The sequence below is a fragment of the Vulpes vulpes genome, chromosome 7 (genome assembly GCF_048418805.1).
Source record: "Vulpes vulpes isolate BD-2025 chromosome 7, VulVul3, whole genome shotgun sequence".
NCBI classification, from domain to species: domain Eukaryota; kingdom Metazoa; phylum Chordata; class Mammalia; order Carnivora; family Canidae; genus Vulpes; species Vulpes vulpes.
In genome coordinates, this window is record NC_132786.1 from 92,388,631 (window position 1) to 92,676,988 (window position 288,358).

The window sequence follows — 288,358 nt, forward strand, 5'->3', positions numbered from 1 at the left end:
TGAAGGATGGGAGGGAGGGAGTGGAGATTAATGTTGCTGGCTGTATTGGCTGGTGATCCTACTGTTCTTTCAGTTATCCAGTGGTGACCCAGTAACTCAGGATCCTTTAGTACATGGTCACATGACTCCCAAAGTGGCCTGGGAAATGGTCTTTAATCTGAAGCTATCTTCATATGTGTGGTTCCCTCTGCAGAGGAAGCAGGCCCCCACCTTTAAAACAAACAAACAAACAAACACCTGATTCTGTATCATACGTCATTAAATGAAACCTCAACTTTCCTCGCTTTTTGACTGCTTTTTGGCAGTCTCAGTTTTTGAGTCCCCTTACCCATCACCTAGAACTATGCCCTCAGAGCTGGTACTTGAGGAGAAAGAAGACACTAGTCAACAGAAGGTAGTCCCAAAGTCCTGGTCGGTTCCAGGATTCAAGCCACAGTTTCACCTACAGATTTCGAAGACTGAGGCTTGGATGAGGCATGCTGATAACACAGAAGATGTCCAAATGCATAAAGAAGTTCTTTTAAAAATAGTTTAGGTTTTTTACTTGAAAGAGAAATTGCAATTAAAAATTTTTAAACCTGTTTCCAAAATATAAGTATTAACCTATTTTGAGAAAAAAAAAAAAAAAACTTTGCAGTGCACAAAACTTGTGTGTAGGGCAGCCCGGGTGGCCCAGCGGTTCAGCTCAGGGCATGATCCTGGAGATCCTGGATCGAGTCCCACATCGGGCTCCCTGCTTGGAGCCTGCTTCTCCCTCTTCCTGTGTCTCTGCTTCTTTCTCCCTGTGTGTGTCTTTATGAATAAATAAATATAATTAAAAAAAAAATTGTGCGTAGCCCCCTTTACGCGCAAAGAAGGCACCCAATCCAGAACAAAAATGAAACATAACTTTTTGGTGGTGCTGGATAGATGATTTTTATCTTTAGACTAATTATGGAAGAACAATTTAAAATAAGCAGGATGGAAGCTGAGAGATTTTTAGTGTACATCTTTGGTTTTAGCTAATAAGGCCCTACTAAAACTGGGACAGAAGGGCACTTGGGTGGCGCAGTCAGTTAAGTTGCTGACTCTCTTTTTGGCTCAGGTCAGGATCCCAGGATTCTGGGATCCAGCCCTGCATAGGACTCCATGCTCAGTGGGGGAACCTGCTTGAGGATTCTTTCTCTCCCTCAGCTCTGCCCCTCCCTCCATTCTCTCACGCTTTCTGTCTCAAATAAATAAATGAATCTTAAGAGAAAAAAAAAACTGGGGCAGAAAAACAAATATCAATTGTCTCAGTCTATTTGTGAAATCACAAAGAATAAAATAATAGTTATAATCAAGATTAAGTTGTAACACATTCCTGGAAAGCCACAAACTACCAAAACTGGAGCAGGAAGCAATAGAAAACCTGAACAGGCCAATAACCAGGGAGGAAATTGAAGCAGTCATCAAAAACCTCCCAAGACACAAGAGTCCAGGGCCAGATGGCTTCCCAGGGGAATTCTATCAAACGTTTAAAGAAGAAATCATACCTATTCTACTAAAGCTGTTTGGAAAGCTAGAAAGAGATAGAGTACTTCCAAATTCGTTCTATGAGGCCAGCATCACCTTAATTCCGAAACCAGACAAAGACCCCACCAAAAAGGAGAATTACAGACCAATATCCCTGATGAACATGGATGCAAAAATTCTCAACAAGATACTAGTCAATAGGATCCAACAACACATTAAGAAAATTATTCACCATGACCAAGTAGGATTTATCCCCGGGACACAAGGCTGGTTCAACACTCGTAAAACCATCAATGTGATTGATCATATCAGCAAGAGAAAAACCAAGAACCATATGATCCTCTCATTAGATGCAGAGAAAGCATTTGACAAAATACAGCATCCATTCCTGATCAAAACACTTCAGAGTGTTGGGATAGAGGGAACTTTCCTCAACATCTTAAAAGCCATCTACGAAAAGCCCACAGCAAATATCATTCTCAATGGGGAAGCACTGGGAGCCTTTCCCCTAAGATCAGGAACAAGACAGGGATGTCCACTCTCACCACTGCTATTCATCATAGTACTGGAAGTCCTCGCCTCAGCAATCAGACAACAAAAAGAGATTAAAGGCATTCAAATTGGCAAAGAAGAAGTCAAACTCTCCCTCTTCACCGATGACATGATACTCTACATAGAAAACCCAAAAGCCTCCACCCCAAGATTGCTAGAACTCATACAGCAATTTGGTAGCATGGCAGGATACAAAATCAATGCCCAAAAAAATCAATGGCATTTCTATACACTAACAATGAGACTGAAGAAAGAGAAATTAAGGACTCAATCCCATTTACAATTGCACCCAAAAGCTTAAGATACCTAGGAATAAACCTAACCAAAGAGGTAAAGGATCTATACCCTAAAAACTATAGAACACTTCTGAAAGAAATTGAGGAAGACACAAAGAGATGGAAAAATATTCCATGCTCATGGATTGGCAGAATTAATATTGTGAAAATGTCAATGTTACCCAGGGCAATTTACACGTTTAATGCAATCCCTATCAAAATACCATAGACTTTCTTCAGAGAGTTAGAACAAATTATTTTAAGATTTGTGTGGAATCAGAAAAGACTCCGAATAGCCAGGGGAATTTTAAAAAAGAAAACCATAGCTGGGGGCATCACAATGCCAGATTTCAGGTTGTACTACAAAGCTGTGGTCATCAAGACAGTGTGGTACTGGCACAAAAACAGACACATAGATCAATGGAACAGAATAGAGAATCCAGAAGTGGACCCTGAACTGTATAGTCAACTAATATTCGATAAAGGAGGAAAGACTATCCATTGGAAGAAAGACAGTCTCTTCAATAAATGGTGCTGGGAAAATTGGACATCCACATGCAGAAGAATGAAACTGGACCACTCTCTCTCACCAGACACAAAGATAAACTCAAAATGGATGAGAGATCTAAATGTGAGACAAGAGTCCATCAAAATCCTAGAGGAGAACACAGGCAACACCCTTTTTGAACTTGGCCACAGTAACTTCTTGCAAGATACATCCACAAAGGCAAAAGAAACAAAAGCAAAAATGAACTATTGGGACTTCATCAAGATAAGAAGCTTTTGCACAGCAAAGGATACAGTCAACAAAACTAAAAGACAACCTACAGAATGGAAGAAGATATTTGCAAATGACATATCAGATAAAGGGCTAGTTTCCAAAATCTATAAAGAACTCATTAAACTCAACACCAAAGAAACAAACAATCCAATCATGAAATGGGCAAAAGACATGAACAGAAATCTCACAGAGGAAGACATGGACATGGCCAACATGCACATGAGAAAATGCTCTGCATCACTTGCCATCAGGGAAATACAAATCAAAACCACAATGAGATACCACCTCACACCAGTGAGAATGGGGAAAGTTAACAAGGCAGGAAACAACAAATGTTGGAGAGGATGTGGAGAAAAGGGAACCCTCTTACACTGTTGGTGGGAATGTGAACTGGTGCAGCCACTCTGGAAAACTGTGTGGAGGTTCCTCAAAGAGTTAAAAATAGACCTGCCCTATGACCCAGCAATTGCACTGTTGGGGATTTACCCCAAAGATACAGATGCAGTGAAATGCCGGGACACCTGCACCCCGATGTTTCTAGCAGCAATGTCCACAATAGCCAAACTGTGGAAGGAGCCTCGGTGTCCATCGAAAGATGAATGGATAAAGAAGATGTGGTTTATGTATACAATGGAATATTCCTCAGCCATTAGAAATGACAAATACCCACCATTTGCTTCGACGTGGATGGAACTGGAGGGTATTATGCTGAGTGCAGTAAGTCAATCGGAGAAGGACAAACAGTGTATGTTCTCATTCATTTGGGGAATATAAATAATAGTGAAAGGGAATATAAGGGAAGGGAGAAGAAATGTGTGGGAAATATCAGGAAGGGAGACAGAACATAAAGACTCCTAATTCTGGGAAACAAACTAGGGGTGGTGGAAGGGGAGGAGGGCGTAGGGTGGGGGGGAATGGGTGACGGGCACTGAGGGGGACACTTGACGGGATGAGCACTGGGTGTTTTTCTGTTTGTTGGTAAACTGAACACCAATAAAAATTAATTTATTTTTTAAAAAAAGATTAAGTTGTAACAGGCTTTTTGTAAATTTTTTGGTTCAATATCTGTAGAAATGCAATAAACTTTTATGCTTTCTTAGAGGACAACATTACTTACCTAATTTTCAACAAACCCTGATTATACAATTTAAATACCATTTTTCCCTTCAGTTTTTGATGATGAATACCATTTTATGAGTTTACAATACATTTGTTACATTTGTAACAAAGAACCAACTTTCTTTGATATAAGTGAGTTAAGATGGAAAAAAAAGCTGAACTCAAAAAATTGATTTTCAAATCTCAATGGAAATATTGTCTAAACTGGTATGGGTCTGTAAGAACATACCAAATAAAAATTAGTCATAGGATTGTGGGAAAAAGCAAAGTAACAAAAATGATGCTTTAACACAAATCTGGTGAAGTTCATCAAAAATTGGTAAAGGATTCAAACACTTTTAAGTTTTTATTTATTTTTGAAAAGGAGAAAAAACAGTGAATGCATGGTACCCTTATTGTAAATATCTATAGCACTGGGGAAACGCAGCAGATATCACTAAGAGGAAAATAGTATAGAATGTCCCAGGGAAGATGAAATGAAGCCAAGAGTCAAGAAGTACAATATAACTTGAATAAAGAGAAAAGCCCATCAATAGAAACTTTCAAAGGATGATTTTTTTTTCTTGGAAATGAAAATAACTCAGCACTTGCCAGGTTCGTTTGCAAAATGATGATGAGCTTGTCTAGGTAAAGCCCCCAAATTTGGAGGGGGCAGAAAGACACAGCAAATTAAATGCACAGACCTTGGAGTCAGAACACCCAGGCTCTAATCCTAGATCTACCTATTTACTAGCTATGTAACCTTGGACACCACACTTAACCTCTTTTAACCTCATTTTTCTGTACAACGGGAACGATGATAATAATACATACTCCACAGAGTTTAAGAAACAGAAGTGTATATATGTGGGGATGGGTGCTGAGAAGGAGTCTGAGGAGAGAGCACTTAGCATCTGGTGCAGATAACTAAAATGAATGCAGATAATAGTTTACTGTTAATAAAACAAAGGTGTAATACCACATAATTATTCTTTTTCTTATCTTGCTATTATGTAAAGGTACATAGTTTCTCAGTCGTATCCTGTAACAGTGTACAGTGTGATTTGGAGTAAAATTATTGAAAACACACATTTACATAACATATGAATTCCTCAGTCAGTGTATATTTAACTAAATGAGAGAGTCTGGCTCTCTCCCAGATACATCTAATTTTTTCTTGGCAGTTGGGGGAGGGTTAACAGGAAATACCATCAGGGGGAGATAATGGTATCACCAAATCAATACTTGAGCTTCATAAATAATGTCTTGGCTCTAATTCTGAGTTTATATTCAGGAGGCTATTGCTCCCAGACAGAGACACTAAATGGAAAAGACATCTTACTACCACGAATACAAGCCTCTTTTTCTTAATGAGGAGTGAACTAGAGATTTGATATATTAAAGGAAAGTCATTGAGAACATCCATTAACTGTGAATTTTAATGTTTATCGTGACACGCCTCTACAAAATAACATGAGAGAGGAGAGTTGCCTGCCAAGATGAATGCTGGTTAGAAGAATGAATCTTTCCACACCTGTTCAAAGCAGCATTACTCACCATAGCTAAAATGTGGATGAAACCCAAGTGTCCACTGATGGATGAATGGTAACCAAAATGTGGTATATACATAGAGTGGAATATTATCACTTTAAAAAAGGAGGGACGCCTGGGAGGCTCAGTGGTTTAGTGCCTGCCTCCGGCCCAGGGAGTGATCCTGGAGACCTGGGATCAAATCCCACGTTGGGCTCCCTGCATGGAGCCTGCTTCTCCCTCTGCCTGTGTCTCTGCCTCTCTCTCTGTGTCTCTCATGATTAAATAAATAAAATCTTAAGAAAAATAAAATAAAAAAGGAAAGAGGGACACCTGGTGGCTCAGTGGTTGAGCGTCTCCTTTGGCTCAGGACGTGATCTTGGGGTCCTGGGATCAAGTCCCACATCTGGCTCCCTGCATAGAGCCTGCTTCTCCCTCTGCCTATGTCTCTGCCTCTCTCTCTCTCTCTCTCTCTCTCTCTCTCTCTCTGTCTCTCATGAATAAATAAATAAAATCTTAAAAAAAATAAAAAGGAAAGAAATTCTGATACAATACAAACATGGATGAAGCTTGAAGACATTATGCTAAGTGAAATAAGCCAGTTAAAAGGACAAATATTGTATGAGTCCACTATGTGATGCACCTAGAGTAATGATGTTCATAGAGAAAGAAGGTAGAATGGTGGTTCCTAAGGGCTGGGGGCAGGGGCAAAGGGGAATTATTATATAATGATTACAGAGTTTCAGTTTGGAAAGATAAAAAACTCCAGGAGATGGATGGTGATAATGATTGCACAACAATGTGAATGTACTTATTGCTACTGACCTGTATAGTTAAAATGGTTAAAATGATAACTTTGTTATGTAAATTTCACAATAAGAAAAAATAAATAAAATGAGTGAATCTTTCAGACATCAGCCAGAAAGTAAACCCTTCATTTAAACAGATCTCAACATTATTGACTACAAGAAGATTCCTTGAAATGTTCAGTAGAGTAAAAATAGTTTAACTTCTGATTGAGTTTACAATTGGGACATAAACTCATACTTACAGAGGTTGACAAATTGATTACACATCAATCAGGCATGCAAAACCACATAAATTGCAACATGGTGACATAAGATTTGCCAGCTAAGCAGTTTTCCTATCTCGTCAGTCAGAATATTTCACATAAATTACTTTTCAAAGATTTGTTTCTGTCATTTTTATAGAATAAAGGCAGATTTTATGAAGTTATTTTAATAAAGAAATTAACTTGTTTCAACTTAATATTTTCCACAATGTGGTTTAAAAATGAGAGTGAAATACTAAAGTTCCTTTGAATGGAATTGGAAAAGGTGTATATTATTCCCTTTAACAGCCATCCATACACATAAGTAATACTGTTTGCATCTGAAGTATATATTATAAAATGCCTTTATAACCAAAATGCCTGCCTAGTAAGTGTCATGATTATACTTGAATGTTATTTAGATTCTTCCAGAAGACTTAAATAAAATGTTGTAGCAGGTGGGAAAACTATGCAACATTTCTGTTTATATGATTTATGTTATCATCCCTTTCTAAATCATAAAACATTTTGAGCCTCATAATTATGGCTTGTAATATATAATTAGCTAAATTCTGTAACTATAGAAGGGAAGTTTGATAATATTGGAGCAGAAATTCCATTATTTAGAAAATGAATAGTTAGATTTATGACAAAAATCTAGTAAATCTAAATCTAGTAAATTTTTGTCCAACTGTCCCACTCACCCTAATCCAATTTGAAATAAGCCAGAATTTTATAAGATGCAAAGTGATCTAGGAATGGAATTGCTGGTATTTATCTCTAAAATGAAGTTAATAATAGTATTTCCTTGATAAAGTTCTTCTGTGAATTAAACTAAACAATTTATATGAGGTGAGGAATATGCTCTACAAATGGCTGAGGTTTTTGTTACTCTTAATATTATAATTTCTCATTTACTGAATCAGTGCAAACTCCTTTACCTTAGCACATCTAGTAACCGTGGCCTGAAGAAGATAAAATTCTAGGAAATCATCCATTTCTTGACTGGATTATTTGGTTTGGGGTGTCGAATTTGATAAGCTCTTCCTAGATTTTGAGTACTAACCCTTTACTGATAAGACTATGTGTATGGAACTAGAGGACATTATGCTAAGAGAAATAAGTCAATCAGAGAAAGACCATTATATGATTTCACTCATATGTGGAATTTAAGAAACAAAACAGATAATTATAGGGGAAGGAAGAGAAAATAAGACAAAATCAGAGAGAGAGACAAACCATAAGAGACTCTTAACTACAGGAAACAAACTGAGAGTTGCTAGAGGGGTTGAGGGGGGATGAAGTAACTGAGTGATGGGCATTAAGGAGGGCACATGACTTGATTAGCACTGGGTGTTATATGAAACTGATGAATCACTAAATTCTACCTCAGAAACTAATAATACACTATATGTTAATTAGTGGTATTTAACTAAAAAATTTTTAAATTACAGGAAATTGTCAGGAAACTGAGAGATTGCTTATGGCTATCATAAATACTCATTCTCAGGCAGCCCCTGTGGCTCAGGGGTTTAGCGCCGCCTTCAGCAGAGGGCGGGATATATATATATATATATATATATATATATATATATATATATATATATATATTCTAGTTATATTTGAATAGAATTTACCTATTTAGAGCTGGAGAAGTCATCAGATCAATGGTTTTTAAGCTTATTTTAAGACAATTTGTCAGAAAAAAAAAAGTATGTATCAAAGGCTCTGATTGAAGATGGAATGGAAGTCCTGAAACCCTACCTACTAGCTTTGCAGAGGACGGTTTAGGAAACATGGCTTGAACTCAGGGTACATACTCAGGATTCCACAGATGTAGGGCAGGAGAGGTAAATATGTGACAATGGTTCAGTGCAAGACAACTAGGAAAGGTGGGGACTAGGGCATGATATATGCATTGATTACATAAAGTAGCTGCTACCTCCAGCTGATTGTTGTACTAACAGAATTTGGACCTGTTTTGCTAAATATATCTTTTTTCTAAAAAGCAAATACTTTTTCTTCTTTCATTCTTTCATTCTTTCATTTTTAAAATACTTATTAAACACTACAATTTTAAAAGTCACTGGGATGCCTGGGTCGCTCAATGGTTGAGTGTCTGCCTTTGGCTCAGGGTGTGATCCCAGGGTCCTGGGATGGAGTCCCACACAGCATCCCACATCAGGTTCCCCTCAGGGAGCCTGCCTCTCCCTCTGCCTCTGTCTCTGCCTCTCTCTCTGTGTGTCTCTCATGATTAAATAAATAAAATAAAAAAAAAAAAAGGTTCTCATTTTATGGGTAAGAGAATGGAAGATCAGAAATCATGACTTCAGTAAGGCTGGTATATATTCTTTGACTTTGGTGTCCAAATACACTTTTCACTAACACATTATCTTTGACTAGGGAAGAGAACTGGGCTGATCATGTAGTAGTTAAGAGAGCAGACTTTGTGGTTGGACAGACCTGTTTTAGAAATCTCAGCTCTGAATACTATTATATTTTAGCTTTTTCATTTGTAACTTCAAAGGATAAGTGCATATTTCCCAAGGTTGTGAAGAGGGTTAAATGGGATAGTGAATGGAAATCACTTAGTCCCACTCCTGGCATATAGTAATCACTTGATTAATGGGCCTATTACTAAATTTTACAAAGTAATGAAAATTTTGATAAGAAATAAGTGTGAAAATATAGATCTAATTCATTGGTGAATTGTGGCTATGTCCATATACACATTTCTGTCTTTCTGGGTCTACAGAATGAATTAAAGTCTCCAAAAATTATTACACGAATAAAAGTTGTTTAATTATATTAGTTTTCAATCAAGAAAACAAGGACAATATGAATGCTTTTGGAAGTTTCCAGAGGCGGATGGAATGAGACTGTAGCCCTCTATATATGTAACAGTGACAATTCATGGAAACCCAAGTCATATAGGGGAGCCTATCTTGCAAGTGTCAGTGAAACATTACGTATCTCAGTTTCATGTTAAACGTTGTAACACTCAAGCTAGATGAGAAAGGAACTACACCTAAAAATAAGCAAACAGGAATATAATTCACTACAAAAGGAGACTGAAGAAATTGTCACATTGAGGAAACATATGGCTTCTTGAAATTCATATCATGTTGAACAATGGTTTTAATGAGAGACTTCCAATAAAATAATGCCCTTGAAAAGATCTCTTTCTTCCCTTTAACTATCAAAGCAAATCCAAGCAAGTCTTGCTTCAGGGAACTGAATTTCCTGTTTATTTCTTAGAGCTATAAGTTGTTTTTATTGAATGGCAATTTCAACTTCAGGCAGTAATCAAAAAGGCATACACCACCAAAGCACTGTAATAAAAGGATTTTGTAGATGATAGAGGATATTATCTGAATTAAATAAAGAAAGGTTTCAAAAACAAATCACTATGTTCATGTTTCATTTCTTAAAATCAAATGTATAGCTCATCATTAGAAGCAGGATATAAAACAAGAAGACTCCCAGGAGTCCTTAGCAGAAAAATTCTCTTTTTATAGTCCTCTTTAAACCTGATTATTTAAACAGTGAACAGCTTGCTTTGATAAATCATCATGACCTATTCATAATGAAAACTGTTGAAAATAGTAGACTAGAGTAAGTACCAAATTGGCAGGACTGTTGGGTTTTGTAATCTAGTTGTGTGAAAGATTCCTAAGAAATCAAAATAGTAATATTTATTACTTTTCACTTAAATAATTCTTAGGTAGGCCATGATTTGTTGGGTACTGCAGGGGAAACAGATATAAATAATACATGGGCCACATAAAAATAGTGATAAATTGGGGTGCCTGGGTGGCTCAGTGGGTTAAGCATCTGCCTTCAGCTCAGGTCATGATCCCCGGGTCCTGGGATGGAGCCCCAAATCAGGCTCTCTGGTCATCCAGAAGTCAGCTTCTCCCTCTCCCTCTGCCGCTCTCCCTGCCGGTCCTTTTTTGCTGGTTTCTCTCTCTCAAATAAATAAATAAAATCTTAAAAAAAAAAAAAATAGTGAGGGCAGCCCCGGTGACTCAGTGGTTTAGCACTGCCTTCAGCCCAGGGCCTGATCCTGGAGACCTGGGATTGAGTCCCATGTCGGGCTCCCTGCATGGAGCCTGCTTCTCCCTCTGCCTGTGTCTCTGCCTCTCTCTCTTTCTCTCTGTGTCTTTCATGAATAAATAAATAAAATCTTTTAAAAAAATTAGTGATAAAGTTGTGTCAGTCAAGTTGCTGTGCTGGAAACAATGACTCTGTGATGTAAGTAAGAAGGGATTTAATGGAGGAACTGGATGCTCCCTCAATCATTGCAAGGGCTGAGGAAAAGACTTCAGTCTAGGTCCCAGGAATCTCATGGCATGAAGATCTGCCCTGATAAGCGGGCTTCTATCTCTACCATTGTCAGAAATGTGAATAATCAAGAGGCTGCCTTGGAAATATCGACTCAAAAGACCCATTACCTTCTCTACAAAGCAGCATTCAGTAGGTGGAGATGAAGCCAGCAATGCTTCTGCCTCTGCAGCCACCAGCACTGCGCCAAAAAGCCAAAAGGTTGATACAAGGAAAATGGAAGAGAGTCTGGCCACCAGGCTCACTCTAATGCCTCTAGATACTCAATAAACTGAAGCCAGGGCGCACAGGAAGTCAGCACTGCTACCGAAAACCTGTATCTTCACATTCTCTTCTGCCTGAAGAAAAAGACATGTTTGCCTCTATTTCACCTTTGCAGCCATTCCATTTAATTTTTGTTTCTTTAATATCACTCAATTCCATTCATCTCTCACCTTCCTACTGATAATACATTAGCATAGCTTACCATCACCCCTCCTGGGGTTAGTAAGTAGGTGAACTCACCCCGTGGTCTTCATTCATGCCCCCAGGCCTCCTAACACCTCTGCAATGGCTCCCCTTTATCTTTGTCCATAAGATAGCCTGCAGGGCTCTTCAGGGTGGGCTGCTCTCTAGCCTACATCTCTGGAGTCTCCTACCACAATACAATTCTCCAGCCGTAATAAACAGCTTGGAATTACCTGAACTGAGCAAGTACTTCTTTGCAGCACTGGATCCCTGGCCTGCATTCTTTCTGTTCCTCACCTTCTACCTGGCTTTCTACTCCCTGAGTTTAAGTCTCACAGAGACATCTTTTTCTCCAGCATTTTCTTGTCCCACTAACAATCGTTCCGATGGCATTCATCTTCCACATTCTCGCAGCTCTTATCTTCACCTATGGCATTAAAAATCTCCTCCTCCTGGATTGTCTAACTCATCATATGAGGAGGTCCTGGAAGGTAAATCTTTCTGAGATGTGATGTTTTCCCCAAGGTCGGCTCAGTGCTTGAGGCATCATAGACACAATCCACACATGCCTAATTAAATTGGTTCTAGCAAAACTATGAATTTTACTGATGTAGAATGGAAGGTCAAGATCCTCAGTGGACGGAATTATACAGCAAGTTCATGAGGAAAATTCAGAACAAAGCTCGATCTGGGGTCCAGAGCTCAGAGTATCCTGTCTGATACCTGGTGAGAGGTCTGGCTTCAGGTATGTAACTACCTACAAAGGCTGCTTTGTCTTCTCAGTTAGATTGTCCCCTTCAAATACTTAAAGAGAAAAATCTAAATTTATCTATGTGATCTTTGTGAATTGGCATTAATTATCTCTAGGCCTTGTTAGGCCTAGAAAATATTTAATAATTTTATATATTTTTAAGAATATGTTGTTTTGGGATGCCTGGGTGGCTCAGTGGTTGAGTGTCTGCCTTTGGCTCAGGTCATGATCCCAGGGTCCTGGGATTGAGTCCCACATGGGGCTCCCTGCAGGGAACCTTCTTCTCCCTCTGCCTGTGTCTCTCGTGAATAAATAAATTATATTTAAAAAAAGAATATGTTATTTTAAGTCGAGACCAGACAAGATGGCCAAGCTGCCTTGCAGGATTATCAAGGAAACCCAGCATCCTGGCGGAACCAGTTCCTGGCATTAAAGCAGAACCAGATGAAAGCAACGCCCCTTATTTTCATGTGGTCATTACTGGGCCCCAGGATTCCCCCTTTGAGGGGGGGACTTTTAAACTTCATCTATTCCCTTCAGAAGGATACCCAATGGCAGCCTCTAGAGTACGTTTCATGACCAAAATTTATCATCCTAATGTAGACAAGTTGGGAAGAATATGTTTAGATATTTTGAAAGATAAATGGTCCCCAGCACTACAGATCTGCACAGTTTTGTTATGGATCCAGGCTTTGTTAAGTGCTCAGAATCCAGGTAATCCATTAGCAAATGATGTAGTGGAGCAGTGGAAGAGCAATGAAGCCCAAATCATAGAGTTGGCTAGAGCATGGACTAGGCTATATGCCATGAATAATATTTAAAATCGAACTGATCATTAAGTGTGCATCACTTCTCCTATTCTGCCAAGACTTCTCCCTTTTTCGTTTGCATTTAATGGGCACAGTCTTTGAAACATTACAGAATAAAAGCCCAGACATCTTCATTTCTTTGATGATTAAATGCACATTAGCAAATCTATGTCTTGTCCTGATTCACTGTTGTAAAGCATGAGCAGAGGTTAGAAGTACCATCTGAATTGTTGTGAAACATTTAAAATCAGTGGCCCCTTTCTGCTTTTATTCATTTCTCCCATCATGGTTTAAGTATAAAGCACTGTGAATGAAGGTAGTTGTCAGGGTTAGCTGCAGGGGTGTGGGTGTTTTTCTTTATTATTTTTTTTGAGGGGGGAAAAGTAGTTTTATTTTAATTTTATGGGCTCCTTTCCCCCTTTTTATGGTGATCTAATTGCATTGGTTAAAAGCACCTAACTAGGGATCCCTGGGTGGCTCAGTGGTTGAGCTTCTGTCTTTGGCTCAGGACTTGATTCCGGAATCCGAGATTGAGTCCCACATCAGGCTCCCTGCAAGGAGCCTGCTTCTCCCTCTGTCTGTGCCCCTGCCTCTCTGTGTGTGTGAATAAATAAATAAAATCTTTAAAAATAAATAAATAAAAAATAAAAGCACCTAACTAGTTCTTTAGCATATACTCTCTAGTAAGTCTAACTTTATTCAGACACTGCAGATGGACAAGCTTGATTGTTTGAACCAAAATGGGAACATTAAGCAAACATCACAACCCTCACTAATAACATTATGGCTTTGCTGCCAATGGTAGAATCCTTCCTTCAAGAAAAAGCTTGTGGGGGGATTCCTGGGTGGCTAGTAGTTTGGTGTCTGCCTTTGGCCCAGGGCGTGATCCTGGAGACCGGGGATCGAGTCCCACCTCGGGCTCCCTGCATGGAGCCTGCTTCTCCCTCTGTCTGTGTTTCTGCCTCTCTCTCTCTCTCTCTCTGTGTCTCTCATAAATAAATAAAATCTTAAAAAAAAAAAAAAAAAACAAGAAAAAGCTTGTGACCATTTTGTATGGCTTGTCTGGAAACTTCTGTAAATCGTATGTTTTACTAAAATATTTTTTGTAATTCTAAAAAAAAAGAATATGTTATTTTTTTAGGTCACATGAATATATCAAGAATGATTTCAGAAAATATAAAAGTATGTCCTTTTTTTTTATGGATACAAAGTAACATTTTAAAAAGTCATTCTTCCAGGGGTGAGTGGGTGGCTCAGTTGGTTAAACCTCCAACTTTTGATCTCAGCTCATGTATTGATCTCAGGGTCATGAGTTCAAGCCCCATGTTGGGCTCCATGCTGGGCACGGGACATATTTTTTTAAAAAGTCAGTCTTCTAAAACAACCTAAAAATGTGTGTTGGATGGTTTAATATACCAAAATTATAAGGGAAATTCTTCAAAAGAATGGCGAGTAACTGTACTCATGAACTTGTGTTATATAATTACATGTAGTTACTTGTAAATGTATTATCAAGTAATTATTTTAAAAACAAAATAGTAATAACCTTAAATATATAGGAAAATTTGAAAAGTAAGAAATAAGACATTTTCAAATATTTGGGGAAATTGTTTTTAAGCTTATTTAAGGTGAAGAGCGATTTATTCAAAATTAATTGCAGGCGACAATGGCTTTGGTTGAAGATGGTGTGTACTCACCATCTATGCAGGGAGCAGTTTGGAAACATGGCATGAGACCAGGACTAATACTCACAGATGTTCATACAGGCAGTGCCTGAGATGAAAACGGGTGACTTCTGTTCAATGCAAGGCAACTGAAAGTAGTAGGAATTAGAAAATCAAAAGTGCATTAACAACTTAAAGGGAACTGTCTATCCCAGCTGACTGTTGCACTGAAGGAATGTGGTCCTATTTTGTCAGATGGTTTGTTTTTTCAAGAAAAAACTAAAAATATTTTCTTTTTACTCTTGTTTTGTGTTTTTTTTTAGTATAATATTTTTAAGTTGCAATTAATCTTAAAAATTAAACAACAACCTTGTTCTGGCCAAAGAAACAATTGTTTGAGGCAACTGCCAATTAGCAATCTGTACTCAATAGGGTAGAGATGAGGGAATGGAGAATCAGAAATCTTCATAACTTGAGTAAGTCTGGCATATGGCTCTATGACCTCGGTAACCAAATGCTAGATCAATAACACATTATCTTTGATTTGAGAAGAGGTTTGAGCTAATCTTACAGCAGTTAAGAGCCTGGACTTTGTAGCTGGACAGAACTTTCTACGATTCTAGCTCTGGGTTCCATTGTGTCTCAGTTTGCCTGTTTCTAAGATAATAGTAATAAATGCATATCACACAGGGCTGTAGTGAGGATGAAATGGGATAGTAAATGGAAAGTATTATCCTCACCCCTGTATATAGTAACTACTTGATAAACTGCAATATTACTAAATCTTAGATAGAAGTAAAAAATTGAGTGTGAGTTAGTGAGAAAAGATAAAGTATAGGCCTAATTGGCTTCACTGGGTAAGCATGATTATAAATATATATGCTTTTCCCCTTGGGTCTACAGAATAAATTTCTCCCAAATTTATCACATAAGTCCAAAATATATGCTCATGTATTCTTCTGCAATAAAAAAAATACCCATCACAGGTTTATGTGGGTGTTTCTAAAAACAGAGGGGATGAGACTATAGTTCATGACATAGATAACAGTGAATGTGCAAGTTCACCAAAGTCATACAAGAAAATTTGTCTAGCAGGTAACAAGTGACACACTGAATATCTCAGCTTCACCCTTATTATTTCAGTTGCTTAATGTAGAACAAGAAGAAACTACAGTTCAAAATGTACACGCAAATTAATGTAATATTTTACAAGAGTATAAAAAATGTTGGGGAAATACAGTACTTATTACAAATAATGCCATGTTGAATAGGGCTTTAATGATAGACTTTCAATAACATGAAGCCTTTGAATAGATCTTTTTCTTTCCTTTTAACTACCAAAGAAAATTCCCAGCCTTGCTTAAAGCCACTAATACATATGTTGTTTATAAGTCTTATATTAATGACTATTAGTTTGTATTTATTATATTGTTATATTAAATACTTTTAGTTAATATTAACTGAATGCTCCATTATAGTACATCATTTAATATTAATCTTTGGGAATTATCATCAAATAAATAAAAAATACAAGGTATGATTTATTCTGTATGCTAGATTTTACATAAAGACTTTCTGGAAAGGAACCTTATGTTTTGTGCTTTTCTAAGACTTTATTTTTAAGTAATCTCTACACACAATGTAGGGCTTGAACTCATGACCATGAGATCAAGAGTTGCATGCCCTAGTGACTGAGCCAGCCAGGTGCCCCAGGAACTTTTTTTTTTTTTTTTTTACCAAACTTTTTTTACCAGATTCTATGAAACAGAATAGAGCAAGAAAGTCTGAAATTGCCCTTGGCATCTCCTATTCTTTTCTTTATTTAACTATTTCCCCATTCTTGATATGTTAATTCTTATTCAATGATGTTAACTTCTTCCCTTGGCCCATCATTCTTACTTTGTTCACGTTTGTAATATTTTTGCATTATCCATCAACTCTGATGCTTTATCTACTTTTCTTGCCCACGAAATTACAAATATGATTCTCTAGTCCTGACCTTCTGCCTGAGCTTCAGTTTCATATAATCAGAATCTGTCCCCAACATGATGACCAAGACTTAGCTCATTTATAATGTGTACATTTGTCCACGATCTGTGCTGTGTGTAATTCATCAATCTCAGCACCTCATTATTTCTTGCTTCACACTTAGACACCATGGAAACGATCTCTGTTTTCAACCGTAGTACATTTGCTTTTATCTACTGGTATTGAAAGGTTATCTGTTTCAAGTTTTATCTCACCCACTAGGCTCTAAGTTCCATTAGAAGCAGGACCTTGCTTACTACTCAACTTTGAGAACCCAATGCTTAACTTAGTATTTAATACTGATAACAAAAACACTGTTGAATTGGACCAAACTAAAATTAATCTACTTGAAATATACATCTGACATTCACAGCTCCCTTGCCTACTGGAAGTTTACTGGGGTATCCTAAAGGAAAAATGTAATACTCCACTCTACCCATAGGTGGTATAATCTACTTACAAAACTAAGGAAACAAAAGTTCTAAATGTGTTTTAGGTACTATTAGATTAAATTTGCATTTTTTTGAAGTTTAAATTTAGTCTATATAAGATTGCAATGCGTAAAATTTAATTTGCTGCAAATTTTAAAGAGAAGACAGTCTATTAAACTGAAACCTCTGTGAAGATTTTCTTAGTCAAGATCTCGAGTCACCTACATTTCTTGTCCCACATTTTCCAGCCTTTTTAACTTATATATATATATTTTAATTTTTTTTCTTTATTTACTTGAAAAAGAGAGAGCGTGAGTGAGGGGGGCAGAGAGAGAGGGACAAGCAGATTCCCTGCTGAGTGGGGAGACCCAACTTTGGACACCATCCCAGGACCCCGAGGCCACGAACTGAGCCTAAGGCAGATGCTTAATCAACTGAGCTACCCAGGTGTTCCTTGTCTTTTCATTTTAATATTAACTTTGGGCTAGTTTTACCCAGACCAAGTGATGGAAACAGTTTTCCCCACAACTATTAAGGAAAAATAAAAGTTCAACATATTTAGTTCAGATCTTTCTTCTTCTTTTTTTAAAATCACATTTCTGGGTTATATATAACAAGGATACACAGCATTAGATGTGAAAAGTTGACCTTTTTTTTTTTCATGCTCGTCTAATTATTTTAATGTAAACACAATTTCTCCCTAGAATCTAATTTATGGTAATTACCTTTGTCTATTTTAGATGACCTTAAAGTAGCAAGTGGTTTAGTAAATGAAATACTATAGTAAGACATTAAAGGCTAAAGTTTTTATCACTTACCAAATAACAATATAGCATTTACATTTATCTGGGTTCCCCAGTTTATCAAGGCTTTCTGAAAATACTCGTTTTTTTTAAAGATTTTATTTATTTATGAGATTTTATTTATTTTTATTTATTTATTTATTTTTATTTATTTTATTTATTTTTATTTATTTATTTATTTTTATTTTTATTTATTCATGAGAGACACAGAGAGAGAGAGAGAGAGACCGGGGGGGGGGGGGGGGGGGAATGGCAGAGACAAGGCAGAGGGAGAAGCAGGCAGGGAGCCTGATATGGGACTCGATCCCAGGTCTCCAGGATCACACCCCAGGCTGAAGGCAGGGCTAAACCCCTGAGCCGCGCCCCACCCCACCCCCCACCGGGGCTGCCCAGAAAATACTCGTTTTTATAAAAATCTTCCTACATGGTTAAAAGTAATTTTCTGCAGTTCTTGAAATTATTATTTACCAAATAAATTTAACACCCTGCTAACAAGTCAGTCCTAGAAATTAGTGTGTCACTGGCAAAGAATTTTTCTGTACAAAAAGTTCTAAGTACAGACTCTGAAGCTGGAATCTTTATCTTTGAATTTTTCATGAGCAAATTGTGAGGCTGGTTAAATTCATCTTAGGAGGCCATGGGAGCAAATATTGGGGGTTGCTCGTATCCAGCAGGTAAATTTTCAGTGCAGGTAAGTTTGCTAGAAGTGATGTATTAGCAAACTCATAAGGCAAGAGGAAGAGTCAGCTACAAAAACAAGAAAAAGAGACTGAGAGTATGAAGTCCATAAGCAATCTCCAAACTCCCTGACAATTTCACAGAGTAATATGCAATTTAAGCTTTTTCTGGCTGCACTGAATAAATTTGCTGAATTAATAAGATTACATTATAGGTCACATGAGTAATAATAATACTAATAATAACAAAAGCCTTAGCAATCTATTAAGCATACGATAACTTTACAAGGCAAAGAGTATTATTATCTCCATTGTACAGAAGTAGGAGACGGAGGTAAAGACAAGTTAAAAGAACTTGCTCAGAATTGCCTAGTTGATGATTGGCAAAGCCAGTTTTCAAAACAAGTCATTCTAATTCCAGACTCATGATCTTAATTACTGCACTGACTTGCCTTACATTGTCCTTGAGTTTAATGCAGTAACTCTCAGGGCAACAGTGACCTGGCATCAACTCACTTCCTATCCAGCTGACTTTCTGTGCCTTGAATTCAAACTCTCCAAAGGTGAATATGTAATGTGTTTACAAAATCAGCATCTGACTTGGAGCCTGCTGCTATGCAGCCTACTCCCCCAAATTTGTATGTTAAAGATGTAATCGTGAATGTGACTATATCTGGAAGAAGAATCTTTAAGAGGTAATTAGGTTAAATGAGATCATAAGGAGATTTGCAAATGACCACCTTGTCTCTGTGTCCTCATATGGTGGGGAGAGAGTGAGATCTTTCTCTTCCTCTTCTTACAAGGACACAGTCCAATCAGATTATAGCCTTTCCCTTATGACTTCCAAGACAGCTCCAGTACCAGAGCACAGCTAGAGTACACTAAGCTGTAAACTCTGGCCCTCCTGCTCTACTCCTGCTAATGTGTTCTAGTTCTAGTTTCCAGGCATTTGTTTGGGTTAAATTAAAATACTTGCAGGTTCCATCCAGGCTGGCAACTTGCAATCCATGAACTCATGTCCACAGAGAAAGATGCAGTGCCCTTTGGAGCCAGAGAGGGCCTCCTGATGGCCACAAAATATGTCTTTCCAGATAGTCTGTGGCATCTATGCAATCTTCTGATGGTGTGGACTGAATTATGGATACAAGGCTCAAATCTGTTTGGATTTTCCTATGAAATTCTGGTATGAACTTCTTTGATTGCATTTATTATAAACATACAACTTACTTGAAGGAAAGACAAAAGAGCTAAGCAAAAGATTTTCTGTTTGAGTTGAAGAACATCAGGAAGTCAGTGAGAAGATTAGACTTAATAAAGAAGCATATGACGCTCTCGAGTTCATCTGTGGTAGAGGCCAGTACTCAAAAGGTACAGACTCTGTGTTTGGCAGCACTTAGTAAAGATGCAAACATGTCTACCTTTTCCCTGAGGGACAGAGACCTTCACAGAGACTCAAAAAGAGAGTCACCAAAAATTTTACTGAATGGAAGGGTACCTGGGTGGCTCAGTGGTGGAGCATCTCCCTTTGACTCAGGTCATGATCCCAGGGTCCAGGGTCCTGCTTCTCCCTCTGCCTATGTCTCTGCCTCTCTCTGTGTGTTTTCATGAATAAATTAAATAAATAAATAAATAAATAAATAAATAAATAAATAAATAAATAAAATCTTTCTTTAAAAAGTTCATTTAATGGAGTGATGATAGTTTATCTTTAAAGGAAGTTGCTATGTCACTCAAAGAGTCATCAAAATCTTTCCAATTTCGAGTTACTGGGGCCAAGGACAACTTAAAGGCATCTTAGAAGCAAATGGAACTATATCAGAGTGGAATAACTAGTGGTTTTGATGGAAGAACTCAGGTTCAAGAAAGCATAAAACTCTTGGCCAGAGAAGATGCAGAATGACAAGAAAGAATGTGGAAACTAAAGGAACAGAAAAAAAAAAAACTTTAAAACTTTAACATACAATGGGAACTTGTGAATCTCTCTCTGATTGAAACTTTCCTGAGGATGATGAGTACGCTTGATCTCATTGGAGAAGATCACATTGATGATATCCACTTGGAATTAGAGAAAAAGAGTGATTCAGGAAAAATGAGAATTTAAATATTAAAAAAATATTTTTAAAGTTACGTGAAGGCAGTCAAATGAATGAAGCAAAATTCAGTTTCAAACTGAGACAGCATATTCACAGTGTGAAATATGCATTTTGAAAATGTGATTCAAGAGCTTCAGCCGACACCTCAAATACTTCAACTACACCATGAATGTGTCAGGCAGCGTCTTGGTAAATCAATTGATGAGGAAACTTATAGCTTAAGATGGAGCAGAATGCAAGAGGAGAAGGTAAGTGGAGATGAAGGCAGAGAAAGAAGTGATGTGGCCATGAGCCAAGGAATACCGGCAGCCACCAGAAACTAGAACAGGCAGAAAGAAATTCTCCCCTAGATGCCCCATGGCAAGTAAGGGCCCTGCCAACTCCTTGATTTCCACCCAGTGATTCTTATTTCTGACTTCTGGCCTCCAGAACTGTGAGGTAATACAATTTCTTTAGGTTAAAAGAAGGGGGGAAGGAAGGAGAGAAATAGAGTAGAAACTTCCCAAAGTTTATGAAAACATCGGCCTTACATACTGAAAATCTGGCACCTGCAGTAACATGGCCAAAGATCTGGAGATAGAATTGGAAAGGATCACTTTATTCTATCACAGATGGATTTTCTCCTGTGATGAAAACCCTGAAGAATGTTGCTTGACAGCTCTGTTGACTGAAAAAAAGCTCCATGAGCTAAGGGAAGAAAATGTTTGAAATAACTCAGAGCTTAGGACCCCCTTTGCCAAGTGGCCCTTTTGCACTTGCTATTCCCCAGGCAGCCCTGGGCAGTAACCAGAGAGGATTAGAGCACTCCCTACATCCTCAGGTTCCCAAGTGAGGGGTAGGGGACTGTGAGGGCACAAAGGTTCAGGGTGATCTACAGGTTTGATTCAGATTTACAACAGCTGAGTCTGAACATTCACATGTATGGCAGGATATCTGAATGGGGTTTTCTCTCTTTAAAGTAGTTTTGATCCAGCTCTTTCAAGTGTAAATGGCGCCCTGTAGCTGATGATGCATGTTCTATTTCAAAATTTTATATAACTCCTAAGAGAGTGATTCCCAAATATAGATGGTTGAAATATAATTCTTATTAATGTATTATTTCCATTTCATTGGACTTTACAAAATTAGGTTATATAAATATTGTATTTTTAAAGGAATAAATTGGCCCATAATTACTTTAGCTATAACTGAAGTTTGACATGACCAGCTGAAGATATTTGAAACATTAAAGTCTATTTCTACATACTATCAAGTACACTAAAAAATCTGTAGAAGTAACTTAATTACTTCTTGTAAGTAACTTACTTAATTACTTCTTTACAACTAAAGTTGTAAAGTAACAACTTTAATAATTGATTATTGGTTTAAAAGTAACAGAACCTCCTCCCCCCCAAAACACAAAACAACAAAATCCAAGCAAAATTTATTAATGTTTTGTTTCTTCATTCTTTTTAAGAATTTTCCTCATTTTGGGGGTGCCTGGGTGCCTCAGTTAATTAAACATCTGCCTTTGACTCAGGTCATGATCCCAGGGTCCTGGGATGGAGCTCTACACCAGGCTCCTAACTCAGCATGAAGTCCACTTCTTTTTCTCCTCGCTGCCACCCTGCATTCATGCTCTTCCTCTCAAATAAATAGATAAAATCTTTTTAAAAAGAAAATAATTTTCCTCATTTTTAAGATATGCTAATCATTCGCAGATGCATCCATTGTCGTTTGGTTGAGCTTTCCCTCCTGAGCCCCAGCAAAATATATTGTTTGTGGGTTTAGTAATAATTTTATAGACCAATTTAGGGGAGTTGACTCATATTCACAGGAAAGCATACATATATATATTTAATTAAGACTCTTTTTATATATCCTTTAGGATTTTTCTCATCCATGTGCTGCACACTTATTTTTAGACTTGTTTTTAGGTATTTTAACTTGTTAATAGTTATGAAAATACAATATTTCAAGATATTAATATTTGTTTCCTTCATTTAGGGGAGATTTTCTTTCCTTCGATGAGACTCTTTGTATAATTTGGGATGTATTCTTTTCATAGGTTGATATTTAAGAATGAAATTATCTGTGGCTTAGATTTTTACAATTTTATGAAGTTTATAAGGTCACATATGGCACACATACCTAAGTGAAAGTGAATCAGAAATACTCAGTGACTATGTGAGTATAAAGTCCTTTCCCTGTTATAGCACCTTAACCAAGAGAAAGACAATTGGGATCAAGTCCTCCCTAACCTTCTCACCCCTTGTCATGCTGGGAAGCTGAACCACAAATAAGATTTTGGTTTATGGGTATGAATCACCAGTGTGGCTACTGCACAATGCTTTTGTATTTCTCCTTTTAAAATAACAATCTCTGAACATTCTATGTATCCTCTTTGTGTAGAGCTCTGAAAGTTTTCATGACATAATGTGTGTGCACCTACCTCCTTAAGCAAGAGATAAAGAGGGATCTCCCCCCAAAATGTCCCTAGTATTCGTTTAAATTCAACAGATCTCCCCCCTCCAGTCCCTGACACCTGCTAAGCTGTTCTCTGACCAAGTAGTACACTGCCACATTGATGAAATCTAACAATGTGTAGCCGTTTGAATCTGTCTACTTTCACACAGCACAGTGGAACTGAGATTAACCCTTATAAAAATGCCATATTTGCTTTACAGCTCTAGTGCTAGCTGTTGGGCAACATTTCTTTCCAAACACAGCCTGCCGGTGTCGCTTATTTGCAAGAAATGAATCATTTTTAATGTTGGAGGGAGACATATAAAGTTTATTAAAATACAGCTTTACAATTACTATGCAAGTATGGATGAAGATTAATGGGTGCAACAATGAAGAGGCATAGAGAGCAATGAATGTGACACTCTGGAGATGACTTACTTTTCTTGGCATGGAATTTATAACTCCTTTACCACTGAATTTATTTCAGCTGAATCATGAAAAGGGTCTTGTCAGTAAGAAATAGCAGGAAAGGCAGTTTGGGCAAAGAAAATAGTGTGAACAAGGGTATGGCAGTGTGAGAACACAGGTACATTTTGATATCACAGTGCAATAGAGTGTACTTACAGAAAATGCTGTGCATCAATCTCAATTTCCTAATCCAAATACAAGACCCCTTTATCATTGATAGTCTGTAGTCTGGATATACTATCCCTGAGTTATATCATGCTAAGCAAATATATAACCGGAATTGTACCATGACTTGAAAAACAATGGTATATATTTTTATAATATGATTAATTACTGAGCATTTTGTTGCCCTGTGTTGGTTCATAAATTGGTCCCACTGCAAGGCAGGCAAGGACAAAGTGAAGAAAGGGCCAGACCTCCCCAGACTGGCAGGCTTAATAAGCAAGGGTAGAAGAATTGTCTTGGCTATGTACCCGCTAGAATCTTAAAAGTTTATAGAGAGGGCTTCACTGGGTTCAGTTGCATACAACATCCTGATGGGCTCAACAACACATTACTCTCCAAGGCTGTGTCCCTGGAACAGCCCCAGCTATGGGAACGAGGGTAGATCACACATTCCAGGGAGAGAGGAAGAGATGAAGAGCCATGGGTTCAGCTCTCCCGTAAAACAGCTGTCCGTCCTTTTGATGACTCCCTGCAACAACTTGGTAGGCAGGTAGAATCAATTGGCAGTGCTTATATATCAACTTAGGTTTTATCTCTTGTTTTTTAAATATCTGAGGGTGAAAAAAAAATAGAGGACAAAGCAGATGAGTTTTTAAGCAGGTTATCTGGCACCTTCATATGTCAAAGCTGAGTCTCTCAGCTGGGATTGCAGAAGCAACTGTCTCCTGAGACCAATAATCGGCCTTATTCCTAACTTTCTCATGAACCTACTGGATAAGTCCGTCCTCTCAGGCCCTTGTCCTACCTTTCCTCATCAGCACAATTCATACTATCATCAGGTTCAATTTATTTTATTTATTTATTTTAAAGATTCACTTATTAGAGAGACAGAGAGAGAGAAAGAAGAATGAGCATGAGCGGTGGGGAGGCACAAACACAGAGGGAGAAAGACAGAGAAGCAGGCTCCTGCAGCTCAGAGCATGACTGAAGGCTCAGCAGGACCCTGAGATCATGACTTGAGCTGAAATCAAGAGTCAGACACTCAAATGACTGAACCACCCAGGCACCCCCAGGTAAATTTAATCAGGCAAGTCCTTTTCGAGTGTCATCAATGTCTCAGTTACTGAGCCATTCTCTGGAGATAGCAATCTTTAACTTCAAGAACCTTACAATTTGATAGGATAGGCAGATGGGGAAATGGGAAGTTTTCACACAGAAGAATGCTTAGTACATGGAACTATGGAAATCTTTCTTGGTGGTTTAAGAAAATACCCAAAAAAATGAGGTCTCAACTGAAAGTTAAGGCTGAGTAGAAGATAGCCAGATAAAAAAAAAAAAAAAAAGACAGAATAGAAAACCTTCAGGCCAGGAGAAATGAAAGAAAGAAATGAAGGAGAGGCTGGTCATATCAGGGAACTGTAAGCTGTTGAATGAGGGTGTAGGGAAAAAAAGAATAAATATAGAAAGGAGTCTACCCTGAAGACTCTTGTAGCTTATCTTTTGAACAGGTGGCCTTATGCAAAGGACAATGTGGATGAACTGATAGATTTAAGTAGGAATATGAACATGAAAGCAAGAAGAGAAGTTACTGCCGCTAACATAGGAGAGAGGTGATGGCTATCTGCCCAAGCAGTGTCAGGAAGAAATGGAGAAAATGAATGGAATTGAGTTTTGCTAAAGGAGCAGATAGGTTTTGGGGACTGCCTGGCTTTAGAAGGAAATGAAGATGACCCGCAGGCTCCCAGTTGACAGGAAGTGAGGGAATTATTCCTAAAATAGGAACTCATGGAAAAGAGAAGTTTTGAAGCAGGTATGTGAATGGGAGCAATGGACATAACTGGATCTGGGTACCATGGGGAAGCTGGACAACAGGCATTTGGTTTTACTGATATGGAGCCAGCAGAGAGGTTGGGCTGAAAGAACTCTGGACACACTGTTATATATTGTTTACTGGTACCACAGGTTTGAATGGTGTCTTAGGTTGCTCCTTTCATTTCTTAAATCCTGTGAAATCTGCAGGGGAAGAGGGATGCTGCTTTTGCAACATTTGTCTCCACTTTCTCACTGTGCAGGAAGGCAGCAGAAGCATCTCCTGAGAAGCAAGGTTTTCATGAGCAATCCAGCACAGAGGATTGGAAGGTTAAGAATCTGTCTGCTGTAATAATAATAATAATAATAATAATAATAATAATTTTTTATAAAGAAAGAAAAAAGAAAAAGAAAAAATTAATTAAAAAAATAAAAATAAAAAAGAATCTGTCTGCTGGTTGAGGTGCCAGGGTGGCTCAATCCTTAAGCATCCAACTCTTGGTTTCTGCTCAAGTCATGATCTCAGGGTCCTGAGATGGAGCCCAGGTGGGTTCTATGCTCAGGGACAGTCTGCTTGGGATTCTTTGCCACCCTGCACCTTCCAGCCTGCTTTTCCACCCCCTCCCCCCCACAGGGGCTCTGGCTCTCAGAGGCTCTCTCCCTTTCTCTCTTAAACAAACAAACAAACAAACAAACAAACAAATAAATAAATAAATAAATAAATAAAATCTTAAGAAAAAAAAAAAAAAAGAACCTGTCTGCTGGGACAGTCAGGGCGTTACCCCTTCCAACTGAGCTACACCTGCTCCATCTATTGGAAGCTCCTCTCTGCAGTTTCTAGAACTACTAAGCCTTCCCCAAACAATTGCACTTAGCCAGGTGCTGCCTGCGGCCAATCCCCCCTGGCGATGCTTCTCTGGGACTGAGGCCGGGCGGCGGGGCTGGATGCAAGAGTGAGAAGGAGCAGGAGAGACTGGCGGCGGGCGGGGTCGCGGGCGGGGGTCAGCAGGGGCCCTGCACAGCCCCAAATCGCTGCCTGGGCCGCGCGCCCCCTGAACCGGGAGGTTGAGGCTGGAGGAAGAGGCAGGATGGTCTCCTGAGATGAATTCAGGATAGCTCACAGCTCAGGCAGGAGGAACAACTGGCCCTGAGGATGTGTATCCTGTGTTTTTGACTGGTGGAGGAAGGACAGTGCTGACAGGCTCTTCCAGAGCTCCCTATGCAGCTGGCTCAGGCTGTGGGACCTGCATCGTGGTGTGACTCCCCCCTTTATCCAACGCTGCCTTCTCCCTTTTCTTCTCCCAGGTGTTGATGCAAAGGGTGCTCTCTAATAAACATTGTGAACACTAAAAAAAAACCAAAAACAAAAACAAAGACAAAAGAAAAAACAAAAACGGGACGCCGGGCCGATCCGAAATGTCGCAGGACCAGCGGAGCACCTGTCCCCGCACCTCGGGCTCCGCGACATCTCGGACTCCTCCCCCACAGCAGCGCCCGCAGAGCTGGCCGAGGCCTCGGCAAGGTCGGGGACGCAGCGGCTGAGTGGGGCGCAGGCCGCCGCCCGCTGCGGGGAGGGGGGCGGGCTCCCCGGTCGCCCCCCGCCCCCAGGAGCGTCTCCGAGCATCCCCGCGCAGGGCTGGCGTTGTGACTGGTGGGGACCCAGGCCTCGCCCTGCCTGTGCAGTGCCGTTTGCTCCCGCTGGTGGCGGTGGCTGTTCTTTCTCCTCTGACACCCTGCTCCTTAAAATCTCCTTGATGATCCGTGAGGAACTTCTACTAGCTCCTAAAGGCATCCTAGTGGCAAGGAAATTCTACTTAGCAAAAAGCATAATGAGACACGGATTTCTGCTGCGGCTCCTCCTACTGTAAACTAGACCTCCACGGAGGGAGGACTCCGCCCCCTACTCCTTTCATCCAGGCAAAGACAACGGAGCTTAATACACGGTGCTTGAAACAGCAGCAGTATGCGTTAGCCATTCCTAGTTACTGTTCGGTAGTTATGCAGACAGGAGTATTAAATTATTTTAATAATAAATATAAATAGCCACGCCTGGGTGGCCCAGTGGTTGAGCGTCTGCCTTTGGCCCAGGGCGTGACCCCGAAGTCCTGGGATCGAGTCCGCATCAGGCTCCCTGCAGGGAGCCTGCTTCTCCCTCTGCCTGTGTCTCTGCCTCTCTCTCCCTCCCTCTCTCTGTGTCTCTCATGAATAAATAAATAAAATCTTAAAATATAATAATAACAATAATAAACATAAATAAAATATAAAAGAATAAATATAAATAAAATATAAGTAAAAATAAAACATTATTTTCCAGATACCCCTATGTTTCACAAAACTAAATCTGTCATGTATGGGGAGGAATATTATCGACAGCTTTAAAAAGGTGAAGTGCAAAACTTAATAACTGTTTAGGATCTGTAAAAATCGGGAGCTGTCCTCTCACCCACCACACAATTTAAAAATGAATATTAAACCGAATTTATTAGATCATATCCTGAAATAACACACCTGAGTATAAGTGCTTTCTAAATTTCTCCAACAGAAATTCTATCTTCATAAAGAATGTTAAAAAGTGGATTTGTGTAGTTTATAAAATATGTATTTATTATAAATAGACAAAACATTTTGCGAGAAAATACTTGACCAACATTTAAAAAGGAAAGAGACTTAAAAGCTTATTATATTTTTCTCTTTTATATTTATCCTCTTTTTAGCCCTAAGTGGCCTTGTCATCTCTCTACTTAAGGCAAGCATTGTCACCAGGTTCAGAGTTCTAGGTATCATTGGTTGGTGCCTCCTCTGTTTTGCTAGCAAATTTACCATGGATTTACTGTGTCTTCATGAACATCTTTTAAAAATGCATGCATATAAGATAGTGCATGTCTGTTAATTTCGGTTAGACAAACTATTTAAAATAAAAACCTTGACCAAAATTTTATTTTATTTTATTTATTCATGAGAGACACAGAGAGAGAGGCAGAGACCCGCAGAGGGAGAAGCAGGCTCCATGCAGGGAGCCTGATGGGGGACTCAATCCCAGGACTCCAGGATCACGCCCTGAGCTGAAGGCAGGCACTTAACCGCTGAGCCACCCAGGCATCCTGACCAAAATTTAATAAGGAAAGGTATTTCAGTTTTTACTATAGACCACATATCTCCTTTACAGCCATCACATAAATAGTAATGGCATCTCGCTAAGACAAATATCACTTACCAGGTTCTAAGCTCCTCTAAAAGTAAAGGGGATAATATCCTTTAGTTTAATTGAGTAGAGGTACAAGGAGAAGTGAGAGGAAATGAATGTTTATTGAGTATCTTTTATATTTAGCAAGCATCATAAGGGCATGAAAGTATTTAATTAAATAATCCTTATTAAATTGGAAGTTTCAGTTGACGCATGGTAGAGTCATTTACAAGTCACTAGCAGCAGAAATACAGAAGATTTATCTTAGATATGTGGTATTAGAAAACACCTTCGTTTCACAGTACATGCAAGCAATAATGGAGCCAATGACTTTTTATATTATGATAGTTGTGTTACCAGAATATTATCATAGAATAATAACTGATACTTCATTTTAGTATCAAAATAAAGTTAATAGAGTCAATTTTCATTGAAATGTCAACTCAGACACTATGGAAACATTTATAGAGAGAATAAGCTATTTTACATCTGTTCTTCTGCAGGAGAAGCTGTGTAGAGGAATTAACTTTATAAGTAAAAATAGGAGGAGTTAGTTAAAATAGTTGACATATTTTTTTAAGATTTTATTTATTTATTAATGTGAGACACAGAGAGAGAGAGACAGAGAAAGAAAGAGAGAGAGAGAGAAAGAGAGAGAGAGGCAGAGACCAGCAGAGGGAGAAGCAGGCTCCATTCAAGGAGCCCGACACGGGACTCGATCCCGAGACTCCAGGATCACGCCCTGGGCCGAAGGTGACGCTAAACCCCTGAATCACCTAGGGATCCCCAAGTTGACATATTTCTAATTGTAAGACATATTCTGAAGACATACAGCAGGCACTGAGGAAAATTCTTTTACATATTTTCACTTAAGATTTTGTTTGTTTTTTTTTTGTTCACATGCAAGGGGGTAATAGTGTCCTTTCTTTATTGTATATTTCTTATGGTTTTTTTGAACAGATTGCCCAACAATAACATATGACATTATTAAGTATTTACAATAATCACAATCTCTTAGTGTATACACCAGTACTATTTTAGAATTTATTCAAACATGGACCAAGCTAATATAGACTTGAAAGTAATCTTTATCTGTTTTTCTCCTCTCCTACACACACTTACTACAACAAAGATGCAGTTAAAATATCCCAGATCTGATGCTTTACATTGGAAAGTGAGTGGAATTAGCGCAAAGATATTAAGTGGAAAACTAGTCTTTTTGCTCATCTTTTAAAAGATATTCTTTTTATTTTGTATTATCAACAATAAAAACATTTTCTGTCTTGTCTAATCTCTTTTGTTTACATTTGGATGGCATTTGTAATAAAATATACATTTAAAGAGCTATTTTTGTTGTCTTCCATACTGGGATTTTTTTGTATAAGTTTCTCCTATGTTAGAGGGCACAGTTGTATCCTTTTTAGATATGCCCTAACAGTGTAACTATCCACGTGAAAATATAGTCTTCCCAAAAATGTAAATATTTTTGATAACTAAAGAGTTGTATTATATGATGAAAAGTGTAGTGTAGTGCTGTAAAGGAAGTTTACTTTTGGCATTCATTTATTTATATCATTTTACATAATGTTAGAGTTTCCTAAAACTTGGCCATTAAAGCAGACTTTTGAACCTTTTATTATTATTTTTTTAAGATTTTATTTATTTATTCATGAGAGGCAGAGACACAGGCAGAGGGAGAAGCAGGCTCCCTGCAAGGAGCCCGACATGGGACTCGATCCTGGGACTCCGGGATCACACCCTGAACTGAAGGCAGACGCTTAACCTCTGAGCCACCCAGAGCCACTTTTTTGTCCCGACTTTTGAACCTTTTAAATTTACATTATATTTCACAAAGCTTTTGATTCTCAGACTTATCTGAAGACTCCTAACTGGTCCCATCAGAACAAAGTGGCAATGGTTTTGGCCTTGAACTTACAAGTTCTTGTAAGTAACAGAATGTTTGATATACTTTTTCTTCTTTGTAGTTCTTCATGGTATTCTGTGTTCTGTGCATTTAGAGTTTGTATTTGTCTTCTTGCATCTCAGTGAACTGAATCAACAAAATACATTTATCAGTTCAACTTGTATATTGAGCACCTGTTGTGTGTTAGTTCCAGAGTTGAAAATATACATGAATTGGGAAAAAAGAAAAGTAATGCAAATTCTCCAAGTGCTCTGTTTTCAGGAAAATGTATATCTAAATGAAGAAAGTAAAATGATACATGTGACTATTGAAAAATTTGATACTGATACTTTAGGGGCTTTATTTTGTATTGCTGTTGCTGTTGTTTTAATGTTAGCATTATTCATGACAAAGCCTACTTACAGATTTAAATGGAAAAGGAGCTGGAAAGAACTTGTAACAATTTTAGAGATAAGAAAACATCTCAAATTCATATAGTGTGTTGACGTTGGAGAAAGGTTAAAATCATATGAACCCAGTACTCTCAGTAAATGGTTGTTGACTGATTAAATGATTAAAATTGTTAATTTGTCAAATCTATTAAGTATCCACTATGTGACCAATCAAATATGAGTAAAACAGATGATATATATAGATTTTTTGCAGTCTAGTTTAGCCAGTCTGTCTTTAAACAAAAAGAATGCTTCTCACCATATTGTTATTCTAAAATCCACCATTATCCTTTATCTTCACCTTTAGTATACTTTTTTTCTACTGACTGCCTTACTCTCTAGGTTGTGTGGGTTTCTTGTAATGGGAATTTCTTTAACATACTCCTTGGTGTTAGAAGGTGAAGGAGAGACAATAAAGTATCCTCCAAACTGTGAAGTTACTTTGAGACTGAAAAATGAAACAAACCGCTCTATACCATTTACACAGAGTTTTATTCAATGTAACGTATTGATGGTGATGACAGGGGCAATAATCCAGGTGCTATGCAGCTATTCTCTGCCTCTACTGACCTTAATCCACAGGTTTTATAGAGCTAGGGGCATTGTGTTGAAGTCGAAAGGCAGTTATCTAAAATAGAGCTTTCTGTGCACCACTTTAGGGAAGATCAGAACAAGCCTTCCCAAATTTGGGCCAAGGCATATGTTAACTTCCAAGAGTCCTGGAAAATATAGCCCTGAGGGAGGCCATTGTGTGGGCATGAATGCCCGGAAGGCCAAGGATAGTGTCAGTGTTGTCAGCACCCCCACAACTGGGCATTGTGAGAAGGTTGATCCTCAAGAAGTAGGTAGGGATGATGGTACCACATTACACATTTATTTGGATTCTGGATACAAAAACCAACATAAAACACTAGATTTCCCTTTGAACTAATAACTCAAGAGGAATGTCCTAGAATTGTTGAGACATAATTTAGAAGGGCCTGATTATGCTGTGTCTGCCAAAAAATCAAGCTGAGAAGAGTCGGGCCCAGAAGAATGTTCTGCCTTCAGTGAAAAGAAAAGGAGTTGATACTATAAGCTACGTCTTTCCTCATTGCACCTAAAATATGTGTGTATATACATACATATCTATCTATATCTTTTTTTGTTTCCTTCTTTGGAACTGGGTGTTATGACTACTCTTGACATATTTTTTTCTATGTAAAGTAGCTTATATAAAATGATAAATTAGCTGCTTTCAGGCATCATAGTACACTAAAGCAGCCAGAACACAGGGACTAAGATCCCAAAGAGAAGAAAAGTCTTTTGAAAGGAGCTCTGTGGGGTGCCTTGGTGGCTTGGTTGGTTGAGTATCTGACTCTTGATCTAGGTCTTGATTTCAGGGTTGTGAATTCAAGCCCTGCATTGGGCTTCATGCTGGGTTTGGATCTACTTATATATATATATATATAAAAGTATACTATCTGATGCTGCCATGAATGTGAAGAAGGGCAACTCTCCTGCTTTGCTGGCTGAAATACAAATTATTATTGCCTTCTGAGAAATTAATTGGCAAAATTAGAAAAAAAATTTAAAATATACCCTTGAGAGAGCACTTTCTCATCTAAATATAAATGCCACAGATACAAAACGTCCATATTAAGGGTATTTGGAAGAGATCTTTATGATAGCATTTTGAGTAGGGAGGATCAAAAAGCTGAAATCAACCTGATTATTCATTGAGAGAGGAATGTTGAATAGATTGGGATATGTCCCCCCGTGGCTATTAAAAATAGAGTTAAATCTATGCTTACAGACATGGAGAAATGCACAGCACGTGTTTTCAGTAAGAACACAATTTACATAGCTGGAACGGCATAACCTCAATTTGCAAAAACAGAAACAATAACCCCAAAGCCTCCCTTCTGCCGATACATGTGTGTTTTTGTGTGTATATGTGTGTGTGCATGTGATTTTAAGTGTGTGTGAGTATATGGTAATGATTGGTTACCTAAAAAAGGAAGGTGCAATCTTGTGAAACTTTTGGTTACGATTTTTAAAAATTATCTTGTATTATGATACAAATACTTTAGAGGGTAATTTGTATCTTAGTAGAAACTAATTGTTGAATACATGTGGAGAAGCCATTTGAAATGAGTGTTAAATCCTTCAAGGATAGCCAGAAAGGGTTCTACTGTCAAGGGAAAGAGATGAAGTACTAATCTCATTAGTAAGAGCTGAGTCTCTCCACATTGATTCTATTGGTTTAACTGCAACCTTAACTATGTTACAAAATATATCTAAGCTTCACTTTGTCCTCTTAAAAAGGGAAATAAGTTGGTATAAAATTTAAATAAAATGATGCATACAAAATATTGAGCACAATGACTAGTAAATACTCATTGGCAGTGATTCCTACCATACTGTCATTGCTGGATCATCATTACAAGCACAGTACATAAAATATCCTTTTCTATCATTGGTGACAAGTGAACATACTACTTAGAATATAAGACCCAGAAGGACAGAGAGACTGTCTGTCAACACTTAGCCAAGGATTTCTAAATACTTAGTCCCCAACTGAGCTAGAATCTTTCTGCTCAATAGGTGATGCTCAGCTTTTGCTGTAGGTTTGGCAAACTTCTTCTGTAAAGGGTAAGATAGTAAATGTTTTTGGTTTCACTGGCCAGTCTTTTGCAGAAACTATTTATCTCTGCAGTTGTGAAGCAAAGGCAGCCATATACAATCGATAAACAAATGGATATAGCTGTATTACAGTAAAACCTTATCTACAATTACACAACACAGCTTTGTAATTCGGCATACCAGCTATAGTGTATTAACATATTCCTTGCAGTTTGCATTAATAATTGTCAACATGTCTTGCAAAGACTGACTGGCTATTTCCTTAATTTTTACCCATATGATATTATTTTTTGTTGTATTGTAATTCATGTGAAATCTATTGGAGAAATTATCTAGATTTGTGTGTGTGTCTACAACTTTTGTGGAAGATGAAATGGGAGTCCTGAAGTCCTTCCCCAGTGTCTAGGACAGTTGCCAACTGGCAAGTATATCATTAATAGGACAGACTTTGAAATGAATGCTGCTTAAGGTCTTAGAAAATGTGATGTGATATTACACTTACCTACACTTTTCTAGTAAAGTAGGTTTCATAGTTTTTTTCCCCTATATGTAGCTGTGTCATTTTGTGAGGCGAGGTTTTTAGTTCTAAAGTAAACATTAAAGTAAAAATATTAATTTACTGTCAAATGTAATATTTATTTTGCACATAGAAGTCTACTTTGCAAATTGAGAGTCAAATAATATCATTTACACTAAACTATGCTTTTTTTTTTTTTGCTTCCAAGTTTCATTTCTGTATTTGAAACTGGTAAGGATGTAACTATTAGTTGATGTTACTTTTATATTCCATAACTGATTGTATGAAATATATAACTCCACAAGTTGGTACTGATTAGTTATACTAAGTGATATTAGTTAACCTTATATATTCTAGTTAAAATTATATTAATTTTACATTTTACAACTATTTTTAAAGAAATCAAATAAACATAATGCCTTATTTATTCTTTATGTAGTTTTTTTTTTGTGTTTTTCTGGACAAGCATCCATTTTTTTAATCAAACATTTTTAAAGAATCTTGTGACACACAAAAAAAGAAAAATTCCTTTTCAGTGCCCTATTAGTCTTCTGGTTTTATCCTTATAAACTATCTCCTTATAGGTTTTTTTTGCTCTTCTGACTCTTAATAAATGTGTTCTTAACTCCTCTTTTTGGTTCATTGTTCTTTTTACTCTGTCTATACAGTATTATTGTATGATTCATTCTCTCTCGTGGTTTATCTATTATTCATATCCATCAGCTCATAAATGTAAATATCCACTCCTGACTTTTGTCTGAGCTTCAGATTCATATTATAAGCATGTCCATCCAACATGTGCAGGATATAACTATTGTATATCATTCAACCCCCATGCCCCCCATACTTAACGTTGTATTAATCTACATGAAATATTTTTCTACCTTAAAACACAATTTTCCATGATCTGGGATATGCCTAACTTCTCACCCTTTACTCTTCATAGTTTATGCTTCATACCTACACGTTATTAACACTGAACTCTGCTGTTTTCCCATTGCACAGGATCTTTTATCTCAAGGTATTAAAATTATATGTTTCTGGGTTTATCTCAACTACTATACTATAAGCTCCTTGAGACTCAAAGCCTTATTTATATATGGATTTCCAGTGCCGAATTCAGCATTTAATATTGATATTAATATTATTTGAACTGAACTAAAATGTATGAAATGCAAGCCTACATCTGATACTGTTCTATAGCTCACTGATGGACATTGGAGTGTTGATGCAGATTGTCATACTCTACTGTTACCCTTGGGTGGCAGCAAGCTCCTAAAGTTAGAGGGAAAATGGTCTGTGCATAGGTTCAGTTGATCACAAGTTAAAATGGTATATATTCTACTGTATATTTTGGCCTTTACATGAATAATCACTATGTAAAGTTTAATTTTCCAGAAACACTAAAAATAGAACACAACATATTAAGCTCCTTGAAGTATTTTCCTGTCATGATTACTCATTATCTCCAGATCCACTTAGAAAACCTCATTGTCTTACTCTTTCCCGTTTCTTTTATGTAGAGGCTGTCATGTGGGCCTCTATATTTTCATTTTGTGGGCATTGAGCAAAACTATGAAGTTGATTAATTTCTTTTTGTAATAATTTTTCCCTTGACAAAAGAACCTCTTTTTCTGACTTTTCCTGAAGTATTTATCACTCATTCCACAATGAGTCTTCCTGAAGTACTCATCAGTAAATTTTTAATAAAATATTAGTTACATCTTCTGAAACATTTATATCATAATACAGAACAATCTTCAAAAATTAATAACAAAAATTAGTGAAATTTTTCTATTTTCTAGGGTAACCAGTTATAATTATTTTTTAAAATATTTTATTTATTTATTCATGAGATCCCGGAACTCCAGGATCATGCCCTGAGCCAAAGGCAGATGCTCAACCGCTGAGCCACCTAGGCATCCCTAGGTATAATTACATGGTATAGATCCTTCTTCATACTTAACACATAAAAACACACATACACATGCAGATGCACACATAATATTTAGGGCAGTTTTGGTTTAGTTTTTATAAAAAATGAGCTTATATCGTAGTAATATACATAAAATATTTTTCTACCTGGAAACAAATCATGTACATTTTCAAGGTTTATATGTATATATCTAATTATATTTGATAAATTTAAAATATTCCACAATGTATACATATAAAAATCTAGTCAATATTTATGGATAATTAAGTTGATATCAGCTTTTAATAATCCATCTCATCAAAATACTTCTGTATAGATCATTTGCAATTTACCCTTAAAAATAGTCCTTTTGAGGCAGCCCGGGTGGCTCAGTGGTTTAGTGCCGCCTTCAGCCCATGGCTTGATCCTGGAGACCCGGGATAGAGTCCTATGTTGGGCTCCTGCATGAAACCTGCTTCTCCCTCTGTCTGTGTCTCTGCCTCTCTTTCTGTTTCTCTCTGTCTCTCATGAATAAATAAATAAACAAAATCTTTAAAAACATAAAAACACTTAAAAAAATAGTCCTTTTGTCTTTGGGAAATCATATATGAACAGAAACTCCAAATTACTCTTTAATTTTAATTGCTATTACCAAAAAATGCCTGAAAAGCAATAATAATATTCCCACCAACATTTTAAAATGCATTTATGAAAATCCCATGGCTAATATCATACTCAATGGTGAAAGACCGAAAGCTGGGATGCCTGGGTGGCTCAGCGATTGAGGGTCTACCTTTGGCTCAGGGTGTGATCCTGGAGTCCTGGGATGGAGTTCTACATTGGGCTTCCTGCAAGGAGCCTGTTTCTCCTTCTGTCTGTGTCTCTGCCTCTCTGTCTCTCATGAATAAGTAAATAAAATCTTAAAAAAAAAAAAAAAAAAAGAAAGAAAGAAAGACTGAAAGCTTTCCCCCTAAGATCAGGAACAAGACAAGATGACTTCTTTACCACTGTGATGAACTGGTAGCTCCAGCAAAAACAATTAGACAAGAAAAGGGGGGAAAAAGACATCTAAACTGGAAAGGAAAACGTGAAATCATCTCAATTTGCAGACGACATGATTCTGTATATAGAAAATCCCAAGGATTCATGAGAAAACTATTAAAACTCATAAATGAACTCAGCAACATTAAAGGGCATAGGATTAACACCAAAAAATAACTGTGTTTCTGAATGCCTAGAGTGAACAATCCAAATAAGAAACTAATGAAGCAACTCTATTTATAATAGCATCTAAAAGAATTAAATACCTAGAAATAAATTTCTTAAGAGAGGGTGAGACTTGTACACTGAAAACTACAAAATATTATTGAAATAAATTGAAGAGGATCTAAATAAAAAGAACTACATCTCATGAATAGGAAGACCTAGTATATTTTTTTCAGATATTGTTTATTTATTCATGAGGGACATAGAGAGAGAGGGGCAGAGACATAGGCAGAGGGAGAAGCAGGCTCCTTGTGGGGAACCTGATGTGAGACTCAATCCCAGGACCCCGGAATCACGACCTGAGCCAAAGGCAGACTCTCAACCACTGAGCCACCCAGGTGCCCCAGGGAGACTTAATATTATTAAGGTGTCAATATCACCCAAAGTGATCTACGGATTCACTGCAATCCCTATCAAAATTTTAACAAACTTTTGGCAGAAATGGAAAAGTCGGTTCTCAGTTTCATATGAGTAGCCAAAAAATCTGAAAATAAAGAACAAACTTGGAGGATTCACAAATCATTTTCAAAACTTACTGCAAAGCTACAGGAATCAAAACAGTATGTAGTGATATTAGGATAGACATTTAGAACAATGGAATTGAGTGGAGAGTCCAGAAATAAACCCATACCTCCATTAATTTTTGACAAAGTTGAAAAGTTCATTCAATAGGAAAAGAACAGTCTTGTCAACCAATGATGCTGAGACAACTGGATTTCCACAAACAAAGGAATGAAGTTGGACTCCTACTTTATACCATCTACAAAAACTAATTCAAAATGGATCAACAACTTAAATATAAAAGCTAAAACTATAAAACTCTTAGAGAAATACATAAAACTCTTAGAGAAATACATAGAGGTAGATCTTCATGAACTCAGATTGAGCAATAAATTCTTAGGAATTACTCTGAAGGCATGAGCAGAAAAAGTAAATAATTGATGAACTGGACTTTATTAAGATTAAAAACTATCATGTCTCAAAAACCATTATCAAGAAACTGAAAACATAACCTATAGAATGGGACAAAATATTTACGTATCATGTATCTGACAGAAGTTTAATAACCAGATTACAAAAATGACTGATACAACTGTAACAACAAAAATGTGGCCCAATTAAAAAGCAAAGAACTTGAATAAACACTGTTCCAAAGAATATATGCAAATTACCAATAAGCCAATAATTGAAAAGATGTTTAACAATATCAGTTGCGAGGGAAATACAAATCAAGAACTCAGTGAGGGATCCCTGGGTGGCGCAGCGGTTTGGCGCCTGCCTTTGGCCCAGGGCACGATCCTGGAGACCCCGGATCGAATCCCACGTCGGGCTGCCGGTGCATGGAGCCCACTTCTCCCTCTGCCTGTGTCTCTGCCTCTCTCTCTCTCTCTGTGACTATCATAAATAAATTTTAAAAAATTGAAAAAAAAAAAAAAGAACTCAGTGAGACATCACTTCATACCTACTTCACCACTTCATACCTACCATGATGCCTCTAATAATCATTTTTAAAAACCTCAAAAGCAAAAGAAAACTGTCATCAAGGATATAGAGAGACTTGAAATCCTTGTTCACTGCTGGTGGGAATGTAAATGGTAGCCACTGTGAAAAATAGTGGTGGTTCCTCAACAAACTAAACAGAAATACCACATGACCTAACAATTCTCCTCCTAGGCATATACCCCAAAGAATTGAAAACAGGGACTCAACACCTATGTGCATGCCAATGTTCATTGCAGCATATTCACAGGAGCCACAAGGTGAAAACAATCAAAGTGTCCACTGACAAATGAGTGTAATATATGCATACAATGGCCCTAAAAAATAAACCCTTGATCCATGCTACAACATGAATGTACCTTAACAACATTATGCCAAGTGTAGTAAGCCAGACCTCAAAAGACGATTACGTGATTACACTTATATGAAATCTCTAACATAGGCATGTTCATGGAGCTAGAGAATAGGTTAGAGATTACCAGGTTCTGGATGGAGGGAGTTCTAGGGGTTACAGTTTAATGGTTGCAGTTTCTGGTGGAGTGATAAAAGTTTTAGAAATCAAGAGTGGTGATGGTTGTACAACACTGTGAGCATAATTAATGTCATGAGTTGTATACTTAAAAATGGTAAAAAAAAAAAAAATACATGAGCATTTCCCTTTCTTCACATTTATGACCACACTGGATAGAAAAACTCATTACCTCTCATCATCCAATGAATAAATAATGATACTGCTTCAATTTACATTTTTCAGCCACTGGTGAGAGAAAGTATTTTTTCATATTTACTGACCATTTGATTTTCCTCATCTGTGATTGTTTTCATTACATGTTTTCTTTATATATTTTGCCCATTCTTATATTTGTTTTCTTATCAATTTGTGAGGACTCTTATAATATCATGAGTATCAGGATAATCTCCCCATGTATCACAATTTTTTCCTATTCACTCACTTTTCATTTGAAATACAAAATTTAAATGTCAAAAAAACATACTCCATATATCTTTCGATAGAAGTTAAGAGCATTCTTAACACTAGTTTTACAAAAAGAAAAAGTTAGATGATAGATGATACAGATAGAGTTGATATGTGTATGAGTATAGGTATAGGTAGGTGTAAGTATGGATATGGATATAGGTATAGGTATAGGTATCAATATATTTTGGGTGCAATGAGGAATGGAGCTTGTAGTGTCAGCAGGCCATTTTCCTAATCTTACTCTCTTCTCATTTAAGTCAATGCATTTTTGTGCTCCAGGCTGTCTTTTGGATTTGACTGATGACAAAAGCAGTATTATTGATCTTTCCTTGGCCATGTCTTTGAGAATTTCAGGCCACTCTGCTTTAGTTCACAGTGTAAGTGGAAAGCCAGAATTTTGAATTGGGTCCTTATGTGTAACCCAAATAATTGCCATGTTCAATGCAACTGTTCCAGTCAGTGCCTGAGGATCAGTCTTCTCTCCCAGCTCTCAAGGTCTATTCCCACCACTCAAAGCAAGAAGCTACTCTTCATGGAGGGATAGTCCACAGAATTTTTATACCAAAAGTTAAGTGCTGTTTCTAATTAGTTGAATAGTATTGTTCTTGGCAAAGCTACTTGTTAGTAATTTGTGGAATTAAATTTTTGTATAACAGGTCATAAGTAACTTGATTGTTACTTTTGATTTGTTTCCATTATAGTTGCTACCTATACGGAAACTTGATGTTTTTATCCTTTTTTGTAAGCCTCCAGAAATCATGAACAAAAAAAAACTTCTCATAATAAATAATCTACACAAACTAGAGAGTGAAGAAGCCACATAGAAGAACAGATAGTTTACTAAAGATGAAGATCAAGAAGAATGGGTATAACAGTAACCAGGTGGTGATGAGCGTTCTATTTTCCTAAAAGAAGAGAGAGGCACAGAGCATTTTATGCTGTTAAAGTTCCATATATAGTATTTGTTTGATTCAAGTTGAAACTTTATATCTGCTACAGAGTCTACACTATTAGTGAGTACATACTGGATACTCATTTGTCAAATTATCCATTTTCATAATTTATTTAGTCAATAAACATTTATTGAGATTATGGAATCCTAGGATTATATTCCCTCTCCAATATCAGCATTTTATATGAATTGAGGAAATTTTATCATCCAGAAAATTACTTCATAAGTTTCTTTCACCTCCTTTCATACTTGAAGCAATAGGGAGGCTCTGTAATAACCAACATTATAAACAACAGCAACACTTTAGCAATAACAAAGTAATTCTTACCCAGGACTTTTTCCTTTCTTAACACTGTGCAAAAGAGCAAAGTATTAACATTATTTCATTTGAGTAAATCAGCATTAGACTCTTCCTTCTGACATAGGAGTTAACATTGCCAATCATTTTACTAAGAAATACTTAATGCAGTTGTATCACCTTTCACTGGTTTGCATATACAGTTTGAATAGTCATAATTTTATTTCATTATTTAATGACATGATTGTGTTAGTATTGCTTAAATCATAAAATAAAATAAATTATTTCTGAAAAAAATACGGTGAAGTCTAAGAACATTTCAATTAAATGGAACAGAGTAAGATGAAAATAGTTTTGTGTCTTTGTGTGCATTTGTGTGTGAAAAAAGGTGTCAATTCTATAAATCCTATAAATAATCCTATAAATACTTTTTTAAAAAAATGGAGCATCTTAGCTTCTACACCTGGTATCTGATTTTTACATGACCTACTCTGATTTATTTAATGCCATATAGCTTATTTTATCATACCTTTAAATCTGACATGCTATAAATCACCTTTAGTTATTGTATTACTTGGGAATCAGCAATCCCTTGTTCATTTAAAGACATTTCATTTAGTCAGTAGGTCCCACAAAGAATTTTCAATAAATAAATTTGACCTCTGTCTATTCTTTAGATAGAAATTATAAATGTAATTAGTCAACCTATCCCCAAGATTTTTAAAATTTTGCTTTATTTTTAGTTAATATCTCTTTATTTTGAGAGTAGCAAGGGAAGCATTTTTAAATAACAACATAATATTAAGGTCTGCATTTACATAGAAAAATATAGTTTATTTTCCCCTTCCTTTATTGGCTTATTTTGTTTTAATAATAATAGAAATACAAAGTCCTAAATACATATTTTGGAAAGTCCAATGTGGGATCCCTGGGTGGCTCAGCGGTTTGGCACCTGCCTTTGGCCCAGGGCCTGATCCTGGAGTCCTGGGATAGATTCCCACATTGGGCTCCCTGCAGGGAGCCTGCTTCTCCCTCTGCCTGTGTCTCTGCCTCAGTGTGTGTGTCTCTCATGAATAAATAAATAAAATCTTAAAAAAAAAAAAAGAAACTCCAATGTAATCTTAAAGCCTGGAAAATGTGATTTATAATCCTGAAAGCCAGAGCCAATGGCTGTTAACATATTCAGTTTTTATTTACTTCTTTTTTACAACATACTTTGTCTCTCAGTATATGACAACTTTCCATAACGTTCTTTTTTCTAGCATGGTAGCGTCAGAGTAGTTAGCCTTCTTTTGTGGTGGCTGGCTTATCTCAGAGCAAACATCCCAGGAGAACCAGGTGAAAGCTGGATGGCCCTTTCTGATCTAGCTCAGAAATCACATAGTGTTACTTTTATCATTAATGGTAAAATCCACCATAAGCCTCCCTAGATTCAAGGGAAGAGCACAGACACTCATATCAATGGGAAGAGAGTCAAAGAATCTTGGTTTATGTTTTTGAACTACCACAGAACAGTAAGAAAAAACTGTAAACCAAAATCATAACTGGCACTATTTTAATGAAAGAAAATATAAACATTTCTACAAAGGGAAAAGCCCAAGCTGTGTATCATCTCATTTCACTAAAAGAGCTCTTTCTTATATTTAGTATGTGAGGATTTTTATCAAATTCCACAATAAAATTGATGGCCGTCGTAGGAAGGATGAAAACAAAACAGATTTTAGACATACTTTAGAGATAATTTAGAGGTGTAAAGATTTGAAATGTTGCTTCTTATACTGTTCTGAATAATAGCTGAAATTACTGAGAACTTGCTTTGTGCCAGGTGATTGCAAATATAACTATGTGTGTTGTCTCATGTAAGTTTCTTAAGATATTGGAAAACATAATGATAAAGTCATACTGTGGAATATTCCACAGTAGAATAAACTGGATCTGATATGTTGATTTGTAGAGATGTCTATTATATATCAAGTGAAAAAGGAAATTCTACATTTATATATGTATGTGTGTGCATATATAAAATTTAATAGAAAAATGTCTAAGGATGCTTATCAAATTGTCATACTTGGTATCTTAAGGAGTTGAGATTGGAATAAAGAAGAACACTTAAATTTTTTTAAGGAATTGTCAAATTGTTAACATTCACATATATTGTTTCTGTAATAATAAAACAAATCTCTCCTTCTCTCTCTCTCTCTCTCTCTCTCTCTCTCTCACTTTAGGGAAAGAATTGGGATAAAGGAGAACAGAGTAAGAAATGTAAAATGAAGTCAGGAGTCTAACCAGGGAGATGCAAAATTTTCAAGTCAGAGTAAAAAGTGCCAGGAGAACCTGAAGTAAGGAATACTAGATCCTGCTTGTGGGGTTAAGAAAGATAACTGCGCTCTTAAGAAGTCCCGGACAGAGATCCCTGGGTGGTGCAGCGGTTTGGCGCCTGCCTTTGGCCCAGGGCGCGATCCTGGGGACCCGGGATCCAATCCCACGTCGGGCTCCCGGTGCATGGAGCCTGCTTCTCCCTCTGCCTCTCTCTGTGTGTGACTATCATTAAAAGAAAAAAAAAAAAAAAAGTTGTGGACAAAAGCGTGGTTAAAGGAGACCACTCGTGCAAAGATATGGTGAAAAAAATCCCGAGGAGTAAGAAAACTGGTTGGGTGTTGTTGTTTTAGATTTTATTTATTTATTCATGAGAGACATGGAGAGAGAGAGAGAGAGAGAGAGGCAGAGACACAAGCAGAGGGAGAAGCAGGCTCCATGCAGGGAGCCTGACGCAGGACTCGATCTCGGTCTCCAGGATCAGGCCCTGGGGCTGAAGGCGGCGCTAAACTGCTGAGCCACCCGGCCTGCGCTGGGTTTGGTTTTGTAGAAGCAAAATGTCACTGAGCAAGAGAATGGCAAGTGAAGACATTGGATAAGCTGGAATGAACCCAGCTGTGAAGGCTTTGCATTTCTGGCAGAATAATGTTTTGAAATATTATGCTAACTTCTTTCGCCTTCTTCCAATATTTTTGCCTTTTACCTATTTAGATTTTAAGTACATAGTTTTCTCTATGTTCATTGCTTGAAGGAGAATTCTGAGACATAAAGCTGGAATATAAAAAAAAATAAAGCTGGAATATACTAAGAATCTCAGCTTTTGCTTTAATTTCACAAATTCATAGAATTTAGTAGATTACAATTCATAAGGAAAAATCTGTACTTCATGGGTAGGATGATGCCCTTGCACCTCTGTACTCCATGTAAAAAATATTCCAGATGGCCACAGAGGGGGAAAAGGTGGGCAATGACACATACACAGGGAAAATGGGTTAGAGAGCAGGTCATGTTCTCTGTCATCATCCCAATGGTGAGGCAGGACCAGAGAAATAAATATCTTATGACGGATTATTTTTGTATTAACATTTTCTTTGATCTTATCACATCAGAAAGTTATTACAATTAGAGTGACATCTTATTTTGCATAATTATTATTGACTTCCCATTTCATTCTAAAAAATTCCATGGTCTGAGCCATAAATTAGATAGTCATTCTAACTATAATCAATATATTTCAAAGCCATTCTTTACCTTTTTTGCATGCTGCCACTCTTACTTCTCCACTATTTTCATTTTCAAAAGAATTTGAAGGATCTTTGTAAATGACACAATAACATAAAAAGGTAAGTATATTGAGTTCAAAGACCTGACAATATCAAATAAAATGAAGCCAAGAATAAAGTGAACACACAAGTGAATAACACAAGGTTCTCTGTGGTTTGTGCATCTGAATCATGAACATGTTTTTAGTATCAAAATAAGCAACAGGATTCATAGTTCTGGTGAGAAAAGAAGAAATAGCTCAGTGTAAAACATCAACAGGAAACATTTGAGAGACTGACACAGGCTATTGTAAATGAAAACATTCTGACAGTCGGATTTCATTAATTTTCTCACTAGGTGCCATGCATGACACTAAAGTGATAGGGATGAACAAAGCTAAATTTTAGACCTAATGAAACTTATATTCTATTAACGGAAACAACTAACAAGTAAATAGTCAATAATACTATTTCATTCAATTATAAAGTTAAGAAAAATGGTGCTAGTTTTAGATTGAGGTGTCAGGAGGCAAAACTTGTTGGATCCAAGAATAAAATATAAAATATGAGGAGGATAAAGTGGTTAAATTTCCTTTAAACAAAGTAACACACTCTCTGAGAACCAAAGGCTCAATTAATAATTGAATAATCTGTAATTTAAAACTATATTTTAGATATACATGGTTACGATTATAATTCTGATTCTCCATTTTGATTTAATATATATATATTCACTTTTACATTTACCTCCAACTCAAAAATGCTACATTTATATAAAAGTCTAAAGATGGATGTTTAAACTAGAAAACTGAAAATATGAGGAAATAAATTACAAGTAATAGCCAACAAAAATATGTAATGCACATCCTTTCAATTTTTTTGTGTGACTACTTACATTTAGCATAATTAAGTTATTATTCATGTGCTTTGTAGCCTACTTTTTAAATTTTTCTGATATATTGTTATTATTTTATTGTTATTATTTTAATAGAGAAAACTGCATATCATCCTCTTTATGACTGCACACTCCTATATCATTGTGTCGATTGTATGGATGTAGTATTTGATTTAATAATATTCTTTATATCATCATTTAGGTTAAGAGCTATTCCAAATTTTTATAATTTAATACTATGCTTTAGCATTTAGTGTGAAGAATTTTACAACTGATCATATTATGTTTCAAATGACATAAAAGATTATTACAAGCAGAAACCCTACTAAGTTATTGACTGAGATATTTGGATATAAAATTTCTATTTTCTAAAAAAGAAATTGTTAGAATTCTTTTGGGCTGAACATTTTTTACTCAGATTTCAGTCTAGACATGTTTAAAAACAATGCAAACCAATTATAAGCTAATAGAAACAAATTTTAGTATACATTGCTTACTGCATATTCACACAAAATGTCAATAGATTTGACTGTTTAATGTTTGTTGAGAGAGTAAATAACAGTTCATTTAATTCTAGAGGTTATTAAAAGGCACAATTATTTAAAATCTAAGGTACACTTCAAGTCAAATCATATACCTTTTATATGCATCAAATACATCTTGTATCATTCCATCTCTTTATCTTTTCAAGTTATAATAGCTAATGGTTATATGATATATAAAAGGTGTTTTTGTTTTTGTTTTAACCTGGAAAAATTGTTTGGGGGGAATTACAAACCCATCTTGCCACTGGGATAGAGGCAGTGTTTTGTTTTTCAGATAAATACCTTATTCTAGGAAGGATCACTTTGTTAGGGGAGTTTAGTAAGAGCTATTGCTTCCTTGTTGTTCTTGGGGAGTCATTTTGCAGTGAAAGCAGATACATCACTCCAGGAGACAAGTGTTAAATCAGTTCATGGACAACCCATATCTTGAAATGATCTCTTTTCTTCTGGGGAAGAATCTTCGCCACGTATTTCTCTCACAGTCTGGAAGAACAGGACTGAATTTGGAATAGAGCAGCACACCATGAGGACATTAATGTTACATTTTATCTTCACATTCTACCTAGGTCTCTGTATACCTCTTTGAGGTTTTACTAAAATATGCTATGTATTTCTTAGTTTTCATAATTCATATATTCACCAAAATTAATTGTGGATGGCCTGGATGTCGGCTCTCCTGTGACTCCTACATCTGTGTGGTCCCTGGAACCCTAATCTTAGCACTTGTTCAAAACTTCCTTCCAGAGGAATGCAGAGGCATCAAGCCTGTACATCAAGCCAAAGACTTTTCTTAATAATCTCACATAGGAGCAAAAAGAGAGGACCTATACTGCACATTTTATAACGAAATAACTGGGAATTTCTTATTTGTCCTTTTGGATTTTCCATCCATCCTGCACCTCTTCTAGACTTTTCTTTGGGAAAGCAAGCAAGTTCCTTGGCCTATAATAAAAGGCTTCCTGCTAAATGCCTGAAATCCAGGGAGAACAGGCCTATGGAGGCTCAATTTGAACCCTAAAGCAGGCTTACTAAATAATCTCCTCCACTAAGAATAATGAGAAGCTATCCCTTCAAGGAGTCTTCCTACCAACAATTAAGAGAATAGAATGTTCTCACCACATGTGAGTAGGAATTGCCTCCCTCTGAGAAAATAACCATAATGGGTGATGAAGGGAGAAAAACAAGGAAAATAAGTGACATGTAGAAATGGTTCTTTTGTATCTGGAAGGTGGTCAGTCTTTTGTGCAGTCGTGGGGAATATGTGTTCTGCAGCCCTTCCCCAGGTAAACAGAGACAGGCCTTTGTCTTAGTCTGCTTGAGCTGCCAGAACAAAATACCACAGGCTGGGTGGTTTAAAAAACAAACATTTGTTTTTAACAATTCTGAAAGCTGAGAAGTCCAAGAGCAAGGAACCTGAAGATCCTGCTTCTGGTGAAAGCCCTCTTCCTGGTTTGCGGATGACTGCTTTCTTCTTGCTGTACCCTCAGGGGGCAAAGAGAGCAAACACTCTGGTGTTTCCCATTCAAGAGTATTAATCTCATCATAAGGGCCCTGCCTTCTTGACCTCATTGAGATCTAATTACTTCCAAAGGCCCCACCTCTGAAAACCAGCACACTAGCGGCTAGGATTTTGGCATATAAAATGGGAGTACTTTAGTCTATAACAGGTTTTAACCCCAATTATCCCTCACTGCCCTCCACAGAAAGTCCCCATAGATCAGGAAGGACCAAAGGAGGAAGTGGGGAGATGAAGATTCCTCAGGCAGTCAGTCAACTGTTTCTCCACAGATTGCTCAGATAGGATAAGAGACTCAAGATAATTTATGAGAAATAAGCTGTTTCCTTCAGAAAACCATATTTTGCAAGATTGAATATTCAGCACATATTGTAGGATTTTTTCAGCTTTTTTGTTTTTTTGTTCTTCACACATTTTAAAAATTAACATTGTAATGAATTAATTATTTGGATAATTCTGTGGCCTGGCATGTGATACATTTTCAATATTGTAAATTTAAGATCAATTCAAACTGAGTTTATGAGAACAAGATGATTTTCACTTTGTGTTTAAGCAATTTCTTTAAAATAAAGCCTTAATTTTGAGGGAAACTGGGTGGCTCAGTTGAGCATCTGCCTTTGGCTCAGGTCCTAATGCCAGGGCCTGGAAACTCCACTGCTTCCTGCACAGCAAGGAGTATCTTTCTCTTCCGCTTCCCCCCCCCCCCCCCGCCCCCCACCTCATGTGTGCATGTGCACACCCTCTCTCTTGTTCTGCTCTTTCTTTCTCAAATAAATAATCTTAAAAAAGGAAACACTGTAAAAAAAAAATAAAACCTTAATTAAAAAAATGAAAGCACATTTACATTGTAAAAAATAAATATAAGCAATGTCAGAAGAATGTATATTTAAAAAAAAGAGAGCAAGAGAGAGACAAACCAAGAAACAGACTCATAACTATAGAGAAAAGACTGATGGTTCTCAGAGGTGGGGGAGGATGGGTGAAATAGGTGAGGGAGATTAAGAGTACACATATTATGATGAGCACTGAGTAATGCATAGAATTGTGTCTCTATATTGTATACCTGCTACTAACAACACTGAAAGCTAACTATACTGGAATTATTTTTTTTTTTAAGATTTTATTTATTTATTCATGAGACACATACACACACACACAGAGGCAGAGACACAGGGAGTGGGAGAAGCAGGCTCCTGATGTGGGACTCGATCCCAGGACCCTGGGATCATGACCTAAGCCAAAGGCAGACGCTCAACCTCTGAGCCACCCAGGCACCCCTATACTGGAATTAAAACAAAACTTTTAAAAAGAGGGGAAAAAAAGAATATACATTTTTAAAACCACCCATAACCTTGTCATACAAAGATGACTCAGTTTAACAATTTTGATGCAAACTTTCTTCTTTGGAAGGAGTGGAGACAGGGCACAGAATTTCAAAACAGAAAATAAATCTATTTTCTGGAGGGCTAATTGTAGTGGCAGCATCAGGAATCAAGTTAGAAACCCATAAGAAAATGATGACTAAAGAAAAAAGAGAGAAAGAAAAAGGTCACTGGATTGCTTCTTCCTTACCTAAAATTCTCTGGCTAGAGTTCTTTCTGACTTTCTCAGGTAAGGGACAGAACCAGGTTTTAAGAGGCCTAAAGTTTGTATAATCTGGACCCTATTTATAAAAAAAGAATACAAATTTATGCATACAAAACCAGATACAAAATGAATATTTTTTAGAAAGAGAAAAATCACAATATATTACATATTTTAAAAAGCTGGCAAAAACCATAAATATCACAAAATGCAAATAAAATGCATATTTTTATTAATAACTTCGATAATACTTTTTCCTAATTTTTTAGCTGCATACTCTGAGTGCCTCCTCACCGGAAATAATGTTATGACATTTTTATGACAATCTTCTAGAATAGTTGATAGAAATTTTTTATTACTAATAATAATTTCAAAAAAATTCATTTAGATTCACAGATTGTCACTAGTGCTTTGAAGTAAAGTTTTGCAGTAGTTGTGTCTTTCATTTGTGAACTATAGAGTTTGGACACATTTTCACAGGCTAGTGTTTGAGTAGGTATATTTTAAGACCATTTTTTTCCTCCATTTCTCTTCTAGTGTCAGATGCTGTTGGACATGTTTATAGAGTAATATGCCTCTGACTCAGGTGCTAACATCCTTGTAACATGACACTCATTGGCATGATAGATCACAGAAAGTCATTTCTAGACAGAGGCAACCAAAAATGACGCTACTATCCATGTAAGAGACTGAGCCATGTTAACTAGGTGCTATTTTAAACACAATTGCAATGTGTCCCAACTAATTTCCTTTTAGACTAATCTCAAAACTTTCCTTTTTTTCTTCAAAAATTTATTCCTTTTATTTTAGAGAGAGAAAGAGAGAGAGAGAGAATGTGTAGGGGTGGGGCAGAGGGAGAGGGAGAAGCAGACTCCCCACTGAGCAGGGAGCCCTGAAACCCTGGAACCTTGACCTGAGCCAAAACCAAGAGTCAGACACTCAACCAACTGAATCACTCAGGCACCCTTCTAAACTTTCTTCAATCATTCCAACCCCATTTACCTTGAAGAAAGTAGAAAGAATGCAAAGTAAAGAGAGAACAGTCTTAACTGCTTTCATATAAAATACTTGACTTCTGCAAGTATTACAAAAGCATGTGCTGATTCCCATTGCTATAGGTCCTTTATGAGGCCCTGGAAGTACATGACCAGTCATAGTAAGAAGCCCTGAAGCTGTGGATTCTTCAGCAGCTTCCTGGTAAATCCAACTCTGACTAGAGAGTTGTGCTTTGCTTTAACAAAAGCTAGTCTCCTAAAATTTCTCTCACCCGATGTTGGTAACTCCTTATAGACATAGACATAGAGCCATGTGGCACAAAGCATCCATAGTTCCATAGAACATTTGCTCAGTTAAGTAGACTTCTTTTCATACCAAAGGTTATTTCAGGATTTCAGAGTATTGAACTAATAAGTTTAAGAATAAGTTTAAACTATGATTATATGTTTATATTTTACAATGGCAAACAATAATAATAATAGTTAACTCATCTATCGTAATGTTTTCCTCTGTTTATACAGTAGTTTTAACTTTTCAATATACATTTCCATAAAGGTCCATGGCTATTAACTAGATTCACTGTCACCAGTAAAAATCTAGATAATACATGTAAATATGGATTAGTAAAAAGATCTGGCATCTCACTTATTTACATAGAACAAAACCTGCATTTACCTACAGTACAATAATTTAATGTGTAAGCAGATGCAGCAGGATCTACAATCCCTCCCCTCATGTAAATATGTGCCATTCTGTATATACAAACTACCTCTACAACAAAATGGAGATTAGATAAATGGGATTAAAAACCATAGTACATGACTTAATGTTTAAAATATGTCATTTGAGCAATTTCAAGTATTATATTGAGACTTAAAATTTAGCAATCTCTTTTATTAAATCACAGATTTAGTTATCTTATAACCCAGTTACTAATGTAGTTTAAAATAATATTCACATATTAGTTATGAAAGAAGAACAGTACAATAATTCATTGTAAAAATATCTGTATTTTGATGATGGATTATAACCAAAAAAAAAAGATTTTTAGGAATAATAAAATGTTTATTTTTATCTTTCTGTTAGTATTCCAGAAGTTACTGTAGTTAGAAATTTTTGACAAATAAAATATGCAAGAAAACTAAAAATGAGGATTTTTATAAATGAAGACAAAAAATAAGCATTCCGATTTTTTGCTTAAGTGACAATTTAATCTGAATAGATCAATAATGTGCCCCTTAACTAGGAAAAAAACAGAATATCACTTGAACTGGGGAAGCAATAAATCAGCTGTGCCATACTGCTTGTTGAATAAGATAAATGTTCTGAACTGACATCATATGACACCAACAGGCTGTTTTTTATAATCAAATAGTAGACATGATTGTGTATGGATGATTTCCTGCAGAAAAATAAATTTGAGAAAATATTCCATAAAAGCCCGTCTTGGTATTCACAGCTGATGCCTTTTTAAAGCAAAAAAGCCCCCTTTTTTTAATATAGCAAAGAAAATGCTATAACCCCAGGTCATTCAACTAACAAACTTAAACTAGAGTCTTACAGATTTATTTAAAATTAAAATTAAACTTGAAAATAAGCAATACACTTCTGACCAAAGGAGTTTTGAATTGACCTACTACTTATCTTGACTCATAGTTTCATTGAGCTTTTTTTGTTGTAATTTTTATAAAGATAAATCCCACAAATGACCAAAGATCACTTACTATGCCCATAATATTAAACCCAGTTATTTTAAAATTTAACTATTATGATCTCCTGATATATGTATTTTGTTTTCTTTGAGACAAGGATCTTAATCTGTGTCTATAATTAGTGAATCAAGCTCAGATTCTGTGAAACCTATGAAATTATATCCAACATGCTTTGTGAGGCATGATATTTTTAAAGAAAGCTAGTTCATAGTGCTCATTGGATTCTTAAAATAGTCTGTGACCTACAAAATCTTCATACCTAATTGACATCATTATCAGCTGTAATGTAAGAAAGTGAAAAACTAGAATCAAGAAAGTCATTGGAGTGTTTGTATCCAACTGAATTTTCATATTTATAAGTTAATTTCATGTAAGCTATTCTTTATTTCATTCTAGAGTCCCCTCTTTCTTCCTAGCAAACCAGTCATGTATCCCAGAAAACACTCAAATGAAGAAGTATACAGAATCATTCTCTCAGTATTTTTGAAAATTACTAAAACCTAAGACTATATATTATTTTTCAGTTTTATATAATTGTGTAACAAAACCGAAATTTCTGCTCAAATTAAATAAAAAGGAGTTCCAAAGTGATTCACTCATTTTGTCATACTTAATATAATAGGCTACTTAAAAAATAAGAAACAAACACTACTTTTTCTTTTTGTGCTGTATCATTTGATAAAGAAGAACCTACATAAATAGTGTACCTTATTCTAAGTTAACATTCCATCACTCCTTTACAGAGTTACTAAGAAGCCATTATAATTTGCTTTTCATATTCTTTTAATCACATTAACTGTTGGTGTCCATTTATATTTAACTTGTTAAAATGGCCAACTGAGAAACAACCAACAGATACAGGCAAGATTTCATCTTTGAAGATATTATTTTTAGAAAACCATTTTAGAAACAACATGCTGTGTTGCATTTTAATTTCCCTAGTTGTCTTCAATTAGGGAACTGCCATTCACTATTATTTTATTTTTTGTTTTGTTTTGCTCTGTTATTCCTAAGTGTGTAAAACACCTTTGTCATTTCCCCCTTTAGGGCTATATTTGTCTTCCAATCAGTTTGGTGTAGGGGTTGTAATATATATAATGTACATAGAGAGTTGTAATAAATATGTAATATATATTTGTAATATATATTTATGTGAATATAAATATGCATATATAATTTTATAAGTTTTTTCTTAAGAAAATAAAAATATCTATTTTATTGATATCTCCACTTAAAAAAGTTAGAATAGCCAGAATTTGAGAGAAAGTAGACAAAACCCTTTTGTTTATGAACATCAGAATAGTCTACTGGGTCTGCCAGGTTCTTCTGTGCTAATAATAGTATCTTTAGATGGCCTTATTCATCAGTCACTCATTTTCTGAATTAATTCATTTGGGATAAAAAATTACAGCTTTCAGAAACTTATCAATCTCAAGTGGCTCCTTCATACCAGATTTCCAGTGTGCTCAGACCACCATCTGTAATGGTGTATTTATTTATCTTTTTTTTAAAGATTTCTTTATTCATTCATGATGAGACACACACACACACACACACAGAGGACACAGGCAGAGGGAGAAGCAGGCTCCCTGCAGGGATGCCTGATGTGGGACTCGATCCCGGGTCCCCAGGATCACACCCTGGGCCAAAGGCAGGTGCTAAACCGCTGAGCCACCGGGACTGCCTGTAATGGTGTATTTAAAGGTATGGTAATAGATTAAAAAGCAAAACTTAATAGCTGAATTAGAGTTCCTATTATAATTGTATTTACAAATAATGCAACAAGTTCATCTTCTGTCAAATAAATATATAATGATTCATAGTTACAAATATAGAATTAATTTTGCTTTCTAATTGATAAACTATTTAAAGCATAAAGATAAAAGGAAGTCTCTTATGTAACAAGAACAGGCAATGGCTATAAACAGATGAATTACAGAATAGAAAACTTAAGGGGTTAATGCATATATCTAAGAAGACTCAACCACATTTACACTAAAAATAGAAATAAAAATTAAAAGCCATTTCATTATCAATTAGAAAACATATTTAGAAGGAACACAAAATGCTGATAGATGTACAGTAAACACAGATACAATCGTATTCTCCTAAAGCAATGTAAACTTGTACATTTTCTCTGAAAACAATGTCAATATAGATCATGAACTTAAAAAAATCATTACATACTTTGATATACGCCTGTATCCCAATCTAAGGAGATAATCAGAAATAAAATCAGGGATCCCTGGGTGGTGCAGCGGTTTAGCGCCTGCCTTTGGCCCAGGGCGCGATCCTGGAGACCCAGGATCGAATCCCACGTCGGGCTTCCTGCATGGAGCCTGCTTCTCCCTCTCCCTCTGCCTGTGTCTCTGCCCCACTCTCTCTCTCTGTGACTATCATAAATAAATAAAAATTTTAAAAAATATATTATAAAAAAAAGAAATAAAATCAAATTAGGTGCTCATTTCCCAAGCTAATGTGAAGTTAACCATAATCCAAAATGTGATCATTGGATTTAGACCTTTGTAAAGCTATGTTGGTGAAATTTTAAAAACCAATAATAGGGACGCCTGGGTGGTTCAGCGTTTGAGCATCTGCCTTTGGCTCACAGCGTGATCCCAGTCGCGGGATCCAGTCCCACATCGGGCTCCCTACAGAGAGCCTGCCTCTCCCTCTGCCTGTGTCTCTGCTTCTCTCTCTGTGTCTCTTATGAATAAATAAATAAAATCTTTTTAAAAACCCACAAAAAACCAATAACTGTATTATTAATAAAAAATGATAGTGAAAGAGATTTTGTTTTCCCTTTTGCAGAGGAATCTGTGTAATAAAATCCATAGTTATATTGAGTTATCTTTTTAACATATTTTTAAACCTTCTAGAAAGAATAGGTTTACTTCATAATTTTAATCATATTTATTTGATCACTGATAATTGCTGAATGGTTTGATACGATAGTAATGGATATATTAATTTTTTAAAATATTTTATTTATTTATTTATTCATGAGAGACACAGAGAGAGGCAGAGACACAGGCAGAGGGAGAAGCAGGCTCCATGCAGGAAGCCCCATGTGGGACTCGATCCCGGAGTGGGACCATGGACCAGAGACAAGGCAGACGCTTAACCGCTGAGCTACCCAGGAGTCCCATGGATATGTTAATTGTCAAGGTTTACAATCAACGAATATATATATATATATATATATATATATATATATATATATATATGTATATATATACACACACTCTTCTTCACTTGGAGATAGACTGCTCTAGCATAAATACATAAAGAAAAGTCTCTCAAGAATTTTCCCCATTTCGGGGAAAATTAACAAGACAGGAAACCACAAATGTTGGAGAGGATGCGGAGAAAGGGAAGCCTCTTACACTGTTGGTGGGACTGTGAACTGGTGCAGCCACTCTGGAAAACTGTGTGGAGGTTCCTCAAAGAGTTAAAAATAGACCTGCCCTATGACCCAGCAATTGCACTGTTGGGGATTTACCCCAAAGATTCAGATGCAATGAAACGCCGGGACACCTGCACCCCGATGTTTCTAGCAGCAATGTCCACAATAGCCAAACTGTGGAAGGAGCCTCGGTGTCCATGGAAAGATGAATGGATAAAGAAGATGTGGTTTATGTATACAATGGAATATTACTCAGCCATTAGAAACGACAAATACCCACCATTTGCTTCGACGTGGATGGAACTGGAAGGTATTATGCCGAGTGAAATAAGTCAGTCGGAGAAGGACAAACATTATATGTTCTCATTCATTTGGGGAATATAAATAATAGTGAAAGGGAATAGAAGGGAAGGGAGAAGAAATGTGTGGGAAATATCAGGAAGGGAGACAGAACATAAAGACTCCTAACTCTGGGAAATGAACTAGGGGTGGTGGAAGGGGAGGAGGGTGGGGGGTGGGGGTGACTGGGTGGTGGGCACTGAGGGGGGCACTTGATGGGATGAGCACTGGGTGTTTATTCTGTATGTTGGCAAATTGAACACCAATAAAAAATAAATTTATTATTAAAAAGAAAGAATTTTCCCCATTTCCTTTATTATTACCAGTGATTGCAAAATGTTAATAGAATTAGAATATACACATTTAAAATAAGCAGCCCACATCTAACCCAAGTGAAAAATTGAATTCCAAAAATCCAGTGATCAAAATTTATTTATTTTTATTTTTTATTTTTTTCCAGTGATCAAAATTTAAAAGCAACCAGAATTAACCTATTTCCTAGAATCCATATTATGTTTCCAAGGGGCAGGACTAACAGGATGGTTCTAAGTACACATATTGCTGCCCACACCTGCAAAAATGTACTATGCAAGTAATTTTGGAAAAGAAAAAAATTCTACTTTCTTCACTAGTTTTTAGAGGTCACAGTCATAAAGATACTAGCTTGGTATTTCAGATACAGAAAAAATATGTCTCCTCAAAGTGTTGACATTTTTATATCTGGATACCTTTTAAGGAAAAAACTCAATTTGCACACACTGCTGTGAACATAATCTGTTTTTTTCCCTCTGAGATAGCACAGAAGGCTTACCTGACCACATCATATGTAAATCAAAGGAGGGTTACACTACTTTTTCTGCATTTGTGGATGGATTGCTTCATATGACCTTCTGAAATGTCCATATATCGCTACTTGAATACATCAGGAGTTTTTCTGAAATGTCAGTGTCTCCAAAATTGGGCATGGAGGTTTTTATTTTCTATAAATGTTGTCTCAAGGTAACATCCACTAGATCTCAGACAAGGAAAAATATTCTTTGATTAACTTTTTGAAGTCTATCAAAAACAAAGGACACAGGGAAAAAAAGGATGGAAATCCATCTTGTATTATGGACAACCCAAACGATCATACTAAAGCTAATGAAGAGAAATAGTGCTACCGGAGTTTTAACTCATTGCTGGTTAGTTTATAGCTGCTACAAATCTTTCCTTTCAATAATTTATCTTTGGAAAGATCAGGGAAATAGTAACAAATGCATTATTCTTCAACAAATTGCTTCATCTTTTCATTTTGAGTTTAGGGTGTTTCTGGAAATATAAAGATACATTAGGGTCTTATGTTGGAATATGGTCACTTCAAATACAGAATGGATATTGAAAATAAGAGCACCGAAGAAGGGACAGATCACTATCAAAATATCTAAACACTGTATGTTTATTCAAATTCATTTAAACAATCTGGTCTTCATAATGCACTAAAAAAATAGCAGCCTTATACGATTTGAAGGGTTGTTATTATGTGTTATAAACCATGATTTGGAGTTGTATTCTTTTTTATATTTCATATTATGACATGGCTCAACTATGGACAAAATATGGCTTACTGTACCTGAAACATATGTTTGTGTAGATGGAGATCGAAATTTATTTTTACTTTCATCATGGATTGTCTGATTAAATTTAGTAAATTATCTTACATCTCAAAACTACAGTTTTTTTTTTATATTTCTACAGTAGAGATAATTCTTTCTTCCACAAATACCGGAAATTTTTAATAAATTAAATTAACTTTTAGCACTCAGTATATGGGTAGAAAATGTACCATTTAATTATGTTCCATTTACTTTTTCTCTCATAAATTATTTTGTAAAGTCTCAACAAGGAGGGGTACATTAATGCTATTACCATATTTTGTGCTGTCAGCTACTTTTCTGGATGATATGCATGTTACTATAGAATGTTAGACACCTAAAGGTGGGCTACAGTTCATTTCAGGATGGAAGATGTAATAGAAGGCATGTTTTACGTCTATTAGGACACCATTCTAAATACTTATCTCTGACTCTTGGACTAAGATTTTCTTCTTCCGTGTGTTTCTGTTATGTTATTTAACATTTACTCAATTGCAATGAAAAAAACTAAAATGTTCCTCCCCCCAATTGTTCTATTATCTTAGATGTGTATCTGTCATATTTAGTCAGTTCATAACAAGTAGTTTACATTTTGCATTTCTATGCAATTTTCAAAAGTATTGCATCCTTAAATTCCTGTTGGTTTAAACTGTTCCACAAAATAATAGAAGTTAAATTTTAGTGGTATGGCAAGAAGATAATGAAGTCCTTAATGAAGTAGACTCTGAGAACTAAACTCTTCTCTACCTCCCTCATTCACTGATAACCTGAGATACAAATTATAATTTACACAGGAGAGGCTTTCAAAGCAGAAGTACGATAAGCATTAGCATGTCAACTTGATTGGGGGGATTTGAGAAAAGTTGGATCACAAGTAGGACTTTAATCCAACATAGTAGTCAGTGGATCATGAAATACCATTCTTATCTTTCCTAGATGGTCTATAGTTCATGCAGAGGTAATTCAACTGCTTCAAAGTTTGGCAGAAGATGAGTCCGAAAATGGGGATAAAATAAAAATTGTGGCCATTCATTTTTTTCTATACACTTGTTTTGCCCAAGAGGAGATGTAAGCCCAGAAATCAAAATGACCTACACAAGTTCTGCCTATTTTCACTCATTTAAACCTTGAATAAGTCACTTAATCTAGGGGATTTCAAACTGTCTTCCTCTATAAAATGGGCATTGTTGTGGTGGGATCTGATTTCTTTCTTCTACTGATAAGGTTTTTATGAATCCTAGGAGTTCTATAACTTTCCAGTGAACTGAGTCGTGTCTCTCCCCCCCCCAAAATCAATAACAATATTTATTGAGTAATTATTATTAGGTTATATTTGCTCTTTTGCCACCTCAGTTCCATGGCATCCAGATGCAGTCAGATATGCTAATAATACAGTCTCCACAGCTTCATCACTTCACTGATGTGCTCCTAAACAAATGGATTATAGTTGATATTTTTCCATTAGTATATGTACATGGAAAGAAAGGACTATGGCTTATTAAATTGTGATTCTCTAGTTGATTTTACATGTATTCTTTAATAATTTTGGAGAAACACACTATTCCAATCTGAATATATGTAGTGCTTTGCTTCACAACATGGTCTCCAGACAGAGACAGAGCACCTGTATTCAAATCCTTGTTTACACTATCCTGAAGCTTCATTCTTGGAACTTCACTGTGTTTATCAAATGAGGGAACCCCACAGTTTTTTTTTAAGTTAGAATTAAATGATAGTAAGCATGTAGAACAATACCTAGAATATATTTTCAGAATAAAATAAATATTTGCTAATATTATTGCAAAGCAACTGATACATTATTGTTAAATCTAACACAATTAGAAAATTTACTTAATTTTTATTATTTAAATTTGATGTCTACTTTTTTTTCAGAGAATAACCCCTTGAATGCAATATAACATATGTGGAAATAACTTTGGTAGCCTGGATTATGAGCCTGATGCTCACTCTATTGGGAGTCTCCTTCACTTACCTGATACTTAATATCCAAAAACTTGAGGAGGGAACTTAGAGAATAAATTTAGAAATTTGTCTCAAAGCTCAAAATTCACATTACTTGTGAGAATACTGAAATCAACCCAACATAAAAAAAAACTACATTGAATTTACATGAAGACATATTGCATGGACTTTAAAACATTATTTCCCTAATGATTAGAATCTGGTCTCTGTAAGGAGACAGTGGCCCAAATGTTGCCAGTGTGTGAACAAGGTATACACATGAAAATGGTTTTGAATACTTTAGAGTCCTTTCACCTTCTATGACCATGTAATGACAAGATGGATTGTAAGTTAAATTTTACATCAGTTCTTTACAGAAGGCCAAAAAAATATTTTGAGTGCTGTTGCTTTAATTTTTTTACAGAAATAAGCCAAATCAAAGCATTAATTTGGATCAATAAAAGAATACAGTCTTTAGAGCCAATTATCTGCAAAATTTCAGTATCAAAGCAAGAGTAATGGAGAAATTGCAAACAAAAATATTTTCAACTGAATGAATGAAAAGAATTTCAATCTTCAAAGTGATCTATAGCACCCCTACCTTAAGCACTAGTAAGTACTAGTAATTCAATATGTTTGTTTAAAAAAATCAACCTTTATGCAGTTATAATCAATAGAAACCAGATATGCTGATCTCTGTGCATGGAAAATAACTGGTCATAATGTCAACATTTAAAGTTTATTCTAATTTTTCAAGCCACTGATGAACATCTTAGAATCAGGCAACTCTTACCACAATGTTCAAGCAAAGCAAAGCAAACAAACAAACAAAAACTCCATGGGAGTTATACCAGTTCCCAATGTTCATGTGAGCCTTTAGAATATATATTGACCAGAAGATGAGTAAACTAAAATTTGTTTAATAAATTATAAATGTTGTCAATATACTTTAATAAATTATGTATATTGTTATTTATCTCTAACAAGGAATTTATTTTTAAGTGAAACTTTCAGAGATTATTTAATTAGAAAATCATCTCTCTCCATTTTGTCACTGCTTTTCCCAGACCTCTAAATAACCCTGTGAAGTGTTAACTTCAAGGCTCTCTCACTCACCATTAAGTTTCCCAAGATCTGAGAAAGAGCTCTTCACTAAAACTTTCTTCCAAAATGAATTCAGTAAAGGGCAAATGCAAAACAGCACACATATGGCAGGAAAATCACAGATGCAAATACTAACCAGGTAAATTATGGCTGAATGTCAATTATACTTTTAGAACAGTTTTTGGAAAATCCAAGCTTTCCCTTGAATTAAGTGATGTATTTAGAGAAGCGAATGAGAGCTAGATTCCAGCATTTCAGAATGAAATAAGTGCTGGATAAATTCAAATCATATAACAGCAGAATCATATAACCCACAGAGTATAGCAACAGCTGCACCTGCATGAATGTGACGAATGCAAGGTTGTTTGAGACTTAACTCAGCAAAAAATGTGGAAGCACTTGGACACCCAACAGGAATAGAATCCAGCTTATAAATTATGTATTTGTCTAAGAAATGAGATTCAAAATAACTTTATAAAATGTTTTGTGTGATTTCGTATTTTCTTAAGGTTTTATGTATCCATAACACTAATGCATTCTGAAGTTGCTGTTAGAAATATGTAGTTTCAAAAATGAAGTACTTTTGATAAAATATAGTTACAATTATAATTAATCTTTATTACAAGAAACCAATCTTGATTACAATTTGTTAATTTTTTGGCTAACAAGCGTTTCCTTATATTGCTCCATCTTTTATTACTCTAGTTTACCACAGAAAATTAAAAGGACCATAGATCTTTATTTTTTTTAATTTATTTATTTATTTATGATAGTCACACAGAGAAAGAGAGAGAGAGACAGAGGCAGAGAGAGAAGCAGAGAGAGAAGCAGGCTCCATGCACCGGGAGCCCAACGTGGGATTCGATCCCGGGTCTCCAGGATGGCGCCCTGGGCCAAAGGCAGGCGCCAAACCGCTGCGCCACCCAGGGATCCCTAAAAGGACCATAGAAAAGAAATAATGGAAAATGAAGAAAACAATGTGATGGCTATCTCCCCAAATGCTGATTATTATGGTGAATATATTTGAAATATAAAAAGAAACCTATTTCTGCACTAGAACAGGATGTATTTCAGGTATATGCATATCTTTTCCATAATGCCTTGTAATAGTATGGTCAAAAAGCAATAAACATTGATCATAATAAAAAAAAAATCCCTAATAGTCAGTATACATTTCCAGGTTTTTAGTCTAACATTACAAAATAATTTGTCATGTAAATGCCAATTGGTTGGTTATGTATATGCTAGATCGTACAGCATTTTCTCAGGCATCTTTAATTCAACAACCTCATTCAGAGAAACACAATTATAAAAAATATTAATTAAAACAGAATTCATGGAGAATGGAAGACTATACTTGATTTAATTTCTAGTTTAAGAATCAGATTCTGTAGAGGTTCTACAGTATTTGAAAACATGGTTATCAGATCTTTTTAAATGCAACCATTCAATACCTATGATCCAGTCTCAGGTAATTTAGGATGCAAAGCAGTAAACTATATAAATCCCATTTTCTTTCTCTCATCCCAATCATGACACTGGTCTAGAGTTTGAAATTGAGATGAAACTTCTTCATCTGTACCTAGAATTGGGAATAGATTTCTGGAGGCCATGGAGCAGGCAAATATTTTTCACTGAGCAAAATCAGGGTTCATAGACAGGAGCTATGGTGAGTCCAGAAATCCAAGGCAAAACTGACGCACAGGTCACAAAACCAGCATTTTAGAAGAGATAGAGATAGGACAAATCTCGCTGCATTTTGAAGAGCTATGAAGCATAGGAAATGGGTAGAGAAGGTTGATGAAGCCCTCAGAAGAATGTTATAGAAGTAGCATTGACATTTACTCAGTGACCCTGGGAGCTTTAAAAAACATCAAAGGGTGAGGACAATGGGTGGCAAATCCAGTTCTTTGCTGGTTTTTTTTTTTTTTTTGAATTTTCAATACTCTTTTTTTAAAAAATTTTTCAACTTATTTAAATTTAAAAAAATAAATAATTCACCCATTTCTCACACTTACTACCTACCCCTTGCCTCTTACAACCACTTATCTGTTCTCTGTATCTATGAGCTTATTTTGTTTTTGTTTTGGGGGGTGTTTTTTTTTTAGATTCTACATATAACTGAGATTATGCTGTATTTGTCTTTTGCTGTCTGATTTATTTTACTTAGTATAATGCCCTCAAGGTCGATTCATATTGTTGCAAATAACAAGATTTTTTTATTGCTGAATAATATTCCGGTGTGTGTGTGTGGGGGTGTGTGTGTGTTGGTGTATCACAATTACTTTATCCATTCACTCATTGATGGACGCTTAGGTTGTTTCCGTATCTTGGCTTTTGTAAGTAATACTTCAGTGAATATGGGGGTGCATATATCTTTTTTGAGTTAGTATTTTCATTTCCTTCAGATAAATACCCAGAAGTAGAATTGCTGAATCATATGGTAATTCTATTTTTAATTTTTTGAGGAACTGTCATACTGTTTTTCACTGTAGTTGTACCAATTTATATTTCCACCAGTAGTGCACAAGGGTTCCCTTTGCTCCATATCTTTGTGAGTACTTCTTATTTCTTGTTGTTTAGATGATAGCCATTCTAACAGGTGAGATACTTCATTGTGGTTTTCATTTCATTTCCCTGATAACTAATGAGGTTGAACATCTTCATGTAACTATTGCCCATCTATATGTTTTCTATAGAAAAATGTCTATTCAGATCTTCTGCCCATTTTTTTAAGTAGGCTCCACACTGGGTGTGGAGGCTTGATCTGAGATCAAGACCTGAACTGAAAAAAAAAAAAGAAAGAAAGAAAAAGAAAAAGACCTGAACTGATAACAAGAATCAGACGTTTAATCAAATGAACCACCTAGACATCCCTCTTCTACCCATTAGTTATTTATTTTTAAATTTTATTTCATTATTTTAAACAATATTTATTTATTTTAGAGTGAGAGACAGTGAGAAAGAGGTGTGAATGCAGGGAGGGGAAGAGGGAGAGGGAGAGGGAGAGAGAACCCTTAGCAGACTCTGCACTCAGCACAGAGCTCAACATGGGACTCAATCTCACAAGCTTGAGATCAAGACCTGAGCCAAAACCAAAAGCTGGATGCTTAACTGACTGCAATACCCAGGGGCCTTCTGCCCATTTTTTAAATGAAACTGGTTTTTTTTGTTTGTTTGTTTTTTGGGATTTTTTGTTGTTGTTTTTGCCATTGAGTTGTATGAGTTCTTTATATATTTCAAAGATTAGCCTCTTGTCAGATGTATGATTGCAATTATTTTCTCCCATTCAGTAGGCTCCCTTTCCATTTTGTTGATGGTTTTATTTGCTGGGCAGAACCTTTCTAGTTTAATGTAATCCCACTTATTTATTTTTGCCTTTGTTGCCTTTGCTTTTGGTGTCAGATTCAAAAAATCATTGTCAGGACTCATCAAGGAGCTAACTGCTTATGCTTTCCTTTAGGAGTTTTGTGGCTTCAGGTCTTACATGTAAGAAGTACATGTAATGAATGAAGTCTTTAATTCACTTTAAGCTTATTTTTCTGTATGGTATAAAAGTGGTCCACTTTTATTCTTTTGCATGTGGTTGTCCAATTTGCCCAACATTATTTATTGAGGAGACTGTCCTTTCCCCATTGTATATTATTGGATCCTTTGTTGCAAATCAACTGACCAAATGTGTTTAATTTGGGGCTCTCTAGTCTTTTCTTTTGATCTATATATCTGTTTTTAGGCCAATATATAATGTTTTAATTACTATAGTTTTGTACTATAGTTTGAAATCAGGGAGTATAATGCCTCCAGTTTGTTCGTCTTTCTCAGGATTGTTTTGGCTTTTCAGGGTTTTTTTGTGGTTCCATACAAATTGTATAATTGTTTTACTTCTGTAAAAAACATCAGTGATATTTAGATAGGTATTGCATTGAATTTGTAGATTTCTTTGGGTAGTATGGATATTTTAACAGTATTAATTTCTGCAATTTATAAGCCTGGAATATCTTTCCATTTATTTGTTTCATCCAATTTCTTTCGTTGGTGCCTTGTAGTTTTCAGAATATACATCTTTGATTCATCCACTTAGTTAAATTTTTTCTCAGGAATTTTTTGAATGTAATTGTAAATGCATGTTTTTTAGAAAGCTTTCTTTCTATTAGTTCATTATTAGTGTAAGGAAATCCAATAGATTTGTGTGTACTGGTTTTGTATCCTATAACTTTATGGAATTTGTTTATTAATTCTAACAGTTTTTTATGAAGTTTTTAGGATTTACTGTATACAGTATCATGTCATCTACAGATAGTGACAGTTTTACTTCTTCCTTTCCAATCTGGATGCTTGGAGTCTTGTTTCTTTTTCTTGCCTAATTGCTCTGGCTAGGATTTCATTTAACTGTGTTGAATGAAAGTGGCAAGAGTGGACATCTTTGTTTGTTCCTAATCTTAGACAAAAAACTTTTAGCTTTTCACCATTCAATATGAAGTTAACTGTGGGCTTGTCATATGTAGCCTTCATTATGTTGAGGTATGTTTCCTCTAATCCTACCTTGTTGAGAGTTTTTATCATAAACAGATATTGAATTTTGTTAAATGCTCTTTTGGTATTTGTCAAGATGATCATATGATTTTTGTATTTCATTTGTTAATTTGGCATATTTTATGACTTTATTTTTAATGTGGCATATTTATGACTGACTGATTTGAGAATGTGAAGCAATTCTTGCATCCCTGGAATAATACCACTTGATTGTGGCATATGATCCTTTTATTGTATTGTTGGGGTTTTTTTAGAGATTTTATTTCTTTATTCATGAAAGACACACAGAGAGAGAGAAGAGAGGCAGAGACACAGGCAGAGGGAGAAGCAGGCTCCATACAGGCAGCCCGACACGGAACTTGATCCTGGGTCTCCAGGATCATGCCCAGGGCTGAAGGTGGCGCTAAACCGCTGAGCCACCCAGGCTGCCCTTTTATTGTTTTGTTGAATGTGATTTGCTAACATTTTGTTGAGGATTTTTGCATCTATGTTCATCAGAAATATTGGCTTATACTTTTCTTTTTTTATGGTGTCTCTCTGATTCTGGTATCAGTCTGGATTCATAAAATGAGTTTGGAAGAATTCCCTCTCTTATTTTTTGAAAGAGTTTGAGAAGGATTGGTATTAATTATTCTTTTAATGTTTGGTGGAATTCACTGATGAAGCTCTCTTATCCTGAACTTCTCTTTTGTTGGGAAGTTTTTGATTACTGTCCAATTTCCTTTCTAGTAATCAGTCTGTTCCAATTTTTATTTCATCATGATTCAGTGTCAGTAGGTTGTATGTTTTTAGGAATTTATTCATTTCCTCTAGATTGTCTAATTTGTTGGCATATAATTGTTCATAGTACACTCATGATCTTTTGCATTTCTGTCATATTGGTGTAACATCTCTTTCATTTCTGATTTTATTTGAGTCAGCCTTGCTAAATGTTTTTTAATTTTATCTTTTCAAAGAACTATTTCTTAGTTACATAGATCTTTTCTTTTTTTTACATAGATCTTTTCTATTGTCTTTTTAATCTCTATTTTATTTATTTCTTCTCTAATATTTTTATTTCCTTTTTTCTACTAACTTTGGGCTGCATTTGCTTTGTTTTGTTTTGGTAGCTTCTTGAAATGTAAAGTTAGATTGTTTGAGAACTTTCTTGTTTCTTGAGGTAGATACTTATCACTATGAATTCCCTGGGAACTGCTTTTGCTGCATCCCATAAATTTTGGTATGTGCTTTTCCATTTTTGTTTGTTTCAAGACATTTTTAAATTTCTCTTTTGACTTCTTTCATCCAGTGATTGTTTGATAGTATGTTGTTTAGTGTTCACATATTTGTAAATTTTTAAATGTGCTTCATGTAATTAATTTCTAGATTTATACCGTTGTTGTTGGAAAAGATGCTTATATGATTTCAACCCTCCTAAATTTATTATTTATTTATTTTTAAAAATATACTTTACTCACTTATTCATGAGAGACACACAGAGAAAGAGGCAGAGACGTAGGCAGGGGAAGAAGGAGGCTTCATGCAGGGAGCCCAATGTGGGACTGGATCCCAGGACTGTGGGATCATTCCCTGAGCCAAAGGCAGGTGCTCAACCACTAAGCCATCCAGGCATCCCAAGTCTCCTAAATTTATTAAGAAATGTTTTGACACCTGATATATGATCAGGTGAATATATGAAATATATGAATATATGAAATTCACCTGATATATGATCAGGTGAATATATGAAATATATGAATATATGAAAATATTCCATGTGCACTGAGAAAAATCTATACTCTGTTACTTTTGGTTGGAATGTTCTGTAAAAATCTGTTAAGTCCATCTCATCTGGCCTAATATGTCATTTGAGGCCAATGTTTTCTTATTGATTTTCTGTTTGGATGATCTATCCAACTGATGTAAATGAGGTATTAAAGCTCCCTACTATTCACGTATTTCTATTTCTCCCTTTATGTTTGCTAGCATTTGCTTTATGTATTAAGTGCCTCCATGTTGGGTGCACAAATATTATATTGTATTGTTGGATTGACTCTTTGCCATTGTGTAAAGCATTTCTTTATCTCTTATTGCAGTCTATGTTGTCTAATATAAGCACAGGCAATCCAGCTATTTTTTGGCTCCATTTGTAAGAAATGCCTTTTTCTGGTGCTCTTCAAAAGAAACTGTAGGGGGCACCTGGGTGGCTCCCTTTCAGTCTGGATAAGTCCTTCCAACTAAGGTATATCTCTTGTAAGTAGCATATAGATAAGTCTTTTTTTTTTTTTTTAGATAAGTCTTATTTCTTATTAAAACTATTTCAAGTGTTTTATTGAAAATATTTCATAATAGAATCATTATTTTATTTCTGGGGTCAACACAGTATGAAAACAGACCTTTAATAGTATTAATAGTAGATAACATTTGTTAAGTGTTTAGCATGACCTAACCACTAAGCTAAGCAGCTTGAGCACCATATTTTATTTATGCAATTTAATGATTTATTTATACTTAACATGTGATGTAACTAAAATTCAGTAAGGTTATGTGAACATCTCTTTGTAATAAGAGATGCAATTATCTTTTGAACTGATGCTCTTCAGCATGAGCATTAGATGATGGCAGCATGAGAATTACTTATGCTAGTTAAGCACTACTTTATCACTGTAGTTTGCTGAAACTCAGGTCAGAATTCTACAAAGTAAACTTTAAAAATATAAGAAATCATTTAGAGAAATGAATTCTTCATCCCAGGAAATGATTTTCAAGTCTAGAGAAGAAATTTCCTTTGTCAGGTGGGGGGGAGTAGGGAGTGGGGAGGAGGAAATTTCTTAAACTGTCTTGAAGTTATTGTTAGGAAAAAAATGTTCTGAGGAAAGAGTCACATCTGAGGTTGGATACTTGTGGCAATAATAAAAAATAGTTGTCCATCCTGGATGTATCATTTGTCATTAGGAAAAAACAAAAGACAAAAAGGAAATAGTACTAACCTAAATAGGACATATTTATAATCACATTTTTTGACAAAGTTGAATAGGAGATAGACTGATTAATACCAATATGGCAATTTTCCCCAGAATGTAATTGGAAGACCTCACCATCATTCAAATCTTTGGATTTGCATTCCCACAGTTTCTTTCTTTCTTTCTTTCTTTTTTTTTTTTTTAAGATTTTATTTATTTATTTGAGAGAGACTGAGAGAGCACAATCGAGGGAGCTCAGGCAGAGGGAGAAGCAGGCTCCCCACTGAGCAGGAAGCCCCACCAGGGACTTGATTCCAGGACTGTGAGATCATGACCTGAGCAGAAGGCAGATGTCCAACTCACTGAGCCACCCAGGTGACCCCACAGTTTCTTTTGAAAAGAACCAGATTAAAAAAGTAGTCCCTCTGATTTTCTTCTTTAGGGTAAATTCTAGTGCAAGATTCTACTTATGATCCAGGAGTCGAAGAAGATTGGATTTCTCAGGGCTGTATGTTCCTCTCTGCAAGATTATCCGGAAGCAATATTTAACACCATCCACAAGAAAAAGCTAAGATTCATGGTAGGAAACATGATCTCCTTTTTGTCAGCTCTTCCTCATGTTATTGTTATGTCAGCAGAATTTATCACAGGGATTACAGTAAATGGATTTCTTATCATCATGAACTGTAAAGAATTGATCAAAAGCAGAAAGCCAACACCAGTGCAACTCCTTTTCATATGTATAGGGATGTCGAGATTTGGTCTGCTGATGGTGTTAATGATACAAAGTTTTTTCTCTGTGTTATTTCCACTCTTTTATAAGGTAAACATTTTTGGTACAGCAATGTTGTTCTTTTGGATGTTTTTTAGCTCTGTCAGTCTCTGGTTTGCCACCTGCCTTTCTGTATTTTACTGCCTCAAGATAGCAGGCTTCACTCAATCCTGTTTTCTTTGGCTGAAATTCAGGATCTCGAAGTTAATGCCTTGGCTACTTCTGGGAAGTTTGCTGGCCTCCATGAGCATTGCAGCTCTGTGTGTTGAAGCAGATTACCCTAAAAAGGTGGATGATAATGCCCTCAAGAATGCCACATTGAAGAGGACTGAACCCAAGATAAGGCAAATTAATGAAATGCTGCTTGTTAACTTGGCATTACTATTTCCTCTAGCCATATTTGTGATGAGCACTTTTATGTTATTCATTTCTCTGTACAAGCACACTCATCGGATGCAAAATGGATCTCATGGTGTTAGAAATGCCAGCACAAAAGCCCATATAAATGCATTAAAAACAGTGATAACATTCTTTTGCTTCTTTCTTTCTTATTTTGCTGCCTTCATGGCAAATATGACATTCAGTATTCCTTATGGAAGTCATTGCTTCTTTGTACTAAAGGACATAATGGCAGCATTTCCCTCTGGTCATTCAATTATAATCCTCCTGAGTAATTCTAAATACCAACAACCTTTCAGGAGACTTCTCTGCTTCAAAAAGAATCAATGAAGAGGAGAAGCAATGTAAAATATTGTGTATTTCTTTAACATGGACTTATGGACTTATGATGGATTTAACATGGACTTGATGGACTTATGTTTGTTTTTGGTTACTTATGTATTTTGTGTGCTCTTTTGGGCAATTTCCTTCTCATCTCCTATTCCCAGGAGAGGTGAAGCACTAATTCTGAAGTGGGGTGGAATAGGATATTTCTTTTTCCAGGGATTGTATACTTAAAAATATTATGATAGTAACACATTTAAATAATTAGTACTTGCAGTAGAGTCCCAGTTGTGTTATAAATCAGGGAAAAATTATCTGTTATCTGTCTTCTCATGTCTTCTGGTTTTGATAAGCAAAATCAGATTGATTTAGGAGAAGAGTTGGAATAGTATAATAAATTTGGCTATTTGGGTAAACATAGCTATTTTTCAAAGAGCATCATTTGTGTAATTATTGCTAAAATGCAAATTATATACTGAAAGTGTATGTATGTCAAGACAATGTATTCAGATATACAGATTAAAGTCCTACTTTGCTTTCAATTTCAGTTACTAGTTCAGGTTTGTTAATGATAAGATGCAAAATGAGCTAGCATGCATGTGCATAGACACACACAATCCAGGGTCTCTGTGTTTTACAAGATGAATAAATCTTTTTCAACTCCCTGAAGTGTTAAACTGATGCCCAAAGAGAATCTGAGTGAGGTCATTGACTTTGAAGCCCCAGCAGGAAAATGTTCAACTGGTGTCTTGCCCCTCAACTGTGATGTTAACTCCTTCGAACTGGAATGTTGTCTGGGGAATGGCAACAGCAAATGACTTAAAGATCTAAGGTAAAAGTTTCTAAATATATTGATAGATTTAAGTGGATTCTGCTCCTTAAGTATCTTAAATAATCTTGCTTTAGGAAAGGACAATATATTTTTTTAAGGACAATAATTTTTGTAATGTCTTACATCTCAGGATATGTTTGAATCTGTGAAACCTTCACTGGCTCCTAAACAAACAAACAAAAAGATGTGTAGTTACTGTAATTGTAAATAAATTGTTGTCAGGTAAATTAGAAGTTGCAAGGGTGGAAAAAAAAATACCAAACCTAGACATGTCTGTGTGTGTCCCTATGTGATTTGTTTACTTTACAAAATAGTTTTACACAGAATTGTTTACTTCATCCTCAGATCACTTTGTAAATAGGCAGTAGAATTATCTCCATTTTTACATGCATAAATAGGGTTGGAAGAGAATATTACACATTCCTAAAGTCCATCAGCTACACTCAGTAGTGTAATTGGAACTCAAATGTGGCTCTTCTGTCTCTACAGCCAGTACAGTCTTATTTGGTTTTCTTTCCATTACTGTTAATACCAATTTTAGATTCTGAAATTTGTGATAAGAAGCAATGTTTGCCCTATAATGTATGATACCCTATGACCTTTCTTCATTATGTCCCTAAAATGTCAACTAAAAAATATTTCACAAATCTCTTGAATTATCCTGTTAATTGGTCAAAACATTTATTTTTTAATTTATCTCATATTTGGCTTACTAATAGCCTAAAGTGATCTAAACAGAGGTCCCCCAATTTACAATTTAATATCACTCAACTCTGGGAATTTTCTGTGCCACTTTCACTTATTATGGGTCAGGGAAAATTAAACTCTCTACTGGGAAAAACTGGTATTCACTATGTTTCCAGCCTGAGCTCTGGACAATTGTGTAGCTGGAGCCTATTCTTTAGATAGCATGACCAATGAGTTTTTGCATCATACTGGGGAAGCCCTATGACCCCTTGTTTCCAAAGCCAAGTTGAAAGTCTCACTGATGCTAGTACCTGAATTACATAGTTATTCATGATACATACATCCGTATTGAGGTCTGATACCGTTGGGCCATTTATATCTTCTACTATATTCATTTTTTAAATTTAAAAAATAATTTTAATAATTGTTTTTTAACTTGTAAAATAATACAAAATATAGAAAATTGGGAAAATACAGAAATATAATAAGTGAACCTGATAGAATGCAAGGTAAAATTTTCATATACATTCTTTCAGCATTTGAAATCCATATACAGGGAAGCTGGGGTGGTTCAGCGGTTTAGCGCCACCTTCAGTACAGGGCATGATCCCGGAGACCCAGGATGGAGTCCCACATCGGGCTCCCTGCATGGAGCCTGCTTCTCCCTCTGCCTGTGTCTCTGCCTCTCTCTCTGTCTCTCTTTGTGTCTCTCATAAATCTCATAAATAATCTCATAAATCTCATTAAAAAAAGAAATCCATATACACATATGTGCATATACAAGTATATATATGTGTGGCGTAATTTATAACATTATGGAGATCATGCTGTATATATACTTTTTGCTATATTTTTACTTAAATTATGTGTACAAAGTTTTGCACTTGTAACAGCTTCATGTTTCATTTTATGGGTATAGTTTTGTTTTAACCATTCCTATATCATTAACCTGTATCTCCATTAACAATGAGAACTAAACAGTGGAAAATAATGTTGATATCATTGAAAAAAAAATCACTCAAACAAAACAAAACAAACAAAAATAAAACAAAAGTTTACAATTAAAGAACAAGGAGAATATTTTGCTATTATTACTATTCATACATGAGTAACCAAATTTGTACTACTGACTTGAAAATTTTTGGTATGAGAATGTTTTGACATAGGTCTGTGAGCATGAGAATCCTTGGAATGAGCCTTTTGGCATGGGAAACTCTTGTAATGATGCCATGGTCTGGGGATTCCTTGGAATGGGGCTGTGGCATGGCAAGTATTCCAAGATTATAAAGAGGCACTAATGCCTTTGAGAGAAATTCCAATAATCAGATAATTAATTTTCTATGCCAGAATTGCTTTGCATTTTTTATTATTTCTTACTGATCATAACAACCCTGGTAGAGAATATTATTATCTGTATTAAATATTAGGAAATATAAACTTGGAGAGACAAAAGAATTGGTTATTTATCTAGACCTGAATCTTGCCTTCTAAATCTAAAGTCCTAATTTTTTTTCTAAACATAATTATGCATAAAAATTGCCTGGGAAATACTTTTTAAAGTGTGGATTTCTGGGCTTATCCTAGATTGGCTGAATATAGTCTCTGAGGATGGAGCCCCAAAGTCTATTTTATAGATATGCCCAGGCAATTCTGATGTAACCTGTTTACCAACCAAGGTTTGTGGCCCACTACTCTACAGCATATTAATGCTACTAACTGGATCCTTAAAAATATATTCATATCAACATAAAGTTTTTCTTGGGAGAAAATTTTCAAGGCACTTAAATAACATTCTTTTTCATTACAAAACATTCAAGTTATTGCTTAGCCTTTTTATTTTATTTTATTTTATTTATTTATGATAGTCACACACACACACACAGAGAGAGAGAGAGAAAGAGGCAGAGACACAGGCAGAGGGAGAAGCAGGCTCCATGCACCGGGAGCCCGACGTGGGATTCGATTCCGGGTCTCCAGGATCGCGCCCTGGGCCAAAGGCAGGCGCCAAACCGCTGCGCCACCCAGGGATCCCGCTTAGCCTTTTATTTAGACTCTTTTGGCTGAAAAGAACTGATTCACATTTTGGTCACCTAATGTATGTGGAATGCACATGAAATGATAAAGAATAAACACTGTCATGGAAATACAAAAATAAAAGCTGATGCTGGCCTAGTAAAAGGAAACTCTATAGATAAAGCTCAACAGCCATAATAATTGGAAACTTCCCTAGTGCTCCTCCAATATTATGAATCAACCTCTCTCTGTACACCCACTTTTCCTTCTCTCATTATAGGCAATAATTCTCCTTCATGGTGTGGAGGATATATAAATATATATATAATATTATATATATATTTCTTATATATAACCTTATTTTTCTGCTTACATATATTTATAACTCTTATTTCATCATAAATACAACTAAGTCTACCATTCTGGACCTTGACTCTACCTCATGACTTCTTTTTATCTTATACTTCAATGTATATTGGTGTGTGTGATTTGACTTATCCCTCAATTCAAATTTTTCTAGGATATAACTGATTGCACATCTGTCATCCAATTATACACCTGTCATTGTTGTCAGGCCATCATTAGGATCTCTGGTAGGTCTAGGTACTGGTTATCCTTGGATTAGGGGTCTAAATATGAACCAATCAGATTCAATCTGGGAAGGTAAAGTCACTGGTCTGCCTAGGGCTCCCTGTCCCTTCAGCTGGGCTGTAAACAGAGAGGTTTCTCTGAAAACATCAGACTGGGGTTATCAGATTGATTATCACAAATCTGTATGCTTCTGTAATGCCTCATTTTTCAGGACTCAGATAAGGCAAAAGATACCCATAGTTTCCATGAAGACTTTTCATGTCACTGGGAGCTTAAAATCCACAAATAGGAATTTGATTTATCTTCCCTTTGTATTCTAGATAATTTTATGTCAAAGAGGATTTGTTATGTATTTGGACAAGGTCTTTTACTATAGAAGACTAAATGTATACTATTCAGTAAATAAGTAAATACTGAGAGTCAATTATGTAGATACACCGAGGTCCACATGTTTGTATGTTTATAGCTCTTGGGCACATCACAACTGTTTCAAAGCTGAAAATGAGTTTCAGGACAACTGTATTTGTTCTATTTTCTCTTGCTTCTCCCTCCGTAGATACAGCTCTCTTTTATATATCTCAATAGTAGACAATTTATATTTAATTAATCAATAAAGAGTTTTAGTTTTAACCATTGAGTTAAGTTATTAGAAAGATTTTATCAAGTTAATCCTGAAAATCCTGTACTTCTTCTGTGACACTATTTAAATAGTAAATCTTTTGAAAATTAAGATCTACCCATATAAACAACATATTTATCCACTCTTCAAATAATAAGAATTGCAAAATCTTATTGTATAAGAATTCCTTTCACTTTATAAGACAAGCTTCCTGGATTTTATTGAAGGGATAAATAGGAAAATTGCCAATAACTTTCACATAAGTAATTTCAGGATTAAAAGAGGTAATACAGATTTCTCTGATGGGGTTATGAATAGGCCATTGGCACTACTTATGACACCAAATATGATACAATATATTGTTTTCAGAAGGAGATACTCTGATCATAGCATAGATTAGCCTTGTATCAGTTAGTTGCCCCTGATTCCATGGAGTAAAGCGCAGGTCAATTTCAATAAAGGCATGAACTCTGGAAAATTAGTTCTCTGCGTGTTTGACTTGAATGGGATGAATCTCAGTGTGACATCCAGGGGACGATGGGAAATAGAGGTATTTTAAACTAAATTTGACATTTTTGTCAGAGTTCTGCTGTGTGTCACAGATGTATAGTATAGAGGCTCCTTGACACATGGAAAGTAACACTCAGATTTCATGCTTCAAGTTGATGGTATTGAGTCATTAATGGAATTATTCTTTTTTTAAAGACTTGTTTATTTATTTGAGAGAGAGAGAGAGAGAGCAGGAGGAGGGGCAAAGGGAGAGGGAGAGAGAAAATCTCAAGCAGACACCCTGCTGTGCATAGAGCCTAACGCAGGGCTGGATCTCAAGACCCTGAGATCATGAACAGAAACCGAGTCAGTTGCTTAACCAACAGTGCCACCCAGGTGCCCAGTTCATGGAATTCTTACAACACTGTACTATGAGGCCATGCTATGAGGCCATAGATGAATGAAAGAAAGTATTTAATTCTTGAGTATATTTAATTTCTAACTCAGGGAAATTATAACAACAGTTGCCATACAGAATCACTGTGCACAAAGCACTTATACTCATTAAGTACATGTTATATCAAGAAGTGCTCTTTCAGTGTATGCCAAATATTGTTCTCTAATTTGTCAAGGGGTATGTAGTTTTATAGAGGTGATAGGGCAGTGGAAATAAATTCCATGGAATTATTCCATGGAAATAGATGGGAATTAGAAAGGATGGGGCTTTATTGACCTAGTTTTCTTGGTAATGATTCTGAACTTTCAAATGTGTTTTCATTTTCAGAAACCCTTGTTGTTGTGATATGTCTTACTAATTAATTTAAGAAGTTGCTAAGTCTGTGCTTATGTCCCTTTTTAAAAATTGTACTTCCCCCTTGTGGTCTGTGTTTTTTTTTTTTTCAATATCTAGTTTCATGTAAGTAACATAAAATGGCGTTTTTTTTTCTTTAAGCCATCATTCAATTATTAATAGGTTTTGTTTTTACTTTTCAAATATATACTAAATTTTCTAAGAAATTTAGATAGTTCTATCAGTGTTCTCCGGGTTGTACCATAAGTACTACAATGTGTTAAAGCTTCTATAACTTTTTTTTTTGCTTTTATAACTATTTTAATCATAATCACATTTATAAAAAGCAAAGCATTCCTTGGGGCACCTCAGTGGCTCAGTCAGTAAGCATTTGCCTTCAGCTCAGGTCATGATCCCCAGGGGTCCTGGGATGGAGCCTTGAGTTGGGCTCCCTGTTCAGCGGGGAGCCTGCTTCTGCTCTGCTCCTCCTCCTACTCATGCTCTCTCCCTCTCTCAAATGAATAAATAATTTTTTTAAAAAGTAAAGATTTGCTACCATATGAAAGATGTTTTAGGATCTATACTAGTTATTCCCTCACTATTCTCTAAAACAGAGGTTCTCAAATTTAAGTGGACATCAGAATCACTTGGAGGGCTTATTAAAAGGATTGCTGCACCCCACCTCCAGAGTTTCTGACTTGGGTAGGGCCTGAGAGTTAACCCTTCTAAAGATGCTCATGCTGGTGGTCAGGGACCACACTTTGGGAACCACTGATTGAGAGTTCGTGTATTGTAAAGGCTAAGAACCTGGCCTCTGAGGCCAAACTGGATGGGTTTTCATCCCGGGCCAGCTGTGTATTAATTGTATAATCTTGAGCAAGTAATTAGACCCCTTCCTTCAGCATCCTCATCTGTCAGATGAAAAAAGAGAAGTACCTATTCCCAGAGGTTACTATGAGATTGAGTGTATTAACAGGTATAACACACCTACGACAGTGTCTAGCACACAACAAAGACCTGTCCCAAATATTTAATGAGTCAAGGAAATATTTTAATTGCTGCTATGTGGAAGGCATGCCAATTATTTCTTAAATAAATTTGTCTACTGTTTTGAAACTGGACAAATAGCACTAGAATTCTATATTGGTACTTGGAGAAAAGAATTCAAATATGCTTTAGTTTAGAATGACAAAAAAGGTTAGTATTTCAATTTGGCATAAAAATAAGCAAGTAATTTTGACTTCTTTAAAAAACAATAGACTGATCCAGGTGGCAGAACAAAAATTAGTAACCGCCCAGAAGGAGGAACCACAAAAGGACAATAGCCCCTGCATATGGGAGTGAAGGAAGGTGTCAAGAGCCTAAGGAGTATGACAGAAAGATAGATGAGAAGGCAATGTTTGCCATCTTGCCTAGGTCATGATTTCAGCTGTGGGACATTGTTGTGCACTGGCCTGGTGAGTAAATATGGAACAAGCCATCTGTGGAACATCACTCCCACATCACCCATGGAGATCAGTGGAGCATGTTTTTATCAGTGTGACTTGAACATAGATGACTGAGGGAGAAAGTCTCTAACCACAGTAAATTTGAGAGGCCCTTTGGAACAAAGGGGAAACAAACAAACCAAAACACAAATCAACAGACAGGCTTTGAACATTAATGACATCAAACCAGGCATTCTCTGGCCTAGGACCGAACAGCCAGTATAGGCACAGTGTGAAAGCATCATACATAATTAGAGATACTTTATGCTTATTGACCCTGTTTTGTAGATAAACTTATCATGAATGTATTTCCATTTCTGGTAGTGATCAGAAAGCATGACTTTCTGATAACAATCATAATCATCTGTTAGAAAAATCTATTCTAAAATTTATTGAGGTTCTGTGGTGCATCAAGCATGACTATCTTAATGGTCCTGAGACTGGCCCTGAGAATTTACCTTGCTCTATCTGGACAATAAGACAATTAGTATAGGGGGCTCTTCCCTCCCCTTAACAGAAGGAGTTGTTTCCAATCTCAGCTTCCCATTGGACTGTTAGCATTTCCCCTTGAAAAATAGGAATGCAACTTTGCACAGGCCTGCAAAGCCGTCAGATGCTGGGCTTTCTCAGACAGTTCTATGAATAGCTGGCAGCCAAGTTCAGCAAGGCTGGTCCCAGAAACTTGTTAGTCACTTTGATCTGGCCTCCACCTCCATTGATAAAGTTGCTTCCAGATATGCTTTGTGAAAGAGAGAAGTAGCAGGAGGAGGAATTCCTATTACCCAGAAAGTTCGCTCACCATGTATGTGTCCAAGAGCATCATCTATCTAGAGCATATTAGGGGGATCAGAAAACTTAAGTCCTCTTTTTTCCTGATCTTTGCTTGTATGTTTGTTACTCTAATAAAATCCATTCCCTAACCCACACTGTGTGACATGTCAGGTGATGAGTGCAAAGAGGCCTGCCTCGCACAACTGAGTTGAGGATAGTAGGTTAATTTTATTTCCAAAATTGTAGAAAATTGAGTACACTCAATTCTACTATCATTTTCATGAATAAACAAAGCAAAAGAATAAAGTTGAACACTGGGGAAAACAACACAGGGAAATTATCTTGGCAACTCAAGTTATAAACTGGGATAAGATTATAAGTAATGCACTGCCACCCAGTGGCACACTTTCACTTTAAATGAAATAATGGTTTATAGAGTTCAGACTCCAGCCACTAGGAGTCTTTGGTCAGGAAATTTTATACTCCACTAACAAAGTACGAGGGAAAGAGAAGTTAACACTCACGTCATAGGAAATTTTGAACCAAATGAGAGTATATAACTAACCCAAGTCAAACAAGCAAATTTTTAAAAAAGCAAAACCAAAATCATTTATAAGATAATTGGAAACTTGGCTTTTGCCTTGATACTCAATATCAATGATTTGTTGTTCATATTTTTTGATATTGTAGTGGTACTGGGCTTATGCTTTAAAATAAAGTCACTTTTGTCTTTTAGAGTAAGCATTCCAAGATAATCACTGATAAAATGATGTGATGCATCAAATTAACATGCAGAGTGGAGGGAGATAAACTGGAGCTATATTTGAAGCAATTTGAGTTATAAATTGAACATTTTTAAAGTTGCATGATGGTTACATGGGGATTCATTACATAAATCTGTCTACTTCTGTGCATATTTGAAATTCTCTATAACAATTTTTTTCAAATATTACCAGGACATATATTACCCTTGATTATAGGATTTGATTAGTAAAAATAGTGTTTTCCCCATAAATTGTTTTGCCGAAATCAGTAGATTAAATCATAGGCGAGAAAGAATTTACAATCTTTGTGTGCCTTATAAATGAGCATGGAGGAAATTAACACACACCTTCTTAAGTCCAAGGGAATTAGAGTTGAAACAGCTTCTTGGGATGCCTGGGTGGCTCAGCAGTTGAGCATCTACCTTTGGCTCAGGTCATGATCCTGGGGTTCTGGGATCGAGTCCCACATCGGGCTCCCTGCAGCGAGCCTGCTCCTCCCTCTGCCTGTGTCTCTGCCTCTCTGTGTGTCTTTCATGAATAAATAAATAAAATTTAAAAAAAAAACAGCTTCTCAAGCATGTTTGTATCAAGGGTCAAACTCATGTCGACTTATAAAACAGATGACTAAACAAATAACAAAAGATGAATTGTCAAGACTTATTATTTAGTAAACTGCACTGGAGTGCAGTTAATTTCTCTCTCTCTCTCCTCTCAGTATCTAACTATTTGAGCTTCCAAGTATGCTGATTTTCTGACCTTTCAAAAAAGAGCAAGGGAGTTACTGCCTTGTTGCTAGGTTTTAGGTAACAATTAGAGGTCCTTTCACTCAATGATAGAGGTGCTTTCACTTTTTCTCCTACTCTGACTTGAGTCTTTTAGGAAATTAATTCCGTTTCTTAGCAACCCAGATGGGTCAAACTTAAATATAGTAGGGCTCTTTTGTAAAGCAAAGGCTAAATGTTTCCCTTATAAAACTGTTTGTTTAGACTTGCTAGGCTTTGCAGAAAAGATTTGCTGAGATATACTGCCCTAGAAATTTTACAAAAAGCTCAGTTTCAAATGGTGAGTGAAATTATTGATTTTCTAACGAATTCTCCTGCTTTTGTTTTATTTTGAATTGTTCTACTTTGTCAATTTGACTAGCTTTTTAGAATCTGTATTTTTATATGAGATAGATGAATTTATTTATGAAAGAGTAGTATCTTTATGTATAATATTGTAAAAGGGAGATTATGAAAAATGTATTAAGAAGGAGAAAGTTGAGCACCTGGGTGGCTCAGTGGTTGAGCATCTACCTTAGGCTTGGGTCGTGATCCCGGGGTCCTGGGATTGAGTCACACATCAGCCTGTGTCTCTGCCTCTCTCTGTGTCGCTCATGAATAAATAAATAAAATCTTTTTATTTTTAGAAAAAAGGAGAAAGCCAAGCTGGAATAAAGTGCTGAATTTCTTTATAAACTTACAAATATGCAAAAAAAAAAAAAAACCTTTACAAATATGCACGAACTTGTGGTTCACTGTGCTCTTAATAGCACACTGCTTTACAATGCTTTTTCTTATATCGACAGCATTGAGGTATTGGGTATATAACCTATATTTCTTTAAATATCTATTACCCCAAATAGTAATATTACAAAATTAGATATGTAGGCAAAAAAGCTTAGATTTGCATACATTTGCTAATCAAAGAAATTTATTTCTTTTAACTAGCAGATCATTAAAAACAGATAAAAATATTTTGTGACTCTCCAATTAAAAATATTTGAAGAATAAATTAAATGAAAGCTTGTATTTTATATTGCCACTTGTATATAGAAGCTCTCCATTAAAAAAAAAAAAAAAGAAGCTCTCCATTATTTAGGAAAAAAATATGATTAGATATTTGGGGTTTTAGATACAGTTTTCGAAAACAGAATCTGTAATTTTCAGTTTTTGACAAACATAGAATTCTTATCATTCCTCTTACTGAATCACATAAAATTTGCATTTTTGTAAGACTGGAAAATGGTTGAATAATAGTATTTCACATTGCTCAATTTAAAATATGCTACATAGGATTTGTAAAGCTAGAAATCTTTGTCTCAACAATTTTATAATCTAATTCAGAGACAGAGTTTGTAAATAATTCACTTTAATAGGTGCAAGGCAAAACATATCTTCAGTCTCCATTGTTCTATTCAGAAGGAAGGAAGAATCCTGAAGGGGAAGCTGGGAACACTCCTACTGGAGACGGCATTTAAAAGGGTCCTTCAGATATAAGAATAATTTCATAGGTGGAAAGTAACTGTGCTTACTAAATGCAGAATAACCTATTCTTTCATTTTCAATGAGACAACTCGGCCAAAATATAACTTCCATAATATCAACATTTACCACAAAACCTTGGACTGAATGAGAATATTGCTGGTTTATTTTTTTCCTAATTTCTAAACCACACATCTCATAACTTTGTATTTCTCTATGCTGCAGCTTTTACCATTTAAAGTAAGTATGATGATGAGATATCACCATCACAGACTTCAATCATTCAGCTAGGTCACCAGGTGATTTCTTTCATCTGAGGTGGCTATGGACTCCGATGAACTATGCTAATACATGATTCATATACTATAAAAGCCTAATGTTGCAGACATATTATTCAAATGAATAGCATGTAAGACTAAATTCATAATATAAGGACAAAATAAAGTATCACAAAATTTGGAGAGAATTTATTACCATTTAAAATATTAATTTAGTAAAAAAATTAAAAATTTAAAAAATAAAATATGACTTTGTTTCATTTTTTGTTAGTCAGGAATCCCCGAGACATAAACAGAGACAGAGGCACGTCTCAGTGTCAGCAAGGTACTGGTGAGCATGGTTGTCTAGTCAAATAGAGATCTAGGCCAGTGTTACATTCTCCCACCACAGCCTCTTACTTTATGGCTAACTCTCTTACTGCCTTGATACTTGTTTTTATGTCAATTAGACTTCCAAGGTCTTGGCCTGGTTTTATCCTTCCGGTTTATGACCCTCCTGGTGTCAATTTCTTTCCAGCTGTATGTCCTGGTGAGGTACTTCACTATCTCATTCACTGACATCCTCAACCTCAGTGTCCTTTCATTGCAACAAATTACAAAACCCCTGACCACATAGCCAGATTTCTGAGCCCTGCAGGAAGTAGGTATGTGCACAATTTTAGCCAAGACTGAGGCTTTTTACAGAAATGTGTAGGATCATGGGTGAGACAAGACTGATATATATATATATATATATATATATATATATATATATATATATATAACAAAAAACAAGAAACAAAAAACAAAACAAAACATGTACTGGAACAAATTAACTATCCACTGTCTGTCAAGGACTTGATTTTCATCAATTCCTAGTGAGTCCAGAAGAATCCAGCATGAATACCAAACATGCAAAGTTATTAAATTACATGAAAAATAAACCGAACGAACTCATATTTTTGTTCTAGTTCATTATCTTCCAGTAGATTACTGGAAGATTACTGGATTATTGACTTCACGCGAAGTCAAATATCACCTAATTGTGATTTGGTAAAAACAAAATCAGAATAAGGAGAATTAATCATGTGGTTTTATATTAAAGAGCCCCAGCTTATGAGAAGCCATACATATCGATCTCTAAGTATTGAGGGATATGATAAGGGAAATAAAAATATCAAATGTGGGCCAGGGTACTCTTGTTTCCAAAAGATTAAAAAAATAAAAAATATATTTTTAGATTTATTTGAGAGAAAGAACACCTGAGTGCTTCCAGATAAATGGAAGACGGAGAAGGAGAGGGAGAGAGAAATCCAAGAAGATTTCTCGCTGAGCACAGAGCCCACCAACATGGTGTTCCATCTCAGGACGCTGAGATCATGACCTGAGCCAAAATCAAGAGTCTGTCTAACTGACTGCACCACCTCGGTGCCCCTAAGAGATTATCCATAGGGGGGCTGCCAACCTGCAAGCTACCCTCTACCCCTTCTTAAATGTATTTTACTTATGAACACTTTAAAATTCTATGCCAATATTCCTGCTGTTTACAGTGTAATACAAAAACATGGTATCAAAGTATTTTTTTAAAGATTTTATTTATTTATTCATAGAGACACAGAGAGAGAGAGGCAGAGAGACAGGCAGAGGGAGAAGCAGGCTCCATGCAGGGAGTCCGACGTGGGACTCGATTCCGGGTCTCCAGGATCACACCCTGGGCCGAAGTTGGCGCTAAACCGCTGAGCCACCCGGGCTTCCCTCAAAGTATTTTTTTGAATTTAACTTACTATCCTTTGAATTTTAGGCATTGCTCAGAGAATAGTAATTCCACATTTTTATTTCCACATAATTTGTTGATTAATGTGGTATTTTAATGATTAAATTTAATTCATTTTACCAGTAATTTTATGGGGATTGTAAGTGGCTCTCTATTCATCAGATTTGCTTTATTTTTACTGTACTATTTATCAAGAAGAGATAACATTTTTGAACACTTGGGGAATTTCAAATTTTCATAGTCAGATGATGAATGTCATTCTCTTTTTTGGTCTCTATTCAGTTATTTTTTTATTGTAGTAAGAATACTTAACATGAGATCCAATGTATTTTTTAAATTGTTATTATAGACAATATATGTGAAGTGCTATTCCACTGCATTTCCCTCATCATAGTGATATTGAGCATCTTTTCATATACCTGTTTTCCATTGGCTTATATAATTTTTTAAGTTTTTTTTTAAATTTTTATTTATTTATGATAGAGAGAGAGAGAGAGAGAGGCAGAGACATAGGCAGAGGGAGAAGCAGGCTCCATGCACCAGGAGCCCGACGTGGGATTCGATCCTGGATCTCCAGGATCGCGCCCTGGGCCAAAGGCAGGCGCTAAACCGCTGCGCCACCCAGGGATCCCCATTGGCTTATATTCTTTAGAGTATATTCAGTTTTTTAATCAAGTTCTTTTTGTCGTTGTTGTTGTTGTTGCTATTGAAGTGTAGGAATTCCTTAAATATTTTGGATATTAATCCCTTATCAGAGAAATGGTTTGCAAATGTTTTCTCCCATTTTGTAGGTTGCCTTCACTGTTGATTGTGTCCTTTACTTGCATATTTCCCATTCCCTTGACTTTTTTGTTTTTTGGGTTTTTGTGTATGTGTTTTAGTTTAGTTTTTTGTTTTGTTTTGTTTTTGTTTTTTGTTTTGCAAAAGTTAAGTAGACTCAATTAGGTAATAGCTATGGTCTTGTTCTTTTTATTTTTCAGAAAAAAAATTGTCTTTTGTGTATATTGAAATTTATCCAACCTGATTTAATGGCTAATTTGGTTTTTTTTTCTCTAATTGAGACAAAATTTACATAATTTCACTACTTACCATACTGACATGTACAACTTAGTGGTTTTTAGTATGTTCACAATCTTGTGAAACCATTACGACTATCTAATTCCAGAACATGTCTGTCTTCCCCCTGCTAAAATCTTGTACCTGTTGGCAGTCAATCCCAATTCTCTCTTCCCATATCCTATGGCAAAAATAAGAGATTTTTTATTTTAAATCACTGAGTTTGGGAGAGTTTGTAATATAACATTATTGCAGATAAGCTGACTTAACCACAGGTCTATAATTACAATTATGTAATGTATTTATATTTTGTTTAAATCTATTTATCATTATGATCTTTTTCCATAAACTATTCTTCCTTTTATTTTTTCATATTTTTATTTATTTACTCATTACTCATTTATTTTTTCATATTTTTATTTATTTACTCATTTATTTACTAATTTTATTTATTTACTCATTTATTTACTCATGACACACAGAGAGGGAAAGAGACAGAGACACAGGCAGAGGGAGAAGCAGGCTCCAGGCAGGAAGCCGGATGCGAGACTCGATCCTGGGACTCCGGGATCACGCCCTCAGCCAAAGGCAGGCACTCAACCGCTGAGCCACCCAGGAGTCCCTATTCTTCCTTTTATATTTCTTGGTTAAGTAATTTTGTATTATCACCGATGCATTAAAACTTCTTGATGTGCCACGAATGCCTTTGCTAATATAGCCCAAAAAATTTTTCTGGCTTTATATATCATAGTATTTCCACTGTCTCCTCACATACATAGGCTATATGCCAACCACATTGTACTTCTTCCTTTTCTCTCAATGAGCCAGTCATTTAAAAAAAGTTTATATTAGAATTTGAAAAGCAATTCATTATTTTATTATACAAAATATTGTATAATAAAAGCATTTTCTAGTAACATTTTGACAAATACATTAAATCCTAGAAATATGCCAATGATTTCCTTGCCACTGGTCAGCAAAAAGCAAATCCACAATTCTTATCCACAGATTCCAGTGGCAAAAGCTATGATTCACTTGTGGTGGTTTAGGTGACTATAGGTATCCTAGAAATAGCTTTTAATAAATTCTACATACCTTTTGTGCCTTGGTGAAATGTTGTTTACTTCCTTAGCAGCCTGGAACATTTTTACTTATCCTTCAAGATTGGTCCAAATGACTTTTCTTGTGATATCACTTCTGTTTTCCTGATAGAGTTAGCCCATCACTCTCCCTGCTTCTCACAGCACTATTGTAATATCTATCACATTATACAGGGTTTTTTGTTTGTTTGGTTTTGGTTTTGGTTTTTTTTCTTTCATGTCTTTCTCCGAAGTAGCCCCTCATTACTTAAGGACATTGATTTCACGTTAATTATCTTTGAATTCCTAGCCCCTAGCATAGTGACTGCTGGGACCAGGGTGCTGAATAGATGCTTGTAGCAGCCATGATGCTTCCCTCCCATTCCACACACATGCACCCATCATTTCTGAGCTTTGTTTTCCTGATTCATAAATCTTTCAGAGATTACATTGGCCTGGAGAAAAAATATCCAATCTATCATTGCTATAGTGGCAAATCACACCAACTGGCATGTCTGTTGCAGATTGCTCCATGTGAAAACACTCTCAGCCCAGTGTATCTGGACTCCCAGAAAGGCAACGGAAGCAGATATGTCACAAAAGTATGCAGTATCCCATACAAGACTTCAATTCCAAATGGAAAAAAAGAAGTCCTACAGCCACCACAATATAAAATGAAAGTCAACGCATGGGAAATAAAGCCTCCTGATTTCAGTTATAAACTGTATAAATCTTTGAGATTTCCAGAAAAATCATCAAGGACTAGTAAGGAAGAACAAGGGAGGGGGAAAAAATGTAATTTTCCAGAAACAATGCTTCACCTGCCCAACATAAGGAATCATTCCAAGAAGGTCAAATCTCCTCCTTTTATAACTACATTCCCACATCTGGATTCACATAAAGCAAAGTTAATGTTTGTGAAGAGTGGAAAATATCCAAATGGTGTATACCTCAATCCAAAACCACATGATTTTCGACAGGTACAGAAGTGTGTTTGACTCAAAATAACATAAAACAGATAAGGAAAAATATATATTATTTTTATTCATTTCTTAAGTGTGACTATTACATGGGCAAAAAAAGGTATGTGCATATAATATGTATAAATCTACATCTTTATTTCCGATGGAACAGTATAGTTCAGATTTAGCAACAAATGACAGAGGAGAGAGGTAAGATCTTGGTTGATGTTTCAGCTGATGTTGATGATACAGTTTTCTCTGCCAGGTGGAATGAATGACTCTGGGATGGACTTTCTTAGTTTTTAGAACAGTTGGAACTTACATGTGATTGGGAAACAGACTTCAATTGCCAGTTTACAATCTAAAAAGTAATAAAACCAATTCATAGAATGAACAGATAAATAAATAAAAATTCATTATTTTTATTGACAAAGGGGGCATTATATTACTTTAATGAGTCTTTCTAATGATTAATTATTTAAACAATATGTGAACAAGAATTAGATTTATAATTTAAAATAGTGGTGAGGAGTATATATTTAAGGAAATGCAAATGAGGTCAAAATATAATTCCTCTAGAAAATGAATATATCCTTTACTTAGGCCTATAATTTAATGCATAAATAGGACTCTTGCTCAGTAATGAGGAAAGCAATAGGACTGATAATACCAAAAAAAAAAAGCTATAAAAAGAATAAATTTTTTCTTGGAAAATATAAGAAAGCAGTTAGGAATGTGACCTCTGGGATTAGATTATCTCTCCTAGCCTTCTTATTTCTAATAATTTTGGACAAATTATTAAGTCTCTTATTTATAACATGAAATAACACTACTTCATATTTAATATGGTTCTTTTAACTAATGAAGGAGATGATTATTTACAAAGTACTTACAACAGGATCTGGAATACTGAGGTATTCAATGAGTGTTAACTCTTAGGAGGTCTTAGGATAAAAGCTACAAAATTCAAGAAGCCTTGATCCATAAACTTCTTTACCCATTTAGGGCATCCAAACCCTTCTATTTTCAGTAAATGAAATATATTACCTTTTGGAGACAAGAGGAAGTCAATTAAATAGCATATGTCATTGGTTTATTCAAGAATTTCTCTAGTTATAGTTACAATTACAAAACTTAAGTGAGTAAAGTTCAAGGAATGGGGGATATTTTAATTTTAGCTGAATTAATTTGTGTTTATGAGAAAGTGTATTGGAGACAGTGCAATATAAATTTTGCAGCCACCAGATGTCAGTATAATTTTTTAAATGAACGGGGCTCTACATTTTATTTGATTAAAGAGTGATAAATCTTGCGTTGGAGTTTCCTTTGGGACTTTTAATATTTTGCTGTTTGCTTCAGCAGGATTTAGAATCACTCACAAAGAAGAGGACTGTCTAACCTCTGCCTGAGTTCATCCTTTCGTGCCACATTGATTCAGCTTTCAAGCAGAAATATTTGTGATTTTTTAAGATTAGTTTCTGGAAGTGTACAAATTCTATTTCAGTTCATATGAATTAGTTCATTTAAGTCATCTAGGGACGCCTGGGTGGCTCAGCGGTTGAGCATCTGCCTTTGGCTCAGGACTACGGGATCGAGTTCCGCATCAGGCTCCCTGCATGGAGTCTGCTTCTCCCTCTGCCTGTGTCTCTGCCTCTCTCTCTGGCTCTCTCACGATTAATAAATAAAATCTTTAAAAAAAAATTTAAGCCATCTAAAAAAAATTAAGCCATCTAAAAAAAGCACTTTGTGGTATAGCTTACTGAAAACAGTGAATAATTATTCTATGCCAGTCTCAGTAAGTTATTTTAGCTTTGTTAAATATTTTTATGTCCTTGAAATAAACTCAGCTCCAGAAACATAACATGTAACCCTATTTCATTTGAAAATAAATGCAAATTTTGAATGGATTCTTTTAGTTTCATGCTGTTAAAAATATTATGTCATTTATTCACACTAGGATATTTGAAGTACCCTATTCCACTATAAAATGAATTGGTTATACAGTATCTTGAATTAGATTATTCTTTCAAATTTTCATTGGCAAGTTGTAAATGCTATAACAAAATCATCACAATTGCATTTTGCCAGTGAAATAAACAATACTTGTAAAAATCACATCACAAATACAATGTCAGTAGTAAACAATACTTATTAGTAATAGTAAAATCTTCTCTTTACATATCTAGTACCAACGTAGTTTACCAAACTTCGTGACAGCTTGTGAAAGGGATCCTTTTGGATTAAAATTTAAGTCCAAACACTTAAGTACAGGTAAGTTATTATAAAGTTATGAATATAACAAAAAATAAACTTTCTGCATTATCTTAATAGTAATACTTAGGGTTAGTTCAGTCAGTTGGGCCTCACACTCTTGATTTCAGCTCATGTCATGATCTCAGGGCTATGGAATAGAGCCCCATGTTGGGCTCTGTGCTCAGTGCAGAGTCTGCATGAGATTTTCTTTTCTTCTCTTTCTGTCCCTCCCTTCACTTGTGCTTTCTCTCTAAATAAATAAATAAATAAATAAATAAATAAATATAAAATCTTTAAAAAACAGTGATACTTGTAAAAACAAACAACTAAAATGATTTTTTTTAACTTATCATCTTTACTAATATGGTAAATTTTTTAAATGCCCAGTTAATTAATGGGAACAATCCACTTGCTTCATTATCTACAATTTTAAATATATTATTGGAGATTGAGTTTTTAACTCAAAGTGTTCTGTATAGAAAATCAATAGAATAAATGCTTAAGAGTATAGACCAGGAAGCAAACTGTCCCAAATTACTTAAACTATCTCTTGGTCTATCCATCTGTAGGTGGGAATGATAATAATTGAATCTATGTCATAGAGTTATTGTGAGTATTAAATACATTATACATATGTAGATCACGTTGTTAATAATGTATATATAGCACATGTTACCTGGTACGTGGAAATACACATACACACACAATTATTATCATGGTGCTATTTGAACAGTGTTTGTCCAGTGTTAACTGTGAATTATCTAGCATTCCTTATTTTGACAAGGATGATAATACATGCATACATGCATTCTATATTTACATATTATAGTTTTATATCAATTATAAACAAAAAAAATAAGATATTAATAGTGATTGTCCCTGAGTAATAGGGTAACGGTTGAATTTTACTTTCTTCTTTTAAAAATGACAATCAAGTAGTTTTATAATTACAAAATTAAATTAATTTATTTGTAAGTAATATACACATTTTAGCACGGGTCATATTGACAAAAATCTTGTCTATATGTGTAATTAAAATGGGACATGTCAACTTTTCTTATGTGTACTATGTGTGAGTAACTGTGGAAAAAAGTATCATGGATACTTTATAAGATCCAGTCTCCGATCTCAAGAAATGTGTAAGTAAAATTTAAGGTAGAAGGCAAAATATGCCAGTCAAGTCACAAAATACTACTGAGAAGTTTAAAAAGAAATTTCCAGGGAAATAAAAGGTAGGATTTGAATTGAAGTCTGAAGGTTGACATTAATTTCAGTAGAAGTGGTGGGCAAGATAAGGAAAATTTTATTTGGATTTGCATTATAAATTGTCATCAATTTATCTATCTTGGGCCCTGATCCCCAAGTATATTCTGAGAAATATCATGAATAAAGACCCATATAATTTCTAAGTTTCTCATTTGTCTCCATATCTGTAGTACATGGGCACCACTCACCGAAAGATGATAAACAGAAGAACAGTACAGAAAGATTCATCACCTACAAGCCTCATGAATGCACCTGGGATTCAAAGCTAATTTTACTAAAAGCCCCGTGGCCTATGAAATCCGCTTCATACACGGTAAGCTTGACTTCCTCTACCTCAGCTGTTGGGAAATGTCTCAAACACTGTTATTTTTTTTAAAGGTTTATGAATTTTTTTAAAGATTTTATTTATTTATTCTTGAGAGACACAGAAAGAGAGAGAGGCAGAGATACAGGCAGAGGGAGAAGCAGGCTCCCCACAAGGAGCCTGATGTGGGACTCAATCCAGCATCCTGAGATCATGCCCTGGGCCAAAGGCAGATGCTCAACCGCTAAGCCACCCAGGGGTCCCTCCAACACTGTTATTAATGATTGCTTTAATGCAGGAGTTTTTAATTTGTTGTTAGCATAAATAGGGAAAGATATTATCTCTAAAAGTAGAGCAGAAAGATCTCTGTTTTTTTCTTAAAAATGCAAACAGTGAATTATCCAGAATTTTGGATTTTCTTTTATTATTACAAAGATAGTTGGTATGGTGGATTGAAGCCTGAATAGTGTGAAGAATTTTCCCCAAAATTTACTCTCACCCCATTTGGAGCAGCCCATTGAGTGAACTGCATTCAGGAAGAAGACCTGACAAGAAGACTTTGTCATACCCTCATCAAAAGATTTTGAGAAAACACCCTTTTACCATGGCTCAAATTCTACCCTGGATAAGTAAGGCTCCTTTGTATCCCTGTATGTTCAAAAACAGCAAGATGTGCATTTGGCATATGGAACAAGTTTTTAAAGTAAAGATTATTAAATAGCAATTTTAAAAAGACAAACAACAATTAAAGTCAGTACATGTCTGCTTTTGCTAACTTCCTTTGTGTTATCTTCCTTAAGAGACACAGAAGGCGGCGAGATGTGTACAGTGCATTTATGGATCGTGTGGAAGAAAAGTTTACCCAAACATGCAAGAACAGGTGGGCAAATCCTTCAAGATTTGTTGTTATATTAATTTGTTAGAGTTGGTACTCAAATGACTTTTTTCAATAATGTGTACTTTATCCTATAGGAGCTCCATCATAAGAATTGTAAATGAAGTATTTGCATGATGCTTAAATCATTTTAAGTGGAGTCTGAGAGAATCCAGTCCTTTGATCAGATAAATTATTATTTCTCCGAGATTCAATGGAATTTTGGAGAACTATCAGTGACTTTATCACAATTCCAGGTTTTGCTCAGATGCCCTCAGACTTCATCATTCTAGAACACATGCCAACCTGCCAAGAGTCAGCATCCGTATGTCCTTGCCCAGGGCTATCTGTGGCTGCTGCAGCTGCCCACAGCTAGTCAGAAGTGCTGGGGGTCACATCTCCCAGCAGCAGCCCTCAAGTAATAAGGGGGGTGATTGTTCTGCACTGCTGCTCCCCAGAAATCCCCCAGGGGGCCAAACTCCAGTTGTCCAGTAGTGACTTGCAATTTGTTGACTTCCTTCCTGTCTCGCTTGGTCACATGCTTACCTTTTCACCATTTTACCTTCACTTGGGGACCCCCTATGTTTTCACTATAATCCTTGCCAAGTACTGCTTGTGGGAAAGCCTAAACTATGACACCAGAAGGCAGTTAGTATAGTGACCTTAGAAGGCAGAAAGCCTGGCTTTGAATCTCAGCCTGGCCACATGATCTTGGGCAGATTATTCACTCTTCCTCAGTTCTTCAGCTGTAAAATGGGAATAATATGCAGTGTCCTTAGATTCAGACAAGGTGGAGGCATCTAAGTCCATTAATAGCTTTTCTTACCTCTCTTTATGCGCTTGTCAATGGTCTGTGGGAAGGGGAGGGCATATTAACATAGTGAATAGAGTTTGAGTTTTGGATTTGGTCAAAATGGCTTCAAATCTTAACCAAATCACCTATAAACGTAATCTTGAATGATTTGCTTACAATTTCTGAATCAATCTTTCTTAGGTTTTAAGAGAGCTAAGTGAAAGGGTATTATATATAAGCTGCTAGTAAAATCTCTCATATCTTCTGGATTGACTTATCATTGATTATTATTGTTAATGATAATATAGAGATAAGGCTTTGTATAACCATAGAAAGTTACTTAATGACTATGGCTCAGTTTTCTCATCTGTAAAATGACAATAATAATAACATCCATTTCATTGACTTGTTGAGAGAAGTCAAAACTTTGTAAAACACGTGGGACATAGCACTGACAGTGATTACTAGATTACTAGGTGTTTTAGAAATAAAAATTTAAAAACTCTACATCTTGGGGTGCCTGGGTGGCTCAGTGGATGAACATCTGCCTTCAGCTCGGGTCATGATCCTGGGATTGAGTCCTGCATCAGGCTCCCCAGAGGGAGCCTGCTTCTCCCTTTGCCTATGTCTCTGCCACTCTGTGTGTCTCTCATGAATGAATGAATGAATGAATGAATAAATAAATAAATCTTAAAACAAAACAATACAAAAAAATCTCTACATCTTACATCTACAAAAAAAGTATCTAGGGACTAGTCAAGTCAAAAGTTGACTGAAAATAAAGAGAAGAAAAGAGGGCTGGGGGGTGGGAAGAGGAGAGACGGAGAGGCTCTGCTTATGGACTTATGTAATGAGGGGAACCAGAGAGTTAATGGTCAGTAGACAGCTATCTGAGAGGAACAGACTATAGATGAATATGTAAAGAGGAGATCGGTGTCCAGTAAACTGGACAAAATGGAAAAAAAATTATTTTATGTTGCAAGTGCTTGGTATGAATGACATAGGTTGTAGACTTATTCTTACAAAGTTTACAAAGTGATTGTTTCAAATTGCAAAGATCCTGCTATGCAGCGAAGTGGTGATCACCACAGCAATAGCAGGGGCTTCTCCTAGATAGATGATTTGTACTTGAGCTTAGTAATTAGGGGTTCCATCCTAATTGCTATCTTATATCCAAACACAGGCTCCAGTCACAAAGAAAATGACAGGGCAGTCCATCACCAAGTTACTTAAATGGATTGCAGAAAATCACAGACTCTTGCTGACTGCAGCATTATGAATTAAGGGCCTCCAGCCTCCTCCAGAACCTCACCCTTCCGAGCTGCTCCCACTGGGAAGTATCTTCGCTTAACTTCGAGAGCAAATCTAAATTAATATCAGGCTTCTCAAAATAAAAATATTTTAATCTGAAATCATAGTTTCCTCTTATTTTGTTCCTTTAAAAAATATTTGATATACTTAGCAAATTGAACCTTGTGATAGTTCTAGCAAAATGGCTTTATTTTTCTCAAACATGACGTTCAAGTGTGCTGTGTTAGATCTTTCTCTCCTAAGTTTGAGAACATCTTTGGGAGATCCCACAGCTTTTCAATCACTTCATTTATACCAGCCATGTCATTTCTGTAATTTAAATTCACATTCACCCATGAAAAAGCTCAGGCTAGGATAAAAAGCATATATGATTCTTACCTCTACCATCCATAAAGAAATCAATTTGTGTGGATTGTAGATTCAAATGTGAGAAGAAAATAATACTTCTAAATAAATTCAGGAAAATAGATGATATCTTAAACAGGACCCAAAAAAGGGAGTATCCATATAGAAAAATTTTTATAAAAATTTTCTATGTATTAAAACTCTAAACTTCCATTCACCAAAAGACACAATTTGGGAGTGAAAAGCCAGCCACAGAACTCATGTAAATAAATATGAAATAGACAAGCAACTCAAGAAAAATTAATGGGGGTTTCACAGAAGAGACTATCCAATGACCAAACTTACAAAAATGTGCTCATCTTCTGAGTTGTCAGGAAAATGCGTCAGAAACACAGTGGAATACCATTGTACACCTACCAGAGGAGCTCAAATAAAAAAGAAAAGATGAAGCATTGGTAAAAATATGAAGCAACTAGACTCCTCTATACTTCTTGAGGAAAGTAGATAGAGATGAATACCTTGGAAAACTATTAGGCAGTATATTCTAAGGTTGAATGTGTATATAACATATGAAACAACGTTTCATTCCTAGTATATTTACCTAAGACATATACACAGTATATACACATGCACTATTAGATATGTACAGGAGTATTCATAGCAAAATTATTGTTAAAATCTTCAAACTATAAACAAGCCTAATGCCAATAGGTAGTAAAATGGATATAGTGTGATCTATTTACCCAATGGATTACCATATGGCAAAGAAAATTGCAACTACATGTATGAGTCTTACAAATATACTAATGAGAAAAAAAAAGAGAGTACAGACACATTATATACAATACATATTACATAGTATACCTATTATATAGTGTATATATGATAGATATTTATTATATGGTGTGTGTGTGTACATATATATATTACAGATAGTTATTCCATTTGATAGAAGAAAACACTTGTCTGTGCAAGGAATCAAAGAGTTGGTGTCCTTTGGTTTGAAGGGAAGGAGTACAATGAGGAGTTTCCAGGTCCTGGAAATGTAGTAAGTCTTGACCAGGTGGTAATAATGCAGATGCATTCCCTTTGTGATATTTCATAGAAACATAATTTAATATAGGCACACTATGCTTCATAGAGGTAAAACTTTAATGAAAAATTAAAAACTGGAAGTTTTCTTGTAATTGCTTTACATTTCATAAATAAATAAGTGAAAAGGCCTCATCTGTTCTGAATTAAAACTTTAACCTAAAAACTTCTGCTCTCCTCAACAAAAGTTCGCCCTGGGGCTCCAGGGTTCACAGGAAGAAAAGAAACATTGTCTCCTTTTTTTCTCTCTCTACATCTTCTTCCCATGACCCTCCATTGCTTCTTTGTCTGCCTTTTATCTCCAAAGTGCTGGTGCCTAAAGGAGAAGAGGGAGAAGCAAAGAGGGGGAACAGGGACCAAAACATCAGGTAGAAAAGATCGCCATAATCAGACAAGGCCATTGCCTGTGTGGCAGATGGCCGAACAGTGACTTGCTTGTGAAGTCCATTTTGTTCATCCCTCTTTGTCCTGCCCATTTTGTTCATCTCATTCTGCACAGTCCTTTAGTGAGGACTAATGTCCAGTCTCCCTCCCTCAGCAGTCTGTCCTACTGCCTCTCACAGGTAGACCCAAGTCCCATGTGGACAGCCTTCTTGGTAGGACTACCCACGAGATAGCTGGAGCTGAGCTTTCTTATGACTCCACTGTGTTCGTGGAACACTCCATACAGCCCACCAAATAGTGAGCATGTGGATGGTCCCATAGTTTCCTTTCTCCTCACCTTGACACTGTGAGCTACCCATCTTTTAATCTCTAGACCCTTCTCTATGATCAAATGCACACCCTCTGAAACGTTGGAGATATAGATGAAACCACTCCTCCACCAGGAACTGCCATACTACCTTCTGCTGAGGGACACCACCATGGTCTCTGCATTTTCGGCAGCTCAGCAAGAAGACATCCACACCTGCCAGCTTCCTCCTCTTGTAGGCAACCACCATCTCTATTCTCTATAATGATTATTCTGAGAATTTTAAAATTGGCTTTGCAGGGATCACCATCTTTCCTTTCTCATAGGAACCAGAATGGATGGGTACTCTGCAGTGCTTCCCTCCAAGGGTAATGATGCCTAATTAAAGAAAAAAATGCCTCCAGAGTATTAATCATGTACTTACCGAATTTGGGTGGAGTAGAGGGTGAGAGTAACAGGTCTGGCCCATCTACTTTTTAGAAAACCCTGTGGAAATATGTCTTTTAGCAGCTTCTCTCCTTGTGTTTTCAGCTTTGGGATTTTGCCTCATTTCAAGACAACAGGAAAGATCCCACTTCTACCTGCTGTTAACACTTGTATTCCTTGCCTCACTGAGCCCCTATCCTGCTCACCTAAATGAGAAGCCTGGAGCACCCTCTTTTCAAACTCCTCAAATGCCTTCAAGCCATTTCCTGGGAGTCTGTCTACGAACATCCCTCCTCAGCCTTTCTTACCTACCTATTTTATATGAATACCCCTCATCCATCCGGGCGGCGGGGGGACACCACCCAGAGCATACCTCTAGCATAGTTTTTATTGCACACTTCTAGATGTCTACCTCTTTCCCCAGCTAGGTAATAATCAACCTCAGAGCCAGGCTCTTGCCTCATTTTATTTTATAGGTGAGTGCCTGGAGCATGGTACTTAAAAAACTTTGCTTAATAAGCAAATAGAAGAAAATAGTTGAGGCGCATTTGTGAAGCATTGACATAGATCACTGGAAATTGGACATAAAATGGTCTATTGTAATATTTCTTAGGACCTTCAACCCTACTACTGCTAAAGGAAGGGAGATCTTTAACTGTGTGAGACATGACATATTTAGGAGTCCTTGACTTTGGCATTGTTCAGTCATCTTTTACAAATCAAACTCTACAATGTACAATCACTCATAGCAATGGCTTCACTCAGTTCCCTCCTGAAGCCACAATGTTTACTTCAGTATCCTCCTCCTCTTCTCCCCCCTCCTCCTCCTCATCATCCTCATCATCATGGTTCTAATTTTATGAACTAGGAAACTGAAGTCCTCATTAGGAACTTAATGTTCACAACATTTATTCACCATAAGGAACCAAAACACAATGAGCTTCAGATCGCAATGGCATATGCATACTTGCTGATAAATAGCCAAAAATAAATTTATATGGCTAACACAATATGGTTCTCATTTCCTATGATAGTTGTCATGTTCAGCTTTTCCTCTTATTATCATGCCATTATGAGCTTGGTTTTAAATGAATAGCCTTATAATAAAATAAGAGGAGGGAACAGATGAAGTCTAGCATTTGCAGTCAAGTTTTTCTGGTCCTGAGAATGACATACCAGGTAAACTTCCCTCATTTATAGAACCTGATTTAGGAAATTCTGGTCTCACATTTCTCTTCTGATTGTTTAGATAGCTGATGAACTGAAACATCATAGGGCTTCCCGAAATTTCTCCTGAGTGAGGGAGATTCATCTTCTGTGCATTTCCTTAGGAGAGCATCTATGGATTTCAGTATCATTTTGGATTCTACAGAAATAGACACTTTCCTAAAGTCACAAGAAAGTTCTAAAACTATAAGGTTTTCAAACTAAAGTTGCCTAACTTGAAATTGCTTTGTTGCAACATAGATGAGAATGCTGTTATCACACTTGGGATTTGTGAAAGTTAGGTCTTGTACCTTTGAGTGGAAAGCTGATAAAAGTTGTACTTTCCATTAATGCTCAAAGTTAAAGAGATGCTCTAGTCTCAGGTTAAGCTAAGAAGATGCAGGTAAGTAAGAATAATGCTTACTAAATTTGACCACCAAGCTTCTCTAAGACAGGCACTGTGAATTTTGTTAGCATTCTTCATATTAATAAGAACTTTCTGTTAAATAGCATATATTCTTTTAAAGTATGAATATTATATCTTTTGGGGACCTATAGTTGGTTAAAGATAAAAAATTTTGACATAAAAAATAGAGAACAATGTAGCAAATAGAATTGAAGTATCTCACATAAATTGGGCACTTTTCTAGTGGGATATTATAAAAAAAATGGAGATTAATTTGTGCACAGTGATGTTTTTCTAAAGTTAAGTTGTTCCTAGAAGTAGGTTTTATTTTAGAAATCTTGGGATGAAAATGATCTATAACAGTATTATTTCCACAAAAACTCAAAAGTTTGATGTATAAACTTTGTGTTCATATTTGCAAGGTGGCATGGGCTGAAACAATACAAATTTACCTTGCATATCTATGTCATATTGAATCAAAATATGAACTTTTAAAAATATTTTTAAAATTTTATTTATTCATGAGAGACACAGAGAGAGAGACGGAGACACAGGCAGAGGGAGAAACAAACTCCTCAAGGAGAGCCTGATGTAGGACTCGATCCTGGGACTTTAGGACCACACCCTCAGCTGAAGGCCGATGCTCAACCCCTGAGCCACCCAGGTGTCCCAGAATCTGAATCTTTATTTTTCAGTTTTTTCCCAATATATCTTTGAAGTTTATTTGACACATTCAAACATACTAAAAGAGAAGATCTCCAACTGAGGCAAAACATGTCCTTCTTGAAGATCAAGAGAGATGATCAGAGAATTTATAGTTCTGGTGGCACAGAAGGGACAGTCTTTTAGCATATTAAAATCATTTTCTAAAATTTTGCTTAAAAATTTGGTGGGAAAGAAAAAAACCCTGAAATGTCTTTGTTTCTGACCAAGATTTGATAATTTTCATTTTAAATAAAAAATGAAAAGAACTTCATGCCACTCACATTTTTATCAAATGAATTATCCTATCTCCTTTACAATTTCACTATGGAAACTAATTAGAATGAAGTAAAATAAGGATTTAATAGCTTTGTTTACATAAGCAACATTAAGTGGAAAGATGAGGCAATGAGTTACATCATTTCCCCAAGGATGTTCTGCATAATTCAAGTTCCCTGGAATTGTAATAGATAGTCCATGAAAAGAAAATGTATTCTTTAGAAAAACAGATGTAGCAGATACTGGATTAAATACATCAGATAGGTAAATTTACTCAGGACTTGAGTAGCAAGGCAGGAATGCTCCAGGGCTCATTTCTTGGCCCCAATCTCTTTCCTATCTATATGAGCCCTTGATGATCTCATCCACATGCCTTGGGGGGTGGGGGGATAACTAAGTGATGGGCATTAAGGACGGTACTTGATGTAATGAGCACTGGGTGTTATATGCAGCTGATGAATCACTAAATTCTACTCTTGAAACTAATAATACACCATATGTTAATTAACTTAAACTTAAATAAACTCTAAAAAATAAAATAAAATAAATGTCATCCACATGCCTAAGACTTCCTAATGTATATCCCTAGCCCTGGTATCTCTTCTCAACTCCAGACTATTAGACACCTTCCCATGACGTCTAATAGTCCTCCCAAACTTACCGTGCTCAAAACTGAGCCCTGTTATTCCGCCCTATACTCCCATAGTCTATAGTCTTGCCTATCTCATTAAAGAGCAATTCTATTCTCCCACCTGCTCAGGCAAGAAATAAAACTAAAACGGAGTCTTTCTCTATATTTTACACCACATATCAACAAATCTTATGCTTTCTACTTCACATTTTACTATTTACTATAACCTCAACTATTCTGCACCATGTGTAGTGAATACGTGGTCAAAATCTTCATTATCTCTTGCCTGAATTATTGCCATAGCCTCCTGTCAGGAGGTCTCTTGGAGGCCCACCCTTCCCTTAAAACAGAATAGTAGAGTTGTTTGACTTGTAAAATGCAATTCCTAATATGTCATTTTTTCTGCTCAAAACACTCCAATGTCTCTTACATCTTAAGCCAAAGTTCTTTCAATATCTCACATGGTCTTTTGCTCCCTCTTCCTGGTTATTTGACTGAGCTCATCCACTACTGTCTTCGCTTACTCTTCTTCAGCTACTAGGGTCCCCCTACTAACAGGAAAGCCCCAGATTTTGTTAGTGTTCACTGCTGTGCCCCAGTGCTAAGTGGAATAGCTGATATATATAGTAGATGCCCATTAAAACTTCATTGAATGAATGACTTCACTGCAATAATCTGAGAGCTACGTAAGGCATAGATGACTGATTCCTACTCACAGGAGCCAATGAAGCTGAAGTTATCCAACAGCAGTTGAAGAGTTCTAGAGTATGTATATATTCTATGTACCATTTCTCTTCTACCTTAAAATAGGTAGAAATGAACTGATTTCTAAATTAATATCTTTGTGGAATAGTATGCACTTACACTGCTTTGCCTCTGTCAGGAATGTTGAAATCTTAAGATTCTTATACATTGTACTTGAAATGGAAATACTATCCCTTGAGGTCAAAAATGAAGCTTTTAGGGAAAATGCATGCATTTCAATGATTGCTACGTCTTTTCATCATTGCCAGGCAAACACAGGCTTAGCGTTAAGGCTTGCTGAGAACACTAATGATTAACTGCTCAAAGATGCATGAGGGAAGTAGTCTAATTAACATAAATCTCTATGATACTGTGTTCACATCCTTGTAGGCAATGGATAAAGGTCACACCATAAACTCCTGGTTGTATATCTTTTGCAAGTTTGTGAATTGTAAAGTGACTTTTAGAACAATGTTAAATTATGTCATAGCTTGATTAAAAAAAAACATTCTGCAACTAATTCAAAAAAGAAAGATCTTTTGTAAAAGCCAAATTAATTCAAAGACTTTAAGCATAATGAGAACTATGTTAAAATATTTCTGTGGAGTTATACCAGATGAGTATGAATAAGTCTATGTATGACCAGAAAACTTAGATATTGAATGTTCTGGTTATCTGATTTACCAAATGTCAGCATATTTGAACTTTGAGATAGGCAAGGACATTAAAACCATATTGAGTATAATTTAACTCCTTGGATTCAGAAAGTATTTTGGTATCTTTCAGTGCTTCAGTGTTGTCATAATGAGCAATTATCATTTTTATATGTAGTACTTTAGACATACTAGGGCTGTCTGTGGCATTCTCTAGATGTTGCTTTTCTACAAAATAAATTCCCCATGTCATCTTGATATAAAAAAAAAATATCAAAATATCAATATATAGTTTTGGAAAGTCTAAAAGGACTGTCATGTGTACTGTTAATGGGAGTGATCTCTTCTAAACTACATCTATTAAATCATTAGAGGCTTACTAATTTTTAATGAGAGCATCACAAAGATGACAAAGCTGGTTAAAAGATCATTTTAAGATTCTGAATACTTATGCACATGTTTTTAAAAATGTTGTAATAAGATTCCTAGCTTATTTACAAAACTGTTTGCCGTCCTTCAGGGCTATAAATTCATAAACTGTAGGTTATATTTTCTACCTGAGAGAAATCATTTATATTCCTACTACAGCTAAATATACCAGTTAACATGTATCTTAACAGAGTCTGGGCCTTAGTTAACAGTAAATAGGCCATATTCTCTAGATTATCACCATCCAATAGAAATAAAATACCAGTCACGTAAGTAATTCAAAAATTTCCAGTAGGTACATTGAAAAAAAGAAAAAGTAAAAAATATATTTTATAATAAACTTTATTAACTCATGGTATGAAAACTATTATCAATTAAACAGAGTATAACAAGTCATTAATGAAATATTTTACATTCTCTTTATATTAGTTATCTGATTTAATTCTTACAAAAATTCTTGAAGATATTATTACCATTTTAGAGGTGTGGAGGCTAAGAACATTTACATAACTTGCTAAAGGACACATAGCTTCTAAGGGGACACTAGTGGAAATAAAATCCAGGTTTCTTAACTGCAAAGCCTGAACTATTAACCACAACGTGATTCACAGAGATGACTTCAAAATCAGTTCTTTCAACCCGTATCAATTAAATAGCTAAACATTTGCTAAGCAAATTAAAGTGTTGTTAATGATATAATTATATGTCATTAACATATCCTTTAGACCAGAAAAATGTGTTTTCTAGAATGAGTAGAATAAGTAGGAAGAATTGATACAAAAAAAAAGGTTTCTGTAATTATAGGAACATACTATTTCTTTAACCTTTGAAAAAACAATTATGTTGCACACCTGAAATTAATAACACTGTGTTAATTATACATCAATAACAATAAATCAAAAATTAATAAGGGAAAAAAGTCCACATTAATTTTTTGTAGTGTAATAAAAATCAATGGTTTTGTTCTCCTTAATTTCTATATTATAGGTTTGGTTTGTAAATTGCTTTTATTTCATAGCAAGAAACCATAAGGGATTAATTTTGATTTTCATTATTACAGAATATAATGGAAGACCTTTCACATTCAAATAGAAAATTGAAATAGAAATGGAATTAGGAAAAAACTCCTTGCATACTGGTTTTTCAAGGCGAAAATCTTCTTGAGAATATAAGGCCAGTAGAAATAAAATGTGGCCTCATAAAATGTGCCATAACAATAGTTTGGCATTTTTTTCTCTTTTCTTATGTTTTGGTTCAACTTGTATAAACTAGAAATTAGCATGGTTCCTTGAATATGTGGTAGGAATTATCTATACAGTTCTCCTTGTCTGGTGCTTTCTAAGACAGAAAGCTCCCAACTAGTAATAAGATATATTTAGTGGCCATTAATTTATTTAAGTTGCTTTACCATCTTTTACTAATTTTGTCACTCTACGTTTTTATGTTATTTGTCCAACTTGGTTTTCTAATGCACTGTTAAATTGTTACTTACAGCATAAGTAATTTCACCTATCTCATTCTGTGCTTTATTCCCATTTCCCAGACCATTTTTTTTTTCCCCCAGACCATTTTTTTTAAATGTATGTCTGGCTTACTGATATTTAGGGAAAAAAAACAGCTTTCAGTTTTGTAAATTATGTCTTTGTCTCCCAATTCATTTAATGACATTCTATTATTCCCTTGTTCCGTATCTTGTTATTTGCTTATTCAGTTAATCTTTTTTCTTTATTTGAAGGCTTATATAATTTACATATATGTATATATATTTACTTTCTGAATAGTGTTTTCAAAACCATACATTTATCTCTATTCATTGCTGTATTAGTTCTGAATTATCTCCTAGGAAAAGGAGTACACATTCTATAACAGTTCCTTGTTTTCTTAGCTCCACTTGCTGCATTAGGCTGGCATTTATTTAATATTTGTCCCCTCACAGGGAAAATTTCCTCAGTAATTTAAATTTTATATAGAGCTTATTCATTTCCTTCCAGATTCCTACTGAAGCAAAATACTGTACTGTTTTTTTGTTTGTTTTTTGTTTTTTTACTTATTCATGAGAGACAGAGAGGCAAAGACATAGGCAGAGAGATGGGATGCCTGGGTGACTCAGTGGTTGAGCATCTGCCTTTGGCTCTGGGGAGTCCTAGGATCAAGGCCCACATTGGGCGCCCTGCAGGGAGCCTGCTTCTCCCTCTATGTCTCTGCTTCTCTCTTTGTGTCTCTCATAAATAGATAAATAAAAAATCTTTTAAAAAAAGATGTATATATGTAGTTTAGGAATCAAATTACATGTTTTCTTACTTGAGCCTGGCTTGCAAAACAAAGGGAAGGAGGTGTGCTGCCCTCAGCATCCCAAGGGGTTTCCATCTCCTCCGGTCGTGGGCCTTGAGCTCGAGACCCAACCCTGGGCTGCTTCCTGGGGGCTCCGCAGACCCCTCACTAGGACCAAGTCCCCCATCATGCTGGGAGTGTGGATTCCAGCAAAAAGAGCTGGAAAAAAAAGTGAGACTCCACAGACCCCCTATGGGGAACCCCAACTTAGGCCAAGGACTGGGCATGTTGGGTGCTCATGATACCCTAGGCCAGGCCCCTTTGCTGAGGACTCCTTGGACTATTTCTGAAGAATCCCCTCCCCACATACACCCCTTCACAAGCCACCCCTCCTAAGAGGCAGGGGGCCCTCCCCCCCTCCCCTATGTACTCCCCACCTATGTTCTGTTTGACCAGCATAGAAATATTAAACGTCCTGTATTCATGGCGGGGGGGGGGGGGGGGGGGGGGGCTGGACATCTTTGTGTCTGGTAGACATTTATAGATAGAATCATAAACTTTATTATTTTCAGAAGAAGGGTTGAGCCAGACCAAAAATTGAAGAAACTCTTTTAGAGCTTTGAAAATATATATATATTTTAAAAAGAAAAAGGGTGCAGAAAATCATTCCTATCTATCTGGAATACTGCTTTGAAACCTATGATTTCAAGCAAGGGCAAAAAAAAATTTTTTTAAGGGCAAAAATATTTAAAAGAGGAAGCTAAACATGAAAAGAGTACCAGCCAAATTCCTTAATACAGACCCATGTGGCAGGAAATATCATGGCAAGAGATGGTCTAGCCAGCTGATGCAATTTCAGACCGACCTTCAAGGCTTAAAATCATATCACCCTAGGCTAGGGTAAATTATTTGGTTTTCTTTTTTGGAGACAGTCATCTGAATAGAAATATGGGACTATGGACCAAATAATACTTAAAGTCTTATCCATCTCTCATTTTCTAGCTCTGACTTCACAGGTATTTCACTGAGGAAATTGGCTACTCAATATATATAAAGCTATATTTTTACAGCTGCCCTATGCCAAAGTACTTTATATGTAGATTAAATATCTAAAGAGCAAAAGCAAAGCTATAAAATGGTTAGAAGACAATATGAGAGGATTTTGTCAATTTGGAAAGGCCCACTTAAAAAAAATCTACGCACAACCACCAATAGGCGGGGACAAATTATTTGTAACTCATATATGAGAAAACGAATTAATACTCCTAATATACACAATGATTAAAGAAATATAAGAAAAAGAAACCATACAAAAGATAAATATATATTAAAATAAAAGTTATAGAATACCTAAGACAGCCAAAAAATATTTTAAAAATGTGTTCAACTTCACTGTTAGCCAAGAAATGGAAATTAAAATCAAATACTGGGGTGCCTGGGTGGCTCAATCAGTTGAGTGTCTGCTTTTGGGTCAGTTCATGATCCTGGTGTCCTGGGATCAAACTTTGCATCAGGCTTCCTTTTCAGTGGATAGTCTGCTTCTCTCTCTCCCTCTACTCCTCCTTACTGCTCTATTTTTTTCTCTCTCTCTGAAATAAATACATAAAATCTTAAAAAAAAATATAGGGGCACCTGAATGCCTCAGTGTTTGAGCTCAGGGAATAATCCTGGCATCCCAGGATGAGTCCTGAAATGGGACCCCCGCAGGGAACCTGCTTCTCCCTCTATGTCTCTGTCTCTGTCTCTGTCTCTGTCTCTCATGAATAGATAAATAAAATCTTTAAAAACAAAAGAACAAATGCAATACAATTTCATACCCATTGAATTTGCATTAATTAAATTGATAGCACTAAGTACTAAGACCTGTGAAAATGAATAGTCTTTCTTTTTTTAAAGATTGTATTTATTTATTCATTAGAAACACATGCAGACCCTCAACCTCTGAGCCACCCAGGCTCCCCAAACTCTACCTTTTAATTTGTAATTTATCGCCTATAGAATATATGTCTTTTCACTGGGTGTGTGGGGCTGTAAACAATATAGAATTTCCAAAAATCCCATCCTTCCCTCTAGGAAATCCAGACTTGTTGGACATGAACAAATTCCATGTTGTTTTAGAATCTTTGAAAGTATGCCATGATTTTAACTTTTACTTTTATTTGTGAAATTATAGGGGATAACCATATCTTACTTGTTCTTGTACATAACCGTATCTTTCTTGCTCTCCATTTTGACGAACATTTTATTATTTAAGGAGTGAATGGCTATTTTTGACTCATGGAAATCCATGTTTAGTGGTCGCAACATTTAATAAATTTGATGCATATTCTTTTCAAATATTTGAGTTGATACAGACATATTCATGCATCACCTATCTGTCTTCCCATCTGTATGGACAGATATCTCTGTTCATCCATCCATCCACCTCTCTCCATGTTAGTGCTTATGAGCACAAGCTTTAGAGCCAACTAGATTCAGTTTTCTACCCAGCCAGTTCTAGCTGTGTAGCCTCTGGCAGGTTTCTTGGCTGCTCAGTTTTGTCTCTCAAGTGTTGACATTTGATATGATAGAACTGGTGTGTCGATTAAATGAGTTAATATAAAGTGCTTGAAAGAATTCTTGCCAGAGAGTAAAATTCTCAATTAATGCCTATTCTTATTCACACACAAATATAACCCACACACATTTCAACTTAAATGGAGAGCACACTTATATGTGGCTTGCTTTTACATGAATAGATTATGATCAACTTTCAGGTAAGTATGCATAGATTTATCTCATTAAAATTAATAATAACCTCATGGTGTTAATATGCCATTTTCTACTTAAATAATTTTAGTTGTTTTAAAATGCACCTATTCAAATAATATGTCAATAAACACATTTGTATGCATATTGTTCTTTATATGTACTTGTCACTATTTCTGTAGGAGAGATTTCTAAAAGTGGAATTTCTGGGTCAAATGAATTCTACATTTTAAAAAATGTTAAGATATTAACAAATTATATTCTTTAGGGGCACTTGGTGGCTCAGCCAGTTGGACAGCTACCTTCAGCTCAGGTCATGATATCGCGGACCTGGGATCCAGCCCCTCATCGGGCTCTCTGCTCAGCAGGGAGTCGGCTTCTCCCAATCTCTGCCTGTGGTTCCTATTGCTTGTGCTCTCTCTCTCTCACTCGCTCGCTCTCTCTCTGTCAAATAAATAAATACAATCTTTAAAAAAATTGCATTCTCTAAAACAATGTAAGAGTATCTATTTTCCCATTCCTTAGCACTGAATGTTAATCTTTCTTTTTCATTGAAAAACAAATTGCTTCCAATCTGATGTATGAAAATTTTATCTCATTTCTTGAAAATTTGTGTATTTGTGATTATTAGTGAGGTTGAGCACCTTTCTATGTATTTTTAACCTGTTAATATATCTTATGGGAATTTCATGTTTTTAAAAAAATTTAATTACATAAATTAACCCATTTATTAGAGGCTACCAATGTTTCAAATGGTGGAGCTTCTACTGGTCTTTCAACTCCTTTAGTCATCGGATGGCAGACTTTACTGTGACAGCAGAAGTGCTGTTGTACGTCCAGGTGCCACCAGCTACCGTCTTCATGCAGGAGCCACAATGCCAGATGCCCACAGTTTGCCTTTTCATCTTGGTTTTGCCACAGAAGGAGCAGGTGTACTTGGCATGCTGGCTAATTTCAATCATCTTCACCATTTTCCTGAGGGAGGCACCATAACGGGTTCGGTATTTACCTACGATTCTGTTCTTCTTGGTACGGTTAGCCATGTCGCCAAAAAACGGTTCTGAGCCCAGAGTGGAAGAGCAGAATTTCATATTTATTTTATTTGCATCAATGTCTGCTGAACTACACATTTTTTTCATAGTTTGCAGATGGAGAATATTTTTGCTTTCACATGGGTTGCAAATGTATCATTTATTTTCCTCCTTTATTTCCTTCTTAGGAAGTCCTTTCTAACCTGATGTTAAATATCATTCACATATGCTGTATTGTAATAATTTGGCAGTTTTGTATTGTCTCCTTATATCTTTTTAGTCCATGTGAAACATATTTTGTGTTGTCATATGATGTAGAAATATGAATCCTTCCCCAAAATGATAGCCATATTTCTCAATATGATTTTTTTCTATAACCCATATTGATTCAAAATATCATATTTATTATACATAAATTCTTATTTCTTAGCTTTCTATCTAATCTACTTATTTATTCATTTATCTGTTACATGCTTCTTTTATCATGATAATTATTTTTCCCTTTAACTTCTGCTATGACAGGTCTTCACTAAATATTTTTTTCCAGAATTTTCTTATCAATTCTCACATATTTTTCCATGTAAAATTAAAAATCAGTTGAACATTAACTTTCTTTTTTTTTTTTAAGATTTTATTTATTCATGAGAGACAGAGACACAGGCAGAGGGAGAAGCAGGCTGCATGCAGGGAGCCAGATGTGGGACTCGATCCCGGGACTCCAGGATCACACCCTGGGCTGAAGGCGGCACTAAACTGCTGGGCCACCGGAGCTGCCCTAACTTAACTTTTAACATAAGTTTAATCTACTGTTCAGGGAACATGATGTAATCATGGCATTTGGTCATGTCTTGGTCAAGAGTATTTCAGAATTTAAAAAAATTCTTATTCCTAGACTTTTCATGATTGAATATATGATACATTTGTGTTTTCCCTTATGTTGTGTGTTTGCATATGACTATATATATAGTTTATGTATGTATATAATATACATGTGGTTTTATTTTTTGTACTCCTATTCCAATAATAGGTTCACCTTCAAAATTAAAGGAGTAGAAACTACACAATTCCAATATATGGTAAAAAAAATATCTGATAATCTTTAGAAGTTACTAAAAGTTATAATTTAGAAAAATTTGGAGTTATTGGAAAGTTTTTCATAATAACATTGGATGAAAGAAAAAATGTCAAATACAAAGTTGTATATTCATATTTGGTTAAATTGCAAATAAGCAGATTACTTTTGAATATTTTGTGTGTGGCATATACTGTGTACATGTTTTCATATGCATTTCCAGTTTTATCTCACAACAATCATTTGTGAGAGGCCCTATTATTATCATTTCCATTTTCTTTTATTTTTTTAAAGATTTTTGTTTATTTATTCATGAGAGACACAGAGAGCAAGGCAGAGACACAGGCAGGGAGGAGAAGCAGGCTCCATGTAGGACCCCAATGGAGGACTCAAACCTGGAACCCTGGGATCACATCCTGAACTGAAGGCAGATGCTCAACCGCTGAACCACCCAGGTGTCCCTATTTTCAAGAAGGGAAAACTTAGGTATGGAAGGGATAAGAAACTTGGACAAGGTAGTTTGTACTCAGTGCTGAGCTGGTATCTGAATCCAAGCAATCGGAGTTATGAGCTCACCATCTAAACCATAGAGACTGAGAATAAAATAAAATAAAATAAAATAAACCATAGAGACCATCCAAACGTCTACAAGCTTCAGGATATCTAGGCCCTAACTGGACGAGGTTGCCTAATTTTTGAAGAATAGTAAATTGATTTGACATGTATTTAGATTTATTTTAGCCACACTGTTGTTCTTTAATCTTAGAATCAAATACAGAGATTGAGAGATGATGGGACTCTAGGGAATATATAGTTCTTGATTCCAGCAGTTACATAAATATTTGAAAAATCAAAGATAATATTTTAAATAAATTAATGTCTATAAGTTTGAAATTCAAAGCAAATGGATATATTTCTAGAAAATGTAAAGTGTCAAAATTAACACAAGAAGAAATAGAAATCTTAATTGACCAATGTATTTTAAATAAATAACATTGCTTTAAAACATTTCTATCTAGAAGTTTTACATGTGAATTTTACATGTAAGCATAGGCTACAAACATAGGCTAGTTTGTCTAGGAAACAGAAAAAAAAACCTGCTAAAGTATTTTAATGAGCCTATTATAGCATACAAATACCAATAAAGACAGTTTAAGAAAATAAAATTATGGTTCAGTTTCATTTGTGAACAGCAATATTAATATTATCAATAGAATTTTATCCAACCAAATAAAAATGTGTTTTGCTTAAAATAATAATAATTTCAATAGATCAAAAAGAAATAAAATCCCCACATGTTCAACATTCTTAAAAGACTAGGTAGAAAGGGGATTTTCTTACTCTAAGGACAAAATAATAAATTATAGCAATAACACATCAAATGAAAAAATTTTAGAAGGATTTCATTTAAGATTGGAAAAAAATATAGACCAAGTATTTCACTACTATTCAACAGAACACAGAAAGTCTTAGACAATACGAGAAGACCAAAAAAAAAAAAAAAAAAAAAAAAAGAAATAGAAAGTATGAATTGCTAGGAAGAATTGAAACTCATTACTTGCTCATGAAAACCTGAAAATCAAAAGTCTAAAAATCTGACAATCTAATTGTCTCAATAAGAAAATCCAAAAAGATTAGGAAATGATTAGAAAAATGTGATTATATAAAATGAAATATAAATTCCAAAGAATTAAAATAATGTAATTATTATAAATAATTTTATAAGTATTTTAATAAATTTTATAAATAATAAAATTGAATGTGTCTGCGATTTCAGGATAGAAAGAGATTTTTTAAACAATACCAAAAATAGCATGAAATATAAAAGGAAAAATTGACAGCTTTACTACATTGAAGTAAAGATGTGCCCTCAAAATAGGATGACAAATACAAAATTAAATCATCAGCGGTAGACTGTGTGAAAAATCTTTTCAGTTTCTACAAATAACTAAGGATGTTAAGAATATATATAAAGACAAAGGACTCAACAAGAATAATGTCAAGGAACATTATAGAAAAATAATTTAAAGCTGTGGAGTAATTTGAATGGCCACAAAATATATGAAGCGTGCTCATTGACTGGGGCCTTTTGTTCATTGGAGGAACTTTGTGAACAGCCAATATTTGAGCACTTACTATGGCCAAGCACTATTCTAAGTGCTTTTAAAATATAAAGTGCCCTGATTCTTACAGCAACTTTATGCGCTAGATATTATCATGATCTCATTTTACAGATAAGGAATCAGGAACAGAACGTTACACAAGCGTTCAATGATAAGAGCTGGAATCCGGATCTAATTGGGATAGCTTTGAGTTTACCCACCTAATCTCTGAACCACTGTGACTCTGCTGCTGCTCTTCGACAATGGTAAAGTCATAAGTTAGCTAAAATTTTGAGAGATAATATCAGAGGCTGATGGAGATGTGGGGAAATGAGAAATCTTATATAATATTGAGAGGCATAGTACAATGTAGCTGTTTAGAAAACAATCTGGCAATATTTAGGTAAAATTGTAGGCATATACTTTGTGCCCCAAACTCTCACTCTGGAGTCTACCCTCCAGAGATGCTCTTCACAGATGCCTGAGAAGACATAAACAATGATAACCCTCAAAGAATATTGTGGTAGAAAGAGTTGAAGGCAACCCAGGAGTTCAAAATAGATACCTATATATGTAAAATGTGGTATCTGGATATGCATGAGAGGAATACTGTACAGTGTCAGAGCCAATGGGCAGCATGGAAGAAACAGCTGTGTAACCAGGTTTCAAAACTACATAATTGAATAAAATAGTAAGAAACAAAATGCGACACTATTTATGTCATTAAAAGCATACTATGATAAAAATAAATTTCAGGGGCACCTAAGTGGTGCAATCTTTTGAGCAACTGACTCTTGGTTTCAGCTCAGGTTATGATCTCATGGTCGTGAGATTGAGCCGCCCCGCCCCCCCCCCCCCCCCCCCATAGGGCTCAGGACTCAGTACTGAGTGTGCTTGAGAATCTTTCTCTCCTTCTGCCCCTCCTGCTTGTGCTGTCTCTGGAATAGAAGAAGAAAGAAAGAAAGGAGAAAGAGAATAAAAGAAAGAAGGAAGGAAGGAAGAAAGGAGGGAAGTAAGGAAGGAAGTTAGTTGGTTAGTTTCAAGGACAAACATATTTACAAGTGGCCACAAACCATGTGGAATGTTCCTTGGACTGCATGTGAGTGGGGGCCAGATGGGTGTGGGAAGGGGATTGATGACGGAGGAATGAATGGGAAGAATCATGAAATAAAACACTGGTTGACAATAAAAATTTGCTATGACCCAAGGCAATTCTGTGCACCTGAGATAAAATTCTGTGCACCTGAGATAAAAATCCCAAGGCAAATAAAATAAATAAAATAGAAATAGCAACAAAAATTTTAAAAATTTAAAAATCTGTCATCTACCTAATATATATATTTTTAATGTTGGTGTATCAATACATAAATGTTATGTAGAATTTAGATCTATTATAAGATATTTAATATATTAAGAAATTATAAATCTTCATATTTAAAGAAATTATGGAGACCTATAGAATAGCACAAAGAGAATGGTTCTAATTCCTTTTATCCCTGTATATTCTTTTAGCTGTGTGACAAAAAGGAAAACACTGAACTCAGGAAGTGTTTCACATGAATTGTAAAACCTGGGTTACTAATTTACTATTTTATTTCTATGTGACATAAGAATGCATAGCAAAATACTTGTTTCTATGACTTGAAATCTTGCAGCCTTACAAAAATATTCAATGATTGCTAAGGAAAATATGCCTTCTCTTGCATGTATTGGCCTTTCTTTTGATCTAGCTCCAAAACTTATAATGACTCCAAAATGTATTTACTTATTGAATCACAGAAACAGCAAAGAGGGAAAAGCTTGGTGAGTACTTAAAGTAAGAGAAGGCAAAAAAAAAAAAAAAAGGGAAAATATTTCTTCCCTTTCAGCTATATTCTAATGGTCTTAATTACTATCCTCTTACATAATGGCCTTTATTATGTGCTTGCAATACTTATTTAAACAATGGCAAAAATGCAATGTATGTGTTCCTTAAAGACAAAAGGTAAAAAAAAATCCTATTCTCATTTAGAGATATAGTAAAATATTTATGAATAAAATGATACAATGTCACTTTAAAATCCTCCAGGAAAGTAGTTGGTGAGAAAAAGATAAAAGGAAATTGGTAAGGTGATAATAGTTTTTGATATTGAGTGGTTAGCATATAGGGGTTCACTATCCTCTTAGGCCAACTCTTGTATAAAATTACGATTCCCTATTATAAAATGTTTTTCTTAAAAACATAATAAATTTGGACTTTGTATGGTTTAAAAAATGATTTTTCTATAATGCCTTCTGAAATATTTATGACGTGAATAAAGCTCCTAGAGCTGCATGGTTGTATACATTAGGAAGAGTTTATGATGCCATCCAAAAGGCCAGCCGCATTCAGGATGAGGTATGGCTTGACATGTCTCTCATTTCCAAAACAACTGGCAGGTGTGGGCTACTTTTTCTTACGTGTGGTAATCATCAGTAAGTTTTTTCCTCCCTGAATTTGTGTGGGGCACCTCCTGTCTACAGATCTTGCTTTCTCTTTCATTGAACAATTTCCAGATTAAACCAGGAAGTGATGAATATTTATTAAAATCAAGTAAACTTGCAATGGAAGATAATGAAATTTTTTGTTCTGTTTTGGTTTTGGTTTGTTTGTTTGCAACTTCCAAAGCACATTGCAGAAAAACGTTGCCCGAAAAGAGATTAGTGAGTGAAATTGTAAATGTTACTGACATAGTTTAAACCAAGTAATTTGTTTTCAGGGAATTTTCTATACTAAAATACTAGTTGAGGGGATCCCCGGGTGGCTCAGCGGTTTAGCGCCTGACTTTGGCCCAGGGCCTGATCCTGGAGTCCCGGGATTGAGTCCCACATCGGGCTCCCGCCATAGAGCCTGCTTCTCCCTCTGCCTGTGTCTCTGCCTCTCTCTCTATGTCTATCATGAATAAATAAATCTTTAAAAAAATACTAGTTGAAAATTAGTAACATGTATTTTTTAAGGTCTGTGACAATTTAATTATTTCAAGTAATGAGTACTAAAATCTGAGACTGTGGAAAGTCTGAGGAACACGGCTCTGGAGGTCTGTGCCAAGCAGCTTTCCTCATATGACCCTGTAACTAGATGGCTTCTTTACTTGTCATGTCAAGTAAACCAAGCTCATTATTTAGAGAAGGGTCACATCTTTCAAAAGGTGATCAGGAGGTTGACTTTTCTGTCATTTGGATGACCAGGACAGTTTTCAATTTTTATAGCTTTCCACTTTCCCTCTTGGGATGCTGAAACTATAAAAGTGAATCTTTTCTGCAGAAAGTGCTCTGCCCATCTGCTAAGAGAAGTTTAAAAATTTAATGATGAAATTGAAATTTAAAAGTTTAAAGTTCTACTACAATAAAAGGAAAATAGTTTGACATTTGAATTTTTTTTTAAAAGATTTTTATTTTATTTATTCATGACAGACAGAGAGGCAGAGGGAGAAGCAGGCTCCATGCAGGGAGCCTGATGTCAGACTTGACCCCAGGTCTCCAGCATCAGTCCCTGAACTGAAGGCGGCGCTAAACCGCTGAGCCACCCGGAGTGTCTGACACTTGAGTATTTTTACTTTGTATTTCAACCAACGAAAAAAATCGAATGTTCCTCCACAGTCATTTAAAAATATGGAAGTTTTTTTGGCTTTACATGTTATCTTATTCTAGAAAACATGGAAAGACATTGTTCCACTTAAAGAGAAGAATAAAAAGCTGTTTTGTGTGTTTGTCAAATTTTATAGACAAATAAATAGGTCAAATACTTAGTAGTTTAGGGGATACAGTTCCACAAAGTCAGTTTTCCATGATAAAATTAAAAGTGAAAAGACACTTAAAAGCTGTTTCCTGCCCACTGCATGATTGTAACTCTTAAAGGCACGGGAGTATAGTATTTAGGAATCTGGAATTTGCATTAAAAAAGAAACAAAGCTACCTGGGTTTTATTTCCAGATGTTCCATTTATAATCACTGTGTCCTCTGACAAATAAGTGACCTCCTCAACATCTCCATCTGTAAAATAGTGATGATGAATATATATTGAGCACATACATGTAAAAACATGCACATTGTTGTACAGGATAAAATAGATTGTGCATAAAAGGCACATAACAAGGAAGTAGCATATTTATAGAACGTGCCCAGTAAACTTTAATTATTATTGGCTCTGAGATACCATTTACATTTAATTTAAAATACATAGCAATAGATATGTATGACTGGCCAAAGAATTGCTTTGAAAGGAAATTTAAAAAACACATTTGTTGTACAGCAGAAGCCAAATATGCAGCATGTATTTGCACAGTTGAATGATTCTGAATTGCCCTGAAATTCCCTGAAAGAGACAGTTTTCTCATTGGAACATACTTTGACTTTCAAACTGCATCTGGTTTGAATTAGCCTTGGAAATCACTGCTCTTTTTTCCTAAAATAAGTGCTTGATAATTTCACATAACCCTGACAAAAATGTCATTTCATGATTTTGTTTTTTTTTTGGCGGGGAGGCAGTAGTCTATTGACTGCTCAAAACTTTCACAAAGAGAAATATAAGCAGCAGGTTATGCATGTGGGCCTTTATCGATTGTTAATGTGATTGTAAGAATGTGAACAAGCCAATCTCTGGCTCACAATTGCTGTGCTGTACAACTGTACTCAAATGTAGAACCTTTCTCCTCATTGCTTTCACTTCTTAATTATTAATATTCTCAAATCGATATCATTGTGGCTCCAATAAAAAGCTTCTTACCAAATAAGTGCCAGTATTTTCCCCAAAAGCTGTTCTTTATCTAATAGGGCCTTAATATATCATATTCATTGACCTTCCATCTTATTCCCTACAGGTATTAATTAAGACATCAAAAATAGATTCCAATGACGTATTGTTGGAGAAGAAAAGGAGCCCAGGTCTTTTAAAAAAAATGCCAAGAGCTCTCCAAAGATTCCTGGATGGCTCAGAGGAGAATCTAGCATCTGTGAGACTCTGAGAGCTTGACAACTCTAACCAGGCTGTGTGGTCTGTCACCCTGTTTCAGGCTGGACCTGTTCAGAGAATTTCAATGAAAGGTTTAAGAGATGCAATTCTGGACACAAACCATTGAAATCAATTCCAGTTCTGTCACCTACGGTGTGTCTTGGGTGAATTGTTTGTGGTCTTTCAAAAAGGGAGAAAAATAATTCCCAGCTGGTAGGGTAGTTTTTGAGGGTTAGTTGAGTCCATTCATGTAGAGTGCTTAGGATAGGGCTTAGCACAAGGTAGGAGGCCAGTATATATTTGCTATATCATTAGTATCAACATAACCATCATCATTATCATAAGTATACAGATAAATACACATATATACATACATGTAAATATGCATACATGAACCAAAATGGTAACCCTTTTGCTTTTACCTTGCAATTTGTACTTACCATGCACTATTTTTTAAAGGAAAGTACATAAACATTTATCTCACTTAAAAATTGCTGCCTAGCTTTGCGCAGTGGCAGTATGATAGCCAATGAAGTTTATCCGAGGCGTGATTATTGCTAATTGAAAAATTGCTGCCTTCCGACACATTATATTGATGTACTAATCTTACATTAATGTACTTTTAGTTTTTCTTTCTAGGCTTTTTGCTTTACAAATAGTATTTAAACCTACAGGATTTTATATATAACTTTGCATATGAATACCAATCTTTCTGAAGAATTGATTTGTAAAAAAAAAAAAAAAAAAAAAAAAAAAAAAAAAAAAAAAGAATTGATTTGTAGAAGTGAAACCGATGGATCAAATTATATTTCTTTTTAAAAATTTGATGGATGGGGCACCTGAGTGGCTCAGCGGTGGAGTGTCTACCTTCGGCTCAGGGTGTGATCCTGGAATCCTGGGATCGAGTCCCACATCTGGCTCCTTGCATGGAGCCTGCTTCTCCCTCTGCCTGTGTCTCTGCCTCTCTTTTTCTCTCTCTGTGTCTCTCATGAATAAATAAATAGAATCTTTAAAAAAAAATAAAAATGTGATAGATACTTCTAAAGTATTCTCCAAGTATATCATGCCCCCATCTTATTCTTCTAAAAACCATATAAGACTACTCTTTTTTGGGATGCCTGGGTGGCTCAGTGGTTGAGCATCTGCCTATGGCTCAGGGCGTGATCCCAGAGTCCTGGGATTGAGTCCCAAATTGGGGTCTCCACAGAGAGCCTGCTTCTCCTTCTCTCTCTGCCTATGTCTCTGAGTCTCATTCTGTGTCTCTCATGAATAATAATAATTTAAAAAGGTAGAGTTTCATATCATGATCTTAATTTTGTTTAAAATGTTATCAGAACCTATCTGTGGGTTGTATGATTAGAGATAATTTGAATCTTATTTGTAGTTGGTACTTTCAAAATTGTCTTCAGTAAATGTAACTATTGTAATCAGAAAAATTTACAATAAATATTAAAATTAAAAAATAGTGGGAAAAATAAGAATGATTCTTGCTTTTCAGAAGTCTCCCAAGTATCACAATGTCCCACAATTTCTTTTGGTGAAACAAACTGCCTTCCACTTTTTTCCTCAGTGAGCCTCAGCTGGGAGCATGAGCACCAAGGATCTAGGGGATAATTATGGAATGGCTTACTTTTAATCTTTGTCACTTCAGGAGAGAGACTGAGCAGACCTGGAAGTGATGAGGCTCCCCTTTGCCAGCTTCAGAACAGTGTTCTCTGAAATATGTAAAAAACAAACAAACAAAAAACAAACAAACAAAAACAAAACAACAAACTCTTCAAAAATCCTTCCAATCAATTTGAGTAGTCCATAGAAGCCTGTGATTTTTGGGAAGCCTCAAAGTATCAAGATAAGAGGAAGCTAGAGTCAAAGGAATACCAAATTGCTTAATTTAAACTCATATAAAGAGATGTTAAGTCAAGGATAGAATTTGCTGAAGGAAGAATTTATGGTCAGTGAGAAGCAGGTCTTTCAAGCCTTTAACTTTTATTTTTTATTTTATTTTTCTTAAAGATTTTATTTATTTATTCATGAGAGCCACTGAGAGAGAGGTAGAAATATAGCAGAGGGAGAAGCAGGCTCCCTGCAGGGACCGGGATGTGGGACTCCATCACAGGACCCCAGGATCCCAGGACCATGACCAGAGCCAAAGGCAGACACTCAACTGCTGAGCCACCCAGGCCTCTTGCCTTTAACTCTTTTAAACAACTTGGTATTTGGTTTAAGTGAATTAATTAACCTTATTTTTGTAAGTACCTGCACACAAAATGATGATCTGATCATGTCTGATTTCCATCATTCTCTATGGTCATACAGCTCTGACATTTAAATATTCTAAGTAGTTGTTGACATAGTCCTTGAAAATCTAAATTATTTCTCAAGGCTGGCCAAATCACGGCTACACACAAACAAAACTAAATGAAATGCTAATTGTGATAATTAATAAACAGATACATTTAGAAAAATCAGGCAAAAAAAAAAAAGCTGCTTTAGTCTCAAGCACATTAGCCTCAATCTTATCGTATTTTAAAACCAGAATTATCTTTATATCTCTATCTGCATAAACATAAACTTAAAGCAAAAATTATCATTTTACATCATAAATCTCCATGAGACTTTAGACTCTCAAACTTTCTTTTTGTCATAAGCATTCTCTAATATGTAAACTAAAATAATGATGGGGTTTGCTCTCAACAGTCTTGCAGGGGTTAGCTATTTCCTATACAATAAAAATAATAGATGATTTATGTATAATGAAGACATTAAAAAGGAAGTTGCTGAATCAACCTGGGGCAGTAAGTAGTTTTACAAGAAATGAATGACTTATCAAAACAGCAATCATTCAAGACCAATAAAACCTTCGCCAAGGTACTGAGCCGTGACAATGTCATCATAGTATTATGTGTAATTTTAAATTAATTAATGAAAGGGAAAGTTGTATAATCCACATGAAACTAAAAAAAGATAAAGGTGAATTTTTTTTTGAAGTTCTAGTTTGTCTAGTATAATCAGGAACAATTTAAATACAATTTCCCTAGAGTGCATTTTTCACTTTTAATAATCACATGGCTTTGATAGGTACTGGGGCTAAGGGATCTTGCTAATTATTAACTGTGTTTATTGATTGTGTTCTCACAGCTTTGGCATACATTATTGCTTTTAATCCTCACAACACTCAACTCTTCTGATGCCAGGTTCCATACTTAAACTCTTAAATCATTTGGTAAATCAAACAAAAGTTATTGCTATTCAGCAGGACTACCAATAAAACAATTGTATTTTTAATGACATTATACATTTATAGAGAAAAGAAAGCAAATAAATACCAACTTTAAAGACTTTCCCTCTCCTGGAAAAAAATATATATACACTTCCTGTCTTTCGCATATATTTAATTTCCACAATTTTGTGGTCACAATTCAGTGATGGAAATAAGATCCTCTGAGCTCTAAGATTCTGCACCTTGAGGAATGAAGATCACTTGGAAACAAAATTTTTTGTTAGTATGTCTTTATTTTTGGTTTATCAACTCATTCCAATTAATTGCACAATGAATCAATTATATTCTTGAACATTGTTATTTATTTCAAGGATCAAACTGTGCAACATTTCCCCTTGAGCATTAGCCTTCTAGAAGAACACCTATCTTGAATTTAACCACAGTCTTCACACCTTGGGATTCTCGGTAAAAGACCTACTTACGTTGGTTGTTCAGACCTGGACTAAGAGAGTATTTGTAAATGGATAAAAAAAAAATAATAAAAAGTCATTTAGTCCAAAATCAGCTATTCAACCACATCAATTCAGCATGTGTTATCCTAAGGCCAGAGAAGAAAATGGTGAGACACAAGTCTGTGAGTGAGCCTACAATCTTGTGAGCGAAAACACACTTTGCAATGTACTGCATATCAAGATCACCGGGAGCATGCAGGATGCTGAAATTCAGTGGAGCCAGGGTCATAATGATGTTGAATCTATGTATTTTTCTTTCTTTCTTTTTTTTTTTTTTTAAGATTTTATTTATTTGAAAGAGAGAGAGCGCATGCAGATGAGCAAAGAGGGCGGGGCAGAGGGAGAAGAAGGCTCCCTGCTGAGCAGGGAGCCAGATGTGGGGCTCAATCCTCAGCTCTGACTCTGGGATCAAGATCTTAGCCAAAGGCAGATGCTTAACCGAGTGAGCCACCCAGGCGCCCTAGAATCTATGCATCTTTAATTAAAACGTAAAGAATTGGTAAGACAGATATGGAAAAAGTACTATAACACAAAGGGGAGAAAATAATTCACTCCTAAGAGTCTAGAATTTGAGAGAGAGAAAATCTAGACATGGAAGGGAATTTGTTATCTGGTTTTAGGAAACTTTTTTGGATGGAAAATGGGCAGTCCTTATCTCCTTCAGAATTACAAATATTGTTCTCATAGGAGTGGATTTAGAGAGTGGATTAGCCACTATCAATTTCAGTTGAATTTATGAAATTCACCTTCCTATATGTCAGGGGTGATTCCAAGTTTGTGTCTATTTATTCACTTAATAATCATGACACTCCTATGAGGTATTTTTTTTTTTTTTAATCAGTATTCCCATTCCACAGGTGAGAAAAATGAGACACAGTAATGTTAGGTAACGTGTCCAAGTTCAGTCAGTTGAAAAGTGCAGGGGCCATTCCTCAGCCTACTTCAAAGGCCTAAATAAACCAGGCCATTCACTTCCAGGCATACCTCTCCTCAATATGAGACTCAAAGCAAGAGCAAGAAAGTAGGCCACTGGGATGGACTGAGAAGCATTTTGGATACCCTGGTTGATTAACTGTGGAGACAAAATGAGAACGCTGAGTCAAAATTACATCATGTTAATGAAATTAGGAAGAAGAGGAGAAGCATGTTTGGAGAGAATGATGAGATTGATTGTTTTGGACAAGCTGAACTTGATCTTGGCAGGATCAATTTAGGGAGGTCTGTCTAACAAGAAGCTGCAAACTGAAGTCTGGAGGCTGCTTAGTCAGGACAGAACTCATGTAGTAGAAGTGAGTTACCTCAGGCACAAAATCTAAGGGAAATGGAAAAAGGATTTCATCAAAATCAATAATATTTCAATATGTTACTTGTAAAAATACTAAAATTAATGCAAAAAAAGGCAAACCAAATATCAAAATTTTAAGTAAAGGAAGATTTTTCCTCTGCCTTAGTCTCCAATATGGCCCCAGATAGCATTATTATCAATTCTACCTTAATTTGAAAACTTTTAATATTTGTCATGGTTTTTGCATCAATTTTGATTTGTTATGATACTGCCTTAAAAAATAATTGATCTTGGGGAGCCTGGGTGGCTCAATCAGTTAAGAGACCAACTGTTGATTTCAGCTCAGGTCATGATCTCAGGGTTCATAAGATCCAGCCCTGTATCAGGCTCTGTGCTGGGCATGGAGTCTCCTTGAGACTCTCTTTCTCCCTTTCTTCTGCCCCTCATCTCTCTCTCTCTCTCTCTCTCTCTAAGAAGAAGAAGAAGAAGAAGAAGAAGAAGAAGAAGAAGAAGAGGAGAGAGAATTGGTCTTGATCACTGAGCTTTTCTGTTTCATTCCTAAATTTTGCATCCCAGGCAGGTGCTTCACCTGCCTTACCCTAGTCCTGCTTAAGCAAGAGGAAATTCTGCTTATCCATACTAAAGTTCTTTTTTAAATTACTTCACTAAAAAGAAATAATTTCTTTTTATTTTTATTACTTCATTAAAAGGAATTCCTTCACTAACAGGAAAGGAATTATTGCTGAAACTGAAACTGAACTGATGAATCTGATTTTTACATTATCTTGTATCCAGATTATCAGTTCTCATAATTTTTCACAAGAGGAAGGAAGAGAACAAAGTCTTTCTCCTGTACAGAAAAGAAAACCGAGAGATATAATGGCTCAGTTAAAACTAAACTTCCTGGAGCTACATGGGACATATTAGATCAGATGCTTCTTGGGGTATAAATTGGAAGAAATAAAAATATGAAGTATATTTATGTGAGCAAATCCTAGACAAATCATTGGACTGAGAGAATGAGTTTGGGTAAATAGCATGTACTTCTGAATGAGACATAATGAGCTTGAATTCCTCCTCAGCCATTCCTAGCTGGACAACCTTTGACAAATCGCAAAGCCTTACTTAGTTTCCTCATCTATAAAATGAGCCTCATTATACTTACCTATTATTGTTTTGGTTAGGAGGGGGAAAAAGAGAATATAGCTATTAATATTTATCAATCAGCATCTCAACCTATAAACACATGATATTCACAAAACAGGAAAATCCCAGAAGTTGTGCTTTTTTTTTCTTTTTTTGTAGGCTATATAAAGAAGTAGGACAGATAAACCAAGAATTATAATGCATCTGGTTGCTGGAAACAAAGAGAGAGAGAGAGAGAGAAGAAGAGAGAGAGAGAGAAAGCCACATAGAGTTAGTGACTCTTGGTAGAAGAAATCAAGTAAATAAATATTCTGACCTTGCTCTCCTCTCCCACTTTGATTACCAACCAAACTCTAAGCTAGTGGTCATGAAAGACCTGTGCTTTAGTCTATGCTATCATCCCTACAAGAAGACTGTAGGATCAGAAGGATGGAGAAAGTACCCAGAGAAGCAAAAGAAAGCCTATGTGGAAGCCTACCATAGTAGCTCATGATTAGTGAGCATTTCCTATGTAACACATCCAGATGCTTTACTTGTGTCATCTCATTTAATGCAAATAACAGTCTTTATGGTGAATACTATTATTTTCCATTTTATAAGTGAGGAACCTGAGACTTACTACAGTTCACTAACTTGCTGAAAGCCTCAGAACTAATAGATGTAGACAGGAATTGATGTACCATAGCCCACCACCGCAGAACAATAAAGAGTAATGACTGCTTTCTTAATTATCATCATTATCATCAAAACCATTTAATTCCAACCCCTCCAGTGATTATATTTCTAGGAATTTAACTCACAGTTATAATAATGCATGAGTAGAAAAAAGTACATTAAAAATGATGTTTCTGGGATCCCTGGGTGGCGCAGCGGTTTGGCGCCTGCCTTTGACCCAGGGCGCGATCCTGGAGACCCACGTCAGGGATAGTTGATAACTTAGCTGCTTCTGGGGAAAGCAACTGGGTGGCAGGTTAAATGGAAGTTACTTTTTTTTGTATTTCACAACTTTGTGCTTTTGAATTTTTTCCCATAGTCACTTAATATCTACCTACAAACATAAATTAATCAAGGAAAAATTGACTTGTACATTATTAGTGACCTTTTGGGGACTCTTGTAATTTGAGAAACAGTAAAAGAAAATGCACATGCATAAAAATCAGTTTTCTTAATCTTCAGATCCTGAGCGATTTGCTTTTTCAGTAACAAAATCCTTTGCTATACCAGCTTCGGTTAAAAGAATGCAAAGTAAAGAGTAAAATCCCACATGAATGGTATAGTGCTGCCAAAGCAAAACCTGCAGGGTGAACAATGAGAACTCAGCCGCTTGAAGCCAGGTACCAGGTAACTCACAAGGCAAACTGCGCCTATTAGCAGCGACCTGTGCAGCGCGAGAACACCCCAGGAGGAGGGCTCGTTTTTTCAGAAACCTTCCAGGCCAAAGAAAGCAGGTGGCAAAGAGCTAAACCACAGCTCCTGAACCCCAGGGCATTTGCGAGAGCTCTGTCCTCTGCATTAGGACCACCAGCCTTCCAGATTTTCACCTTTCCAAGAAACCTGACACGTTTTTCATGGCATTTTCAGATTGCACAGATCAAGACGGAAATTTCGGCTATCAGGAATGGAGAGACTGGCCGGTAAATGAAGGAGTTAGTGATACATAGACAGCCAATTTTCTCTCTTTCCCTTCTTTTATTTTTATTTAATTTTTATTTTTTTTAAAGATTTTATTTATTTATTCATTACCCCACAGAGAGAGGCAGAGACACAGGCAGAGGGAGAAGCAGGCTCCATGCAGGGAGCCCGACGTGGGACTCGATCCCGGGTCTCCAGGGTCACGCTCCGGGCCGAAGGCAGGGCTAAACCCTGAGCCACCCAGGGACCCCCTCTTTTTTTTAAAAGAAGGATGCGCCCACCAGAGTTTAAGTTGCTGATCTCCTCCATTTACTGCCAGAAAAGAAATGTCCTTCCTTAGGCTAGGAGGCATTTCCAGGAGTCTCTGTAAGTTGCCTCCGGGTCTCACGATTTCTGAGCTCGGGACTCTCCTGCTAACTCGGAGCAGGGCGTAGGAGCTCGGCGGTGCGCGCGGCGAGCCCAGCGCCAAGGCGCCCCCGCCCCCAGCCCCGCCTCCCCGCCGGGCGAGCCCTATAAAGTCGCGCCCGGCCGGGTCCCCGGCGCAGGTCTCGGCTGGGTCCGACCTCCAGGTCGTCGAGGTCCCGCGCCCTCTCCCGGAGCAGTGCCCGTCGGAGCCATGGCCCAGGGGCTGTACCACGAGGAGTTCGCCCGAGCCGGCAAGCAGGCGGGGCTGCAGGTCTGGCGGGTGGAGAGGCTCGAGCTGGTGCCGGTGCCCCCGAGCGCTCACGGCGACTTCTACGTGGGCGATGCCTACCTGGTGCTGCACACGGCCCAGGCGAGGCGCGGCTTCACCTACCGCCTGCACTTCTGGCTGGGTAAGGGGGCGCAGGCGGGGGGAGCAGGCAGGGGGAGCGGCAGGGGGAGCAGGCAGGGGGAGCAGGCAGGAGGGGAGCGCAGGCAGGGGGAGCGCGGGCAGGGGGAGCAGGCAGGGGGAGCGCAGGCAGGGGGAGCGCAGGCAGGGGGCGCAGGCTGGGGGGAGCGCAGGCGGGGGGAGCAGGCAGGGGGAGCGGGCAGGGGGCGCAGGCTGGGGGGAGCGCAGGCAGGGGGAGCAGGCAGGGGAAGCAGGCAGGAGGGAGCGCAGGCAGGGGAAGCAGGCAGGGGGAGCAGGCAGGGGGAGCGCAGGCAGGGGGAGCAGGCAAGGGGAGCGAAGGCGGGGGGGGGGCGCAAGCAGGGAGGGCGCAGGCGGGGGGTGGCGCAGGCGAGGGAGAAGCGCAGGCAGGGGGAGCGGGCAGGAGGAGCGGGCAGGAGGAGCAGGCAGAGGGAGCGCAGGTGGTGGGGGAGCAGGCAGGGGGGCGCAGGCAGGGGGGCGCAGGCGGGGGGGGGCCGAGGCCTACCTGGTGCTGAACAAGGCCCAGGCGAGCCGGGGCTTCACCTACCGCCTGCACCTCTGGCTGGGTAAGGGGGTGCAGGCGCGGGGGGCTCAGGGGGGTGCGCGGGCCGGGGGACCCCGACGCGCACAGGTCGGGGAGGGGCGAGGCGGCGGGGAGGCTGGGATTTGAAGGCTGGAGGTGGGGTGCGGCGGGGGTGGGGTGGGGAGGGGAACCGCAAGCGGGAAGGGCCCAGGGACGGTCGCGCCTGTCGGGTCCCCTCCGGGCGGCCCCGTGGGGCTGGCCGCCTTCTTCGCGCCAGAGTCCGCTCTTGCGGGCGCGCCTGCAAACGCGGGGCGGGGGACGTGGGGAGCAGCCTGAGCCCGCGGGCTTGGACCTCCGCCGGGCCGACCTCGGGGCTTGGAGGCAGGCTCCTCGCGCGTCTCCCCGTTTCACCTCCAGATTGGAAACCCCGCTGCCGCCCCCCTCCCGCAGCGCACCCGGGCTGCGGCCGAGCCCCGCTCACCTGCCCACTCACCTGCCCGCTCACCTGCCGTCCGACAGGTTCAGTCCTGGTTTCCCGGTGGGCGAGGAGACCAAGTCAGACGAGTTGGTAGGCATCCGCCGCAGCTGGCGAGAAGTACCTCCCCCTCCTGCCGCCCTTTTCTCTAATTAATTCTTTTTTTTTTTTTTTTTTTTTTGCCCTTGGGCCCCGGCTTCTATTTCTCCACAAATTTCGGCAGTTAATGGTCTGGGCGACTTTAAATCAGAGTCCACTTGCACCATACTGCTCGCACGTGTGGCTAACAGAATATTCCTGTTGATCGGGATGTTGGCGATCGTGGATGGAAAGGAGAAAAAAAAATAGATATTTTCAATATAAATGAATAGCTTGATATGGCATATTTATTTTTTAGATGAGTTGCTTTACTGTAATCGTATTATTATTATTATTACTTAGCTATTTGACCAAGGATACAGTGGGAAACAAAACAGCGCCTTCAGGAGTAGTAATTATTTTGGGCTGCACTTGGGCCAGGTTGTCAGAATACTGGGCCTTGTGTGCTCTACTTTTTCCACCTTCTACTTTTACTCGTAAACATCCTGAATGTCCAGCCTCTCCCTGGAAGATCCTGTGCCAGGGGGCACACCCCATCTAACAACGTGCCGATTATCTGAGACTTCTTGCCTTCTTTTAAAACTAGCTTGCCTCCCTTGGACTTCTGTTTCTTTATTTTTAGCTTTATTCCTGAGCCTGTGGGGAGACCACACAAAACCACACACACACACACACACACACACACACAGTCCTTGAAAAGCCATCATTTTTATTTCTGACATTTGAAGATTTTAAATAAAATGGCAGGAAACCTTAAGGAGTGATGTTCCCAATGGTAGTGAACACACTACCTGAAACACACTCCAAATGAGAAATACAAAGAGGAAGAAGGATTTTTTTATTATAGCGTTTGATATTAAGATTTTGTGCTTACCCTAGGAAGCTTAAGCTGAATTCCAGATACATTTTGGCTTCCCAGTGTAGTGTCACTTTTCCTGTTATAGACAGTGATCTATTTATATCTTATACCAGAATTCACTGAAACCTTAATATAAGACCATGTTTATAAATGAATGATGCCAGATAAAATAGTAATGTCCTCAGCTTGGCCTTTCTATTCAGAACTTGGATCTAGAATGAATCAAAGTGTCTGAAATGCCCCATTTGTAATTTTGGTGAATTGAGATGTGAAGGGACTTCATATCTTGCTGTAGACAACGGTTAAGTTTGACTTTATTAGAAGACTGCAAGAAGTTTTGAACACAGTTTGTGGGTTTTGTTTATTTTAGGAGGGGGTTTATGCTATAGGTTCTTTCTTATGCAAAGAAACTCGCTTACTAGGCAAATTGTTTTTTAGGACTTACAGATTCACATTAACTCAATTATTCATTTAGTGTTCACCAATTTTGAAAACTGTAATAGAAAATGCTTTGGGCAGAAACACTTTATGACTTTTTTCAGTCTTTTTTTTTTTTTTTTAAGGATTTTATTTATTTATTTGACAGAGAAAGAGAGTGCACCAGCAGAGGAGTGGTAGGCAGAAGGAGGAGAAGTAGGCTCCCCACTGAGCAGGAAGCCCCATGTGCTCACCCCCCCATGTGGGGACATGGGGTTGGATCCCAGCACCCTGGGATCATGGCCTGAGCAGGAGCAGACCCTTAAGTAACTGAGCCACCCAGGTGCCCCACACTTCATGATTTTAAAGATCTAAAACTGAAGTTAATAGTGTATTAATAAATTAATTCATTCAGTAATTATTGAAAGTGCCCAGCATTGTGTAAGACGTTTTTGCATATGAATAGTTTATGAACCCTCTCTGAAAGTTTATAATCTCAAAGATACAATAAGATAAAAAGTGATACAACACAGGTAGAACATGCTAGACACTGTGAAAGAGACAGAGTATCTGCAATTATGGGGAAGCAGGGGAGTAGAGAAGCTTTGACAGAAAAAAAGAAAAGGAGGGTAATTGGAAGGGATCTTGTCTGAGAGAAAATCTTGGGGAACATGGAAAAGTTTAGCACAAAATGGTTCATGGAGCCGTTAGATGGAATTGTTCTACAGCCCTTCCTACTTTAGTTCCCTGAAGCAAGCTGGATTTCATCCAGAATATTCTAACCTGAGAGCTAAATTTAGATGAATTCATGATGATTAATCAGAGAGACAGACTGAGGAAAAGTTCCAGGGGGGAAGAGTGGAAAGTTTAGGGAGAAAGGCAGTTTAACTAAAGGATCAGTGGGAAGGAAGCTGAAGGGGAGCGAAGTTAAAAATCAGATTAGGGTAGAAAGGTACGTAGGATAAAAATCAAGAAGCAGGCCAGGTAAGAGAAGCAAAGGGCACATAAGAAGCAGCAGGACATACAGAGGAGAAGAGGAGAGGAAGGGTCCTCTTTCCTGCTCTCTCTCAAAGGCTTTCCATAATACCTGTGCATATCTCAGATTGTTTCTCTATTATTTTTTTCTTTACAAATAAGAAATTGTCGCATTTGACTTACAAGTTGTTGCACTGGTCCTTCCATAAAAACCATTTCAGCTTTGTACCTAGCAGTTTAAAAGCAGTCACCCTGGGCAGCCCGGGTGGCTCAGAGGTTTAGCGCCACCTGTGGCCCATGGCCTAATCCTGGGGACCTGGGATCGAGTCCCACTTCGGGCTCCCTGCATGGAGCCTGCTTCTTCCTCTGCTTGTGTCTCTGCCTCTCTCGCTCGCTCTGTGTCTCTCATGAATAAATAAAATCTTAAAAAAAAAAAAAGCAGCCACCCTCTACCCCTCATTACTTAGAGCATCATGTCTCTGAGCACAGCTAATAATAAAGCTGCTCTGCACATCCTGGACCTGCGCTACAAACACTCACCCTCATTGTTTCTCTTTTCCAGTTTTTAATTTTGCATAAATGTATTTGAGAGCAGTAAACATTTGTGGTATATCTAGTCAATGCTAGGCTCTATCCAAGGCACTGGGAATCCCAAGAATTGGATTACAGCATACAGTGTACAAGTCAGGGAATGTGTAATATACAAGGGCTGGTGAAGATGCTGAGAAATTGGATTTTTATACATTGCTTAAGGGGGAAACGTAAAATGGTACAACCATTATGAAGAAGAGTTTGATGGTTTCTTAGAAAATTAGACTTGAAACTGCCATATGATCCAGCACTGCATTCATAGGCATTTATTCCAGAGAAATGAAAATTTATGTACATGTAAAAGTCTACACACGAATTCCACAGTAGCTTTATTTGAATAGAAAGAAGTTTGAATCAGCCCAGATACCCTTCCACAGGTGACTGATTTCATCAAATCGTGGCAAATGTATCCCAGAGACTATTACTCAGCAATTAAAAAATAAACTATTGATATACACAACTCCGAGGAATCCTCGGGAGATTAGAATGAGTGAAAAAAACTAAAGTCAGGCAGCCCAGGTGGCTCAGCGGTTTAGTGCCGCCTTCAGCCCAGGGCGTGATCCTGGATACCCGGGATCGAGTCCCATGTCGGGCTCCCTGCATGGAGCCTGCTTCTCCCTCTGCCTGTGTCTCTGCCTCTTTCTCTCTCTGTGTCTCTCATGAATAAATAAATAAGAAATCTTAAAAAAAGAAAAGCCAAAAGTTTCCATACTGTTCAGTTCCATTTATATGATATTTTGAAATGATAGGATTTTGGATTTATTGTTATCAGAGTTTTGGGATGGGGTAGGGAGCTGGGTGATGCAGGTGGGAGATGTGGTAGTTATAAAATGGCAACATAAGGGATTTTTTTTTGGTGATAGAACTATACAGTATCTAGACTGGGATGATGAATGCTTGAGTTTATATGTGATCAAATTTTAGAGAACTAAACACACATAGATGAATACAAATAAAATTGGGGAAATATGAAAAAAAATGAGAGAATTGTATCAGTTTTGTATTCTGTGATGTACTGTGCTTATATGCTTGTGCTTTAGTCCACTGTAGCACACCGAAGTGTACCGTAGTGTGGAAAATGTTACCAGTGGAGGAGATTTGGTCTGTTGATCTATGTCTCTCCTTCTGCCGATACCATGCTCTCTTAATTACTGTACCTGTATAGTAAAACCTTAATATCAAATAGAGTTATTCCTTCGAGCTTATTTTTGTCAAGATGTTTTAGCTCTTTCAGGACCTGTGCCTTTTCATATGAATTTTACAATAAACTTATGTAATTTATAGTAAATCTCCTATGATTTTTTTTATAGGAATAATGTTAAGCTTGTAGGTCAACTCAGGGAAAATTAACATCTTTGTTATATTAGATCTTACAGTCCATGAACATTATGCTTTTATATTTATTAAGGTCTTTGGTTTTTTTATTAACATTCTATAATTTTTAGCAGAGAGATCATGTACATCACATCCCCAAAACAATTTTAGGAATTTTGCAGCATATGTACAAATATAATGTATGGCAATATAATATAAAATAACACAAAGAACGTATCATAACTTGAACGAGATCAGTAAAAGTCATTGGTAAAAGGCATCAGAAAAAGGAAAATAAGGGTGTCTGGATAGCTCAGTTGTTTAAGCATCTGCCTTCCACACAGGTCGTGATCCTGGGGTCCCGGAATCAGCCCACATGAGGCATCAGGCTCCCTGCTCAGCAAGAAATTGGCTTCTCCGTCCCCTTCTGCTCCTCCCCCTGCTCCTTCTCTCTTGCCCGCTCACTCTCTCAAATAAATAAATACAATCTTTAAAAAAAGGAAGAGGGAAAATAAATGAGGTCATAAGCGAAATTCATAGAGCAAGTTCATATGTTTCTGAACATTGCTAAAATTGCATCACCATACATGATATCACTGAATTGGATTCTGGTTTTCACATTCAGAGGTTGGTATTGGCTTCTTTAGGATCTTTTAACTTCTTTAGAGCAGGGATTCTAGTTTATTCATACTGGTATTTCTTGGCCCAGAGCAGTACACAAGCATCAACAAATGATAGTATAATTTAATTAATTTACTTCTAGGTCATTCATTAATTGCATGCCTGGCCATTTACATCTGTCTAAAGAAATTTGTGTTTCAACTTGTGCTCAAGTAAGAATGTTTTTGTCAAACAATTGCCCTTAATACTTTTGATATTAACTTTGATTTAAACTTCCCTCTTAAAACATCTGTGTCTTTATTGGTAATCTCATTTATGGATGGGAAGGTGGTCAGAATGGCACTAGTGTTCTTTCACGTCGCAAAATTGCATATGTATTTTTTTTCCTTTGACCACAACAAGTTAGAAAATTGATACTATGTCAAATACTCTTATAGCTAGTGTTTTCTTTTTTTTTTTTGTCCTGAGAAGATAAGTTGCTACACAGGTTCCCTTTGAGAGAGAGAAATATAAAGAAATACAATTCTTTCATTAATGTGGCTGACTCCCTTCAGCTTTGGTGAATACATTCAATTGGGATCTCATGTGAACTGTAGTATTGTTAGGGCTTCTAAACTTCATTAGAGACACAGGCAGAGGGAGAAGTAGGCTCCACGCAGGGAGCCCGATGTGGGACTCAATCTAGGGACTCCAGGATCACGCCCTGGGCCGAAGGTAGACACTCAACCACTGAGCCACCCAGATGTCCCTGAGCTTTATCTTATCAAAAATTCTGCCCTAATCCTTTTCCTTGCTTGGTAAATGAGGTGCTGTCCTTTGCTGTTTCAGGAAAAGAGTGTACTCAGGATGAAAGCACGGCGGCTGCGATCTTTACCGTTCAGCTGGATGACTATCTGGGCGGCAAGCCAGTGCAGAGTAGAGAGCTGCAGGGCTACGAGTCTACTGATTTTGTTGGCTATTTCAAAGGAGGTCTGAAATACAAGGTAAGCAGCTCTCTTGAACTGTTTCTGTTATGACCCCCTTTCTCTTCCTATCCATCTACATCTTATGTCTTTACAGAATGAAAGTTCATTGAGGGTAGGGTTTATTTTTGTTGTTGTTTTGTTTTGTTTTTGTTTCTGTTTTCCTAATGATATATGCCAGTACCTGCCAGACACATAGTAGGTGCTCAATAAATGTTTGTGGAACATGGGTGTAATATGTGAAATACTCTGACTTGATTTCATTTAGTAGGTTAATTTTTAATAAAGTTAGGAGCTTGCGATAATTTTGTCACAAGAAAACCCGTTAAAATTTTGTGGAGTTACTTCAGTTAATAAATATTGGCAATTTAGTTATTAATAGTTTTTGTTTATGATATTCTAGAGAACCTCTGAATTTGCCACAAATAACCCGAGACTTGGGAATCTCAGTTATTCTAGAATATCTTGATTCAGTATTTATAACAATTATAATTCCAGTTAATAGAAAGGACTATTCACACATTTCCCAAAAAGTTGATTTGATCTTGGAAATGATAGAAATAGAAACAAATCATTGAGTTGAATATATATGTGGTTCAGCCTCATAAAATCGAATATACATACATTGCCACAAACACAATATATGTGTTTTGGCCTGAAATACTAATCTTCAACTGGCTTTACTTCTGAAAAGGCAAGCAAAAAAAAAAACAAACAAACAAGTTAAATAGTTCTTTCCTTTTAAGGCAACCTTCGGTGAAGGACAGCCTTTTTTTCTGGAATTCCCTCCGTGAGCCTTGTAGACTGGCCATCCTTCACAATTCCCCTGTTCCCAGGAGTGCCCAGTTAAAGTTTCAGAAATACCTCCTTAGAGAAACATTTCAGAAGCAATCCTTTTCAAAATCAGACATGCTCCAACAGATGATATGCAGACCCCGCCTCGCCCTTTGAGCATATTAGCTTACTGAAGACTGTAAACCTCAGAGGTAAACTAGACTTCTGAGTATATATATTAAATCTATTACCATGCCGTGGTTTATTTCTGTTTTTACCTGATCAGAGCCTTAGTGAATAGTTTGTGATGCTATTGAGATGAGGATAAATACTTAATAGGTTCTCTTCTCTCGTGAAATCATTTTTTTTTTTTTTACTCTAGGCTATGAGCAGTCCCAAATATGAAACTATATATGCCTTCTCATTTTATTTAATTTGCATAAGTTCCTACAGTTTATGTTAAATGATCCTGAAACTTCTTTTATGTCAGTGAAACCAGCATTTTGAATAAGCTGGGTCTTGTAGCTACTAAAACCGTGTACTATGATATCACCCTGGTTATGAACCCATTTCTGTTACATATGACTTGTTTACCTCAGGGCAAGTGTGTAAGCTTTCTGTGCTCAGTTTCCTCAAATGTATAATGGGTGTAACAACAGCTTTCTCATATAGGTGTTGTTAAGGATTAAGGATCAAATTAAATAATAAAATACATAGTGCATATATAGGCAGTAGGAACTTGTGATATTAATCCTTCTGGCTATTAGCAGGACCTCTGAAATCAAACTTCTGGATATATATTTAAAAGTGGATATAAAAAAGCGATTTTACAGTTATAAGATAATTATAATGTTAATTGTTATCAACATCAAAATCACTACAAATCAGCTTTTTTTTTTTAAAGAAGGTATTTGCGAATGGAGGTCAAATTTATCAGCAAGAAAATTAGTTCACTGTCTTATCACTAGTGACATCGAACAGATTACAATGTGTGCAGTTGCAAAATACTCAATAGGAAATGTGGAAGCAAAGATAATTTGCCACCCAGAAGAGCAAAGACTATATTTTAGTCTTTGGCAGTGCGGGGGGAGGGAGAGAAGAGAGAACGAAAAAGAGAGAGAGAGCAGGGGGAGGGGTAGAGGCAGAGAGAGACAATCTCAAACTCCATGATAACTCCATTATGAGCCTGGAGCCTGACACGGGGCTTGTTCTCACGATCCTCAGATCATGACTGAGATCATGACCTGAGCCAAAACCAAGAGTCAGATGCTTAACTGATTAAGCCACCCGGGTGCCCCAGAATAGCAAAGGCTATGCTCTTGTGTTTAATTTCATGCTTATAAGAATGTGCTAAGCACTTCATGTATATCATCTCATTTCATCAAATGGCACCCCCATGGTGCAGTTTCTATCATTGTCATCCTTTAAGATAAGTAAACAAGAGGTGTAAGAAACTATGTAATTTAATAAGGTCTAATATCTGGTATATGACCTGGTGACCATCTGACTTCAGTACCTAAGCTGGTAATCATACTATGATGCTCTCAATATAAATAAATGGTTCAAATACCAGGATGAATGTTTTTTTTTAAGATTACTCTATGAAACAGAGTATTGTGTATGTTTGGAATGGGCACAGTTTGGCAAAACCTATTACCAAGTCAGCAACAGCCATATTTAGTTATCCTGTGTAAGGGAAAGATTCAGCTAGGCAACATGAACACCGTCTTCTTATGTCATTTAATTGATCTGAGGTTTTTTTTTTTTTAATGGGGTGTTTTAGGGGGTTGGGAGAGTTCTAAAGGATAATTATTTCCCACTACTTCCTTATCTTAAATTTCTTTCCCAAGCTGAGCAAGACCCAGCTCTTAGCCATGATTGTAAATAGCGACCATCAAACATCTAACAGCCAGTAAAACCATGTTAATAGTGTAACTGATATGGAAGGTTATCCATCTTGCTTTCATTCTGCCTTGAGAAGGTAGAAAGAGACTGGGAGTTTTTAGGGTTAATTCAAGCACTATTCCAGAAATACTTACTATCAAATACAAATGTATATGAAACTTACAGTTTTCTTTTGTGCCTTTTTCACATCAAATATTAAGACAAAATTAATTTTTAAAATACTGTTAAATGTTCACAGACTAGATATCACTGATGATTCACTATGTGACAGTAGGTTAAGTATCCTCAGTCTAGTCTGTTTTATATTTTATGACTTTTTCAGATGACAGTGTTCTTAACTCTGTTTATCAGATCATAATGTACTTATTTTTTTTAAAGGTGAAATGGCTAAGAGCAGTAGTATATAGATGACAACTTGTATTTATTTTTATTGTATAATACTTAGTTCGTTCATTTATGACAATCTTGATGAAATTATTGATTGAGGAATTATTATATATTTCATAAAATTTATGGTTGTCCTACAGTCAACATTTAGCCTATAGTAATAAAACCTTTCTATTCATGAGGGTCTTTTCTTGGGGAATGGTGGCAATTTAAAGTCCGGGGAAATTTCAAGAATGTCTTAATGATTACATAGGCAGGTTAACTTCTTTCTTTGGATTTACTCTATATGTTTATGAATAATTTTTAAAAAGTGTTTAATTCATTTATTTGTGAGAGAGCGAGAGCTCAGGGAGAGAAGGTGAGGGAGAGGGACAAGCAGATCCTTCACTGAACACAGAGCCTGACTTGGGGTTCGATCTCATAACCCTGAGATCATGGCTTGAGCTGAAACTGAGAGTCAGATGTTTAATCACCTGACCCACCTAGGTGCCCCTATGAATCAATTTGAAAATTGGATCATTTTACAGATTTCCTATACTGCTAATTTTCTTACCGTATTTTGTAGGAGGCATTGAGCAATAAAAGTGACTTGCTTGCATTGCATCTTTACTATGCACATTACCTCATAATTAATTGTGGAAATTAAGATTATCCTTTCTAACATTTAATTAAAGAAATGATAATAAAATCTTTAAAGAAAAAAAATTTAAAAAAAGGAAGTGAAAAGGTAAAAGCTGATTTCAAATAAGGCAAGAAGATGTACTTGATACAGTTAATTGTTTTCTTTAGCATTTTTAAATTGAATATAGTTTTATTTTATTTTGTTTTGTTTGGAAATGTGCAACCGAATTTAGGATATAAATACTTAAGCCTGATGAAGAAAGAAAAGAAAGAGAGAGAGAAAGGGAGGAAGAGAGAGAGGGAGGGAGAGAGAGAGAGAGAGAGGGAGGGAGGGAGAGAGGAAGAGAGAGAGAGAGAGACTGAAAGAGAAAAGAAAGAAAGAAAAAATTTTTTTTAAAGGTTTTATTTATTTATTCATGAGAGACACACAGAGAGGCAGAGACAGGCAGAGGGAGAAGCAGGCTCCCTGCAGGGAGCCTGATGTGGAATTTGATCCCAGAACCCCAAGATCATGACCTGAGCCAAAGGGAGATGCTCAACCGCTGAGCTGCCCAGGTGCCCAGAAATTTTTTTTTTATAATGTTAAAATAAAGGTCATTTATTCGACCCACCCACATTTGACTACACTCCGCTCCTCTTCTCTATCCTAACACTGTGTGGACATGGGAATTTTGGGGTGTCTTGTTCTCTCCTCACTTGCTCTTATTACCTCTGACTCTCTTCTATCCTGTCTTCTTCTTCCCTGGAATCTTGTCTGTCTCTCACTTAATGGTTTTAGAGTCATTCATTCCCAAAGGACAAGAGGTACCACTTCTGTTCATTTATGTAGCAGGTTTTATACACTGAAGGTTCTTAGTACATACGAAGTTAATTAGCACATACATACATTTAGTACATACACTGTTAATTGAATGATTAAAACAGGAGGGGCAGAAGGCCTTAAAAGAAAAAGAAGTGTTGATTCACCAAGGTATTCTCTTCTGCATACTAAGTTTTTCACATGCTCTTAGGTGGCTATTTTATCTTGTCCTGACAGACAGTTCTAGCACATATACCAGACCAGGTATATGTGCCATATACACACATAACCGTACCAGGTTTTGTATGTTTTTGCATATACTTAGAAGCCTTATCTGTTTTGTTTTGTTTTTTTTTTTTTTTCTTTGTCTTCCTCCCACTGATCAGGCTGGAGGTGTGGCATCTGGATTAAATCATGTTCTCACGAATGACTTGACTGCTAAGAGGCTCCTGCATGTGAAAGGTCGGAGAGTGGTCAGGGCCACGGAAGTTCCTCTCACCTGGGACAGTTTCAACAAGGGAGACTGCTTCATCATTGATCTTGGCACTGTAAGTGTTACATACCAATGCAGACAGCTAAAGGGAAGTGAATTGTCTTCAGATCAAGTAAGATGTACGTGCCGTGGAAGAGAATCACCTTTTCTACACACGGGGAAGAGGTCTTGTTTATGTGAGAGGCAATCATATCATATGACCAATTGGCAAGTATTTAAATAACACAAAGTGGGACTTCAAAGTTTTTATTTTCTTTGATAGGTTTAGAATGGAGAAGTGATTTAGTTCTTCCTAGCATAGAACACATATTGAATAATTTTTCATACACTGACCCTTCTGTCTGGACAGAGCTTCCGCTGATTATTTTTGTCCTTAATTGGGTGTGGGAAAACATTACTTGAGGGGAAAGTTGGTTTCCCCGGAAAGCAAAGTTTCTAGAATTTCAAATGGACCCAAGATGAATCTAAACAGCCCGCCTGAGGGGTTTTTAGGGGATATTTTAGTATTTAGATCACACATACACTACGCCATACTGTTTCATAAATTTTTATTATTTAAGGGCATTAAAAGAAAAGGCACAAGTACATATATCAAGTATCATCTTAATAGGTTGGGCAATATCGACTTACATTTTCTTCAAGGAAAAGAGGCCCCTCTAAGTTCAGGTATATTATTCTTAATCTTTATTTAATCTTGAAATGAAGTATTGCTTCAAGGTCCTGTGCTAGATTCTAGAAAGTGGGATTTAAGTTGGGTCTTTTAAACTTTGTAAGGTAGAATTAAAATAAAGTAGAAATAAAAGGCATTCCCTACCACTGAGAACCCATGGGCAAAGCAGAGAAGGCAGGAGAGCACAGAGCACATCTGTGTTGCCCTCCTCCTCCTCCTCCTCCTCCTGATCATCATTCTCTCACAGTATGTACATCATCATCCTGCTTGTTGTCATCAATAATATTTCTGGGCCGAGGAGCATTGTACAGAGACTTGCTTTGACCTGTGCTGCTTCAGGGAGCTGAGGCTTGCACTGGCTGGGGGATCTGCTTCCGGATGCACAGCAAGTGAGTAGTGAAGCCAGGATTAGAGCCTGGGGAGGTCTGATTCCAACCTGAGTGTTGCATTTTACTGCCTCTCCAGGGGCAGTATTTGGGCAGAAGAGCATCAGACAAAAGCCAAAAGGATTTATTCCTCATGCCTAGGAAACGGATACTAAGGGTTTTGAAAATGAAGCTACACAGTCAAGGTTCTGTTAAGGCAATCTTAATTTGGCAACAGCACTGAGATTAAGTGTCCGAAGGTTATAAATCATTTGGAAGATGGCCCCAAGCTATAAACTTTGTGGGTTTCTCTCAGGATACACCTAGAGTTTTATGACTGCTAAAGTATAATTCGACTATCTTGGATCACACCAGGTTGTGTGTGCAGTTGAGATCATAATACTAATAATGCCCGAAGTACAATTCTCCATGTCACACTTAGATATCTGCCCTTACAATGGCAGTATCACAGCCCTGCATCTCGCCATGAATTTCTTGGAAAAGTTCTTTTCAACTTGAAATGCTAACCCATTCTCCTAATCGGCTTAAGTCCTGACCCTCAGATGGAGGCAGAAAACAGATATTGTTCCATCCTTCTGTTGTTCTGCAGCCAACACCATAACTTATACAAATCCATGCCCACACATATCATCAAGCCACACAGTTCCAAAAACACTTACAGCATCCGGAATCTCGCAAGCCTATGCATAATAATTATCTACCTCAACATTCATCTCAACCACTTATATTTTTATAGCCCTTTATCCCTTGATAATGTAACATATAAGATAGTATTTTTCACAGAAAAAAGAGACTGTTTTTTTTTTTTATCCAAGCTGATTTCAATCTCAGATTCCTGTCTATAAAAGTCGAGTGTTTGATGAGATGATCTTTGGGGCCCCTAAACAGAAGAGACACTTCCCGTTGATAATGTAACTCATCACTGCCATGACTTGAACATATTTCTTTCTTAAAATAACTTTTCATGTGTAATGTAAATTGCTCCACACATGCACTAATCTCTTTAATTACTGTGAATGACTGCCAGTTCAGCTTTCTAACCACCTACTCTTTAATCTTGAGCAAGCCATTAACCTCTCCAAAGCCTTAACTTCCTCATTGTTTTCATCTCGCCTCTGATTCTCTTGGTACTTCTACCCTTAGCTGACTATGATTCAGTCTCCTCTGACACAGAGTCACATCTGGAAATGACAATTGTCGTAATGGTTTCACAAGAGAAAAAAAGCCTAGAGGGTGTAAGCAAGTCGCTTGCATTAATATAGGTTTAGTGGTGACCTCGGTCTGATGTGGGATTTTCTATTCTTAGTTTACTTACATTCTTTTCACTACCCTAAGCTAACTTGATAGGATATAAAATGGTATGGCTTTTTAACAGAGTATCTTGCGACAGTTTCAGATTTTGCTCAATTCAGAATTATGTCTAATCTAGCTTAAAAGCTTCCAAATGTAGTATTGTTAATGAAGTATTGAGCTTCCACAATGGCTTAGATAGTTGGGTGCTATGGTAGGCAGATTGTAGTTCCACTGACATATCGTCTTCCCATAGGTGATGTCTGCCATGGGAGTATGACCCATAAATACAGGCTCATATGTTAGGGACAGAGCCTTTATTTTGAGATTCACGGATATTTATCTTCTTAATAGTAAATCACCTTTATTTTATATAGTTAATTACCTTTAATGACTTTTCAAGTTGTCTCCTGCTCTAATGCCTGGTTAGAGACATTTGGAATGATTTTGTTGCAGAGATAGTTGATTATCTCTTATGTTATAGAAGCATACTGTACCATAAAGGGATACCCTGGTAGGATTCAAGCAGTCTTATTACACTTTCATTTATTCACGTGATCTCTTTGTGTGTTACTAACCTTTAACCAGTTGGTATGTTGTCAATAATTTCTAAATGGTGATAAGATCTTGCAATTACCTTGGAGACTTTATTTTTGGGGTGTGACACAGTAAACAAAGAAGGATATGAGACCAAAATTTTCTCTGCCAGAATATTTCAGTAGCAGTTATTGGGTTATGTAATAACTAAATTTTGCATCAGAGAGTAAAAAAAGAAGCCATTGCAATTTCTTCAAGTTTGTTTTATTATCCAGGTATGAAAAAAGTAGGTCAGACATCAAAGTTCTCTTCCAACCAGTGCCAGCTGGCCCAAACTAAGGTTATGGATATAACCTAGATCCTATATTTTGTTTGTGTTTGAGGAAGTCAACTTTTTTGATCAACAATCACTCTCATTAATATGATATGCCATATACCTTTGAAACATATGCTGTTATAGGATTTTTTTTTAAGATTTTATTTATTTATTCATGAAAGACACAGAGAGAGGGGCAGAGACACAGGTAGAGGGAGAAGCAGGCTCCATGCAGGCAGCCTGACGTGGGACTCGATGCCGGGCTCCAGGATCACGCCCTGGGCTGAAGGCAGGTGCCAAACCGCTGATCCACCCAGGGATTCCCTGTTATAGGATTTGAAAATACGGTCAATATCTCCTAGATAGGACCCTGTAACCACCTCAATTAAAAGTATGAGATTATAAAATTAACCATTTAATCACTTTGAAAATAAGAAATCATCAACATTTTAGAGGATGATTTGGATAAGCTATCTTATGTTTAGTGTATTCTCAGAAAATAATACGGAACATGGCTCAATCTTAGCAATTTGGAATTTACCAAATCTTTGAAGTGACTTGGAGCAGTGTATTTTAATGTTGGTGAATTTATTGATAATCATTTTCTCACTATTTTTAAAGCTATGAGGTAGTTGAGGTAGTTGTGGAAATGACTAACAAAGTCACCTCAAAATATAATGCAGCAAAGCCATCAGTAACTACAGAATGTGAATGATAATAGAAAGAGTCAAGAAGCTCAAAGTTTGGGATGTAGAGCTCTTTTAGAAATATGTGTCCGAGCCAGCCACTAGTGGAGAGTTGGATTTCACAGGAGGAGGGATTTTTGTGGTGAGTTACTAATTGCTGTTGGGCATGTTCCGTTTCCTTGTTAACTTGTTTGGTCAGTTATGCAGCTTTGCCCCACTCACTTTGCTATTTATAACCTATAGCCCCCTCTCTCATTGTTCCCTGCTTTGAAAACAGCAGTCTATACTTCCTCATTTGCATGTTGGTCTGCAACCCACATTTCTGACTTTCACTCCCACCCTTACTTTGCATCTGTCCATCCTATGGCAGCAATGCCTTCTGCTAGATCCAGTGGACACTTGGTTCATTATTTACTCCATTCCTGTGCTGCAATTGACATTATTTATTATTCCTTTTACTTCAGCCTCACTCCTCCCCTGGCTTTCTGCTTTTCCTCCCTTTCAAGCCATTCTTTCTCATTCTTCTCGCATGGTCTGCCCACCTCCTCAAGTTTGTTTATTTTTTTAAGGATTCCACTTTTGGTCATTGTCTCTTTATACATTCTTCCTGAGCAAACTTACTCTTCACCCAAAACTTGAACTACTCACCCATCAGTAAATCTTAATTTTATAGTCTCACTCTGACCTCTTGCCTGAGCTCTGTCAGTGTTTCCGACTACCTCCCAGATATTTCTTGTGTGTATCACAAGAGCCTCAAACTCAACAATAAAAATGGAACTCATCAACTTCATGCTCTCATTCCAAAATGGCTTCTCCTCTTACTGTTCTTATGTTGAATGGAGCTACCCATCATTCAGACCTCAAACTCCAAATCTAGAAGTCATCCAGATGACTTCTCCCAAGGGCTGCCCATTCAGTTGGTTGCTAGGCCTACTCTCTTCCTCAAGTCATCATGGTTTTGCTTTGCATACATTGTTTCCTCTGCAGAGAATCCACTCCTGCTCTGTATCGCTTCTTTGGTATGCATCTGATAATCCTCTCCTTAAATATTCAACTCTGATACTGCTTTTTTTATGATGTGTTCCTTGGCCTCTTCCTCCCTCCTTCCCCTGTCCCACATTGCACCCCTGTAGAATTAGGCAAGCCATTATCTCATATTTCCTATCACCTTGCAGACTTGCCTGAGCATTTGCCACATTGCCTGTCCATTCATTTATTAGCCTTACTCACTCACTTTGTCCTTAGTAGAAGGTTCGGAACTTATACTCACTCAACAGATGTTTCAGCAAATGTATATCTGTCCAGCACAAAGCATACAGTCTCATGCAGTCATGTGGATAGAGATACAATTTTCTTTTTTCACCTATAGCTAAACCTGAGTTCATAGTGGAGCTTCTATTTTCACAGAAGGGGTAAAAATAAAATAATCTTGCTCTAGTAAGGTGAACCTTGTTTATCATTAATGCAATCCAAGCTTATCCCACCTGTCCCCTTTTTCATCTCTCAGGTACAGGGGATATGTGTGTGATATTATGGCTGGAGGATGGAGGACTGGGTTGAGAATGGAAGTGAGTCTGTTTGCAGCTCGGCCATTTCATTCATTCTTGAGCTTTGGGCTTTGGCCTCGGTCCCAAGACTTGTGATAGAAAATATCATTGGCCTTACTTTGGTTTTCTGATATGTCCACTTATCCATTGCAAGACCCTTTCTTTTTTTTATTTTTTAAAAAACTTTATTATTTATTCATGAGAGACACACACACAGAGAGAGAGAGAGGCAGAGACATAGGCAGAAGGAGAAATAGGCGCCTCGCAGGAAGCCCGATGCGAAACTCCATCCCGGGACTCTGGGATCACACCTTGAGCCAAAGGCAGATACTCAACCGCTGAGCCACCCAGGCATCCCAAGACCCTTTCTGGTTGTATTAGCCGCTATGATAGCCCCTTGGGAATTCTGACTTATTTTTCCCATACTGCATGCAATTGTGAAGACACTGTACCCATATTGTACCAGTGCCCATTGGTCTGATGCTTAGACACTGCCCACAGTTTTTCTATTCTAATGCTCAGGGTCACAGATGAATATATGACAAACATGTTGGAGGGAAATGTACTGAGCTCTTCTCAAAGATTAATTATATCTGATCAAGTTTCCCATTCTCTTGTAATCCCGATAATTTTCTCTTCTTGGAATTGAAAAACCAGTCTTCTGACATTTCAGTGTGGTTCCTGCAATACACTGTAGCCCCTAAGATCAAGACTCTGGTTCTTGATGTACAAGACCAATTTTCTGTAAATTGCTGCATCCTTACTCCTTCCCTCAGAAAGCTTTAACAAAGTCCAGGTTATTTTAAATTAAACCTATATTGAGGTGCCTGGGTGGCTCAGTAGGTTGAATGTCTTTCAGCTCAGGTTGTGATCAACGGTCCTGGGATCAAGCCCTGCTTTGGGCTCCCTGCTTGGTGAGTAGTCTGCTTCTTCTTCTCCCTTTGCCTGCTTGTGCATTCTCTCTCTCTCTCTCTCTCTCTCTCTCTCAAATAAATAAATAATCTTTTTTAAAAATTTAAAAAATAAATTCAACCTATGTTGACTTTTGGACTTTCATTTCTGCTATGACTTAAAAATACTTATTTTAGAACAAAAAAGTGACCAAAAGTCTTCTTTGTTCTGAATAAATTTGTCTTTATACATTCCACTAGATTTGTAAGGGGAAAGAAAGCCTTGAGACAAAAAGGAAAGATAATGAAAAAAGATAATAATGGTAAATCTTTAAAGTTACCCTGCAATAAAAGTAGGGATGAATGGTATTTATTATGCACTTAGTGTGTGCTGAGTGGTGGAATATGAAGATGGAAGCCAGATAGTTTTTGACCTCTAGGTCCTACCTATCAAATGACGAGAGGCACAGACACACACATGCACAGCCCGGAGTATGACAAGGTAGAAGGTAGGAAATGCTGGAAGGAAGACACAGACACGTTACAGTTGGAAAATAAATGAGAGCACTAGGAAAGACACCTCCCAAGGTCTTAGGATTTATGTTTTCATTCTCATAGTTTCACATTAGAATCATTAGGAAGAATTTTTTAAAATAACCAATGCCCATGTGATAGGATCCCTAAAGATCCTGATTTTAAAGTTTTGAGATGGGACTTTGGTGTGAGTACTTTTTAGTCCCTACCCCAGGTCACTTTATCTAAAGGTACTGGAAAATTTAGGGATCTGAAAAAATTTAGGGATCTACACATCTGAAAAACCAGTAGATCAGTTAAAAATAGTTAAGTCACCAACTCATGTGGCTGCCAGAAATTGTGATGAAATACGACTAAAACTTCTTTGATTTTCCAAATACTCTGATGAATATAAAGAACATGATTTCACTAACTCTCATTATCCCTATGAAAAGAATGCTCCAGGGGCACTCGGGTGGCTCAGTGGTTGAGCATCTGCCTTTGGCTCAGGTCGTGATCCCAGGGTCCTAGGTTCGAGTCCCACATTGGGCTCCCCATGGGAAGCCTGCTTCTCCCTCTGCTAGGTCTCTGCCTCTGCCTCACTCTCTTTAAAAAAAGAAAAAAAAAAAAAAAAGAATGCTCCAAAAACTGTCACCTGGTCCCGGTAAGTGACATCACTACCAGCAGCCAAGCTAGAAGGGTCCAAGTCATGTCCCCCTCTCCTTGTCTTCCAGTACACATTCCAATGGCATTGTTGACAATTCTGGAGGCTTTAACTTTCTAGGGATCCTTTGATTCTTGTCTTCTTCATTGCCACTGCTCTGCCCTGGTTCACATGCAATCCCTTCCTCTCCAGTCACCAAGCCTTTAGTGGCCATGCATACCCACTCCATTCATCTCCCATTCTATAATCAGAGGTGTTTATAAAAATACATATATGCATCACTGAATGATACTGAGTTGGTTCGGCTTTGCACAACAACAAAATGAGTTGTAAATAAACTCTTGTTCATCCAAAAACTAAAAAAAACCCACCCTGGTTTAAAGTTTAAAAATAGAACAAGGTAAATTCCTGGAGGTATCTCACAAGTCATGATGGTGTTTAAGTCATGCTTAGAGAGTCTCCAGCAGAGAGGGATATCTGGATGAGCTTTTATATTTTGTTAACTAGAGCTAAGGGAGAAATAAACACAGTAAAAGTAAAGCCAGTAGAGGCAAGGGAGAGGAAGAGGTCTGGCCACCCTTCTCCTTTTATAAAATTGTAAATGTATTTAGAATAAATAACTTAGAAAAGAACAAAAGGGTAACAGGTCTATGCTGAATTCTTTGCACATGTTATGAGTCAACATCACATGGGCTGTTCTAGGTCCTCCTTTAAACTTAGCTTCTGAAATCTTGCTTCCCTCCAAGGGCGTCCTTGAGCATTGTTTTATTTCTGCTCAATTTCCTGCCCCCAAATGAGGTTTGGCTGTACTTTGATGTTTTACTTGTTAACTCTGACCACATAGTTTAAAGGAAATTTTAGAGACTTCTAGTCTATCCCCAGTATGGTTGTTTCCATAAATATCATTCACTGGCTTTTATTTCTGGTTATTGGTGGTCCAAGCAAAATCCGTAACAGATTTTTCTTTATTCCCTTATTTACTTTTCCAGTTATCCATAATGATTTTGTTTTCCTTTAATAGTCTGTATATTATACAATCACAATGATATAAATACAATATACAATATATAAATAATTTATACAATTATACAATAGTTATAATTTCACAATCTTCAACTACAGGGTGTTCATGGGCAACATGTACATCAATAAATTTTGGCCAAAGTTTAAGTGAATTTCATTCTGAATTGAGTGTATATTGACTGGGGTTTTGTCCCTCTCCCCGAATAAGTATAACATTTATTTATTTTATTTTAAAGATTTTATTTATTTATTCATGAAAAACAGAGAGAGAGAGAGGCAGAGACATAGGCAGAGGGAGAAGCAGGCTCCCTGCAGGGAACCCAATGCGGGGGGGGGGGGGGGGGTGCTCATCCCTAGAGCCTAGGATCAGGACCTGAGCCAAGGGCAGACACTCAACCACTAAGCCACCCAGGCGCCCCTAAGTATTATTAATATGTAGTGTTGAATTGTTAAATTTTTTAGCATCTTAGAGGGTAAATAGCTTTCTCTGAAAACATGTTTGCTTTATAATTTTCAGGGTCTCATCTGCTTAAATCAGATTTACAAAATAATTTTTACCTAAATCCCCATTAAAGTATTATAAATGAAACATTTATGATAAGTTTTTGTTGTAATAATATGTATCAACCTGTTACATCAATTCAGGCATTTTTTAGCTCTGTGTAGCATTCTTGTTTTGTTTTATTTTGTTTTAATTCGCTTTATCCGAAAAACAAGGTAAGTTGAATTATAGGAGCATTTTTCAAGCACAGGGCCAATTGAATACAGAGTTTCCTTGTATTCAAGGAAATACAGAGTGGTGAAGTGGTCTTAACCAACTACCTCTAAATAGAGTAAGTGTTGGCAGTACAGCTTATTAATAGTACTATACACATTTATTTAGCACAGTAGAGCTTTGTTAAAATGAGATGTCTTAACCACATCATCCACCCATGATAGAATTTAAATTACTTGTTTAATGAATTGCTAAAATTCTACTTAAAATCTAAACAGATTTTCTGTTTAAAATCTAAAGCATGTTTTAATGTGTTGCTGCCATAATTGAATGAATATATTTGCAGAAATACTGAAGGAGCATTCAAAGAAAAGGGCTTTTAAATTAATATAACTCTTTAAACAATTCTGGCTATTGGCAATTTATAATTAAAGTCCACATTTTATTGTATTTCTTGTCTGAATTAACCCCTGAAAATTAAGTCTAGGAAATAGGATAATACATCACTTTTATATATATAGCACAAAATTAAGTGAAAATAATAAAAGAGTAAATATAACACAAAGCATTCATTTTCATGCCCAATTAAGAAATTTTCTGTAACACTTTCTTTGGTAATTGGGTCATCTTTGAGTTAAAAAGGAACATTTTGCTTTTAACAGTTTTATTATTTTTATGAGCATTTCCTAGATATGTTTTTGCTACTTAAAATTTTTTTTATTGAAGTGTAGTTAACATACAATGCTATATTAGTTTCAAATGTACAACATAGTGATTTGACTGCTCTGTACATTACACACTGTTCACCAGGATAAGTGCAGTTTCCCTCTGTCACCATACAACATTATTACACTGTTAATGAGTTTATTCCCTATGCTGTAATTTTCATTCTTGTGATTTATTTATAACTGGAAGTTTATACCTTTTAATTTCCTGCACCTGTTTTACCCACCCCTCTCCCTTCTGGCAACCACTAGTTTGTTCTGTGTTTGTGATTCTGTTTGTGGGTTTTATTTTTTTAGATTCCACATTTAAGTGAAATCACATATTTGTCTTTCTCTGTCTGACTTATTTTTCTTACCATACTACCCTTTAGATCCATCCATATTGTCACGAATAATAAGACCTCATTCTTTTGTATGACTGGATGATAAGTGCATGTGTGTATGTTTTCTTTACCTATTCATTTATCAGTGGACATGTCGCTTGCTTACATAGCTTGGCTATTATAAATAATGCTCCACTGAACATGGAGTGTACATAGCTTTTCATGTTAGTGTTTTCTTTTTTCTTTTCTTTTCTTTTTTCTTCTTTGTTAAACACCCAGGAGTGGAATTGCTGGATCACATTGTAGATCTACTTTTAACTTTTTGAGGAACCTCCATACCATTTTCCACAGTGGTTGCACAAAGTTACCCATCAAGTGAGGGTTCCCTTTTCTCCACATCCTCGCCAACCCTTGTTATTTCTTCTCTTTTTGATTCTAACCATTCTAACAGGGATAAGGCAATATCTCATTGTAGTTTTGATTTGCATTTCCCTAATGAGTAGTGATATTGAGCATGTCTTCCTGTGTCTGCTGGCCATTTATCTGTATATCTTTGTTGGAAACATGTCTAGTCAGGTCCTCTGCCCATTTTAAGATAAGATTGTTTTTTTGGTGTTGAGTTGTATGAGCTTTTTATATGTTTTTGGATATTAACTCCTTATTGGATATATCATTTGCAAATATTTTCTCCTATTCAGTAGGTTACCTTTTCATTTTGTCGATGGTTTCCTTCACTGTGCAGAAGCTTTTTAGTTTGATGTAGTCCCAATTACACGTTTTTGCTTTTCTTTCCCTTGCATGAAGAGACATGTCCAGAAAAATGTTGCTAAGGCTGATGTCCAGGAGATTACCACCTGTGATTTCCTTTAGGAATTTAATGGTTTCAGGTCTTACATTTAGGTCTTTAATCTATTTTGGCTTTGTTTTTGTGTGTGGCATAAGCAAGTAGTCCAGTTTTATTCTTTAGCATGCAGCTGTCCAGTTTTCTCCACACCACACATTGAAGAGACTGTCTTTTCTCCAAAGCATATTCTTGCATCTTTTGTTATAGGTTTTAATGGACTATATAAGCATGGGTTTATTTCTGGGCTGTCTGTTCTGTTCCATATGTCTTTTTTTGTACCTGCACCATGGTATTTTGATTACTGTAGCTTTGAAATCATGGCTTGTGAGATCTCCAGCTTTGTTCTTTTTGCTGTTTTAAAAGTAGAAACTGAGGTCTGTCAGTAATGGTGAGAAAATTGTATTTTCTACAATTGAAGTTACCTGTGAACTGATACTGCACATAAAAACTCCCAACCCAAGGTAATGTCATAGAAAATATTTTGGGATCCATGGAATATTGTAAAATTCTACATTAAATAATAATTGTGTTAGTCAAATATTATCTACAATTCTCTTCTAAACACATTTTACCAAGCTTCCATAATGCTTTATAGAAGCTAATAAAATTTCGTGTGATTTTATATAACCCCTTTGAAGTAGATGAGAGGTCATTTATACAGCTGAGGTGAGGAGAACATAAACACCTGTTGGACAATTACATAAACGCAGAGCAAGTCAGTAGTGAAAGTTGCTAACAAGTCTGAGAAATCTAAAAATCTAGATCTACCTCCTATATTTCACTGTCATGCAAATATTGGAAGTTTGCCTTCTCAGACCTACTGAGAAGAGAATTTTTAGCAAAATCTCCTGGAATAAGATAGGAAAGATATCTGAGCTAACAGCCTAAGCCTAGGTATACTTAGAGTAGCGTGCTTGGCTATCCTGGATAATTAGACGTTACAGATTCTCTGTAAATGCCATCCAGTTGCACTGTGCTCAAGGCCACCAGCAGGGGTTCTCAGCCTGAGTTGAGTGCTAGGATCTTCTGGGGAGCATTCAAAAAACAGGGCTGCCGGGAATACACCTGAGAGTCCCTCAGGGTTCTGCTCAGGTATCTGCATTTTTAAAAATCACCTTCCTACTCTACCACCTGATTTTAATGCACAGTTATAGGCCCTGACTAATCACTGGGAACCATTTGTTCTCACTTTTTGTAACTGCTGACCTGGGCATAGTATTCAGATTGATTCAAAATGTGAATCTAATATTCAGATATCCAGATGTAGAAAAGAAACGAGAGAGAAAACAATGGCAGTGCACCATTCTTTTCAAAATGGAAAAGAAACACCCCATTGACCACGTAGACTAGTTCAGATTCTACAGTGAAAGGAATTGCAAGACGCACAGTCTTTTTTATTATATCTCTTATAAAGACTTGAATTTCTAAAATGCCTCTTTTATTCTTGAAGAGGAGTATGGAATAGGTGAGTCAGGAACCTGGAGAGGGTGGGGGAAATCAGAGAGACTACCCTAGGCCTGTGTGATTCAAAGTTGAACCCCCAGGGCCTAGAAGGGAGCCTGCCTGTTTTAGGCAATCAGTAAAGTATTTGGGAATAAAGAAATGACTGGACTAGAAATGTTTTATCATCAGAGAAAAGAGCTATTCTCTCTGGATGCTTGGGCGCTGTTTGTTTTGCTGTTGTTAATTGACGTGCTCTTTTAAAAATTGCAAACACAAGATCATACAGCTGGTAAGTTGTAGCCTGGTCTGTGTCCTTCACACTTAACCACTACGCTTAAGCACCTCTCCACGGCGGACCGCATGAACCATGTGGTTTTGAAAGCAAGTGTAGTACAAGTAAAATACATTATTAGCATTAGCTGTCTCTATGTCAATCTCTCCTTGCTAGCTTTCTCTTATTCTTTTCTCTGTCCCCAACATCTAGCTCATTATAGGCACCTAATAAATGTGACATTAAAAAAAAGAGGGGCGCCTGGGTGGTTCAGTTGGTTAAGTGTCTGCCTTTGGCTCAGGTCATGATCCTGGGATCAAGCCCCAAGTCTCTTCTCCCTCTCCCTCTTCCTGCTGCTCCCCCTGCTTGTGCTCACGCACTCTGCCAAATACATAAAAAAAATCTTAAAAAAAGAAAAAAAACCTAACCTAGATAAAATTTGAAGACTTTCTACATATACATGCCTCTCTCCATCTGTTAAAACTGTGTATCTTTAAAAATCTTTATTTGCAAACACAGAAATAGAGCTTATGTTTCTGTTTTTACTTAAATGGAACTAGATTATTCTGTGGCTTTATTTTATTCCTGATGGTATACCTTGAATGATTTTCTGTGTCAGTATTTAAACACTTTTCTCAGCTTTTAGGCATCGAAGAACAATCTGCAGTCTCCATATAATGACATGTATATAACCAACGCCCTACTAATGGACATTTGTGGGGTTTTTGTTTTGCTTTCTTTGTTTTTGTATACCATGTTTGAATATTTCTGTAGTATAAATCCCCAGAAATGGAATTTCCTAATCCTAAAATCATATGTAATTTTTTGATATGATACCAAACTTCTTTAGAAAAAGACTGCCAGTTTATACAACCCAAATAGAATGTGATAATACCCATTTCCATGCCCCCACCAAGCCTAGGTACCATTGAATTTTTCTTTCTTTCATTAAGACCACATTTAATGGGGAAGATATTTTATTATTCTTTTATTTTTCTGTATCCTCTGAACAGTGTACCCAAACCAAAAAATATACATTATTTTAATCTAAATTGCAGCTAATACAATCTGTTTATTTTAGAATACATCAAACTGTTATTTTGTTTTTATTTTTATAGATTTCTGTGTCAAAATATAACTTTGATATTAAGTATCTGTTTTTTCTATGTATCATAGTGATATGTAATTATTATCCTATTATAGAACATTTAATGTCTTTCCAATGCCTCACTAATATAATTATATAGCAATAAAAATCTGTATACATATGGCTTTTTCCTAATTTTTCTGAGTGATTTATTAAAATGAACTCCAGATAGTGATATTACTGGGTCAAAGGTTTTAATTCTTTTTATGGCTATTGATAAGATTCATTAAATTGCTTTACAAAAAGTGTTAGATCAGTTTTTATAATCATCAAGAGTGTATTACTAGAGTAGATTTTTGACTACCTTTCTGAAGTATGGTAAAATTATTGTTTTAAATTTAAGTAATACGTACTAGTTTACTTTCATAAATTGTAATGAGTGGATTATACACAAAGAATGGTGAGATAAATTATGTTTAAAAAATGGTTACTTTATCATGCTAACTGAAAGCAACAGGATAGAGAATGAGAGATAAATACATAAAATTATATATGCCTCCATAAGAGATGGCTTTTATTTTTTATATCTTTTTGTTTTTTCCTAATTAATCACCTTGGGTATTACAACAGGGCTAAATGTCTTCCACCTATTTCTGGGTTAAAAGATTTGCCTCTTTCTTTTAGGAAATTTACCAATGGTGTGGTTCCTCGTGCAACAAATACGAGCGTCTGAAGGCAAGCCAGGTTGCCATTGGCATTCGGGACAATGAAAGAAAAGGAAGATCTCAACTCATTGTGGTGGAAGAAGGAAGTGAACCATCAGAGCTCAGAAGGGTATTGTGACTTGTGTTGTTTTTTGAAGGTTTACCACTCTAAGTAGGGTGTGTGTGTGTGTGTGTGTGTGTTTTAGCTTTAACAAATTCTTTAATACTGGGGCTAGGCTAAGATTAAGTAAGGGGAAACATCAAGGTTATCTAAGTCATGATACAGAGAAAATAGAAAGTCGTGACTGTTTTCTTTCACCAATGGTATGACCCCTGGAGGAAGCTCTGACTCCCAACATCAGTCGTATAGGTGGACAGATGGGTAACACTTTTGGCATTGACCATAAGAGCATATTTTGGAAAGAAAATAGTTTATTCGTGTGAGCCTCTGAATATATATTTTTTTAATACAGTGATAGTCTTCAATTTCAGCATTCATTATTTTATGAAAAGAATGAAATAAAATCTTATTCCAAGAGAATAAATATACCAATATTTTAAATATTTCAGTAATTTTAAACTAAGAATTATTGGCAAGGTGCATATGGTTTTAGTATAGTTATTAAATTAATTTGAAAATTATCTCCACAGCTCTTTATACCTTTGCTATTTATTTAGCAATTATGTCAGTCTTGTACATTTGGTTGTAACCAATTTTTCCCCTTTAAGAAAACTGAAGTGAGTGCCTAAGTGTATATATTTTATATTTTCCCTTAAGATTTTGATTCAAGGATATAATCATATTCAAGTTGTCTTGATACTTGTTGGTACATTGATTCCCATTTGTCCATTCAACGGTATTTATTGGACACCTGTGGTATATCAGGCACTAACTGTTCCCACCTGACTTCACAGAACCTTGTCAAGATTTACTTTACAATAATATCATTTTGAATCTTCCTGCCTTAATAGTAGCAGGTGGTATCCCTGTGAGTTTTCATTTCTTGAGATATGTCACATTTTCCTCAAGGACTTTAGGTATCTGCACTTAAGTTTTTCTAACCACTCTCTTGTAAACATGATTTTAATAACTTTGGTTTAGAAAATTTTATGTGTTAGAGTTACTTGATATAGTAATAGTCTATATAATCCAGTGATCAAAAATTATATGAGATCATTTTATTGTCATGTCTTTAAACTTTAGTATTTTAATAACCACTGAACACGACTTTCATGTTAGTGATGTTTTAGAAATGACTTTTATTCATTGGGAAGATATTCATGGTCAAATGCTAAGAGAAAAGGCAGGATATAAAATTTTATATATAATATGTATGTGTGTAGGTTTGTAGGTCAGTATATAGCTATATATTCTTAATATGTAAGTTTATATGTAGGTAGGCATATAGATATATATTCATATATATATATCTGGGAAGAAATATGCTGAAATATTGCCAGAATTACCAGTATTGTCTTTGACTCCTAGCATATGACTCCTTGTAATTTTTTTCTTTATTTGTCCTTATATTTTCAAAATTTATTATAATAGATATGTATTTTATTTTATTTATTTTTTATTTTTTTGTGTGTTTTCCTTTTGTAATCAGGTAAAAAAGGCCAACTAAAAAAAAAACAAAGCAAAATTAGGGATTAACTGGGTTTCAATAGTCATAATAACATCACTAATAAGTTACACTTTGAGAACTTCAAAACAATTTCTTGAACTTTTAATATTCTTTCAAGGCCTCTGTTGTAGAGAGTTAATCACCACTTAAGTCTTCCAAATTTCATATTTGGAAGCAAAAATCTATAAATAAGATGCATTTCTAGTTGATTGTAATGTCTCCTTTCAATAACTATGCTTTGGTAAGAGTGGACTGAGGACTGAGATTCATCCTGGTGGAGTAGTGAAGGGGTCCTAACTCTCAGACTAGCTTTTCCTCTGTCCTCTTGGGTCCCAAGTAAGTCCCTTAACCTCTGTTGTTTCTTGTTCCTCGTTTGTAAAGTGCAGGGTTAGACACAGCGGCTTCTGTGGTCCCTTTGGGTTCCAATGATCTATGATCCTGCCTTGTCTCTTTGGCAGTTTCTGTGTTTAATTACCAAGTCGTTTGTACTCTGTTCCAGAAAGTGAAGCCACAGGCTTAGCACCTACTGCGTGTATACATTTGCTTGCTTATTGGATTTCATTCAGAGTTTTGAGAGAAAAAAAGTTTAAGCAGTCAATATATTACACTGTTAAATTTAAAAGGGAATGCAGGGTAGCCCGGGTGGCTCAGCAGTTTAGCACCGCCTTAAGCCCAGGGCCTGATCCTGGAGACCCGAATCGAGTCCCACGAGTCCCACGTTGGGCTCCCTGAATGGAGCCTGCTTCTCCCTCTGCCTGTGTGTCTGCCTCTCTCTCTCTCTCTCTCTCTCTCTCTCTCTCTATGTCTCTCATGAATAAATAAATGAAATCTTAAAAAAAAAAAAAAAAGGAAATACGAACCTAAGGAAGAAAATTGTAAAAATATAACTTTGATCTTAAAACATTAGTAATAGAGATAAGGGGCATCATCCTTAATGTAAAATCTGATGTTTTTATGTTAGGGGATTTTCATTTTTTTGTGTGTTTTTTTTTTAAGATTTTATTTATTATTGAGAGACAGAGAGAGAGAGAGGCAGTAATATGGATCATTACTCCATATTCGATGTGGAATATTCAGAATGTGTCTTTCTAACACATCAACACATTTCACTATAAATAGTGAAAAATACTTTTTCTGAGAGTTTTTTGGAGAATTCACCTTTATTTCTTGGTATTTCAGCTATCTTTTCATACTATTACGTTCATACTGTAATGTTCATAAAATTTTAATATGGCTTATGTCTAGGATGGTCATAAATTAATCCTTCAAACCAAAACAGCCTGGAGAGTAATAGGGGGCACTCACCAGACAGGACTGGGAGAGAGCATGTATTCACAAGACTCTGTGGGGAAATAGGGTGTGTGTTCAGCCTCTTATCTGTGTCTTTAGCACTCTTAAAAATTCTTATTTCTAAATAGGAAAATTATCCTGTACATGGAACTAACTAGAGCCTATAACTAAAGCCACATTTTACCCTGTGCATGTTTTTTCTTCACTGTAAATGTATTTACCAGGAAAAGCTGCTCATTAATTATGTAATGCTTTTTTCTTGCTCTTCTTTTCCTATTTAAAATAAACAAACAATGAATGTGAAGGAGAATTAAATATGTCACTAACCCTAAGGTTCTAGACTTTCTTCATTGGTCCTATTTATCCTCTAAACATTAGGAGGCAAGCTAAAAAAAGTGCCCTCAGGAAAAATTGCTAAGGTCAATAATTTAACTGTTTTATAGACTTTCACTTTTTAAAGAACAGCATCTGGTAGATAACAAAAAGAGAATGCAGAAAAGGCAAGTTTTTGAAATGAGAACAAAAATCAACTAATTTTTCTAATTCAGAAAGACTTTTTTCAATGATTTAATGAACTTCTGAAGTTATAATAATTATAAATGCTCATGGTGGAATACTGGCAGCAAAAATACTACAGAAGATTTTAAGTAACTGCTCTATGGCTAATTGTTAGCTTTCTTGTTCTTATGAAAATGTGAAGGCTCCCTGGAAAGCCATGCACAATCGTTTCAGATTCTGGACAAAAATAAAGAAGTTCGGAAGGAAAGCTGGAATACCATATTATGTCCAGCTAATAAGCATTTATTGAATACTGGGTTGGTTCCCAATGAAGCTCAGAAACTGCTTACTTTGTCATCTGATTGAGAAGAGAAGCACACACTAGAGCTAAGACAGAGTCAGAAAGTGGGAGCAGATTGTGAGGGTCCGTAAACACCAGAAAGCATGGTTGGATACCACCACTATTGGAAGCCTTCTCATGATAAAATTCATATATTTTAGACTGTCTAAAAATAACAAATAGGCTAGATTAACCTCCAAAAGACTCTCCCAACATGGGACTTGTGTTCATCTTATTATAAGTCATAATTGACAGCTTGAAAATAAAATAATCCTTTTAATCATTCTCTTGGTAAGTTGATTGGATATGTACGATGTTCCCAGCAGAGCATCTTGTGAGTATAATCTAGAGTTGAATAGTGCAGATATTTCTTAAATTACTCTTTAGAGATGTTCATTTAGGCAAACAGTGAAACTTTAGTCCTATTTTTTCAAAGTATTTTGCCAAATAAAATTTATGTTATCACTTCCACTCTAAGTTCCTTGAGGGAGGGTATTGCACTGCCTTTGTATCTGTGTCACCTTTACAACTCGAACTCATTGCACATTCATATTTGGATAAGTAGTACAATTTGCTGTGAGCTACATGGTACCAGAAACCCATTACATTTGTTTTTCTGTTTTCTGGAGGATAGCAGTACCTCTTAAAAAACTTTCCTATGTTTTGATTAATAGTGTTGGTGAAGATTTGAAAAAGCCACACTATTGATGGTTTTAAAGTCCACTGCATTTATGTAAGAACAGTTGATATTTAGATAAGGGGCAGCTCATATATTCTACTAGTCTTCTATCTGCAGACAGATAGTTACAACTAACCTTTTGGAAAGCAGCAACTGAATCTTGGGATTGTTTATATTTACCTTCCCATGTATTAGGCAGCACGTACTTTCACGTACACGAAAGCATGTAGCATGGTAAGAAATAAGTAACTGGTCTAAAACTTTTCATTCTGTGGTAAAAATACATGTTCTCTGGAGCTGAAGCTGGATACCCTTATCTGTAGAATCCTTCCTCCCAGGTCAGGTCACCTCCCCACTTAGTGTCCAGTAACCACAAAAACCCACATCTCTCACTGACTAGCACACAACAGGGCTGTTCACTGGCCTTGACCACTTTGCTTGGCTGTGGCCCGCATCCCGGTGCTGCTGCTTCTCATGACTAGATTAAAAATGAATATGGCCCATGAACTCCAAGGAACTACCCACATATAGAGCTTTATTTTTGAAATCACTCCATGTATTTGTTTTATTCTTCCCCCAAACTTAACATCAAAAGACTGTGCACATTACTAATGCCTCCGAACTTCTTATGTATAAATTTATGGAAAAGTAAAACTAGGAGTGATTTTGAACATTTAATAATAAGCTTTGAAATACTCATACATTTCAGCATGTAAAGTATGATTAAGAAAGAAAAAAATTGGAATTTGGAAATTTAGAATTCTGTCAACATTCCTTAAAATTTCTTTGTGGAAATGTTTGTTTCCTAGAATAATCTTGGGTTTATTGGATTTACATGGGATCACATTTTAAACTTTTAACTAAAATTTTATTGTATGTTTAAATCAAGCATGATCATTTTGACATGATGTTATAGATAGTGGGAGGAACTATTTTCTGGGGATAATCTTTGATTAGATACATCAATCCCTATTTATCTTTGTAGACTAATATCAAATGAACCATAGAAGCTCCAAGTATAGAAATAGGGCGCTGTTTTGAAAATCCCCCTCATGACCATTTTAGAACAATGAATATATAATATTTTTTTAAAGGATCTAAAGATCTATAGAAAAGTAATACAAAAATAAAAATCATATTGCTTTTTAAAAGCATCTGGGAACAAACGTGGGTATTTGGAGCTCCTTAAATGTAAGACCTAAGGTTGTTTTGTGGGTTTGTAATAGCCACACACATACAAATCACTCAGTAAACTATTATCTCTTGCCTTCTTACAGATTTCATTGTTAGTCACAGCTCTGTAAGGGCAGAAATTTGAGTAGCTCGAGATATTAATTTGGTAAATAGACACAGTAAACACTTTGACAATGGAGACAAAGATTTTATCAGAGAAACACTTAGCCTTGTGTGCTGTTCAAATAGCTTTAGTTTCCTTGTTTATGCCTCCTTTATTTTCCAGGGTCTTTTTGTAAATTTTTGGGAAATTAAACAATATCTTAAAGATTTTGTAATTTCCCATTCTAGCGGCATGGTGTCTGGCATGTAGGTGCTCATCAGTATTCATTGACTGAAATAACATTATTATGAGAGCCATGTAGAAAGAGAAGGTCCATTTATGGGCTTAACCATTTCAAGGTTTTTAAGTTAAAAGGATTCAACATGTTTGCCACTCTCTCCAGTTTAGTCTTGCCTAGAAAATATCAGAGGGCCAGAAAATACTTTTCTCCTTTTCTTTTCTCTACTGCATTGGAATTAAATCATTTTCTCCATTTTGCATTACAGCCATGGTATTTCGTACATGGTCAAAATCTGAAGAATTATACTGACAAGTAGCCATGCTGCAGGGTTATAATGCTTTCAAGAACACTGTGCGTGCTATGGCTCTGTTTCTTTTCTTTTTTTCTTGGCAGAGTTAATTTTATATACCATTTATTGATAGTTCACTGTATGCCAGGCACTGTTCAAGGCACCATTCATTGTTGTCATTTATTTTAATGAATCTTTTATTTGGATTTCTAGTATTCAATTCAGATACTCATTTTATTTCTCACCAATTGATCCAGTGGTTGAAGTTGAAATATTCATTTTTGGGTTTTTAAAAAAAGATTTATTTATTTTAAAGAGAGTGCATGAATGGGAGGAAGGGCAGAGGGAGAGAAAGTCTCCAACAGACTCCCCACTGAGCACAGAGCTCAATGTGGGGTTCCATTCCAGGACCCTGATATCACGACCTGAGCTGAAACCAAGTCAGACACTTACACAACAGCCACCCAGGAGCCCCAGGACCTTCTGAACAAAGATAAGATACAGTAATAGTATAGTTTACCATATGCTGCAATATAATATTTCAAATAATCTTCCACTTTGTCACACCAAAGTTCAACATGAAGACTTGTGAACTTACTGATCAGGTGTCACTTTTATTTACCAAACCCAAATTAATACCTCTTGGCAATCATTTCTGAATGAGATAATTTTTTCTTTAGTTGGTAGCTGAAGTGAGGGAATAGTGTGATAGGACCTGTAAATAAGATAGTACAATTCTAAGACAGATGGACTATATAGAAGGATAGATCTTTGTCTCCACAGGTCTATATTGGAATTAATAAACTAATATAAATATTAAACTAGATTGTCAGGTTTAATTTTCCTTATTTATATTTCTCATGTTTCTTATAATATTAGTGATACTATATAATAAAAACCTAACAGTAAGAATATGTTTTCTTTAAGCAATTTTAGATCATTTATCTTATCTTAATCTATATATGAATATATATATAGCCTGTATAAATATACATATACATATTTATTTATAAAAAGGATTTTAGAGGCACGTAAGTGGTTCAGGCAACTGAAAAGCAGCTGCCTTTGGCCCAGGTCATGATCCTGGAGTCCCGGGATTGAGCCCTACTTTGGTCTCCCCACTCAGTGGGGAGTCTGCTTCTCCTTCCCCCTCTGTCCCTCCCCTTGCTCTTTCTCTCTCTCACTCACTCTCTCTCTCTCTCAAGTAAATAATTAAATCTTTTTAAAAAAGAATTTTAAAGTGACTTTTTCAGGAAAACATGATTTGTTCAGGTAAATACAGTATGTTTTCAGTAGAAACCAAGAGGCAATCCTTAGTTGTAGGTATAACATTCTACTAGTCAGGAAAAAAATACAAACATACTGTTAAAAAAATATTAAAATATATAAGTACGTGCATGCAAACAAATAAGAGCCATGCAGATATACAGGGAAATGAGGTACTATGCCATGCATAATGGAGAAATTAAATTACCAATGCCCAATTTCAATGAATACTGGCAACTAAAAAGCAAACCCAACTGAATGTAGATTTTAATGAAGTCTGACAGAGTGCATGGACAAGACAAATACGTTAATTAAAAACTATCTCAAAGCAAGCAACAAATGCAATACAATTAAATATGAGTTGCTGTGATATTCACTGTCATGGGGTTCTATTGCTATGTGATGACATAATTTCTCTCATCTTTTTGTTCTTGTTCTGTGGTGATAAAGGCAAGTGGCTCACTAGCAGGCTGAGTTTTGTTTGTTCCTTAATCTTTCTAGTTATGCTTTCTTTGTATCATACAAGTAATTCTTATCATTAACACAGAAATGCCATAATCTAAGAAACAAATTTGTGACTTTTTTTTTTTTTCTGCAGAGGAGGTGACAATAGCCACCATCATAGCAAACATCCAGTGCCTATCATGTGACTAACATTCTTCTATCGTCTTTACAAGAATGAGCTCATTTCATTCTTACAACAGCCCTTTAGACTTGATAGATCAGTTCTATCTTGGTTTGTGTTCCTCCAAAAGCCAATGCTATACAAGGACTTGGGGGCAGGTGGTTATTTGGAAGATGATCCTGGAAGCAGAAAATAGGAGTAAAGTGAGGCAATACTTTGTAAATACATAGTTTACTGCCCTGGGAAACTGGGGCTAGTCCCAGAGGGACCCTATGAGAAGCTATATGGAACACACTTCAGAATCAGTCCACAGGTGGTTGAGGTTGCTGCAGGATTTAGCTAGTAATTCCCATCCTTCATGGGCTGAGGGTCACTCTTTGGGTGTTAACTTCCCAGAATTCCAGACTTCCTTTGTGTGGAAACATACAGTACAGCTCAGTGGCCAGATAATACCATCAAACAGAGAGCAGAGGGCTTAGATCTTTAAGAAATTAACTACAGATGACCTCTGAGGTAGACCAAGGTGAAATGGGCAGAGCACCAATGGGATCTCTATACCTTTACTTTATGGATGAAGGAAGTAAATCGTAGAGAAGCTGCCAATCCTCTCTGGACAAGACACACTCTCTGAACATCTCTGAATTTGAGAATCCTTCCAGACTATTTTCACAGGGTTGAAAACAAATGAAGTGTGTCCTGCTACTTCTCTTATTTGTCCACGAGTGTAATAACTGGTGGATCATGTTAAACTTCCTCACTAAATTTGGAAGCAACCTCAGTATATTTTTCTGCAGACTGCTCCAGCAGCCACTGCCTATACTGGCATTTGTAAATGCAAGGACAGGCAAAACTCCTTTAGCATCCCAGCACGTCCGCTCACTGAGGACAGGGGCCAGAGCTAACTTACTAATCATTATAGCTCCCAACCCTTTCCAATGGGATATATCATAGATACTCCATACCTAAACCTTACTGATAAATAAACTGTAACTGATATATGCTGACTCACCAAGATAAGATCATATGTACAGGACTAAATGGGGAGATATGATTGAAACAGATGGGAAGACCAGAGTATCTGCTTCATAACCAAAGACTAATGGTATCATATATATCTCAATTGTAGAGAAGAGATGATCTTATTTTCCTTCTCAGCATTATTAATTATTCCTTTGCTGATGCATAGGAGACTATCTTCAGGTTTTGCTTGAAGAGAGATATTTAGAACTGTCTTCAACTTGTTTTAAATCTAAAATATAAGACTTTGACAAGGGTGCACTGTCAAGACATATGGAGTTCTTAGTGACATCATTAGATCAAGACATGAACACGTAATAAGTGAATAAGTAAACATAAGTCCACAGGGAGGTATGTGGCAAGAAATTCAATGGTAAAATTATCATGCAAAGAATCACAGAGGTGAATGGCAACGTCTTGCCAAGGAGAGAGAATGACCCTCTGAGCAAGGCAAGTTTCATTCTATGTATATAAAGGTGGAGAAAGGATGAGACCTAACTTTTGGGGAGTTCTCACGACATGCCAGGTACAGTGACAGTCACTTCACATACATTATTTCACTAAATCATCAAGATGATTGTGAATAGCATTAATTATTAGACCATTTTAGGGGTGGAAACAAAGTCACAGAGTCACTCTGGACATAGTAATGTCCAAATGGGTTTTCAGGCTTAACAAACCAAACAAAAAAAGATTTTATGATTCCTAGAAAGGGTAGATGGGCTAAAATCTTTACCTGAAATTTGCTCTGGGGCAGCTTCCTGACTGCAGGCCATGACAGTTTGTTCAGGGAAGAGTTCCCTGAGAAGCTGTTTCAACATCAGAAATGCTTAGAAGACCTGTCCTGATGTTGAGATAGATGAGCCAGGTTAACAAAGCTGATGCCACTAAAATTGTGAATATATCACATAACCAGGCCCAGAGGGCTTTGAAAATGCACAGTGCCAGGGCTTCAATCAGAATTTTGGGCTCAGATTCAGACTTTAGTACTTGTTATCATAAGTCCCCAGATGGTTCTAATATGTAGCCAATTAAGACAACTGCTCTAATTTAACAAGTTGGCATTCTGGCTTATGTATTTTAATACATAAGTTATGTTAGCTTTTTCCATATTATAGTATCTTATAAGTCAGCTTTCCATTGTATAGTAACTTTTAACTTGCTCTCCATATTACCATAACTTAAGAGTTAACTTTCTTGTAAATTGGACCCTCTAAATCTGATCTCCAATACCCTGATGCTACTGTCAAAGAATGAGACCTGCATCATGGTGAGTTGTCCAAGGCCACAGCATTCCCTGAGCCCTCTAGAGGTACACTGTCAAATACAGCATTGGCCGACACAAATGGCTATTTAAATTCTGACTTAAATTAAGTAAAATAAAAAATCCAGTTACCTGGTTATGCTAGCCATGTTTCAGGTGCTCAGTAGTTGCAGGTAGCTAATGACTACCATATTGTAAAGGAGAGATGTGGAATATTTCAGTTACAGAAAATTCTATTGGACACTCCTGGCCCAGATTATTAAATAACCAAACCTCTCCTGCAGACTCATAAACCACTTTAATCTTTTATCCAAACATGTACTTAATATGCTTTCTTTCAGTCTAAAGTAACTTTACCCACTACTTGATGTATTAAATTACCCTTTTTATTTGATTTATCAGTAATGGAGTAGAGGTGTTTCAGAGGCAGGGATGTACACCACTGAGATCAGGAGAGCAAATGTTGGAACTTCATATCCAGATTAGGTGGAGCTAGCTAAATGAGGTCATAGCTTTTCTGAGAATTGCCTGTGATTTTATATCTCTGTATGTCTTCCCTGTTATCAAATATTTATCTGACTTACACCATAAATTACTTAGAAGCAATATAACAAGGCTATATTTTGCCTTTATAGTTTATTTCTGTTCACCATATGTTAACAATCAACTACTAGTTTTTTTTTTCCCCCAGTTAGGGAAGGGAAATAAGACAGGAGAATTTCTGGGTAATTAAAACATTAGCTCTTGGGACCTGAGAGCTTCCTTTGTATTTAAGTGGTAACAGTAAGAAGACTGTGATGTCTCCTATGCTGTGGGGAGTTGGGAGGCCTGGGGTTTGCATCCTCGCTTTACTATTTACTAGACTTGGACTTCAGGCAAAATTCCTAGCTTCTCTCATTCTCATTTTCCTAATCTGTCCAGCTGAAATCACAGTTGAGAAGCACATGAGACTTTTTATGTTAAATTCTTTGAGGACTTGATACCAATTGGAACATTTTCATCCAGAGTGATCTGGAGTCTTAAGTTAGATATTGTTCTTCCTCCAGGCTATGTATTATCCCTTCTTTTCCTACCATTCACTCTGAATACTTACTTGTTCAAACGTCCTGAGTTATCTGTAGAAAGTTAAAATAGAGAAAGTGCATTTTGAGGGAGCAAGATCAGAAATGTTGGAATTTCATATCCCCAATAGGTGGGGCTGGCTAAAAGATTCAAAATAAATAAAGACAGATGCAAATGTGAAGATTAAGTAAAGATTATGAAGAGAGAGCATTTTTTTTTTTTTAACTTCCTGGTCCTTCTTTCTTAAATGAACTTACACATAGGCCTATTTATGTCTTAAAAGAAAAAGTCACCATGGGTCATAGAGAAAAAACACAGAACCCTAAGGATGGTCTAGACCCATGTCATGAGAACCCAGAAAACCCAAAGCTTGAGGATTGTGAATCTAAAGCAAGCTGGTGTACTTGCTCTAATGATTCAATATAAATATCTCCTGGATTATTTTGAACTGAACTCCTGTTGAAGACAAAGAGTGAACAGCAGAACAAAAGCTCTACTTTGGCATAGAATAAAATTATATTCCCACAAATTTCCAACCTCTCTAATGTACTTAGTGTCTTAAGTTGTTAAACACTTCCATTATGTTACTAACAAACAGAGAGAAGATAGAGATACTCCCATTTTTCTGCTAATACCACACCTATAACAAAGTAGCACCCGTGACCTTTGGAATCATTTACTTTCTTGATGAAAAATTAAGGCCTCTTTGTCACTGGTGGCCACCTGTAGATCTTTACATTAACAAAAAGTTTCTCTGACTAAAATTCCTAGAGCATTTAGGAATCCATCAAGAATAGTTACTATGCTTTGATGAACTGAGTGAAGAAGCCTGAGGGAGAAACCTAAGATAGATTATAAATTAAAAAGAGTTACAATTACTGTGTTTGAAGTAATGAAATGCCAACTATTTCTTCCATGGGGAGAGAAAATAAATACAAAAACAAGATATCAGTATTTTTTGTTTAATAAAAGCTTTTGCAGTTTTATTTATTAAAGACAAATATCTGCTTATTATTGAAATTTTACATAATATACATAGTCATAGTAGAGACAAAATATATCCTCAAGTCCCACCTTTTAGGAAAAAAGTAACTAAATTTTTCCTGATCTTCATTTTCATGTATGTATTTCTGTGCTTTCACAAGAAAGATTTCATATTGTAGATAATGCTTTGCAAGCTAAATTTATACTTGAAATATTCTGAACATTTCTTGACCATCACATGATTTTTATATTTTAATGTCTCTATAGTTTTCCATTCTGTTGATACACCCTAATTTATTTAATCAATCCCTTTCATGTTGGGCATTTATGTGGTTTGTTTTTTATTTTTTATTTTATTATTTTTTAAAAAAATATTTTATTTATTTATTCATGAGAAACACAGATTGAGAAAGAGAGAGGCAGAGACACAGGCAGAGGGAGAAGCAGGCTCCATGCAGGGAGCCTGATAATGGGACTTGATCCCGGGTCTCCAGGTCTCCAGGATCATGCCCTGGGCTGAAGGTGGCACTAAACCGCTGGGCCACCAGGGCTGCCCTGGTTTGTTTTTTAATATGTAAAATGCTGTGATGTATTTTTAGGTTGATTCTTTCATGTATTTTAATTATTTCCTTAGAATAAACTACCAGAATAGAATTATTGGGTTAAATAATTGGTCTGTTTCTTGGGTTTCTATTACCTACTTCTAGGCACTTTCCAGAATTTGCCTTCTCACCAGAGTGGTTGGTTGAATACAGAAGCTTTCCCAACATCAGATGTTATAAGTTGCCTCCTAACTTTTAACAATTTCATGGGTAAAGAAGTGTTGTTTTATTTTACATTCCTTGGTAGCTCTTTCATGTTATTGAACACTGTCCTATCTTGTTTGAAGAGCTGTTTGCTCACACAGCCCGTGATGTGACACAAGAACTTCCCTCTGCCAGCCTTCCATGCCCACAGCATGGGCAGAACTGATGAGAAGGGGAGTAGGGAGAGGATTTGGAGAGAAATGAGAACATCTGTGGAGGGAGGGGGGCAGAGCATGGTCACCAGATGAACTAGCATATGTGCCGCCCAGTAGACATGCTAGTATTGCTCTAAGCAGAAAGAGAGAACTAAGAGTGGTCCCTGTACATATCTCTGCTATGAAACAATTCTGTTTTATCGCTAGAGACCAGGCCTACACAACTAAGTGTGAAGACCCTTTTGAAGTGGCTACAGAGGCAGCACAGCATGCTAGTTAAGAGCATACGCTCTGGAGCCAGAGTTCAAATCCTGACTCTGTCCTTTGTTGTAAGCTGCATGACTGTGGACAAGTTAGTCTGTTTCTTGAAGCATCAAATGAGATAATAACTGCCCAGTTGATGTGAAGATGAAATGACTTGTTAAATCTAATGTTCATAGACTGGTGTCTGGTAAGTAGGGGTATATAAGCATCTTTTGTTTTTTAATTTATTTTAATTTTAATTTTTTTTTTTTAAGAGAGAGCGAGCGAGCACACAAGAGTGGAGGGAGGGGCAGAGGGAGAGAGGAAAATCCTAAGCTGGCCTCACACTCAGCGTGAAGCCCGACTTGCACTCAGTCTCACAACCCTGAGATCATGACCTGAGCTGAAAGCAAGAGTTGGACACTTAACCCACTAAGCTACCTAGGTGCTCCTGTAAGCATCTTTTAAACAAAATTTACAAAGTCCCTGGCATGGCACATAGTAGCACTTGAGAAGCATTAGCTGAAGACATGTAATACACAATAAAAGGTAATAAATATCAACAAGTTTCAATATATGTGGTTTAGATAAGAAGGGTATTAGGTATTAAAGGGTAGTTTTAAACAAATAAAATCATGAGTTTTACACAAATATAAAATAACCCACATCAAAGATTTTATTTAGGGATGCCTGGGTGGCTTAGTGATTGAGTGCCTGCCTTCAGCTCAGGGCGTGATCCTGGGGTCCTGGGATTGAGTCCCACATCAGGCTTTCCACAGGGAGTCTGCTTCTTCCTCTGCCTATGTATCTGCCTCTTTCTCTGTCTCTCATGAATAAATAAACAAAATCTTAAAAAAAAAAAAAGATTTGATTTAAGGTCATTCATTAATGAGATAACTAGTAAGGGGAGCCTGGGTGGCTTAGTTGGTTAGGCACCCAACTCTTGATTTTTGGCTCAGGTCATGATTTTGGCTTAGGTCATGATCTCTCAGGGTCATGATATTGAGCCCTGCATTGGGCTCCGTGCTGGGAGTGGATCCTGCTTAAGATTCTCTTTCTCCTTCTACCCCTCCCTCCATGCCTTCCATCCCTGCATGGAGCCTGCTTCTCCCTCTGCCTGTGTCTCTGCCTCTCTCTCTCTCTCTTTCTGTGTCTCTCATGAATAAATGAATAGAATCTTAAAAAAAAAAAAAAAGGAAAGGAAAGCTAAGTTCAGTCTGGAGCATTTTAAAGGATGATGATACTTTTAAGTGGAAATTTACAGAAAATAATTGAAGGAAGGGGAGGGGCAGGGAGGCTCCAAGCTTGAGTGACAGGGCTTGGCTAGGACAATAGATGAAATTTTTAAGAGACATTCTCAGATAAGACTTCTCTGTTTCCTTTCCTCTTTATATTGTCAAAATATATGTTTTTTTAAATGCACCAAGGATCATATAAGTTACATGTTAATCACTTGAGAAACTTAAAATGAATGTTTTAAATTTAGGCATTATCCTACCTATAAAAAAAAAGCTGTATTTATAGTTTATTTCAAGGATCAAAATATATAGCTTAGTTGATAAAGAGAACATGTTTAATTATTTTTCTCTTTCCAGGCAAGATATAGTATCCTTAAGGTCTGGGAAGGTAGTTAGAAACTCATTTGTTTACTCATACCCCAGAGAGGTATTTGGTAAATGCTTAGTTGTTCAACTGAACTTTATTTTTTTTTTTTAATTTTTACTTATTTATGATAGTCACACACGGAGAGAGAGAGAGAGAGGCAGAGACATAGGCAGAGGGAGAAGCAGGCTCCATGCACCGGGAGCCTGACATGGGATTCGATCCCTGGTCTCCAGGACCGTGCCCTGGGCCAAAGGCAGGTGCCAATCCGCTGCGCCACCCAGGGATCCCTCAACTGGACTTTAAAATGATTCTTGGCAATACCTGACAATGTATATCATTCCCCTACTGTGCAGTTAAGCCTGTTTCTGGTAAATCCCACGGGTTCAACTCCCAACTGTGCTACAATCCTTTGAGAGGCTAATTAAGATCCTTGGCTCATATGGGAATTGTTGTCTGAAAATTAAAAGTTAGAGTGTGTCCCAAATCTCAGACTCACTTGGCCCACTGGGAAACTTCCAAGTATTAGATGTGTCCTCAACCCAAATTGTTGATTCCAAACTACTGTCCTGATTGAAGCTGAATCACGAAAGGGTGCATAAGGAGCCTGTTCCTGCTCTTAGAAGACATGCAAACTTCTAGCAGAGTAAAGTTGTTTAAAAAAAAAAAAAAGCACCTTTGCAAGTGTTTTAATTTTTGTCTTGATCCTACTTTTAGCAAAAAAGAAAAACTGTATCATCATTTGATATATACAATAATTAAAATGTTTTATTGATCACTGTGTCAACAGAAAGATCTGCATGTTCCCAGAGAAAATAACTTCTGTAATGTGTTTCTAAACTGGAGGCAGTGTCCATACTTGAACAAGGATTAGAATTTATATACATTTTTATTGTTGCCTGGTATTTGGCAGTATGTATTTTCACACAATGTATTTTTTTTTAAGATTTTATTTATTCATTAGAGACACACACACACACAGAGACAGAGACGGAGACAGAGACAGGCAGAGGGAGAAACAGGCCCCATGCAAGGAACCCAACGTGGGACTCGATCTGGGGTCTCTAGGATCATGCCCTAGGCTGAAGGTGGTGCTAAACCGCTGAGTCACCGAGGCTGCCCCACACAATGTATTGTAGTGAAATAAAACACATTATGCAGGTGTTTGTATATGAAATATTGTATATGAAATGTATATGAAATATTTATTGAATCTAAATGAATATCTTCTTTGCATGTTCTAAACTTGAATTATGCTTATGTTGTTCTAAAAGTCACATTATTTAGAGTAAGTTTATATTTTTTTCCTGTCCTTGACATATTATATTTGTGTCAATTAATTTAATCAGTTAGGTTGCTTTGTATACCTCTATTTTTGTGATTGTAGTGAGTAGAAAATCAAAGCAGATTCAAATGTACTTTCTAATAATGCCTTATGTACTTGAACATTTGGATTATATCATATATTCAGAGAATAAATACATTCGTTTATTATTTGACAATCACTTATTGAGTATCTCTTATGCTCCAGAAACTATGCCATATATGTAGCAGGAAATAGCATTGTGTAGTCAAGAATTTGTCCTTTATCTAATGATAACGGTGCTCTACCCTCAAATAGTAATTTGATACAAGTTTTTGCAATTAAACCTATAGATTACTTCTAGAAGTGGAGGTCACAAGAAGAAATTCTGTTATGGAAGTGAATTTAGAAATCATATTTTAATTGATTCCTACTAGTCTAAAATAATATGAACACCTGTGCTTTCAAAGTGTAGGATTTTACTTTTCTTGGAAGTTCACATCATGGCAAATTCAGTGTTTGTTTACTTAATGCAACTGATTCATTTGATCCTTGGGAAAAGGCCAGTGTGGTATGATTGGTGAGAAATGTTTGAGCCTGGTCGTTTTAACTGCAAATATTTTATAATCTGTGTCTTTAGAAATATAAGATAGTTTACTTAAAAAAAGCTAAACCCTGCGTCCTTTAATGAGAGATCTTTATCTTTTTCTCTGGTCACTTTTTTCTAGGTTTTAGGGACAAAGCCTGAGCTCAGGGATGGAGATGATGATGATGACATCGTAGCAGACATAACTAACAGGAAAATGGCCAAACTCTACATGGTAAGTTCACTGTTAGTGAGTTCTGTTGTTTTTACTAGACTGGATGTAGCCCAGAGGCCTGTTCTGGAAAGGACTCTGCTACAGCTGATAATTCTTGTTGCTCTCAAAGAGAAGTATGTTGGCAGAATCTATTCTTTGCTCTAGTGTGCTTATTAAAATTCCTCTTTTTGTTACTTACTTTTCTTAAAAATGTCAAATAATAAGTGAAATGATTGCTACAACTTAAATAAAATTATATAGGGTTGTGTGATAGTTTGCAACAATATGTTTTGATATATATGACATTCAATAAAATGTTTCCCTCATGGAATAAAAATACTTGGGAAACTTTTTCTTATAAAATTGTGATAAACTATAAAATCTTCACATTATTTTAATGTTACAGGAGGGCAAAGCTATCAAATCAAATAGCTGGGAGGAAACAGGGTAAAAACAGCCCTATCCTGGGCATTGGAGACCTTGTGGTGATCACCCACTAGATGACCTTGGGCAAGATATGACCATGCTGGATCTCAGTTTTTTTATCTGAAAGAAAAAAAAAAGATTACATGAGAAGATTTTTTTTATGTTCCTTATGACTCCATGATTTTATTATTTTATTGCTGGTGAAAGTAACAGAAGCTACAGATGAACCATTTGAAGAGACTGCTCAAATGGGATCCTTCAAGAGTTCCCACCCCTTGTAACTTTCCAAGCACATGATTTGGAACAGACCATTAATCTCTTTGCAGAACTAAGTAGTCATCAGTCATCACAGGAAGGAGTTACATTTGCTTTTCTTTAAGGGAACTTCTAGCTCAGAAACTGATCTGAATGAAGAGCAAATGTGTCTAATAACTTGCATTTTGTAAAGGGGAAGTCTATTATTTTCTTCCTAGAGGGCAAAGGAAAATGTAGTCACCACTTCTGCTAAATACTGATGATTTTAATATAAGTCACACAGCAATTGTTATTCTAAAGACTTCACGGGGCACCTCAATGGCTCAATCAGTTGAGTGTGGGACTCTTGGTTTCCACTCAGGTCTGGATCTCCGAGTGTTGGGGCACAGTCAGCTTTGCCTTTGCCTTTGCCTTTCCCTTTGCCCCAACCCCAGTGCATGTGCTCCCTCTCTCTCAATTAATTAATTAATAGTAGAAAGTAAAGTCTTTTTTTATTTTTAAAGATGTAAAGTTCATTATTTTTAAAAAATATTTTATTTATTTATTCATGAGAGACTGCGGGAGGGGAGGGGGACAGAGACAGGCAGAGGGAGAAGCAGGCTCCATGCAGGGAGCCCGACAAGGGACCTATCTTGAGTCTCCAAGATCACACCCTGGGCTGAAGGTGGCGCTAAACCCCTGAACCACCGGGGCTGCCCAGAAAGTAAAGTCTTAATGGCACTTTTTTTTCCACTACTGCTTACAAAATCCCCTTTCAACAGCTTAAATATCTTTTATGCCACATCATCAAATAAAACCATCCTTCCTCTTGGAGAGCATTATGAACTAAAATATTTTAAAATGTGAAAATGTTAATCCTGAATCATTGCTCCCTCTAGTGGATATATAATGTCTTGCTTATATGTAAAATCCAAAATCTGTCTGAAAGTACTGTAATTTGGGATTGCAGAACATAGATGGGAAGCAGAGTCACCTAGGCAATTTCTAAAAAAAAAAAAAAAGAAAAAAAAGAAAGAAAAAACAGGATTCAGACCTCACCACAATGCTGCAAAACAACCACTAATCTTGGGAGAACCCTGGAGTCTGCATATTTATCAAGTACCAGGTGATTACCTTGTAACTAACAGGCTGGCCTTTGAAAAACAGTGAATTCTAACCTGGGCATTAATATCACTTTCAATTTTGCAAGACCACCTCCAGCTTTTTAAAAAATGTACTTTTTAATTTTTATTTTTAGGATTTTATTTGTTTGAGACAGATAGAGAGCACACAGGCAGGGGCAGAGGGAGAGGGAGAAGCAGACTCCCTGCTAAACAGGGAACTGGAAAAAGGACCTGATCTCAAGACCCTGAGATCATGACCTAAGCCAAAGGTAAATGCTTAATAGACTGAGCCACCTAGGTGCCCCTAAAAAAAGGTTCTGTGGTTATTTCCAAACTTCAGGAGTCTAAGTAAATAACTATTTGTGACAGAAGAAATCTACTTTGACAACTTACACAAAATATACTTAAATTACAGGATTTAATTTGAAAGCAGTCTATAAGCATAGACTATAATGTGCCAATGTCTTCTTAGTATAGTGCTTAGTGTATGGTAGGCACTCAGTAAATGTTGAATAAATACATGTTTAAGCTTTAGCTTTTATTATATAGAATGAGTGTAAGATTATTATCTAGTTGAAAAGATTGTTCTAAAAATTAGTAATCATGTAAAGTTCATCACTTGGTGCCTATTATATAGAAACCTCTACAAACCTTAGCCATTACTATTATGATTATTTTCTGATGCTTTAGGTCTGGTGTTGAAGCTTAACCATTTTTAATGGTTCTTTTACCCCAAAAGACTTTTTTTTAAAAAAAATTCCATGGTGTTGTTAGTTTTAAGTGTACAATATAGTGATTCAACAATTCTATACATTACTCAGTGCTCATGGTAATAAATGTACTCATAATCCCTTTCACCCATTTCACTCATCCCCCCCCCCTTTCCTCTGGTAACCATCAGTTTATTCTCTATAGTTAAGAATCTGTTTCTTGGTTTCTCTCTTTCTTTTTCCTTTGTTCATTTGTTTTGTTTCCTAAATTCCACATATGAGTAGCATCACATTGTATTTGTCTTTCTCTGACTGACTTATTTCACTTAGCATTAAACTGTCTAGATCTATTCTTGTTGCAAATGGCAAAACTTCATTCTTTTCTATGGCTGAGAATATTGTTTATATACATACCATATCTTCTTTATATATTTATCAGTCAGTGGATACTTGGGCTGTTTCCATAATTTGGCTATCGTAGATGACGCTGCTACAAACCTATGTAGCTGCATAGATCTTTTCAAATTAGTGTTTTTGGGCATCCCCGGGTGACTTGGTGGTTTAGCACCGCCTTCCTCCCAGGGTGTGATCCTGGAGGCCTGGGATCGAGTCCCATGTCGGGCTCCCTGCATGGAGCCTGCTTCTCCCTCTGCCTATGTCTCTGCCTCTCTCTCTGTGTCTCTCATGAATAAATAAATAAAATCTTTGAAAAATTAGTGTTTTCATATTCTTGGGTAAATAAATACCCAGTAGTGAAATTACTGGGTCATATGGTAGCTCTATTTTTACTTTTTTTGAAGAACCCCATTCTGTTGTCTACAGTGGCTGTACCAGTTTGCATTGCCACCAACAGTGCATGAAAGGTTTCTTTTTCTCCTCATTTTTGCCATCACTTGTTGTTTCTTGTGTTTTTTATTTTAGTCAATCTGACAGGTTTAAGTGATACTGCGTTATGGTTTTGATTTTCATTTCCCTGATAATAAGCATGATGAGCATCTTTTCATGTATCTGTTGGCCATCTGAATGTCTTCTTTGGACAAACGTCTGTTCATGTCTTTTTTGCCCATCTTTAATTGGACTGTTTGGGGTCTTTTGGTGTTGAGTTATGTAAGTTCTTTATATATTTGGGATACTCACCCTTTATCAGATATGCCATCTAAACATATCATCTCCTATTCAGTATATTGTTTTTTAGTTTTATTGATTGTCCAAAGAACTTTCAAAAAACCTTTTAGGGTATAATTTGGCTCATGGATTTTTGTTATTTTTTTTTCTTTTAAAGAGCTTTGTGGAGATACAATTTACATACTATACACATTTAAAGCATACAGTTTGATGGTTGTTATTATGTTTACAGAGTTGTACAACCATCACCATAATGTAATTTTAGAACATTTTTATTATCTGCAAACAAGCTCATGGTTTTTATATTAGGTTTCAGATGCCAGTGGATCCATGAGAGTGACTGTGGTTGCAGAAGAAAACCCCTTCTCCATGGCAATGCTGCTTTCTGAAGAATGCTTTATTTTGGATCATGGTGCTGCAAAACAAGTTTTCGTATGGAAAGGTAAAAAATGTCATTGACATTGTAGCAGCACTTCAGATTTACAGCTATTTCTTTGGAAAGGTAAAGAAAACATCTTTTCTGATTTAAAAAAAAGACTATCTTTTTTTTTTTTAATTAATTTTTATTGGTGTTCAATTTACCAACATACAGAAAAACACCCAGTGCTCATCCCAAGACTATCTTTTTGAGACTTGATCTGTAAATAGCTCATATAAAATGCAGACATCAAAACCATATTTTCTTCCTACTAGTATCATGTCAAGAATGATAGTGTTAAAGAAAGCATTAGGGCAATATAAAAAGTCTTTTTTATATAAGGCGATCATTATATTACTAACTATATTTAACATACTAGGAAATTTTTCCATTCTCATTGTTATATTTAAGTTGTAATTATGTTCATTGCTTGGTGCACAAATATTTCTTAATCATATGATATCTTCCCTCTTTGAAATTCTGTCTTTTTCATTTGTCCTCCATTTTAGGTAAAGATGCTAATCCCCAGGAGAGAAAGGCTGCAATGAAGACAGCTGAAGAGTTCCTAAAGCAGATGAATTATTCCACCAATACCCAGGTATGTGTGCAAATGAGCTGGCTAGTAAAAAATTAAAAATATGGGAACTCATCATATCTCTACAAAACTCATGAGAGAATTTGGTTCAAAGTAACATATGCATGAAAGTCCTCCTTCCCCACAATGTGTGTGTCACATTGTGTCCTGTGTCCCTAAAACCATAGGGAATGGTTGGAATTTTGTGAGGATGGAATTTTGCAGAAACTACCTATCAGACCATCTGTGGAGCTCCATGATGAAAAAAGGACACCATCTACTTCCTCCACAGCATTTCAGTGAAGATAATCAACCACAGCTGGGTGAACTGAGAGCACTTTTCAGTTAGTCCGTAGAGCAAGTTGTCCAGACATGGGCTAATTCCCAGTTAAGATTTGGCTTCATCGACATCAGTTTAGACACCTGCCGCCTATTTACTCCGCCTTTTCTGAGTCTTTCAGCCTCATCCTTTCTCTTTAGTTTTATGTCCTGACCCAAGGAACATAACGAGATCATTTCTTCCAGGTCACAGACCTCTTATAAGCCCAATGGAGAAAAATAGTCATACATATTTGACTGTCATGGTAATACGAGAGAACTTTGTTCTTTCTTCCAGCATCCAAATTCAGTGCATTCACTTTCGCTATGACAGAAAGGAGTGTTGGACTGTTTTACCTTGAAATCTGATAATCTTCCATGTTACATTCACTTAAGGATCCCAGCTTCTAAGTTTCCATTGGTCATTGCAGAAACCAAGATAGTCTTTTCATTTCCTTAGTATTTTCTCCACTACCGGATGAATGATTTTCCTCTATTTTCTTTTAGTAATTATTATTATTATTTTTTTTAAATTTTAGATTCAAGTTCTTCCAGAAGGAGGGGAAACACCGATCTTCAAACAGTTCTTTAAGGACTGGAGAGAGAAGGATCAGAGTGATGGCTTTGGGAAAGTGTATGTTACCGAGAAAGTGGCTCGAATAAAACAAATTCCATTTGATGCCTCAAAACTACATACTTCTCCACAGATGGCTGCCCAGCACAATATGGTGGATGATGGTTCTGGCAAAGTGGAGGTATTTGGCTGTTTCTGTTTCTGTGTGTTTGTTTTCATCAAGACCACTTACACCAGTACACCTGGAAATGTAATTTCAGGGAACTACAAACATTGTACTTTTACTTGTTAATTTTATTTGTTAATGAAGATGGTCAGTGACTATATATTAAATCAGGAAATTTAAAGCCGGAAAAAATACTCTCTAACCTTCAATCCTGCTTTATAATGTGTATGTTGAGATCCCAGGAAGTTAGGTGATTTGTGCAAGATCACTTCATTATCATCTCAGAGATGTGATATGGAACCCAGCTGTCTTTTTCCTGGTCCAGAATTGCTCCTGCTCCTGGAACTGGGATTGTCCAGTCAGGGCATATTGCTTTGAGTGTACCAACTACCATTATTAGACCTTTCCTTGTACCTTACAGGTATTCACAGATGTGCTAAAATCACAGATATTTTTAGAGCATTCAAATTGTTTATTATTCCCCTTTTTTGCCAAAAAAAAAAAAAACACTAATAACACCCTATAATTCTCCTTAATTCAACTCTCTTCACCCTCTACTGTGGAGTAATCTCACTTAATAAAAACTGGGTAATGTCACATCTTCTCATAAAATATTTTCATGGCTCTCCATAGTCTTCCTGAGAACACTGATCTTCATCTGGGCCTGCAAGAACTTTCATAATTCGATCCTTGCTCTCCTCTCTGCCTCACCTTTCCACTGCCTGAGGGCTCTTCCCCTCCCTTCTCCCTCTGGCTAAAGTCTCCACCTGTACTCCTTCATAATTCAGTTCAGTCACAAGCTGCATCTCTTTAAAAAGCCTTCCCTCTGCCCTGGAGCAGCCTTCCTCTGTGCTCAAACTATAAGTAATATTTTTCACAGAACCCATTTTAAAATACTGCAGAATTGATCATTTTTCTTCCTAGCCCTCTTGATAGTTCCTTGAGGGCAGGGATTGAATATTTTATCATTGTATTCCCAAGGCTTCCTACAGTGTTTGGAGCAAGGTATATGGTTGAGAGATTTAGGAAGTAGTTTTTCCTCTTTTCAAAGACACAAAGTGTGAATCTAAACTCTCCAAGGGTTGTGGGAACTGCCAAGGGACAAATGCTCCTTATGGCCATTGTCTGAGGGGTATCAGCTTCTGGTCTGGGTCTGTCTCCTACTCAGATAATGTTTTTCTTAAGCTCAGCACAGCCAGAGAGCCTTGTTTCAGATTTGGCTCCCCAGCATCACCTGCAGTCTCCTTTGTCAGGTCACATTGTCTCTGAGATGTCTTGAGTCATCCCAGGACTTCTGAAGTCTGGAAACGTTCTCTAGATTTTTTGGGTTTAGCCTGGCAGTGCTGCTGTTTCTCCTCAGCTCACCAGGATGTCATGCTTCTCTCTGAAAGCACTGCCACTTGTTCATCTCCAAATTTTAAAGCAAGGGGCATATCATCTACCTTCCCCCTCCCCTGTAGGACATGCATACACAAAGTGCCTGGCAGGCTCTCTCCTGTTACTTTCTTGGTTCATCTAAAACTCTCATCTCTCCAACTTGGAGTGTTTTTAATCTGTGATGAGGATGAGAAACTAGAAAAAACTGGTTCTGCCTACTTTTATCTTTTCAGTCTTATGTCTGGATGGCACCTCTTGAAAATATTCAGGCAATTGGCATATTGATTATTTGGTCCCAATCTGTCACTGTTGCCTGAGGAGATATTGGTTTCATGCCTTACAGCGCAGGGAAAAAAAAAAAATTTAACAAACAAGTTATCTCCCAGAGGATTGAAATATTTTATACAAGGGATATATTTCTGGTCTGAATGTTTTACTTCATTATTCCACTGAAGTCTCATGTTATTCTCACTAACCAATCAAACAGTCGGTATGTATTAATAGGCTCAGAACTGAGCTAAGTACTATGGAGGATGCAAAAAATATAAGCACCTAAAAAATCAGTCAACAAAATTGTCAAACTGATAAAATTTCTTCTCATTGCTTAATTTGAAAACTAGTTAGAAAAGTAATTTAAAAATTGTTTAACATAACAATAAGTCTAAAAAAAATTTTTTTAACTTCTGAAAAGTACTATTAGGTCAAGAAAATTTTAATTTTTTGCCTTGTGAAAAGTACTATTAGATCAAGAAAATTTTAATTTTGGTACACACATTCCATTCCTTTCAGATTTGGCGTGTAGAAAATAATGGTAGGGTCGAAATTGACCAGAATTCATATGGTGAATTCTATGGTGGTGACTGCTACATTATCCTCTATACTTATCCTGGAGGACAGATTATCTACACATGGTAAGTTTTCCTCTTTCATAAATCTCAAGTTTCAAAGAAGACAAATTCTGCTCCAAAGTGACATTTCATTAAATTCCATGGGATATGGGGTAGAATTATCCTATAGTTAGTCCAGTGAGATTTGTATAGCATGCATGTGGAATTTTATTTCAGTATGATTTTTGACTGTATTTTGTAACTCCTGTCCACAAGCACGAGGAGGTTAGATGAAAATCATCCTTTCTAGGGGCATCTGAGTGACTTAGTTGGTTCAGCCTCTCTTTATTTCAGCTCAGGTCATCATCTCAGGGTCAGGATCTCAGGGTCATGAGAACAAGTCCAGGGTCTGCCTCCTCCACTCAGTGAGGAATCTGCTGGAGATTCTCTCCTCCCTCTGCCCCTCCCTCCACTCATGCATGCTCTCACTCTCTCAAATAAATAAATAAATCTTTTTCAAAAAATCATCCTTTCTAGTCTAGGAAAAGATTTTGGTATCCAAATGTAGTGTTCTTTTAGTGGGTATGTAGTTGAATATTTCACCTCCCTTGCAAGCTAACTCCAGCTGGCCAGCACTGGCTACCATGTATACTTATTGTTAAAATTCACAGAAGTCAGGGATCCCTGGGTGGTGCAGCGGTTTGGCGCCTGCCTTTGGCCCAGGGCGCAATCCTGGAGACCCGGGATCGAATCCCACATCGGGCTCCCGGTGCATGGAGCCTGCTTCTCCCTCTGCCTGTGTCTCTGCCTCTCTCTCTCTCTCTCTCTCTCTCTGTGACTATCATAAATAAATAAAAATTAAAAAAAAAAATTCACAGAAGTCCCTCTTAATTGGAGCTGTGAAATTGCAGTGAGGCAAACCCTCTAAGTGATATATATAATTTATGACCCTGTTTCAAAATGATGCATTTTACTCTTGGTCCTCATGAAATTTGTGGCAATAGAAGAGAAAAAAAAATGCCAGTGTATCCACATCTTATATGGTTTTGCATAATGATTTGAGTTAACTGAGGGTTAAGTTTACTCAGAGTCCATGCCAAGGCCCTGATCAATGGGAAATATCCAATCAGGTAAGTTAAGTATACACACCATGCTGGGCTATTCCAAAGGCATGAGGATTCTGCAACAAGTCATATAGTGTGTGATTCTCAAATTATTTGTTAACAGAAATCAGGTAAAATAAAATATTTCTGAGAAGAAATAAAACTTTAAAAAAGAAAAAAAGAAGAACCTTTCCAAAGAAGATCATAAAACTGAGAGGTGTGGGTAGGAGGTGCAGGGGTGAAGAGAATCCTACTTTTGCCTATGTGGTACGTGGACGCAGGTCTCTGCTGACATGGTGAGGGTCCTACCAGTTGACAGATTCACCTCCATCCCTATAGTGTGACCACCTACCACTTACATTGACCAGTGCCTTGAACCCAACCATGTTCAGGAGGTGGAATGATTATCTTTATCCTGTAGGCTTTGGTACCCAAAGGGTGGTCTGAGAACCAGAAGCATCAGTATCATCAGTGAGCTAGTTAGAAATGTAGAATCCCAATACCCACCTTTGACCCACTAAAGTAGAACATGCATTTTAAAAAGATCACCAGATGATTCACATGCACTTTCATGATTAACAGGCACTGCACTGCCTTAGGCAATGGTTCCCATCATACTCTGTCAAGGATTAATGTATTTAGCTATTTAACTCTGTGTTTAAGGTGTCATCTTCATAGCAACCATTTTTTGGAGCAGCGTGTTTGTACTAGCAAAGTGCTAGATGTTTCCATTTATTATGTTTGTTCCTTACAACCGTGTTATTTTCAAAAATAAGGGGAAGGGAGAATCAAATGGATTAAGTAATTTACCCCACATTCACAACTGTCATAATTGGTGAAGCAACATCTCACACCTTGATCTATAGCTCTCTTTAAGTCTAAAGCTGAGTGCAGCTATACCTTGGTATTTGGCCATTTGGCATGTCCTCTTCCAAAATTTTAATTCAGAAAAGTATTTGTGCAAAGCATGGCATTTGTAGGGATAATCAGTTGTTCTCAGTCAGCTTTTCTTTTACATTCTGTTTCTTAGTCTTTGTCTTAACTCTTTTTTTTTTTAAGATTTATTTATTTATTCATGAGAGAAACAGACTGAGAGAGAGAGGCAGAGATATAGGCAGAGGGAGAAGCAGGCTCCTTGCAGGGAGCCTGATGTGGGACTCCATCCCGGATCCCAGGATCATGACCTGAGCGGAAGGCAGGCGCCCAACCGCTGAGCCACCCAGGTGTCCTTTAAGTCTCTTTTGTATATGAAAAGTATAATTGATTGTGGCACTTAGATCAAACAAGAAAGACAAACAAGGAATTCAAAAGACTATTTTGAAAAATTAACAATTTGCAATCTATGTGAATAACTATGTAGATATAACTAAAACATGAAATCAGATGATCAATGTTAAATGCAGTTACTATTTCTCAAATTATTTTAAAGTATTCCCTGAACACTTTCTATGTGGCAAGCACTGTGCTAGATACATACTAAAGATAGAGTGGTTAAAAAAAATATATGACCTGTGTTTCAAGAATTTACACTTTGAAAGGAAGCAGGTGATTAGGCACTTCAATAAAGTATGAAGTATTTTAAGATAAAATCAAGCTGATCTTTGGGAAATTCAAGACAAGACCTCTAAGCCTACTCCTAGGGCTCCTAGAAGAAGGGACATCTAAGTAGAAGCAGAAGTAGCAGCGAGGCAGGCCAGCAAATAGAGAGATTTTTCTAAGCAATGCGGAGAAAGTATGCTCTCATCTACTAGTAACAAGCAAAGTTAGGGAGCAAAAGATAAAATCGGAGAAATCAGAAGGAGCCAACCGGTGAATGGCCTTGTAAGTGTCTGGGGAGCATGAACTTTATTTTCAGGGTATTGGAAACCAGTCAAAGAGTTTGCTCAGGGCAGTAGTATGATTGGCTTTCCTCTTAGAGAAGTTATTCTGGTTGACATCTCTATGAGAATGGACTGATAGGAGAAGATCATTGTCAGGGGAGGCCATTGGGAATGTGTTGCAGTCATCCAGCTGAATGAGAATGTGGCCAGAACTGAGTGTTAAAAGCATCAGGGAGAGAACTTAATACCAATGTGTGGTATTAAGGTGTTGGCATCTGAACGACTGGCTATGGGAAACAAGATGACCACATCAAGGGTGACCCCAGATTTCTAGTCCATGCACAAGTGGGTAGTGTCTCATTCACTGAGAGAAAACTTAGGAGGAGAGCAGGTTTGGCCCTCACTGTAAAAAATTCAAAGGGAAAAGTTGAGAATATGCCACACTCTTAATAGTTACTCTCTTTGGGTTGGAAGGAGAGATCATTTAATTTGTTCTTTTCAATTTTATGTGTTCGGGTTTTCTATGATGAGAATTGATTTTTATAAAATATCAAGAATATAAGTTAGATACCTGAGAGTCCTTTTGAGAGTCTTTGCCATTTAATATCATGGATGTTAAATACAGAAGTTTGTTAACATTGTATGGTTTGTAGGACTTCAAAGCTTCTATGAGAACAGTGAAGAGATATTTAGAAAATAAGCAGATCTCTTGAAGAATATCTTTCAAACTAAACAACTTCACAGTTAATGTGATAATTTTGGTGCAGGGGTGCAAATGTTTAAGTCCAGGAGGCACAGCAGAAGGTGAAGGACTGGAATTAACTACTGAACACACATATATATTATTGTTTTTATTCCTGAAACCACTTATATTCTAAAATGGTAGGGTGAAAAAACATTTCAGCAGTGATCTTTTCTCTGGAATGTCAGGTAATTGAAATTAAACAAATATTGTTGAACAATGGCAATGATGAATCTCTCAAAGCAATAAATTCCATTTTCATGCAGCATTTATTTTTAATTTGTAACAAGCGCCAAAAGTTTATAAAGAAGAAATCCTGTCAAAGTAGACTGTTCCTCCCCACCCCCAGCACCCAAACATAGATTTTCAAAGCTAGAGACAAAGAGCAACCTTATTATGTATTAGTTGCAGTAGCATATTTAACCCTCTGCATCAGAGATCCATAAAGCAAACTGGTCTGAATCTGTGTGGTTGGGTGCATGGGTCACTTTGCCATGGAGTAGAAAAGGTAAATAGTGAAGAAAAACATTTTAAAAATTTTATTCATTCATGAGAGACACACAGAGGCAGTGACATAGGTAGAGGGAGAAGCAGGCTCCTCATGGGAAGCTCAATGCAGGACTCAGTCCCAGGACCCTGGGATCATGCCCTGAGCCAAAGGCAGACACTCAAGCACTGAACCACCCAGGTGCCCCAAGTAGTGAAAAATTTATTGAGAGTGTCCAAAGGTGGAAGTTTGGTGAGGCTTTCCAGGTTTGCTTGTTGAAATACTTCAGAGGTAAAAAAAAATGGGAATTGAAACAAAAATTTGGTGATACTGTCTATAGTCAGTTGAGTGTTTTTCTACAGAAAAAAAGAGGAAACAGAGAAGTCGGGGAATTGCAGATGTGTCAGAGAAATGACAAGTGGTAACAGATCCAGCTGTCACCCACAGCTCTGTTACTCCCCACTCTGTGGTCCTGGTGGTTCACAGAAGTGTTTGTTCACATTATAGGCTCCTTGAAAATTTAGGCTATTAGCATTAAAGGACTATATTTTCATGAGTGTCTTTATTAGGGAAAACATTTTTTATTTTCTTTCAAATATGTGCTTCTTGTGAGCATGTCCCTTTTTTTTTGCCCCCCCCCATTGTGAACATTTTTATATCATTTCACTCTGTTGGTGCAATGAAATATTCTGATATAAACAAAGCATGTTTCCTGTACCCAGTGTTTTTGGGGTGTGTGTATGTATATGTGTGTGTTACCCAGGATGGGAGGTTATTGCTAATCTGTTCTGGGTATTGGACAAATAGGTCACTCTTAAAATTTCAGAAGAAAAGATATGGTTAACCTCTTTAAAAAAAAAGATTTATTTATTTTAGAAAGAGAGAGCATGTGTGCAAGTGGGGGGAGAGGGGCAGAAGGAGACAGAGAAATTCTCAAGCCCCCATTGTGGGGATTGATCTCATGACCTTGAGATCATGACCCAAGCTGAAATCAAGAGTTGGATGTCAAACCATCTAAGCCACCTGGGTGCCTTGGTTAACTTCTCAAATCCATTTCCAGGATTAGTGTTTCTCCTGCTAACCCCTAGTGAGACAGAGATGGGAAAATAGGTTAGAAAGAAACTGCTCAATGCTTTGGCTTCCCTCCCGACCCCCCCAAAGTCATCAAACAAGCAGATCTCCCAAAGGTTGCTTTACAGGTTAAGCTAGAGTTTGGAGATATAATCACAAGCTACCTTAGAAAGAGAAATTGGAAATGAACTGAATGAACTGATTTATTGGACCTTATTATCTGGGTCTCTGGTAGAACTAAGCCACTTTTATGGTTTTACTGATAATTCCTTTAAAGAATCGCTAGAATGACAAAACAGGGCCACTCCACTACCTACTTCTGATGATTATTTTCTTGATTTTTCTGGGTCCAGACATTTGTTACTATGGTCACCAAATATTCATGTAATGATAGGATGCTTCTAATATCCGCCTAACAGATGAGGCTCATATTCTACTCAAATGTATTATTTTTACTGTGGAGATGGTTTCCCAAAATAGGCAGCTCCAACTTGAAATGAGACTGCCCTGATTACTTAGCTATGTTATATAAGGAGCTAAGCCTCAATATTTTTTTCTATAAAATGAGGACAGAAATATAATTATCATGTGTAGTCCTAGGCAACACACAGGGCAGTCCATGGCTCAGTGTTAGTACTTTCAAAAAATGATAGCTTCCGTGGGTATATCACATCAAAAAGGTTTCATCTTGATTTTTCATAATGACTTAAGTCTCTGAAATGCCTACATTAGAAAGTCTTAAAACGTAAATACAAACTAATTTATTTTACTTTGGTTCCTCCAGGCAAGGAGCGAATGCCACACGAGACGAACTGACAACATCTGCATTCCTGACGGTTCAGTTGGATAGGTCCCTCAGAGGACAGGCTGTGCAGGTTGGGATAGTTTTACTCCCAGAGCACATGCAAGTTAAAGTTTTGCTAGCCAGATGATTCGTTAAAGCCTTCCTCTCAAGTTGGGATGGGAATTTGACATTTTCTAAATATTGCATCTTTTTCATTTTGCAACTTAAATATTCCTACTTTAATGCCATACTATTTCTCTCAGATTCTGGAAAAGAGAGAGCAAACAAAACTAAAAACAAAAAGCTATTAATAGATCTAAGGAACCCAAAGAATTGACAGTTGACATTAAACTATTCTACCCAAGTTATTATTTCCAGGTGATCGCTTTCCAGTTTTCAAATCATTGTAAACATGTCTTTACTTCTTAAAGGGTAATAATTAAATAGGGAGGTAAGTCAAATATTTTAGTACAGAGAATCTAAGATGTGGACGCTAAATTTGGTCTTCTGGCTGGTTTCTTTCCTGTCTTGGTGCTTGTTAATGGATATATAAAGCAATTTAAATTTAAATGTAAATGTTCATATAAACTTTTTAATTTTTTTATAAATTAGCAAGATGACTGAATTTTTAAAATGCACTGAACTCTACTTTCCCATGAACTGTTACATTCACTTCTTGAAGAAATTTTTTTTAAAAGATTTTACTTATTCATAAGAGACACAGAGAGAAAGAGAGAGAGAGGCAGAGACACAGACAGAGGGAGGAGCAGGCTCCATGCAGGGATCCCGATGGGAACTCGATCCCAGGACTCCAGGATCACACCCTGGGCTGAAGGCAGGTGCTAAACCACTGAGCCACCCAGGGATCCCCTTGAAGAAATATTTCTAGTTAAGAACTGACATCAGTGTCATGGAATTGATCTTTAAAGTGTTCCTTACCAAAATATGCAAAAACTTTGAAGATCTACATTGTCCTTTATAAATTCTGTCTTTTGTGATAAAATATTTGGTATGCCCAGTGAATGAATTTCCATTAATTATTAGCCCACTGGAAAAAAAAATATTAGCCCACTGAATCCTAAATTCACAATGAAATGGTAATGTTTAGTTTAATCACTAGATGGCAGTAGTTTACAATAATGTATAAGCAGCTCCAGTGCTGTACTGCTGTTTTAAAATTCTTTGTAGTGTACATTAGCAGTAGTGAAAGTTTTTCAACTTACTTTTTATCTCTTTTATTTTAATTTAGCAGTGGAAAATGGGTCTTAATAAGGGGCCATCTTTTTTTTTTTTATGTTGGCAGTTGAAATTTTCTCACTGTTACAGGAAATGCCAAGCCAACAACAGTTTTTTAGGTAATCCTAGCTAACCTTGTGACTTAAAAGACATTTTCATAAGTTACTACTTGCTTATTTGAATGTCTACTAATTGGAAGATATCTGTAAGGAGTGCCTGGCTGGTTCTGTCAGTAGAGCATGTGAATCTTGATTTGTGAGCTCAAGCCCCACATTGGGATAGAATTTACTTAAAATTTTTTTTAATAAAATAAGAAAGAAAGTTAATTATTTTCAACGTTCTTTAGACCTCTCTGCTATGGTATGTGCATCAGCATTCTCATTTACTTGGCTTCTAGAAAAAGACACACTAGGTGTGTAAGACAGTTCATTTTTAGCATTGGGCAAAATAATTGAAAAAATATAGAGAACTGACACAAAAGTTGAACTATGTAAAAAATTGCATCAATAATTTATGTAAGAAATAGGAAGCTCGGTCAGCCTGGGTGGCTCAGCGGTTTAGTGCTTGCCTTCAGCCCAGGGCATGATCCTGGAGACCCTGGATTGAGTCCATGGAGCCTGCTTCTCCCTCTGCCTGTGTTGTTGCCTCTCTCTCTCTCTCTCTCTCTCTGCGTCTCTCGTGAATAAATACATAAAATCTTTTTTTTTCTTTTTTTATAATTTTTTTTTTTTTTTATGATAGTCACAGAGAGAGAGAGAGAGGCAGAGACACAGGCGGAGGAAGAAGCAGGCTCCATGCACCGGGAGCCTGATGTGGGATTCAATCCCGGGTCTCCAGGATCGCGCCCTGGGCCAAAGGCAGGTGCCAAACCGCTGTGCCATCCAGGGATCCCAAATACATAAAATCTTAAAAAAAAAAAAAAAAAGAAATAGGAAACTCATTTCTAATCCAATATCTGGTGTTAAGCTAATAGGTGAAATTAAATAATTTATCATTTACTTTTTTCAATTTTCTTATCCTGAAAAGTCCTTATATTACATATTTTTAAAGTGCTTGTATTAAGCAAATCTATTACCATTTCTATGAATAAAAAGTAGAAAATATATTGTATTTATTTTTGCCAGATTTTGATGCTTAGAGGCTATGTTATAATTTTTCATTTCATAGTTGTAGATATGTACAAGTAATGAGTATGCTTTGGTGTCATCTTATTTTTGGAAGCATTTAAATGCACATCTCTTTATCTTCTGAACAAGATCCAAGACATTTCAGAAACAAGAGTGTCACTACACAGCTATCAAATGTGGGTGCTCTTGAAGAAAGAGTAATTTTTACAGTGACTTACATCAGCACTTTGTTGTTTTTTTCTCTTTTGAAGATGGCCATGAACACACTCACGACTTTATACTTTCTGGATGCAGGAAGTGGTGCAGTAGGGTGATGTTTCCTCCTACAAGAAATGGCTCAGTGTACTGTGTCTGGAGTCAAAGACTCTTAAGTCAGCAAGAACACTGTGCCTGATTAGCATTAACCCATATTATCTGATAATCATCATGCCTCCTGCTCTGGATTATTTATTTATTTTTTGTTTTGTTTTCTAAAAGGAAAATAACACATGTGGAAATAGAACCCTCCTTCGTTGTGCCCTTCATCACATTTCTTTTATCCACCGCCCTCCCAGATCCGAGTCTCCCAAGGCAAAGAGCCTGCTCACCTGCTGAGTTTGTTCAAAGACAAACCGCTCATTATTTACAAGAATGGAACATCAAAGAAAGGAGGTCAGGCACCTGCTCCCCCTACACGCCTCTTTCAAGTCCGAAGAAACCTGGCATCGATCACCAGAATCATGGAGGTAATGTCATGCATTCAATAAAACGTGCCCTATTTATGGACTTCCCAGTGGACCTGAGCCATTAACAAATATGAGTCTTCAAAAAAATTGTCAAGTAAACTCCCTGTCTTTTGAAAATTAATCCATTATTCACGTAAGAACAAAAACAAAACAAAACAAAAAAACAAAAGCAGGAGAACCAAGTAAAAAGTTAACTGTAGAGACCAGCCCTCTCACACTTTTCAGTTGCATTGTATCAAAACAAATGAATTTTAAGAATAATGTAGCAGATCAAATGGTCAAGGGCCTGAGGCAATTGAAGCTTTATCTTGAAAGGCCTGGAGGAAGATGGATGGCAGGTGATGGTCAGGTGGTCACACAGAGAAAATTTGAGAGGGAAGACCCTTCTTGGTAAAACTGTAACAAATGCGGAAGGCAAGCTTCCCTATATTGGGCCAGAGCCATTACTCAACCGGCCAAATAAGCTGTCTCTGACAGCAGCTGTCAAAGAACTCAAACCCCATATCACAGGTCAGAAGACAAGAAGACCTCCAGGTATGGACAAGCCAGTAGGGCCCGGGTGTTTAAATGGCTGAGTGTTTTGACCTCTAGATAATCCATTACCTTTCATGACCCAGACACCTCAGTCACCATTGAAATCTCAAGGCACTGAGGGGGGCACTTGACGGGATGAGCACTGGGTGTTATTCTGTATGTTGGTAAATTGAACACCAATAAAAAATAAATTTATAAAAAAAAAAAGAAATCTCAAGGCTTTCTAGTCATACCTAAACTGCCCTATACATTCTGTAACCCCCACATTCGGACCCACCCTCCAACCCTCCCCTTCACACAATCCATTCAGCCAAGCCCTTGACACTGGGCAGGTCATGGCATACCCTCCACCTGCAACCTCTTCTCTAAACCAGCCTCCCCCATTACCTTCTTGCTCTGTGACTGTCCTCTGAGGACACAGAGTCTCATGCAGCCCTCTATAGTTGTTTTTCCCCAATGTCCTTTTACCAGGTAGGGGTGTGGGTGGGGTACTCCCCTGGCTCACTCTTGCCTCTTTGACTTTTGTCCTTCTTATCAGACTCTTCCTCCCTTAGCTTCCTGGTGCCGCCATCTATGGAGCTGCCAGTCCTTCCTCTCTTATTCTGTGGTGGCTTCAGCCATTGTCTCACTGAGGACAGAACCTCCAACTTCTGTCCATAACCCCTGCCTTCTTGCCTTCCTAAGGGCTTTCCTGAATTTCCCTTGGTCTCGTGTTCTTGCTTCATTTCCAGTTCATCATTATGGTGGGCAGTGATCTCCTTACTCTTCTGTATCAGCAGCGCATTCTTCCTCTCTGGATCATTTACTTCAGAATGCAAGCATGCCTTTAAAACACTCCCGTCTTCCTTTAAAAACTCTCTTAACCCTGATCTTCCCACCTGCCATGTTGTTTTCTCTGTCCTGCTTAAGAGCACAGGCCCTCAAAGCATTGTCCTCACTCACTCCCTGTCCCTTCATGGTTAAGTCCCTTCTCCTCTCATTCTGGCCTGTTACCTCATGCCTGCCTTTAACGGAGTCAAACCTCTTTCCTTAAGCTTCCAGTGGCCTTTGCCGTAATCATTCTTCCCTAGCTTCTTGAAACACTGTTTTTTGTTTTTTTTCTCTAAGACCTTTGAAGCACCACACTTATCAAGATTTCCTCCAAACTTCTGAAGAGTGTTTTCACTCCACTTGTCACGCCAATCCAGTTTCTGCTTCTCCTCCTCTGTGTGTCTTCCAAACCCCCAATGCTCAGTCTTGGCCGTCTCCATGGCATTCTCATTCAGTCATATCATTTAAATGCTGTCATATGTATTGACCTCATCTAGAACATTCTGTACACAGATTCTCATGTGTTCAATTATGATATATATACACTTTTTAATCTGTCACATTAACCATTAAGCTCTCCTCTGCAGGCACTCTCAGCTGATTTTAGATGGAAGAGTCAGTGAGAATCCTTGCATTCCTGGTCTCTTCTGGCATGCATGTTTTTTATGAGACATGTGAGCTGCTTATGATGTGGTTCCTTTGTTTGCTTGCTGCCTCTCAAACTGTCCTTCACATTCCCCTCCTGTCTGAAATGTGCTCATCAGAATCATTGTTTGTAAAGCTTTCTATTTTCATCTCTTGGGAAGCTAAAGCTTTATAATGTCCTATTTTGGAACTACCTTCCTGATGTCACACTGCTCTGTGTGGGGGCCTATTGTACCCTGTCTATCATCCGAGCTCTTTGCTCTGTAGCAATAAGGAGACATTGGGATGAGAAGTTGGCAATCCTGGTTCCTATTAGTCTTCATCATCACATCTGGTAGATTCCTTTGACTCTTAGTCCAAAAGGCTTTGTTCCTACAAAAAAGAGATGATTGTAACCAACCCCTGTAACACATCTTTAACATTTCCAACAGATTGTATGTCAAGTATACTTTAATAAAAATATTAATAAAAATAAAACTTCCAGTATCTATTTCTTCCTCCTTTAGTGCTCTTTCTGGGAATAGGGTCCTGATGAACTTGGTGAAATCCAGCTGTCCACATAATGGCAGCTCAACTCAGTTGACGAAACACCATCATTGGGCAGCTCAGCATCACTTCCTTCTTGAAACTCCCTCAGCCCTTGGCCTCAGAACACCACCCTTGATTTTTTTTTTTTCACCCTTGATTTTGTTCCTCTCTCATGGCTGCTGCATTTCAGGCTTGCTCACTGATTCTTCTTCATCACATTGAGTCCCTCAGTGGTGCAGAAAGTCATTCATATACTGTCATAGTCACATAGTCATGTGGTCAGACAGAGGTCCTCACAGAGTCTGACACGGAGTCACAGAATCACAAGTTTATAGGCGTGAAGGCACAGGGCCATCATAGGACCTTTGGCCTGTGACTGTACATGCTTGCCCTGCCCTGATGTTGCACTTTCAGCCTCCCCTTCAGGCCAAAGCCTGGGCCCAAGTGGGTCCTTCTCATTTCTCTGTGACCATAGAGAGCAGAACTATGCTAACCTAGTTGATCTCAGACAGTGGCCACAGCTTCTTGGTTGAAAGAAAGGGACATATCAGTGCTGTGTTACTAATCTGCTAAAGTCTTACACAATTTGAGTTACAATTTATCAGAGCCCAGAGAACCCTTTAGTGAATTTGCATTGTTATTTCTTTGCCGACATTGGACTCCAGTCCCTGTTTTATGATTTTTTAGGTGTCCCTTGGTAGCTTTAAAAAAATTTCAGTGTAGTTAATATACAGTATTATATTATTTTCAGGTGTACAATATAGTGATTCAACAATTCTATACATTACTAGGTACTCATGGTAATAGGTGTACTCTTAACCCCCTTCGTGTATTTCACTCATCCCCCCACCTCTCCTCTGGTAGCCCTGTTTGTTCTGTATAGTTAGGGATCTGTTTTGGTTTGTCTCTTTTTTTTCCCTTTGTTCATTTGCTTTGTTTCTTAAATTCCACATATGAATGAAGTTATATGGTATTTGTTTTTCTCTGTCTTGTTTCACTTAACATTATACTCCATAGATCATGTATGTTGTCAAATGGCAAGATCTCCTTGCTTTTTATGGCTGAATTATATATATACCACTTCTTCTTTATCCATTTACCCATCATTGGACACTTGGGCTGCTTCCATCATTTGGCTGTTGTAAATAATGCTTCAATAAACACAGGCACATAAATCCTTTCAAATTTGTGTTCTCAGATTTTTGGGTAAATACCCAGTCATGCTATTACTGGAGCATAGTGTAGTTCTATTTTTAGCTTTTTGAAGAACCTCCATACTGTCTTCCACAGTGGCTGCACAAGTTTGCATTCCCACCAACAGTGCACAACAATTGTGTTTTTGATTTTAGCCCTTCTGACAGGTGAGAGGTGATCCATCATTGTGGTTTTAATTTGCATTTCCCTGATGATGAGTGATGTTGAGCATATTTTCATGTGTCTGTTGGCCATCTGGATGTCTTCTTTGGAGAGATGTCTGTTCATGTCTTCTGCCCAATTTTAATTGGATTATTTGCTCTTTTGGTGTTGAGTTATTTAAGTTCTTTAAATATTTTCGATACTAACCCTTTTTCAGATTTATCACTTGCAAATATCTTCTCCCATTCAGTAGGGTGTCTTTTAGTTTTGTTGGTTATTTCCTTTGCTGTGCAGAAGTTTGTTTTGTTTTGATGTAGTATCAATAGTTTATTTTTGCTTTTGTTTTTCTTGCCTCAGGAGACATATCTAGAAAGATGCTGTTATGGCCGATGTCAGAGAAATGACTAGCTGTGCTGTCTTTTAAGAATTTTGTAGTTCAGGTCTCCCATTTAGGTCTTTAATCCATTTTGAGTTAATTTTTTTGTGTGGTATAAGAAAGTGGTTCAATTTCATTCTTTTGCATTTAGCTCTCCAGTTTTCCCAATACCACATGTTGAAGAGACTTTTTTCCATTGCATAATCTTGCCTTCTTTGTCAAAGATTAATTGACCATGTAAGCGTGGCTTTATTACTGGGCTTTGTATTCTGTTCCACTTATCTTTGTGTCTATTTTTGTACCTTACCATACTGTTTTGATCACTACAGCTTTGTAGTATACCTTGGAAGTTTGGAATTGTGATACCTCTAGTTTTGTTTTTCTTTTTCAAGATTGCTTCAGCTATTCAGGGTATTTTGTAGTTCAATACAAATTGTAGGATTGTTTGTTATAGTTCTGTGGGAAAATGCTGTTGGTATTTTCATAGAGATTGCATTGAATCTGTAGATTGCTTTGGGTAGGTGTCGCTTTGGTTATTTGGAAAACTTTATTCAGGAGAGAAGAACTGAACATCTTTGCTTTATGTATATCATTTATGCATATTACACCCACTTTCAAAACATCAATCATAGCCCATACTTGTTCTTATGGTTTCTTTGAATATTATCTTTGTTACTTGTTACTTAAGTTTGGCTACTTTTATTCTTAGAGCCCTGTGCTGCTCTCTGCAGCCAGCTGAGCATTAAAGTGATACAGAGCAAGGTGCTACTGGTATTTCTAAGGCCATAGTGGTGTCCCAGTGCCACCCTGGGATCAGTACAGAAGGTGATGGATGGTTTGTCCCTGTCACAGTTTCTCAGACATGTTTATTGAGGGAGTCACAATGAATTTGAATCACTGTGTCATTTTTCTTTATATTCTAGGTAGATGTTGATGCACAGTCTTTGAATTCCAATGATGTTTTTGTCTTGAAACTGAGACAAAACAATGGCTATATCTGGATAGGAAAAGGCGCTAGCCAGGAGGAGGAGAAAGGAGCTGAGTATGTGGCAAGTGTCCTCAAATGCAAAACCACAAGGATTCAGGAAGGCAAGGAACCAGGTGTGTACTGCAGTGTCAAGGACACTAGCCAGGACTTCTGTTTGGTACAATTGCTTATCATATAATTCATTATTTTCATAAATAAGACCTTCAAAGCAGTTATAGGGCATTACAAATCCTTCCATTAGTTGCAAAAGTGGGTGAACATACCTGCTATATTTAAGTAGTTTCTTGACATTAAGGTCAAGGTGAAATAATATCATTTGTTAATATAAGGCAAGACCAATTATGTATACAATGGAATATTACTCAGCCATTAGAAATGACAAATACCCACCATTTGCTTCGACATGGATGGAACTGGAGGGTATTATGCTGAGTGAAATAAGTCAATCGGAGAAGGACAAACATTATATGGCCTCATTCATTTGGGGAATATAAATAATAGTGAAAGGGAATAGAAGGGAAGGGAAAAGAAATGGGTAGGAAATATCAGAAAGGGAGAGATAACATGAAGACTCCTAACTCTGGGAAATGAACTAGGGGTGGTGGAAGGGGAGGAGGGCGGGGGGTGGGGGTGAATGGGTGACAGGCACTGAAGGGGGCACTTGATGGGATGAGCACTGGGTGTTATTCTGTATGTTGGCAAATTGAACACCAATAAAAAATAAATTTATTATTAAAAAAAAATAAGGCAAGACCAACTCTCTGCTCCTGGAAATGCAATGGATAACTCATTGTGTTTTTCACAGAGGAATTTTGGAATTCCCTTGGAGGGAAAAAAGACTACCAGACCTCTCCACTGCTAGAAACACAGGCTGAAGACCACCCGCCTCGGCTTTATGGCTGCTCTAATAAAACTGGAAGATTTGTTGTGAGTGTCTTGCGAAATACTGGGGTAGAACCAAACAACATTGGGAGAGGCATTCTGGTGTGGCTCTAACACTTTTCAGCCATGTCATTGCTGTGATTCTCAGTTTTAGCCCTCTTATCTGCAAACGGCAGTTGATAATCTTAGCTCTACAGACGGTGGTTTTAAGAGTCAATGACGTCTGAGTAGTATTCCATCGTATACATATAGGACTACTACTCAGCCATCAAAAAAATGAAATCTTACCATTTGCAATGACATGGATGGAACTAGAGGATATTAGGCTAAGTGAAATAAGTCAATCAGAGAAAGACGATTATCATATGATCTTAATCCTATTGAAATTTAAGAAACAAAGCAGAGGAGCTTAGGGGAAGAGAGGAAAAAATAAAACAAGATGAAATTAGAGAGACAAACCGTAAGAGACTCTTAATCATAGGAAACAAACTGAGGGTTGCTTGAGGGGAGTGGGGGGGGGGTAACTGGGTGATGGGCATTAAGGAGGACATGTGATGTAATGAGCACTGGGTATATATAAGACTGATGAATCATCTCTGCCTCTGAAACCAACAATACATTAGATGTTAATTAATTGAATTTAAATAGAATTGAAACAAAATAAAATAAAAATGTATGAGATACCTAAACAAAATAGGAAAACAGGTAAGCAATAAAGCAAAACTGTGGAAAGAACTGAAACAGGTCTATCTTACATGTAATTCTGAAATTAGATAAATGCCTGTTTTTAAAAAAAGAAGAAAGAAGTGAGGGGAAGTAAGTATGGGGAGTTAATGTTTAGTAGGTGTGGAAATCAGTTTGGGAAGATGAAAATGTCTGGAGGTGGATGCTATAGAATATGTGAATATATACATACACACTTGAAAATGATTAAAATTATAATTTTTATGTTATATGTATTTAACTACAATAAAAAAGAGTGAGGAACACACATACACAGGAAAGGAGTCAATGGTGTAATGGATGTCAAAACGTAGGAATACTGTAAAGTACTATATAAATAAAGCTGCTTTTAAAAATAGCAGCTACTTTGCACCTGTGTCAGCATGAGGTTGTTGCTGTATGAATATGCATGTGGTTGGATTTACTGATTTAATAATTTGACACTTTCTGTGGGAAACCATGGTAGTTTCTGATCAAACTGTGTCAGTTTCACACTTCAGTTTCCCAGGGAATAAAAAGTTTCACCACGTTGACTGCCTAGAAATATTATGAAAATATTATGATCATTGGGCAGAATCATTGAAAGCTACGTACACACCTGCAAATATACTGAAATCAGCAAGAATATTCTATTTTATAGTCATTCACACACAGGCTTTGAATTCCAGACATTTTGAAGTATCTGGTGTACAGGACTGATTTTATACTGGGCTCCAAGATATCCTGGAGTACAGCCCTCTCATCTCACTTTAACCATTAAAATTCTGTTTTCTGTTTGACATGCTAGGTTTTTTGAGGAAGAAACTGCTCATGTTTAAACCACATTTGAAGATTTTAAGTGATTTGACCTAAAAATTAAGATTCAAATTAAAGATTTGAATTGTGATAAATATTTGGTTGCTGGGCACCACAATTGCTCACTACTTCCTAGGAAATCCCTGAATTTTAGAAACTTGTTACAAATAATGTTATTTTACTCTTTTAACTGTTAATTTGATATGGCATCCAAACAACTTCTTTTTCAACTAATCATTCTGTAATTTCTTATTAGTATTATATACTAATATTGCTGTAAATGACATGCTTGTTTCCAATGAAGATAGGTTTTACAAAAATAATACCTAGGCTTTGTTCTCAGTCAGGTTCAAAAAAATCTATTAGTCTTTGTTTTTTAATATATTTAAGGGAAATATACTTTCCCCTACACCTATTCATTTTCTTGTTTGATATTTGTAACTCTGACCATTCCCTTCACAATTTAAGGGAAAATGTCATTAACAAGTATTTGATCTGGCTATCATAATCAGAAAGTAGACTTTAGACATATTGATTCACATAAGACAGCAGAGCCTATGGGTTAAAAGCACAGGTTTTAGATCCCACCTGCCTGTGCAGTATCACTTACTTGGTGATACTACTTACTGGCTATGTGACCTTAGGCTGGTTACTTACCCTCTTCTGTGCTGTAGTATTCTCATCTATAAAGTGGGGAAAATCCTAGTACCCACTTCATTCGGTTGTGTGAATATGAAATTAGTTGTTCATATAAAAGATTTTAGAATAATGCTTTATATGGAGTAAGTGATATTTAAAGCTTTTGCTTTTTTAAATCACTCTGTGATTGGTAAATATTCCATAAAAAAGACAATACAAACTAAGTTTTTGCCTTCTGTAAGTAGTTTTTGTTTGTTTTCTGTATAACAGTCTCAAAGCTTTATCAGATTACAACAAATATGAAGCTGCAGGTTGCCTGGGACCAAATTTACCTGGGCCAGGCCCAGCTGGGAGGTTCTCCTTTGGGCTACAGTTTGGATTCATGCCTGTTTTTCCAGTGACTGAGCCCAGGAGTGCAAGAGGGCCTCTGATGAGTCACATTTGCTAATATGACATGGCCAAGGCTGAGGGCACCTCCACTTATTCAACTATACTACAGAGTCACACAGCAGAGGGAAGGAGAAAAGAATTAAGAACTGTAATCTGATCTGCTACATTTTCCTAAAAATCAGGGGGTTCATTATCCAGAATCCTTTAAAAATTTTGGACTTCAAATAAATATCTGCCACTGGTAGTGGGTGCATTAAACTAACCCTTCCCAGTAACCTTTAATGTCAACTACAGAGAACACAATTTAACCATTTAAAATAATTATAATAAAGCTTTGCATATGGAATATTATATCATCTTGGCAAAAATTGTTGGTTTAGAAAATGACCAGACCTATTGATCTTATTAAAATATTCTTGACCAGGCTCCTGGGTGGCTTAGTTGGTTAAGCAACTGACTCTTGATTTGGGCTCAGGTCATGATCTCAGGGCCCTGGGATGAAGCCCCAAGTAGGGCTCCGTGCTCAGTGGGGAGTCTGAGGCTTCACCCTTTCCCTCTGCTCCTCCCCCTGCTTGTGGTCTCTCTCTCTTAAATAAATGAATAAACCTTTAAAAAATAATGATAATAACCTTGACCTACAAAATAAAAGACAAATTTAATACTTAGAGCATAAACTTCAGTGTCTTTAGGGACTAGAAAGACAATGGAAATCTGTGAAGCAGCTTGTCACAAATGGGCGATAGCCTACCTAAGGCATTCTGGTGCAGTGTTTATATGAAGCACTGTGCTTCCCAGATAAGATTCCATCAGTTTGTGATACATGAGAAAGCAGATAAACAATTATCTAAACCTTTATTATCCAAAAAGAACCCAAAAAATGACTATCAGGCTTTATTTTTGTGGTGCTCCAAAAAATACAGTGTGTTTATAACCTGTGTATTAGAAAAGTTATTGCTTCACCGTTTGATCATAAAACTTTTTCATACATTTCAGATTGAAGAGGTTCCAGGAGAGTTCACCCAGGATGATTTAGCAGAAGATGATGTCATGTTGCTAGATGCTTGGGAACAGGTAAAACTATATTTGCTGTGCTTATACTTGGGAGCTGACAAAACCAACTTTGAAAAATGACAAGTCTAATAATAAATAGATTTAGGCTGTGTTTTAAAAAGATAACATAGTTTGGCAAAAAAATAAAACTAAAACATATAGCAAATTGATTTCTTAATGTGGAAAAATTCTATGGCTACCATCTGTGGGTGTATAGTTTTAGGTAAAAAACTTCTATTTTTCATTTATTTCTAAAATTCATTCATTCCCAATTTATTCATACATTCATCCATTCATTTAACTAGTAAACGCACTAGTGGGTGCAATGCCATGGGGGTATAGTGCCATGGGGAAGACTGAAAGATTTAGAATTTTTCTTAAAATCTAACAAGAAGTCATCATAGGGGACCTCTGCTCTGGGGAAGAAGCAGATGCAGAATAATTTTGAATCTAAACAGTAAAATATGTCACTGTTGTGTGTATCTTTATTTGGGAGAAAATGAATGGTGATTTGGCATGCTGTACCTGATAGTTGGATTTTTTTGTTGTTGTTTTAGCCTTTGTGTAAGCTGATAATAGTGAAAGGGAAAAGTAAATATATTAGGAACTAAATTGTATAGAACAATTATGAAACCCATATTTGGGGCAGCATGGGTGGCTCAGTGGTTTAGTGCCGCCCTTGGTCCAGGGCATGATCATGGAGATCTGGGATCGAGTCCCACATTGGGCTCCCTGCATGGAGCCTGTTTCTCCCTCTGCCTGGTCTCTGCCTCTCTTTCTCTCTCTGTGTCTCTCATGAACAAATAAATAAAAAATATATATAAAAAAAGAAACCCATATCTGAATTAGGCCTCATCTTAGAGTCAACCCCAGTAATTGTTAATTCTGGGTCTGTTCTTAATTGCTAAAGTCATTTGATCATATTACTCCTTGGCTTCTTGGTCTAGAATCACCATATGTGAATTTGGAATTAGTCATAGATTCTCTCCAGGTGAATGGATCACTTATTTGTAGATAGGAAATTTAAAATGTCATGTGAATAAAACACCTTTTCTGTATTAAGAATTATAAAATAAGAATAGTATTTCCTTATTCAGGAGAATTTAATTATTTCCGTTTGTAGTCCGTTCTATAGCCATAGGTACTTGAGATGATTTCCCTTACTACATTTCATTTTTTAGATCATATTTTTCATTTTTATGACTGTGCTGTTATGGTTCTGTGCCCTGCAAGTAAATATTTCAGTGCTTTCAGTATGAATTAGAATACAATCAAAACTAATTGGGTCAAAATTTGTCTGCCAACAAGTTATTTTAAAGTGATTTAAATATAAGGTAATAGAGATATTTCAGTATTGAAGTTCACAACCTACACGTTTGACAAGAAGAATACATACAGAATATGTAATTATATCAGTTAAAAAAAAAAAACCTCGGTATTTAAATACTAATCATTATAGCACTTACACCAAAGTGTTAGAGGATACAGTTTTAGGTGTATACTACAGGCTTAAGACAGAGGTTTTGCAAGGGAGTCTGAGGTCTCCACAAACAAGCTAAGTGAGGTCCCCCCAAGATAATAATAATATGGGGATCAAGACTGCCTTACAACCCCAAGGGGTGCCTGCAGAAAACAGCCAATATGTTGTTTTGAGAAAGTCGATAAACTAGAAAATACTATATAAACCTGAAATACCAGAATTTGAATTCTGGAGTCACTGGCTGGCTATCAATTTAGAGTGTCTTCTAATAAGTGCAAACATTGGGAGAATGATGGAACTTCTCTGCACCTCCTTCTCCACGAGGATCCCTAACTTCAGGACTTGCTGTGAAGATGAAATAAGCGATGTGTGAAGGCACTTTGCATAGGGTTTGCACCAAGCTGATACTCCCCAAACAGTACATATTATTATTGTTTCATTTTTCAGATTTTTATTTGGGTTGGCAAAGATGCCAATGAAGTCGAGAGAACAGAGTCTCTGAAGTCTGGTAAGCGAGATCCCATGAACAGTGATGACATTTACCCTGAGTCGTTATTACTAAGTTCTTGACTGTTCTTTTCACCACATTCTTCAAAACTACATATTAAAACTGAGAGGAATCTAGTAAGCTTTCACTTTCAGAACTAAAGAGTAATGGATTTTTTTTAACTGAAGCATTTCATAATAAGAATAAGAAAAATGTTACCTAATTTAGAACATGATTAATTAATTCTGAAAACTTTAAATTTAATTAACGGTATTTTATTATAGAAATATAAGACCTCTATCACTATGATAACCCAGATTTTTAAAAATTCTTTTTGAGTAGTACTGTTCTTTTTGGCACAGTTTTTTGTTTTAATTTTTGAAAAGTACAAGAATAATTATGCCATAAGGATAATTCTATAAAGTTTGAAATTTTTTAGGCAATCATTAGACTGTCATGTGCAAGGAGATAAATCAATAAGGAATTGTTCATATGGAACAGTATTTGGCTACTTTGGGGCAATGGAAATTTGATTCATTACTTTTATTGGAATACTTTTCATTCTATAATATTTTAGTTTAATCAAAACTGACTCTACAACCCAGCAATTGCACTACTAGGTATTTATCCAAAGAATACAAACATAGTGATTTGAGGGGGCACATTCACCCCAGTGTTTATAGCAGCAATGTCCACAATAGCCAAAGTATGGAAAGAGCCAGATGTCCCTCAACAGATGAATGGATACACACACACACACACACACACACATATATATATATAGAATGGAGTATTACTTAGCCATCAAAAAGAATGAAATCTTGCCATTTGCAATGATGTGGTTGGAGCTAGAGTGTATTCTGCTAAGTGAAATAAGTCAGAGAAAGACAAATACCATGTGATTTCACTCATGTGGAATTTAAGAAACAAAGCACATGAACATAGGGGAAGGGAAAAAAAATAAAATAAGGAAAACAGAGAGGGAAGCAAACCATACAAGACTCTTAACTCTAGGGAACAAATTGAGGGTTGCTGGAGGGGAGGGGAGTGGGGGGATGGGGTAACTGGGTGATGGGCAGTAAGGAGGGCAGTTGATGTAATGTCACTGGGAGTTGTATGCAACTGATGAATCACTACATTCCACCTCTGAAATTAATAATACAATATATGTTAATTAAATTGAATTTAAATAAATTTAAAAAACAACAACTAGTGATGTGTTTATCTTTCAATTCTTTATAGCCAAAATGTATCTTGAGACCGACCCTTCTGGAAGAGACAAGAGGACGCCAATTGTCATTGTAAAACAGGGCCATGAACCACCCACATTCACAGGCTGGTTCCTAGGCTGGGATTACAGAAAATGGTAAACTGGTTTTTGTAGGAAAACAAAAACAAATATTATGGAGCAACTGTCTCATTGCTGTTTTGAGGGGAAGAAAGGGTTTTTTTTGTTTGCTTGGCTTTAGAAAATTAACCTCAGCCAGCCATATGGCTATTTTTTAATGCCTAGGATTGGTTTGAAATTTTTTTAAAACTAGAATTTTCTTACATTAGTATTTTAAAATAACCTAAATAAATTTTTGTAATATTTTGTAATATTTTGAACCAATATTAGCTCTGCTGGAAACTGATTTATATCTTTTTATATGACCTTTTAAAGGTGAAAAGCTGCATATAATCTAGGGGGAATTTGTCAGAGGATTTTATAATTCAGGAGCCTTTAGCCAAGTTTGTTAATACAGGAGAGAACTAAGCCATATTGCCTCTTGAGGTTATTCACTTTCCTATGTGTTGTGAAGAATTGTGTATTTGCAGTGGGGTTTATGTTAAGAAGGGTTAAAAGTTTGTTGTTATTTTCCTTCTTCAGCCAATGTGACTCTGATATCATTGACTCCTAAGTGTCATTTCTAAGAGTAACTTTACCATTTTTACCTTTTTAAAAGCCTTTGAAATCACAGCTTTTTCATGACAAAATAATTATAGTCTTATCCGGTTGGATATATGTATTTGACAGTACATGTTTAACACCACAAAGGTTATGTACGAAAAAATTCACTAATGCTGTCTTTCATCATTAAAATGCATCTCTTTTTGGAAAGGTTTTTTGTTGTGACATTTTATTTAAATATGACGTGCGAGTTAATGACACAATTAGTTTTAAGGTTAAATACTTTTATGCATAAATAAATACGAATTTAATATTTCTTAATTCATCCTCATTAAGTAGTCAAAATTAAACAACTTTTCCAAGGTTACATAATTATGAAAGATTTTAAATACCAGTGCATATGAAAGTTGGGCCCATTAAAAGATAAACTGAGGCATATTAAACACCTCAAGAGTTTATTTGAGCAAAAATCAGTTTGGATTGGGCAGAGCTCAGGGAAAGACTTTTATAGAGAAAAAGTAAAGCAAATTAAGGAAATTGTTGATTGGCTGGGCTTAAAGCCCAGTTGGCTATTTGTGCTTGGTTGTCCTCAGGTTTTTATTTTGCAACCTTGGGGCATTTATAGGTTTAGACTTTGGTTTGCTTACATAGGTCTCCAGAGTATTAGAGCCACATCAGTCTCCCGGCCTCCTGTTCAAATAATTTAACAGACCCCAGAAAACAGGAGTCAGGGCAGAAAACTGGAGCTCCAGTAAAGCAGAAACCAACTTTGGCAGGAGGCTAGGAAGTGGCTTGTTGAGGAGCAGGAGCTACATTTCCATGGAAAGGGGATTCGTAGCCAAGGAGCGATCTGAGGAATTCTCATACTCTCTCCGGGGGAAATGAATGGTGTTATGTGTTTCAGACTGGGTCCTGGCATGGAGAAGTGAGCCCAGTATCATTATAGCCGAAAAGTGAATGGTCTTGTGGGGACCTGCAGCTTATATGAGTGATGAGGAAGCCCTGAAAAACTGCACTTCCAGGGACTATTCCTTCAGTCAGTAAATATTTTTTTTATAATAGGCATCTACTGGGTCTCGGATCTTTGAATCCAACATGAACGAAATAAACAAAACCCAAACAGTCATGGAGTTTATATTCCAGGGAAGAAGCTAACAAAAACACAGGCACTGAGTGGTACAGTGGTCCCCCACTTAACCCTCAGTCTTGCCTTCCATGGTTTCAGTTAACCGTGGTCAGCTGTGGTCTGCTCTGTAGCAGATGATCCTCCCGACTTATACTCAGAGGGTCAATGGGAGCCTAACGCTACGACACAAGGGCTATGACATTTACTTCACTGCATCACGTAGGCATTTTACCATCTCACCTCATCACAGGAGAAAGGGTAAGTACAGTGCAATAAGATATTTTGAGAGAGAGAAAGCCCACATTTACATAAATTTTATTGCAGTATATAGTTATAATTGTTCTAGTTCATTGTTGTTAAACTCTTGTAAGAGCTAATTTATAAATTAAACGTTATCCAGGGCAGCCCAGGTGGCTCAGCGGTTTAGCACCACCTTCAGCCCAGGGTGCGATCCTGGAGGCCCAGGATCGAGTCCCACGTCAGGCTCCCTGCATGGAGCCTGCTTCTCCCTCTGCCTGTGTCTCTGCCTCTCTCTCTCTCTCTCTCTCTCATGAATAAATAAAATCTTAAAAAAAAAGTTATCAAGAGCTATGTATGTGTAGGAAAAAATGTATATATAGGGTTCTGTACTAACCTTAGTTTCAAGCATCCACCAGGGATCTCAGAATGCATCCCCCATGGATAATGGGGACTATACTATATTTTAAAATGTATTAGAATGTAAGTTCTATGGAGGAAAGACACATAGGGAAGGAGGACAGGAAAATAATAGGTGAGAGTTAGGTGGAGTGCAATTTGAATAGGGTTGTCACAGAAGGTCTTGTTGGGTAGATGACGTTGAAACGTAGACTTGGGGAAGGAATGGGCCTGTGATCGTGCGAGGCGCAGAGGCGGGAGTGTGCCCGATGGCATGGCTTCATTCTCGCGGGCCTGAATTCTAACGAAGCAGGGAGATTCCTTAGGGTTCTCTCCTATCACCACTGGACTAGAACCAGTTCATCTTAAGCAGAACAGATGCTTTAAGCCTGAGCTGTGAAAGGATTGCTTTCCTAAACTCCAAACCCAAGTACTCAGAGGCAGGAATGGTGACACCGAAGGAGGCAGCCACTCGTCAGCGCAAGCCCTGTGTGGGGGATGTGTCTACTGGGCAGCAGTGCCCAGCTGGAACCCTGGAGGTGGCCCCAGAAATTACCAGCAACTACAGCTGCTATACCAAGAAGACTTAGAAGCCCTACATTTAGTCAAGTGGAGGGCAGCTGGTGGAGAGATGGGAAAAAGAGGATTTAAAAAAATTACCTGGAAGGAAGCTAGGGAGTTGCTGTTTTTGAGTTTCACACCAATATCTGCTATGGCTTGGAGAAACACCTGCAAATCAGATTAAATCATTATGAGGGGGAGGGAAACCCATCTACTTCCAAAAAGGTGATTGGTGGATTATAAAAGGATCGTTGTTCTATGATATGATAGTCTTAAAATTCAAATTATATGTGAACCTCCATAGAAATTAGTCTTCTAGATTTAAAATGCAGTTTCAGACAGCCTAATTGATGTAAAAGTTTTATAACTTTCTATTTTTCTTGAAGAGAGCTATTGCTTATTAATTTTTAATATGAACCTTAGATTTATTTCTTCTCTTTGATTTTCCTCAAAGACTTTTGGGATGAGAAACCGAAACGAGGAACTCCTGGGTGGCTCAGTGGTTGAGCTTCTGCCTTCGGCTCAGAGCATGATCCTGGGGTCCTGGGATCGAGTCCTGCATCAGGCTCCCCTTAGGGGCCTCCTCCCTCTGCCTGTGTCTGTGCCTCTCTTTCTCTGCGTCTTTCATGAATAAATAAATAAAATCTTAAAAAAACCTGAAATGAATATAGTTGGTTTTCAGATACTAGTGCTTTTACAGACCCTTCCTTGCTTCAGATAATAGAGCACACTCATTTTTGTATGAAATGTATGGCTAGAAAAGAAAATTTAGTGAATCCAGGAAACCGAAGTGCTAACCAGAAATAAGTATTCTAGTCAGAAGTAGAATTCTCAGGAATTTTTATTTTATTTTATTTATTTGAGAGCATGAGTGGTGAGGGACAGAGGGAGAAGGTGAAGCAGACTCCCCGCTGAGCAGGGAGCCACATATTAGTCTCTGTGGATATCTGTCCCAGGATCCTGAGATCCATGACCAGAGCCGAATGCAGACGCTTAACCGACTGGATCCATGACCTGAGCTGAATGCAAACACTTAACCAACTGAGGCACACAGGCACCCCAATCTCAGGAATTTTAAATAAGAAATCAGTGATATTAACTGAGTAAAAGACCAGGAAACAAGGAATCTATGTAAAGTGAACTATTGTTTTGTCTTACCATTTTTTTGTGTTATTTTGCAAGTTTACTAGAGAAGTGGCTTCAAAAATAACTTCTACAATGGACATTATTCAGAAGGATGAAATTCTGGTCAAAATAAAAGAATAATATTCATTATATAACTATATCTATAGATACAGGATACATATGTTGTAGTTCAAAAATGAGTTATCAAAACTCTTGCTGTCTTATTTTTTCTCCACTATGATTTCTTTCCTTTTGGTTTTAAAGACTTACATTAGATATTTTTAATGTATGCTGTGTATTTTACAAATTTTCTAAAATAATTTTCTCAATAATAATGAGCTGCTTTGGTGTTGGGAGAAGAAAAAGAAAAGGTTGGATCAACATTTTAGTATATGTACCTAGATAAAGTTTACATAGTTCAAAAAGTTAAAGTGAAAAGGAAACTATGAAAATAATAGAAGAAAACATAGAATTACATCTGAATAGGGAAATCCATCACTCAATAGCTGGTACAATGAGAAGAAAATCAGTAAGAACCTAGAGGTCTCAAACAATGTTCTCAACCAGCTTAACCTGATTGATAGGTACTGAATACTCCACCAGTAATAGAAATATACATATTTGCTCTTTAAGAGCATTTAAAATAGTCACCAAATACTCTGGGGCATAAAACAAATTTCAACAAGTGTAAAGTATTGAAAAATCATACAATGGTTTCTAACCATAGTGGAGTTAAACTACGTGTGAATGACAGGGAGATATCTGGCTAATCTCCAAATCTTTGGATAAAAGGAGAGATCCCAAGGGAAATGAGAAAATATTTTTATTTCAGTGAAAATTGGAAAGCAGCATATCAAAAGCATGGCTAACTCAGTATTTAAAAGAAACTTGAAAACAGTAAATGTTAACAGAATAAATGGAAAGGCCTTAAGTCAATGATGTAAGCTTCAACCTTAAGAAACTGAAGGAAGAGCAAACAGCTCAGAGAGATAGAATGATTAGTACAGACTCATCCAGGAAAAGGGAAGAAATATGAATTACTAAAATCAGAAAAAAGAGGTTCTATTACCATAGAACCTGTAGACACTAAAAAAATAAGAAACATAATTTTATGCTTGTAAATTTAACACTAACAGGCAGATTCCTTGGAAGATAGAGACTAATAATGCTAACTCAATAAGGAGCACCTTATTTTGCCACCCGAGTAGCAAAACATGTGCATACCAAAGAAATTGAATTCATAGTTATATATCCTAGCGAAGTCTAGGCTTAACTGGACTTCACTGGTGACCTCTGTCAAGCATTTAAGAAAGCAACAAAACTAGTTCTATATAGACTCTTCCACATAATAGAAGATGATGATTAAAAAAAAAATGTCCTGACTCATTTATGAAGCCAGTATACCCTGATATCAAAAAGAAGCAGATTATAAGAAAGAAAAACTACATACCAGCCTTTCTCAAGACATAGATTAAAAATATTTTAAAGTATAACAAATCAAATTCAACAGTATGACAAAAGCAAAGGAGTTTATCCATGGAATACATTTTAACATTTAAAAAATTTTCAAGAATTCTCCTTATTAAGACTACAAAGGGAAAACCATATGAACATTTGAATTAATGCAGCAAAGCATTTAATAAAATTCAATAACCATTCATAACAAAAACTCTCAGCAAACTAGAAATAGAATGGAAGTTCCTCGATTTTAAAAGGGGTTTTTGCAAAAAAAAAAAAAAAAAAAAAGCATCCTATCTGAAAGTGGGAAACAAATGTTTCCCACTCAGATCTGGAGCAAAATACAGTTGTTTGTGCTTATTTTTTCTATTCTATATTTTACTGGAGGTTATAAGCAGCCTAACAAGGCAGGGTTTCTAAACCTTGGCAATATTGGCATTTTGATACCTCTTTGTTTTAAGGGGGGCTGTCCTGTACATTACAGGATGATTAGTATCATCTCTGGCCTCTGCTTACCCAATACCAGTAGCACTCTCCTCTACCCACAGTATACCAATAGGAAATGCTTCCAGACATTTCCAAATGTCCCTGGGGAAACAGAAGCACAACGGCCCCTCCATGGAGAACTACTTCAATAAGATAAGAGAAAGAACTAAAAGACTCAAAGATTGAAAAGGAAGAAATATTCCTTATGAAAGTTATCTGAGTATTAATAGCCTTTAAATGTTCCCAGGTGATCGTAATTGCAGCAAAGATAGAAACCTAGTCTAACCCTAACTCTCTGCAAATCAAATACAGCTCTCTCCAGCTCCAGAACCCTCTTCATTAAACAGGGAGCATACTTAAATTATTTTCATATGCAGGAATAGTGAAAACTATAATTATTTGTCTTTTAAACATGTATTTGATAACTAGCAAATATCCCTTTGCCTTAAAATTTCTGTCCACGTCCTATTCTAGCCTCAAATCAAATTTGAGGCAGTCAAAACACCATTATAAAAAATCTACACTCCAACAGCTTAAAATTTATTTTCTGTTTATCCTAGAAAACTATTTTTACTTTAAAACAATAAGAATGGAAGTTATCTATTTGTAACTCTTTTCAAATTCATTAAAACAATGATCTACCACCTGATTAAAACAAAAATTAGGGCATGTTTTAAAACTTCAGAACTGTGTACATCTAAACAGCACAGTAGAGGGCACTCTTTCTCCACGTTAATAAAGACGGGCTTTACTCGTTTGTAAAAAAAACACAGAAATACAGTCATATTTACTTCTGTTTTAGATTGAAAGAGAATGGTGCTTCTAGGCAGGTCAAATGTGGCTGTGTTCTCACTCAAAAAATATTTTATACTATCTTCTAAATTTGAGGTTCAACAGAGTGCAATCACATATTGATTTTTATAATATATTTGCTACATGCCAGGCTGTGTGTGTGTGTGTGTGTGTGTGTGTGTGTGTGTGTGTGTATACCAGGATATATCCTGGTATACATCCTTGAACTGGTGATACAGCACAGGGCAGATAATTAAGGATACCCTGTCCTCAATGGAGCTACACTTTAGTGGGTGGAGACAGAAAAGAAGTAAATAACCAAATATGTATTGTGCTGTACAGCACTAAGTGTTATAAAGAAAATAAAGCCAGAGAGGATAGCATTTGTGGGATGAGGGATTCTGTTGTAGATGGAGCGAACAGGAAAGGCCTTTCTAAGACGACATTTGATCAGAGACCTAAAGAAAGTAAGAGAATAAGTCTGTGATGGTTAACTTTGTGACCCAGCCATGAGATGCCCAGATATCTGGTTAAACATTGTTTCTGAGTGTGTTCCTGGAGGTGTTTCTCAAAGGGATTAGCATTCAAACCAGTAGACTGGGTAAAGCAGATGGCCCTTCATCCAATCTGTGGAGGGCCTGAATAGAAAAAAAAAGATGGCAGAAGGTTGAATTGGCTCTCTCTAACTACTTGAGTTGAAATATCAGTTTGCTGCCCTAGGATGATGATTTACAGCATCGGCTCTATTGGTTTTCAGGACTTTGTACTCAGACGGGAATTTATACCACCAGTTTTCCTGGGTCTCCACCTTGTGGACAACATATCAGGGGCCTTCTCAGCTTTCATAATCACTGGAGCAAATTTCTTAAAAATAATTCTCAATTATACACATGCACACATACATACATCCCTCCTATTGGATTTGTTTCTCTGGAGAATCATAGCTAATGACTAATACCGTGGACATATCTCTGGGCAGATCCAGCAGTCTTTCATGCAGAGGGAAAAGAAGCTGCCTGGCTTGTTCAAGGCACTGTAAGGAAGCCCATGTGGCTAGAGAGGGATGGGGAAATGTGGGAGATGAGGCAGAAAGGTAGTAGAAGCACAGATCACATAGAAATTGTGGTATTTTAATTTTCCCTCTGGGTGAGATATGTTGGAGTAACATGATTTCTCTCACATTTAAAGAGGATCGCTTTGGCTGCTGAGTCAAGAAGAGAGTGAAGTTGGTGAGCCTGGAAGGAGAGGCCAGTGAAGAGCCTTTGATTATAATCCAGGCCAGAGCTGATGGGAGTTGGTAAGGAGGGACTGGATTCTGATGTGTTTGGAATATATAGCCGATAAGAAGATAATGGATTTGATAATGGTGTGAGAAAATGAGAGAAAACGATTCTCAGAGGACTTGCCATTACTGAGCTGAGAAATGCTGTGGGAGGAGAAGCTTGACTGGGAAACAGGAGTTGAACATGTTCCTTTTGAGATGCTTATCCTACTGGGCTGTCAATGTAGTTGTCAGGTAAGCTATTCAAGTTCAATAGAGAATTCATGGCCAGGGACATATATTTGCTGTGAGTCAGTGTATGGATACATTTAAAGATGTGAGAGCAGACATGATGACATGGGGTGTGAGTGTAGATAAAGAAGGCATCTGACAGGATAACCGAGTCCCAGGATATTCCATCATGCAGAAGCCCGAGAGATGGGGAGGAGCAGCAAAGAGGATGAGAAAAAGATCTCAGTGAGGCAAGAAATCCAAGGGTGTCCATGATAAGAATGCTTTGGTGAGGATGTTGGCCTTCTTTAGTCACGCAACAGCCCGTGCCTTTCTGATAATATTCCAACAAAATGATCATATATTTGTGAATGTTCTAGTGGATGCTTAAGGGATATTCGTCATCAAATTGTGTGTTGTGTGCTCTGCGGCAACATGCTCAGGGTCCTGGGGGTAAGGGGATGGGGAAATAAAAGAAAAGCAAAAAAAAAAAAAAAAAAAAAAAAAAGAAAAAGAAAAAGAAAAAAGAAAAAAGAAAAGCAAAGAGATGGGGACAGGAGGGACACAGTGGATGATGTCCAAGCAATGTCAGCTTTATTCAAGGTTCTACAATATTATATAGCATAAGCAAAACAAAGATAAGGAAGTGTCCATTCTTAGCATATTTGTGAATCCCTCCAAGCTTTCCCTTTATCAGCATGCAAGACAGACCCACAGGCACCAGAAGATTTAGGGTCCTGGTCAATAGATAAGCTTGTTGCTCCAGGTGTATATACCTCGAAGGAACATTATATATGTTTAACAGACCAGCAAGGACAGCACAGACCCTTATTTAAGTTTATGACCAGGCCAGAATAAATTGTATCTATGTGGGCAATCACGTAAAAGCAAGCTCTGAAAACCATTGCTCAAGCCCTTTCTCAAGCATCAACCAACTATTTACCCTTTAGGCTCCCGAGCCTTTTGAGTGAATGAGGGATGCAAGTCCGGACCTGGTTTGGTTTAGTTAATCCAGCTAGTCCATGGCCGCCCACAATTGTGCACTACCTGAAGCAGTGACTTTCAACTAGAGCTAATTTTGCTCTCCAACGGACACTTGTCAATGTCTGGTGACATTTTTGGCTGTCACAGCGAGGGAACATCAAGTGCTACTCGCATCTAGTGGTTGGAACCCAGGGATGCCACCACACATCCTCAAGCACAGGAGAGCCCCTCACAACAAAGGATTATTTAGTCCAACCTGTCAACGTTGCCAAGGTCAAGAATCCCAAACCTAGAAGAGCTACATTTCAAAGTGGAAAAAAAGTAGTGTGTTACTACAGAGAAACTTAAGGAAGTCAGCTAAAATGAGATATTGCCACATGACAAGATAGCTGCATTCTTTTTTAACATGATGTTTCATCATAAAGGACAAATAAGACCTTCAGATAATTAACTAAATTTGCCATATTCTTATCATCATGACGTAGAGACCTTGTACCTAAGACTTCATTATTTAGCAGATACTAAAATATATGGATACAAGTACATGTGTATATAATTTTTTTTTAAAATTTTGAACACTAAAAATTTGATATTCTATATTTAAAATTGATGTTGCTGAATCATGGTACATTCATTTCCTATTGCTTCTGTTACAAATTATCCTGAATTTCATGGCTTAAAACAACACAAATATATTGTCTTCCAGCTCTGGAGCTCAGAATTACAAAATGGATCATCAGTGTTGTGATCCTTCTGGAGGCTCTGGGGGAAGAATCCCTCTCCTTGCCTCTTCCAGCCCCTATTGGCCTCCTGCATTCCTTGGCCCATGGCCACTTCTGCCATCTTTAAAGCTGACAGTGTAGCATTTTCAAAAAAACCTTTCTCTCTCTCTCCCTTCCTGACCTCTGCTATGTGACCATTAGTAGCATCCCATTCTCTGACTGACTTTCCTACTTCCACTCCTTCTTACAGTTATAAGGATCTTTCTAATTACATTGGGTTCTCCTGGATAGTCTCTCCATCTCAAGACCCTTAATTTAATCACATCTACAGTCCTTTTGCCATGTAAGGTTCCAGACAGATGTGGTCATCTTGGAGGGTTTGTTATTCCACCTACTACACTGGGTAGAAAGGTATAAAATGAAATCAGTATTCCAATCACTTGGCATATTGGGGGAAAACTGAGGAACTGATAGATTTTCTGACTCCCTTCCATCTGTTCCACCTTCAACCTAGACCCTCACCTCCTAAATAGAAAATAAATATAATTGTAGCTGGAGGGAAATCTAGTCAGCATTACATCTCTTTCCTAATTCTTGCAAAGTTGCTGTTCTTTCTCCAACAGTAACTTTGTAAATGGAGAAATCTTATAAATGGAGGCAGAAAGAAATCCCTCATCCTGGGGACTGTCCGTACAATTATAGTAACAGTACTTGAAAGACAAAAGTAAATATGGGACAATTATGGAGACAAGGGAGTAGGTACAGTATATCATTGAGGTTTAGCCACAAACAAAATATTTAAACAACTAAGGATCTAATTTCATAAGAGATTTTTGAGCTTTGGTTTTTGAGAATGGTATTTTTCTATTCTCAGGCACAGGATATCAGTGAATTTCCTGTATTTGAAGATACAGTAGAGACACTGCTAGAATGATAATAGTCTCAGCAGGTCATCAGCAAGGTTAGCCAACAGACTTCTAATGGTGCATAATATTCAACCCAGGTTCGAACGAGAAGAATCATTATTTGAAATTTTGACTTCTGGATATAAAAGTACTTCAAAAAAGGTCATATTTTTATTAGGTCAAGTATTATTTTACATGAGCCTTTAGAAGGGCACTATAGATAACATCTGTTTTTACAATCCTTGAATCAGCTGCTCATTTAAGTCTGTATTTGATACTTGCCTTTGTAATGTTTTAGACCCCAAGAGGTCATCAGTTACTCAAAGCAGAAAATTTATATAATGCCTAACCATCCCTACAGAATCCACATAACCCTCTTCCTTATGCTCCCATGATGATATTCCTTAGGAAAAGAGGCTGCAGCCAAAAACAATATATTTCTCAAGGAATTTTATAAATGTTTCAGAGGAACGAATCACTTCATATTCTAGTACCAAACCTGCCACAAGCTCAAAAGAATGTGTAGCCACAAGCTCAAAAATAGCCACAGAATAATGATTCCACAGCTTTTAATGAAAAAACACTAATAGCAAATTTATTATGTTCTATTTCCTGGTAAGGATTACAGGTACTCTGTAGTTAAAATATTCTATGATCCTAAAATTTCTAGCTCTATGGGTTTTAATTTTTTAAATGTATTTAGTGCTTGTTGACTTTTAGGATGATCATTACATGAGACCAAAAAGGAAAAGGTATAATTTCATTCCAGGCATGTTTTTTCCCCACAGAAAAGAAACTACTCAGTCTCAGCAGAACCAGATTCCCTCCTGGGCATCCCTACGATGATACATAATATAAATCTGATCTATTAGACTTCCTTTGTTTTGTCAGAAAGCAGTGTCATTGGTTGTAATACCAACACCACACTAAAGAACACTACATTGGGTCTTGATAGGTGCTTTAACTAAAAGAGACCTTGGGAAGGACCCTGGCTCTATCATTACTAGTGGGATGGGTATATTAGATAAATTGCTTAATGACTTTTTAACCTCAGTTTCTCTAGTAGGTGAGTATGCATTTGTTTGCCTAGTCACCTTGCAATCCACATAGAAAACAGCCTTCCCTGGTGAGTGTGGCTGCTGACTGCCAGAAGTCAAAAGGAGGGGATGTTGGCAGAAGCTGAAGGATAGAGTAGAATAAATAAAACAATAATGGTGAGGAGGGTGGGGTGATGGTGAAGAAAAAGAAAGGTGAATGCGTGAAACTCTTACTGATCTGAAGTACCTTGTGCTCAATAAGATTTGTTACAGATGCAAAGGTGAAAAGTAAAAAATTAAACACCTATGCAGAAGATAGGGAATATTCCTTCATTTACAGGAGTATTTTTGGAAGGAATTTTTTGGAAGAAAAATATCCACCTCATGTTGGAGTGTTAATAACCATTTTATATATCCACTCACATTTTGCATTTCCCAGAAACAGTCTTCTCCCATCAAGCACATCAGTAAGACATTGCAATTATATTGAACATTCAGAAAGTAGAAGTTTTGAGAGGTGTTCTCTTTAGCTCTGAAAAAAATTGAGTGTAACTTGAAGGACAAAGAACAAAAAAGCAGAGCGTATTGCAAATAAAAACCTTTTATTGATAGTGATTTGGTGCTGATAGACCACCTGAATATCCAAAGGATATGAAATCTAGATTGAAAATATATAATTTTGTATATAACTTGGGAGCTAAAAATACTGTTTCTAAATATGTGAGCTATTTCCCTCAATGTGATGTCAAAAACAGAAGAAAAGGAGGAACAAAATATATTAATGTGATATCTGTATTCACTAATTGGTCTGTATTATCCATTTTTCTCTTTTTCCTTTGAGTAATAGAAACCTACCTACATATCTTCATAGTTCACAGTCTTCTCATTTCCAGTAGCAAGGTGTTGTCATCTGACTAGATTCTGGCCAATGACATATGCTCCTAAGTTCTTTAAGTTATATGGGCAGGTTTCTAGTCAATTCCTAAAAAGGAAGTTCTTAGTCCTCCACTTTTCTAGTCCCCTTCCCGCTAGTTGGAAAGTGATGAGAGCTTAAATGGTTACCTTGGGCCCAGAGACAGAAGCCACATGTAGTGGATGACAGACCTTCTCTACTATGACTTGGATCTACTTATTTTAAGATCGATAGATAAAAAGAAAGAACATTGTGTCATAGACGAGCCACTGTACTGTGCAGTCTCTATAGAACAGTTCAGCTTGTACTCTAATTAATATAAAAACCTCTATCAGAAGTGTAGTTTTTCATAAATATGTTCTAACATATGGCATCCTGCTTTAATGATAGACTTGCTAGGGCACCTGAGTGGCTCACTTGATTAAACATCTGGCTTCAGTTCAGGTCATGATCCCAGAGTCATGGGATCCCGCCCCTGCATCAGGCTCCCTCCTCCTCGAGGATTCTGCTTCTCCCTCTCCCTCTGCCCACTACCTGCTCTCTCTCTCTCTCTCTCTCTCTCTATGTTCTCTTTCTTAAAAAAAAAAAAAAAAAAAAAAAAGGCACCACCACCACCAACAAAAAACATTTGCTAGGAGTAGTACATATTGTAGGCTGAGATGCCCATAATCCTTTATATGCTAAAACATTAAATAAAACTGTTACCAGTGGTAACTAAGAAGGCAGATCAGATGCCTGCTAAGGTTGAGAAAATGCAGAATGTTAATGTGTGTTGGCTGTTCCTTGCAGTTTTTAGCAATGTGCTCTAAGAGAGATGAAGTCAGGCAAGAATTAATCAGTTTAAAGCAGAGATGAAAGGGGAGCTAAATCTGCTCTCTTCTCAGCAGGTGGCCTTTAATCTAAATTGACTAAGGGATTAGTAACTTGGAAAAGCCAACTGTTTCTATAAACAAAATAACAGTAGATAAAGTTGTCACTCAGGACCTTATTCAAGAGCCTTCCTTTGAGTGTTCTCAACCAGGAATGGGAGCCAATCCAAAATCAGATTAAGGGGGTTTTTCCACTCAATGTAGCTGCTCTTAAATGTAAGAGAGAGAGGGATGATACCACTATTAGGGTGGTATTCAGATAAAGCCTCTGCTTGTGGTTTCTTTCATTTACAACTACCTGGAACCAAGTAGACAAGGAGTCAATTCTGGTTTTGAGCCAATTATGCCACTAAAGAACTTACAAGTCTGGTACACACACACTTGTGATTATTTAACCATAAAGCACCTCCTGAGATCCTCTCAGCAGAGAGCTCAGAAACTTGTACTACTCGTGCTCAAGACCTAGAACCCCTTGTCTATTACCCCATTTAGAGTAGAAAGGACGGTATGCTCTCCAATATACATAGTAGTTATGTCCCAGGGGATTATGGCCAGAGGAGAATTTCCCACAGAAGGAAGCCTGGAGACCAAGAAGACAATGGACAAGAGACTTTTATCAGAGAGCAGAGCAGGATTTCATTAAGGAATAAGGGTAGTCTTCACGCTTTCTGCCCAGCAAGATTTCAGCACTGCTCTAGACAAGTGATTCTGTATGTTTCCCATTCTCTGCACGTCCAAGTAGGAATTTTTCTTGCAGTTTTCCTGGTTCTATTTCATCGTGTTAGGTCAGGGTATTTGCACTTGTGAGTGGCGACTTGGGGGCTGGAGGCATGACAGTGAGAGTATCTACTACTTTATGGGTCACAGGAACCAGACAAAGCCTCATTGGGGTGCATGGAAATAATTTTGCATCACCTAGATAATGGAGAAGAGTTGGAAGAAAGGCAGGCAGGGCAAGGGCCTCCCCCTTCCTAAGAGGAAACTACCCTTAAAAGGAAAAAGACCCCATCCTGTTATTCTACACCACCCAGGAAGGATCCCTCCACCATTTCCCATGTGAACAACTCCCTGATAGGTAGATGAGCAGGTGGACAAAAACCTGATTGAGTGACAGGTGTAGGGAGGAGGGTGAATCAGATTAAAGCACCCCGCCAACAGTCTCATAAAAACCTCTAGACTTAGAAAGTCCAACAGCAACCCTCTTGGGTGCCCTCCCTCTTCAGGAGCTTTGTACTATCACTCAATAAACTTTGACTTGTGGCCCACAAGTCTATCTCTTCATTCTTTCAAGTGGTATGACCAAGAACCACCAGCACTAAAGCACAAAAAATCCTAAAACATAGACTTTCTAGATTTTGAGCTAAACTGGATTGGACTCTTACCTTGTTCACTCTTGGAAAAGATGTATGTGAGATAAAAGAGATAGGAGATAACTTAGTTACCATACAAATAGGTCATGGTAGAAGCCACTTAGTATTTAGTATCCCTTAATGCCTTCTAATCATGGAACTGACCCAAATTTTAGCAAATACATGGCTGGCCAGATAAAACTAAAGTTCCTCAGCCTTACTTGAAGTGCATTGTGGCCACATGGCTCATTACTGATGTTTACCAATGGATGTTTACCTAAAAAGGAATCTTCTTGCTACAGAAGCTTAACCTATATACTAATGAAGATAGTACTTGAACATTTGACAAAAATGTTATAGGAAGGCATTTAACTATTTCTAGGAATAATAATGGAATGAAAAATAATAAAAAATGTATTTATAAGTATCTTATCAGGGGCGCCTGGGTGGCTCAGTACTGTTAAGTGTCTGCCTTTGGTTCAGGTCATAATTCCGGAGTCTTGGGTTTGAGCCCAATGTAGGGCTCCCTGCTCAGCAAGGAGTCTGCTTCTCCCTCTCCCACTCCCCCTGATTCTGTGTGCATGTGCTCTCTCTCCCTCTCTCTGCCAAATAAATAAATAAATAAATAAATAAATAAATAAATAAAGTCTTTTGAAAAAGAAGTATCTTATCAGGCAAGCTTAATATACTTAAGGCTGGTGAGAAAGAAATATAAAGAGTACTTTTTCACAAAATTAATAAAGAGCAAGATTAGTGACTCAATGTGAATTGTATTTGACTATGGTTCTTTAGCTTATCTCGTGGGTTTTTTTCTTATCTCTGATTTCTAGGCATATAGAAGGATTTCAGTTAATATCTATTGAATGGTAAACTTAGATAGGAGAGGTAGTAAGATTACAAGGTTGTGAAAGCCTAAAATGATTATTCAGTTTTGTTGTGGAGTTGTAGCCTGCCCAAAAGAAGGAGAAGAGAAGGAGTGCCTGGGTGACTCAGTTGGTTAAGCATCTACTTTTGCCTCAGGTCATGATCTCAGGGTCCTGGGTTGGAGCCCTGAGTTGGGATTCCTGCTGAGCAAGGAGCCTGCTTCTCTCTCTCTCTCTCTCTCTCTCTCTCTCTCTCTCTTTCGCTTTCTTTCTCTCTCTCTCCCTCTGCCCCTCTCCACCACTAGTTCTCTCACTCTCTCTAATAAATAATAAAATGTTAAAAAAAAAAAAAGGAGAAAGAAGAAAGCACAGCTGTATCGTTTCTGAATGCATCAGAGCAAAAACATATGCTCTCAGAAAGCATAAAAGAAAAAAATATGATACAGTTTCCTACCAGAAAATACAGTTGATTAGAAGTCATCTGCCTTGGAGAGCCACTTTGAGATCATCTGTACTTACTCAAGCATAATTCTTGATACTTCCATCTCCTATCTCAGTAGCTTATTGAATTATTCTTCACATCACCTACTTCTAACAGTCCTGGTAAGGAAAATTGCCCCCATATTGTATTTTTAGCAACATTTGGCCTCCAGTAATGGTTAGAAACCCACTATAGATTCAAATATTAAGCATCTGTCCAGCAGACTCATCATTCAGCCATGCAGCAGTTTTCCTGCCAGCCATATCCCAAAGCTCCAAGCTATAAACATATACTGTTGTATAGAGCAACCAACGCTTCTACTAAAAATATCAAGTTGAACCTTACTTTGAATTAGAAGGAAAAAAACCCTAACATTTATTTTAAGCCCAATGGATCTGAACAGAGTTTGAATTCAAAGACCTACATATGCCCAGCATATGGAGAATGACCATTCATTCCAGTTGGTTGTGTTGTCCCTGGGTAAGACAAACAACCTGCGGGGTTGGGGGAGAGGCTTATAAATGCACTTCACAAAAAATAATATAAAGAAAGCCATTACATCTACAAAAAGTGGTTCAACTTCAGTATTCATTAGGGAATGGCTGAAATCAAGTATTTTACTTGGCAATACAAGTAAAAATACTAGCGAGGGTATGGTACACCTAGAACTCTCATCCACTGCTCGTTCAAGTTTCAGTTGATACATTGATTTTGAAAAACTTTTGCTTTCGATTAAAATGAGCATATACATACATACTCCAGGACCCAGAAATTTCACTCCATGGTATATACCCAATGGAAATGCATACAAAAGTGCACCAAAAGATATAACTGAATTTTTAAGTGATAAATTTATTTTTTCGCATTAGCAAAGAAATGAAATTACTGATTAGCAATTTCCTTGTATAATGCAATCAATGGAAGGCAAATCAGAGGTATTATTTGCTTTGTGCTTTGCAACTTGTGTTGTGTTTTTCTCTTTCATACTGACATCAGCTGTCTTATTTGACAATAACAGTCCCGTATTAAGATGTCATGTTCAGCACAGAAAGGACTATGGTATTTGCATGTATTTCATTCAGTCTCCATCTCTTCAGAATGATAATTTTCAATATATTTTTTTCCTAATACCAGAAAAAGAATTCAGCAGTCCTAATGTTTTCTAGAACCTCTGAAAAAAAAAGGTTTTTTGATTTAGTTACTATGACAAAGTCCATTTTCTTTAGGAGGATAATGTTTAATGTTGTTATGATAAAAATGACACCTTTATTAAAAATGCTTCATCATAAAATGCATTTCCATACTGATTGCAAACAGTACTGAATTAAAATATTATTCCTGCAAATTTACTGTGACACAGTCTAAGGTTTTAATAATTCATGAATTAAGATTAATGTTGATGTTATCCAAATTATTCTGGCTAATGTCAACTCCCAAATAAACAAATAAACAAGAATGAGATTATTTCAATTTTCCTAATTATCTGACATTGGCATTGGCTTGTGCTAGATCTGTAGCTGGAATATATTTTATAATATATTTCCTCACAGAGGACGGATGATCCCTGCAATGGAGGAAGAACAGTGGGGGATGGCCCTCAACTCCCTAGAACCGTCAAAGGGAGAGATGAATGGGGACATGTTTTCAATGGAACATTGACCCACCAAAGATGCTACACAAGTAGAAATCCCTCCTGACCTCTTCCTTCTCCAATGAACTGGAAATAGCAGCTGAATATGGAGTCTTCAGTAACAATATATCTCCTGGAAAACAGTCGCGCTTAACATTTTAGGTGTTTGTTATGCATAACAGAGCTCATATCAGATAGAGTTCAGGGAATAAGATGAAAAAAGGCAGGCAGGCAATTGAAGTGAGGCTGTCTCCCTCATTTTAGAAGGATCCGATGCTTGGAAAGGGTGATTGTGACGAAAGCTGATGCCAAGGCTCATTTATATGATCCATCTCTAGCTTGCTTCTTTTCTGTGCCCTTTGCCTTTGGGAAGAAATCCTGGAGGTATTTATATCAATCCTATCATTTCTTTTTTTTTTTTTTTTTTAAAGATCAGTGCAAATCTCCACAAGAGTAATCACTTATATTTATTTATTTATTTTAAATTTTTATTTATTTATGACAGTCACACAGAGAGAGAGAGAGAGGCAGAGACACAGGCAGAGGGAGAAGCAGGCTCCATGCACCGGGAGCCCGACGTGGGATTCGATCCCGGGTCTCCAGGATCGCGCCCTGGGCCAAAGGCAGGCGCCAAACCGCTGCGCCACCCAGGGATCCCAATCCTATCATTTCTTTTAGATACAAATTTCCTCAGGGCATCAGCGAAGCTGGAGAATTCATGGAATATGAGAAATAAGACATTGTAATTGCTGTAGAGCCTAACCCACTCTGGGTGAAGTGCCTGTCTTTTTTAATTCAAGGGCGGGTGGATGTAGACTACAGTACCTCTACATATGCTTTTTGAGAGCACATTTACTGACTTATTTGTCTATGCACTTCTCTATGGATGGGAAACAGTAGACAGGTAAATACAGATTTGACTGTATCTGAACAACACCTCTAAAAATCAGGAGTTATACATCAGATAGCTAGACTTCTCCATGGAGTCAGGAGATTCTCTGAACAGGGGATGTCTGGAGTGGAGATAAGTGGTGTGCTAGAGATCATGTGCCATTTTAGTGTGAATATATAACATCACCATGATAGCTTTGTATTAATGAAGGAGATAAAATCCAGAATAAGTGTCTCTATGGTCACTTAGGGGAAGAAAATGGTTTAAATAATCTATTTTAGCACTACTTGACCTGTAGTCAGATATCATGAGTACACATAATACAAATCACTGTTCTTATTCTAAACCACACTTAATATATTTAATACAGTGGTTGGCTAAAATGGCACAGTGGCAAATCCTGGCCCTAGGTTGCCCCATGCAAAATATACAGTCCCCCACTTTATACAGGTCGCTCCGCACTTAGCCTTGGAATTTTTATGTATGCAGCCTACTCTACATAAGTATTTGGTAAACACAGTGGCCTCACTCGTTCAAGATCAAATGGCAGTTAGCAAAAGCAAAGTGTTCAGAGCAGGGGTAGTCTCATGTTTGGGCCTCATCTGTACATTGGCTACTGAGGCTTAAGGGGTTCTGTAATATTGCCATTCTGTAATATTGCTAATACTGGGGAGATACCCTGCATGTAGAATATGGCACATTTGAAGTGCTAAAGTATTCAGGCTATGGGGCCAAAGAAGGAGTTTGGGAGCCTATTTGCAGCTGCTCAAGGCTACAGCAGATTATAACTGAATTAGTGATACAGAGCCCAGAAGGCAGATTTGACAAGCAATTTCCATTTTTAGATAAGGGAATAATACTTTCAGGGTCAGTTTCCCAGGCAAATCATGCAGGGATAGAAGCTCTCAAGACTAGCAGAAAACATCTGTTGTTCAATTGGAGGCATAGATCCTGGCTGTGTCAGTCTGGATGGGTCAGGGCATCCTGGTCGGGGTAGAAGTAAAGGAATCTTTTCTTTTCTTGAACATCTGTAGCCATCTCTAATATAAGATATCAAGAATACCCTGGTGTTCACACACCACACACACACACACACACACACACACACACACACATTTTGTTTTGTCAAAGAGAAATTACCTTTATTTTCTGGTTATAAAAATGTAACCTAATGTAAGTGCCCCTCACCACCACACTAATCTCAGTGTAGAAATGCAACCTAAAGAGACAAAGACCTAGCTCCAGGAAGCCTTTGAAGTAGTTTTAGGGTTTGTTGCAGTTCTCTTGAGAAGGCCACAAAAAGGGGGTTAATATAGTAGAACATAGAGCAGGCCTTCTCCCAAATCTGCTCTTCGCAGAAGCTGCTGTATTTCTCACTTACTCACTTCCCACCCTCCCTGTCCTCCGCCATTAGCCCAATTCCTACTCTTAACATTACTCTCCTTTTTACCCTTCAGCATAATCAAGCACAAAACAATGAAAACAAACGAGCAAATAATAGCTCACACAAGACACTTGCCTCCTTGGAAGGGAGGGTGCGTTGGGAGGATTGCAAATCTTATGATTTAACTGCATTTCATTACTCTCACAAATTGTATGTTGTTTCCTAAGGTGGCCATCACAAATTATGACAAACTTGGTGGCTTAAGACAACAGAAATCTATTCTCTCACAGTTCTGGAAGCAGAAATCCAAAATCAAGGTGTCCTCTGGGTCATGGTCACTATGAAGATTTTAGGGCAGAATCTTTCCTCTTTTGGATTCTGGAAGGTCCAGGTGTTGCTTGGCTCATTGCCAATCCTTCACAAGGCCTCCTTCACTGTGTCTTTTCTTCTTGTAAGGACACCTGTCATTGGGTTTAGGGTGCACCCAATTAATTCAGGATGATCCAATTTCAAGAGCCTTAGTTACATGTGCAAGAACCCTTTTAGGAAGAGGTCACATTCACAGGTACAAATGAACACTACAACTTACATTTTCTTGTATAAATAAGCAGAGAGTAAAAGCCTAGATGGACATAGGTCTTTTCCTGTTATCTTCCCTGATAGTGTCCAACACATAGCCTAGTAAAACTGGCTGAGCTATGACTTGAACACAGAGCATACACTTCTGACTTCTATGCCCTGGCATTAGCCAATACCCATGAAAGTCTCAGTGCTTCTACCCAGTAATGAAACCTCCCCACTACCCAGACCTACACTAGAAATTGGAGCACCTTTTCTACAATTGAAATGCAGAATATAGTTCAGAGCAGGAAAAATGGGAGTGTCTTCCTATATCAAGATAGTTTCAACTAGACACAACTAAGTTTGTACCACTGCCCTATCCCTGCCTTTGTCGGGAGGAAGGGATTTGCTTAAGCACCTTGAGAAATCCTGAGCACATCAGCAATGTACCATCCATACATTTATCTCTCAGAAGTTAGGAAGACTGTGACCATGTAACAGCTCAACATGAAAAATGTTCTTGAAACCTTCTAAGAAAGGAGACTGGACAAGGTGAGGGGTGAGTATGGCTTGGCATCCTTTAGCACTTTGGTGTTCATGTGTCCTCGAACACGGCTCAGTGATTCTGAGAGGCCAGGGCTGTTGCTGACCAGTAATCTGTCTGGGTGAAGCAGGACTATCATGTATCACTCTGACTTCTCCAAAGACAAGCCTGAGTGATATATTTATGAGGCAAGAACATCTAAAGAGCAAAGACGGCTCTTGTGTGTTATTAGTGGGAAGATCTTTTTAGTTTTTTGTTGTTGTTTTTTGTTTGTTTGTTTTCCTGAGGGAGATTCAGTAATAAGAGAAAGGGTTTATTTCGACTGGAAAAGGTAAAACATTTTGGATAGTGAGTGGCAGAAAGTACCAATAGTTTGGTCTCCTGTTAACAAATATTGAGCAAGGTTCTACTAACCTCTGCACCCTTTTTAAGACACCAGGCAGTATAATAGTATAAGGATAGGAAACTAAAGTTGAAGTTCTTCATTCCCTGAACCAGTTGCACTTGAGAAGCACAGCCGAGAACGGAAGTTGAGTTGGAAGTGTCATAAGCATAATTAGAGGATAAATTAAAATTAAAGCTGAAAAACAGGCTAAGAGAATGAGCAGAATCCAAAACAAAGAATTGATTAAAGAACAATAAAAGTACAAAAAATAGTTCCCCTGGCAGAGTCTGGCAAGTTCTACGGGAAGCAATGTTGTGCATGGAGGTAGACCTTCCAATAGCCAGGGTAGCCGACAAGGGCTCTGAGCTTTTGGCGGCAGCCCACTGAAATGAGTTGGAAACAAAAAGTTCAGAGGATCTAATATTTAGCTTGGGGATCGTAGCTAATAATACTGTAGTAGATAATTGAATGTTGCTAAGAGAGTAGATCTTAAAAGCTCTCACCACAAAAAAAAGGTGGTAATCATTTTGCAATATATAAGTATTCCAAACAACATGTACATCTTAAACCTACACAATGTCATCTACCAATTATACCTGAATAAAGGTTAGGGGGAAAATGGAATGAGAGAGAAAAAAAAATGGGGAAATACTGGTTTTAGGTTCGGTAACAAACATTTGCCCAGAAAAATCCAAGAAACCCCTCATATTACAGCATGTGAGAAATTCAGATGAAGATATATAAAATGCATAAGAAATGGTTTATTTACAAGTTGACTTTTGACCTCACTTATACTTTCAAGTTATTCTTTATTTAATTGTTTTCATCATGTGTTCACGACTTTATGATAGCTCATTGAAAATACAAATGTTTCGCCCAGATCTCATCACTTAGTGCCTTACATAATTCATATTAGTGAAAGTTTAGAGTTAAATTGTTTATTTGATTCAGAGCTGAGGCTTGTTTTCCCAAAGCCTATTCTCTGATGGCTGTCCCAATTAGAATGAGGCTAGTAAATATAAACATGTCCTGAATCTTACTTTTCAGTTTATATTTTAATTTTTCTTTAATTTTCAGAAAGCGTTAATGCATTAGTACTTTATCTAGATTTTGAACCCATGATTAGCCAAAAGGGAGGATTTCTGTGTTAAATCATCAGTATAGATCATAAGGAGTGATTAGCAAAGAAGTATTGAATTCTGCCCTGAGAAAAAATTAAGCCTAAGAAGCCTGCCTGGAGTCTTAGCATTTTGCATGATATCATATGAAAATCCCTAGACAAGCATTTCTAAGCTAAGTTTTATAAATCTCCATTATTTTTCTCCTAATATGAGGAAAATGTCACTTTCCTGGTACATATTTTATCCAAAAAATATTTATTTAGTATGTGCTAAGATATTGGCAAATGTGAGAGGATGCATAATAACATTTGAAAGCTGATTGTTTAAAACATGAGTAAGGATTCACAAAGTGGAAATAAAGCTATTTTGTTCTAGTGTTCATTGCCTAAGTGAGAGAGAAATATTAGAATCTCCCCTTTGACCCATTACCTGATATATTCTTTAATCTTGATCTTTATAGTAGTTGTTCATTTCTTCAAAGTAACTAGCTCCTTTGAATCTCATTAATCTGTTTTAAATGTACTAACACCTGAGTATGATACCTCCGAGAGAAATAAGCAAGTAACCCAGGGAAGGATAATCCTAGCACCATGACAGAGGGCAGAGGGGCATTTTACTAATAGCAAATAAAATTAACCCATCTCATAGGATTCACCCTATATTTATTTTCAAGCATGTTCTAATTTTTTGTATGTCTTTATACAATGTTGACTATATAAACATATTATAATGTATATGTATCTTTTCAATCACTATCCTATTCATGTTTATTTTGTATCTATTCAATAATTTATATTGAGTATATATATACTATGTGCTACAAACATGCAGTGGTGATCAAAATAGGCACAGTCTAGTGGAAAAGTTGGAGCATTAAAGAGAAAATTATAACACATTTTAATAAGTCAATCATGCTAAGAATAGTAGGAAGGCTAGTCTGGAATATGAGGGATAGTAGAATAAGAGGGCCTTAAAGTAGATATTTTACAAGAAATGACATTTAAGCTAGACCTGAAGAAAAAGTAGATGTTAGCCAGGCAAATAAGTGTCATGGAAAACTCTTCCAGGGGAAAGAGAACAGAGACAACGACCAAAGGATCTTCCAGAGAATGTTTCATATTTCAGGAATTCAGAGAAAGCTCCCATGGTAAATGCTATTATTTAGTCCATATGTAATTTTTTACTTCTTTCTTATGAACCGAACTCTGATTTTATTCAAAGGAGAAAAACATCTAGGTTAAAAGATATAAAAAACAAACACCAAAAACAAAAACAAAAACCTACTTGTTTTCGCTTGATGTAGAATTAAGGGCCATTTGCAGAGTTCTGGCCAATGAATGACATATCAGCAGACGTTTAGGTGATTTATGAGTAGGTTTTGCTCTCTTGACAGAGGTGCTATCTCTTCTCCCCTGTTGTTCTCTCCCTTATCTCCTCTCTGGAATATGGATGTACTTCTAGAGGTGGAGCAGCCATTTTGAAACCATGAAGTAACCATAAGGAGGAAAGCCCGAGCTGTGGGTGGTGGTGTTGAAAGATATAATAAGAAGCCCAGGCAGTTGATGATATCATGGTGTCACTGTTCTAGCCCTGAACTGTCTACCCTTGAATTTCTTGATATGGTAAAAAATAATAATAACAGACACCCCCCCCCCCCATTTCAGTTATTTGGGTCAGTGTTTACATATAGCTGGATGTAATCTCATCTAGTGCAGACGGCTGGTGCATTGTGTGTGAAGATTAAGGCTGACAAGCAAGCAGAAACAAGATCAGTGAAAGACCTTAAAACATGTTAAAGAGTTTGGACTTTATCCTTGGAACATTTGGGACAGCACTAAACGATTTCAGAAAAAGAAGCCAGTAGCCAAATTTGCATAATAGAAAGTTCCCTTGGCTGCAGTGTAGAGAATGTACTGGAAGGGGGGAGAATGGAGGCAGGACAGCCACTGAGGCTGGCAGCCATCCAATCATGAGACAGTAACGGTATAAACTAGAGTAGTCACGTCAAGGATGGATAGAAGTGAGCAGTTTTGAAAGATACTGAAGTAGCAAATCAATAGGGAGAACTCTGCATACAGACGGACATAAAGGGTGAGATAAATAGATGAGCAAAGGCGATGGCAGTTTTCTGGCCCAGTCAACTGAGAGAGTGGTGTTGTCATTTCATGGGAGAGAGACAGAGTGTGGAAACAGGCAAACCTTGAGGGAGGACTATGAACTTGGTTTTGAGGATTTTGAGTCTGTGATGTCCATGAGGCCATCCATGCGAGTGTGAATGTTGGCCACACAGATCAGGAGCTTAGGTTGTATCTCTAAGATACAGATCTGGGAGTTGTCATCATTTAGATGATTTTCAGAACCATGAGAGGAAATGCAGAAGCCCTAAGAGGTATTTGGAGAAAGAAGAGGTGAGGTCAAGGTCAAAGGCTGGGAAATAATAACATTTAAGAAATACTGTAGGGAAAATAAAGGCTTCTGAGGGCACTCAAAAGAAAAGGCCAAAGAAGGCAGGAGAGGAACACAAGACTGTGATATCTGAGAAATCTGGGGGAAAGAGGTGTCTTCAGTCTCAAAGTTGCTGAGTGATTGAGGATAAAACCCAAGCACCACCTGTCAGATGCAGCTCCAACAGTCTTTGCAGAGGTCTGTGAGAGCAGTTACCGTGGGAGCTCAGGGGCTGAGGAGGGAGTGTGAGGTGACATCATAGAAAGACCTGGTACAGGAAATTTCTTGAAAGAAGTTTGGCATGGGTTTTGGCCGTGCAGCCCCTAAGCCTGGGTCTCTGGCTCCCCCACAGATTCAAAGAGCTCTCTGACATTTTTATATGTTCCCTTTCTGCTTCACTAAGTGGAACTGATTTCATTTGTTGGCAGCTTGGAACCTCAACTGCTGCTGCAGACCGAACTGTTGGAATTGAGGGTTTCCTGGAAAAAAAAAATATGAATTTCTGATACAATCACCTTTAATTCTTATCTCAGTGAGGGCTGTGATTCCAGAATATCAGCGGATACTGCAGAAAGTTCCGTCATCTCAAAAGAGTCTCCAAAGTTGCTCTAGTAGATCATTTCAGATACCTTAAAAATCTAAGAATGAGCCAAAAGTTTCTTCCTTCCACGTGTGAAATATTTTATTGTCAGAGCTCCTCAGCATGGCAAAAGAGAAATCTGGTGCCCTGGTCTCTTTTAGTCACTTAAAGTTACGTCTGTAGAAGAGGCATAGACGAAAACTGAGCAAATTTAGATTTTAGTGTTCTGTGCATTTGATTAAATAATTTATAGTGTGCTTAGCACTAAGATCATGAAGGAAAAGAATACGTGGTGAGATCTATTACAACAATGGTTAAAGAACATCTTGTATGTTTCACATGGTTTGTTTTTTTTTATAAACAGGTATCAATATGCATCTCATTTCCCCAGAGCCTAGCCCAGTGCTGGCAAGAAGAGACTCTATAAATATTGTATGTATGTGCAGATATACTCTGCCTTCGTACACATGCATGTTTAATTTCCAAGACATAAATATCAGGCTGCAGAAGGAATTCATATACATAACACTGTCTGTGTTTATGCCAAAGTCTTACCAGTCACATGAGTGTTCAGCTTGGTAAGGAGTCTGAATGTTCAGCCTGGATTAGAATGTATACAAACACAGCTGCCAAAACGAAGATCTGTGTCTCCATCTCCTGGCACAGTGGATTGCCAAATACCTCCATTTAATCTTTGTTTAGTCCTCTTCTTTGATGTTGTAGCAGTGCAATTTTTATACTTTATTTGGAATGGATTATCTGTGAGATGAAAACACGTAGTGGACCCAATCCTAAACTGAACCCCTCAACTGCATTCTGTTGATGTGGGAAGTCTTGCATATGTAACTGAAGCTAGTACATGCTCATTAGTTCCTTGTCCGTCAATCACTCTTCAGATGACCAGATATTTTGATACAAAAACTCAAGATCTATTAAAGCCAGATCGTATGGGCCTTTCGGAGTAAAAGAACTGTAAAGAATTCAGTCAAATGTCTGTTTTTCTGAACACACCGTGATTGGTAGCCTGTACAACTATCCTGGAGAAGTGGAGTATTGCAAACTGTTTTGTGTTTGTTTTGTTTTTCACCACTCTGAATGTGCTAGATATCCTTGTATCTGAGTGTGTAAGTCTTTTTAAAAAGAAACATGATTTGGGATCCCTGGGTGGCGCAGGGGTTTGGCGCCTGCCTTTGGCCCAGGGTGCGATCCTGGAGACCCGGGATCGAATCCCACATCGGGCTCCCGGTGCATGGAGCCTGCTTCTCCCTCTGCCTCTCTCTCTCTCTCTCTCTCTCTGTGTGACTATCATAAATAAATAAAAATTAAAAAAATAAATAAAAATTTAAAAAAAGAAACATGATTTACTTGCATGAACTGGTTAGTTTTTGAGAGATTGCTACTGCCCTCCTTTAAAAAAAGAAAAAATAACTATATGATTTTTGGTATATTGAATTATAGGGTCATATTCAAGATCAATTTTAGGGCATTTTTGTCACCAGAAGAAGAAATCTTAGACCCATTGGCAGTCATTCACCATTTGTCCCTATCCTTCTCTCTTCCTAGCCCTAGGCAGTCACAAATAATCCTTTCTGTTGCTATACATTTGCCCAAACTAGACATTTCATACAAATGGAATCAGACAATAGGTGGTCCTTGTGACTCATTTTTTTTCACCTGGCATGTTTTCAAGGTTCATCCATGTTATAGTGTGCAACAGTATTGCATTTATTCTTATCACCAAATAATATTCCTTTGTGTGGACACACCACATTTTGTTTATCCATTCATCCTTTGATGGACATTTGGGTTATTTCCACTTTTTGGCTATTATGAAAAATGCTGATGTGAACATTCATATACAAATTTTTGCATGAACATGTTTTCATTTCTCTTGAGAAGATACCCAGGGGTGGAACTGCTGGCTTCTATGGTAATTCTGTTTAACCTTTTGAGGAACTGCCAGACAGTTTTTCAAAGCAGCTGCACCATTGTGTATTCCCAACAGCAGTTGCATATAACTTTTTAATATCCAAATATTTACATATTTTAGCAATTCATTAAGACTTTGAATTTCTGTACCTGATAATATAATAATCGTTAATATCTGAGTAAAATCTAAACAAATGGAATTTTTTAATTGTTTGGAAATTATAGTTTTGAATACAAAATATTAAATGGTAATTGATTTTTAGAAGCCTGATTTTAGCATCAATTTCTTTGAAGAAGGAAACAAATGTTTTTGGCTGTATTACACATAATTATACTTTGTAGGGTGCCTGGGTGGTTCAGTCTGTTAAGCATCTGCCAGAGTCCTGGGATCTAATTCCACATCGGGCTCCCCTGCTCAGAGGGGAGCCTCCTTCTCCCTCTCCTTCTGCCTATCCGCAGCTTGTGCTCTCCTCTCTCAAATAAATAAATAAAATAATTTTAAAAAGTATTATACTTTGTAACTTTACAAGTTGTATATGAACTTCAGAAGATCAAATTATATTCCACTTTTTATTTCTGCATTATAAGCTAATCGAATGCCCTCCGCTAACCTCTGACTAAATAAATGGAAACTCTATTTACTGACAAAAAGTGGAAAATATTAACCATGTTCATCATGTATAATTTCCTTATTAAAATAGAATATACAAAATTATTCCCCAAATATATTTCTCATTTAAATATATGAACAGAACTAAAAATAAGTATAATTTTACTCTGAGATACAAAACAATACATTTTAACTTGATCTTCTGATACTAATAGTTTAGCAAATATTGTTAGAGTAAAATGTTAACATATTCTGGTGGATCATTTATACCTTCTCTATACCTCTATTTCATAATGAAATAAATTTTTTTTCTGGTATGAGACAAAAAGGATAGGGTTGGGTTCTATTTTGTTCTATATTACAAGCAATAATTCAAATTTCAGTACTATTTATCTTTGTAGTAATTCACATGCACAGCTTTCTAATATTTCAGATTTTTTGTGAAACACAACATTGCCTTATTATATTTAATATGTATCCTGGAGACAAGTTTAATTTCGGTATTATAGAAATGTTTGAGAACCTGGCATGGTATTGTATTTTTATGTAATGTCTTAAGTTATGACTTATAACAGAAGTGATTTCTCAGTTTATTAGGTGGATTTAATTTTTAGATTTCTGAGGAAGTATATTGACCCTCAGCTTCATAAGCTATGCAGCACACTTTCAATTTGTATCACAGAGAGTTGTGATTCTAAAGAACATTTGAAGACCACTTGGTGATCACATGTGGCATGGAGAATAGCTCCAATTTTCTACTAAAAGGCAGTGCTGTCTTTAAATAGAAGATAGCAGGACAGCCCCTCAACACCAGTATTTCTCTATGCGTGTTAAGCTTAAACTTGATTTCATGCCTCAATTAAGAATTAATTAATGAAATTAATTATTAAAACCACATAGGGATATGCTTTAAGACCATACACTCCTTTTGGTTTGAGAACATCATAAATTCGCTACCAACTGTCAATAGGTTCCAGACTGATAGTTACTAATCCTCGAACACCAGGTCTTCATGATAAATGAAGCATACGGAGGAATTAATGTGCTAAAAACAGAAAATGTACTTTCAAAACATATTGACCTTCCTTATTTTTTTGCTGCCCTATCCTGGAAACTTTTTGAAATAACTTTCTTCCCTCCCTTGCTCCCCACCTCCTGGAGTTAAGTCAGCAAGTGGTTACAGACAGAGCTCTTACCTGGAGTTAGCCAAGTTACAGTTCCAAAACACTAGCTTAGTGGGCCCCTGGGTGGCTCAATTGGTTAAGTGTCCCACCCTTGATTTTGGCTCAGGTCATGATCTCAGAGTGGTGGGATCAAGCCCTGTTGGGCTCAGTTGGGGAGTCCACTTCTCTCCCTCTCTCCTTGTCCCTTGGCCCTTCCTTGCACGGCCCCCTGGTCGTGCAAGCTTTCTAAGATAAATCAATCAATCTAAAAAAAGAAAGAAAGAAAGGAAAACAGTTTAGTGACCCTTGGAAAATAAATCACTTAGCCTCACAGAACCTCAGGTTCTTCATTAATAAGATTGGGACAAATCACACAGATCTTGCTTAGAAGGCAGTTCCAAGGATAATTGAAGAATGGGGAAAAACTCACTTCTTAAATAAATTTGTAGACTATAACTGGTCTTCATATATTTAACAAATTGAGATTTATAAAATGTTAATGATTTACCAGATTTCAAATTTAGCAGTTTGTTCATTAAATTACTCACAAATAGCCAACAATTTTACCTTTCTTTTCAATAGGTCAGACATCTGCATCTTTGCAGTTTACTTGTTTTATGCCAGAAATGTCAGGAGCTTGGAGTAATTTTTAAATCCTAATTACTTATAACCAAAATGCTTGTAGTTAAGAAGTTCTGTGCTCTTTAGGAAGTTGACAAATAAAAGTAGTCATATATAAATAAAATACTAGGATACCTGGGGATCAGTGGTTGAGCGTCTGCCTTTGGCTCAGGGTGTGATCCTGGGGTCCTGGGATTGAGTTCCCAATTGGGCTCCCCGCAGGGAGCCTGCTTCTCCCTCTGCCTGTGTCTCTGCCTCTCTCTGTGTGTCTCTCGTGAATAAATAAATTATATCTTAAAAAATAAAAAAATAGATGAAATACTCTTTTTATGTTATGAAATCATATAAAATAAAGTACTATTGTAACTAACATTGTTGGTGTCATGCATAGACTAGCTTCATTCAATGCCCCAAAAACAAGCCAAGGAGGAGATGAGGTACGAAGACCCCAAGGAGCACGGAATTGGCTAATTTATTCACTCTCGGAATATTTTCTAAAGGCCTGTGGGTTGGCAGGTGTGGGACTTGCAGGATTTTAAAAACTGGTGACGGGCACTGAGATGGACACTTGACGGGATGAGCACTGGGTGTTTTTCTGTATGTTGGTAAATTGAACACCAATAAAAATTAATTAAAAAAATAAAAATAAAAAAATAAAAACTGTTGCTGGAGTCTTCCCCTAGCACGGTACCACCTGCAGAGGGCGCCCTTTCGCCCCGTGGTTGTGCTCCGCTGTAGACCGCGGCTGGCTGCGCAGCAGGTGGCCGGGCCTGCCCTAGAGCCCCTTCTAATGAGGAAGGGCGGTGCGCCAGCGCTTAGCAGGGTTGATGCCATGAAGAGGGCCAGTGGCAGCTCCCCGCTGGACCCCTGCCCACGCCCTCTTCAGTCCCACCCAAACATCCCGGTGTTCATATGGCCCGGCCTGGTTGTATGCAGAAGGCAGGAGCAGTCTCCCCTGCCAGAGCAAACACGCCTCTTCCGACTCCCATCTCCTCTGGCACCGCGTCTTCTGACCTTCTCCTGACAGTTGACCAATTGTGCCAAGTAATGCAACTTTTAGATATTTCTGTGAACGTGAAAACACAGGCTTTCCTCCAAGTTTCTGTCCTCCCCTTGTCTCTAGTAATTACACCTACCCTGCACCAATGCCAGCAGCCCTGGAAATTTATTCTGTACCGACTTCTGTCCTCAGCTTCAGTCAGTGGTTTCCAACTACTTCTGATTCTAAAAGTGGTGTAAGACCTTAGCCTGACATAGTCTGATTTGATGGATCTGGATGGGAAAACTGGGACATCTTTTGACCATACGTTAGAGTTGTATTCCTAGGAGACCACGCATTATCACAAAGTGTGGTAGTAAAGCAGATGTTTCAATGAAAAAATTAAACAAGAGAATTAGAATCTAATAATTTTTACTCGTATGGAAAAAATTTTCCTGCACCTTTTAAACAAAATGATAATGAGTATGGCTTTAAAACGGATATAAAATCAAGCAAATCCAGACATGATTTTTACCTAGAATTGCTGAATATTGCCCCTCCAGAACTCTTAATAGCACAGGAATCCTTATGCATTTTTTAAAAATGTATTTTCAAAAGCCTTACACTTTTAAAAAATCACTGATTTAGGAGGCACAAAACCACATGAAGTGGCTGTTGTGCAAGAAAACACCTTTTATTTTAATGCTTGCTATTAATAAATCATTTTTACCTGCTACTTTCTGCCCATGGTCATATTATAATGAAGGGCATTTTGTAGCAGTGTGAGGAAAGCAAAATGTGTTATCTGCTTAATCAATCATGATGTAATCCAACCATAATCTAAAAATTCCATCTGTAACAGAAATTTCTGGATTATACAAATACTCCTCACCCAGGTGATTCTTTTTTTTTCCACCAGGTGATTCTGATGACAGTTTTGAAGATGACTGTGTTACCCTCTGCTGTGTGCATACACTTGCGACACCACCACGCCAAGCCTGCCTTCTTGCTTCAGACTGGTTAAATTCTCCCAAGCCGATTACACCTTTGTGTTTCCTATCTTTTGTTAATGGTTCTAACATTTTCCTCGTTACTCTGTCTAAATACGTGAGAGCCATACAACACCATTTTCTCGCCTCCTGTATCTGTTTGTAGGACCTGTCAATCTACTCTTCATATTATTATCTCCATATTACTAATCTTATTTAGGACTTCCATTACCTCTAAGCAGAAGTCTTACCTGGTTAATCTGCCTGACTAGTTCTCCCTCTATTCTTAACCTTTTTTTTTTTTTTTTTTTTTTTGCCAGAGTAATCTTCCCAAAACACAGACCTGAAACTGGCAGTCTTCACCTGAAAAAAAAAAAAAAATCCTGGACTATTCATTCTGTAGCTGGTGGAAACTACCTCAAGAGTGGAAGGTACAAGTCAGCTCACAAATCTTATTTTTCAAAATAAGACCAGCTCAGAATCAAATATTGGGTTAGCAGGAAGACCACAGTCTTCCTTTTGGGGCCTCTCCTCTCTCCCTGAATGATCCCATAACCATGGGAACTTAAAGAGCAAGCCTTACTTTTAAATACTTTGTGATGATGGGGTTGAGGATAATATGACCAGTTTCCCATTGGCCTATTTTTCACCCACTTTGTTTTGGTCTGTCCTGCAGTGTTGCTGTTCCAGACAAGACCTACTATCATAATGTGCTTATTGGTAGAGATATCTGCAAAGCCTGAAGTAGTTCTGACATAGAGGAAGAGTGAGCTTACATCCAGAGGAAGTCCACCATGCTAGGAAGGCAGGACGAGCAGGGACGTTTGCATTCATCCATGGTGTGTATCAGAACAAGGCCTTACTCCCATCTCTGTTCAAACCCTGCTGCTGAATCGAGATCCCAGGGCAGACCCTCCCCCCACTTCTCTTACAGAAGTTCCCACCTGAAGCCCCTCCCTGCTTTATGCCTTGGCTTGAGACCATGTTAATCTAAAAAAAAAAAAAAAAAAAGAAAAGAAAAAAAAGAAATTTCAGTAAGTTACATGTCTTTTATTCTTCTTCCACCCAAGAAGTTCCTTGGTTTCAGAACAAGGAACCTTTTCCTAACCAACAAATCCGTTTGGAATGGCAGTACTGTTTACCAAAAAAAAAGGGCCCTATTCTGTCTTGTTCCCTAGACAATTTTTACCTAATAGCCTTGCATTTATTTAACTAAAAAGGGCATTTAAACTGCTTCTTTACAACCGGAGATATGCCTCAAGGAGACTTAACACCGACTCCCAGGCAGAGAGGCAGTTGGCAACTTTTACATGGCAGATGTGACTGGATTAAAAAAGTAATCAGCCTAATAAATCACCTTGCTGTGATAAATTCTGTACCAGTGTTGCGCAAGGCATTGGAGATCAAAGAGTCTAGCAGGAGAATTAGACATGAAAACAGAATTTCAAAGTGATGGTGCTTAAATAGTGGTAGGTACATGAAACCAACACAAAGAAAAGAGTGATTTACTCTGCTTGGGAAACAGAAAAGCCTCACCAAGGTGCATGCTCTGGAACCTTGTACATTACCTCCAAGAGAACAAGGGTCAGTCCAGGCCTTGAAAGGGGATGGACATGGGACATTTTGGGCATCGTATACAAAGGTCAAAGGCATGAATTAGCATGGTTTGCTAGGATACCTGGAGAAGTAGTAGTTCCTTGTGGATGAAGCACAGGAATGGGGGTGGGGAGGGGAGGATGAGGGAAGGGTAGCAGATGGGGTTAGAAAGCAAGCCAAAAAAACAGTAACGAAAGCCCTACAAAGTGGAGTATTACAACTTCAGGGATACATAGAGGTGTTTGTGGGGTATTCAAATCTATAGTGTAAACATGGTTCATTTTGCTAAAATATTAACTTTGCTTTCTGATGGGAAGAGGTAATTTATGGGAATACCATTTTTTTTGTCTACACTAAAACTTAATCTATTTCTTTAGTAATACCTAGAGTTGTTTTATTGACACTTAATTGAGTAGTTGTTATTTTTTTTCCCCACTTCTACTGAAACTATTCTCTGAGAGATCCTCAATGACCTTTCACATGGCAAGTAATTTTTGGGAAGTGATCATTGCATCCAAAAGTTTGTTCAAAAAAAAAAAACAAAAAACAAAAGTTTGTTCAGCCCCAGTCCAAGATCATTCTTTTGTAACATCTTAAACTTCTTTTTCTTTTTTATCCTTACTTAAAAAAAAAAACATGAAATAAATGCAAACAAACAAAAATGCACAGAAATCCTAAGTATGCAGCTTGGTAACCTATAAGAAAGTGAACACATCTTTTTAACCACTATCAAGAAATAGAACAATATCACTTATTTTTAAGGAGTTACTCCTCTGGTCAGGCTCTCTACTAAGTCCTGTGTGTAGACTTTAGAACTAACTTAGGCTGGGGTGATAATACTAAGGAGTCATCAATGGCTGAAATCCAACTTCATTACCAAGATACTCAAGACTCTTCACTATCAGGGTCAATTTTTCCCCCTTTCTGAATCAGCCTCACGTCACAGAGCCTTCATTCTCATTCATTGACAAATTACTTGTTATTTAGTTGGAGCACACCCTAATTTTCTCCGGTGCTTTTGCTTATGCTGTTCCTTCTTCTGGGAATGCAGCTCCTCCTCCTGGCCTGTCCTTTGTCCTGCCTTCCCCTAGCACATGCAGTGCTCAAAGCTTTCTTGGAGACTCAGCTTGAACAACATCTTTTCAGTGATGTAAACCTGCTCTTCCTGATTGAAGGTAAGTCCTTGTCTTCAGATATTTTCACAGCATTATGTATAGCTCTGAATCATATATTTTTAACCCTAATAAAGCTTTCGATGCTCAGCAACACAAGCATCAAAGTACATTAACTGATGTCATACATTTGGTAGCACCGAAACATTCAATATGCATGTCAGATGTGCTCAGAGATTTCCTCGATGTAAACTGGAATGTAAACCAAAATAAGGAGTAGAAATTTAAAATAAAATAAAGTTTAGAAGGGTTTTTGTATTTGGGGTTAAGCTTTAATTATAACTTCTGCATCACAACAGAAAGCTCATCTAGGTTTTGTAATATTTTCCATAGGCAACAAAAATATATTATTTATTCAGTGAGAGATGATGTACTTTAATTGTCCTCTTTTTCTCTTAAATAATCTTTTCTTTTCATCTGTCAAGAACAAAGTTCCCAGTGAAGCATTTGGTTTTCATTGGTACATGAGAACTCATAGAAAGGAAGCGAAGATTCTACTTGACTTATGATTTTAAAATAAACCAAACTTCAAGCTGCCCTTAAATACTAAATGTAAGACAATGAAAAAGTAGTTTATTATATTACTTAACATCATAAATTAGTTATTCCTTCCTCAGAATTTGTACATCATATTTGATTACTTGACTTAACTTTGTCTTCCTTCCAGAGCCTCATCGGGTCAACTACTCTAATGCCATTATACACACACACACACACACACACACACATACATGCATTAGGACAAAGATCAACTTGTGGTTTTCTAAATATCTGTTTCAATACTAGGGTACTGCTCTAAAAAAATCTTTGTGGAATTTGTGTTTAAGCAAGTGAATTAACAAACAAATAAAATGGGCTCAAGAGTAATGTAACTGAGCTTTTCTCTTCTCATTTTCCATAGGATATTAGGCCATAGTTTTTCTAAATTGTCCCAATAAAATTACTTACGAGGTGGTTTCTCATAAAGAAAACTAATATATTTATGTATATTCATAAAGCTCATTTATGGATACCTCAAACTGCTAGGATTTTTTTAATAATTGGGAGACTATTTGAGGCAATATTTCGACTACATACTGTTTGGTTAGATGTTAGAATGTTGTTTTGTCTTAATTAAAACACCCTGAAGTACTATAATATCAATGCTATTTGGGGTAATATCTAATTTTCTTCACTAACTATATAGATGCTCAGTTTATTTCTTTTTATTTTTTATTTTAAAGATTTTATTTTAAGTAATCTCTACTTAAAAATGTGGGGCTCAAACTCACAACCCTGAGATGAAGAGTCACACGCTCTACTGATGGAACCAGCCAGGTGTCCCTAGATGTTCAGTTTAGAGAATTTGAAATCAGTTATTTAATCGCTTATTCTGTCTTTGACAAAGAGGGAACACTTCAGTTATATATAGTTATTTTAAACAATCATTTCACGAGCGATTGTTACATGTTTTATATCAGGCACATATGAATCCTGGACATTAAAAGTATAAAGATACATTTTGAAAAATTGAAAAGGGGAATTCCTGCCCATTCTCGACTCTTGGTAATAATGTTTTTACTCCTTATCTCTGAGGAACAGTGTGACAGTGTTAATCGAGTACACTCTGGTAACTGTTCTCCCACCCTCACCACAGGTTAACTACCACTAACAAAGCAAAGAAGCAAATATTGGGTAAGAACAAAGAAATGGAAAAGCTGAAAATAGAAGCCTGGCTGACACTTGAGCTAAAATATTTGAAACACGGATGGTTTGAAGGTAGAGGAAATTACCATTCTCAAAATTGTAATTAGCTACTGCCTCAAAAGTTGTAAAGATCTGAACACTACTTTGGGTCCCCTTACTCTTAGGACTGAGAAACCACCTGAAGGGGTCCATTAGTTATAAAAAAACAGCCAGCCCCTGATGACTGGTCTTAGGAGTAGGGAAATAACTGTTAAGTCTAATGAAGATATTTTACACGGAGAAGCTAAACATTCTATTTCGTCATAATGGTGCATTCAAAGCTGTTTATCTCTTTTTTAAAAGATTGTATTTATTTGTTTGAGAGAGGGAGCACGAGTGAGAGCAGAGAGCACAAGTGGGGAGGTGGGGAAGAGAGATAGAGGGAGAAGGAGAAGCAGGCTCCCGACTGAGCAGGGAGCTGGGTGCGGTGCGGTGTGGGGCTGGATCCCAGGATCCTGAGATCATGACCTGGGCCAAAGGCAGACACTTAACAGACTGAATCACCCAGGAGCCTTCAAAGCTGTTTCTATAGGATCTGCTGCCTGTTTAGTAATAAATAGGTACAAGTTGTTTTGTTTTTTCCCCTCTGTGTAGAAATATATCTTTAAAATTATCACTTGTAAAAAAAAATAAAATAAATAAAATAAAATTGTCACTTGTTTGTAAGGAGATTACTGGGTTCCTGTTTGAGCAATTATTCTTAGGATATGAAACATTCCTTCAATAAATTCTGACTTCCTACTATGTGCCAGACACCGCAATAGACACTGAGGGGTAGAGTGGCACATGACATTGATGTTATGCTTGCCTCCTAGAACTTTTAATGCAAAAGGAAGTAGACAGAGTACACATACAAATACAAATTCTCGGAAGAAGAAACAAAGCAGAGTAAGAGAAAGTGGTGAGAAGGATGGGAGGTTGCTCAGAGAAGATACTTTATTTTTTAATTTTTTATTTTTTTAAGTGGGCTCCACAGTGGGGTTGAACTCACAACCCTGAGATCAAGTCTGACACTTTTTTTTTTTGAAAGGATTTTGTTTATTTATCCATGAGAGACACAGAAAGAGGCAGAGACATAGGCAGAGGGAGGAGCAGGTTCCCTGCAGGGAGCCCGATGCAGGACTCTATCCCAGGACCCAGAGATCACAACCGGAACCAAAGGCTGACGCCCAACTGCTGAGCCACCCAGGTGCCCCCAAGTCTGACACTTTAACCGACTGAGCCATGCAGGTGCCCCAGGGTAGATACTTTAGATGAGATGCTTGGGAAGGCCTCTTTTAGGTGCTGACATTTGTGCCTGAGGGAAGAGCATTCCCACTTTCCCTCAAAAGCACAGAGACCACGGAGAGGACCAGAGACACCCTGGACATAGACTGAAATGTGGAGTAGTAAGGCAGCAGTAGGGTGGTAAGAAGTGATTTGGTTTGGATGTATGTGTCTGTGGGATGGATTAGATGTGGTGTATGAAGATGACTCCCAGGTTCTTGTTCTGAGCAAGTAGGTAAATTGAGTGCTAATATATAGGATGGGGAAAAGGAGGTTTAGGAATTGTTTCTGATGTTTATATTCTCAGTTGTGGAATTCAGGGAATAGGTCCAGGTTGGAAACAAATATGGGGGAGTAAAGGTATTTAAAGTCCTGGTCCTAGATGAGATTGCTTAAGGAGAGAGAATAAAGATCCAAAGACTGAGCTTTGGAGCATTCCAGCAAGAGGACATGAATGTGATGGGGAAGATGACAATATTCATGTTAGAAGATAGAAACGGAAGGACAGGATAAGACTGGACTATTGAAATCAAATATAACACACAGCACTTGTTGTTGTTTTTTAATATTTTATTTATTTATTTGAGGGAGAACATGGGTGAGGGGGGTGGAGAGAAAGAGGGAGAGGGAAAAGCAGACTCCGCAACGAGTAGGTGGTCCACCACAAGGCTCAGTCTCAGGACCTGGGACCATGACCTGAGCTAAAGGTAGACACTTAACCAACTGAGCCAACCAGGTGCCCCAACGTACCGTGCTTGTTAAAACAAGAAGAATCGGGACTCTTCTGTTCTGATGTGATAGTCTTACTGGGATCCTGTTAGACTGGACATTCTCACTGTCAAGCATGCCTGAAGAGGCACGTCCAAGGCCAGGAAATAGGGACATAGAAAGTAGACCTTGTTTGGTGTGGCATGAATCCCTCCACCAGTGTGTATTTTGGCAGCTGGGCATGACGAGGTATCCAGAGGCATGTGACAGCCCTCTCTGAGGAAGGGACGAACTGTCCTGTGACTTGAAACCAGGTGAAGGTAGTCCTTGAACCTGCCGGTAAAAGAAGTTCATGGAGAGGGTTTTGGACCTGTGGACCTGGTGAATTCTTATCTAGGGGTCATTCTATGTAATTTGGGATTGTACTTCCCTTCTGACGTTTTCTTTTTAAAGTCTTGTCAAATTGTACTTTGGGTTTATGCTATAGTGGATCAAAGTGAGTTAGCTTAAATTGTGGCCTCCCTAGAGTATAATGAAGAAGAAAACAGACACTGGTGCCAGACGTAGGGGACAAATCCCAGCGCCACTGCCTATTAACTGAAAAATCAGTTAGGAGGTAAATTAACTAGTTTAGGAGAGACATTATGAAAACCAGATGTAAGTACTGGAAATAGAATGTAAAGAAAGAAATGGATTAAAGAGACATTGGTGGCTAATTTTAAGTGGGACATCGGAGAATTTTTAAAATGGCTCTGCAATTCTACTTGGGGCTATTAAGTGAACTACCATCAGCCAAAACAAGGACTAAAAGAGCAGGGCCATGTTTCAACAAGAGTGATAATGAAGTGATAATTAAGTTTCGAACATGCTGGGTCTTTGGCAGAGGAGTACAAGAGACCATTTAAAATGGAGTGTAGCTCAGAAAAAAACCTTTCTATGAGGTTATGAAACATGAATAATTTACCATAACATGAGTGATATTAACAGATTTAGAAACATAAAATGCAAGCATTTTTATTCTATCATTTGGGGCTTGGGAAAATCTATCATTTTGCTGGCACATCTCCCCCTCTCCCCCCAGTTTTATTGAGATATAACTGAGAGGTAACACTGTATAAGTTTAATGTGTACAATGTGATGGTTTGAAATATTGTGAAATACTACAATAAGGTTATCTAAAATATCTGTCACACTTGTGTGTATGTGCGTGTGTGTGGTGATAACATTTCAGATCTACTCTCCTAGTTACTTTCAAGTAACAATACAGTATTGTTAACTACGGAAGCCATGCTGTACATTAATTAGATCCTCAGAACCTAAACTGGAAGTTTGTACCCTTGATCAATATCTCCCTATTTTTCCTTCCTGCCAACCCTTGGCAATCATCATTCTACCCTCTGCTTCTGTGGTTCAACTTTTTAAGATTCACACATAAGTGATATCATACAGTATTTTTCTTTCTCTGATTTATTTCACTTAGCATTTTATACTCCAAGTCATTCAGATTGCAAATGGCAGAATTTCCTTCTTTTTTATGGCCAAAAAATATTCAATTGTGTACATATAGCACATTTTCTTTATTCATTCATCAATTGACACAGGTTGTTTCCATGTCTTAGTATTGCGAATAATTTTGCAATAAACATAGGGGTGCAGATTATTTCTTCAAGATAGTGATTTCATTTTATTTCTGGATCACATCACAGTTTTATTTTTAATTTTTTGAGGCACCTCCATAACGTTTTCCACAGTGGCTGCACCAATTTACATTCTCAGCAGTGGTGCACAAGGGTCCCTTTTCTCCACATCCTCACCAACAGGTCATCTGTTGTCTTCATGACAGTCATTCTAACAGGTGCAAAATGATATCTCATTGTGGTTTTGATTCACATTTGCCTGATGATTAGTGATGTTGAACACCTTTTGGTGTATCAGCCGGTCATTAATATGCTTTTGGAAAAATGTCTATTCAGGTCCTTTGTCCATTTTGATTGGATTATGTTTATATTGTTTTATTTTTGGCTTTTTGGTTATTGAGTCGTATGAATTCCTTACATATTTTAGGTATTTAGGTAACCCCATATCTATCCATTATCATATAGATATCTCATTGTGGTTTTGATTCACATTTGCCTGATGATTAGTGATGTTGAACACCTTTTGGTGTATCAGCCAGTCATTAATATGCTTTTGGAAAAATGTCTATTCAGGTCCTTTGTCCATTTTGATTGGATTATGTTTATATTGTTTTATTTTTGGCTTTTTGGTTATTGAGTCGTATGAATTCCTTACATATTTTAGGTATTTAGGTAACCCCATATCTATCCATTATCATATAGATAGTTGGCAAATATCTTCTTTTATTCCATAGCCTATCTTTTAATTTTGTTGATTATTTCTTTTGCAGTGCAGGAGCCTTTTGTTTGTTTAATTGATTGATTTATATTTTTTGAGAGAGGAGAGGGGCCATGGGCAAGGGAGAGAGAGAATCCCAAGCAGGCTTCACACCCAGCATGGAGTTTGATGAGGGGCCCAATCTCACAACCCTGAGATCATGACCTGAGAAGAAATCAAGAGTTGAATGCTTAACCAACTAAGCCACCCCAGTGCCCCTGTGCAGAAGCTTTTTAGTTTGATGTAGTCTCACTTATCGATTTTTGTTTTTATTTCTTGTGCTTTTGGTGTCATATCCAAAAAATCATTGCCAAGTCCAATGTCGAGGAGCTTCTTTGTTATATTTTCTTCTATAGAAATATATCATGACTTCAACTGATAAAGATAAGTCTTTTAAAGTATTTTAAAGATAAGAGTCTAATTTGTTCTTAAGCATATGAATATCCAGTTTTCTAATCCTCTTCTGTTGAAGAGACTATCCTTTTCCTATTGAGTTTCTTGACTCCTTTGTCATAAATCAGTTGACCATATATACATGGTGATTTCTGGGATCTCAGTTCTACTCCATTTTCTGTTTTTATGGCAGAGCCAAACTGTTTCCATTTCTATGGTTTTTAAATATATTTTGAAAACACAAAGTGTGACCCTTTGTTCTTTTTCAAGATTGCTTTCATTATTTGGGGTTTCTTGTGATTTCATATGGATTTTAGGATAATTTTTAGTATTTCTTTGAAAAATGCCATTAGAATTTGGAGAGAAATTGCGTTCAATCTATAGATTGCTTTGGTTAGTGTGGACAGTTTAACAATATTAATTCTTCAAATCTATGAACACACAATATCTTTTCATTTATTTGTGTCTTCTTCAATTTCTTTCATCAGTGTTCTATTTTCAGTGAACAGATCTTTTATCTTCTTAATTGAATTTATTCCTACATATTCTATTCATTTTAATGTTATTGTAAGTGGGATTGTTTTATTTTGTTTAGTTTTTTAGCTTGTTAGTGTATAAATACACATCAGATTTTTGTGTGTTGATTTTCTATCTTGCAACTTTATTGAGTTTATTAGTTGGTACAGTTTTTTTGTGGAGTCTTTAGTGTTTTCTATATATAAGATCATATCTACAGGGACAATTTTCCTTCTTCTTTTCTGATTTAGATGCCTTATATTTCATTTTCTTGCCTAATTACTCTGGCTAGAACTTCCAGTGCTACATTAAGCAAGAATGGTGAAAGTGGTCTAAGAGGAAAAGCTTTCAATCTTTCACATTGGGTATGATGCAGCTGTGGGCTACATATATGGCCTGTATTATACTGAGATACATTTTTTTATACATAATTTACTGAGGGTTTTTATCATAAAATGTTAATTTTTTTCAAATGCTTTTTCTGAATCTTTTGAGGTGATCATATGATTTATAACCTTCATTCTATTAATGTGGTGAATCACATTTATTGGTTTGCATACTTTGAACCAGGCTTGAGGTATTAATGATGCTTATTTGACATCTTTATTTTTTCTTAATGTAGATATTTATAGCTCTAAACTTTGCTCTTAAAATTGCTTTTGCTGCAACTGATAAGTTTTCTTATGCTGTGTTTCATTTTCATTTCTCATGATATTCCTTTTCTCTTTTGACTTCTTCTTTGATCTATTGATTGTTCAAGAATATGTTATTTAATTTCCATGTATTTGAAATTTTTCCAATTTTCCTCCTGTTAGTGACTTCTAGTTTCATGCCATTGGGGTCAGAAAATATACTTGATGTACTCTCAATCTTCCTGAATTTATTGAGACTTGTTTTGTGGTCTAACATTATTATCTATCTTGGATAATGTTCCCCGTGGGTTTGAGAAGAATGTATATTCTGCTTCTGTATGTGTCTGTTAGGTCCATTTGTTCCATAGTGTTGTTTGAAAGCTGTTTCCTCATTGATTTTTCTGCCTGGATGATCTATCTAGTATTGAGTGTGGGTATTAAAATTTCCCTATCAAATATTTTTTCCCCATGGAAAATTGTAATCTCCTATTTTTGGATGTGTTTGAACATGTCATAAACTTTATGCTTCCATTCTCTGCATACTGTTGCTTCCACCTGAAATTCTACTCCCCTACATCAGTTTGGTGTTGAATTCTTTTAATATTCAGCTTTAAAATTACATCTTTTTCTATTAAGCCACCCTGACTCTGTCAGATAGTTTGTACAAGCATAGGACTTGATAATAATTTCTATTTTACCACTCAGAAGTCCTATTGTATATCATAGTAATTATGTGCTATGTATCTGTTGTCTCCGCTGAACCAATTCTTTCCAGCATAGTCCATGCCTTCTGTTTACACAGACTCTCCAACTTGAGAGATTCCAGTAAGTACCTACCGAAGCAAATGAAGTGAGGTATCCTAGAAAACAGTATATAAAAGTAAGGATTAGCAAAGGTCATGCAGGACATTAGCTACGGTGTGTGACTACTTAATTTAAGCATATAATAGAAAATCAGATTATGGGAGAGAGGAAAAATGCTATTGGCGTCAGATTGTATCTGGGTCCTGGTATTCAAAAAGGAGAAACAAGGTAAATTACTCAGTTGTAGTATTTAAAAGGAGAAACCTTATCAATTTCTTAAGATCAGTATTTCTTCAAAATATCTAATCATTAATTACCTGGAATTCTTGTTGGATACAGATCACCAACCCCTCCCCAAATGATTTGGATTTAGCAGGTCTGTGATGGAGACCGGGAATGTATATTTTTACAAGCACTACCAGATGCTCATTATTAGCAAAGTTTGGAAAACCATAACTAAAGGCAGAGGTTCACAGAGCCTGTAGTGTCTAAATAATTTTTTCATGGTGCCTCAGGCCAGAAGAAATATCCCAGTATTCTATTTAAATAGATAGAGCCAGACAATAGTTACAATGGTTAAGAGAATCCAACAGATGGCACTGTGTTTCCCTCAAAAAAGTTAAAATATCCCATAGAATCCCCATGAGTTCTGAGGCACCCCAGAGTATCTCAGCACATAGCCTATGAACTACAACTTAAAGGGAACATTTTCCTAGAATAGCATCAAAATATCTGAACTTGTCTTCTATAGGAAGACTGTGCAACTAAGTAGACAGTGTATTCCAGGAATTTCATCACTTTTATATCATTTGTTGCAGTTTTTGTGTGGTTGTTATTCTAGAGGAGGAGTATCATTTTTCTATAAAGAGCTGAAGAGCAAATATTCTAGGTTTTGGAGGCCACAGACAGCATCTATTGTATAGCTTTATCTTCTCTGTTGTACCCCTTTAAACATGTAAAAGCCATGCTTATCTCCCGATGTGGCCGCATGCACACAGGCTTTAGTTTGCCAACCCCCATATTAATTATAAGCCTAGGTTATAGCATTAAGTGCAGTTCAGTGAAGGGGATTCTGCAAGGGTAGAAGCCCTCAGTATTTTCCTATCTCCTCCGTTTTGCTGCAGGGAAAACTATACAAATATGCATCCTCGCAACTAATATCAGAAGGGCCTACTTGATTGTAAACTATTGTAAACAGAAGGCTGTTATGGACTCTGGTTCTTAATTCTTCATGTAATGACAATTTGCAATTTTTTCCAGTTCAATAAGGAATACTTGTTAAATTTCTAAGAAGAGGAAATGAGTCATTGCATGAAGCCCTGTATCCCTTACTTGTTCATTACTATAAATGGCCAAAGAAGTCCACAATTATAACTAATACAGCAAGCTATAGCTTATACTAGATTGAATGACTTGATAGAATATGCTATTTGAGACTTCTGGCTTTATTTTCAAAATTGGTGTTGCTGTCTCGAAAATACACACTGCGCTTAGTCCTAAAGTTTTATGTTTATTTTTTAAAACCTAGTAAGATGAGTACTGTTTCTATGGTAGTCGTAAAGGCAATAAACATCACTAGCAATAATGGTGTTAAGAGAAATAAAAAAATTTTCTTGAGTTAACTTCAATCTACATTTAAAAAGTGCAATGTTTGGGGTGCCTGGGTGGTTTAGTTAAGCATCGGACTCTTTGATTTTGTCTCAGGTGGTGATCTCAGGGCCCTGATCTTAGGGTGGTAAGATCAAGGCCCTCCTCTGGCTCCCAGTTTTTGCTTGCTTGAGACTCTCTCCCTCTCCCTCCCTAAAATAAATATTAAAAAAAAAAAAAGTGCAATGTTTCCTTAAAGTGCACCATGTAAATTCCTCCAAGTTCCAATCTCTTACAGCCCCCACCAAAAAGATGTTTGTCGACTGACACTTTCCCATTTACCCCTCCTCCGATGTTGTCTTAAGTACCCTGAAATGATCACTGATCACGTTTTTAATTAAATTATTCATGCAGCAACTTGGTTACTTCCTTTTTGTCCGTGAGACCTGTATTTCACGAGAGCAAAGACAAGGTCTGATTTGCTCACCGTTCTATCCCCAGGCACATAGAATTGTGCCTACTGCCTGTTAAGTGTTCAGTATTTGCAGATTTATGGGTCAAGCACGCAACTGACATTTAAGGTCAGAATTATACATTGGGAAGCGTTAAGCATTTAATGACTAGCAGACTTTTAAATTCCAGGGACACACCATTTATTTTCTTTGGGTCAAGAGACTCAGCTCTTTAATCTTCCAGTTTATTTCCTCATCTGCAAAACCAGGATATTTCTACCTCACAGGGATGTTGCTCGGATCGAGAGAGAGAGAGAGAGAGAGAGAGAGAGAGAGAGAGAGAGAGAGAGAGAGAGAGAATTTATTTGCTTTGCAAAAGGAAGGTGAGCTCCAGACGCTGGTCTGGCCCAGGCGCTCCGGGCAGCTACCGAGACACGCCCACGTCACCCCGTTATATAAGGGGCCCGCCCCGTCTGGTGTCTTCTGAGATCTGCCCCTACGTCACCGGCCCCCGCCCCGAGGTCACCGGGAGGCGCCCTGGGGCAGGCAGTGCAGGGTGGGGAGCCCGCGGGGCCGGAGGAGCGTGCGAGGCTGCAGGCGCTGCGAGGCTGCAGGCGCTGCGAGGCTGACGCCGGAAGCCCCGCCCCGCCCCGCCCCGCCCCCCGGCCAGTTCGAACGTGACCTTGTTTTGGCGTTGCTAGGAGACCCGGCTCCCGCGCGCCCCCCACTGGCCAGCGCCCGGGCGAGCGCTCCTCGGGGGCGGGGCCGCGGCTGGCGCGGGGAGCCCTCGGCCGAGCACCGTTAGGCGGCCTGGCGCGCGGCGCCCGCCCGGCGCCCCTAGGAGCTGCGTCTCATCCCGGGCCACCGACCGGGCCTCCCTGCTGCCTCCCGGCGGGTGTCAGCGCGCTCCTGAGCGGCTGTGAGCGACGTCGGCTCCCGACGAGGAGGGGCTGTGACTCAGGTGAGCCGCAGAGGGGCAGGCGGCTGCGGTGGCCACGCCCTGCCGGCCCGGGGCGGGGGGCGGAGGCGACGGGTCTGGCTGCGGGGACGGTGGGCCTGCCCCGGGGGGGCCGCACAGCCGGTCATTCACGTCTGGCGGCCGGCGTGGCCGCAGCGAGCACCCGGGCCAGCGGACAAAGGGTTAAGGCGCCGGCGGTGACCGCGGGCCCCGGATGTGAGAGCCGCGGCGCGGCGTCCGCGGGCCGCGCAGCAGGTGCGCGGGGCGGGCGGGCGGAGCGAGCGCGCTGGCGGCGACCCGACCGACCGGCCCGGCGCCGCCTCACCTGCAGGGGCCACTCGGCTCCCTCCCCGGGCGCCTTGTTTTCTAACTTAAGGGCAACAGGTGGTGCCGGTGGACCGGGAGAGAACCCAGCTCGGCCGCGCCGGAGCGGCAGTTGCTCTAGCCAATTGGGGCGCTGGGGCGGGCTTCTGGTGGACGCGCCGTCGCGGCTGGCCAATGGCATTCGGGCTCGTGGGTGGGCCGTGAGGGGTGGGCGTGGCCAGCGTGGATCTCCGGGTTCTGGCGCTGCAACTGCCAGAGCTGCGCGGAGAGCTGAGCTGGGCGGACGTGAGGTGCGTCTCCCCGCAAAACCCCGCGTAAAAAAACGCCTACCAAATGCCTTCTCATTTGGACCCAGACTCCAGTTGCGGAGGTGAGCGCATTGTACTAATGTGGTGGTGCAGGGGGGAACGATAGTGACCTTGGGTGGGCTCTTAAGCACGTGGAAATTAGATTCCCCAAGATAGGATTGATTATGCGTTAGGGGTTTTCTGCCCCAAGAGGCACTTCTGTGCCTGGACCATATGCTGGTGACTCGGTTGTCATCGGAATGAGGTCTTTGAGATCTGGGAACCCAGGGGAGTAGACAAGTGCGTGTTTCTGCAATTTTCTTGAATCGTTGAAAGAATTGCAATCACAAGAATTGTTCTGTCAGATGCCTTGGTTTGCGTACGTTTCATATCTCATGTGGTTTGTTTGCTGAAGCAAGTTTTATTTTTTCAAGCTCCTCGTCTTGCTCGTCTAAGCAGAGAGAGAGAAAAAACAGTTGTCTAGTACGTTATTTCTCTACCAGAATAACTTACTCACTTTTTTTCCCCCCTCAGCAGTCTGGTAGCCGGATCCCCTAGGAGGAGAAGTTGTAAAGCGGTAAGAAGAAAGCATTTCAGTTTGGAACACTTACTTGCACCTGGAAATGGGGAATGGACTGTCAGACCAGACTTCTATCTTGTCCAGCCTGCCTTCATTTCAGTCCTTTCACATTGTTATTCTGGGTTTGGACTGTGCCGGAAAGACAACTGTATTATACAGGCTGCAGTTCAATGAATTTGTAAATACTGTACCTACCAAAGGATTTAACACTGAAAAAATTAAGGTAACCTTGGGAAATTCCAAAACAGTCACTTTTCACTTCTGGGATGTAGGTGGCCAGGAGAAGCTAAGGCCACTGTGGAAGTCCTATACCAGATGCACAGATGGCATCGTGTTTGTTGTGGACTCTGTTGATGTTGAAAGAATGGAAGAAGCCAAAACTGAACTTCATAAAATAACCAGGATATCAGAAAATCAGGGAGTCCCTGTACTTATCGTTGCTAACAAACAGGACCTGAGGAACTCACTGTCTCTGTCAGAAATTGAGAAATTGTTAGCAATGGGTGAACTGAGCTCATCAACTCCCTGGCATTTACAGCCCACCTGTGCAATCATAGGAGATGGACTAAAGGAAGGACTTGAGAAACTACATGATATGATAATTAAAAGAAGAAAAATGTTGCGGCAACAGAAAAAGAAAAGATGAATGGTGATCCTTTTTATATCCGTGTGGAGTAGGTTTTCTCTGGTCTGATGTTGACAAATGGAAGAGTGTCTACAGCCTGGTTTGCCCGCCTGCCCTCCTGGATGCTGATAAAGCTTTGTTTTGTTGAACAATCCGATGCCCAACTCTTTTGCCTTGTGGAAAATGAGTAAATGCAGTGCTTCTTAAAATGGTCTCTTCTCCCTACCCCACAAAGCTTTTGGTACTACCATTCTGGGAAGCCAAGCATGGATAGTTTATTGACCAGAAAACAGTTGTGGAAATTTGACCTGAAGTTAGTGAAATAAAACTTTGAAGAATGTCTGCCTAGTGTTTTGTCCTTACATCTTGTGGGGGGAAGCCTTTACGAGGAAATAGCATATAAGGCTTTGTATGTTAAGATAAAATGCTAATGAATGGAAATGTTAAGATAGATTAATATATATACAGTTATATCGATCACATTGGTCCAACCAGTAAGGGATAAAGAAGAAGTGTTTGCTTTTTTAAGTTTTGGCCAAATGAATTTTGACATTTTCTGGAATCCAATGATGTAATGCTATATCTTAATTCTAGACAATGTTTAAGTTGGTCTAACTTGAAATAATAAAAATAAGATATTGGGGGCATATTCAAGTGCATGGATTAGTTTTCCTGACAATGCATGTTTCGGTGTGTAGTTTTTTACTTTTTAGAAGTAGCTATGCATCTTTCTCCATGGTCAGGTTTAAAACTCCTTTTTGGGGATTTAGGGCTGTTACAGAAATAGTTTATTATCAGAAGCACTTTCACTCGAAGAACCTAAAATAATTTACTTGATTCTTTTATATAGTAAATTAGGGCATGTAGACTAATAAATGAGTATGCTTGGTATATGTATGGATTTATGAAGAAAGCAATTGAGGGATTCAGTCAAGAGGACATAATTACAATACATAGTTTCTAAGGTAATTCCAGTGGTAAAATATTTGTTTTATTGATCCTTGCTGGCTGAACACAAATGTGGTTTCATATATTTTTGTAGTGTTTTGAGAGGAACAGAAGCTTTATAGTCAACACCTGATGCACTGTGGAGTGAAAATGTAAGAGATATCCTGTAAGTGCTCTGAGCTTTAATTTTTTGTTTACAATCTAAGCAGTGTTATGTGGGCCGTCCAGTCCTGATTATAAGGTAGGAAGAAATGAGGCAGTACTGCAGATAAGAATTATGATTCTAGAAAATGAAGGGGAAAGTAGCAAAGCTATGTTTTGTGAAAATTCGCTGGTGCCGTTTACCCTGGAATCCAAAAAGCCCCTGTAAATTAAAAGGACAACCCTTTGCCTAATTCTTATCTATAAGCAAGGACTTACTTCCAGTGGTCATATATTATTAGCAAATCAGCATAATTTTTGTGTGTATAGCCAACAGCTGTTTGTTCTAAAGATAACCAAAAGAACTGCACTTTGCTAGCAGGGTTTTGTTTTGATTTGGGGTTTCTGTTTTGAGGGTTTGTTCTGTTAAAGTTTTTGGAACCTTGATTCTTGTTACACACAAAACGAAGTAGCTTCCTGTGGAGCTTTCATTGTTAAATGTACTGCACTAGTGACAGTCACTTAGAATGTTTATATTTATAAAAATGTGGATAATTACCAATAAACTACTGGAGGCACTAGGAGACCAGTGTTTGAGTTTTAATGTATTTCCATTTGGTAAAGCTTTTAATTAGGTGTGCAAAAACAACTGACAGCTGGGTTTACATAGTCCCGTAGTAGGTTGGGTTTTCCTCAAGTCTGACAGGCACCAAAGGCTGTTTTCCGGAAGAACTCTTTTTTTTTTTTTTTTTAACTTTCACTAAATGAAATCATGATACATACTCTAATCACTAAATGTGTGATGGATTAATAAGGCTCGCTGAAAAAACAAAATCAGTGAATGGTTTTAGATATTTAGCACACTTGTACTTTTTATATACTTGCTGTATGAAATAGTACTGTTTTAACTCTCTCTTGAAAGTTTAAATGTTCGACCCTTATTTTGTAGCCTAAGAATTTGATGAGCCAATCCACGCTAAGTGTTTTCATATTTAGCACACAACTATAACAACAAAGAAAATGGTGTGTACACTCTACTAGCTTTGATGTATAAAACACATTTTCAACTCCAAAACTGGTCGTAATATTTTCCATTTTGCTAAGGAGTCTTCCTAAAATACATCCTGAAGAGTTTTAGCAGTGTTTTTATATCTAGTTTTTAATTAAGGTACGACTTTTCCAAAGTATATTTCTAAAATATTTTCTTATATTTAGGATGATTTGGTTTAATTTCCAACATTAATCAAGAACCAGATAACTCTAAATTCAAATTATTATCAAAGATAAGTTAAATATAAAGAAGTCTGGGGTTATTCCTAAATGGATTATAGACACTTGGGGAAAATAGTTGTGTAGTTTATGTAGCCAGCATAGGTTCCCTAAGAATCATGGAGAAATGAATAAATCCTTGGAAGCTGAAACGTGAAATTACTAGTAAAAATAAGTGTATATAGAGAGGGAATTACTAGTCTGTAAAAGCATGATGGTTTCTCAACAGAGGGAAAGACCTAGACTTAGAATGTTTTTGTTTGTACAAGGCATTTGACACCTACACCATGTTTGATTAATAATTCATAGTGACCTGGAAGGAGGTCTTTGGTAGACTGTTTCAGGGTTCTAGTTAATACAAGAATTTCATCAGTAATAAAAATACAACAGTTTCTTCAATGATAACAAAAGACAAAAAATATTTGATTTTTAAAAAAACTTTTGGTGATGTAACAGTCAACATTTAGGTAATACAAATTGGAACTTTGAATATTCCATCATTTGAAGTTGGAATTTTACATTTAAGGTTTAAATTTAGCAGAAGATTCTTAAACGAATAGTAGTGATGCTTGTATAACATTGTGAATGTACTTAATGCCACTGAGTTATGCATCCAAAAGTAGTTAAAATAGTAAATTTTGTGTATATCTTACCACAAAAAACTTGAAATACTAAATATATACTTAGTTTAAAAGAATCAGCCAAAAGTAGAGTGAGGGCATCCTAATTTAGAGATCAGATTCAGTTACAAATTTTACGGAAGATTGAGTTATCTAAGGCTTAATATGAATGGGATGCCTGGGTGGCTCAGTTGGGTGTCTGACTCTTGTTTCAGCTTAGGTCATGATCACATGATTGTATATAGGATTGTATTCCCCATTGGTCTCTGCTCAGTGGGGAATCTGTTTGAGAGCGTCTCCTTCTCCTGCCCCCCACCCTGCTCTAGTGTGCATTCTCTCAAATAAAATAAATCTTTAAAAAAACTTAATATGAAAAATATAGCATGATAAACTAATAATCATAAAGTTAATATTAAAACATGATAATCAGAATAGTCTCAAACCACAGCTGAAGTATGTATTAAATTCTCCGTATGCAAGTTAAAAACACAGGAATAGCTACATGGAAAGCTAGTTTAGGAGGACAAGTGTGCCTAAAAGTTTAGTGTTTTTACCAAAAAACAACAGGAGATTTGGATTCAAATCCTGACTCTCTCACTATTCACTTGTGACCTTTTGGCATGTACTTTGAAACCTCTCATGATGTGAATGCCCTCTTGGGAAAATGAAGACTGTCACATGGAATTTTGAGAGGATTGGGTGAAATTATGTAAACTACTTAGTGCCTCACCAATTCACAACTCAATAAATGGTAGCTATTATTGTTAACTGGTATGGATTAGTAGGTGTTGAGAGGCAGTTGATAATGGCTATGGAAATTTAGATTTGGACGTTAGATCCACCATGCACTACTTTCATTTTGGACAATTTATTTGCCCTCAGCCTTAGTTTCTTCACTAGTAAACTGAGGCATATGCCTACTGTTTGAGTTTAATTGCCTAAAAGGCTTAGATGAAACAGTATGATATTTAGTGAGTACCTGACACATGGTAAACATTTAATGGATATTTGCTATTAATAGCCAGAATATTTTCTGACAGATGTATTTAAAGAAAACTTATTTTGTAGGGGAACATGACACAAAAAGCTGTTAATTTTTTTTAATATTTTATTTATTCATGAGAGGCAGAGAGAGAGAGAGAGAGAGAGAGAGGCAGAGACACAGGCAGAGGGAGAAGCAGGCTCCATGCAGGGAGCCCGACGTGGGATTTGATCCCAGGACCCTGGGGTCACACCCTGAGCTGAAGGCAGTGCTAAACCGCTGGGCCACCGAGGCTACCTTTTTTTTTTTTTTTTTTTTTTTTAGCATTCCTGTATCATGGTATGAAATGGGAACTTGGTGGAACTTGGGAAAGACTAAACATACTGAATTCTCTTGATATCTGGGTCATTTCCACAAATTTCTAAAGCACCGGTCTATTTTAGCACAATATAATCTCACCTTCCCTTGTAAGAAACAAACAAAATTTTAAAACATGGTTATTTTTTGGTATAGACACAAATCAAAATAGAATACTTCACGGCAGAAATTAAACATCTGGAACTGTGTACACTGTTCAAAATGCCTCAAGATTGTTATCGATTTGCAGATTTTACCTAATGATGAGTAGGGATCTGTATGCTAACCCTTCTTTGGAAACTTGTCAGTATTTGTGGACATATCTGGTAGATGATGGTAGTGTGGTGATATGTGTTTGCTAGACAGATATGTGTGCTTTGTTATTTTCCAATTACTTTCAATTTGGGGCCATATTTTTATGTGTTCTGCTTATGTTTTGCTGAGGTTGAGATTACTGACATTAGGTGTTGGGTTATAAACAAGTTGAGTAGAATATCCTGGATTATTAGCCAAAATAAACCCATACTTTCTTTGGCTGTCTCTTCTCTGAGTCTGTAATAAGGAAGAAATTAAAGCAGTGCCAAAATAAAAGTACTATCTGGATCGTTGTCCCCACCCCTTCCCTTCCTGTTTGAAGACTAATAGGTAATGCAGCTGTGTGTGTGTGTGTGTGTGTGTGTGTGTGGTGTGTGCACATGCGCTGTATTTACCTCCTCTGAGTGATTGAAACCGGTATCGGTTAACACAGTGGTTCTCAAAGTGTAGTCCCTGGACTAGAAGTATTGGCATTACCAAGAAACTTGCTAGAAATGCTGATTCTCAGGCTCTATTCTAGACCTATGAATATAAAAGTTTGGGATTGAGCCCATCAGGTGATTCTGATTTTCGTTAAAGTTAACCATTGAGTTTAACAGAAAATCCAGTCACTTATCATGCTAAAAAAAAAAAAAAAGAAATAATTCCAGTACCATAAGATTCAAGCCTTTTTAAGCATGCTTTTTTCATGCAAACATGAAAAACATGCATGATGTTTGATTTATAGTAGGTGTCTAGTAAAACCTAGTTGAATGAACTTCAAGTCAAGCCAGCAGAAACACTCTTTTAAGTGTCATCTTATAAATTTATTTTTATACATGTACATATAAACAAAAAAAGAGAGCTTTGCTTGTATACTATATGCTAAATATCCTAAGATGTGTAGGATTCTAAAAATGGGTGGTTGAAGAGGAATGTTGAGGCTGATTCATTTCATTGATTTTCTAGTTTAAAATAAAAATCTTAACCTTTTATTATGACAAATCTCAAACTTCTATAAAAGTAGAATAGCATAATGTACACCCAAGTATTTCTCATCTAGTTTCAGTAATTACCAACTCCTGGCCAATCCCATTTTTGTTTTTGTTTTTTGTTTTTTTTGGTGGGCAGCAAAACAAAGTTTATTGAGTGATAGCAAAATGATAGTACAAAGCTCCCAAGGAGGGAGGGGACCCAAGAGGGTTACCCCTGGCCTATCCCATTCTCTGTATTCCCACTTACTGCCTTCTTGGCCACTTCCCCTCCACCCCCGGTATTATTTTGAAGTCCTAAAAATTCCATTTTATTTATAAATATTTTGGTGTGTGTCTCTAAAAGATAAGCACTCTTTTTTTTTCTTGTTTTGGAGAGAGAGCATGGTGGGGCAGGGTGGAAAAGTAGAGGCAGAGAGAATTTAAAGCAGGCTCCACGTCCAGCATGGAGCCTGACATGGTGCTGGATCTAGGACCCAGAGATCATGACCTGAGTTGAAATCAAGAGTTAGATGCTTAATGGACCAAGCCACCCAGGTGCCCCAATAAGTACTCTTCTTAAAAACAATCTCAATATCATCACATGTAAAATAAAATACTCCTTCAAAACAAATATCCATTCAGTGTTTAGACTTCCCCAATAAAAGTTTTTAAAAGATTTTGCACTGGAAGACATCTGCCATAGAACAGTCTCTGGTTAAAAAAGGACTCTTGCCTTTCTATCGTGCTTTATATAATGCCAACATGAGTATGAAGAGTCATTTGTTTCCTTTTTTTTTTTTTAAAAGATTTCATTTATTTATTCATGAGAGACACAGAGGCAGAGACATAGGTAGAGGCAGAAGCAGGCTTCCTGCAGGGAGCCTGATATGGGACTGGATCCCAAGACCCTAGGATCACCACCTGAGCCAAAGGCAGATGCTCAACCACTGAGCCACCCAGGTGCCCCATTTGTTTCCTTTTTAATGCAAAAATGGAATAACCCAGCAGCAAGTGTTTGGAAACCCTGGGTATCTAATCTAGTGGGCCAAAGTATTTTTTCTTAAATATAAAAATGGGAAAGGCTTGTGTCCCTTAATCCAACATTAATCTATCTGTAGATACCCTGTAATGGGTCAGTAACAAAATGGAGTTCCCTAGAGCTACATTTTGCCAAACTGGCTGTACTTCAAAATGATTTAAGGAGTTTTTAAAACTCCCTAGGCTCTACCTTGGACATTTTGAATCAAATATCTAGGGGATGGAGCCAGTAATTTATTTTCTAACTCTTCCTAGCTTTTTAAAACTACAGCAGCCGGATTTAGAAACCATTGTTGGGAATGACAGAGGGATGGTATGTTTAGTGGCAGAAATAAAGAGACCATAAATAGAACTGGCTAGGTGAACATTTACCTGGCTGCCTTAGATCTCTCTCTTTTTTTAAAATTTTATTTATTTATTCATGAGAGACATAGAGTGGCAGAGACAAAAGAGACATAGAGGGAGAAGCAGGCTCCTTGCATGGAGCCCAATATGGGACTCAATTCCTGGACCAGGATCATGAATTGAGCTAAAGGCAGATGTTCAACCGTCGAACCATCCAGACATCCCAGATCTCTCTCTCTCTTTTTCTTTTTCTTTAATGGTGGGATTGTCTGTTGGCTTGACACTGATGTCAAAATAATCAAACTGAGAACTTTGATTTAGAGATGTCTCAGATCTGATAACTTAAGAGAAATCTGAGAGAGCCCCGGGGAAAGGCAATCTATGAAATAAATGCTTTTCCTTCCATGGACCATGTATATACTTTATGCTAAGAGGCATGAGGAATCCTAGAAATGTATAAGTAGTCCTGCTCATCTCAGAAAAGATAGAGACCAGTTAGGGACTTAGAGGTAAAATAATAACTAGTGCCTAAAATGTTGCTTTTCTGTAATCCTCGTGGGAACTTTACATATCACAGATTTCAATGATTATATCCAGTTAGTTTGGGACTAACAGGTATGATAAGGAAAAATCATAGGTTTATTATGGTAGCAACATCTAAATAAAATAGGTAGTGCCAAATGGCCTAGACTAAACTCCTGACATATTTGATTAATAAATACTTCCAGTCTCTCAGTTTACTAGACAAAGATGGTTTGTTGCTGTTGCTTGATCAATCTGTCAGCAACATCCCGTGCTAAAAACCGGTGCTTGTTTTAAATTTTAAAGAGAAGTTTTAGAGGATCCCTGGGTGGCTCAGCGGTTTAGCACCTGCCTTTGGCTCAGAGCGTGATCTTGGACTCTCAGGATCGAGTCCCACATCAGGTTTCCTGCATGGAGCCTGCTTCTCCCTCTGCCCGTGTCTCTGCCTCTCTCTCTCTCTGTGTGTGTGTGTGTCTCTCATGAATAAATAAATAAAATCTTTAATAAAAAAATAAAGAGGTTTTAATCCTACTCTTGGCATGCATTAGCTCTGTGACTGAATAGAAGTTATTTTATTTCCCTGAGTTGCAGCCTTCTTACTTTAAAACAGTGATACTACCTCTGTTACAGGGTTATTTTCTGAAAGCTTGTAAGTTATCTGGCACATATATCAGACATTCAAGATGTATTTGAATGACTACCTCCCCCTGCCAGGTGTTTGGAATACAACAGGAAGCAAAACAGAGATGGGTGCTGTTTCTGTCTCCTGCATAGAAAGTAAGCTCCACCAGTGTTGGGAATTTATCCGTGGTCATAATCGTAAATCTTAAAACACTGCACTGCATGTGCACATGCTAACCACCCACATAGCTACATAATGAGCCAAGTGAATGAAGCTCACTGATAATGAGGATGTCACACAAAAGATAATAAAAAAACAAATATAAAATACGGAAAGTGCTATGAAGGAAACAAAGGACAGAGGAATGGACAACAAGAAGAATAACTTTCTTTGGATAAAGTTGTTTGAAGTTTTTCTGATCTGTCCAAAGAGCTATGGGAGGACTAGAAGGAAAAGCATTTCAGGTAGAGGAACATTAGCTGCAAAGGCCCTGACATGGGCAATCACTACATGGAGTAGAGAACTGAGAGAAAGAAACTAGCATGATTAGAATAGTGAGAAGGGCAGGACATAAAGTTGAGCAAGCAGGGTAAAACATTTTTATCCAATTTGATAACTGGTTTTGTTTTGTTTTTAAAAAGATTGTATTTAAAAAAAATAAATAAAATAAAAAGATTGTATTTATTTATTCATGAGAGACACAGGCAGAGGCAGAGACATAAGCAGGCTCCATTCAGGAGCTCGATGTGGGACTCGATCCTGGAACTCCAGGAACACGTCCTGAGCCAAAGGCAGATGCTCAACCGCTGAGTTTTAAATGAGAATAGTTGGCTTTTATTTAGTCTCTCTCTCTCTCTCTCTCTCTCTCTCTCTCTCTCTCTCTCACTCTCTTTCTTTAAGATTTATTTGGTTGAGAGAGAGAGAGAGAGGGAGAGAGAGAATGAGCAGGAGGGGCAGAGGGAGAGGGAGAGATAATCCCAAGCAGACCCCACACTGAGTGCAGAGCCCAATGGTTTCGATCTCACCACCAAGATTTCAATCTTCACTAAAACCAAGAGTCAGATACTTAACCAACTATGCCACCCAGGAGCCCCTTATTTAGTTTTTACATATTTAATTACAAATTACTGCTATTTGTGTTTAAATCTACCATCATATTTTTCATTTGACCATTTCTGTTTCTTTTTAATATCTTTTTCCCTTCTTTTTGATTTGTTTTATTCTTTTTTTATTATAAAGTTTTCTATGATTCTTTTTTTGTTACCATAATTACAACATACATCCCTGATACAGTGAGGTCTAATATAAATCAGCACTTTTGCCACTTCTAATTTTTTTGAATGATACAAAAACATAAAGTACTTTTAACTGAATTTACTTCCTTTATGAGATAGAGGTTATTATTGTATATTTTATACACATTGAAGAGCTCCTAAAACACAGTTATTTATTTATTTATTGCATACTTATTCTTTCTGCTCTCTACTTTTTCTTGAATCTCTTGAGATGTAATCTGGGATCATTTCCCTTTTGCCTAAAGAACTTCTTTTACTGTTTTCTCTAGTATGATCTGCAAACAACAAATCCTTCTATGTTTGGTTTCTGGAAATACTTATTTTACTGAGTATAGAATTTTAAGTTGGTTTTTGTTGTTGTTTTTGTCACTTTAAATTAAAGCACATCATTCTAGGGGCACCTGGCTGGCTCAGTTGGTGGAACATGCAACTTGATCTTGGGATTGTGAGTTCAAGCCCACCTTAGGTGTAGAGATTATTTAAAAATAAAAAATCTTTAAAAAATAACACATGTCCTTTAACTGTCTTCTTGTGAGGTCAGCTGTTAATAAATTCTTTTGCTCATATGAGGGTAATATATCTTTTATTCTCTAGTTATTTACGAGATTTTTCTTGGGGTCACCTGGGTGGCATAATTAAGTGCCTGACTCTTGGTTTCACCTCAGGTCATGGTCTCAGGATCCTAGGATAGAGCCCCACATTGGGCTCCACGCTCAACATAGAGTCTACTTGAGATCCTCTCTCCCTCTCCCTCTGCCCCTTTTGTTTTTTGTTTTTTTTCTCTCTCTCTCTTAAATAAATAATCTTTAAAAAAAGAAAAAGATTTTTCTTGGTGTTCAGGTTTTGCAATTTGACTATGTGTCCAGGGATGGTTTCCTTTATATCTCTTTTGGTTGGGATTTGTAGAGTTTCCTCAATTCATGCCTTTCAGATAAAACCAACATCTGGTTATTTGTGAGTCTGTTTATGTTTTTTAATTAAATTTTACCCTTTTATATTTCTGTTTTTCTTCCGACTGACTGCCATACATCATAAATAAAACTTGAATGATATTTGGGCACCTGGGTGGCTCATGGTTGAGCGTCTGCCTTTGGCTCACATCATGATCCTGGGGTCCCAGGATTGAGTCCCAAATCTGGCTCCCCACAGGGAGCCTGCTCCTCCCTCTGCCTATATCTCTGCCTCTTTCTCTATGTCTCTCATGAATGAATAAATAAAATCTTTAAGAAAAAACAAAACAAACTTCAGTGACATTTGAGGCTCTATAGGGTGTCATCCTCCAGGAAGAATTTACTTCTGACACTGGTAGTTAGCAAAGGTTCATCTCTCTGGGCTTCTTTTTCCTTTTGGCTCTTTCCCCCAAACCTTAGTATCTTGCAGCTCTATGATCCCTTGAAATAGATTGAAAAACAAGTTGCTTTTCTAGTTTGTCTTAAGTGGAAGGTTGGTCTGCAAGAAGTAAAAACAGCAAAAAGAAAATTAATAGGGAAGTATTTAAGGATTTGATATCATCTGATTCTTATTTTAAGATGATGTTTAAATTAATTTATTTTGTCATCTTTTCCCTTAAAACGTCTCTGAAGTCACCTTTTATCTCCATTTCCGCTGTTATCATCCTGACCTGAACTCGAGTTACTAGCTTGGGTCTTGCTTTTATCTCCCGCTCTCAGGCCCCGAAGGCCATGCAACATACCAAGGTTTGATTCTTTTTCCTGAAATCCTGGTTTTTTTTTTTATGTCTAGATTTGGAACTTAAAAATAGCCATGCAGGGCAGCTCTGGTGGCTTAGCAGTTTGGTGCCACCTTCGGCCTGGGGCATGATCCTGGAGACCCAGGATAGAGTCCCACATCGGGCTCCCTGCATGGAGCCTGCTTCTCCCTCTGCCTGTGTGTATGTGTGTGTGTCTCTCTCTCTGTGTGTCTCTAATAAATAAATAAAATCTTTAAAAAAATAGCCATGCAATCCTTTTACTTAAGTAAGTAGTTTTAGTAGATGCGTTTCATAGAAGAGCAAAGTGGCTTGAGGTGGCTAAGGAGCCTGGTCAGTGAGATGGAGCTACAGGGTGAACACAGGCTCCTTAAATTTCAGAAGGTAGAGCCGTTATTTTCTGTTACCAAGATGTATTCTACTCACACTATATTTACTCTAAATGTAGCAGCATTTGTATTCTGTTGCTGCTACAGACAAAACTTTGTTAAAATTTAAATAATAAGAAAAAGTCTAAACTTTTATTGTTGTTCATGCTCACTGATATCAAAGTTGCTTAGAGAGAGTTTTTTTTCTGAGATGTTTAATACTGGTCTATGTAATTGTTAACAATATTTTAGAATAGGAATCCCTTCTATTTATACATAAACAGATTTAATATTTTATATAACACAATGTCTATACACACACATGCATGAGAATTTTTAAAAAAGATATAAGACATTAAATTTAGTGCTTTGCAATTTTCATTATCTAATCAAAATACGTGTATTTTAAAGGATCAGAGAAATTTGTTTCCTGGATGACAAATATGACCTTTAATTTGATTTTTCCCAGGTACTGTGATATTTTTACTTTTGGATGTTTTTTGGCACATTAAGTGCTTAATGACTTATTTCACTATATATCAGGCTACTATATATCAGGCTACATGAATGCTTACAAGTCTGGACATAGATTGGGGGGTATAAAGAAGCAGAGCTTTGTCATTTTATCTTAAAATAAAATCAATATTAATGTTCTCATTAATCTATACTATAATATCTGCCATTTATTTATTTTTTTAAGATTTTATTTATTTTGAGAGAGAGAGCAAGCAAAGGAAGATGCAGAGGCAGAGGGAGAGAGAGAATTTCAACCAGACTCACAACTGAGCATGGAGCCCAATATGGAGCTCAATCTTATGACCCTGAGATCATGACCTGAGCTGAATCAGGAGTCGGACACTTAACCAACTGTGCCACCCAGGCACCCCAATTTATATTTACTGGATTAAAGTTTCAATTCCATCTCAAATATACTTTAAATTCTTGATACCCCCCCAAAAAATTCTTGATACCCTTTAAGTCTAGCTAACATATGTCAAATAATAACTGGATTCCCATTCATCTTAGAGAGACTGATATAATCCCCTGGATTTGAAATACTAGAATTTCAGTCTTGATAGAAGAGAAAAAGTTGAATGAAAATAGTGGTGGTGATAACCCATAAAGCTCTCTAAGAGAGAGGTAGGATGTTATTGTTAAGAGCTTTAGATTCTGGAACCAAACTGGGTCCAAATGCTGGTTTTACTATTTATCAGCTGTGTACCTTTGGATAGGTTAGTTAACCTCTCTGGCCACAATATTATCGACTATAAAATCAGATAACAATAATATGCCCTTTTAGAGTTGTTATAAGGATTAAAATAACCATGACATGTTAACTATTTAGAATCTTGTCCTCCTCTTACTAATTTATGATTTTTATTCTTATTAATTTACCAATAAAATTTCCTCTGAAGTGGCCCAGATATAGCAGGGTTTGTGTGGAAGATCCTTGTAATCCTGACATTCTGTCAATTTAGTTTTCAGAGATTCTTTAGGTGTGAACAAGCTGTGACTCTCTTCAACGTGATATTGCTTATTTCTGTACCAATTGTGCATATGGCAATCTGTGGTCTATATACTAATAAGCAAATGTTTATTTAAAACTCAGTGTTATGAGAGGGAAGGGTAGATTCTGACATAAATTAAGCATGAGATAATTAAAGAGATTTTTCAAGAGGCAGCACTAAAAGTTTGCTTCCTGGCTGCAGAGAGGAATGGGAGGTCTGATTCCCAAGGAGGAGCAGCAAACAGCTAACCACCGTTTCCTCCAGGTTCTGCCTTTTGCTGCCTTTCTCTGACCCCATTTGTAATTGAATGTTAGGTGGACAGAGGGCTTCTGCTGTGTCCTGGAAGTCAATAATATTTCTAAGTAATACGTGTCACCACTTTAATTACACAGCCTTGCTGAAATGTTGGTGGCCTCAGGTTTCACAGGTGTGGTGTAATACTAAATTGGCCATGACCTTGTGTCATTCCTTTCAACCTACACAGCAGTAACCTGGTAATGTGTGAACACCTGGATTGCACCTCCTTTAACCTGAAGCAGAAAGGAGAGGAAAAGCCTGAGTCTAGTTCTGTCTTTGTGAGAGCTGACCCATGGCTCTCCACCCCTTTAGAGACATTGTATTTGGATATGCGCCTATGGATAAGTTTGTATTTTTTAGAACAGCTCTTTGAAGGAGCCATTACTTTTGCTGTATTATGTACAGCAATGTGGGTGCTAATGAATGTTAACTACTAATAATAACAATACCAGTAATTTACAGGTGAAGCATTGGTGACTCACTACTTACCGTGTGTTCGGTATTTCAACTTGGTTCTGCAACTGTACCAGATATTTCTTATATGAACCTAACTTTTAGGACATTCAATCACTGGAGTCATCGTCAAGGAAGAACATTTTAAATACTTTTTGTTTTTTGGGGCTTTTTGTTTTTTACTTTTAATTTTGGAATAGTCTTAAATTTAGAGAAGAGTTGCAAGAATTGAACTAAAAAGAAAAAGGAAAAGAAAAAAAATTCTGTGCATCCTTATCCCAGAGACTTCATGCAAGGTTGGCCAGTTGTCTCAATAATGTCCTTTATGACACAAGATGCAATCCAGGATCGATTGTGATACCTGGTTGTCTCATGTATTTTGAAACAATTCCTCCTTTCCTTTCCTCCTTTCCTTTCTCAGCTATATCATTTTTGAAGATTATAGCCCAGTTTTTGAGAGGTTGTTCCTCAGTTTGGGTTTATTTAATGTTTCTTCAGAATTATATCCAGGCCATGCATTTTTTGAACAAAATCTCACAGAAGTGATACTTTTCTCTTTTCCTTGCATCTAATCATATGGCACATGGTGTCAAATTTTTTCATTACTGGTGATGTTAGCTTTGATCACTTAAGTGAGCTGGTGTCTCTGAGGTTTCTCTACTATAAAGGTATGATGTTTTTTAGATTTTTGAATTAGCAATTATTTTGTGGAGAGAGATTTTGAAACTGTAAAATCCTGTTCCTCTGCCTACAATCACGGATTAGTTTTAGCATCCTTGCTAAATAATAGCTACTACTAATAATAATAACTATTGCTATTTCTTACCTGATTATTACTCTCTTGGTTGAGAAATGTTCATTTTCTAATTTCTCCATCCCTTCTACATTACTTGGTATTAAACTGCAAGGAAGCATTTCTTTTTCCCCCATTTGTTTATTTATCTGTATCATTGAGGACTCATGAATTTTCTTTCTTTCTTTCTTTCTTTCTTTTTTTTTTTTTTTTTGGGAGAGGGAGTGAGGGAGGTGGTGGGGAGGAGCAGCAGAGGGAGAGGAAGAGGGAGAGAGAGAACTTAAAAAAAAAAAGATTTTATTTATTTATCACAGAGAGAGATAGCATACAAGCAGGGGGAGTGGTAGGCAGCCGGAAAGGGAGAAGCAGACTCCCCAAAGAGCACGGAGCCCAATGCAGAACTCCACCCCGGGACCCTGAGATCATGACCTGAGCCCAAGGCAGGCACTTAATTGACTGAGCTATCGAGGCACCCCAGAGAAATAGAGAAAATCTTAAGCAGACTCCATGCTCAGTGTAGAGCCTGAATCTGGGCTCAATCTCACAACCCTGAGATCATAACTTGAACCGAAATCAAGAGTTGGATGCTTAACTGACTGAGCTACTCAGGCACCCCTATGAATTCTTTTTTTATTCAATGAGCTCTCATTAGGAACTATCGTTATTTATTTTAATGTTCGAATTATCCCAGATTTGATTAGTAGGAGACTTTTCAGGCTGGATTCTGTGTGGTTTTGACATGTAATCATCATTCTTATTTTCTGGCACAGTCAGATGATCCAAGCTCATCTTGTTTTTTCCTTATACCAGCCCTGGGATTAGCCATTTCACCAAGAAACCCTGCTTCTTTTAGGAGAGTGGCTGCTATGCATGTGAGGTGTGCCCATTGCTGGGAGAGATACTCCTGTTTCTAGGCAACTCTAGTGGAAAGAGGAAATTTATATATATATATATGTATATATATATATACACACACATATATATACACATACACATACCTTTTTCTCCGTCTCTCTCTTTCTCATATATATATATATATATATAGTTATGTGTGTGTGTATGTGTATATGTATACACACACATTTATTTATGGTTACACACCATACCTCCAATTCCTCTCACTACAGAACTCATTATGGGGTCTTTCCCAGCTTGCAACCTGGTTACCTACCAATAAACCCATCCAAAGTTGAAATATCGTCAATTGAAAATGCATTGAATACACCTGACCTACTGAACATCATAGCTTAGCCTAGCCTACCCTTAACATGGTCAGAACTCTTCCATTAGCCTACATTTGGGCAAAATCACCTAACATGAAGCCACTTTTATAATACAGTATTGAATATCTCATGTAATCTATTGACTCCTGTACCAAAAGTGACAAACTGGGTGGTTGTCTGGGTACAGACTGTTGGTCATTCACCCTCATAATCAGGGGGCTGACTGGGGGCTCCAGTTGCTGCTGTCCAGCATCACAAGGGGCCATCATAGAGCATATCACTGGCTTGGGAAAAGACCCAAATTCAAAATTTGAAGTGTGGTTTCTACTGAATGGATATTACTTTTGTACCATCATAAAGTTGGAATATTATAATATATTAAACCACTGTAAAGTTGGGGACTATCTGTAGCTTTCTCTCCATATTTGCCCTTTACTCCTCTGACAGTAAGAAACCTGGCTTTCATTATGTCAATATACATTTTTTGCTCAATTCACCTATATGCAGCCAACTTTGCTGGACTGCCTGCCTGCCTCTTGGTTCTGCCTAATGGCTCTTTCACTGAATTGTAAACACGAGACAGAGAGAAGGGAGAAGGAGGGAGGTAAGAGAGGAAGAATTGGAAAGAAGAGAGGAAGGGAATGACATTTTAAAATCTAAGTTGAAATTTAAAACTAGATTTTTTTTTTTGCAGATGTTTTCTATTATAGGTATTATAGAAGTAAAATTCTAGGAATGGGTTTTACTAATTTTTTTCAGATTTTGTATATGTTCTATTTTGTCTTTAGATATTCATTCATAGCATTTAATGGTAACATGTTAGGCATACAAAGATGAATGAATGCAAGTAAAATAAATTCTACAGAATTCTATAGACAATGCAGAATTTGATCAGGCAAGCAGACATGTTAACAATCCCTCTAGTAGTACAATAAGGGTTATCGAAGAAAAATACAAAGAATTGACAGGAGCAGAGAGAGAGCAGGTGGGTGAGTTGGGAGAGGGGCAGATGAAGAGGGAGAGGGAATTTCAAGCAGACTCTGCACTGAGTGTGGAGCCTCACCCTGGGGCTCATCCCCTGACCCAAGACCATGACCCGAGCTCAAATCAAGAGCTTAACTGTCTGAGCTCCAAGAAACCACTAGATTTTGAGAGAAGCGCTGAATTGTTCTCTTCTCCCTTAAGAGGAGGAACTGACAAACTACAAGGTTAATTTCTAGCTGGCCTTCTGAATTCTGTCTTTTTAAAAATTCTTTCTTTTGCCCTAGTCATTCTGTAGCAGGCCAGAGAAGGTTAGGCAGGATGAAGTCTCTCTCCATGGTCAGTTAGAATAGCTACTGGGCAATAGCAAATACAACTGTTCCTTAAAGGCCTTGGTGTCTTGTCCTCCCAGTCCCAATGTTGGAGGCCTTTGGCAAATTTTGTGTTGCATTTTACTGCAATAGATCAAAAATTTACCATATTTAATACCATAATTCTTTTGAATACTATATACTTTTCAGTGATTTTATTTTTTTTTAAGGTTTTATTTATTTATTCATGAAAGACACAGAGAGACACAGAGACATAGGCAGAGGGAGAAGCAGACTCCCTGTGGGGAGCCAAATGTGGGACACGATCCTGGAACCGCAGGATCATGACCTGAGCCCAAGACAGACGCTCAACCACTGAGCCACCCAAGCATCCCACTTCTCAGTGATTATAAAGCCACTATTATAAAATATATACTACCAAAAACTGCCAATATTCTAGAAACTTTGTGCAAATCAATCATGTCACGTACAAACTTATAGGTAAATAGCTTCAATTTTATTTTAGTAAAAGACTTCTTTATTATATAAAGTATCTTCAAAACATGCTTAATAAGAGCCACCCACGTGGCTGATTGATTGATTTCACTCTTGATTTCAGTTTGGGTTGTGATCTCAGGGTCATAGGATCACCCTGACTTCGGCTCCATGCTCAGCAGGGAGTCTGCTTCTTGGTCTATCCCTCCCTTCCCACCCCCTGCTCTCTCTCTCTCTAAAATAAGTAATTAAATCTTTAAAAAATAATAATAAAAGGATGCCTGGGTGGCTCAGTTGTTGAGCATCTGCCTTTGTCTCAGGTCGTGATCCCAGGGTCCTGGGATCGAGTCCCACATTGGGCTCCCCACAGGGAGCCTGCTTCTCCCTCTGCCTATATCTGTGCCTCTCTCTCTGTGTCTCTCATGAATAAGTAAATAAAATCTTTAAATAATAATAATTAATGAAAAAATAAAACAAGCTTATTAAGTCTCAACAATGAGGAAATGTAGGTTGGCTTTATCACTTTCCAATTAAAAGTTATTCCTGCATGGCTTCCAGGGAAAAAAGTTAAGGGACTTAGAGAAATTGGTACAATTTTACATGGTGCAAGTAAAATAAGTAAATCAAGATCAGTTAATCCTGACCTTTTTTTTTTTCCTGCCCTAACTTGTCCTAGAGGTAAATATACTCCCTGCTTTACTAACTGAATCTCAGGTTCTAGGTCAAAAAGCCGTTGTCCCTTATTAACACTGACCTTCAAAACTCGATATGGTACATTTTCAAATGAAATCAATTTATAATGAAAAATTTTAGATTACACGAAAGGTAATGGTAATGTAACAAAAAACCCATTTAAAGCTACCTTTCTCCCTGCATTATAGAAGTTGACAACTCTAAATATCATATTATATATGTGTATTATAGATGCATATTATACCATTACATATTTTACACTATAAAGATATTTCTTAAACTAAATACTAGTATCAAAATTGTAATTATCTGTCTGTATTTGATATGGAGCATGGATATTGGGTCACATTTTGACAAGGATCTCAGGCCTGTTGCAAGCCTCTTGAAATTCAGGGTGGAGTCTACATGACAGGCCCATTATGATTATATCTTGGACACAGCACAGTGACACTTCACTCATAACTTATAAGTTCACAGAGTTCATAGGTAATTCGTATAAACTCAAAGTGTCTAAGTAGCCAGATTAAAGACTATTTACATCTTTGGGGGCACCTAGGTCTGAGTTTGAAACTCATTTTTATATATCTAGAAACTTTAACAGTCACCACCTTGGTATAGGTATGGTTAACTCTCATTCTTTTGGATTTGGATGGTTTTAAAACCAGAAAGTCACCAAGTCCAGCACAATAATCTTGTTTATTTTTTAGAGCTTTCTTTCTATTCCTTTTGGTTTTATTCATAACTCTAATTTAAAAAAAAAGATAAATGTCACGTGAGTAGATGAGAATTTTTGAAAATCTGTTTTCCAATCTGTCAAAGGAAGATACTCTTCTGAGATTTCCTTTCTGGATTGCTTTAGTCAGAGGAATACTATGATAAAATATTTTCACAATTATTTTATCAAGCATAATGTTCAGTAAATTATAATACTAACCTGATCATACAGCATCTCAGGAAATAGGTAATAAGTATTATTATTTCATGTTTAGTGATAGAAACATTAAGATTGACACTGAGTGATTTTAAAATAATGATTAAATTCCAGCTAAACTAGTCATTTGACAAGCATTTACTGAAAGTCCTTGAGAAAGCAGCAACAGGACTGATGGTAATACTAAAAACACAGCAGGATAGACTGGCCTCTTTAATGCTCAGAACTCTTGTGCAACATGTGTAATTAACTCTCCATTGAAACCACTGGAGGAACATCATGTAACTTGAATTAGGGAGACTTTGTCCTCAAATTTACTAGCAAATGATATTCTGTAATGATCTGGTAAATCATTGCATTCTATTGATTTTAAAATACTTGGGGATATATAGTTAAAAATCTAAAGTCTGACAGAGAACTTGAGTTGATACCTTTTATTTTAAACTCTTCACAATAACCTCCTGGCATTTTTTCAACTTCTGGGAAATGCCCAGAATGTCTGTCTCTCAACAGATGAAGTGAAGCGCCAACAATAGAATTTTATTTTGAAATCTAGCAATTTCAGAATCCTATTGAAATTATATTCATCATTACTAAACTTTATTGGAATAAATGTTGCATAACAAAATTATGAGTCAATGGTAAATCATTCATTTGGACTTCTGTAACACAAAAATGAAGAGGCAACGAATTCTGCATTTCTTTCTGCCTCAAAGTAGCTGAAGTAAATGTATTTTTAAATTATAATATCTGCAATCATATAAATGTCATAGCTCTTTAAAAATATAAAATTCTGAAGAGTAAGTTACATGGGATATACCAGCTTGCAATGAGATGTACCAAATATGACTGCTTAGCAGAAATATGAAAATCTGGCTGATGATTTATTGAGAATAAGTTTGGAAAATGTTTTCAAGAAAAATAGATGGAAAGTATTTCTTTTTCATATGGTTTCAATTTAATTAGCAAAAACAACAAGACACTTCCTAGGACCTTCCTCCTGAGATGTTGTATACACCTCGGCACATTTAAGGATGTTCTTAGCACAGAGATTCTCAGACCTTCTTGGATCATTGCACTCTTAGCATCACAGTAACTTTATCATGGTGACCCTAGGTCAAAAGAAATATCCAGCAGTTCTGTTTATTAAGTACTTAGACCCAAATTTAATAGTATTGTAGTAGTGGTTTGTGTGGTGTTTGACAGATGTGGCTGTGCTTCCCTAAAATTTAAAAATATTCTATAATACTACTGTATGTTTACAGCAGCCAGCATGGCTTGAGAACTATGGTCTTGGCGGCATTAATGGCAAAACACTGGTAATGACTCAACTGCTCATTCATTGGAAGACGCTTAAAGGATAGTGTATCTATATGATGGGTGATGGAATACTATGTAGAAGTTAAAGAGAATGAAATAGATCTGTATATACTGATTTAGAAACGTCTCCAACACATGCCATTAAGTAAAACTTGGAAATTTCAGGGGAATATCTGTGATATATACCATTTAAAATACATACACATATACATATATATGTAAATGTATATTAACACACACAAAGTATATATTTTTTGTGTGTGTGTACACATACATTTTGTGTATTTTGTGCTGGTTCCTGAAGCTCCCTGCCCTGTTCAGGATGCTCCCACCCAGAATTTTTGTCCACTCCGAAGCACCCAGGCTTTCTCTTTAATGGTTGTCTTTTCCCTTTTTCTAAAATTGCTGTCTGGCTCTGCATATTCCATTTTATCCCCTCCCTATTTATTGTTTTATTTTTTTATCCCCTCCCAATTTTTAAAGAATTGAAACAATTTTAAAAAGGAATAATATTGTGGAAGGAGTAAAATTGAAGTTATACCCTGTAGGACTTTCTTTATGATAGATTAAAAATCTTAAAGCCTTACCAAGGAGCCCATAGTTGCAGAGCCTCCATTTCTAAGTCAGTTTTCCTGACCTCAGCTTCACACATTTCTTTCAAGCCTCCTCCTCCTCTTTCTACCCTTTACTGTAAGTGCTTCTAATATAGCACACAGGCAACTCCACACCTTGCCTAGGACATAGCCTAATTCCTTCCCTCCACAGTGCATCTCCCTGCCTCCCTTAGATATTTCTCATAGACAGGAGCCTCCCCCTTATGGATGGGAGAGATGTTCCAAGACCCCCAGGGGATGCCTGAAACCTTATATACCCTGTTCTTTCCTATACATGCATACATACTTATGATAAAGTCTAATTTATAAAATAGGGATAGTAAGAGATTATCAATAGTAACCAATAATAAAATAGAACAATTCTAACAACACACTGTAATAAAAATTATGTGAAGATGTGAATGTGGTTTCTCTATCTTACTGTACTGTAATCACCCTTCATGTGATGACGACACCTACATGATGAGGTAAAGGGAGGTGAAGGCATTGTGACATCATGTTAGGCCACTATTGACCTTTTCTGTGTGTCAGAAGGTGAATCATCGGCTAGACCACTATTGACTGCAGGCAGCTGAAATCATAGAAAGCAAAACCATGGGTAAGGGGAGGACTACCATCGTAGTTCTCTGGTACACGTGGGAAAGGCTTCTCTGGGTCAATTCTGACTGTCACAATTGCTCAACCACATGGTTTGCACAAATGCTCTAGCTACCAGGCAATCACACCTATTTCTGCTTTTGGGCTTGTGCTGTAGCTTATTTCTGGCACCTGTCAATATCATGTTCTCACCGAGGCCTTTCCCAACCTCCCAACTTGAGGAGTGTTCCAGGTAGAGTCATCAGATAAAATGCAGACCGAGCTCAATTTGAATCTCAGATACTCAATAAATTTGTGGGGTTTTTGTAGTTGTTGTTTTGTTGTGTTTGTGTTGTGAACGTATGTCTCAAATAGTGCATGGGACATATTTATACTAAAATAATAATTAGTTCATCTGAAATTCAAAATGAACTCTGTCTCCTGAATTTTTGTTGGCTAAGCCTGGCAACCTTCTAGTCATTTTCTAATATAACACACTGTTGTGATTTTCTCTGCTACGTGATATTTTCTTGTTTATTAAGCTGGATTTGTGTTTGACGCCTGTCATCCTCCACAGGAATGTGGGGTCCATGAGAGCAGAAACCGTGTCTTTCTTCCTGCTGTCATCCCAGAGCCTAGGAGTATGTAGTAGATCTACATTACACTCCTGATTACACTCCCTTCAGGGGATGAACAGAAGTCTTCCGAAGACAAATGTTAATACTCTAGGGTAATCCATTTTAAACTGAAATATTCCCTACCTACCTCCTATTTTGTGAGGAACTCACCTTTCACGGAGTTCCATTGTCATGTAATTATAGACGGGGCAGTTTATCCTTTACTGCTCCCAATTATGCCCTTCAGAACTGCTAAAATAAGAAAGGAGTTATGTCGTCCAGTTACAGAAAGAAAAGCTTTGAAAAGACCATTTAAAACAAACAAAACTTCATTACATTTAGTGATCTCGATAAAGAAAGGAAGGTCATATATTTTACCTAGGACATATATTTTAACCATTTTTTAACACTTTAGTAATAATAAAAATGAATCAAATTTTAATTCATAAGATATTATCCACATTTTAGGTTGTCTGGGGGTTAACTTTAAATGATTTTTGGCAAAACTCTCACCATAACGCTCCTCTTAATGTTATCGCTACATATTTTTGAACTTTTTTTTTTGTAAATGTATTATATGAAATTCATGAATTTTTTTTTAATTTGTTCGCAAGTTAATTGGCATTCTGGTAGTTTAAAGAAAGGTAAACTAATAGTTATGTGCATCCTAGTAACTTATTTTTTTTTTTTTCTGGATAATTTGTGTCCTTAGAATGTAAGTTCCCCAGAACATTAATCTTATTGATAAAAGGTAAAGTTCTATATGATCTTTTTCACAAAAAGTTTCCATATCTTCTTTGGGGGAATTTGGCTACGTGATCTTTAGGCAAAATGATCCAAGTAAAATTATGAGTTGAGCAATTAGGAGGAGAATCTAATCAATATAGACTGATTTTGTGTAATTCAGACTTCTTTTTTCTCAATGACACATGTAAGGATCAGGATTTTAAATTACATCAGTTTCTAAATTGTGCTCTGTTTATTTACATGAAGTCTAAATTGGTGAAGGTTGGCGTGTGTGTGTGTGTGTGTGTGTGTGTGGAGCCTGAAAGTGTACATGACTGAAACCTTTAATAGATTTGTCTCCATTTAATCTGTATGCAACATATGTATAACATATCAATATTTTGCTTTTGACACACAGATCTCTCTTGGACGCTGATAATCAAAGCATCTATGATGTTATTCAGAAACCCCCTCCACTATTAACTGGGGATGTTTGATTTTGCAGCTAAGGTGCTTCAGCATAATTAGGAGGCTTCCCTTTGCCAGTCCCTGAAAGCAACTAGGTTTTGCTTGAAGGAAACAAGTGAAAAAGCAAGAGGCTGGCAAGAGGTTGTACAGAGTGGGTAGTGGGCTCCCTCAGCGTTCCCCTGGGCACCTCTTATTCTCTCTTCTGCTTGGTGTGTGTGTGTGTGTGTGTGTGTGTGTGTGTGTGTGTGTGCGCACGCACTAGCTGATGAAATCCCCTTCCTGTTGAACTGGGACGGAACTAAGTGAGCAGGGTGTAGCTCTGGAGGGTTCTGAAATCTAAGAACAAGCTTCCTTTCCCACCACTTTACGCTGAGTCAGTTCACTGCAGAGTGCTCCGCAGGATCTAGAAGCCTTTGTGTTCAGATTATTTTACTAGCTACAAAAGCCACACCCTTGTGCTACACAAACAGAACACTTTGTCCTTCCAGGAGGTCTGTACTTTGACCACAGCCCTGGGATTTCAAAGCGCCTCACAGTGGCCTGCCTATTGTGATGTAAAGTGTTAGGCCAGAGAGTGTCTCCGGTTATAATGCAGGTTTTCACAATTGTGAGCTCAGGCAGTGGAGGCTTTGAACAATGATTGACCATCACTTAAAACTGCCTCAAAAATTCATTTATTATACTCACATAAAAGAAAAAAAGTACAGTGACAGAAAGAAATGGAATAATGTGTTTTCATTTAGAAAAATCCATATTTATTTTTTAACCACACATGCTCATTTATAGCAAATATAGTCCCCCACCCCCACCCCCAAGCCATCTGAGGTTTTAGTTTCCTGCAGTCAACCATGATCTGGAAGCAGATGATCCTCCTTCAGACAATCAGTTAGAAATATCATCATATCTATACGTCAGCAGTAGCTTAACACTACTTCCCAGTGTTCACATCATCAGGTCACTTGTCTCATCGCATAAGCATTTTATTACCTCCCATTGTCACAAGAAGGAGAGTGAGTACAGGACAGTAAGATGTTGAGAGAGAGAGAGAGAGAACATTCACATAACTTTTATTATGGTATATTGTGATACTTATTTTATTATTGGTTATTGATAATCTCTTACTGTGCCTCATTTGTAAATTAAACTGTATGAGAGGTGTGTACGTAGGGGAAAAAAAAACATAGTATCTATAGGGTTTGGTACTATCTGTGGTTTCAGGCATTTGTTGGAGGTCTTGGAACGTTTACCCTGCAGATAAGAGGGGACTACTGTTCCCATTTATATTTGTTTATATCTGTTTAGGGCAGTCAATGGTACACTGGTCTACACTGGCACCAGTAGGAACGAAGTGGAATGAGGACTGAACCTAGAGGCTGAGCTACACCCCAAGTCTCCTGCTTCTTCCTAGCAGAGCAGTGATCATTTTCAGAATATCTTAGTCATGTCCCTATTCTCAAACCCCATTGCAGAACCAAGTCTGTTTCATGTAATATTACATTTCTAACAGTATGGTAACATGAAACTACCTCTTAGGGAATGATTCACTGCAGTATGCATTGCACTGTGCTAAATGCTCTATTTTCTCATTTAACTCTCAACATTTCTTTTTTTTTTAATTTTTAAAAAGATTTTATTTATTTATCTGACAAAGAGAATAAAAGAGAGCACAAGCAGAGGGAACAGCAGGCAGGAGTAGAGGGAGAAGCAGGCTCCCCACCAAACAGGGAGCCAATGGGGGTCTTGATCCCAGGACCCAGATATCATGATCCAAGCTGAAGGCCAATGCTTAACTAGCTGAGCCACCGAGGCAACCCTCAATGTAACTGTCTGAGGTAACTTCTATAATCCTTTTTTTTTTCATTAACAAGGAAAGAGGCCCAGATGTCGTTAAATCTCTAGACATAGTCACTCAGTTAATAATGACAAGAAATGGGGTTCTAAGAAGGCTCTAGATTCTAGAGCTCGAGATTGGAACCCCTAAGAAATTCAGCCCAATAATTGCACCAGCCTTTGCACTAAATTAAGGAGGGCTTGAGAGGCAGTCTAGTCAAGCTGGATGGTCAGAGGGCTGACTTTGAAGTGTTGCCCTAGGAAGCAAGCTGTTTTTACTTAGATGGGATGCTTATTGTGGGGGGATGGGACATATCGATAGCTATTTCTAGACACCTGAGCACCCAACTGGCCTAGCAAGCGCCTTGGCAAAATCATTGCCTCTGCTATTGCTTTGCAACATACGTAAAACAATATGAGATGTCACTTTTCCTTTAGCCAAGTAGATCTTATGGAATCCTCCTTTTTACTATCAGAGCTCCCTCCCTGGAACAGAAGTTCACTACCACCCACCAAACTATATGCCAAACACTTCTGCAAAGTGAATCTCACATAAAAAAAAAAAAAAAAAAAAAAAAAAAAAACCAAAGTGAATCTCACACAAAATTAATTATTGACATTTTCCTGAAGTCTCGCACTTAGACTTAATTCTAGACTTAATCTTACGAATTTCAGTCATTACAAGAAATATTGGAAAACAACCTACCCCTGCCTTTTTTTTTTCTTAACAAAACTTAATTGCGTCTGTCTGAGGAATTTAAAAAAATTGTTTATGAGTGGTTATGTTTTTATTTTTTATTTTTACACGTGACTCTAATATCAGCCAAACTACAATATGACTATCATTCATGTAGTGAGCCCTCAAACTGAATACAAATAATTCTAAGAAGTGTTTATTTGTTTGTAAATATGAGCTGATTTGGTCACTTTTTTCTGGAAACACTGTTCTCCTGGCTTCTGTGGCACCATAGTTATCTAATTTTCTGTCTAATTTGCTGTTCTACTTGCTTTACTAGTGTTTTGTGTGTGTGTGTGTGTGTGTGTGTGTGTGTGGTTTTTGTTTTGTTTTGTTTTGTTTGTTTTTGTTTTTTCTTGGTTTTTTTTTTTTTTTTTTTTTTTTTTTGAGAGAGAGGGTAGAAGGTTAGAGGGAGGAGGAGAGAGAGAGAATCTTAAACTTGCCTCCTGGGGCTTGATCTCATGACCCTGAGACCATGACCTGAGCTGAAATCAAGAGTTGGACGCTTACCCAACTGAGCCACCCAGGCACCCCTGGGGGACCTTGGATTTGACATTGATCTCTCTCCTCCATCTATTCTCCATGTCTTTCTGACCTCACCTAGCCCCATCCAAAATTAAAAACCATCTCTATCCTGAGGAGTCTAATGTTTATTTCTTCAGTCTTAATATCTCCCCTGGTTCCAGATGTCTAGTCCACATCTCCCTCCCTACGTACAATGACAATGCTTGTCATGTGTACAAAGAAGGACTTTTAATTTTCTCTCAGAATGATTCCTCTCCTAATCTCGTCCATCTTGGTTATTTAAACTACTATGTGCTCTGTTGTTCAAGCTATCTCGTGGTCCTTTGTTTTTGCACCACCCCCATCTCTCATTCTCTTTTCTGTCTCCAGACTAGCTTTTCACTGTGTATTACTTTCCAGTATTGCAGAGAGGGACTGAAGCTTCTGAATGCCAACTCCAGCCCTAGCTTAGGAAAGAAAGTCATCTGTTTAAGCTCTGGTTAGCTGTCTGTCCTGATCTATTGCAGCCAGCATGGGACTAAGGTCATATGCTATAATCAGGCCTTAGCTCTGGTTATGAGTAGGGCAGTTTTTAGAGAAGGGGGTTGGTGGTGCATGGGATGGGCAGACATCCTAATAATGTTTACAGTCTTACCATATTTTCAATTCTTTTTTTTTTTTTTAAGATTTTATTTATTCATGAGAGACACAGAGAGATAGAGAGAGGCAGAGACACAGGCAGAGGGAGAAGCAGGCTCCATGCAGGGAGCCTGATGTGGGACTCGACCCTGGGTTTCCAGGATTACACCCTGGGCCGAAGGCAGGCACTAAACTGCTGGGCCACCCAGGGATTCCCCAGATTTTCAATTCTTTTTACATTCATGACCCCCTTGACTTGAACACTCCTGTAAAAAATCAGAAAGAATCATGGTTTTATCAGTAATGATTGTGGTCAATAGATTTCTTTGTGTGCTCCATCGTTTCTTCTGTTTCCTTATTGATTAACAAAGAACTTGGATTATATGATTTCCCAACCTTGACATAAGCTTTCTCAAGTTTAGCCCAGCAAGTTTTGTTTCATTTTATTTCTTTATTGAATGTGTATGCCTAGTTTAGACTATTTGCCAAGTAGGCCTTTGGGGGGTAATCAGATGTACTAGGAGTGGTGGTGACTAAGTAGCCTTGAATTCAACCAGAGTCTGTTTGATTTAATTATGACCTTTGTAATAGGATCCTGAGTAATTGGGCGGGGAGGGGGGTGGGTGATGCACAACTATAGGAATTCCCCAGAAGAAAAGAAATCTAGTGAGCAGAAAAAAAAAAAAAAAAAGAACAAATACTCTTAATTTTGACAATTCAAGGGAAACCTGATGGACAATATTCATTTTCCTTTGGCCACAATTTTGATCCATACTAAGTGCATCACAGAAGGAAAAGCTGAATTGTACACTAAGATTTATCTCTCTAAAAAAAAAAAAAAAGATTTATCTCTCTAAAAGAAAGTAGCATTCAAGCCCCCCCCCCCCCCCGCCCCCGCCCCCCGCAAAGGGGAAGGAGACACTCTCTTCATGAACTAGAATTATTCATCTTATTTCTTACCTCATCAGTCTCTCAAGAGTAATTTTCAAACGGAAATCTCCTGGGCAGTTTTGCTGGGATGGGCCTTCCTTTCTAGCAATGCAGCTATTTCCATTTAATAATTAGATAATTGTTATGGAAATTCCCTCTTAAAAGCATTACTTTAAAAAAAATTGAGCAACATTTCTTCCCAAACTTCTTAAAGAATACGTATGTCACAGTAAGAATAAATGATGTGAAATTGCTTTTCTGGCACATGGTTCCGTCAGAGAGAAAGTAAAGCAATGTTTTAGTAGCTTGTTACTTCGCAGAATAAAGATCACAATTGTCACACAAATGAATTGACTTTTGTGTATTTGAAGACAGAATCCTTCACATGATAGCTAAATTGTTTTGATTACTTGAAATGTCACAATATGAAAAATGGTACAACTGCAATTTCTTCATTTTTTCCTTCTTTATCTAATCCAAATCATACACTAAGGCTGAGAGAAACAAGTCATTGGACAATGAAGATATTCACAAACAAATGAAAACTGGAGTATTAGAAAAAAGGATGAGGCATAAAATACATTTTATGTTAAATAAAATCCATTTATCTTTATGAATGGTATTGCTACCATTTTTCAGGCGAACCGACAAAAAAAAAATCATTGGTAGAGCAAAATAGACTACGTAGAAGATTCAGATAGGGTCCCTGTTCTTTCTTTTTTTTTTTCTTTTTTTTTTTTTAGGGTCCCTGTTCTGCCTTTTATCTTTTCTTCTTGTTGAAAAAATGAGAAACAGTCACTGATACAGCTTCAAAATTTCCCCAGAAGGAGAAAATTATAAACTCTTCTCAGACCTCTAGCTTCTCAGACCAACTGGGTGGCTCAGTTAGTTAAGTATCTGACTTCAGTTTAGGCCATGATCCTGGGATTGAGCCATGAATCATGAGTAGGGCTTCCCGCTCAGCAGGGAGTCTGCTTGTCCCTCTCCCTCTGTCACTCTCCCTGCTGGTTCTCTCTCTCATTCTCTCTCAAATAAATGAATAAAGGGGCACCTAGGTGGCTCAGTGGTTGCGTATCTGCTTTTGGCTCAGGGCGTGATCCTGGGGTCCTGAGATCGAGTCTTGCATCAGGCTCCCCAGAGGGAGCCTACTTCTCCCTCTATGTCTCTGCCTTTCTCTCTATGTCTCCCACAAATAAATAAATCTTAAAAAATATATAAATTAATAAAATCTTTAAAAAAAAAGACACTAGGTTTGGATAAAGAATTCTGTGGTCACATGAATTTGGGGATCATTGTTGTATACATACATCCTCCATGATTTCAACCATGGTCCAGCCTCTTAAGTGTTGCTCGACAGCCAGCCATCTTCATAACATGTTCTCCTGGAAGTTCCACAGGCAATTCAAACTCCAAAATTGAACTCATTTTTTTTCTTCATATCTGCTTTCCTACATTCATTTCCTGCCAACTATCCTGTTGCCCAAGTCAGACAACTGGTGTTCATCCCATATACCTTTTCTTTGTCATCTCTCCACAACCATCCCCCCTCCACTGCCCTGCCTCCCCACCTTGGTCCAAGTCATCCAGTTATTTTTATTTCTTGCTTTTCTGATCTTGCTCACACATGCCCTTTTTCCCTATTGTCCATCAGGCCACTAACTAGGCTCTCACTTTGGAGGGCTTGCGTTTTTTTCTCTTCTTTCTCCAATTCGTCCTTCACACCTTTGACACAGATTTCCTACACAAATCTTCCTCAGGGGGCCCCCTATTTACAATATTTAAGTGGTTTTTCTTCAGGATAAAGGTCCTATCTCTGCTCTTTCCCTGTCATTTTCCCTGTCTTCCTTACATAAACCCCGAGGTGCAGAAGGTCCCTGAAGTTGATATTCTCTCTCCTCCCCTCACTCACTGCACATACGTGCTGCCTCCTTGTGTGATACGTCTATTCTTTCTCATTCAAGGCTCAGCTCTTGTGTAATCTTCCCTGATGGTGCTGCATCTACCTTTCTGATCAGTGTGCCTGCCCACCCTCTATGCTTCCTAAACACCTAGTACACAGCCCTAACATAACTCTACCTACCCTTCAATGTAACACTCTGTGGTGGAAAGAGTATTGCCACTGGAATCAGACAGATCTGTATTTGAATTATGGATCTACCATTTATTAAATATAAGCTCAAAATGTAGCTTAATCTCAGTATACCTCTGTATATTGCTTTTCATCTATAATTATTTTCATAATACCTGCCATAGGGAGTTCATATAAATTGTAAGTGGGATAAAGTATATAAAGCATAAAATAATTAGTGCCTGCCATAATAAGTACATGTAGTTAGATCTCCCCCATAACTGTGGGTATGCTATGTTCTTAGGATTCTCAGGGGTGGGAATAGAATTGGCCCTTAAAAGTGCTGACATCTTGTCAGCATTTGATACTATTGCTAACTTTCTCCTTTGAAACTATGGTCTCCTATGTTGAGTTTCCTGACGTAATTCTCATCTATATTTCCCTATCATTTTGTCTGCCCTTTCTCCATATATACTGTTGGGTTATTTCAGATATGAAGGGGAGAGAAACTTCTCTACTCTCTTAGGTTGAATCTCAGAGGCATATGAATTAAGTTGGCAAAAAACCGGATTCATAGAAAAGGCATCAATTTTTATTTTTAATTTTATGCACATAGGGGCTCCACAGAAAAGAAGTGAAAACTTCCGCAGAGAGTTTTAATGAAGGTTACATAAAGTAATGTGTATAAAGTACTTTGTATTTTGAGGGGCACATGGGAAGTTCACAGTTTTATTTGTTGCTATGATCCATTACTACCCTCTTCAGCCCACCAGCGACCCAACATTAGTGATCTTTTAAAAGTGCAAATCAAATCAAGTCATACTTCTACTAAAAACTCTTCAATGGCTTTGTGACATCTTAGAAAATTAACCTTTGCATGACTCTCTATGACCTATCTAGTCTTAGTTAAAAGTCCCAGTGCCATCTTCTACTCACCCTGTTTTGCCCCCTAGAAATTCAGAATTTCTTTCATTACTTAAACAATCTTGTAAACAATCTTGTTTTGTAAACAATCTTGCACACTAACAGTTCTTTCTTGTCTGGCATACGGTCCTACAGCTCACCCCCCTCAAATCCCTCAGGCTTCCACTGTTTAGAGAATCCTGATTTTCAATTAGTCTTTTTTTTTCTATCAGGTTTCAGGGGAAAAATTTTTGAAAACTGACTTTCTTGAGGTAGCCTCCTTCTTCTGGATTCAGTTTTAACTTTTTGAAGTGATCATCACAACTGTGATTTCTCTCTTTGGCCATTATCCTCATGTTCCACTTTGATGTTGGGGAACATATCTGTCTCCTTCTCCAGTGCACAGCGTGTGGAAGACATACAGTAATTCAGCATCCACTAAGTGAATGAATATTATGATCAAAGTGTTGTGAATTTCCCGTTTCATTTTTGCATTTTTCCTCTCTCTAAAAGCTTAAATCAAAATCTTATTTTCTCTAATCTAGAAATTTGATTTCTTTAATCTAATAACTTTGATTATTAGATTTTTCTGAATATTAAGAACAAATGAACAATGTACTAAACGTCCTGAGATTTCTCTCATTGAAATATCCACATCTGCAGAATTTTCCTAGAAAATAAGTTCCCAGGCATTACACATTTTTGATGTTCAATAAATAAATTATTCATTCAACAAAATTGAGTGTTCTTGATTCATCATGTAAAGTGTATTATTGTTCTATGTAAGATGACAAAACTTTTTTCAGACATTTTTGCTCTCAAAAGGGGATATTAGGCTTTATTTGGATAGAACTCAATATTTCAGAAAATGTATTTTAATTATGGTCTAACTTTTTCTAGTCTTCAATACACTAGTTTATAAATGCAGAATTGATTGGTCCTGTAAGCTAATGGAAATCTGAGGTCCACTGTATTAAAAGTATCAGGACCCCTTAGCTTGTTTTATGCTTTATTTACTGTTTTTTTTTTTTTTTTTTTTTTTTTTTTTTACTGTTCTTTAATAGCAAAGAGAATCTTTAGCCTTTTCTTCCTCCAGACTTGTAACAGGTCATGAGATTTGCCCATAACTGCACCTTTCATCATTTTGTTGCTTGTTCCACTTTTTTTTTTAATCTTCTCACTATTCCACACAGCTGAAATAAATGGGAGAATAACTCAGTAGAACTCACCCTTTTAATTAGTCACTCGTGAGGACTCTGAGCAACCAAGCCAGCACCCACATTGCCTCTAAGATTTATAGCCCTGGGTGGTAGCTATAAATAGCACATTTCTATCTACACTTTTAAAAAAATGAGGTGCTGCTGTAGATAAGGTCAAAAGTAAGGTTTAGTGAGGAATGTAATTCTGGTAGGATGGCAAACCAGCTGCTAGATACAAGATAATATAAGGAAAGAAAATGTGAGCCTTAGGTCTCCACTGTTTCTTTACTGTCATGAATCTTGATACCTACAACTCTAGTATTGACCATTTTACACTGTCCCTCTGTGCCTTGGATAATAGCTCTTCTCCTAGGATGTACCTCTTGAGCATCTAATATATGCCATGAGTTGTATTATCTCTAATTCCATAATCGTGTCTTTTTTTAAATGAAGAAACTTCATATCAGCATGGTTAAGCACTGTGCCCAGATTCCCCTGTCCAGTAAGTTGTGGGGTCTGCTGTTCAAACCCAGACCTTTCTGACTGTAAGTGTGTTCATTTTCCAGGGTCCCTCATTGCTTACCTTCATCACCCAGAGCAAGGTGGCACTGTAGCCAATGGGCTGATTTCATAAATGGTCCTTCCCTTCCATCATTTTCCACATCCGTTGCAGCTCTTACTCCCCATCTCACCACCAGGAAGCATCCGGAGGCTCCTCCTTGGTCACCTTTCTCCACCAACACCTGCCTCCACCTCTGGGAGGTGATCTTAGAGACTTAGATCTAAGTCTTCTTAGAGCTGGTTTTGTTCATAATAAAATGTCAGCTTTTGTACAAGGTGTATTAAATGAGGGCAGGCCTTACCCAAAAATATATCCACAGAAATCCCATTAATACAAATTTGTTCTTTAAGTGACTTGAAATTCTGTAATTTCCCTGAAAGAGTTAATACTTCTCACCCCTGTTTAACTTAAGCAGGATGTTTTAGTTGATGGTTGTTGTTTTCTACCAATAAACTGAGATCAGCTTATTGATGTGTAAGTTTTAATGTGAGGTGGGGTGGCATAGAGTGAAGAGAAAGGAGAAGATGGGTATGGGCAGAACAAGCATTAATGTGTTCATGAGTCCAGTTTTGGATGGAGTCCTTTCTAGGGAGAGCAGTTCTGGAACAAATGCTATTCTAATGGGGACTCGGAGGGGTTGGCAAAATCTGTTTCTTATAAGGAGCATGGTTAGGTCTCAGTCTTGGAAATCAGATGTTTCTCAGTTTGGATCAGGGCAGTCCTTGAACTCTGGGAAAGTGATATTGCATTCCCATCTTTGCCCATTAGTTTCTCCAAACCAAAAGGCTTCTGTCTGAGCATACTTTGTTTCATGCTAAGTCCTATATATGTCTTGATGATAAATTACTAGGTTACATCTACCCACTCAACTTGCTTTAAGAATTTTCTCGTAAGCATTTTGGGAACTCTCATCAAAGAAATGTGCAGAACATATAGCTAGCTGGCCTTATTCCATTGGGACATTTATCAGGAACCGACTCTTTTTTGCTCTTTCTAGGGCCACATGGTCTCTTATTTTTATTTTTATTTTATTTATTTAATTTTATTATTTTTTCCATCATGATAAGTGTACTCTTTAATCCTCATCCCCCCACCTACCTCCTCTCTGGCAATCATCGGTTTGTTCTCTATGGTTAAGAATCTGTTTCTTGGCTGGTCTCTCTCTTTTTTTTCCACTTTGCTTATTTGTTTTATTTCTTAAATTCTGCATATGAGTGAGATTATATGGTATTTGTCTTTCTTCAACTGACTTATTTTGCTCAGCATTATTCTCTTTAGTTCTATCCATGTTGTTACAAATGGCAAGATTTCATTCTTTTTTATGACTGAATAATATTCTATTATACATATATATTTATGTATATCATTTCTTCTTTATCTGTTCATCTATTGATGGACACTTGGGCTGCTTCTATATCTTGGCTATTGTAAATAATGCTACAATAAACATAGGGGTGAGCATATCCCTTTGAATTAGTGCTTTTGTAATTTTGGAGTAAAAATGCACTAGAGCAATTCCTGGATCATAGGGTAGTTCTATTTTTAAAGAATTTCCATACTGTTTTCCACAATGGCTGCAGCAATTTGCATTTCTACCAACAGGGCAAGAGGGTTTCTTTTTCTCCACACCCTTGCCAAACTTGTTGTATCTTGTGTTTTTTTATTTTAGACATTCTGACCCGTGTGAGGTGATATCTCATTGTAATTTTGATTTGCATTTCCCTGATGATGAGTGATGTTGAAGCAAGAGAGTGAGGTTCACGTCTCACAGAATTGAAGAACGAATCTCACAAAGGAGAGTGAGCAAAATGATAGAATTTTATTAAGCAAGGATCAAGGAAAAGCTCAGGAGTGAGAGAGGGTCCTGACCAGGTTGCCAGTGAGGGCTTTTTAAATCTCTGGCCTTTTATTAGAACTTTACCAGGAAACTTGCCTGTGGTTGGGTCAGTGGCCTGGAACTGGACATAATATACTAGTATGTTGTAAGTTTTTGTTTCTGTGACATCTGTGATCTATAGATATGTATTGCTCAGTCTAGTTAATCTTTATTAGTGAATTTTTCCTCTGAGACTTGCTCTGTTTTGTGGTTATTTTTATTTTCTGTGTTCATAATGTGATTATTAGAAAAACATTTTAACCCTAGTAATTGGGACAGGGTGGTCTAAATTTTCCTGATCTCTTTGTTTTGTTTCATCGTCTCCATACCTTAAATACGCTCAAAGCCTAATCAGGGCCCTCCGGTCTCTCCCTGTGTACACTTTAACCCTTCCCCTACTCACTGGTAGATGACTCAATGTGACCTCTCAAGGTCTTGGTTCCAAAATCCTAGGCCAGACATTATAGTTGCCCCATCTTCAGTTGTGTCATTGGGTACAAAAATATCAGCGCTCAACCTGTTATTAGTAATACTCTCCACTTCCTGCATGTGTTTCAGCCCAAATCAGTAGGCTGCAAGTGAACAGCCTTCTGTTACAGAGAAAACTTGGGGCTTATACCTCAGAGCTGTTATCTTACTACCTTGGTATTTCTTTTGTGTATATGTGAAAGACAAATCATGTATCCCGTCTTAGCATAAAAAAGGAAAACAAAAGCACCCATTGGGAAAAAGCCTTCCTCAAATCCCCTGAACCAGACATCTCCCATTTCCTTTGCTTAAGCTCATTTCCTGACAGCCAGCCTTACGCCTTTCTGAGCTCTTTTATTGTAGTTTACTAAAAAACAAGGAGGTCTGCGCACTGCCTCTCTGCTTGCTCACATCATCTTTGGAAGGCAGCCTCTGTGACTTTCCATCTACGTGAATTCTTTGATGTGATTCAATTTTACACACACACAATTTTAAGAATGACTCTAAAAAGTTTAGAAATATAATTGTCAGCAAAATTATATATCTTTTTTATTTTCAGATTTTATGCTTGCACAACAACAGCCAGCTACTAAAATCTTATACACTTACTCTAAGGAAACCCTCTTCTTTGCTCTCTAGCTTCTGGGAGGAAAGCAGCCCGATGTATTTTTTAATTTTTTAATTTGTATCCATGCATAAGGTTGGATGTTTCTTGGTTATGTTTCTGAGAACTTCTCCCTGTAATATTTGACAGGTTTGGTTCCCTTTATTTTTCCTTTCTTCCTTTGCCACACTTTTGATTTTAATAGTTTACCTACACTTTCTTAGAACATTAGACAACTTCATCCTGAACTCTCACTTTTCTGGGTTTTCTCTTCTCGGTACAGTTCTGTCTGCACTTTAGGCCAGAATGTGTGTGATCATTAAAAACAAAACCAAACTCAGCCACACACACACACACACACACACACACACACACACACACACACACGCAGGCTACAGCTCTGGCTGGATTCCAGTATTCCTTTAGTCAGACAATGGGCGGCCCAGCCAACAGGCAGAGGGGGCGGGAGGAAGCCTGTCTTGCCCTCTTTGGGTGTCAGGACCCTGAGCAGGGTCAACAGAAGATTGAGGCTGGGAATGGACTGGACTGATTGTTTTGCAAACGGTGATGATAAATGTCTGACACGGCCTGTTCTACTTATAGTTGTGTTAAAAATCAATTAAATTTGGTGGGGTGTATTTAAAAATCCACTTTACAAATTTATTTATTTTTTCTCCTCCTAGAACAGTTCAAATAAAACCGAGACCAATTTTGGAATAACTACAGCTAAGCAAGAAATGGCTTAGTGAGATGCTAAAAATAGATGTCTTCCTTTAGATTATTTTTTGGTTGTTGTTCATTTCCAAAAGACTTGCCAGTGTACTTAGGATTGTAGTCTGAAGACTAAATTAGTGAAACCAAACATTGAAAAGTGCAAGGATTAGCATTCTGTTGCATAAAAAAGTAATTGGTGCTTTCTATATTTAGATTTCTGCATCCTTATAGTCTCTCAGCAATGTTGTATCAATCTTTGCAAGAATTGCCAAAAGTGAAGAGGAGTGAAATATGATCAATGTACAAGTCTGAAGTTATATTTTTGAAGGAACACTTTAATTTAAAAAACAACTAACACATGTAAAACTCAGTTTACCATATGTTATTTCTGTTACTCCTTCATATCACCCCTGCTGTTCCTAGAATGTACAATCCATGAAGGTGGGAATCTTGAGTTACCAATCATGGCATCCGCAGACCATTGGGAAGGCTGAATTCCCAGCCCTTATGCAAAAACCACTCAGGGAAAGAGGGGAAAGAAATCATGTACTCACTGAAACAAGGTGCAGGAGCTATGCTGCCACTTTACACACAACATTTCAATTCCAAGTAGTTCTTCCCTCCCACCCCCAACCACTCTCTCCTCAATCCTGAAATTAGAAATTTTTATCATAATTTACAGATGAGTAAACTGAGGTTCAGATGAAACCTACTCATTCTTACCAAGCATTTTTTTTCTTTTTAAATCTAAGGCACAACACCAAAATTGCACAGCTTCTAACTGACAGATCTAGGATATTAATCCCATGTGTATGTTTTCAAGTATAGTTCCTTTCTACCCAATGTCACCTGTTGACTGCAGGGTGTGTGTGTGTGTGTGTGTGTGTGTGTGTGTGTGTTTTAACTCTTTTGCAGACAGTGAAGAATAGGAAACATCATAAGACTGGGCTGGAGTAGACAGTAAGAATTTAGGTTTTGCTTTGGAAAGTCTGGTGAGGGTCAGGAAGGAAGACTCTCATCCCTCCCAGTAAGATCAGAAAGGCTAGGAAAACAGCACAAAGAAAAGTAGGAAAATAGGATTCAGTCCTTTAGGATCCCTGTGTTTTGGCTCATGCCTACTACCCCCATGTGTTTACCCCCTGCTGGGGAAAAATTCATCCTTTGAGATTTACTCTTTTGTCACCCTCCTCTCTCTTCTCACCCTTTAAAGGGTAGCTGTCAACTCCAATCTTGTAAAGAAAATAGGGCCTGCTGGTATGAGCATGAAGCTAAGGGTGAGCAATTGGGGAGAACTGTTCACAGGTCTCATGATCCACAACTTGGGTTAACTTGGATAGCCTGAGTTTCCACTTAAGGGTATCCCATTACCTTTACAAAAACATTCATTCTAGGTTATTTCTATAATGTGAACAGGAGTCAGGCATGGGGGAGGAGACAGTGCTCATACACTGGGAGGAAAACACTACGCGAGGTAAGGTAGACCGTGTTTCCTGTAAGTAAACAGAGTATGGATGACTTGAGAAAAACACAACAACAACAACAACAAATTTAGACACTGCTTTCACTAAGCTTTCAACCTACGGACACTAGTTGCATTTGACTATTATCTTCGTATTTTTCTATTTTATTTTTTCTTTTCTCTCATGTGTAACTCATTTTATCCTGACTACAAATTTGATCTAAAATATTAGTAATTCTGGATTTTCTGTTATGAACTTTAAGAGACACGATCTAACATATTTGGATTTACAGAGATTTGTTTTTTAAATAAAAAAATAAAGTGAAAAAAAGATTTATTTTTTATTTTTTATGTACTTTTTTTTTTTTTTTGCCCTCCCTTAGAACATGTTTTTTTTCCTTAATCAAAGGATGACAGGTTCTGCAACCACACCCAGCAAGTCTCTTAAAAATATTGATAAAGCTGTCACTGCAGACACATTCTCTGGTAAGAGGATATCAACACATAACTAGTGTTAGAAATTTGTGTTTTATGGAACAAGATATTTTCTTTAAGTACAAAGCTTAGCAAAGTCATTAGAAAATATGCACACATGATTGTGTTGATATAGACTTTTTTAAAGTGCCAGAACACTTAAGCTTCTGATTTTACTCAACTTCACTGAACTCCTCTGAAATATTTTGACACTCACAAGTAGACTATTGGGCAAAGAAGTTGATAGACCTCATTTTGGATGAAGCATAACAGTTATTAAAATATGTATAATTATACAAAGTCAATAATTCTGAAGGACCTACTATGATTAGATTATAAAGCAAGTGTAGATTGAAGACAAATATACTTCTAAATGCACCTGCAGTTGCCATTGCAAGGGAGATTTTGAAGAAAAGGCTGAATTCAGTGGTGAAAAAACTGGTTAGTAGCTCATTTTTAACCTCATTTTAACATCAAAAGGGTACAGGAATCCAACTGTATACTTTCAAGTTGGTTTATAGGCCTACTTATACTCTTAAACTTATTTACTCAAGTATTTCCTTCAACTTTTTGACTTGGTTGGTGTATCAGTCAGGGTTCACCAGAGAAATAGAGCAAAGGGGAATCTCTCTCTCCCCTGTCTATTTATTGTGAAGGAGGAAAAAGAATTGTCCCTATACCCTTCCTTCTAGGTTCTTGGCTGAGAACTCCTTCCCTCCCACCTCCCCCCCCCCCATTGTAAGAAAAGAGAGATTAGCAGGAGAAAAACAAACAAGTTTAATCACATGTATACCTCCTGTATGCATGGGAGATACCCAGGAAAACTCAGTAACTTCCCTGAAATGGTCCAAGTCACAATCTTAAATATCATTTCCAGCTAAAGATAAAAGAAAGATGTTAGGGGTAGGGAGTCAGTTATGGGAGGTCACCAGGAAAAGTAGTAATCAAGGAAAGGCAAATTTAATTTGTTTGCCCTTTTCAGTGATAAGAGTTTCTAGGGATTTAGTCGTCTTCCTCCTCCTTCTACCACTGGGAGATGCCCTTACAGATGGAGATTTCCCTTATAAATGTAAATGTCCCTTACAGAAGGGTAACTCTCACTTGGTTTTCAGAGCTTCTCCTGTGTCTGCAGTGTCTTAAAAAATAGTAAGTTCCAGATAACTCATCGCAAAGAGACAGGATTTGGGGGAGCAAATTCTGCTCTCCTTTACTATTGAGAGATTTATTTATTTATTTTAAGGAGCTCGATCATAGAGTCTGGCAAGTTCAACATCCGCAGATAGGCTGCAGGTTGGAGACCTAGGGAATAATTGAAATTTAGCTTGAGTCTAAAGACATTTGAGGGATACCTGGGTGGTTCAGTGGTTGAGCATCTGCCTGAGGTTCAGGGCGTGATCCAGGAGTCCCACAATGGGCTCCCTGTAAGGAGCCTGCTTCTCCCTCTGCCTGTGTCTCTGCCTCTCTCTGTCTCTCATAGATAAATAAATAAAATCTTAAGGAAAAATAAAATAAAGACAGAGCTGAGACTGAATTTTCTCTTCTTTGGGGATCTCAAAATAAAGCGCTCAACTAACTGGATGAGGCCCAGCCACATTATGGAAAGTAATTCCACTTTATTCAAAGTCTACTGAATTAAATATCAATCTCATCTAAAAAATACCTTTACAACAACCAGACTGGGTTTTTTTTTTTAATACCAAATTTCTAGGTAATGTGGTTTTGCCAAGTTGACATAAATTTAACCATCAGGGTTGGCAATTATAAAACTGTCCGTTTAATCTCTGAAGTTAGATACTCAAGGTAGATTCCCTGAAGAGAGAATTAATCAACACTTTATGGAGAATGGCCATGGAGAAATTCCTCATGGATTCTATGGCAGCTGCCTGTCCAGTAGTTAGTTTTCTTAGATTTACCAGATTTAGCAAATAAAACAATGGTGTGCCTTGTTAAATTTGAGTTTCAGGTAAACAGCTAATACATTTTTAGTCCAAGTATGTCCCACATTTTGCATGGAGCTTCTTTTATATTAAAATTTATTCAAATTTAGATGGATGTCTTCTTTTTTTTTCCTTAAGTATATATTTTTTAAAAATTAAAGGACTTTGTTTGTTTGTTTGTTTGTTTGTTTGGAACAGGTTTACAATAAAATTGAGAGGAAGGTACAGAGATTTCCTGTATACCTTCTATCCCCATGCACACACAGGCTCCCTCATTCTCAAGAGCACTCACTAGGACGACCAATTAATTACCAAGGATGAAACTACACTGGTACATCATAATCCCCTAAAGTTAGGGTTTACCTGGTATTCACTTTTGGTGCTGCAGATTCTATGGATTTGGAGAAAAGTATGTAGACCTCTCTCCATCATGTCAAATAGTGTATTTTCACTGCCCTAAAGATCCTATGGGCTCTGCCTCTTGGCATACCCTTCTTCCCCGCAGCCAGAACTGCTTCTTATTGTCTCCAAAGTTTTGCTTCTTCCAGATGTTCTGTATTTTATCTTGCAAACTTAACTTTCCTTACTACCAAATCTTTTTTTGGAGAGTGGGCATAACTTGCCCAATCTAAGTTAGTATTCCAGCCTGCATCCAGGCCACAACACACAGTTGTGCCCAGTAGAATATAATTGGAAGTCAAATGATGGACTTTTTCATTTTTGCTATTTGACTATTGTGCCTTTTTTACATCTTTATGTCCAAACCAAAATGCAGTGTTCAGAGGAGGTGAGGCCACCTATTTGAGAATGAAAGGTACATATTAAAAATGACACAGCAGGAGAGAAGGAGCCTGGCATCTTGATGAGATCATTGAGTTGCTGCATCAGTTCTAAAATGCCTACTTTAGAATCTCCTATTATATGGAAACATAAACCTTTATTTGCTTAAGCCATTGTTATGTTCCTGTTACATGAAACTATACAACAGCCTACACATTGCAGATTTCTATGTGGCCTTTGGAATCAAATTCAGGGAATATCTTGTTTCATTTCTGTAAGATATACCTCCCTTTCACCTCTTCTTGTCTATGAAAAACAGTCTTTTCTGCTTCCCGATTCCTGAGTGAATTTGGAGATAGAAATGCCTACAAGCCAGTCTGAAGAAATAAATGACGTTTTTTTTCTTTCTCCTTTCTTCTGCATACTTGTAAACACACATATGTGCTGCAGTACAGTTAATTTGGTCAACTACCAAAATAAGTTAGATTTGATAACAACCATGGAAGCGAAAGAAGGACTCCCTTTTTATCTGCCTCAAACTGTATCTTTAAATTCTGTTCCAAACTGTGTTGTTCTTTATCGGAACAAGTAAATATAAGAAACAAGAATAGTCAGCTCCTTTTCCAAGAGATACCATATAAAAGTAGACATTATCTAAGTCAGTAGGAAATAGTAGGCCACAAAACTGCAGTTGCAACAAATAAGAAAAATAAGGTTTGTGAATTATTTCTAGTAAATCAAGCTTGTAGCTACAAGTAAATTAGGTTCTTGAGTGACATGAGTAAATGTGAAAAACACAAATACAGATAGTTTTATATCTAAAAAACAAATGCAGATCTCTCATGAGAGTATATGGAATTTATATTTATCTGGTAAAAAATAAATCCAGTGTGCCCTGAAAGTACATTAAAAATCATAATTCTGTAGTACCTGGGTGACAGTGGGTTAGGCATCTATCTGACTCTTGGTTTCTGCTCAGGTTCATAATCTCTGGGTCCTGGGAAAAAGCCCTGCGTTGCGCTCCACACTCAGCATAGAGTCTGCTTGAGATGCTCTCTTCCCTCCCTCTGCTCTTCCTTTTGTGCTTTCTCTTGCTCTCTCTCTTAAAAAAAAAAAAAAAAAAAAAAAAAACTAAAAAAAAAAAAAAAAAGAATCATAATTCCTTCCAAAATCTTTATCCACTCATCCCTGGGCCTTCTGTTCATTTCAAAGGAATTTGTGAGTTATTTGTGGGCAGCCAAAGATTTTGTCTGGTCCTCTGAGAACAATGTACAGGTAGAGGATATAGTGTTTGATTTTTGTATTACTAAGAAAGAAAACTGGAAATCACTTATGTCTTTGTTTTTATTATAGCCAAGCCATCCAATCTCTATGAACCCTAATTTATGAGGATGAAAAATAAAGATGATCATAAATATCCATTTCTGAGGGATGCTGAAATAATTAACAAGAAAAAAAATTACTATTCTTTGTTCAAGAAAACAGATGTTCCATGATATAAATCATTTCATGTTGTTTTTCAGGATATGGGAAACATATCCCTTTAGTGAATAAAACCGTATCTGACAATAGTCAGTAAGTAGGTATATGAGTTCCATTCTGGAGAGGAAATGCAAAGAGAAAATAATGCTTTAGAAGCAATGTGTTTTTTAGACCAGTGTATTCTGACCATTATTTTACTTACAAATTACACTATTATTATATATACGTATCTTCTGAAATGATAAAGAACCCAAACTCAAAGAACATGAAAAAAATTATATTTTTCACTACTTTAGTAGTTTAAAGTTGACCCTTAAACAACACTGGTTTGAACTGCGTGGGTCCACTTATATGGGGACTTTTTTACAGTGCAGGACTGCAAATGTACTTCCTCTTCCTTATGATTTTCTTGATAACATTCTTTTTTTCTAGCTTACTTTATTACAAAAATACCATATATGATACATATAACATGCAAAATACGTGTTAGTTGACAGTGTATGTTATCAGACTG

General features: G+C 37.1%; 5 protein-coding genes, 1 non-coding gene and 1 pseudogene across 14 annotated transcripts; 6 read left to right on the forward strand and 1 right to left on the reverse strand.

Annotated features, from left to right (window-relative positions):
- Positions 1–12,687: 12,687 nt before the first annotated feature.
- On the forward strand, positions 12,688–13,144 carry LOC112923842 (ubiquitin-conjugating enzyme E2 N-like; annotated as a pseudogene).
- Positions 13,145–68,638: 55,494 nt separating this feature from the next.
- On the forward strand, positions 68,639–69,550 carry LOC140599516 (taste receptor type 2 member 2-like). Its single transcript, XM_072762668.1, has one exon. The coding sequence runs from the start codon at positions 68,639–68,641 to the stop codon at positions 69,548–69,550; it is 912 nt and encodes a 303-aa protein (XP_072618769.1).
- A 9,938-nt stretch (positions 69,551–79,488) lies between these two features.
- C7H7orf78 (chromosome 7 C7orf78 homolog) lies at positions 79,489–118,019 on the forward strand. 5 transcript variants are annotated; one of them, XR_012002688.1, is made up of 7 exons: positions 79,489–79,649; positions 85,521–85,976; positions 88,145–88,229; positions 89,648–89,790; positions 90,582–90,661; positions 109,720–109,853; positions 114,426–118,019. XR_012002688.1 is itself a non-coding variant. In XM_072764428.1 (6 exons), exons 1-6 carry the CDS (start codon positions 79,647–79,649, stop codon positions 114,430–114,432), a joined length of 774 nt encoding a protein of 257 aa, XP_072620529.1. In that variant the 5' UTR covers positions 79,489–79,646; the 3' UTR covers positions 114,433–118,019. The 5 variants fall into 5 exon arrangements, 4 of the variants coding, with proteins under 4 accessions (XP_072620529.1, XP_072620530.1, XP_072620528.1 ...); XM_072764428.1 differs by lacking the exon at positions 109,720–109,853; XM_072764429.1 differs by lacking the exon at positions 114,426–118,019 and having other exon boundaries at positions 109,720–110,395.
- LOC112923936 (large ribosomal subunit protein eL43-like) lies at positions 106,113–106,581 on the reverse strand. The gene has a single exon (XM_026003859.2). It carries the CDS (start codon positions 106,519–106,521, stop codon positions 106,171–106,173), a length of 351 nt encoding a protein of 116 aa, XP_025859644.2. The 5' UTR covers positions 106,522–106,581; the 3' UTR covers positions 106,113–106,170.
- LOC112923948 (U4 spliceosomal RNA) lies at positions 115,057–115,196 on the forward strand. The gene has a single exon (XR_003235797.2). It is a non-coding gene; the product is annotated as a U4 spliceosomal RNA (small nuclear RNA).
- A 4,828-nt stretch (positions 118,020–122,847) lies between the features above and the next one.
- Positions 122,848–197,749, forward strand: SCIN (scinderin). Of its 2 annotated transcripts, none has more exons than XM_026003861.2 (16): positions 122,848–123,166; positions 129,883–130,037; positions 134,889–135,050; positions 149,610–149,759; positions 166,926–167,018; positions 170,926–171,058; positions 171,544–171,632; positions 172,466–172,681; positions 174,833–174,954; positions 180,878–180,968; positions 183,795–183,965; positions 189,138–189,315; positions 190,008–190,129; positions 193,625–193,702; positions 195,609–195,669; positions 196,891–197,749. In XM_026003861.2, exons 1-16 carry the CDS (start codon positions 122,968–122,970, stop codon positions 197,016–197,018), a joined length of 2,148 nt encoding a protein of 715 aa, XP_025859646.1. In that variant the 5' UTR covers positions 122,848–122,967; the 3' UTR covers positions 197,019–197,749. The 2 variants fall into 2 exon arrangements, with proteins under 2 accessions (XP_025859646.1, XP_072620533.1); XM_072764432.1 differs by lacking the exon at positions 122,848–123,166 and adding an exon at positions 123,727–123,746.
- Positions 197,750–243,242: 45,493 nt separating this feature from the next.
- On the forward strand, positions 243,243–246,863 carry ARL4A (ARF like GTPase 4A). 4 transcript variants are annotated; one of them, XM_026003864.2, is made up of 2 exons: positions 243,243–243,377; positions 244,520–246,863. In XM_026003864.2, the coding sequence occupies exon 2, from the start codon at positions 244,609–244,611 to the stop codon at positions 245,209–245,211; it is 603 nt and encodes a 200-aa protein (XP_025859649.1). In that variant the 5' UTR covers positions 243,243–243,377; positions 244,520–244,608; the 3' UTR covers positions 245,212–246,863. The 4 variants fall into 4 exon arrangements, with proteins under 4 accessions (XP_025859649.1, XP_025859651.1, XP_025859647.1 ...); XM_026003866.2 differs by having other exon boundaries at positions 243,246–243,377; positions 244,523–246,863; XM_026003862.2 differs by lacking the exon at positions 243,243–243,377 and adding an exon at positions 243,628–244,068.
- The last annotated feature ends 41,495 nt before the right edge of the window (positions 246,864–288,358 follow it).

Excerpts from the sequence above, each read along its gene's own strand:
- ARL4A (XM_026003864.2), top strand. The coding sequence starts at position 244,609 with ATGGGGAATGGACTGTCAGACCAGACTTCTATCTTGTCCAGCCTGCCT.
- C7H7orf78 (XM_072764427.1), top strand. Across the intron at positions 85,977-88,144 it reads AACCACATGATTTTCGACAG|TACCAACGTAGTTTACCAAA; the intron begins GTACAGAAGTGT and ends TTACATATCTAG. Across the intron at positions 89,791-90,581 it reads TGAAATCCGCTTCATACACG|AGACACAGAAGGCGGCGAGA; the intron begins GTAAGCTTGACT and ends ATCTTCCTTAAG.
- LOC112923936 (XM_026003859.2), bottom strand. The coding sequence starts at position 106,521 with ATGAAAAAAATGTGTAGTTCAGCAGACATTGATGCAAATAAAATAAAT.
- LOC140599516 (XM_072762668.1), top strand. The coding sequence starts at position 68,639 with ATGATCTCCTTTTTGTCAGCTCTTCCTCATGTTATTGTTATGTCAGCA.
- SCIN (XM_026003861.2), top strand. The coding sequence starts at position 122,968 with ATGGCCCAGGGGCTGTACCACGAGGAGTTCGCCCGAGCCGGCAAGCAG. Across the intron at positions 135,051-149,609 it reads TCATCATTGATCTTGGCACT|GAAATTTACCAATGGTGTGG; the intron begins GTAAGTGTTACA and ends TCTTTCTTTTAG. Across the intron at positions 180,969-183,794 it reads TCAGAGGACAGGCTGTGCAG|ATCCGAGTCTCCCAAGGCAA; the intron begins GTTGGGATAGTT and ends CCGCCCTCCCAG.